Source organism: Neofelis nebulosa, chromosome 3, assembly GCF_028018385.1.
Source record: "Neofelis nebulosa isolate mNeoNeb1 chromosome 3, mNeoNeb1.pri, whole genome shotgun sequence".
NCBI classification, from domain to species: domain Eukaryota; kingdom Metazoa; phylum Chordata; class Mammalia; order Carnivora; family Felidae; genus Neofelis; species Neofelis nebulosa.
The window spans coordinates 72,111,675-72,400,032 of NC_080784.1; the positions used below are offsets into that span (position 1 = coordinate 72,111,675).

Here is a 288,358-nt window from a genome sequence, read left to right on the forward strand (position 1 = left end):
TTTGAATTGATGCCATGAACTTCCAAAAAAACATATTTTTAATCTTCTCCTATTTGTGTGAGTGAAACCCACCAATTGTTATTTGATCAGAAACCACTCTTAGCAATTTTTGCATTGGCTACATGGGGACTGAGGAGGTAATAAAACTCCAATTTGCATCCTCATTACATGTACTTTCAAGAAATGCTTTTCTAGTAGCTTCATGATATGGTAATAATTTATCTTTTGATTTATGCTTCTAATGCAACTATGTCCATAAATTAATATGACTAATTTAGGTTTGAACAATCATCTATCCAAAAGTTCTTTGTCATACTCAAAAGAGGTTTTGGGATATCAATCACCTATACCAATATGATTCAAAACATACTTTTTAGAGCATCATATTAGTAGAGGAGCATACATGTACAGTAATACCTTGGATTGCGAGTAACTTGTTCTCTGAGTATTCTGTAAGGTGAGCAAACATTTCTAATAAATTTTACCTTGATAAACGAGCGACGTCTTCCAATACGAGTAGTATGTGCCACTGAACATCACATGATCACAACTGAGCCAATGGTTCTTGAAATTTGCTTTGATATACGAGGACTTTGGATGACAAGCATATTTCTGGAACAAATTATGCTCGCGAACCTAGGTTTTACTGTATATGCCTTTATTTACTTTGCAAACATTTAATGTTCGTCTGCCACATGCCTGGTTTGCGACACAACCTCTGTCTCAAAATTTGGGGATCAGGGTGGGTGGTAAAGATATATAAACAGATAATTATAACACAGTGTGGTACATGAAGAGATGGAGATATTCAAAAACTCTTATGGGATCACAGAGGAGAGTCATCTTGCTCAACACAAGAGTTTGTGAAAGTTTCTTTTTTTTTTTTTAATGTTTATTATTGAGAGACAGAGAGTCACAGAGCGTGAGCAGGGGAGGGGCAGAAAGAGAGGGAGACACAATCCGAAGCAGGCTCCAGGCTCTGAGCTGTCCGCGCAGAGCCCGACGCGGGGCTCCAGCTCACAAACTGCGAGATCATGACCTGAGCCAAAGTCGGACGCTTACCCAACTGAGCCACCCAGGTGCCCCGATAGAGTTTGTGAAAGTTTCTAGAGTGAGATCATGTCTGAACTGTGACTTAATATATAAATGGACATGAGCCGGGGGGAGAAAGGGGAATGAAAACTTGTAAGTAAAAGTATGAAGGTGAGAAGGATCTGATGTGTGGGAGAAAATGTGCGCAGTTTGATATTGCTGGCAACTGAATCCAAAGCAGTGGTTCTGAAAGATGAAGGAAAACAAGTTGACAACCTGCTCTCTTGTGAAGATCATGCCACATTACTTCGTAGTGAAGAAGAACAGTTGAAGGATTTTGAGGGGGAACGATGTAGACAGATTTGGGAAGAAGTGTGAATCTGAGAAAGAAAAGGCAGGAAACACCAAGATCAATTAAGAAGCACCTGACATAGCTCAGGCAAAGATAATGAGGCCCTTAAATAGAGCAATAATAGGAGGACTAGACGGCAGAGGATGAATTGGAGAAATATTTAAAAGATCACATTGGAAGTATCTGAGCTATGAGGGAGATAGGAGGAATTGAGGATGACTTCTTAGACTCTAGCTAGGGTGATAAAGCAGCTACAATAATTTATTTCAGAGGTAATAGAAAACCCATTTCAAACTGGCTTTAGAAAAACCGAGACTAAAAATTTCAGAAGTCGTTCTTGCTTCAGGCACAAAGCTTGGGCTGATATGTCATTGAGGCTTAGACTCTTTGTCCTTCCTTTCAGCCCAGTTTGAGCCACACCTCTCAAGTGCACCGGCCAACAGATGGCTTCTCCAGGAGCCCCTGGGCTTCTCTGAGATCCAGTAATAAAGATTTGCCTCTGGCCCAGCATGGGACCTCCCTGAATCTGCTCCAGTACTTGGTCAATTTAGGTGCTGCATATGTTGTTAAATATTTTGAATAGCTCCTTTTGATATATGACTCATAGCACATATTAATTTTATATTAGACATATGTAATAAAGAGTGGTTTGTTATATGAGATGATACTGCAGATTAATCAGATTTGAACAGGAATTGGCAAGTACTCTGGATGCCCTAGTGAAAAACATGTGTGCTGGCCCATATAGCTTAAAGAGATTCAGGGGCCTGGCACGTTGGTGAAGTTTTAGGGGTCCAGTGATCTGAGTCAGGCCATGATGTTCTTTCCATGGCACTGGATATATTGTCATAGTTTACATTCCCCTAGAGGCAAGCTCTGAGACAAGGGTTAAAGTGTAACAAATTTATTTGGAAAGTGATCCTAAGAAACACCAATAAGGCAATAGAGATGTTAGACCTAATAAGGACATTGTACAAGCAAATTACCATTATGTCAGTGGCTTGGTTCCATGAAACTCTAGCAGGCAATAAGGCTTGAACTCAAGCCGCAGTGTTGGTCCACTTAAGAAGCATAGGAATTGGGATATTTATACGTCAGCTTCCACTAGACATTTGTTAAGAATTGCTTCTAAGGGGGTTAATTCCCCAGTACTTCTGGTTTTCAAGTAGTTCTGACCACCAAGAAAACACTCAGTTAAAAAGTTGCATATGCTGGTGGTTAGAAGTTTATCCTGGAAAGCCTGAGAGAAGGATGAGGCACCACTGAGATGTACTCATGCCCCTTGACAAGTTCACTCTGTCCTGTCACTGCTTCTTCAAGGTGATGCCTATCACATTTTCTGATAAAAAGGATTACAGCAGAAGGATTTGTAGAACCAGATATTGTCCCTGCTGCATCTGTTGAGGTCAATGATTCAACTGATATTTATCAACTCCATCCTTTACCTCCCATTCTAGATACTTCTCATCCATAGCCATTACCTCTTGTGGTCCAGTTTGCTTTCCCACTGGAAAGATCTATGCGTCAGATCTCATCCTTTAGGGTTGTAGCCTGTGGTTACTCTGCCCTTATCAAACAGTAGTTGCTGCAATTGCCCTGCCCAGGCCATTATGGGCCATGGAAGCAGCAAAAAGCACCAGAGTGAATCTTCTGAATTCCAGACATAACACTTCCTGCTCCATTACGGAGTAGCAATCCTATCTCTTTAAGATAACTAGTGTCAATTAGTCCAGTTAGTTTGGGAAACTTTTTCTTTACTCCTAATATGTGAGTATGATGAGCCCCACATGATCAGAAGATAGTTACACTTTTGTAGAATTCTTAATACTGTTTCTGGTAGACTATTTCCCCTAGCCAAGCACTCAGGAACCAATATCACTAATCCAGCAGAGCCCCTCTTATTCCACTCTTGATTCTAAAACCATATATTCTAGCTACTGGGGACAAAGCCCCATATAATGAACATGGATTTAAAATATACATGGCATCTTGAAGGTCAGAGCCTCAACCCTACAAGGTATCCACTTCCAGCTAGCACCTTAGCTACATCGTTATGAGGCTTTTTCAATATTTTATTGGTCCAAAAACTTCCAGATATGTCAAAATCAGTGTATTCCAATATCATATTTTCACCATATCATCTCATTTACCTTGAAAGGGATTCCTTGGGCGAAGGTGATGTTTTGTAGAATGTTAGTAAACCAGACATTATGACCCCTTACTAGAATTACACAAGAATCACCAAAGATCTGTAGAATACCTAAATTACACTGTCAATCACCTTCACAAATTAGTGCAAGACATGCATTTCTCAAGTTTGAACACTCACCTACATAGACCACTTTAGGAGGCCAGTGTTACATTAACACCAAAGCGAGAAAAGACTTCCCAAATAAAGAAAACTGCAGACCACAGACACAAAAATTTTAAACAAATTCTTTATAAATTCAGTATTATCCAATTGAATATGACAACAAATACATAGAATGATACATCCTGACAAAGTAGGATTTATTCTTGTAATGAAAAATTTGGTTTAACATTTGAAATTTATCACAATCTTAAAGAAACATAAGAGAAAAACTTTATGGTTATCTAAATAGATGCATTTGATAACATTCAATAGATTCTCAACAAACTAAGAATAGAAAAGAACTTTCTCAACCTGATAAAAACTCCTACATACTTTCTGAGATTAGGATCAAGGCAAGAATGTACCTTCTCCTCAGTTCTCTTCTACATTTTACTGGCTATCTCAGTCACTGTAATAAGACAAGAAAAATAAATGAAAGACCTAGAGATTGAAAAAAAATAAAGCTGTTTTAGAGATGAATATTATTTTCCTGGGGTTGCCACACCAAAGGACCACAAATTGGGTGGCTAAAAACAACAAAAAATATTCTGGAAGCTAGAAGTCCAAAATTAAGTGCATGGTCCCTCTGAAACAGCTAGTTGTTTTCTTTTTTATTTTTATTTTAGAGAGAGGGGGAGCACACGAGTGGGGATGGGGGCAGAGGGAGAGAGAGAAAGAAAGAGAATCTCAAGGAGGCTTCACTCTCAGCCCTACATGGGGCTCGATCTCATGACCCTAGGATCATGACCCGAGCTGAAATCAAAAGTTGGGCACTCAACTGAATGAGTCACTCAGGTGCCCCTGAAACTTCTAGAAAGAAGATCTTTTCTTGTTTGTTCTTAGCTTCTGGTGGTGTTGATCAGTCCTTGACATTCTTTTCCTTGTTCAACTCTAATACCTGCCTCCATCTTCACATGGTGTTCTCTTGTGTGTCTATGGCTTTACATGTCCATTTTCTTATAAAGAATAAATTATATTGGATTAAGGCTTACCCTAATGACCTCATTTTAACTTAATTGAATCTGCAAAGATCTATTTCCATATAAGGTCACATTCATAGGTACTAGAAGTTAGGACTTCAACATATCTTTTTGGGGGAAATGTTCAGCCCATAACAAGATGATATGATGTATACACAGAAAATCATAAGAAATTTACAAAAGAGGTGTTAGAATTAATAAGTGGTGGGCACCTGGGTGGCTCAGTTGGTTAAGTGTCCGACTTTGGCTCAGGGCATGCTCCCACAGCTTGTGGGTTCGATCCCCACATTGGGCTCTGTGCTGACAGCTCAGAGCCTGGAGCCTGCTTCAGATTCTGTGTCTTCATGTCTCTCTACCCCTTCCCCTTTTATGCTTTCTCTTTCTCTCAAAAATAAATAAACATTAAAAAAAAGAATTAAGTCAATTTACCTAGGTCAACAAGATCAGTAATCAAAGCTTAATATTATTTTTTTTTACTAGGAAATCAATTGGAAAAAGAAATAAAAAGATATAATTCCATTTATAATAGTATTCAAAAAAACCCTAGAAATATTTAGGGGAAAATTTCACCAAGTATGTACAAAATCTATAGGCTGAAAACTACAGAACATTGCTTAGAGTAGCTAAAGATGTGAATCAATAGGAAATAATGTGTTCATGGATTAAAAGATTTGATGCTATTAACATGTTGATTCTCCTCCAATTTATCTGTAGTTTTAAAGCAATTTTATTTCAAATTCTGGCAAGATTTTGCAAAGAATTTGACAAACTGATTCAGATTATGTAGAAGAGTCAAAACAATTTAAACCAGAAAAAGTCCAAACCTAGAGAGAGGACTTATACTACTAGAATTCCAGGTTTGCTACAAAGCTACAAGAGTTAAGACTGTGGTTTTAGCATAAGGATAAAAATATAAATTCAGGGAACTAAACAAAGAATTTAGAACTACACCAACACATTTAATTGTGTTTAATTGGTTGTCAAAAAAAAAAAAAGTGTCAGGACAATCCAATGGGGAAGATCAAATCTTTTCAACAGATGGTTTTGGAACAATTAGATATTCATACTGAGGAAAATGTTGATTTTTTTTCTTTTAGCCTTTCTCTGTGCCCAAATGTTAACTTGATATGGACCATAGACCTAAATATAAAAACTTAAACTGTAAAAGTTCTAGAAGACAAGCATAGGGGAAAATCTTCTAACCTTGAGAGATAAAGATTTCTCAGATACGACATAAAAAACTCGACAAACTTTGTAACAAAAACCCTAAAGTAAAAATGATTTATCAGACTCTATCCAAATTTAAAACATAGTCTTCTGCAAAGATATCATTACACAACAAAAAAGGCTAACCACAGAATGGGAGGAAATGTTCTCAATATTTCTTTTTTTTTTTTATTTTTTATTTAAAAAAATTTTTTTTTCAACATTTTTTATTTATTTTTGGGACAGAGAGAGACAGAGCATGAACGGGGGAGGGGCAGAGAGAGAGGGAGACACAGAATTGGAAACAGGCTCCAAGCTCTGAGCCATCAGCCCAGAGCCCGACGCGGGGCTCGAACTCACGGACCGCGAGATCGTGACCTGGCTGAAGTCGGACGCTTAACCGACTGCGCCACCCAGGCGCCCCAGAAATGTTCTCAATATTTCTGGTAAAAGATGTTTATCTAGAATAGATAGAGAACTCTTACTATTTAATAAATAGACAAATAGGAGATGGGGTTTCATATCCATAGCAATACCACAGACTGAGTAGTTTAGCAACAGAGATTTATTTTCTCAGGGTTCTGGAGATTAGAAGTCCAATATAAAGATATGGCCAGGTATGATTTCTTCTGAGGTCTCTCTCTTTGGTTTGTAAATGGCCACCTTCTCACTGCGTCTTCATATAATTGTCGCCCTGTGCATCTGTCTGGTGTCTCTCTGTATGTCCAAATTTCCTTTCCCTAAAAGAACAACAGTCAGGTTGGACTAAGGCCCACCCTAAAAACCTCATTTTTATCACTTCTGAAAGATCACATCTCCAAATAGAGGTACTATATTCTGAGGTACTAAAGGTTAGAACTTCAATTTATAAATGAGACACAATTTAGCCCATAACACTTGTGCAGACACTTCACAGAAAAAGAGTTCTAAATGGCCAATATCAATATGCAGCTGATCAACATCATCAATCATTAGAGAAATGCAAGTTAAGGCCACAGTAAACCATCACTACATGACCATTAAATTGCCTAAAATTAAAAATATTGACAATACCAATAGAGGAACAATTGGAACTTTCACACACTGATGGTGATGTTATGAAATGGTACAACCACTTTGAAAAACTGGCAATTTCCTAAACAAATATAGATTTACCATGCAGTCTAGCAATTCCACTCAAAGGTATTGATCCAATAGAAATGGATATATATGTCTTCATAGAGTTTTACATGAATGTTCCATAGTAGCTTTATTTATCATAGCAAGAAAAAGAAAACTAGCTAGACATTTTCAAAGTGTCCATCAATATGCAAACGAATAAATAAGCACTAACCAATAAGTAAATAAGTATAATGATACAATACAATAGCATCAGCAATAAAAAATAATAAACCACTACTTATAAAAACGTGGATGAATTTTTGAGTCATCATGCAAAGTTAATGAAGTCATAAACAAAAGAGTACATACTGTGTGATTCCATTTATATAAAATTTTAGAAAATGCGAACTAATTTTTAGTGACAAAAAGCAGGTCAGCAGTTGTCTGGGAACTGGGGTAAAAGGATATATGGACTACAAAATAGCACAAAGGAATTTTTTAAAGTAATGAAAATGTCTCATATCATCAATATATAGATCTGACAAAACTCACTAAATTGTCCACTTAAAATGCATTCACTAATTGTATCTAAATTATACGTCAATGAGTTCTTTTCAGTTAAAAAGTAATCTACAATTAACTCTTCAGCTCATTGTATTCTGTCATTACTTTATCAAGAAAAGTTTTGTCAAGGTCACTGAATTTCCATGTTTCCAAATCAATATATCCTTCTTCTTTTCTTTTTTTTAACGTTTATTTTTGAGCGACAGAGAGAGACAGCATGAGCAGGGAAGGGGCAGAGAGAGGAGGAGACGCAGAATCCGAAGCAGGCTCCAGGCTCTGAGCTGTCAGCACGGAGCCCGACGCGGGGCTCGAACTCACAAACGGCGAGATCATGACCTGAGCCGAAGTTGGACGCTTAACGGACTGAGCCAACCAGGCACCCCTCTGCTTTTCTGTTTTTGCTGTATTCTATCCATTAGCTGCCTTCCATACCTCCGGCCGGTGAATGAATTCCTTCTTCCGAGCTTTCATGACAGCATCTCTTGTTTTATTATACTCAAAGAATTGGCTCTTCTTAGTCTCTTTTTCTCAGTTGTACTTCTCTACCCAAAGTCTACATATTAGAGATTTTCAGGGCTTCATCTTGGGTCCTTTTTTTTTTTTTTTTCTCAATCCACTCTCAGTTGTCTTCCAGAACCTAGCATAGCACCTGATAGTCATCATTAATATTTATTGAAAAAAAAAAAGGGTAAATCAAATATGAAGTTACAAGCTCAGAGAGAGAGTGTCTGTATTAATACACTACTATAATTTACGATCTGGGCTGGAATATCTTTCTAAGATCTTAATAGTGACACTTCAATCAAGTAAATACTACAAGATAAATTTATCTCTGTCTCCTCATTCTTTAAACCTGATTTTGGGGGGCGCCTGGGTGGCTCAGTAGGTTAAGCGCCCGACTTCGGCTCAGGTCATGATCTCATAGTCCATGAGTTCAAGCCCCGCATCGGGCTCTGTGCTGACAGCTCAGAGCCTGGAGCCTGCTTCAGATTCTGTGTCTCCCTGTCTCTCTGACCCTCCCCCATTCATGCTCTGTCTCTCTCTGTCTCAAAAATAAATAAACATAAAAAAAATAAAGTTTATTAAACCTGATTTTGGTCAGTGTATTCAACTAAAATATATCCATCACATATTCCAATTTCTTTTTATGATTTCTTTCATGTTATAGGTTAGAATAAACAAATAAGTAGCAGAGCTGTGATTTGAGCCAGATCAAGCATCTCTAGAGCCTATGTACTTAATAATAATTTAAATATTTTTAGAGAAAAACAGAAGCTGTGGTTTACTGTCCTTAAAACTCAGCTATTTATATCATTGCAACAAATGATATGTTTCTTGAGAAGAAAAATAGGAAGCATATGACTTTAAAATTTGAGGTCTAATTCCCTACAACAATTATAAAATGGTGGACAGTAATATTTTAAATTTATGCATACATGATGGTTTCTCTCCTTTAAAATATGTCTAATAGTTACCATAGTAACAGAGGCAGAGTCTCCTCTATGTGCCTCCCGGTGTTACCAGTGTGAATAACAACACAATATTATATTCGTAGAAAGACGAAGAACAAATCCGTGGCAGAACATCATGAAATAAGTTTTAATTGTAGTGTTTTAAAGTTACCTTTAAATGTATAAAATATTCATATTCATATAATATTATTATATAATTATAAAGGAAATATTTCCCTTTGTATGTAGAATATATTCATATTAATGCAAATATAATTTGCATATGTATAGAAGAATATACAGAGCCATCAATCAATATCCTTTTACAGGACTCTGTGGTGTGCAAACAACATAGTCTTGCTACTGTGGAACCACCAGCACGGGCCAAACCAGAAATTGGCCGCTGTCATTTGACAACTTATATTTATATAAAAAGATGCTGACCAAAGGCAACATTAAAATCTTACATTGTTAAACATTTGAAGAACAATTTGAAAAATAGAGTTTTTTAAAAAAAATTAATGTTTTATTTATTTTTGAGAAAAAGAGAAAGGGAGAGAGAGAGAGAGAGAGAATGAACAGGGGAGGGGGAGAGAGAAAGAGAGGCACAGAATCTGAAGCAGGCTCCAGGCTCTGAGCTGTCAGCACAGAGCCCAACTTGGGGCTCGAACTCACAAATTGCGAGATCATGACCTGAGCCGAAGTCGGATGCTTAACCAACTGAGCCACCCAGGCACCCCTAAAATATATCTTTTTTTTTTTAAAAAAATTAACGTTTATTCTAGGGAGAGAGAGAGAGAGAGAGAGAAAGAGACAGGGTGCAAGCAGGGGAGGGGCAGAGAGAGGGAGACCCAGAATCTGAAGCAGGCTCTAGGCTCTGAGCTGTCATCACAGAGCCCAACTTGGGGCTCGAACTCATGAACTGTGACATTGTGACCTGAGCCAAAGTTGGACGCTTAACTGACTGAGCCACCCAGGCGCCCTGAAAAACAGATTTTTCTAAACAAATGGAAACGTTAATTATAAGAACTTTGTCTTCTTCCCTTGAGAGCTTCTTCTTTTCTTCTTTTCTTTCCTCCTAAGTGAGTTTTTGTTTTTTTAAAAATTTTATAATCATTTTACTCTCATCTATACTCTGTCTCTGGTCAGAAAAGTCTGCAAGGCCCAGATAGAAATGTCTTTAAGAAACAATAACTGCTTAATGGGATATCCTGCTACGTAGAAGAAGCTCTCTGGACTAACGTTGTTTTTCCTCCAAAGAAAAAAGAATCTTTGAGAAGTAAATATGAGAATACAAGAATGAGAATCTATATGTTTCCTAGTAGAAATAAAAGAATTGGATATGAATCAGAAAATGTTCAAAATGGAAAGAATCTTGATATCAGTCAGGTAAACGTACATTTTTTTCAGCGATGGAAGCTGAGGACTCAAAAAGTTAATTTAAAGTCACCTAATTGTGGTAGAACTTAGAATTTCTGATTGTGAGCTCTTATCATTTTACCAAGATGTCTAAATAAATTTACAGTGTGGACTAACAATTTGCTGTGTTTTGAAACATTTTTAAAACTTTCAAAATTAGATTACTAATGAAGACTCACTTTCTCCTATGAAACCTAGTTGTCTGATCCATTTCACCAGGGACCTTTAAATGGAGCAGTGGTTGAAAACTCTATACTATGTCAGCTGCAAATGCATTTAAGCATATGACATGTATCAGAGACATCTACCAAGGGATAAAGGAGATATATCATCAGAAACAGCATTTTTATATCACAGTAAATAGAAGCAATTTTTATGAGTTTGAAGAATCATTAAAGTAATTGTATCTTATCTGAGCTCATTAAGGAAGTTCATTATTACTGTACTATGAATTAATTAAGTTATTTCACAAAATAGAATCTCAGAATGTATACTGTTTTCATAGTAATACATTGGTGCCAGATAAGGGCAAGAAAACATAAAGTGCCATGTTTGATTCAGTCCATGACAGTTTCTTTATATTTTAAGATATTAACAGAGAGCCGAAGTCTCAGAGTTCATAGTAAAAGTAATTGTCCAAAATACATGAGATAACAAATGAATTGTCATTTCATTAATTTACTTTACATAGGAATATTCATGAAATAGCAATGTTTCATATCCTATTTTAGGTTAGTGGCTCTTAAAATTTCCTCTATCCGGGCAGCAGTAGTCAGTAATACTTATTTCAAAACCACATGCTTTCCTATATACATATTTTAAATTGTCACATACAGACTTTAAATCTAAAAAGAAAAAACAAGATTTTCATTTGATGTCATATTTTCAAATTATGAAGAAGATACTTCTATAGAAGTTATTTTCCAAAATGATGACATCTTGGATACAACAGATTGGCTATTAAATAGACACAGGTTTGTGAACCATCTGTTATGTAAAATTTCTCTATCAAAAAGAATTAACTCTATTTAAACCAGTCAGGCAATATGAGTATGGGCTCTTTGCCAGGCCTTAGAAATAACCTTGTCATATTGGCATGAATGTTACCACAGTATTTGTGAAAAGACAGATAAATACTCCATTTCTGCCATTTTGGAAAATGCCTACCTGGTCTTCTTTTCAGCTCATCAAACACAAAAAGTTATATGAATAACTTAGGTGTGAGCTTAAAGATTAGTATAGTTTGACTCCTGTTTTCCATAATTTAGGACTTCCTTTTATAAGATCCCCAACTTTGACCCACAACCAAACAAGTAAATGAACTCCACACAGTTCTAGTCACCTTGATTATGTCAGAAGTAGCTGTTTCCTGTATTATTCTTTTATGAAGATTTATCATAGTATTTGCATTTGGCTACTTCCCATTTTTATTAATTATACTCAATAAGTTTTCAAAGATGTGCTAAACATGGAAATCCACATTTATCTTGGAAAGTTTTTAGAAGGATGAGAGACATATTCCTATATTGTGGGTAGTGATGATGAAAAAGGGAGAGAAGATAGGGAGACAGGGAAAATCCTTTTTACTTAGTCAAAAAATTACTTAGTGTTATCTTCATTTTTAAGACACCATTTATTATAAAATTTCCCATTGAAATAATAACAACCTTTGGGAAAGAAAAAAAGGATAGTTGCCAAGTTTCTTTTGACATTGACTATAAGACATGTCAGAAATGTTAAATAGAAGAAAAGTTTATTTTATAATTCAGAAAATCGGTTACACAATTGACTACAGGAAAAGATACTCAAGGCATTGTACCAAAGGCTTTACGTACTTTGTCTTATTTATTTCCCACTGATTTCTGAGGTAGATTCTATTATTATCTGTTTATAGTAATAGTGATCTATTAGGTGATATGAGGTGATAACCAACAGTGAATATTAGGTCTGGCATATGTTTCCTTAAATGTAATGGCTAAGATGTTAGCTTATATCTCTGACTTCAGTGCTTAGGTAATGAGTGGGAGTCTATACTGTCTCCAAATATTGCTTGAACTCTATTAGAGGCAAAGTGATGGTCAAGTGTGGACTACTCACATTCAAAGCCCAGCTCTGTCACTTTTCCACATGTATGGTCTTAGGCAAATTGCTTAGCCTCCAAGCATTTTACTTTGTTCCCCTCCAAAATCTATTAAATATATCTGTCTCATATGTTTATCCTGAGGACAAAGGAATGAATGTATGTGAAATTCTTAAAATAGTGCCTAGCATATAGTAAAAGTTAGCTATTATTATTTAATAAGTGCAGTAGGTTAAGTGTTGTGCTAAAGGGGACAAAAAGTAGAGTAAAAAATAATAGAATAAATGTTATATTGGGTTATGTACCGTGGTGGAGGGAGAATAAGAAGCAAAGACAGTAGGTGCCAGTACATAAAGTATGTCGTCAGGAACTACAAGACACTCCGAGAGCATGGGACCTGGGCATGTAGGGAAGAAGGGATCCTGCCTATGGGAGTATAGATTTTACCTGCAGCCAAAAACCAGAAAGACTGGTATAAAACTTTCAGAGTAGAGCGTGGGATGGTGATCACATTTATGTGTTAAATAGATGAAGCTGGTCACAGAAGGATAGTTTGAAGGAAGGTAAGAGTTAACTAGGCAGAGAGCAGTGGGAAGGAAGGCTTTTGTGTAGGGGAGTGGACAATTCCATAAGACAAGGATTACATTTGAGGTGGACTCCAACGCGAATGAAGTTTGATAGGATACACAGAGTGAGGCGAACTCCTTGAGTGTAGCAATAATGTCTTTTCACTTACTTTGTAATTTGTAACTTCTTGGACCCAACAGCATGCATTGTTGTCCCGGACAGATTGCTGTTTTGTAAAGTCTGGGATCATCTCCAGGTTAGTGGTAACAGAAACTGTGTCTCTTATTTACAGTTTTCACCTTCACCAAGAAAATAGTAAGTCATCTCACTAACTTTGCTTTTTCCTACTATCGTCCTTCAGAAACTTATTTGAATACACATTATGCGCTTCCTTCATCATAGGTTGTCAGCACCAGCAACACGTTAATGGTGATTTTATGGCAAAGTTTTATTGCTAAGAATAAGGGCAACAGATCCTTTTTTCCTTCATATAGTTTCAGAAGATTCATTTCTCATTTCTATAGCCACTAAAAGGGGTATTCAGTCTAAAACACAGTGACATTTTCATTGACTAAGTGCTTAGTTCCTGTAGGCTTGGAGCACCGTCCTTTTGATGTCAGGCAAAATCAGAATGATTTACTATTTGTTGTTGGCAATAGAATTTTAAGTTACGTATTTATGACTGGGATTGTGCGGAGTTATAAAATAAACACTGAATGCTTAATATAAATGTACATTTAATAAGTTTGAAATGTATTTTTTGAGACAATACAAACCCAGCGTTGTGCTAGATGAGATGGGGAGCATGAGAACACAACAGTTAAAAGTTCCAGCTCTCTGGAGCGCCTGGGTGGTTCAGTCGGTTAAGCATCTGACTTCGGCTCAGGTCATGATCTCACAGTTTGTGGGTTTGAGTCCTGCGGCGGGCTCTGTACTGACAGCTCAGAGCCTGGAACCTGCTTCGGATTCTGTGTCACCCTCTCTTTCTGTACCTCCCCCCTCCACCCCCCTTGCACTGTGTTTCTTTCTGTCTCTCAAAAATAAATGCACCTTAAAAAATTTAAAAAAAAAAGTGCCAGTTCTGGACTGACTACCTGCATTCAAATTCTGGCTTCAATACTTGTAAATGGTATGACCTTGGGCAAGTTACCAAACCTTTCCGGGGCTCAGTTTCTCATCTTTATTTATTTATGTATTTATGTATTTATGTATGTATGTATGTATTTATTTATTTAAAAGTTTATTTATTTATTTTGAGAGAGAGAGAGAGAGAGAGAGCATGCAGGGGAGGGACAGAGAGAGAGAGGGAGAGAGAGAATCCCAAGCAGGGTCCACACTGTCAGCGCAGAGCCCAACACAGGGCTCCATCCCACCAACCCTGTGATCATGATCTGAGCTGAAATCAAGAATTGGCTGCTTTACCCAACTGGACCATCCACACACCCCATTTTGTCATCTTTAAAATGGGACTTGTATTAATATTTACTCATAGAGTTGTTATCAGTTGTTTAACAAGCAGAGGATCCCCTTGTGGAGTACTTCATTGTGAATACTAAAAAAAGAAAAGTTAATTGGGGCCTCTGGTTGGCTTAGTCGGTTAAGCCTCCAACTCTTGATTTCAGCTCCAGTCATGACCTCATCAGGCTCTGCCCTGACAGCATGGAGCTGGATTGGGGTTCGCTCTTCCTCTCTGCCCCTCCCCCACTCATGTTCTCTCCGTCCCTCTCTCTCTCTCTGTCTTGCTCAAAAATAAACACATCAACATTAAAAAAAAAAAAAAAAAGTTAATAATGTGACATCAGCAGCTCCATACAACGTAAAACGAAAGTATGTAGGCTGCTCTAGTTCACAGTCCTTCCTATACCAGACTAGATTCTCAGGAATGAGAATCTTTCTTCCCCTTGGCAGGGCTGAGAATTTTGAAAGTGGGGAGTAAACTGTGATAATAATCTTCAAACAGAAATCTAGATAGGCCGAAAGAAAAATATATTAGGGAGTGCTTTGAATTCTTAAAATACCATTTTTATGGATTCATCATATTATCATTCACCTCAATAAATATGAGTAATTGTAGTTATAATAATTAGCTAATTCTCACATTATTCCATTTTTATGTGTGTTTAAAAGCCATTTATAAAAGAAAGGAAACTAAAGAATGTTTTTCCACTTACTATCCAGTGGGATAAAAACTGGGGTCCTGCACAAGGTATAGCCTTTCAGATACAAATGGAATTTATCTAAGGAATTAGAATTTCAGTTGAAGCCTTTTGCTTGCCTGAGGGCTTAACAAGTCACTGGTTACTTCTTGGAGCAATCTTTCTACTCTGAATAACTCCAACTAATCTAAAAATACCTTTGTAAAATTATCAATGAAAATGCTAATTTGCCTCACCTTATGACTTAAAAAAACCCATAGAACCAGGAATTGTAAATTAGAAACACATGGGGGGATACATATAGGAATTTTGTAAATAAGAGAGGCCTAGTCTCTGACATCTCTAGTTAATCATAAATTGATTCTTCAAAGGGAGCCACTGGGAAAACAGTGTATTTCTTCTCAGCCCTGATGCTTTAATCCAGTAGCAATCATGAGTAGGAAAGGAAGAATGATAATTTATTCCCTTTGTCCTCAAAGACAAGGAGATGGATTCTCTGAAATAACTGCCCACAGATGGTCTAGGCTAAGGCATTAGCTGGATGACTAACTTTGGCCTGCCTGGATAAACAGGATACTCATGCTAGCCCACACTTTGGGTGGGCTTCCGCCCCAAGGCCAGCTATCAGATGCCTTAGTCACTACCACTGCTTAAGTAACCCGTATTCACTCTGGCTCAAATATTTTACTTAGGCTGTTCTAGAAAGATAGCTGTCTAGTGTTATATTAGTGTTCTCAAACACATGGGAAAATTCATCTACAGATCCCATAGTATACCTCAGGTTAAACATAGGCAAAGACCGCCATTGTGGAGGAAACCTAGAGAGGAAAGGTAAGACAGCTTCAATCAGAATGTTTTCGCCCCCAGTCCAGGGCCTAAGTGGGTGAAAAGCCCTGGAGTAGAAAGGGGAAGACCTGAATCAAATGGTGACTGTACCTGTCATTGATAGTGTCACCCTGGGAAAACTCATTATCCTCAGAGCTTGAGTTTCTTTACAGTAAAATGGCAAAGCTGTGATCATCCTGGAAGGATTGGTGGGCAGATTCAATGAGAAAATGTATCTGAAGGTGTCAAACAGTTCCTGGGACATGATAGGTGCTTCAAAAAGTAAATTTGAATCTGAAGAATTCTTTCCTCATTTTTATTTTCTTGGTTGGCTTTTTTGAACTATAAATCTTTTGAGCTGCCTGTGAGAGGGAAACCTGTTTTTGTTTTGTTTTGTTTTTTTTTTTTTTAATCCTCCATGGAGGACAGGTGAAAGAAGATTCAGATGAAGAGAAAGCAGACAAGGTGGTCCAGGAAGATGAGGAAAATGTCAAAGCAAAATGTGCTGATAAAACAAAATTTGGGAATATAAAATGATGCCTTAACATGTTGCAAAGTTTTAGGATATAAGAGGACAAGTATCTTTCTTACTGTAAAGATCGCAAAGAGCAAAACGAGTAAGAAACTCTTTTGAACCATCTTGAGCTTTAGAAGCAATGATATTTCTAAAATGTTCATTAAGTAGTGCACTGAGACTATCCACCTCTTCTGTCAAGGCTGTTAGCCAAGGAAAGGTCTCTATGTGAAACAATGATCACAAAGTGAAAGGGTTCTTCTCCCATGACCTTTGAAATAAGAGGGTCGCTATCTGAGAAAGGAGGATCTGTAACTGGGCCATGACCTCTTTCCTATGATTTGTCACAATGCGGACAGCAGCCTTCATATCCTATACATGATTCCAGGGAGAGAAGAATGACATCTTATTGAGTGGAGGATATGACCAAACACAGTGTTAAGTTTGCTGCCCACATGTTTAGGGGATGCCCCTTGCTCTCAGGATTGTTTCACATTCTCACTGACTCTACAGAACAGTAGGAGATCGGCCATCTGTTCTTGGCTAATACCAATATTATTTCCTTATTATTTACAACTCACTCATGTGCTATCACTATTCTTCTTTACTTTGAAACCACACTCTGCCTCTTTTCATATTGTTATCATCATACCAAGCAAATATTAAAAATTGAAACGCAGATACCTATACATAATTTATTTAGGTTTCTTGAAATCAATAAAATTCCTGATACTTGCATTAGTCATTGATTTCCAAACTCTTTTTTACTCCTTCTCTTTTTGTTTATCAGTAGAACCTGTCTTTCCAAACTCTATTCATAACAGATGAAAGAGGTCTACCTTGATTGGCCAAGTTTAGGGAGAAGAACCCCTTTCATCATCTCTTGCCAGCCACCAAGTCACCTTTGGAGTTGAGGCTAAGAAACCATTGTTTTAGCCATGTATTACCACAGAAGCACAATTAAGTTAAAAAAAAAAAAGTTTTGCTATCATTATCTCTAATAGCTCAGAGAATCAGAGAATTCTAGAACAGTAAGAGGATTGAGACAGAATCTGGTGTAAATTTCTTATGTAAAGAAAAGGGAAAGAGGATTTCTAGATCGAGGTTGTACCGTCTGGTAGTGGTAAAGCCAGACTAAGTGCCTGGTGTCCCATCTCTGGGTAAAATGATCTTCTGTTGTGGTGGTTCACAAGTCACCAGGCCTCTCCTTTCTTTGGGGCTGTTTCTGGCTATGTACTCCCTCTGAATTCTGTGTCAGACAAGCACTTCTGAGATTTTGAAAAATATCTTTGCATACTCAACCATGATTTCAAAAAGGAAACTGCAGCTTTACTTCAATGGGAAAAGCCACAGAGGGTCACCCAAAGGCCAGTTCTTGTCACCTGTTTCCTTGGCCACATACTTCTAACTTCCTACCTCCCAACTCCCTTCCCCAGAAAAGTAAAAATCAAAAAGTGCAGGGCCTTAGCTCAACCCTCTACTATTTGCCACAGTGAGCAGGTCTTTCTCAGATTAACAGTTGTTACACGGGCAGGTAAAGGGTGATTGATCTAAAAGTAAAATTTAATCAATAGTGTGTTTTACAATTTTTAGGTTAGAAAAACAGAGTATTAATATATCCTAGATATCTGGAGCGAAGTCATACATTCCTCAAGATGGGTATAGTTGGAGAAAATAGAGAAAAGGGTGACTCTGGGAGGGACTACTATATATTTTTTTCTAGAACACTCTTGGAGCACCTGGGTGGCTCAGGCAGTTGAGCGTCCAACTCTTGATTTTGGCTCAGATCATAATCCCAGGGTTATGGGATCAAGCCTTGCATCGGGCTTTGTGCTGAGCATAGAGCCTGCTTTTAAGATTTTCTCTCTCTCTCTCTCTCTCTCTGCCCCTTTCCCCTTGTGCTGCACTCTCTCTCTCTCTCTCTCTCAAAAAGGAAAAAAAAAAAACATCATATGACAATCTTTATTTCTGCTATGATCTATGGGCATTTACTTCCTTACTAATAATACCTCCAGCCCCAGGCCTCATTTAAATGCAGATGTAAGTGTTGCTTGTCATTCTGGAAACACAGTGGGCATTTAGGTAGATCAGAAATTTCCGAACTTCAGAAACTCACGCTCAATTATCTGCCACTAAAATGCTGAAAAGTTAGAGTTCTGGGAAAAATTGTAAAATAATTTTGTATATATACCTATGTGTGTGTGTGTGTGTGTGTGTGTGTGTGTGTGTGTGTTTGGATCAAATCAGAAGACAGAGCAAGAAAACCTGTAATATTTGATTTTCTGAGGCAAAAATATATCCTTATGGTTCTTGCCCTCCTGGGTGTCACATGACTAGCTACATGAGTAATTTGCTTTAGATCTTATTTCACTTAAAAAAAATTAATAGTGACACCCATTCTCCCTCCCCCAAATTATTATTGTTAATAACCAAGTACATTCTACCATGTTCTTCAATAGGAATTTGTAGGTAACAGTGTTCATGCATTCAGCCTGAATGGGCACTCCTTCCTAAGGTTTAAGAAAACATGAAAACCACAAAGAATGTTTGCAATTATTTTCTCTTGGTTGGCGGAACAGATGCCTTTCCTCAAGGAAAATGCCTTAGGCCAAAACAAAGCCATATTCATTCAAAATATATTGTTCAGTAATTGTGCAGACTCTGGATTACATAAAATTGACTTTCAATGCAAGGGCCCCACTTTTCTAGGAAAGGTTTATAAGCAAAATGGAGCAGGAAGACAGGCAGAGCATAAAGTGTTAAAAGAATCAACTATGCCAAGGGCAAGGGCAGTACAAGGAACAACAATGCAAGTACATTGAAAGGAAACCAGTTGATGTGAACGTGATTTTGTCTAGGGGTCATGCAGGAGCACCTGGCTGGCTTTATTTATAAGGTGATTGTCAAAGCAATCTGTAGAATATGGATGAGGTGAAACGCAGAGGTAGAGTATTATTCTAGATCATCTGTAACTTTTCAAATACAACCTTCATGCTGAAATTCCAGAGAGAATGTAAGTGACTCCAATAAAGAAAACTGTCAGTCAGTCAAGAGTGTTTATTTATTATCCCCCTGAGCCAGGCACTGTTCTAGCCAATATGAAATGATACAAAATAAAGAGTAGTCATCACCCTTATAATCTCATGAGAGCAAGTGGATTAAATCTGCAGACACACACACACACACACACACACACACACACACACTCTATGTGGGTGGTCAAGAAATGTCAACTATAGGGACATTTAACAGCCTCATTTAGAAAAATCCTGATTAGAAAATTAACTTACAAAGTTAGAAGGCTTAATTACAAATTAGTAATTAGTTTTATTACAAATAGATGAAAACACACTCATAAAGCATATCTTTTATATAACAAGTCTCATTATGTTATTAAAATTGGGAACACCCCTCCCCCCCAAATCTACAAAGTAGTTTTGGAACATATTTGTCATGCAAATATGGATTCACTGTCATGTTGGGGAGCTGCTGAAGTGCATAAAGTAACAAGCCTTGTGTCTGCTAACCTGTAAATTCTTTCAAGTCAGAGAATGGGCCTTGTATATTTGCCTTGATATCTTGTACTGTGAAGACAGAAGTGGTAAAGAAATAAGAATGAATGAATGAATGAATGAATGAATGAATGGGATAGGTGAGTAAAGAGGAATTGAGCTTATTTGAATTTTAAGAAGCAAAAAAAAAAAAAAGAGGACCAGGATATTGCAGAGAGGTCAAGTTGGTGGGTCTCAGTGGGTGTCCAAATACAGGGAGAGGGCTTGGCCTTTTCAGCATGACTGAGGAAGGTCAGCTCCTGGTTTGGTCCTATCAGTGAACGTGCCTTTCTCAAGCATCCCTGGATCCTTTTAAAGGGCAGCTCTCCTCCACCCTCAGTAGATGGCCTTGCAAGGCCAGAAAGGGTCTCCTGAAAAAGAGCCATTTGAGACTCCACGCATATTTCAGCATGTACCTTAAGGCTATATCCTTTCTTCCAGCCCCCCCGTGGAACACCATACCTGGCCAAATTGTTTGCATGGACTTAATTTAACAAGAGGCAGGGTGCCATTTGTGATGATTTGCTTGCCACGGGACTCTCTTGATATTAATTTAATGAAGTTCAACTAGTATGCAAGCTTCCGGAGAACAGAAACTTTCTTGTGTTTTCACTACCGCCGCCCAGCTCCTAGAACAGTGCCTGACACAGTAGGCGGTCAACAAATAACAGTGTTTGCGAAATGAATGAATGCTGCTGTTAATGTGCTGGCTGTTTGTCTTTACTTTTCTTCTCTCCATCTCGCTTCAGAGAGCTGGCAACTGAAGGGAAATCTTTGAAATCTAATTTCCCTTCTTCCTCCGGTCCAGAAACTCTGGCCAAGCCTTTGGTTACGGGGATCCCCTCGGAAATTAATGACGAGTCACGACCACGGGGGGTGGGGGACGAGGGAGAGTTGCAGGAAGTTCTTCTGCACTCAGTTTTGCGTCTGCAGTACCCTTCGCCACCCATCTTGCTCTTTATTTGGGGCTAGGGGTGTCCCGGGGGAAGGAAACCAGGGGCAGCTCCGGCTGCATTCCTCGCCTGGGCCGTTTAAGTCCTGTCTGCAGCGAGCCCCGCAGCACCCCCTGTCTGTGCCAGCACCTGTTGGACCGCCAGTTGGCGGCCCGAGTCGGCGCGAGCGGACGCGGCCCGGGGCTGCCCCTCCCGGAGGCGCCGACCCTCGCCCGCCCCTGCGGCCGCCCGCGGGAGAGCGCCTCAGCCTCCCCCGCTCGCCAGCCGCGCGCTCCGCCCGGGCTCTGCCCACGGCCCCCTCCTCCCGACTGCCGCCGGCTGGGGGAAGGTAGAGAAGGGGAGGGGACAAGCCGGAGCCTTGGGCCGCCGGCCTTCTCTCTCTACCCCGTGCCGAGACGCCGCGCGGAGCCCCGAGGTTTGCGCGGAGCCCGAGGCGTGGGGGGAGGGGACCGGGTACGACTGGAGCCCCGCGGTGACCCCGAGCTGCCGAATTTCCCTTGGCTTCGAGGAGCGGGGGACGCACCCAAACAAGGTGAACTTTGGTCGCGGAAAACTCCAGCCAGGTGCCGGGATCCGTGCTGCTGCGGCGGTCGGGACCGGGTGCAGGCTGCGCGCCGGGCTGGGGAGCGGGAGCTCAGCGGCCTCCCTCCGCCGGCGCCCGGGGCGGCCTCGGCCCGGAGCCCCCCGGCCTCGCTCCGGCTCCGCGGCCCCGGGGACCCGCCGCGGCGCCCTAGCCTTGTTTCTTCCCCCTCCCCCTTCGGGGGTGGGGGTGGGGCGGGGGAGAGGGGCGCCCGGAGAGCGCATCTATTGGCAGCTTTGTTATTGATCAGAAACTGCTCGCCGCCGACTTGGCTTCGGGCTGGCTTCGCTCGACCCTTGAGTTTTCGCCTCTGTCCTGTCCCCCGAACTGACAGGTGCTCCCAGCAACTTGCTGGTGACTTCTCGCCGCTCCCCCGGTTCCCCCGCGTCCCCACCCCCTCTTTCCTCCCTCGCCTTCACCCCCACCCCCACCACTTCGGCACAGCTCAGGATTTGTTTAAACCTTGGGAAACTGGTTCAGGTCCAGGTTTTGCTTTGATCCTTTTCAAAAACTGGAGACACAGAAGAGGACTCTAGGAAAAAGTTTTGGATGGGATTATGTGGAAACTACCCTGCGATTCCTTGCTGCCAGAGCAGGCTCGGCGCTTCCACCCCAGTGCAGCCTTCCCCTGGCGGTGGTGAAAGAGACTCAGGAGTAGCTGCTTCCAAAGTGCCCGCCGTGAGTGAGTTCTCGCCCCAGTCAGCCAAATGCTCCTCTTCGGGCTTCTCCTGCTGACATCTGCCCTGGCCGGCCAGAGACACGGGACTCAGGCTGAGTCCAACCTGAGTAGTAAATTCCAGTACTCCAGCAACAAGGAACAGAACGGTGAGTCTTTTCCCCCCTTCTCCCCCTTCTTGTTTCTCGCTGTATGTGTTACGTTGGCATTGTGCGTTAGTGTGTGATGTACACCAGCCTGCGAGGGTATTATCGTCTCTCCATGCAAACACGCGCTGCGTTCATTGGCATGGGCTTGAGGAGGTTACGTGCAGTTTGCAGCTTCGGGAGCTGCCACAAAGCTGTAACAGGGCAACGTGAGTGCCACTGCTGGCTCAGTTAGAGAGGACATTCTGGGAGCGATTGTGAACGTCAGTTCAAACGCACATTGCAGAACCTTTCATTGCCAGAGTTATAAGTTCAAGAACTGCCTCTAAAAATGAGTCCAAAATGAATGAGTCTTGGCATGTTTGACTTTACTCAGCTTTTCTTTTTCATGGGGAGGGGGATGTTTGAGGAAATCTATCAGCTGCATTAATTGAAACACTCAAAGTGGAAAGGCATCAGTTAATCAGTAAGTAGATAGGAAATACACAGGTCAAGAGGCTGTGTGGACGTTTTTGGGGAGAGTTAAAAATGTATTTCTCTTGCGCTCTGTTTTTTTTTTTTTTTTTTAAATGTGCCTTTGTACTCTGAAGTCCTTACCTTTCTGGTGTGTGTTTTTATATGTGTCGGTGAATGACTGCTATTTTGTGTGTGCTGGAAACGACTTAATCCTGCATAGGAAATGAGAATTACTTTCAGCTTTCAAGTGTACCTGAAATGTTTAGAAAACTCTCAGATGCAAGTTCCCTTGGGCTGGGATTGCACAGAGCTGGAGAAAGGCTCCTTTCATAAAGCCAGGGCAGCGTCAGGGTGTGTAATTTGCTTAGCCTCTGAACCCCATATGATTTACATCATTCAATTTCTAAACTCTTTTTCTCTTGATCTACCATTATGAAGTCATTTTTGAGAATACTTTGTAAATAGAAATTTTATACTGCCCATGAAACCACAATGTTAATGTAGGCTGTCTAAAATTAGAATATTAAATACCCTGTTTACAAGTGGTGGCTCTTAACTTTACTTGAAAAGAAATGTGCATGTTTTTACTGCTTTGGATGCCATCTATTCAGAATGCAAGGATGCTGTCACTTTATTAACCAGGCGAAAGGAACACAAGCAGCGTACCTAGAAAATCAGAATGGTGTGTGCTCTGTTTTTAAGTCACAGCAACTTTTTCTTTATGTATTGGGGTGTTTTAAAACTTCAACTTTGCATTTAAACTCTCTGAAAGTGTTCATCTTTAAGAAAGCACAGAAAGTTTTAGAGTACAGAGATAGATTAAATAAGGATTCCTGGGATTTTTGTAGACATTGTTTGGTATTTGCTGTATGTGCAGTAAATATACATTATCACATTTATCAGTCACTATTAATGTAGTTGCTTCTTACAACTTGCTAATGTGATGGCTCATGGCACCTGCAGGCTGCTTGAGCTGCTGATCAAAGGGCAGCCTAGGGATCTATCTCTAATCACAGGAGCTGCAGAGGACTGGGGGAAAGTGATCAAAGGAGCCCCAGCACCAGCTGTACCCTGGCAGGAAACAGATCAGACCAACCTTTGTTCTTTTTCATGTAAAATAAATGTCCAATTCAAAATATTGTTTCTTACTAGACAAGCTTCTCTAAAATGACAGTGCACAATATTCCTGGCTTCTGTCTTCTATTTTTTTATTGTTCCTGTGCCATTATCATTTCTCCTTCTGCTTCTGTTTTTATCAAGCCTGGCATCTGTCATCTTCCTGATTCCCTTTGCTACTTGTGCCTCTGATTGTCATTCTTTCTTGTGATCCGCCTACCATCACCTCTTTGTAATGGGCCCCAGACCTCTCCTGTGGTCGTTGGCCACTTTACTGAGTAGGTTCCCACTCTCAGGAGAGGTGAGTTCATTAAGCCAGGCAGGCCACACACATTCTGTTGCCATCAGAGGCTGGGCCATTTCCATTCCTAAGTTGCATGATGCTAAAAATAGCCTGGCAGTTTCCTAATCTGTGGGTACAGGATTGGGCTATGTTTAGCTCCTGGGAGGGTTGGCAGCAGGAAGTAACTAGAGGTAAGGGAACTACTCACCTTGTAGTTTTCAGCCTGAGAAGAAGTGGGACTATCCAGCACTAGGGGGCAATATAGAGCTATTTTCCTGCACATGCTCAGGTTGATTTTATGCTTCGAGGTTCCAAGATTTGAGGATAACAGGTAGGTGCCAAAGAAGCTCCACCTGGAATGTGAACACATTTGCTGGAACGTCTTCTTCTTTCTTCTTCTTCTTCTTCTTCTTCTTCTTCTTCTTCTTCTTCTTCTTCTTCTTCCTTTTTTTATGGGGGGGAGGGGTGTTCCAATTTTCAATTCCCTTATGTTGGTATTTTTTGCCCTAATAGTGATTTATGGTTGATTTTTGATTGCCCTCTTGCTATTCTCAATTTTGATGATTGCCCAGTTCTGGAAATACAGACCCTTCTGGAGATGCCACATAGAAATGTCATTGGTCCATTGTGTGCATTGCATCATTTTGTGAAAGGTCTTCTAAGTGCCCAGTGTCCAAATCGATCTATTTATTATGACTATAGTAACTCATTCTTGCTTTCAAAGACCTTTCCCCAATGAGACTATCTTTTCTTCAGTATTCTAAAGTCTCAAATGTTGACACAATCAGATCCCCAGGACTGCGTCATTTCAGTATTGACTTAGTGTCCCAAGAGGTGTTGTAAATAAATGGAAACTGATTGCTGTAGCCAATGCTAGATATTTGGATTTAGAGTGAATCATATGCAGGTGCTTCAAAATTAGTTTTGAGGGATCGGTGTCATTTACCCTGTTATTATGACTTACCTGGCTTTTGACTTAACGGTATTTGCAATTCTTGCCACTTTGCTGTCAGAATAGTTTTATCCTCCAATATTATGAGTTACCTTTGTGTCCTTCATCTTGAACCTGACTTCTAACTGTGAAGTCTCACATATAAACCAAGGGTCTCCAGATGTAACGTAAAGGACATAAAAGATAAGAACACTGACTTATATAGGGTTCCTGGCCTATACTTCTTGAATGACCACAGGAAAAATTACTAATATCTGTGTGCACTCACTTAGAAGAGAATACCTACTCTGAAATTGACAAGTTCTGGGCTGGTTCTCCTGAGTTGTAGCAGAAGGGATCATATACATCAAAAAACGAAAAGAACCAAAGCTTACTTTGTCTATAGCATGTAGCCCCAAATAGACACCAATCACAAAGTTGTTGATGGAGTAAGCCCTCACCCACTTTGTGTCATTGGTAAGTGATTTTAATTCATCCATAGATCTGAAATGTGCTTATTGTTCTCATTTCCTTTAACCATTTTGAGTATAGATTTGGAATATGCCTCTATTAGGGTTATCCCTGTGAAAATCATTTATTGTATGTGCTCTTTTCCACAAGAACTTTTGTGGCCTGTGGGGCCATTTACTCTGCAGACAGGTGGTTATCTAGTGATGCCTGTGTGAGTACATGTATCTTACGCTTGTGGCTTCTCTGTCTCTCTCTCTGTCTCTCTCTTTTTTTTAATGCCAACTTGCTCCTCCTCTTCCTGCCATGTGCCTGTGTCTAACAAAGTTGTGTCCATTCCCCCTACCCTTTTAAGGGTACCCTTCAAAGCTCAATTTTACTGAAAATAGATAATCACCATCCCTAGAATGGTGTCCAAGAGTAAATAGTCTCTGACTGAGTGCTAAAGGGACTTCCTGTGAGTTAGTCTATAAGTTGTAGTGCATGACCTTTGTGACATTTATTTTTGTTGTTTAGAGGCTTTTTTTTTTTAAAGAACTTCCTCCTTGTTCTCTGTTCTGTTTGAGATTGTTGAGGAAGTTGAAGAAGTAAAGTGTCATTATGTAATGATGAATATTGTTTTTCACAATAGATGACCAAAAAAGGCCCATTCTATTTTTTGGGTAACGTTTCCCTCCTACCAACTGTTATCTTTTACACTTAATGTGATATATTTTATATTTACCTCTAAAAGGTGACCAAGTCTGTAGTAGGCTTTACATAGTTGTGAATAGACACCAGTTTCTGACCCTAAATATTCCCCAGTGGTGGCGTTTTAGAGAGCTCCATCTTGGACACCAAAATCTTAGCTTTGTCCATTCTTATTTTGGCCTTCCTGACACTTATTTTTTTTACAGATCTTCTTTATATTCTTTTCCACTTCATGTTTTTTCAGCCTTTATAGTGCCAGAATTCTGCTGTATGTACAAACGTGCACATTTGTTGTAGAAATAGAATTCTAATCATAATGTGATAAGTGTTAAGTCAATAGTAATTTAATCAGTGCATTCATCATGTCCATACTCCCCCACCCCCATAAAAAAATGTTTCCAGAATTGCTAAAATTTTCCTCATGGGTTTCTATTGGTGTTAGCTCAAGTGGTAGAAGTCATAAAAGTCCCTTTATTTACTAGGTCTAGTTTTGATGTTTCTGGTTTTATTTGGAAGTACCACACGTAGCCAGAGTATCTCTATGCAATGCTGTATAATCTCTGTGTAACTCATATATGAAACAGTCTGTCTGTGATATTTTTCTCTACCACCTCTGCCAACTGTGGTGTGTGTGTGTGTGTGTGTGTGTGTGTGTGTGTGTGTGTGTGTGAATCTCTCTTATTTCATTTCCTAAGGACACCTCTAGTGGTTGATTTTTATTTGGGATGCACCAGCACCACCACACAGATTGTTAAAATCTTGAAATATTCCTAACGGGCTGGGAAGGAGCCAGTGCTCCTCTTTTAGGACAAACTGACCATCTGTGAATCAGAAACGACAAGGTTAGTGTTTGATAGTTCAGGAATTCTAGGGTACTATTTCCACCCCGCTGGCCTCCTTCCTGATTGGTCGATGTGCCTGCCCCGTTGATTATTATCCATTTTCACACTTTTAGCTACTCACAATTTCAGTCATATTGGAGTTCCAACACCTCTCTCTTCTGCTCTCTGCCTGGCAGCAGAGGCCAAGCTGAGGCGTGAAGGACCTTGAGTGAAGAAAGGAGATGGCCTTTTTAAAGCCTCTTTCTTGCAGCTTCTTTTGTTGTGCTGCCTCAAGGGTTGGGGGCTGGGAAGTGAGATGAGGCATAGGGATGTGGCCTACGATGGCACGGGATTGTAGTCCTCAGTTGGTTGTCCTTATTTCTGTGGGCAGCACTGGTCAGGTGCATGTGTGTGGGTAGCCCCTTACTGGCATCTGAATTAAATGGATCACTTTCTCAGTGAGGTCTTTTCCTGACCACTTAATCTGAATTAGCCAGCCCTCACAATCACATCAAGGCTAACTAACTGCATAGTGCTTATTGTCACGTTTGGATATTCTTCTTGTTATTGAGTTAAGTCGTCGTCAGCGACCACCACCCCCAGAGTACATGAGTTCCCTGAGGGTATGGACCTTGTCTGACTTGCTCTCTTCAGGAGCTTGGAGCTTTAGCATCTGGAACAGGGGGTTGTATACAGTATGTGCTCAATAAATATTTGTTGCATGGTTCTGGATGTAGTGCCTTATTAGAGTAAGACTGTGGTGTTGGCTATAATATTAGGCCATCTTTGAAGATGTCTGTTGGTCTTGGAACTTGTACTTTGTTTTAGATTTTTCGTAGGAAGGTAAACTTGTTTATTTATTGGTTGTGATTGGATATGCCAATCAGAGTACTACTTTATAATCTTGGTAAATATACCATGTTACCTGGTGAGCATGTACCAAGCAAGTGGGTAAGTTTCCTAGAACTGGTGCTAGTAACTTTCTTAAAAGTGCCATTGGTGTGCATACCTCTCTCTGTGTTTTCCAAAGATGGGGTGTTGTGTGATATGGACCAAGGATCTGAATAATGGTAAATTTTAGGTGGCTAGACGTGCCTCAAAAAAGCAGTGTGCTTTCCATCCTCTGCTTGTGGCTCACAGATAACTTGTGCGGGATGGACGTCAGCAATAAATATGGCGTGTGGAATGTTAGGACTAGAAGGATCCTGAGAGGCTATCCTCACCTATGTGTAAAGCGAGACTTGGAGAGCTGAAATGACGTCATCAAGGTCACTGTTGAGTGCAACAGTATTAAACTGCTAATGTGGTGATATATTTTTGCTTGTGTAAAGAACCAACTAGGCAAATGGGATTCTCATTTTAACCTTCTGATGCATTGTGGAAAAGCCATTCTTTATTACTTTAGGGGGTTGCATGCTTTGTGGGTTGTGAAGGAAGATGGGACGCCCGTGGTCCTGCAACACAGCTTATAAGAACACTACGGAAAACAATGTGAAAGTAATCACATTGATTACATGTGACAGATACTCTGGCTAATATCTATTACAGTATTTCTGTTGGGGTAGCAATCTGACAGTTTGGCAAATAACTTGAAATGCTATGTTTAGAATTGTTAATATTACATGTCGAGACTTTATTTTAAGCAGGTGTACCCGATCCATGGATGTTTATTTCAGTATTTTGGTTTATGAATTGATGATGAAGAGGATGGTTGACATTTGAATACTTGATTCCACAGGGAGGTTTTTTTTTTTAAACAATAATTTTGAACATTTCGTTTAGGAGGATGTCTCCCTGGTACAAGTTCCATGGGAATGACTAAATAAGCATGGCTTAGTGGGTTCTAGAAAGCACAACCTGTTATTCTTTCGAATGAATTTAATGAGTGGTCTTCATTTTTATTTACATTATAATATATAGGATATTCTATGCCAAGGTTCAAATTTCTCTTGAATGTCAGCAACATCAGGAAATAAATTCATAGGTGCGGACTTGAATGGCCTGCCAAAAACAGGATTAAATGACCAAAATTCTGTTTGTAAATTTTCCAAATCTGAGAACAAAAGGAGCTACAAATGATAAAGAGGCGTCATACTAACGACATTTATCGTTAAAGTCAAGTTACTCAGAGTGATTTTGGGAGTAGCATTAGCTCGTTTCATCTTTGACTTCACGAGAATGCATTTTTTTTTAATTTTTTTTTTTTAACGTTTATTTACTTTTGAGACAGAGAGAGACAGAGCATGAATGGGGGAGGGTCAGAGAGAGAGAGGGAGACACAGAATCTGAAACAGGCTCCAGGCTCTGAGCTGTCAGCACAGAGCCCGACGTGGGGCTCGAACTCACGGACCGTGATATCATGACCTGAGCCAAAGTCAGACGCTTAACCGACTGAGCCACCCAGGTGCCCCATGAGAATACATTTTAAATCGAGCTGAGCCGATCCTGTTATCTGACTTCACGTTAGGTTTCCTTTGCCATCTTCAAGCAGTTACTGCCCGTCCTCTGGTGACTGAACGGTTTCTTCCCTGGATATTTGGCTTTTGTCTAAGCCAAACCATCTTTGCCAGGCCGGCTTCGCTAATTTTGCTTTCTTGGTGTTAGGCTTTATTATTCTTTTACTTTCAAGCTATGATTTTTTTTGTACTGGGCTTTTACCCTATCGGATAGTAGTTGAGCCATTTTTCAATCAAATGAGGTGTGTATTAGGTTGTTGCAGGGAGTGGAGAATGGAGGGCCTGTTTTTCTGAGGGAAACCAACATCCCCAAACAGCATGAGGCACATTGATGGTAAAGGCAAGGATATAGATTTGTACTATTACTGGTCACTGCGTCCTGGCAAGACCGCGGTGAGAGCTCTCAGGAGAGACACAGGGAGCGCAGTATTTGGATGTGTTTTTTTGTGGGTCGGTAGATGGGTCTAAAGATCTCCCAGTGGGTCTCTGGTTTTGTAATGCTTAATAATGACACCCGAAGAGTGCCTGTTAGTTGCCACACTTGGGCTCAATGTCTGTAGACAGTAGACAGCTTATCTTTATAACCTCCCCGTGGGGTATGAATGGGAAAAACACCAAGGCTTCGCTAGCTAAGTAGCTTAGCCAAGGGCTCAGAGCTGGTAAATGTTTGGACCTAGGTCTGACTCCAAGCCAGGACGGAGTCACATGCTTCTTCCTTCCTGAGTTAAATGGTCTAACGTTTTATTAGAACATTGTTTTTATTCAGCATGTATTCATAAGCATCTGCTCTTGGCGAAGCTCTGCACTAGGTGCTGGACCCACAAAGAAGAAGATGCAGTTCTGCCCTTGAGGAGGTCTGTCCAAGAAGGATGACCGGTCCTTCCTTTGTCTCACGGTCTGTGGCGCTGTGCTCGACGTGCTATGGGAACACACGTGCTATGGGAACACAGAATGCTTTATTTCACTTCAAAAATCCTCCTTTGATGGATGAAGCGATTGATTGTGCCTGGAAGAGACGTGCAGGGAGAGAAGTTCCCACAGGGGACGTGACATATTTTGAAGTGGGTTTGAGAGAGGAAAAGAGGAAAACGTTCTAGGTGGAGGGAATAGCGTCCGTGAAAGAATACAGACCTGAGAAGGCATATCATGTGCGGGAGGCAGGTAGAATCTAGTGTTGTAAATATGAGTAGAGGCAAGAAAAAAGTGGAAAGGTGTCCTGGATGGCTGCATTCAAAGGCCCTGAGGCTGTTTGCAGTGTGCTTCCTGCAGAGTTTGCACTGAACAAACCACGTAAAAGAAAAAGTGGTCTTGCAGTTTCAGGGTTAGTGATTTTCTGTCACTTTCTGAGCAGACAGTGGAGTAGCAGCGTTCTACTTTGGCGTGGGTAGTTGACTGCTTCTTGGTGGAACTTTCTCCCAGTCATTAGACAACGTTCGGATGTTCGGACTTGGATAGAAGGGCAGCCTGTATAGCCTCCGTTACACTCAAATAAAGTAAGCCTGTGTCCACACTACTCTCTATTGCCTTCCTTCTGTAAACAAAGAGCTATTTTCATACTTCATTCACAAAATGGATGGCATGCGGAATGAGGCTGGGTGAGGGATCAGGAGATTGTGGTAAAAGGTAGACAGCTTCCAGCCCACCGAATTAGTGTAATGAAGCTATTACGTTGCAGGAAGCAAAGAAAACAGCCTTAACGCTTTTCAGGGAAAGGCTCTCAAGTTTTGTGGAAAATTAATTCCCGTGAGTGTCCTCTACCTTGAGAAGCTGCAACATTTCTCTAGTGAGGTTCCTTCTGGTCTCTTGTGTATGCATGGGTTCTAGAAATATTTTGTGGGACTTAAGGACTTGACGAGAATGAGTTTTCTTGGTGGATGTGCTTTCTAGATGCCATGCCATTTTTTTGAAGCTATGCTATTTGCATTCTAGGAAAGCCTCATTTGTGAGTGGATACTATTTTGGGCTTTCCAGTGTTTGCAAGATGGAGATAGGCTTCCGCGCTTAAATATGCCCAGCTGGCCATTGCACCTGCCTTTTGAGTCACTACAGAGATCAGGAACCATTAACAACAGAAGTTGGACTTTCGTGGTACTTATCTCATGTTGTTTCTGGCAGTTATTTTTGCTGGGTATTTATAAGGACATCTGTCTTTTAAGGAGTCGTATTACTTATCCTTTTTTTTCCACTAAGGAATAAATCACAGCTTGTTTCCCATACTGCCACTCTCATTCATAGTCTGAGGTGATTAGAAATGCAAATTGGGAGTCATTAAAACATTATAATTTCTTTTTCTGTGGCATCAGGCGATATTTAAAATCAGTGTGCTAAGAAGGAACATGTGCTTAAAATGTGATTAAGATGTGAACAAATGAGTAGAATGAAATATTCACTTCCTTCCTGGAAATCTCTTACTGGGTCTGGAAATAAGGGGGACCTGTAGTATTCATCATTTCTGATTTATCATACTTGAAGCCTGAGACGTAAGCCTGAGATGTGCACGTTGTTTAAGAACACGGGAAAACACAGTAGCTTCTAATGTTTTCAAATTGCTTTGTGGAAATATATACTAAAGACTCCTTCTTGCAAGAGTGTGATTTACAGTCGGATTACCCACTCAAAGGACAGATCAGATTCAGCTGTATTTCTCGTAGTGATTCTTGGATATGTAAACACTATAAAAACAAGAAGGAAAAATGGGATAGCTTAAGTATGAAAAGTATTGATCTGCACATTCAGAGCCAGAGATGGGATGTGGAGGCAGATTTCCTCCACTGGAAATATGTTTATGTTGTAGGTAATAAAAAGTACTGGGGGATGCTTCCTATTCAGTAAGTAGCAGTGTCTCTGTAAGTATGCATTTTGTTCCTGACTTTAATTTATAAACAGAAGTACATTGTCTTTCTGGAGGTCTACATGAAAATGAATTGCTTTTACAAAACAAGGGACCAGACCTCATAGTGTTTTTATAATTTCACATGCGGTTTTACGTATATTGGAGATACATATGATGGGCTCGGCTCTGTCTTTACTTTGTGTTAGTCACTGCAGTCAAAACATTTTACTATTTCTAGAAAAATCAACAGTCTAAAAATAGCAGGTGTTTCCCAGGTCAAAACCTGCCTCAGATATTGAGAGATGTTGACCGTCTAGATACCTAAATGATGAATGCTAAACCCTGAAAATATCATTTTAATCTGTTTTCTTGTGAATATTAGCAGGCTTGAGGTTTATAAGCAAGAATAAGAATGTAAAATTAGGAATCAAATGATCTCTGTGTTGAATTTTTTCAAAAAAGCTTTTCTTTCATGCTATAAAATTTATCTTTAATCTGTGCTGATAACTTTTAATAGGCATCAGTTGGGTACCCCATTAAACTAACTGCTTTAAAATGGTTTCCTTTTAGAACTCACATTTACATTCTAGGAAATCAATTAGAGTGTATGGATTTTACATTTCCCTTGCAATCTTCCTTTACAGTCATTTCTGAATGACCAGCCTACCAGAGCAAAACACTCAGAGGTGCAAATCTTCTGGAAGAAGTGCAAATGCCACACTTTTACTTGGAAAACTGGAAAAAAAAATTGGACTTATTTAATATATCTGCCGAACATTTAAAACTGCGGAAAGCACGGGAAATACTTTTGGTGTATGGGAATGTGTGGTGTTTCCAAATTACAAACATTGTTTTGAAAATTTCCCCGGTAGTGGTGAATTATATGAGACCACGTCCATCCAAGAAGAGCTTGTTTAACTGGCTTGTGGTTCTGGGGCTCATTCAAACACTCTTAAACAAAATAAAGGGAATGGATGTAATAACCTCTTTATGGAAAGGCCGTAAAAAGGTACAGGGCCATGTAAACAAATTGGATCATTTACTAGATGTTTTAAGTGATAGATTTGCAATCCAAATTCAGGGGTGTGTATTAGGTTTTATAGGATCGTGACCATGTTCTGTTCTGAAAATGAAGGTTCCAAGCTTATTTTTTGTTTGTTTGTTTGTTTTTCTTTAGTGCATGGAATCCTATTTTACATATCCTATAGTACATGCTGTTTTATACTGTAGTTTGAACTCACGCTCACGATTTTGAGCATTTTCACTTACAAGTTTGTTCAACTTTGGAAAATGGTTAGAAACCCACGTGTGAACAGTTGAATTGACCTGATTTTTGGTAGCACTGGGTTCTGTTCAAGGAAAATAAGATGATTGAAATTGAAATTTTCCTCCTGGGCTCAGACATGTCTAAACTAATTGTAAAATAATTGTTCTGGCTTACAAGAGCAGACTCATAACTACGACTATGTAAAGTAGAAATCCAACAACAGTTATGATTTACAATTACTGTAACTCTGCCAATCTTGTAATAAAACCGCTATTATAACCCACCTACCGTGACATTCATTTGCCTTCCTTGAGACATAGGTTAAAAAAAAAAAAGCCTCTCCCAAGTTGTCTGGCTTTAGAGAGCCATTCCATTACAGCAGGGTATTCATTTATCTTCTCTGAAATGGGTACGAGGGTTGTGCCAGAGCAGCCCGACACGGGGAGGAGGGTGGGCGGGCATACAAGAATGTGTGGTGCTGTGCTCCGGTGGTGATGCCTAGTGGCAGTGGAAGCCAGAAATAAATTTGGAAGGTGAAGTGAGGAAAGGAAACGAAGTCATTTCTCTGTTGATACCATAGCATTTATTCATTCCGCAGCTTCTCTCAATCAGGGTTGGCTCACTTGGCCTTAAAGGAAGTAGATTGTGTAAGAAACCTCAGTAAAAATCAATGAGCCTTTCTAAGTTTTAAACACTGATGGCATCATACCATACTGGCAACTTTTAAGTGTTGCTGCTGGAAGTTTGGCAGCGGAAATCACTGCTCCAGGTTCATAAGCCTTAAAAAACAAGGGACAATGGTGGATATTATAGTTTCTGTGTAATTTGTGACTTGCTATTTCCTTTCTTCTTTCTTTTCTTTCTTTCTTTCGTTCTTTCTTTTCTTTCTTTTGTTCTTTCATTCTTTCTTTTCTTTCTTTCTTTCTTTTGTTCTTTTGTTTTCTTTCTTTCTTTCTTTCTTTCTTTCTTTCTTTCTTTCTTTCTTAACTTAGAACTAGATGGCCTTAAGTCTATGGAAAACCTAAGCTCTGTCTTTAAATTGGGTTCTGGGTAACCTTAAAAACAACGATTCACATCTTTTTGCCTTAGTTGTGCACTCACCTCTTTTATGTAGCACGGAGTCGCGTGTGGTTGTGTACTACATAAATACGCATCAAACTGAGGTGAATACCACAAAGTGACACCACTACCTGCCTGGAACCGTGAGGCGTTGTGAGAGATGCGCTGCTGACTTCGACTTAATCACTGCCTTCAAGTAGTTTATAGTGCAATGGGGAGATAAGACATAGAGCCAGCTGTAATACAGAATAAAATGCAGCATTGGGGGTGGGGATTGAGGGAAAAGCAAACTTATTTACAGCAGAGCCATTAGAAACCACTTAGGAGAGTTGTCAGGGGAGACTTCTATTTTGAGCAAAGGTGCCTAGAAAGATGAGTGGCTGTGTGCATGCGGGGTTGGAGGTACAGTGGAGTGGATTTTAGGTGATGGGAGCCTGCTGGAAATATGAAAAGGAAGGGAGTCCGGGAAATCCATGCAGTCAGTCCAGTGGGGTTTGTTCTGACTGAGACCTCAGAAATGGATTCAGTAGCCAAGTGACTAGAAGAAGCACTAGGGTTGCCCACATGGCTCAGTCGCTTAAGCTCCCGACTTGGGCTCAGGTCAGGAAGGATCTCACGGTTCATGGGTTCAAGCCCTGCACTGGGCTCTGTGCTGACAGCTCAGAACCTGGACCTGCTTCGGATTCTGGAGAGAAAGAAAGAGGAAAGAAGCAGGTTGATTTAACTTGTTTGATGGGTTTGAGAGTCTCCGGAGGAGACCCAAAAGGTTGTATGTGTAACGAGAGATAAGACTTCTGGGCTGGAAATTGCCTGTGCAGTTGCTGAAGGAACATGGGAGAAATGACCGCAGAGCACTGGGCAGCGTGTCAAATTATCGCAGAAAGAACTGAGCATACCTGGCAGAGAAGAAGGAACTAAATTTTGGAGGAAATGAGCCTTGAGGCAAATTTTGACCAAGTGAGAAAGTGAGAGGAGATGCAGGAGAAATTGTAGTGAAGTTTCCCTGGAGGTGGTGTCAGAAAATTCCATCCCTATGGTGACGTTTTAGTCCTGCCTGGTGTGTAAAGTAGAAGCATCAATGATAGGAGGGACGAGATAACAAAAATAGATGTTTTGGCTTGGTCAGTCCACCTGGAGGATAACGGATTAGTTATCCGTAAGTCTGGGGATATGGGGATGGAGGAAGGAGGGGGGCTGGTAGGTAGAGATGTATGATTGCAGTGGCCGGAATCAGCATCACATGTAGTAGAAAACAATAGTTACGGGGAAGGGCGTGACATGTGGAACAACGTATGTTTAAAAGACCCATGCTAAACCAGGGTGAGTCAAGGCTTCTAACCAGTTACAGAGCTGCAGAGACGTGAAAAACAATCATGGACATTCAAATCAAAAAGCCACTTTAATGCCCCTTACTTTTTCTTTCTGGTGCTGATGCCCTTAAAAGTGTGCGGTCAAAAATCATAAAAGGATGGGGGTAGCCACTGCAGGCCTCTGGGATCTCTGCTGTGGAAACTCTAGCATCTGTTGCAAGCACCACACAGGTTTTTTGTTTTTGTTTTTGTTTTTTTTAACAGCTGTTAAGACTGCAGAAAATTGTTGGGGGGGGGTTCAAGGTACACCTATTGTTTGCTCAAGAGAAGAATATACCTCGGTGTGTGTATTCCGCACTCCCCAGAGAGGCTGTGTCCTGAGGATTGTGTGTGCTTCGATCCTGGGGAATCTTTTATGTTCCTATAACCATTGGCAACGTGTGCGTGGAACTGGTTTGTTGAATAACCATGACCATTGATTGAGTCTTGATCAAAAATGCAACTTTATTTTTGTTGTTCCTGAGTTTTATTGAACAGGGAAAATCTTCCCCTGTTCCAGTATGGATATTTCTATAAGACATGGTTTTTCATGGGCACCTGAGTGGCTCAGGAGGTTAGGCATCCGACTTCGGCTCAGGTCATGATCTCGAGGTTCGTGAGTTCGAGCCCCGTGTCAGGCTCTGTGCTGACAGCTTGGAGCCTGGAGCCTGCTTCAGATTCTGTGTCTCCCTCTCTCTCTCTCTCCGCTCCTCCTCTCCTTGCTCTCTTTCTCTCTCTCTCAAAAATAAATAAACATTAAACAAATTAAAAGAAAAAAAAAGACATGGTTTTTCAACTCACCCTTAAGAGATGCTGAGTTTGAGAGTAGTTTCAAATGTAAACACCCTATGACTTAGAAATAAGATTGCCCAGGCCTTTGGCAGTTAAAACTCCAAATGTCTTCACTACCTACCCAGGTCTGCTGCTGAGTGGATTCTGTCTGGGAAAACAGCTGGCGGGAGGAGGCAGGAGTTTTGATGTGTCTGAGGGATTCCATCTTCAGGGAGTAGCTCCTGGCCATTTCCCATGAACGTCTTACTATCGCTGTGGTGTAACTGTACCCATCCTGCTGGCCCCTCAGTGCCATCCATTCTAGAATTCAGGTACCCGTATGTTCCGAGGACTCCCTTTGTCTGGGGCTTGCTTTCAGGATTCCAAATCTGAGAACGCCACTTCAAACGAAGTCTCTGTTCTGCTTAAATAGGATTCCTTCACAAACATTTAAAATGTGGAATATGGTCCATTAAACACTCACAGACTTATCGTCAGGCTAATGAATGAAAACATTTCTATTTTTGAGTAAAGTAATTATGTTGATATTTGTAATTTCTGCATTCTCCCTGTCATCACCCCTGGTCGGGTGCTGGTCACCTCAACTGTTGCATAAAGGTCCTTATTCTTCCTTAAGAGGCTCTTTCCATCCCCCCTCCCCACGCCGATGGATCATATAAAAGAGGTTGATACAGGATAATCATCCTGTAGTAGAGTTCTGGTTGTGTTTACTCAGTGCTTCTCAATCTTTTTTTTTTTTTTTTTTTGGAAATTTTATTTTTTTTAAGTTTATTTATTTTGAGAGATAGAGGGAGAGACAGAATCCTAAGGAGGCTCTGTGCCATCAGCATAGAGCCTGATGTGGGATTCAAACTCATATACATACTGTGAGATCATGACCTGAGCTGGAATCAAGAGTCAGACACTTAACTGACTGGGCCACCCAGATACGCTTGTGCTTCTCAAACTTGAACGTGTGTACACATGAGCTGGGGACCTTATTAAAATGCACATTCTGATTTTGTAGGTGGTTGGTGGGGCCAGAGAATTTGCATTGTAGCAAGCTTCCAGATGCTGCTGTTGCTGGGCCGAGGACCAAACGTTGAGTAATGAGGGCCTGCTTGGGTGTTCTCAAGGTCTGCTGTGATCTCACCTCAATCTTTCCAGTGAAAAGATTGCACAGAGCTGATCTCTGCTCACCGCAGAGATGACTCCATGCCTCTAATCTTGGAACTCTTTTAACCCAGAAGTCAGTTCATTCCAATAAATATCACATGCCTTGTGTTCTAGTTACCATGGCACATCCTGAAAACAGAGAACAAAACGCAGGTTTTTGAGTCCTGATGGTGACAACCAAACGTGGCTTTTCCTACACTAGAGACAGGGGATAGGCTTAGTATGCTGAAGGAGCCCAGAGATATTCCGTATCCTGGTCGTGAACGGCTTCGGGTGAGGCCTTCTCTTAATTGGGTCTTGAAGGATGGTTCCCTAGAAAGTAAGAGGATTCGAAGCAAAAGTCATAGACTTGTAAGAAAGCATGAATGAAGTCTTTTGAAAAATCAGCTCTGTTTTTTGGAAAATAAGATTGAAAAAATTACTCATTGATTGTGAAGAACTCTGTGTGATATACTAAGGAGTGTGTTTAGACATCATGTTCGAGGTCCTAGGGAGAAGGCTGCATGCTTTCTGCACCAGCTTCTAGTGGTAGTGGCCTGACTTTCTCCCCATTTTCGTATTCTTATAGCTGTAACAGATCAGTAACTATTCATTGAATGATCTGATTTAGGTTTGGTTTTGGTTGTTTTTGTTTTTTGTTTTTTGTGTTTTTTTTGCTTCCAAAAAAAGAAAAAAAAGTATAGCAGGATGATTGTAAAATACAGAGAAGTGAGGGACAAGGATACCAGTTTAAAGGCATTGGCAATAGTCCAGATATCAAATAATGACTAATGGACCAGTTATTGCCTGTGGGGAGATGGGAAGGGTAACCATCAGGTAACTATCATCCCTCTTTCACTCTGTCTGTTCAAAGCCTACGTGTATTTAAGGTCCAGCCCGATTTCTGCTGCCTCTACAAAGTCTGTGTGTTTCACTAGTCTGACATGTGTGCCTGCCCTAAACTCCCAGGATATTGCAGAACTTGCCACTTTCTACCTTAAATTCTAGTTCTGTATGTGCCTTTTCTTCCATCATTTTCAAGTGTCAGAAAATAAAATGTTAAATAATCTTTAGCTTAGTGTCTCCTTAGATGGTAGATCTTTTTAAGTGAAGTGAAAACAGCCCACTTGGACCCAACACAGCCGGTTCTGTTGTAGCGTTGACATCTGGTCTCCCAGGTCATCACTGATAGGCTCTAAAGAGGTCATATGCTTTATTTCACAACTGAGGGATGTAACTGATGTCTGGCTTCATTTTGAGGAACTAAAAGGGGACACACTGGAAGGACTCCTAATCTTTCTGCTTAGACTGAGTAAAATGAATGTACAAAGAACATTATTAGCAAAATTATAATGATGACTGTTTAGAATGTTATTTCCTCAACAAGAAGAAGAAATGTATCATTTCCAGGAAACTTATTTTTAAACAGGGAACTTTATGATAGCGTTTATTGCAATCAGTTTAAGAAAAGCATGACTATCAAAAGTCTGTTTTCAGAACTTTAGCTTATTTTTATTTTGAAGTATTTCCTCCTTCTGTTCTTTCTAGTGAATGTGAGATTTATCCTCATGTGCTTGCTTATTTTCAGTTTGCTTTTCCTTTTTTTGTTTTCGGCTTTTGAGACTGACAACTGTGATTTATCCCCAGGAAAGCAAAAATCTTGGAAAAGTCATTATTTCAAAAAATCATTCAAAGGATGTATTTATTTTTTTCTTGGAAATAAAGTCGATTTTCTCAGCTCTGATCATATGAGATTATGGGCAAGTAGTCCTTAGTTCTGGCATGTGGACAAAACAGAAGCAGCCCCTGGAGAGAGAGAGTTCAAAATTCATGGCAGTAAGCACATGTTCAGTATGCCAATATTTATGGTGTCACAACCAAATTAAAACCATACCCTCTGTGATTTACATAAGTACGGTACCCAGACTACACAGGGTTATGCCCAAGTTTCTCAGTAGATTTAAGGCAACACGGTTGTTCAGGACTCTCGGAGACCAGTCTGTTTGTTTTTATATTCATTTTATTCATCTCTGTGAGGGAAAGTGAATTATCTTCACTTATATTCGTTTTGCAGTCATCCCGAATTAGCAGGGGTGGCAGATAGCAGGGCTGAAAACTGACTTTGTGCTTCCATATACAGTTTATTCAGGAAGTTGTATCCTAATATTCTCAGTTCCTGTGCTGGGGGAGTTAGATGTATTGGTTACTGAGAGTGAACACAGATAGATGGGTAATTCTCAATCTTTCATTTCTCGTGTCTTACTCATGCTATTAGAAAACCAAGGTTTCACCAATTTGGAAAAAAAAAAAAAACAGAATACATACTTTTGGCAGGAGGGCATACTTTATGTCTTTTTATGGCAACTTTTAAAGTAATACCATCTGGTAAGATTTTTAAGAACAATAAAGTTTCAGAAGCCCTGTTGAGAATGCATCGTATTTCTATACTTTGACCAAAGATATCTAGAAATGTATATTCTAACACATGATGCACTTGTACAGCAATGTAAGTGACAAAGATAATTCAAAAACTACAGTGGGGAGTAGGTTTGGTAGGAGCTAGTGAGTCACCTTTGCTGGTGGATATGACATTAGGGTGTTAATGCTTTCTTAATGACCCTTTTGAAAGTCCCAGATTTTTTCCAGATTCCTCCTGATTCCACTGTAGCAGGGACTCTAATCTAGAAAACAGTCTGGACAAGAACCCAGTTCCTGGATGTTTTTAATAGATTGGCTCTTTAGGGTTTTGAGAGACGGTCATATAACCATCATGCTATCAAGCAGAAATTTTTCACAACTGATGACTGCAAGTGGCAATCTTTTGTGAAGGCAGGGAGGTCTTCTCATTTATAGGATAAAATCATTTCTTAAGAGTAAGTCTCATGTGAACAAATGAAGCTTGACTATGTAAATCTTTCTTTTACTATGGGATAGTATCCAAGGTATGTAAGAAGTTACTTTATTTTTTGAGTTCAGTAATTTAAACATTGTGCTTCGGCTCTTTTTTGGTACTCCAAACATTTATTATTAAGGTTTCCTTTGGTGTTTCCTTAAAAAGACAAAATTCAGCATGTTTTCTTTGCAAACGATTGTCTTATACACAAAACAGAAAACAAACTTTCCTTTACTATTTTTTTCTCAGACCTAATTATTCAGTTGTTTTTATGCCTACAGATTTTTCAATGATCACAGATTTTTCACAGATCTTTTCATGTCTTATATTGGTGCTGGAAAAAAAAAAAACTGTTTGAATCCTGTGCAGATTAATAAAAAAATACCGAGGAAATTTCCTTGGTTTTGTACTAGAAATTTGAGGAAGATCACTGACTTTTGCAGTTTATTGGTGGATCAATTTATTGAATGTTTGGTGTTAGGTATCTCATGTATCAGACGGGTCTTAAGAGCTGGAGAAACCTGGCCTGTGCAGTTTCCGTTCTCGTCTAGCTGCCAAAATTGATTTTTCCGTTTTGTATATGACTTAGGTCTTTGTACTGTAATAGATGCCAAGTTGAAGAATTGTTTTTGTCTTAAAACATGATTAGATTGAGTCAATGCTGTCAATTTTAGTGAATAACAGAAAATACACTTTCACTTAAATGTTCTTGAAGATTTCTATTTGATTTTCTACATAGTAATGAATAATTACTATCTCCCTCAGTGATAACGGACAATAAATAAATATTACATTTCCTAAGAGACTTGGTAGTGTCATCCTAGGTCTGTGTGTACTAACTAACCTATAATTTAGGCTAACTCCACCATTATATTGTGACTTGAGATTCTTTGTTTCTGACTGCTTCATGATTCCTCTTATATTTTATGGAAAATACCTTGTTTATTTAAGTGCAAAGAGGATGTTGGTGAAATGAGATATTTAGTAAATGCTCTAGGAAAAAAAGAAGTTTTGATTATTTGAAAACCCCGCATTTTAAAAGCCAACAGATTCATGCTTTTGCCTAAATGTATAATGCCTCATGTTATAAACAGGACATTTTTTGTTTCGTTTCAATGGACGTATTAAAACAGGTTACACAGCAAGTCAGCCAATGTGACCAATCGTTGTCATTATACAATTTTTTGGGGAAGGAAGTCTGAAGCAGAAGAATATTCCTGGGGGAAGGATTTCTTTTTTTTCTACCAATTTAGGCCTTCACTGGCAGTCTCTTTCCCCTAAAATTTATGCTTGAAATGGCCCAGAGATTTTAAATGTGGGGCATGTTAGGGGCTTTAAGTACGTTGGTGGATTTAAGAATGATTTGCTTTGAACCTTCTTGCAGTGAATCTTCAGTAGAAAGCAAGGATTTTAATCTCTCCAACCAGATGGAGTGTGGATCTCCAGGCTCAGATTTTGGCTAAATTGAGAAAGACCTTTCTCTGGCTAGGTTAGTATTACGAAACTAAGGCTGGCTCTGGTACCGGGGCAGGGATTTCCTTCTTTTCATTATTATTTACCATTTGAATTGTATTTGACAGGTTAATATCAAGACCCGCAACAAGAAACCACTCAGGAGTCCTGGTTAACTTATGCCCACTTAATGACATATCAACTGACATTTTTATTCTGAAATCTTTGCCAGTTTTTATCATTGACGGAATTTTGCATTCCATGAATTTGTAAAGCCGTTTAGCAATTCAACAGTTCTAAATTTCAAAGATCTATATATCTGTGAAAGTAAGTAGAATGTTTCCAATTGCAGCACTGCTCTTCAAGTTTCCTAGTGAATTGTGGGGGCGGGGGAAAAAGGCAAAAAAAAATCCTTTTTTCTACCCTTTTAGGTTCTGTTGTATTTGAATTTAACTGACAGAAGTCAAATTATCAGGAAAAAAAGGCATATAGATTTTGTTAATATTTTTAGTTTTCTGTGGACAAGGGCTTTACAGAAAGGAATGAAGAGCTCAAAGTAGCAGTTAGACTCAGAGGCTTATATACCATTTTAGCAAAGGGCTATAAACTGTGGGAGAATTATTGGCTCTAAAACACATGGGGAAGGGGCACCTGGCCGCCTCAGTTGGTGGAGCATGTGACTCTTGATCTCCAGGTTGTAAATTCGAATCCCATGTTGAGCGTAGAGATTAGTTAAAAATAATTTATGCCACCTTCACAAAGGGAAATTTATGCTCTGCTTTTAGGCAGATAAGGGGAAGACAGAGAACTTTTCCTGCATTTGTTGATTCTCACTCACCATAGGCTCAAAATGATCCTTCTGCCAAAGCGGCATATTTTGGGGTGGCATCCCTTCATAACCATCAGATATAACAGTTGGCTTTTTCTAATAACCTGTATGTTCTAGAAAAGGGGCATGGGGGTGCTGGTGGTGTGTGGGGATGGATGCTGGTTGCTGGTGCTTTTGTACCTCTGAGCAAAGCTATTTTTATTTTCTGGTCCACTCCTTCTTCTCCTGTAGGTAAAGCTGACAGTTACAAATAATATGTCATCCGGTTTTTAATAGCTTCTGCCAGGACTGGATCTATACCATCTCAGATATTTCCTCAAACCGGGTAGGGAGGAGGGGCAGGGCGAAACAGTCTACATCCTCATTTGTGGCATTCTTGATTTCCGTAGAAAATCCGAGGTCATTCTAGTAATATCCAGTTAGGAAATGTGAAGTGTTATGACTCACTTTATTTTGGCTTTGCACAATATAGAAAATTTCTTGGCTAGGAAGGAATTCCTTTTCAAACTGCCAGTCCTCCCCAACAATTCTGAATAGGTAGTTCTCTCTCTGCACATTCTTTTGGGTTTAACTACTGTGTAACCTCCTAACCCCTCATTAATAATTTCCTGAGTCTGGTTTGTTATAAAGAAACATCGCAGCACAGACTGTGTGTGTGTGTGTGTGTGTGTGTGTGTGTGTGTGTGTAAGTATGTGAGTGTGTGTGTGTGTGTGTGTGTGTGTGTGTGTGTGTGTGTGATTACTCCTTAATGACCAACTCAAATGGTATTAATGCTCTGAAGGAAAAAACAAGTGAACATTAGCTTCTTTCCCATTAGTGCGCATGTTAATCAAGGAGATCACACCCTTAGGCAGAAAGTAATGAATGCTTTTTAACTTCTCTTCATTATTCAAATTAAATGGCCCATTTTCTATATTGTACACACATTTCAATGGCTTGAGCATTTAAAGGAATAATCATGGATCTTTCAAAGCCTTCTTAATATCAGGATTCCAGAGAATAAATTTGTCTCTTTTTGGTTCTTAACAAGAACAAGAAATCGCCAAGGAACTGAACGTGTTTTGAGATGGGCATTTGGGCTTCCATTCTTCTACCCTTGTAATCTCTTCTCACCTTTCTCATATTTCAGCTACACATGCCATAGGTGAATTTGACACTGGTCCCGTGTTGGTCAGTAGAGCAATAAACCTCCCACGAGAAATGCTGTGAATTATACACAGTTGTTGTTACTCATGGGATTTAGGGAGGTGATCAAAATGTGGTGTCCTCTTGGGAAAACGCTCACACTATGCTAAGTGAAAAAGCAGGGTGACAGTAGCATTGTAAATATTTTTATGCGTGCCCACATACATCTTTCCACATAAGTAGAAAGACTAAAATGAAGTATAGTCAAATGTTATTAGAATTTTGTCTAGAGGGGCTGTAGGGGAGCAGTGGGGGTGTTGATATTTTATTTCCTAAAATACATTTAGGATTTTGTAAATTTTCCATAATAATCTTATACCATTTCTGTCATAGAAACAAGGCTGTGCAGATTCTAAGCCTAATTTAAACAGTGAGGAAGGGGGGCAAATACAAACAATAGCCTTTTCTTCTATTCTAAAGGAAAGCACCTAAAATGCAAGACTTGTTTTTTAGAAGCTTAGGAGATGGCATTCTGAAAGGTGGCCCTTTGGGGTTAAGATTTAAAGTTGACTCTTAATTTTATCCCAGAGGCTAGATGTGGATAAGCAAAGCAGTAAGGCTGTTGCGGCAGCCGGTGAGGAGAGCCATCACAACAATTATCTGTGTTGTTTTTGGCACTTTGCAGGAAATGTTGTTTTCATAAGACCTAAGAGTTTTGTCTGGGAAGAAAGAAGATAGCTGCCAACATTTGGCACCATATGGGATTTTCTTCTTTTTTCTTTTGTTTCTTTCCTTTTTTTAAAAAAAAAAGCTTAGCGTGTAGTCTGTACATCCTGCTCTTAAGCCTGAAAGATCAAGAAAATATTATGGGGTGTTTTTTTCCCCCGTACACTTGCTGGAAACATCTGGAACATGCCATTTGTTTGCACACCACAGGCTTTAAGAGTGTGATATAAACCATGATAAAAACCCAAAATCAAACCCCTGCCTTCCTTTGCAGCTGCGTTCTATAGCGCAATGTGAGCCAGGGTCTGTATTGACCATACAGATGCTCGCCAATCACATTTATTGAGCCTGGTGGATTGAGAAACCGCACGTTACTTGCCTTTCTAAGTACGGTGTATCCTTCAGGCATACCAGCACCTGGTCCCTCATGGAAATCAGGCAGCTTCTGCCTGTACTGCATTAACCCTGAGGCTGCATGCTCACGCGCTTTGCAGTATGTAAGCTCATCTGTTCGGTGAGCCTTTTAGAAATTCAAGAGTAAAAATTATTTCAGACCCCAGGTGTAAAGCAGGTAGGAAATTCTCCTCTAAGGAATAATACTATTTCATTTTTGGAAGAAATACTATAGCTGCATTTATGACACTAAACTTTCAGTTAAGGGAAAGGAAAAAAAAAAGACGAGTGGTGAAGACTTTGTTTTTTTATACTTGTGATTGAAATTACACCTCAACCGAGGCTCACATTTTGGGATTTCACCCATGATAGGTTCATCTAACACATAAGAAATGAAATAAGTAACAAATAAAAAACCCAAATAAACAAAACCCACAAAGTAACAAAAAACTACATGTTTTGTTTCCTGCATCTCATTTTTCTCATATTGCTCGTATCCTTCGTCTTCATGCCTTCATTTTGGTGTTTAATTATTATGGTTTCATGTCTCAGGTGAAAACTTCTGTCTGCAGAGTCCAGAACCCCTCAAAGTGCATTGACCTCTGAGACTAGGATCGTCTCAAGGGAGAACTCTACATTAAAAGGGAGTTTTGAGGAGGGAAGTAAATTTGGAGCTTTGAGTAGGGAAGGGAGTGCCAGAGCAACCCTGTGTGTAAACTGTGGAGGGTAGGGAACATCCACGGCAGAGGCCTGGGGGGCCACCGCTGTGTGTATATATACAGATCCATAATAGGAGATCACTAGTCAGGGCCTTGTGTGTGTTCCTTCTTTATTTCCCCATTGGTCTTCTGCCCTGTTTACTTCCTGGTGTCAAGAATCCTAAGAGATCCAAGGGCGATTCCTTTTGTTTCATTCTGCTGCCCTCCTTTCCTTACGCAGTTTAAGATTCGTAATGGTGACTCATGACCACTGTGCTATGAGAGAGTTGGAGCCGGGTGACGCACACGCACGCTCCTGCGTCCAGCCCTTCTCAGCTTTGGAACAGACATTACTCTGGCCCTCTACCCTCTTCACCAAAGTAATTGTAAACATTACTTCAAGCATTCTGAAATGAACGTGAAGGTGTCTTTTTAATGCTTTTGTTCTGGAAAGTTTCAGGGCTCGCAGAGTCTTTAAAAAAATTGGGAACGTGCCCCTGGGAGCGACGTAGGTATGGTCTCGTGAAGTCCTCCTTGCCTTGTTTTCCCAGAGGTGAAGTCATTTTCTTAGTCATGTAGATCTTGGAAGCAGGAACAGAACACAAGTGTAGCTCTCTGTGCTGGGCTCTGTCGGCTCGGCCCAACATGCTCCGTTCAGGTTATCTTGTTGATAAATAGGTGAACTCTTGAGAGAAGGCAGGAGCTCTTCCCTCAGTGCTTTGGCAGTTTTGAGCTCACTTGTTGCTCAGAAAACAGATTCGTCCTTTAACAAATACCGTGCTCACTAAACGAAGAAATAGTATCAAGGCCTTTTGTCAAAACAGGTAAAAAAAACCCTTGCTCTGGCTTACTCAGTTTATAATTTTCATTGCGAAGCAAATGAAATCATCTTGGGTGAAATATTGTGTCGTATGCTTCCAAATGGGTTGGTCTCTTTTTCCGATTTATACATCTTGTATTTCCGGGTAGTTTGTTTACCATATGCTGTGAAACCAGAGCTATTATTTTTGCCTCAACCCGAGAACATGTTCAGTGTTCTAGGTGGCAGATAAGGAGAGACTTCAGCCTTTCACTTCAGATTTCTTGAGTTTTTTTTTTTTTTTTTTAAATTTTTTTTTTCAACGTTTTTTATTTATTTTTGGGACAGAGAGAGACAGAGCATGAACGGGGGAGGGTCAGAGAGAGAGGGAGACACAGAATCTGAAACAGGCTCCAGGCTCTGAGCTGTCAGCCCAGAGCCCGACGCGGGGCTCGAACTCACGGACAGCGAGATCGTGACCTGGCTGAAGTCGGACGCCCAACCGACTGCGCCACCCAGGCGCCCCAGATTTCTTGAGTTTTAAAAATTATTTTCTCCGTATCTTCTTTGTCAGAGGTGAATTGATATTAAGTAGTACTTTCTGCAGGACTCACCGTACTCCTATCTGCATATTCTGTAGGCTGTTTTTTTTTTTTAATTTTTTTAACGTTTATTTATTTTCTTGAGACAGAGAGAGAGAGACAGAGCATGAACAGGGGAGGGTCAGAAAGACGGGGAGACACAGAATCTAAAACAGGCTCCAGGCTCTGAGCTGTCAGCACAGAGCCCGACGCGGGGCTCGAACTCATGGACCGCGAGATCATGACCTCAGCTGAAGTCGGACGCTTAACCGCCTGAGCCACCCAGACGCCCCTCTGTAGGCTGTTTTAATAAGAGGGAGGACATAACCTACTTTGTCCAGTTTTTTTCATAAACAAAATGCATGCTCCACAGTTTACAGGAAGATTAAAGCATGATGTCGTTGGAATGATATTAGCAACCAAATATGAGAAGAAGACAGAATGTGAATTCTGATTTCTTAGTGTTCAGCAGTTGGTTTGGGTGAGACGTGGCTAGCTTGTGGCAGCAGAGGGCTGGAATCCTTCTGATAAGGGCCCAGGTGCTTCAAGAGTCATACTGAACTCATGAGCACCTCTGTTATGGTAACAGAGGACAGTACTGGATAGTTTTCAGGTTAGAAGTGAAACTAAACTGTTGAGTCTGTGTGGTCATTAAAATTCCCGAGGTGCTTTTTGCAAGATTATGAGTGTTAGCCATCCTCCTGGCCAAATGAGTAATTGCTCTGTCAGTCGGCCCCTGCAATTTCATTCGTACAAGGTCATCACATCCACTCCTTGAGCTGGACTGTCACAGTAAGGGAGAATGGCCTCTTAAGGGAGATGGGACAATCTCTTTAATTAACAAACTCATACATTTATGAAGGTTTTTTTTTTTTTTTTTTTTTTGCCCCTGCTTTGAGAAAAAGATAGCAATTGTTCAGCTTCTATAAATTGGAGTTTAGTTTTTTTTTTCTTTTAAATCTTTGTGTTTTGATTTAGTTTTTTTTTTTTTTTTTTTTTTAATAGGAGAAAGCATTTTGCTGTCTTAAGTTTTCCCTGTGGAAGCTATATATGTGTGTCTTGAAATACTGGAAATATCTAGACTATTTATTTGTCTAGGGGTGAATAGGATGCCCCCTGCTCGTTTGTTCTTTCAATGAGAACATTGAGCATTTATTACGTATGCAGCAGGATGCTAGACACGGGCGATACAGCTGTGGACAGAACGTACAAAACCTGTGACCTCATTGAGTTTACACTTGAGGGAGGAGAGGAAAATGACAAATAGCATACATATGTGAACTGTCAGTAGAAGAGAATATGATCAGTGTTGTGTATTGGGAGACTGGGAGTGTGTCTGGTTAGAGAACATTGTGAGGTAATACAAGCAAAGAATATTCAAGTAAGCCCTGGGGGGGGGGGCCCACTCAGGTGACTTGTTTGAGGTGGTTGACGTCTTCGTTGCTTTGGAGGTGAGGGGCAGGTGCTCAGGAGCTCTTGGTGGGCGGGCCTGCTTCCTCTTCACCATTCCAGGCTGTGGCTGCCAGGATGGCTCCGGCTCTGAGAATGGCAGCCAAGGGCAGACCTGGGCCCCACTGGTGCCTGATGCTGCTGGGGGTGGCCCATGGTGGTCTGCACGTAGGAGGTGGCGGGTTTTCGCTGGCCGGATCTCTGCTCCACGACCACCACGCCTTTGTCTTCAGCCGGCCGGCGGCTCCACCCTCACGGGCTCTAGGGGAATCAGCCTGTTGTAGCGGAAGTTGCAAGCTTTCAGGTTATGGGGCTCGGTGCCGCGTGCCCGCTTGATCCTCCTCATCGGGAAGCGGGAGCAGTTCCGCACCACCATCCGTTGCAGTGGGTGGACGTGGCGGCAGCTAGAATTCCTAGATATCTCCTAGTAGTCCTCTCACTACTGCGCCTGGAAATGGAAAAAGCCCACCGAGGTGCCTTTGACCTTGGAGCTGAGGAGATAGATGGGGGAGAAGGCCTTACTGGCAGGGCCCGTGGGGAGTGGCAAGACCCTAAGAGAAGAGTGTGGCTGGCAAGATGGGGCACAGCTGGGGAGCCGGAGTGAGCTGAGCAGACGAGTGATGCATTTTATAGGGATGATTATTTCTGCTGGCATGAGTGGGGGAAGGGAAGACACGCCATCCTGGTGTCTTAGACCAGCATGAAGTAGGTAAGTGGTCAGTGAGATTTTGGATATATTTTGCAGTTGGAGCTGTTAGAATTGCAGGCGGACTGGAAATCAGGAGATGTGAATGGATTGTAAGGAGCAAGGCCAAAACTCTCACCTGTAGGTCTGGACACGCATCTTGGTCTTTGGCCTGTTGTTTATGTGTTAAAAGTCTTCAGGCTACCGTTTGTTAACTGTTCTAACTAGGTACCAGTGGACACATGAATTGACTGTGGCAGGGAAAGGCTGTAAAAAATACAAGTTGGTGATGGATTTTATAGTTCACTTGTAATAATGATAAGCAATCAATGTATGTGAGGTTTAGATCAATGAAAGAGAAGGAAGCAAATGTCGTATTGATTTGGAACACTATTACCAACTGCTTAGCTAAGTGGAAGGATTTTTTTTTTAATAGAGGCAGGTTATACTACAAGCAGAAATTCCATTGAATAATAAATATAGTTAACACTTATTAAGTGCTTACAGCACACCACACGTGCATTAGTATATGCTTTACATACATTAATTCCTTTAAACCTCACAAAAAAGCCTGTGAGGGCACAATTACTAGTATTATTCCACATTTAAGAAGAATGTAAGCCATTTGGCCAAGGTCAAGTAGCTGAGCAAGGGTTCCAACGAAGACAGTCTGGTTCCAGGCTGTATGCCCTTAATCATGACATTATCAGCTTCCAATAGCTGCTTTAATTTGTTAGAACTACAGCTCTAATTTGGTTAGATGCTGAGCAGACTTGCTCAGCTTATGGTCACTTCTTAAATGTAGGGAAGTCAATGAAGGCTCTAAATACCCTGGAGTTTTTGTCTTGCGAATGCCACATATTTATTTTCAGTAGAGGAAGCCTGGATATTTGGGATAAAAAGAATCCATAGAGGAAGAAAAGGCAGAGTGTGAAAATATGACTTACTGAAGTCTGGAACTGAGTTTAAATCCTGGCTTACCCACCTGTTAGTTACATGATCTCAACTTAGTCACTCAACCTTTCTGATCACCTAAGACTCCCAATTTGTAGAATTTTGAAACAAAGAGTTACCTCACAGAGGTAGAGTTAATGAAACTCCCAGCAAAATGTCCGGTCTACTTAATGAATTTTACTTTCTTCGCCCATCTTTCCAGCCAGATAGGCTGAAAATGCACATAGGGGTTTCTAAAAATAAATTGGATAGGATGAACAAAAGAAAAAGCTTGATGTAGGGAGGCTAGCAAAATAATCCAATGTGGCTCCACAAGAGAACATTAAAGAAATAATGGGTGTGCATGTACTTAGATCAGTGCTTGTCAGACTCGAATGTTTATTTGAACCCTCTGGGATCTTGTTAAAATACAGATTCTGCTTCAGTAGGCTTGGGGTGGGGCCTGATAGTCTGCATTTCTAACATGCTCATGTGATGCTGATGTTGCTAGTCTGTGGATCACACCCCGACCAGCAAGATTTATCAAAATAGATTTATGAAGTACGATGGGAAGTTAAAGTGGCTAACATTGAGGTTGACATCAGTGAGACAGTTTGCCCGAGCTTCTCAGAGATGAAGTGAGCTGTGTCACAGGTATATTTCATTCACTGCTGACCTGTACTATTGATACGTCCAGTAATCCGGAGGCGGAGCTGGGCTTGCATTTTATCCTATCCACGGGGGCAAGTTAACCTTAAGTAGAAGGTGGTAGAACATTTAAGCATTATTGGTTAGATGGGTTCCTGGGGGAAGGGACTGAGTCTCTCTGGACTGCGAGACCACGAAGCACAGATGTTTTAGGTGGAATTCACTCACCGAAGAGATAATCAAATTAGACGATTGCTAATGTTCACTTTGGCCTTGTAATGAGTTTTTATGTCAGACTCTATCTCAGTGTGATAATCTGAGATCTATATGGCGTGTGTCTAACCCATGTTACCAAGCAGAAATATCAGAATTTCCCAAGAGTTTTAAGAGGAAACCATTCACTGTATTCATAGTCATGTTCACTTGTTTGCTCTGTAATCATAATATTGTAATTATTCATACACACACACACACACACACACCACCTGCCAGGTATTGTGTACCTGCATCATGCTGTTCCTTTAATGTATTGTTACCAGTATTTTTGGGGACCTGAAATGGTCATGATAATTTGTTCACTTACTATTTCTCAGAAGGTTTCAAACTCTTGCCTTCTAAGTTACTGAGAAATGTCAAGAGATAGGACATTGTTATTGACCACAAATACATTCTTCCTTATTCCTCAGCTTTCGCACAGCTGTAATGTTGCAAGAAAAAAGTGCCTATTTATGGAAATGTGTTTTCTGTCCTCCTGCTGAAACTTAAAGGCTTATTTTAAAGTATTTCTAGGGCTGCCACCTGTTAAATGATAGCAATCTTAGGCTTTGTAGATATTTTTATCATGAAAGAACATAAGCTAGAAAAATAAAGTACGTTCGATGTTGGAAAATGTCTTAGACTTTTTGAATCCTGTTTGCATCGAGCCTGTGGACCCTCCTCTTCTGGCCAGCCTTCAGGAGTGCCTGTGAGCACAAAGGAATGGCATGTATTTATACTTGTGTAAATAAGATCCTGTATACTTTCCACTGAGAACATGCAGGCAGCCCTTTTATGGTCAACAAGGGGTTTTCCCTCTGGCCTTTAGGCAGACCACAGGGCTAGGCACCCAGGAGTGTATTTTTGATATCATACAGAATAGTTTCACAGCTGGCTCCCTTTTATAAAATCTTAGAATGGTTTTGTTATGCTTGCCTTTACTCATTAATAAGTCATTCAGGAACTTATGAAGGGTTTTATATAAAAAGTCCAAGTTGTATTATTTATTTATTTATTTTTAAATTGATTGATTGATTGATTGATTGATTCAAGTTAGTTAATGTACAGAGTAGTATTGGTTTCAGGAGTGGAACCCAGTGAGTGATTCATCTCTTACTTATGACCCCCAGTGCTCATCCCAACAAGTGTCCTCCTCAATGCCCATCACCTGTTTAGCACATCCCTCAACCAGCCTCCCGTCTAGCAACCCCCAGTCTGTTCTCTGTGTTTAAGAGTCTCTTGTGGTTTGCCTCCCTCTGTGTTTTTATTTTATTTTTCCTTCCCTTCCCCTTTGTTCATCTGTTGTGTTTCTTAAATTCCACATGAGTGAAATCGTATGTTACTTGTTTTTCTCTGCCTGACTTATTCTGCTTAGCGTAGTACCCTCTAGCTCCATCCACGTAGTTGCAAATGGCAAGATTTCATTCTTTTTGATTGCCGAGTAATATTCCATTGTACATATATACCACATCTTTATCCCTTCATCAGTTGATGGACATTTGGGCCTTTTCCATAATTCGGCTATTGTTGATACCACTGCTATAAACATTGGGGTGCATGTACCTCTTCGAATCAGCATTTTTGTATCCTTTGGATAAATACCTAGTAGTGCAATTGCTTGTTGTAGGGTCGTCCTTTTTTTTTTTTTTTAAGTCACCTCTGTTTCTGTTCAATTTTTAGCTTTGTTACTAGGTTTTGCCTGCAAAATGGATAATACTTTATGTGTTTGATTATATCTTATGTTTAGAGTTGCTAGTGGCCCTTTAAGGGATATATAGCACCTTATTTTATCATTTAAGTAACTTCAAAATTTGTCTTTGATGAAGAGTCTTATGCATTCACATATCCAAAAAATGATTAACAATCTGAAAGTTGAAAGCAGGATAATGGGTGAGTAATTTTAGAAAACATAATTGAGCAAACATGTATTTCATATTTTGTTTTGATTTGACATTATTTTTAACAGCAGTTAGTATTAATGTTGATTTTTTAAATATTTATTTATTTTTGAGAGAGAGAGAAACAAAGTGCAAGTGGTGGGGGGGGAGAGAGAGAGGGAGACACAGAATCTGAAGGAGGATCCAGGCTCTGAGCTGTCAGCACAGAGCCTGATGTGGGACTTGAACTCAAAACTGCCAGATCATGACCTGAGCCGAAGTCAGATGCTTAACTGACTGAGCCACCCAGGTGCCCCTATTAATGTTGATCTTAATAACATTTTAAAACATATTAATTCTAGAAAATGACAGAGCTAATGATAAGCCAGTCTCTTTCCCTTGAAAGATGGTTGGATGTCCAGCTTTGAATCCAAGATTTTCTCTAGAACTACAGAATAGTTTGTGGAGAGGCATTCATTTTTATGACTGGTAGCCCCCATCTTGTCCATTTTCTCCTTTGTAAGAAAATAACTTCATTTTTAGTCATTTTCTATAAGTTATTCAACTACATGGAAAACGTTTTATCAAATTTTTTTTTTTCAACATTTTTAAATTTATTTTTGGGACAGAGAGAGACAGAGCATGAACGGGGGAGGGGCAGAGAGAGAGGGAGACACAGAATCGGAAACAGGCTCCAGGCTCCGAGCCATCAGCCCAGAGCCTGACGCGGGGCTCGAACTCACGGACCGCGAGATCGTGACCTGGCTGAAGTCGGACGCTTAACCGACTGCGCCACCCAGGCGCCCCGGAAAACGTTTTAAATAGCACTGTTTTTAAACTTAGCCTTTCACTCATCTCAAAGACCTCTGTCCATCCCTTCAGATCTTGGCTTAGTAATCACTACATTAGTATAACCCTCCCTGTTAATTCACTAATCAGTACTCATTGACAACCAACTATGTGCTCGGCCATTTGTCCTCAGTCTTCTTGGTCTCAAGATCTTGTTATACTTGTGAAAACTATTGAAGATGCCAAAGAGCTTTTGTTTGTGTGGATTATGTCTATTAATGATTATCATATTAGAAATTAAGATTGAAAAAGTATAAACATATTGATTTATTCATTTAGAAATAGCAAATTCACTTAAAAAGAGCAGTGATCAACATATTAACGTTAACGTAGCTTATGGCGACAATAATTATATTCTCCAGAATAAAAACACTTAGAAGAGTGGCATCGTTTCACATTTTTTGCAAATCTCTTTAGTGTGTGGCATGCTGGAAGACAGATAAATTCTCGTATCTGCCTCTGTGCTCACTCTACTGTGATATCACATATTAAGTGATCTCAGTAAAACTTGACTGCACACTTATGGGAAAATAGCTTTGATCTTATAGACCAACACAAGGGTCTTGTGGACAGACTCCCAGAGGTTCCTAGAACATACTTTGAGAACCTCTGGTCTAGGGTGTAGACCAGGGTACAAAGAGATGCCAATCCTGGCCCTTGTGAACCTGAGGCTTATTCTCATAATACTGAGCGATTTTCCTTCTTAATTTGTACTTCTAACTCTTTTACTAAAGTGAAGTTTCTAAAATGGCAGAGATTCTTTGTTTTCGATTCTTACTCATTGGTCTATTTTTCTGGTTTACATTATTAAACATTTATTGAGTGAATGGGTAAAATTAACTCTTCATAATGTTGAATATATGTTTTCTAATCCTATATTTAGGGTATTCACTTTATTAGCATAGACATGGTGTGATTCCAAAATCTTAAGGAAGACCGGCTTAAGTCTCCCCAGATTAAATGTGTACCTTTTACACTTTTTCAGGGTACCTGGGAATATATACTTAAGTACTTATTTAGGAAGGAATGGCTATCTTCAAACTAGAAAATAATTGATTTGATGTAATAATGGGATGGTTTCCGTTACAGTTTAGTGACTACAAATCAATGATTTGACTCTTTAAATGTGTATTTTTTATTTTTTAATTATTTTTTAAAAAGTTTATTTATTTATTTTGAGACAAAGAGAGAGGGAGGGAGGGAGAGAAAGAATCCCAAGCATACTCCATGCTGTCAGTGCAGAGCTGGACGCAAGGCTCCATCTCATGAACCGTGGTATCTTGACCTGAGCCGAAACCAGGAGTGGGACGCGTGACCTACTGAGCCACCCACGTGCCCCTAAATGTGTATTTTAAGTTATTTACATTGTTCGTCATTATAAAGGCCTTTCGTATATGAAGTAGCTATCTGAATTGTTGTTAATTATTTTAGACATAATGAGAAAATCCGATCTTTTTTTTTCCATGCATGTGATTGTAAGTAAGGAACAGTGCTTCTAGAAAGCAGTATTGCGGACTATCTACAGTTGCTCACAAGTTTCCAGTGAGCCACTTTCTTTCCACTAAGCCACTAACAGCTTTATATGTTGTAAACCCTAGTAGTGGTTCCATCTTTATTCTGTTTTCTGTCAACAGGAAACTGGTATCAGTGTTCACAGTGTTATATCATATGGGTTGTATCTAAGAAGTAATGTTTGTAGAGGAAGGATCAGAGTTAGGAATCAAAATTATTACACAGTCAGTGCTTAGAATTAATATTTGTTAGAAGGATGTGTTAATTCCATTTCTTCTTGAAGATATGTTGATTTTATAACCTACTTTTGAAAGGTATTTTATTTTAAAAAGCCACAATTTAAATATACAGTGATAAAACATTTTTTTTTCATATATTTCATATGGCTCGTAAGACAACTCTGAGGTGAATTTCTCATTGCCATTTAAATGAAAAATATCTTTTCTTATATATGAGATTTGTATAGACTCATCCTTTCAAGCCCTCTTTTATGAGCCTAATTTTATTTTTTAGGTTTATGAGAGAAGATCCAGTAAGTGAGAATAAGACCTTGCTGATTATAGGATTTTCTTTCATGTAGGGTTGAACTTGCTTGTTATTTCTTGTTTCTTTGTATGACTCATTGAGTTATTTTTCTAGTGAATTCACATTGTTCATGATGTCATGATATTACAAGTTTATACACATGTTGTTGTATAATATAATTTAAGACAATATCTGGAACCAGAAAACAAATGTAACTTTAAAGGGGTGATGTAGTAACTCCAGTAGAGGTTGGAGTAGTGTGTATGGCTTGGCATATCTTTGAGCCTAAATAACGATAGATGAATTAAATATCAAATGATCTTTAATTAATTACATAGGCCTGGATTTTATTCATCCGAAGGCTGAAACAGAAACCATTATATGGTTTGGATTAATTTGTGGGCAGTACTGAATCTCAAATCCCAGATCCTTAGGGGTTGTATCCTGTACTGGCTTTGACATTTATTTAATAGAAAATCTAATATTTGATAGTAATGCAATCATTACCTCAAATCAAATTTGATTACAAAAACTTCAAACTATTATACCTATTTTAGTATCTAGAATATTTCTCTAAGTAGCAACATGTATCATCAAATAAACTATAGTTATGTTAATAGTTTACTTATATGAGAAAGCATTAAATATACAGATGGTTTATAATTTCCAGATTTTTTCTTTTGATAAGAATGTCTAAAATCTACTTGCAGTAGCTATTCTTAATACTTTGTTACATGGCTTTTATAACTTTTTATATGTGTGAATATGTATGCATTTCGAATTATCGTTTACAAAAATGAGATCTCATAAAAATGTTATTTTTCTGATTGAAGTATAGCTGATACCCAATGTTACATTGCTTTCAGGTGTACAACATAGTGATTTGACAAGTTTATATGTCATGCTGTGCTCACTGCAAGTGTAGCCACCTTCTGTCACTATACAACATTATTGCAATATCATTGACTATATTCCCTGTGCTTTACCTTTTATCCCTGTAACTTATTCATTCCATAAGTGGGAGCCTGTATCTCCCATTCCCCTTCACCTGTATAGCCCATCCCCCCGCCACCTCCCTACCCTCTGGCCATCATCAGTTTGTTCTCTATGTTTATGGGTCTCTTACTGCTTTTTGTTTGTTCATTTTTTCTTTTCGATTACACATGTAAGTGAAATCATATGGTATCTGTCCTTCTCTGTCTGACTTATTTCACTTGCCCTCTAGGTCCATCTACGTTGTCATAAATAGCAAGACTTCATCCTGAGTAATACTCCATTGTGTGTGTATTATATATCTCCCACATCTTTATTCATCTATTGATGGACACTTATGAGAAGGGGTTAATATCCAAAGTATATAAAGAAGTTACATAACTTTACACACCAAAAATAAATATTCCAGTTAAAAAATGGGCAGAAGACCTGAATAGACACTTTTCCAAAGAAGACATCCAGATGGCAAACAGACACATGAAAAGATGCTCATTCTCACTAATCATCAGAGAAATGCAAATTAAAACCACAATGAAGTATCATCTTACACCTGTCAGAATGGCTGCAATCAAAAAGACAAGAAGTTGGCAAAGACGTGGAGAAAAAGGAACCCCTCTGCACTGTTGGTAGGAACGTGCAGCCACTGTGGAAAACAGTATGGGGATTTCTCAAAAAAATTAAAAATAGAAATACCATATGATCCAGTAAGAATGGATGTTTACCCAAAGAAATAAAAACACCAATTTAAAACTATAATATATTAATTTAAATTCTAACACCCTTATGTTTGTTTATTGCAGCATTATTTACAATAGGCAAGATATGGAAGCAACCCAAGTGTCCATCAATAGGTGAAAGGATATGTTATTTTTTAACCTGATTTTTTCACTTGACAAAATACTGTCAGTGTCTTTCTGTATAAATAGTTGCTTGTAATGTCAGTGATCCTCAAAATCCTTTGTGTTATAACTCATTTGATATTCTACATAAATCTGTGGAACATCTCTCTCCATCATAAGAATGTATATAGAAGAAAATATTATATAATGTTGTAAGGGTCTCAGGACCATGAATCTCTGAATGAGAAACATTGATCATATCATTCTTAATTGCCTCATAGGATTCCTACTAGTGGAATATAGTTTAAGTGGTAACACATGGTTGGGCTTTAAAATTATTTAATTTATTTTTTTTAAATGTTTGTTATTTATTTTGAGAGAGAGAGAGAGAGAGACAGAGAGACAGAGGGAGAGAGAGAATCCCAAGCAAGCTTCATGCTTAGTGCAGAGCTGGATGCAAGGCTAAAGCCCACTATGCTGAGGTCATGACCTGAGATGATATCAAGATTCCACTGCTTAACCCACTGAGCCACCCAGGCGTCCCCTAAGATTATTTTAAATTTGACTCATACCTACTCTACAGTGAACATTTTGGTTATAAACATAATATATATATATATATATATATATATATATATATATATATATATATATTCTATTTCATTATAATGACTTCCAGAAAGTTGAATTATTGGATCAAAATTTTGCTTTATTCAATATGTTTGATACATATTGCCCTATTGCTTTAAAAAAGTTATACTAATGTCTTTTCATAAGAACTATGTAAGAGTACCATTTTAGTTTATTTGGTATAATGCCTCTAATATTTGTCAACCTGATGTGCAAATGTATTATATTACTTTATAATTAGTAAATGTAACATATTAATATTAAGTGTGTTACTAAAATTTAGAAGAATTTTCAGGTCCTGGTTTTGTTAAATCAGGTAATGGATTGTAAATCCCCTGGTCGTTGTCTTCTTGAAGGAAAGAATTCAGTTCAGTCCATAGACAGTTAAAGCAGCAAAGGTTTTATTTCGTAAAGCAAAGGTACACTGCAGAGAAGTAAAAGAAGCAGGCTGGCTCGAAGTAGGTAACCGCCCTGCTGAGTTCCGCATTGTGTTTTCTATGGGGGTCTGTTTTGCCTCCTCCTGCCCATCTTGTCATTGTTATACCACCCTCTGGATCTGCCCTGGTTTCCTCCCCTCCAACTTTGCTTCATGTTAAGCGCCATCTTCCCAGGAGTGCCTACGGGATACCCAGGGTGCTGGAGGGAGAGAGCAAAACTGCAAAGCAAATGATACCATAACAGCCTTGGAGTTACTAGAGGACAAAGTTTTTTCCTTAAGTGTGCATGCTCCAATGTTGAGAACGTCTCTGTGGCTTGTGTCTTTTGCTTATTGGGCTGTGCTAAACTGCAAAAGGGATTGGTCTAAAGGAGTCGGGTGGTCTCTGGGCAGAGACTGGGTGGTCCCTGGCAGTTTCCCATCTACCGTCCTCTCCTCTCTCCTGCTCACGTGTACATAACTGCCTACTCCAGATAGATTACCCTGCTGGTGCCTTCATCCTGCACTTCACAGTCTCCAGAACAGTGAGAAATAAATGTTTGTGTAAGCCACCCAGTCTGTGGTACTTTTGTTATAGCAGCCCGAAGGGAGTAAGACATTATAAATTAAAGCCCATTATGGATTCTTGTTCTCTAAGAACTTTGTCTTAAGTGACTTTTTTCCCCACCAGGAAAAAAACCGCGACAGAAAGAAATTTTGCTTTCGATAAATGTTAGAGATGTGGGGGTCATAGAACATTCAGAAACTTATTTAGAGATTTTTAGAGACTTTAAGAAATATTTAGTCCACCATGTTCCAATAGATGATTATGTCTTTCTTATTTTAAGCTATCTAAGTGATTTTTTGGATTGTTCACTTTACGTTTTATTGTGGCGACATGCAGAAGAAATCACTCAGATTGGGTTCATGACGGAAAGGCTGTAGCACGTCATCCAGCTCCACGTAGAATCTTATGAACACTCATTCTTGAGAAACAAGACTCAAAAGCTTTAAATGATGACGTTTCCAAGAATCCCATCTTAGCCTTCTTACTATAGCCTTTTCTTGGGAGATTTCTTCCACGACTGTGGCTTCAATAACCATACATTTATTGATAATTTTCAGATCTGTATTTTCTGCCCACACCTTGCTTTTGTCATTCAGCCCCAACGTATCCAAATGCCTGCTGGTCATAACTACGTGGATGTTCCCTTAATATCCCAATTTCAATGTATTGAAAACTGCTGTTGACTCCCATGCTTAATTCTTCCCAAAGAATTCCATTGTAAAGGAATGTCTTAGCCCATTGGGCTGCTATCACAAAAGTAGTATGGACTGTGTGGCTTACACAAACATGTATTTCTCACAGTTCTGGGGGCTGTGAAATGCAAGATCAAAGCACCAGAGAGATTATGTATCTGCTGAGCGCCTGCTTCCTTGTTCTTGGACAGCAGTCTCTTCACTGTAACTTCACATGGTAGAAGGGGCAAGGGAACTCTCTTAAGGCACTGATACTATCCATAAGGGCTCCGCTCTCATGCCTTAGGTCCCACCTCCTGATAAAATCACACTGGAGTTTAGTTTGCAATATGTGAATTTCGAGGGAAACAAACGTTCAGTCTGTAACAAAGGGAATAGTAACACTTTTCACCAAATTGTTTCAGTCGGAAATCTGAATTCCTCATTCCCATCCCTATCCTTATATTTAAATGTTTTCCAGGATCTATTGTTTCTACTTCCTAGCTCTGTCTTAAATATTCCTTTCCATCACCTCTGTTGCAGCTTGAGTTTTAGGCAACATCACAGCCTCCTGGGTTATGCAGTGGCTTCCAATTTGCCATTCCTCTGCCATTCATGTAGCCCATTCCATATGTCTTCTACACTGCTGTCAGAAATAACGGTCTCTTAAAGTTCTTCTATGGATGGAAGCCCCTTCCGTGCCTCTGTGCCTTACCTCTGTGCCAACCTTAGCTCTTGGGTTTGACCAAGAAACTCTCAAGTAAGTAAGAGTTTAATGGCAGTTAAAGGGAAAGTACAGTTGTAAGATGGGAGAGCGCGCAGGCCCAGAGGTACCAAATGCCGTGGGGTTTAGGAGCGTCCTTTCTTCTTATGTTTGCAAAGGTTATGGGTCATAGCTAGGGCGGTCTCCTGCTGAGGTTGTCTCCACTCATTTAAGAGACTCCTCCAACCAGTGAGGAGGGGATGTTTTTGGCTGTGTATGGTGATTGCCAGAACTGTCCTGACAGTTATTGCTGTGTGTGTGTGTGTGTGTGTGTGTGTGTGTGATCAGCAATATAAACGTATTATGCTGTAGCTATAGGTTACTGTAGAGCAGCAGTTGTAGGGAAAGGTACGTGAATGCTCCCCGGGGCTTTTTCTAGCTGTTTGTCTTCCAGGGGTGGTTGGCGGTTTCTCGATTTCTGTCTTTTTAGTGGTCAGAAAGTACCATTCCCTGCTTACATCTAACTAACTGCCTATTCTGTCACTTCTGACAACTCTCCTTTCCTTTTCAGATAAAATCTGGGTTTCTCAGCGTGGCGTTCAATCTTTCAGTCTAGTTTTTCCTCTTCTACCCTCCACCCTTCATTAACCTCATGGTCGTACCGCATGAAACAGAACTGCAGAATTGGAACCTCATGCCTTCTCATAGCTCTGCATATACCCTGCCGTCTTCCTGGTACACCCTTCCTCACCATGAGGCTATAATTCTGGCGCTCAGTTCTGGGTTTCCTCGTCCACAAAGCCTTCCCTAAATCTTTTGTGCTGTGTTCTATGTTTCTCCTTCCTTTCATGGATCTTGGCCACATGTTTACTCAGGCTACATTTTGGTGTGTAACCTCCCATCTTTTTTATTGTGGGTGTATACATTTCTGTTTTCACAAACATGGAATCATGGTGCATCCCCTTTATAATATGATGTTTTCAACAAATAATAAAATACAATGGGTATTAAACAATTCGTCCAGAGCATTACTTTATTCACCGTATGCTGCTGTTCTTTTCAATTCATGTTCTGCAATTCCTTCAACCAGTTGTCTGTTGAACACTATGTAAATTTTGACTCAAATTTTTTTTGTGTCTCTTTAAGCGATGATATAACCATTATCCTTTTTGCCTAAAACTTAAAGCACTTAAAAGCCATTTCTCATTTTGGTTAGCATGTTTTTAGTGCTAGTAGAGGTACACATTTTTCTTTACCAAATTGTGGTCATTTGCTTCTCTCTTTTGGTGAGTACCTCTTCTCACCCTCGATCTATTTTTCTGTTGGTCAACATCCCTACTGTGCCTGAAAGGGTCCTGGCAAGAAACAGATGGAAACTTAATAATGAAGAAACTTTAATAATATACTCATTATATGTTAACATAACTTTATAAAAATAATCCAGTTTTTCAAAGAAGAGCTTTATTGATAATGATGGAATCGTTTTAAATTTTTGGAATTTTCTTGATGTCTGACATCATGGAAGATATGTAGATGTTCATTTCTGCTTCTGCATGCAGTCCGTCGTGATACCATGCCACGTTGGCATTGACAAACGTCACTGGACCCTCATGAGACAATGAGTATGCAAAAGGCAAAATGTATGTTAAGATTATCATGAAAATAATTTTGATATCGTGGACCTCTTGAAAGGGCCTTGGAAACACCGGGGGTCCCTGAATCATACTTTGAGAGTCATTAAGGACAGGGTTTTAGAGGAAGAGGTCACCTGACTAGAAAATAAATGCACTCCAGGACTTTAGTGAGACAGGATATAGAAGTAGATAGCCCAGACTTTCTTTCCTTTTGCCCTCTGTAGTTCTTCCAGTGCTTTGCTTTGGCCAAATCCAGTCAGATGCTGGAGGGCAAGGGAGCCTGGTCTGGGACCGTGTCAAGGTCAGCTCCCTGAAGGCACAAAAGGAGGCACAGAAGGAGGCAGAGCAGAGTGCAGAATGATGAAGGGATCAGCCAGCTCATTCTCTGCCTTTCTTTGTACCGGAGGATAAAATAAAGAACAAAAAGCTGAGTGCTGGCATGGGTAAGTCCAGGAGAAGGGGTAGAAGCTGTTGCTGTCGTTGTTGTTATTTCAGACACAGCAAGCACAGTAAGCCACTTGTTAGACCAGTTAGGAGTATGAGTTCCTAGGAGCATAGGGTGAATCAAGTAAAAGCTTGAAAAAGGAGAGAGTGGTAGTTCCTTCCCCCTCTCTTGAATAGGAGTGAGTTGGGGGTGCGTGAGGGAGGTTGTGGGGAAGAAGAGGACCTGAAGTTTGGTGGAAATTGCCTTCCAAAGTTTCTCACCCCGCCACCCCCAACTTCTCACTCATTCTTGAGATGCAGTCAAGGCTTGAAGTTCAAATACTCAAGGGAAACAATTCATATCCTGGACAAGCTAAAGACGATACTTTTGAAACTCAGCCTACAGAGATGATGGGCATGCATAGATTTAGCTAATAGATATATCAGACTGTGATAGGAAGTCATATAGCTAATAAATAAGCCAGGCATTTTTGGTATTTACTGCAGCCAAAAAACAAGGAGGTAATTTATATTTTAATATTAATCTCCAATGACGTGACGTTCATGTTTTTCACACAATAGGAAAAGGAAACGTTCTGATTTGTAAATTACACCTTGCCGATCATATTTCCATTCTAGCAGCTGTGAGTTTGTATTCTAAAGTTTACAAAGTGAGTGGCTGACATTTTAATTTCTTTGTGAGTAAAGACCTACATTTTTAAATTGTGTATTACTGTTGTTTAACGTAAAATCCAGCATACACAGTTGGTTCTTGTAACTCATTGTAGTTATGTTCTATAAAGTCATTAAAAACATGGAACTAGTGAATACTGAACCATTGCTCCTTAGGGACATATAGGAGGATCAAGTTTCTTTGAGCCCTTTGTCACATTGTCATCAACTGATAAATAGAAAAACTTGTGTTGTATGTACTTCTGTTTAAAGACACCTTATGTTATATATATTGTTGAATCATTGACACTGAATTCATAGCCAACAGCGCGATAACTCGTGCCTGAATAAAGCTTACCCTAGCACACCTGTTTTCTTCGTAAGGACTCAGTCTATCCTTCCTGTGCCTAGGAACATTAGATAGCACTTCAGAGGTGTGCTTGGGGCCTTTTTAAACAGTGAAATCACCAACAGAAAGCAGAAAAATACGAAAAACAGGGCACCACATGCACTGTGAAAGGGACACTTTGTTGTCAGTGAGAGAGCTGAAACCAGCTGGCAGAGGATTACCTTGGTCCACATAGGCTGAGAATGTGCACCTTGGATGATTCCAAGTTTTTACAACTGCACATGCACTTGTCCACGAATGACCACAAAAGTGCTGCATGTGGATTTTGGGGTTGCAAAAGACTTTTAGCCAGTAGGCAAATTAGCAAATATGGACTCCATGAAAAATGAGAATCTACTATGGTAAGTTTTAATATTTTATTAAATACATGAACAGCATTCCATTTTATAGAAGGATATGGAGCTAATATCTAGTGCTATCTACTGTGGGCCAACATTTTGTTAGCTTTCTTTCACTTAGGTCTGTAAGCGAACCCATGAATTAGCAAAGATGAGGCAGCTCGGACTCCAGAGAAGTTATGGAGCTTTCCCAGGGTCTTAACGGTGGGGTACAAAGTGGCAGGCCTGTCTGACTCCACCAGGTGATGATTATGAACAAATATTAACTCATTCCACACTTTTTTTTTCTTCACTCTTCGACTACAAATACAGTGTGCCGTTTCTGGGTTCACTTCCTTCAACCAGATAAAGTAAATATTATGCTTGCCCGGATATCTGAAAGCTAAACCTGAGTGCATTCATTTATATTTTTTTTCAGTGTTGCCCTTAGAAATGTAAATTGTATGAAATGTGAAGTTCAACTTAACACAGTCAGACTCATGCTCAGAGCAGACTCTTTGGCGTATTAAAAGCTCCTAATAATAGATTAAATTAGCATTACATTAGTAAGTAAATATACCCCTCTCACTTCTTTGACTTATACATTTTCTAAAACTTGGAGCTATTTTTAAACCAAATTATATACCTTAAGTGACATGACTAGGTATTGTAAGTGCTTTTTAAATGTTGCCGTGATATACTTTTTATGGAGAATGTATGTACTGATTTTCAAGGGAGAGAAGGTTCTTAAAAAAATAATGAAGCACATGGTACCACCTGAGGGTTTTCGGTTCAACAGATATAGTTAAAAAAAAAAACCTCCTATAAATGTAATGTTTAAAATACATATGAAGATCCGTTCCACTGTAAGTATAACCCCTCATTCTGAGTAAATATCTCCACTTTAGTTGAAGAGGATGGTTAGCAAAGTGAATGTCTGGGTGGTCCAAGATTTCATGGGAGCAGAGCAGTCCAGGGCATAAGGGCCAGGAACTTCATTTCTGATATTAACACCCTTACATCCGGCCACTGTCATGCCCTTAATTGTCCCAGCTCTAGTAAACAGTTAAGGTGTAATGTGCTTCAAGATTATCCTGGGACACTTTTCCTCAATAGCCGTGGAAGAGAATCACCACTGACCCTCCTCCCCCACTGCCAGCCAACCCTGTGATTGTCAGGCTTTCTAAAGCACATGCACTAACCAAAGAGGTTAATGTGAACCTGGGCAACTTAAGCCTTCGTGGATCTCTGCCTACAGAGAGTGTTCTTCTCACTAGAAATGCAATACTGTTTGTCCTGTAGCTTAGAGGCCCCCTTTAACAATCTTTTTATTGTCACTGTGCAGTTATCTTTTCAGAAGCTGTATGTTAACATCTTGGGAAGATAATCCCAAAATGTTTTAATAACAGGAAATATTTGCCATTGTACCCAGAATACAAAAGAGTTCATGTGTATTGGGGAGCTGAGTCATACATCTGGTTTCAAGTTCTAAAGGTCAAAATTCTGGGGCTGTCACATCCTTTGTTTTCACAATTCTTGTCAATTTTGTCTGTTCAGAACGACTTTGCTGCATTCCACACCTCGCCCCCGCCCCCTCCCTCCCACCCCCAATAGGTAGCAGGGAAAAAAAAGTTAAAATACAGTTATGGGATTACTGGGCAGGAAAATTAGAACCAATAATAAAGGTGATAAGTGAAAAGAAGTGAGTGTTATGTACAATAAAAATATAAACCCAGATTCTTAATTGTGGTCTTTATTACAAGGAGCCTGGGCTTTATAATGAGATTATGTTTTTGTTTACAATTACATGACTATTGTGGTCAGGTCTTATTTAAATGAAATTTCTTTTAAGGTAATGTAAACATTTTACTCTGTACGTTGTGTTCCTCCCACACCCCCCAAATCTAATAGTAGGATTTCCTATTCTACGAATCCTTCAGTGATCAAGCTCAAATGTCTTACGGCAACTTCATTCATCCTCTTTAGATACCTTGAGTTGAGCCCCTGAGAAGTCTTTTCAGTTTTCCAAATTTGATGATGATTCCACAATTTTGTATATGCTCTTTCTTCCTAATGCCTGAAATTCTTTTTCCACTTGTCTGCCTGAAAAAAAGTCAATAGACTTTTTTCAATAAGAGTAAACTATATATTTTTAGTTAAATCTGATGTTGAACAAGATTATTTTTTCGATGCTATTTTTTCTTAAAGTGCAATTTTGAGTAACATGTGCATCCAGTATATATAATAGATTACCCAGTATTCACACAAAGGCATATACTGGTGAGGTAAAAAGTAAACTGTGCTTTTGGGAGGTTGGAGATGTCAGTCTAATGACAGACAAATGAATTCAGTTAGCAAGCCAGTTCATTTAATTTAAATCCAAAATCAAATGACAACTTATTTGGTGTTCTAGCATCTGGTATATTACCATCTGTGAACCCAGATTTTTTTCAACATTTCTACTTGTGTGGGCCTTCTGAACACGGCTGTGCACTTCTCAGGACACTACAAGTTCTAGCCTGTCAACACAGACATCTTGAAAGGGCCATTTGAAAGTAGGTAACTTGTTGTGAAATCAAATATTTAAAAATATTATCAGCCATTCCTAATATCTAATAAGTCACTGAAGGATAAATATCAGGAGATATTTTCTGTTCTACTTTACATTAAGGTTGAGCACTAGCTCCCTTTTTCTTTTCTTTTCTTCTTCTTCTTCTTCTTTTTTTTTTTTTTAAGTTGACCTGAGTTAACCTTTATTGAATGGTAAATCATTCACTGAAGGAGGAGGAGGGGGAAGAGGAAAGACTGTGTCTCTTTGGATAATTCTTTTGTATTTTTATGCTTTCCAGAAGGCTGGAGGAATCAGAATTGTATGCGCGGGTGCCCTGGGGCAAAATCAGTTTTATTTTTTTAACTGGAAAGTAGTTTATATTTTATTGATTTTTTTTGCTATGAAAAATTGATTTTATGTACTGTAAAATTATTTTTATAAGATACTACTTACTTTTTCCCCTTTATTTCCTTTTTCTTCTCTTTCCTCCCTCGACTGATTATCAAGGTAGCTTAAGACATAGAATGTATATTTTCATAATTTCTAAGTTTTGAATAGACAATGATAAATTTTCTTTGGAAGTACATAGATATTTACATGTTGGATTGGGACATTATTTACATAGTATTTTTACCTTTATTCAGTCATTTTCCAAAGGGTTGATTGACATACATGTTTTATCTTCTTGCTGGTTGGCATTTTGCATATTTACTCATGTATTTATATATGTACGTATGTATGTATGTATGTATGTATTTAGAGTGAGCAGGGGAGGGTCTTGGAGAGAGAGAGAATCCCAAGCAGGCTCTGCACTGTCAGCACAGAGCCCGACGTGGAGTTTGAACTCACAAGACCTGAGCTGATGTCAAGAGCCAGACGCTTAATTGACTGAGCTGCCCAGGCGGCTTTTTTTTTAAACTAAGATTTTCCAAATTTTGAGGGTCTGTAATGTTGTAATGTTCAGTCTGTACAGCAGAGTCACTGCTTTCTTGTCTGTTGCTTCCATTTGACATCCGTGAGTGTCCCTCTCATGGGCTCATTTATTTGAATTGTTTCTATTCGTTCTCTATTTTTGAAAGAGTTCCTGCACATTTTTGTGTTTAATGTTTCGTTGCCTTGTTGCGTTTTCTTCTTCTTTTGTTTGGCTCTCTTGTGCATGTAATCATATTGTTAGCATGGCGGTCCTCTTGAGAACCTCCATGGAGATAAACACTTGGTCCTTCACTAATGATAAACTTTATTCTTATGACCAGCAATATGAGAGAAAAAAAAAAGGATTGTCTTGTAAGCAGTGTTTTTCAGAAAGCTCTTTATGGCTAAATTGTGTTTTTTAGGGGCTGTGTATGAAAAAGTCTTTAAATGCCACCATAAAAGGATGTTTCTCATAGTCTTTTAAAAAATGGCAAAAAGAAACTGAACTTAAGGGTTTAAAATGAAGTCTGTCTAATGTGACTTTTGATCACGGGGCCATGAATTTGAGCCCCACGTTGGGTGTAGATATTACTTAGAAAAATGAAAGCTATCTAAAGGAACGAGTTTAGAGCATGGAACTGGGTGAAATACCTCTTTACAGTCTGTGAATTTGCCCATCCCTTCTGTTGGCCACTTGTGCCTCCGTTGTTCTTCCCACCAGTGTGCCCCCTGGTGCTGTTTACTCCTCTGAGCCCGTATTTTATCTCCTTACCCAGCCTACGTCTTTTTCTTTTCCTTTATACTGACTAGCTTATAATGCATGAGTTTCCAGCGTTTAAAGATAAAGTTGGATAGATGGAAAAGGTGCTATGAAATGATTAAATGAAGAAAAATATAACCAAAATGGACAGTAGATGTGAGAAGTGAATTTCTAAGTGCAGAATGATTGCTCATGGTACATTAGTACAGTGAATTGAAATGAAATGAACTTATGGCTTAACATTTTTTCTTAAACCCAATCAAATTTGTGTTTGACACCATGGAAAGTGAATTATTTCTTTACATGGAAAACGTTAGAGATGTATTTAATAAATGTGGTATCCTAGCAATGTTCACCATCTATCCCATTCATGTATTTTATCATCTAGCAAATTGAGCTGTTTAATGAGCTCTAGAATTATCCTCCCTCCAAAGTCTTCCCTCTGTGGTTTTGTTCTTTAAGTCTCTCACTCTTGAAATGCATCCACTTCCTAAGTGTTTAGAGGGCAAGTTTTACAAATTTGAAAAGGCTTTAAGCCCCAGCTTAAATGCTGTTTTCCACTCAAAACCTTTTATGATTTTGCCAGGTGGAAATAATCTCTTTCTCCTAAGTTACCATGGTTCTTTCTCTGTATCTCTCTTAGAACAATTACCACAGTCAGTCTTTAATCTGTATGGGTCTAGACCCTGAGCCCTTAAAAATGAGGATTAATATATGATAGATTTTAAATTTCTTACAGTTCTCGGCATAATGCCCTGAGTCTATTTTAAACTCAATAAATACTGAATGAATGAATGACAGAATGGGTTGGCCGTGACTACTGAGGTGTATTTTACTGTGATACAATAAAATGTTATTGACAGATGTGTTCTTATTATTTGCAGTGTAAAAGTCGGTCTTTGGAGCCCGTTTCTTCTTTATGTATAATACTACCCCTGACCTAATTTCTTGCCTTCCAGTGCTATACACATGTAGATGCTTCCTTTGTATTGGTCTCTGGTCCTGATGTTTCTCTGGTTCCAAACTTGTGTATTTAACCTTAACTAAAAGAAACTTCACTGTTTTTCACAAATCTACTTCTCACCTCATCTTCTTCCTTCCTAGTAAAAGGGACCACTGCGCCTACCTTATATAGAGTTGCTAGTGAGGAATGTATGAGGGGTTCTTCACCCCGCCTGCCTCTCCCGTACCCTTTATTGCATATCCAGCTCCCTGGCAGGTCCGCTTTCTTCATATCTCCTGCCACCACTGTAACTTCACTGTGGCAGTGTCCCCAATTTCTTATTTTCACTCATGGTCCGACTATTCATTTGCACCAGAGCCCTCTTTTCAAAACGTAGGTAAGATCCTGCCAAGTCTGTACTTCCCACCTGTGTCTTCCCAGTTTGATTAGAATGAACTCCAGGCATTTTATTCTGGCTTCAGAGCCCTTTGTCATCTGGTCTGTATCTGCTTTTCCGACCTGATTTTCCCGGCCTCCCTCTTTGCTCCATGCATTCTGTCCAGCTGACCTTTCATAAGTATACCGAGCTTGATCTTGTTCTGGTAGTTTCTTGTGACCGGAAAGCTTGTATCCCAGATCCTCCTGTCCATTTAGATTCCAGCATATATGTATGTCGCCTTGCCATCAGGCTTCGTGCAGGCCCGCCCATACACTCTGCTTTGCCTCCTTCACAGCATGACGGTGGCACCTGCCTTTGATTGTCCGCATGCTGTCTTTCCCCATGTGGGCCTCCTGTTACTGACCAGAAGGACACAGGCACTGGGGAAGTGGTTCTGTCTCCCCCATCAGCTCTCAACCAGGAACCGTTAGGGTTTGGTATATAAATATCCCAGCCCCCCCACCCCTCAGATGGAAAACTCTGAAGCATGCATATGTTCACTGGGTCCCAGAGTTGACCCAGTGGGATTAAATAAAGTTGCTGGCAGTGTAGCTGTCCTGGTAAGGAACCCTGTAATGGCCACTTGGTCTCCTTGTCTTAGTTCCCGCCTTCCCACTGATGTTACCTCCACCCCCCAACCAGACTTTTTGTACCTAAATCCTTTCCCAAGGTCTACTTCTCCAGGAATCAAAACTCAGACACCTTCTGAGACCACCAGCAGACTCACCCCGTCATTTTAATTCTCTGCATAGCACATATCACTATTTGATAGTATTTTTCCTTTTACTTTAGGTAAAGTTTATTTAAAAATTGTTTTTCTTCCTGCTGGATTTTAAGAACTAGCAGCTTTTTTTTTTTTTTTTCCCCATTAGCAACTGTGTGTATGGTTGGGGCAGTGGTCCCTTTTATTAAGAAGGAAAACCAGGGGAGAAGTGTATTTGTGGGAAAAAAAAAACAATGAAGAGTTTGTTTCGTTGTGTTAAAATTGAGGTACCTATCAGATGTCTACAGATAGATTAAATATAAAAGTTTGGAATCAGAGAAACATCAGAACTAAGTATATATACCCACTTCATTATACCCAGCAACTAACGGGATGCCTTGTGTATCATAGGTCCTCAATAAATGATTGGTGAAGAAGTGGGTACCGCTCTTACACAGAAAGAAAGAAAGGGCTCGATTTCAGGAATGCACATTGTAAGTTCAAAACTGTTCAGCTGTTCATGAATAGACACTTGACTGCACGCAATGAAGTTTTGAACTTTTACATGGACCAGCTTTGCAGAGAGGGAAAAAAATGTCTATTCATTTGGCCAACATTTATTGAGTAGCTCTTCAGTGCATTTTAGGATAGGCTGCTCGGCTAGGGTAGAATATTAAGCAGATCCTCTTAAGAGTAATATTTCAACTGCTGCAGCCATGGGGATTGCAACTTTTCTTTTTAGGAATAGGCGTCAGCATTTCCCCACAGCACATCTTTCTTTCATTTTCCCTGCCCCACGACCCATCTGTCCGTGTTCCCCATTGGTCTCTCCGCCCCCTCTCCCAACACCCATGTTTGCTGCTTTTCTATCCTGACTCTTTCTCTAGACCTTGAGGGGCAGAATTGCAAGAACTGATTTTTTTCTCAGCTCTTTGTGCTCTGTTTCTTGCATGAGTTAGTAAATGATGAGTAAATATTTGCTGACTGATTAGATGTTATGTCTGTTGGAGTGTGGGTTTATGTCATGTTGTCCTTTTTCCAAGAATCATGTAGGTTACTTTAAAAGAATTAGTGGCAATTGTTTGTCGTTCTAATGACATTGAATGGAATTCAGAAAAAGAAGCTCTGCTTTTATATTTCATTTAAAAAGATGTCTTGGAGAAAATGACTTTTGAGTTTTCTTTAGAACTACTTCTTTGTTTACTTACAAATTAATGGCTTTTTGTAGCGTTTCCCTTTAGTGCTGGTAATTAAGAGTATTTAAAAATAATTGACAAGCACATCCAGTCCTGATTTTCAAAGTCTGTTCATTGGATAAAATTGAATAGTGTGGTTTTGTCTTTTTATTGTTTTTCAGCTAGTTTTCCTACCTGTTTATTTATTTATTTATTTTTGTTGTTATTTAAGGTTCACAGAGCATTGAGTTTGATTCATAGATTTAAAATAGTTCTTGGGGCGCCTGGGTGGCTCAGTCGGTTGGGTGTCCGACTTCAGCTCAGGTCATGATCTCACAGTCTGTGAGTTCGAGCCCCGCGTCGGGCTCTGTGCTGACAGCTCAGAGCCTGGAGCCTGCTGTGGATTCTGTGTCTCCCTCTCTCTGTGCCCCTTCCCTGCTCATGCTCTGTCTCTCTCTGTCTCAAAAATAAATAAAAAACATTAAAAAAAATAAAGTAGTTCTCATTGAATTCTAGCTATTAACTAGTTCGAGATATTTTTAATAGTGTACTATAATTGTGGGAGAACATGAGCTACAGATAGATATGATGAATTAATAATTATATGTTTTATGAATATATGTTAATTTCCCCCATACTTAACACTTTTTATAAGGAAGAAATTAATTACCCTTAACTCTTTTAGTCACATAACTTATTTCTAAAAAACAACAAAGTACACATATTTGAGGATATTTTATTTTTTAATTTTTTAACACTTTTGAGAGAGAGAGGGAGAGAGAGAGAGCAAGCGCGCACTTGCACAAGCAGGGGAGTGGGACAGAGAGAGAGGGAGACAGAACGCCAAGCAGTCTTCATGCTCAGCGCAGATCTTGACGCAAGGCTCAGTCTCACGACTGAAAGATCACGACCTGAGCTGAAATCAAGAGTTGGGACTTAACCCACTGAGCCACCCAGGCACCCCTGGGACATTTTAAACAAAGATTTTACAAAGCCAAAACGGATAGCAATGGTCTCTGGAATTTCATGTCTAATGTATAATATTACTACAATCTGTAAGCCACTCTTAGGGAGTTTTGTGTGTAAAAATGCAGGAAATTCAAAACTCTGTTTCACATTTATCATTAGCAAATGCTATTCTTTAGGACTGACTTTAACTTAAACCATTATTAAGAAAAAATAAAATGGGGGCCACTTGGGTGGCTCAGTCAGATGAGCATCCAACTCTTGATTTTGGCTCAGGCCATGATCTTACAGTTCATGAGTTTGAGTCCTGCATCAGGCTCTGTGCTGACAACACAGAGCCTCCTTGGGGTTCTCTCTCTCCTCTCTCTGCTCCTCCCCTGCTTACTCTCTCTTTTTCTCTCTCTCTCAAACTAAAAAACATTTAAAAAAAAATAAAATGGGTAGGCCTTGCTATTGGAGACATTTCCAGTTATACTTTTTATATATTTATTGTGCACATTATTTGTTATTTTGTCAAACAGTATTGGCACGGGTTAATATGATTTTTGTGTACTTTTTCATTACGCATACGATCTGATTATAACTTAATACATAGCAATAAATATAACAAACTGATTGATGGTGTTATAATCAGTTAGTATTCCTCTAGTGAACATTTGTATTTCTTTGATTCTAAGACTCTTGGCTTTTATAATTTTCCATTTGCTGAAGGAGTAATATGCCTTCTAGTTGGAATGCATACATAAATTAATTTTTAAGTTTGTATCTATTTATTTTGAGGGAGAGGGAGAGAAAGAGAGAATGAACAAAGGAGGGGCCAAGGGAGAGGGAGAGGGAGAGAAAGAGAAAGAATCCCAAGCAGGCTCCAAGCTCAGCATAGAGCCCAACACAGGGCTTGAGCCCATGAACCGTGAGATCATGACCTGAGCTGAAATCAAGATTTGGATGCTTAACTGACTGAGCCACCCAGGCGTCCCTGGAATACATTCAATGTCCTCTTGGTTTTTTCTTCAAAGCTGTGATGTGTCTTAAAGCAAGTGACATCTTAGGCATATTAATTATATATAAACAGTATAACCCTTTTAAAGTGTGACATATGATGATTTAAATCATATGTATCTGAGATAGAAAAGATCTTAAGGCATCAAATGGTTCACTAGAGCACATTTATTTTACTGCTAAGGTAACTGAGGTCCAGAAAAATTGAAAGAAGTATTGAAGGCCAGACAGCTAATACATTTATGAGTGGAGTAAGGGGACTTCAGTAATAATGTTTATTATCTGATCCTTTAGAAATTATATGTTATTTTAACTCTCCTTCTAGGTTAGTGAGAAAGAAGGAGATCATATTATTTCTTTTATACCAGCTTCCATTAATGAGTGCTAAGACTAGATCTATGGCCTAATTATGTTATTCAAGACAATGGCCACCATGTACATGTGGTTATGTAAATTTAAATGAATTAAAATTAAATAAAATTTAAATTAATTTAAAACATTAATTTCTTCCATTGCTGTACTTACAAGTCTATGATCACAAATGGCTAGTGCCTACAGATATTTCTATATTCGAGAAATTTCTTTTGGATGGTGCTGGCTAACTGATGAGAAATCTACATTGGGGTGGTATCTTTGAAACTTAAAAGCCATCTAGGAGAAGTGAATTTTTATTAAGACTTAATGTGACTGGGAGTGCATGGCTCAGTTGGCAGAGTATGTGACTCTTGATTCCAGAGTCACAAGTTCGAGCCCCAAGTTGGGGGTAGAGTTTACTTAAAAAAAAAAAAAATAAGGTGAATGAATCTCTATCTATATTCTGAGGCATTTGTCTTTGTTTATTAACTTTAACCTTGGTAGCAAAATCTTTTTAACACCTAGAAGAGGTCATTAGAAAGCGTTCTTCATTTATGGGAGATTGTTTCTCTTATAAGATATTTCCACTGTCTTATATACTTAACTTCAGAATGTTATATTTACCTAGATGCATGGTTGGGGAGGCCTGTAAGTCTCTACTTGTCCTGAATCTCTTTTCCATGGGCTTGCTCTGTAATGCTTTTCCCTCTGGGAAGGAGTGCGATTCCTAACATTAAGACCCATCACTACATTAGAAATCAAAGGACACTGTTTCCAGAAGGCTGCTTGTAACATTTGTTCTGAGACTGGAAAGAGGAAGTAGCCTCTGTAGCAATTTCCTAGGAGAGTAAAGTATTAATATAGTATTAACCGTGTCTTCAAAGTTGTGCTCATAGTAGGTGTCCAATAGATGTTTGAAAATGAAAGGGGATTGGAAGAAAGAATGATTAGATGGCTTAGGAAGAGTCCTTTAATGTTGATGTTGTAGGATTCGATAGTTGAGCCACAACTCTTATCATAATGACCTGTTGGTTTGTTAGCCCATTTAATAGGAATTCATTGAACTTTTGTCATGTACTGGGCACCCTTAGGCAGGAAGGATGTGTTCAGCTACTCAGTTGATGATTCATACATTGCTCAGGCTGATTTCACTGTCCTTGCTAGGACTAGAGTGCTAGACTAGAGCTATGGCCTAATTATGTTGTTTAGTACACCACCCTAGTCTCAGTCTCTTGGGATGACAGTCTCTTCCTCATTTCTAGAGAGTATCAGTACTGTCCTTGCTTCCTCATGGGCTTTAATTTCGATCTGGGGCTATTAATTTTTTTTCCTCTTGCATTCTAATACTCCACTTGCCCTTTGAGCTTTCACTCCTGTGTTACCTCATGTTTATCTCATATCTCCTGTCATCTCATTGAGTATGTCACTGTTTCAGCAAACCTTTCTACCAGCCTTCCCATTTAGTTGTCCTCTTCTGGGTTTATCCCTTTCTTAGGTCCTCTCGCTCATTCTTTAATATCTTTAATTCTTAAATATTATTTTGAGGGTCTACTATGTGCCAGGCATTGTTCTCAGCGCTGGGAATGGAAAGGTAAATGACAGAGGTCAAGTCCCTTCTAGAGTTTACATTGTAGTGCAGGAGAAACAATAAACAAGACACTTCACACCACACACACACACACACACACACACACACACACACACGAAAGAAAAAAATACGTCTTTAGATAGTAGTAGCTGCTTTGAGTAAAATGAAGCAAGACGAAGGGAACAGGGAGGATAAGAGTGCATGGGGGAAGGAGTGTGAGTGCGGGAGAATGGGGTTAGTCATGATGGACAGGAAAGGGCGTCACATCTGGCTGGAGACATGGATGATGAAAAGGAAGCAGCTATACCCAAACCAAAGGCAAGAGTTTCTAGGCAGAAAGAAGAGGAAGTATAGAGACCCTGAATAGGGACCAGCCTGGCCTGTTAAAGGAACAGCTTCCAGCTCTAATAGTTCCTGATCTTTGATCATAAAGATCAAGTTAGTTTACATTGTCATTTTAAGTTTCAAAAGTCAAGCATTGCACTGGAAACATCCTTCTGTCCCTTGACTTGATCACCAAGGGAGGAGGGAAACGCTTCTATTTCAGTGGTTGTCTCTTTTTTTTCTTTTCCTTTCTTCTTTCCTTCCTTCTTTCCTGCCTTCCTGCCTGCTTTCCTTTTTTCTTTTTCTCTTCCTTCTCCTCTTCCTTCTTTTTCCTCTCTCTGTCTCTGTCTCTCTCTCTCCTTCTTTCCTTCCCTCCCTTTTTCTTTTCTTGCTCTTTTTTCTTTCTTTTCTTTTCTTTTCTTTTTTCCTTCCTCCCCTTTTTCTTCCTTTATTTCCAGCTGCTTCTCCCTTTCCCCTCTTCTTTTTGAAAATTCATGCTTACCCACCAAATTCTCCGGACTTGTGTGATTATATTCCCTTAATACCCAAACACACCCCATCCCATTTATTAGGGGAAGTTTAGCGCTGTTCTTAGTGTTCTTGAGGCTGGGTTTGAGTACTTACTCTCTGAGTACCTGTTGTTCTGAATACATGGTTATAGCTTGATTGCATTCTTTTTAAGACTTTGTTATTTTCTATTTTAACTTTTTTTTAATTCATTTTTGAGAGACAGAGAGAGGCAGAGCATGAGCAGGAGAGGGGCAGAGAGAGAGGGAGACATAGAATCCGAAGCAGGCTCCAGGCTCCAAGCTGTCAGCACAGAGCCCAACACGGGGCTCGAACTCACAAACCGCGAGATCATAACCAGAGCCAAAGTCAGTCGTTTAACCGACTGAGCCACCCAGGCACCACAGCTTGATTGCATTCTTGATCACTACTCCTTCTGTCCTTGCCGTCATGCATTCTGTAGCTTTGCTGCACATATGGGACAGTTCCTCTCTTCTTTACTAGCACAAAGTTGTTATGTATTACAGACTTTAATTGAAGCCTTGGGGGTAAGCAAGGAAGGCAGACTCATCATGGTAAGAGAAGAAAACAGCCTGAAATTTCTTAGGAATTTTAAAATTTCTGTTCTTCACATGGCAATTATCTTATTGGCTGTCTTATTCGATAGGCCCAGCTATGTTCTTAGTGTTTGAGGGGCCCTTTCTCTATTTTAATCCATGTACCATCTCACTTCTGTCTCCCCAGGTTACACATTTTTGTTATTTTGCTATGGAGAGAGAAATTTAACTTTCAGTCTCTAACCACTAGACTCCAACATACCTTGGCATATACAAGTGTTCGTTACGTTTTCCGAAACAAAAGAACCATCTACCGGACCATACACTTTTAGAACCAGGAAAAAAAAGTAGGAAAAGGTTTGCAATTACAGTTTCATTTAAGTCGGGCCAGAGCAGATTCTTAGGCAGAACTGTTCCCTACTCACGGGACAAACTATAGTGGTTGTGTGTGTGTGTGTGTGTGTGTGTGTGTGTGTGTGTATGTGTGCACGTTGTGTGTCTGTGTTTCCTTTCCTTTTAATCTTTTCGAAAGCAGAATTTATATACACTCAAAATACAAATACTTTCTCAGATCACTTGATTGTTCCTTTAAATGGGGAAGTCTGCTGATTTAAGCTAATTTAAAAATTATCTTGAAACTAAAGACATTTTCCTTGAGCTAGTACAGAAGTTTGAAGAGAGTGTAGAATTTGGAGCCAGACTCTTCTGTATTCAAACTCCCAATTAGCTTTTTTAGTTATTTGATCTATAACCTCAATGTATCCGTCTGTAGAAACTGTGATAGTACTCTCCACTTCACAAAATTGTTATGGGGACTAAATGGGACTAATGGGACCCAGGCCTACTTTCCTATGTAAGGAACGTATTGCTTGGATACATTAAAATTTTAAAACAGAGAAGTGGATCGTAGGTTTATGTATGAATAAGAACCGTTATGCTTTTAAAGAGCTAAGATATTTTGAAATTCCAATGATGTTTCATGCAGGTAACCGTGTCCAAATTAATAACTGCTGTCTCACTCTTCAAGTGGCTACAGGAAGTCGCGGCTGGACTGTAAAGGGTTTTTGACTTCTGATAATGCTGATATTGCTGACTTCTCTGCATTATCCTTTAAGGGGCTAATGACACATCCTGGGGAGCCTTCTGTCTGGTCCCCAGCTTCTCTCCTCATTATCTGTGCTTCCTCCTAAGGACAGGGCCTAGGCAGACAGCTCCTTGGGGGTGATTTACAGTCTGATAAGCAGGATCCCAGGGAAGTAGGAAATACAAAGAGGAACAGAATAGAATGCATGTGAGGAAATGGAACCAGACTATCACTCGAGTTGTTTCCTTTTTTGGAATTAATCTTCCTCTTCAGTTGGGGGTTTCAGAAAACTTCTACATAAGCTCTTTGGATTGGTCCATTTTCCATACCAACAATTTCTCTACTCAGAGTAAAATTATGAAATTTGGGAATCGTTTAGGAAAGTTAGCAATCACCTCTGGGTAGAAAGAGGTATGTGTACTTTTCTCTATTGAATTGTTAGCTTTTCTTTTTTACTGTAAGGAGATAAGTGAGAAAATATGATTTGTAAAGCAGACCTGCTTTAAAAGATAATGCTTTGCTTTGCTTTTTTCAGATGTCCTGACATAAAAAATATACTGCATACTTCACTCTTTTAAAAAACTTATATTGTTGGGGCACCTGGGTGGCTCAGTCGGTTGAGCATCTGACTTCGGCTCAGGTCATGGTCTCACGGTTTGTGGGTTCAAGCCCGTGTTGGGCTCTGTGCTGACAGCTCAGAGCCTGGAGCCTGCTTCAGATTCTGTGTCTCCCTCTTTCTCTACCCCTCCCCCAGTCATGCTCTGTCTCTCTCTGTCAAAAATAAATATTAAAAAATTTTTAAAAACATATATTGTCTATATTGGATTGTATGTGTATTTGGAAACAAGTGAACATTTTTGTGGGTCTGAAAGAGGGCGCTTAATATCATTGGAAACATGTTCATACTTGTGAAGTCATTGAAAAATCACTTTACTTTTTGGCTGTACCTTTATTCCCATACAACTTAATTGGTACAGTACCAAAAAACATTTTATAATGTTCATTGAAAGAAAATTCTTTTAGGGAATTTGGTAATGTCTGTTTTGATAACTTTATGAATTTTACTTTTCAAGGATCTTCACGATAACAAATGACTTGGGACATAATAACCATCTAAGGGGACATGATCTACAGATATCACTTTTTCAATTCCTGTTTTCTCCTCTATTTTTCCTAAATGGAATTTATATCTCTTTAACTCCCTGTTGAGTGCAGATCTTTAGTGTTAAAACAATTAGACTCTCCTAGAGTAAATTCCTCAAGACCAGTTATTTCTGAGGAGAAGCATAACTTTAAGAGTAACCCAATTTTAAAATGCCCCTAGGACAAAAGATAATAAAATATATTAAAATATGACTTAAGGATGACGTAGCAGAAGTGTTTGATTTATTTAGCAATGTCAACTTTGTTAGGTATATCAGTATCAGAAAGTAAATGCCCTGAAGCAGACATCTAAAATTTGAGAAGTTTTTTCCCCTAATTAATGGACTTTAATTAGATTTGAAACAAATTAAAACTCTTCCAAATGTTGGAACAGACAAGTGTTTTGAAGTTCGGGTCTATTTGAGAACCCAATGAAACAAAAAAAAGTATTATTTATAGTTCATGCAGAATTCTTTTTTTTTTAAATGTTTTTTTTTTCAACGTTTTTTATTTATTTTGGGGACAGAGAGAGACAGAGCATGAACGGGGGAGGGGCAGAGAGAGAGAGGGAGACACAGAATCGGAAACAGGCTCCAGGCTCCGAGCCATCAGCCCAGAGCCTGATGCGGGGCTCGAACTCACGGACCGCGAGATCGTGACCTGGCTGAAGTCGGACGCTTAACCGACTGCGCCACCCAGGCGCCCCCAGAATTCTTTTAACATTCTGAAATTTTGAAAAACTAAAACCTCCATCTGCAAGCAAAATATTCCGTTGACTGTAACTCATGTCAATTAAGTGAGTTAAAGATGGATTAACTTAATTTGGTAAAGATTTCGCAAAATAAACATTTTGAAGTATCGTAAAACCCTAACTTAGGAGATTTTTTATATCTAGTGTTTATAATATGTAATTGAAAGATCAGACTCAAGGCTTAAAATAGAACCCTTTATGTTTAAGTTTTAGCATTGCTGTTATACAAGTGTGATAGCATTAAAATGATTCAAAGGTGCTTTTCAAATTGTATTTACTGGAACCTTTTCTGCAGTGCTTATGTTTTACCCTAGGTATGGATGGAGAATTTGACAACTCTCATTTGTGTCTCTAATTGTTTTATTGTGTAAGAAGCGGGCGGGGGGGGGGTGCTTTCTGAGTGCCTGGGTGTTACAGTAGCACGGGGTAGAGGCTTGAGCGCAACCCTCCTTGAACTTCTCCAGAATGTAGCCCACTGAGTCTCAACCTCCAGGAAGCTCAGAGGTTCAAATTAAATCTTGAAAAATTAGGAGAAGGTAGTTTTTGATATATATAGGCATTGGCTAACCTTTTTTGGAAAGAACAGTTGAAGATTATGAATATGATGATGTTCATATATCCAACAGTTTCTGAAATGATGATGAGAATAATTAGTAAATTAAAATGATGGCAACCCCATACTAATGCCGAGTTAATTAGTTAACGTTTATGAAGTTGTGAATATTTGAAAACCATTGAATTATACACTTAATGTGGGTGAATTATATGGTGGCAAATTATATCTTAATAAAACGTTTCCAAGAAAATAAATCATTGACTCACGAGCTCTAGATGGGCTGTGGCTTAGCTGAAGGATGGAAGTAGGAGCTGGAATTGGGAAATGTTTGCTATGTAAGTGCCAGTTGATGTCCAGGGTATCTGTGAAATTTTTCAGGATCTTGTTTACTCTTTGAACAAAAAAGGGTATGAAGGAGACTAGCTTTTAAGAGGCAGATTTTTATTTTTATTTTTTCAACGTTTTTTTATTTATTTTTGGGACAGAGAGAGACAGAGCATGAATGAGGGAGGGGCAGAGAGAGAGGGAGACACAGAATCGGAAACAGGCTCGAGGCTCCGAGCCATCAGCCCAGAGCCTGACGCGGGGCTCGAACTCACGGACCGCGAGATCGTGACCTGGCTGAAGTCAGATGCTTAACCGACTGCGCCACCCAGGCGCCCCAAGAGGCAGATTTTTAAAAACTCAGCATTATCTTTGTTGTTGTTGTTGTTGTTGTTGTTGTTAGTGTTTCATGGGAGGCAACTTCTCAGCTGTAAGCCTGCATCTAAAATGTAAGCATGTATGTGGGTTGTGTCTCAAAAGACTGTAATCATAAAAGTGAAGGGAAAATACCTCTTGGAGTTTTGTTTTTTTTTTGTTTTTCTGTTTTTCTTTTACTCCTCCAGCTCTTTCAGCAGCATTCTTCTTATTTTATTTTATTTTATTTATTTTATTTTTTTAAATTTTTTTTAAAAATTTTTTTAACGTTTTATTTATTTTTGAGACAGAGAGAGAGACAAAGCATGAACGGGGGAGGGACAGAGAGAGAGGGAGACACAGAATGGGAAGCAGGCTCCAGGCTCTGAGCCATCAGCCCAGAGCCCGACGTGGGGCTCGAACTCACGGACCGCGAGATCGTGACCTGAGCTGAAGTCGGACGCTTAACCGACTGAGCCACCCAGGCACCCCACATTCTTCTTATTTTAGTTCATAGTTAAAAAAAAAAAAGTGTAGGCTATGTGGCATCCTACTCTGAAGGACACCCAAAATCTGAATACCTCCCATGTAGACACACATTTAAATATTCATGTAATATTGACAGTTATATACCTCTTGAGTTTGCCTCTTAAGATTATTATTGACTTCTTTGATTAAAATTCCTTTTCCTGTGTAAGTAATCTCATTGGAGTAGACAAACGATACCAACTTAGGCCATGGTAGGTCGTTAGAGTGCTTGTGGTTCATTCTCAGAATTTAGGGATGCTTCTGTGGCTTTGCCCTAGACTTCTTAGGGTTCCATACAATTTCCTTACCTACCAGAAAGAAAGGAAGGAAGGAGGGAAGGAGGGAAGAAGAAGGAGGTAAGGGACATTAAGGAGAGGCAGAGGGTCATTTTTAAAGGACATGTGCCTCCACTGCAGTGACCACTCCAAACAGTAAAACGCAAATATTAACAAACATTTGAACATTTGAGTGTCTACTATATATAAGGGACTGAGCTCTCAGTTGTAGCAGATTTAATGTTGAAAAACATAGGATGCCTGGCCTTGAAGGAGTTTACCAGTTTATTTCTCAGATGGCAAATGCAGCCAAATGGAATATATGGGTCCAGCTATTTTCAATTTTGATGATATCCTTAGGATTTCCCTTGTTCCATTTGATTTTCATCTAGCTTGCAAAAATTGGAAGCCCGGTTCTTATACTAGAATCCCTTTTTCCTGACTGCCAGGAAAAAAGTCAATTTCCTAGTTCAATACTAAATTCACCCTGTCTCCTTATGTATTTTTCTTGTCTAAATTCTTACAAAACTCTTCTACTCTCTCAAGTCCAGACTCTAATCCAGTCTGCTTTTTTTATATTAAAAGTTTGATCCAAAATCATTTAATGTCTGCTAAAGAATACAGGTAATTGCTGCTTGACTGTAATTAGTTAATTCTCCCGTCATCATTCTATCATGTATAAATTATAAACATATCTCTGCATTGGAAATCTAACTTTTACCTACCAATCCATAGTCCATTAACTATGTAGCTATATTTTCAAATATCCCATGTCTTACACTTCACTATTTAGATGGCCATTTAGGATAATTACACCTGAATGATGCTCAAGGAACTAATTCTAGAGTCAGACAAAATTGGATTGATTTCTCATCTCTGTCACTCTGTAGCTGTTGTGGACCGAATGTTTGTGCCCCACCCCCCAATTCATATGTTGAGGTCCTAACTCCCAATGTGAGGTACTAGGAAGTGTGGTAGTATAGGAGGGAATGTCAAATGCTATAGCCACTCCGGGAAGTAGTTGGGCAGTTTCTTATAAAACTAAATATGTACTTACCATATGACTCAGAAGTTGCACTCTTGGGCATTGATTCCAGGTAAACGAAAGCTATGTTCTCACAAAAAAAATCTGTAGATGAATTTTCGTAGCAGCTTTATGGATAAGTTGGATGTCCTAAGGGCATATCATGCCTAATGAAAAAGCCAGTTTTAAAAGGGTACATGATGTGTAATTTCATTTATATACTCTCCTCTAAATGACCAAACTATAGAGATAGCATCTGATTTGTGGTTGCCAAAGGACAGGCTGGAGGTGCAGGATCTGAAATAACAGAGTTCCATGAGGGAATTCCTTTGTGGCTCTGGAAAACCAGACTGCAGTGGTGGTTAGCAGAATCAGTACATGGGGTCAAGTTAAACAGATTTAACACACACACACTGGTACACACTCGCACACACACATGCGTACATAGATGAGTGCATGTGGAGAACTGATTGAAGGTTGTAGTCCAGTTAACAGTGTTGTTCCCATGCAGTTACCTGGTTTTGGTATTTTGCTGTACTTGTAGGAGATGTCCCCATTAAGGGCAGGGCAGCGAGTGATAGGTTGAAAGGACAGTAGTTTTACAACTTGATGAGTCTGTGATTCTTTCAAACTCTTTAAAAGTCAAAAATTACAGGGGTGCCTGGGTGGCTCAGTTGGTTAAGCATCCGACTTCGGCTCAGGTTATGATCTCATCATTTGGGAGTTCGAGTCCCTTGTAGGGCTCTGTGCTGACAGCTTGAAGACTGGAGCCTGCTTCGGATCCTGTGTCTCCCTCTCTCTCTGTCCCTCTTCCACTTGTGCTGTGTCACTCTCTTCCTCAAAAATAAATAAACATTAAAAAAAATTTTTTTAAGTCAAAAATTATAAAATGTAGCTACTGTATCAGTTTACTAGGGCTGTGGTAGCAAATTACCACAAACTGAGCAGGTTAAAATAACAGCTTCTTCTCCCACAGCTCAGAAGGCCAGAAATATGAAATCAAGAGGTCAGTAGCATTGGTTCCTTCTTGGAGTCACTGATATACTTCTCTCCTAGCTTCTAATAGCTCTGGTGATTGTTTGGTGTTGTCTTGTAGTTTCCTCACTCCAGTCTACCTTTGTCTTCAAAGGACTTTCCCCGGTGTCTCTACTCTTTTCTCTTGTGAGGACACCGATCATTGGATTTAGGGACCACCTGCAGGATGGTCTTATTCTGAGATTCATCATCAAAGAATCCATACAGATGTTATTTCCACATGAGATCAAATCTCTCTCTTTTCTCTTGTGAAGACACCAATCATTGGGTTTAGGGACCATCTTAAATGCAGGATGGTCTTATCATGATATTCATCTTCAAAGAATCCATAAAGATGTTATTTCCATATAAGGTCACTTTCATAGGTACATGGATTTAGGACTTGGACTTCTCTTTTTGTGGGAACACTTTTTAATCCACCACAATGAAGAGCAAGGAAAAGAAAATAACCCATAATTTCATTAACCAAAGATAACCACTGTTTTAATATTGGAATATATTTATATATTGATAATGTCACCGCACTTGTCTGGTTGTTACCTAAGGCTATTGAAATTATAATTTCAAGCACAGATCCCTTTGAGGGATAACTGGCATGGATAGGGGACTTTAATATATGGTAGGTTCAGGTAGCCAGAAGTCCACACAAAGTTACTAGATGGGAAAGAGGTTGTTCAAAGGATTGGGGTTTGCCAAAACAGAAGTAGGATATCATCACAGTATTACTAAAATTTGTTATTTTGTTTAATGTTCTTGTGCTGACAGTTTCTCAGTGCCTGGGTTTTATGCTTTTTATGACTTTTAAAATGCGAAAGAATGCCATACTTTTGTGCTTCTAATTAAAAGTGTTTCTGTGGCACCTGGGTGGCTCAGTTGGTTAAGTGTCTGACTCTTGATTTTGGCTCAGGTCATGATCTCGTGGTTGGTGAGATCAAGCACGAATTGGGCTCTGCACTGACAGTACAGAGCCTGCTTGGGATTCTCTCTCTCCCTCTCTCTCTCACCCTTCCCCATTCGCACTCTCTCTCCCCCAAAAAATAAATAAACATTAAAAAAACCAGAGTATTTCTGTTGCATTGTTTAGCAGCTAGTATCATTCATATAAATATTTTAATTTGAAATTGGCATTTCTAGATTGAAATAAAATCATTATATTTACATGAATGAAGAGAATTACGAAAGTTAAATTGTTCAGTAAATTGCCATTAATGAGATATTATATGTTTCATCCACTTTCCAGGTAATTAGAATACTATCTTGATGAAAACAGTGTAAATGTGTTATAAATATCAGTATTTTATTATTAATCTGTTAATATTTTATTATTGCCTTAAAGCTAAGCTTTCTTTTTGTGAAATGAAATATAAGTGAATGAAGTGTTCAGACGTTGAGATGAAGCAAAGCAAGAAGAAAACAAAGTTTTCATTTCATCCATTTTGGAGTATAAGATCTCTAAACTTTTATGTTCCGTTTCTCTGGGTATAGATACCTAAAGTAAGCTTTAGACATCCTTGGGTTTTCTTTTGTTTGCAATTTTGACTTGCGTTTAATATTATATAATTTCACTCATAAATAAGTAAATGTGTAGTTTAGAATTAAGGTGTTAGTTTAAGACAATTTGGTGAAAAAATCAAAATGTGTAAAAAGGTATAATGGTTTTATTTTTCACGTATGAAAATAAAGACAAGAGCTATTTAAGAAATCATGCATCTTTTTAATCTCTTTAAAATCTCTTTAAAAACGTATTGTTAATGTCTTTTTGGTCCATGTGTATTTAAGTCTATTGCAGTAGTAAATACTCCTGGTGTAAGAGGGTGGGCTCCAAACGTGCACGTGCTCTGAGCAACATAAATACAGCTAATAAACAATGGGATTTGTTTGTTTGTTTGTTTGTTTATCAGACGAAAGTACATTTTTTTTCCCTTCAGTACAGACTTAAGTTCTATTGTGACACGTGTTTGACTATATGCACATCAGATTTTTGTTGCACGGTGTCGTGAATGGGACAGAAGCAGTATCCCATCTGTCTTCATCTTCATGCCATCACACAATCCCATCTTCCTGAGCTGCCATGATACAGTACCATAGACTGGGTGGCTTAAACTCCAGGAATTTATTTCCCCCAGGTCTGGAGGCTGGGAATTCCAAGATCAAGGTTCCAAATCAAGTAGATTTGGTTCTCTGGTGAGAACTCTCCGGGTTTGCAGGCAGCTGCCTTCTCACTGTGTCCTCACATGGCCGAGTAAGAAGGAACTCTGATCTCTCTACCTCTTGTTAAGGACTCCAATCCCCTCATTATAACACATGTAGCATAGGAAGGTTAAGATGGTAAACATAGGGAAATAAGGTTTAGGGTTTCTGGGTACTCTGTGCTATCTTCACAGTTTTTCTAGAAATCTAAAGGTTGTCTAAAATAAAAGTTTATTTAATTTTTTTTTAATGTTTATTTATTTTTGAGACAGAGAGAGACATTGCATGAATGGGGGAGGGTCAGAGAGAGGGAGACACAGAATCTGAAACAGGCTCCAGGCTCTGAGCTGTCAGCACAGAGCCTGACACGGGGCTCGAACTCACGGACCACGAGATCATGACCTGAGCCGAAGTCGGCCGCTTAACCGACTGAGCCACCCAGGCGCCCCTAAAAGTTTATTTAAAAATTACATATAATTAAGGACAAAAATCTCAGTTGCCAAATTGAATTGATATACAAGTACAGCTTACTATGTCTTCTCTTCCCTTAAGACTCCCTCAGAACAAGACTCCCTCAGAACAATGCAAAGTATCATCAGAAACCCATGTCTGCAAAGAGGAAATTATAACAGCATTATGAATCACAAGTCTATTTCCACTCTAATTATATCCCTAAACTTCAAAGATAAACTTTTGTCCATGCTCAGAATTTTTTTGAAGTACGTCATAAATCTGTTTTAAACTGTCCCCCTAAGCTACCTTCCAAGAATTCATAATTAACAACACAGTGCAAAACCAGGAAGTCAGCTCTCATTATTCATCTGTCTACTCTTAAGATTATAGTTTTACATTCCATTGTATCACATATTCTACAAGTGATTGTAAAAAAATACAGTAAATCAAAGGGAGAAAGTGATTATTCCAACTTTACATTACATAGGAGTAGGCCAAACCACACTTCACCAGGAACCATAATCATTGTAGAATTTTAAGCAAAGAAATAGAAATGGAATTTCAATTACCATCTTTAACAATAGATAATAATTTTGATGAAAAGAAAGAGCAGAAAAAGCTTACATTTACCATTTTCAAACTTAGGACACTAAGAAATCTAAGCAGGCGATACGTATGTATACATGTGTATATATATATATTTTTCAATGTTTATTTTTGAGAGACAGAGACAAGGCATGAGCAGGGGAGGGGCAGAAAGAGAGGGAGACACAGAATCTGAAGCAGGCTTCAGGCTCTGAGCTGTCAGCACAGAGCCTGATGTGGGGCTCGAGCTCACTAACTGCGAGATCATGACCTGAGCCAAAGTCGGACACTCAACCGACTGAGCCACCCAGACGCCCCAGCAAGTGATATTTTTAAGTGATTTCTATTATTTGTGTAAAATGACCATGTGAAATATTCTGTTTGTTTTTAAAATTTCTGATCTTATAACTGCAGAAGTGCCAGCATGAAAAGTGTATTTTGCGTATATATATATATATATATATATAAAATTATATTTTATATATTTAAATTATATTATTTATTTATATATCTATATATAAAATATATATATGAGAATGCATATATATGTGTATAGACATGAACATATGCATATTGACATGAACATAAATGCATATGTGTGGGTTATAAGTACATGTCTCTCTGTATACTTACACACACACACACACACACACACACACACACACACACACACAAGCAGATGAAGGAACAAGCATTTTTCTCCTCTTAATCCTGGCTTTCATGTGTTACCTTTGGTCCCTGACACACCTGTATAGTGGACATGTAAGCAGAGCTAAGGTGTATGTTTGAGGTGTTGTGTCTGCAGTATGTTAAATGTGAGACAGTATTTGACAACTGTGTCTTTATTCCATCTCAGAGATAGAATATATAACTTGAATGCCCCTTGGGTAATATAGAAGCCTTTTCTAATGTAATTAAAATAAAGCTTAGATCTTTAAACTCTAAACTGAGTTACTTTGGTATCTGAGCAAATAGTATTTCTCTGGGAATGAATCAGAGATTGGATGCGACTCTTTCTAAATGGTTGATGAAGAGGGGAGAGTTAGATATATTTTCTACTCTAAGTTGAACCACTTGATAGTTTAGAAGCTCTCCTTTATAAACATTTGAAGTGGAAGTTTAATATTTTAGATTAAGGAGCTTTGAAGATTAAGCTTGGGTATAAATCCTGGCTCTGGTACCTACGTGTCTGTGTTATTTGGGTAAAATTTACTAACCTCTTGAGTCACAGTCTCAGTTTACACATCTGTAAATTAGGGACAACTATCTTATCTTTGAGAAACAAACATGCGATTAAGCGAAATACCTTAGCAAGGTGTGTTTTCACAGGAGCAGAATTCAAAGATGATACTGAAGCCACTCAGGGTTTTAGTGAGGATTCAATGATATAATAAATATAAAACATCTGAAGCAATGCCTGGCATAGAGTAGACACACAGAATAACGTCGTCATTATTCAGCAGGTGCTCTCAAAATCATACTTTTATTCACTAAGAAATTATGATTAATTCATTCATTCAAATTTGAAGGTTACATTTGAAATTAGTGTTTATTTCTGGTTCTTAGCCTAGTCCAAGACTTTGCCTCTCCAGCACCTCTGTCCTGTCTATTTCACACATGTCCAAAAGAGGCACAGAATATCATTCTGACAGCCCCATGGTTCCAAGATACTGTTGTTGCTAAGATACGGGAATCTAAGCAAGGATGATTTTCCACTTCCAGTGTTCCATTTGCTCTAAAGATAATTTTCTTTTTAAGAGATGCCTCTAGATAATTTTCTTCTTAGGTGATGCTTTTATTCAGCAACTACTTATTGAGCACCTGTTATGGCAGCAGTTTTGCAGTAGCCAACCCAGATGAAGCCTCTGCTCTCATGGAGCTTACATTCCAGTGGGGATAGGCAACGGACAGACACATGATATATCAAGAGGTGAGGAGTGCTAGGAAGAAGAATAAAGCGAGAGCAACAGATTAGAGACACAAATATACTGGTTGGCAGGTCCCGTTTTATGAGCCAGGGAGGACCTCATGGAGGAGGTACATTTGAGCGTCAAGTTGGAGCAACTATAAAGCACATGAACACAGATGAAACTTTCTTAAAGCTTGTTCATATCCCCCAAACTTTATGCCACATAAAAATCTTAACAGATAATTAATTCTTTTTGGATCTTATAAATGGTGGGACTAGTGTTTTGAGAGATGTGTAAATAGTGGCCATTTTTACTAAGGAAAGGATAAGTGTTTAATATGCAAAGGAACTAATAAATACAGGACCCGTTCAATGGGTTCTTTTATTTACTGTTCACAATGGTTTAAGAAGGTATAATTAGACCTGTTGTAGAGGTGATAGAAGCACAGTGAAATTAAGTGATTTTCCTAAAGTCACTATTAATGACTGATGGAAGAAGGATTTCTGGCATGATCTCTTGCCTTTCCATGAACTTTTATCCATTATATCACGTGATCAATTAAGAGCACCTCAGGGATGAAAGTCTACGTCAGCTGATAAGGAACTCGGTTCTTTGTTCAAATGAAGAGGATTGACTCTCTCCTAGGTCTCCACCATTCCATTTTCATCCCGATTTAATCCCTTTTTACCTGTAAATCGTATATTGTCATTTCATTGCAACAGTATGACCAATAATGTTCACTTTCATTTACAAATTCAGTTATTACATTTTTTTGCAGCTATTTTAGTATTTAGGTTACCTGGTTTTGGATTACTAGCAAGGCATGATTGAGTCAGGGTTCTCAAAGGCTGGTATTTATCGCTTTGAACATTAGATCACCCTAGTGAGATTAAACTGGCTAAAAAAACTTGCATCATCTTGGCTTCTGGAGTCTTGCTTTCCTTCTTCTTCCTGCCAAACCTGTGTCATTACATATTTTCTCTACATGCACTTTGCTATAGTTTTAAATTAATTTTGAAATCCTGTCAAGAGACTATACTAAATTATTTGCACTACAAAGTGGATTGTCTAGTCTGTTTGCTGGTATTTGATGGAACACACTATTTGCACCCTTGGATTTATTTCTACTTCTATAATTTGAAGAGCATATTGCCTTGAATAACCATGTCTGTTGTTAGTTTCAGCAGCCAAAACCCATTCTTTTATTTTTGAGTCACTTTCATTCTTAATATCTGTTTCTGAACTTGCTATGTGTTATTTTTTATGATATACTTATGTGTTGTTCATAGGTGAGAACTGTCATGTTAACTTGCTGGTGTGTATCATTTGTAATAAGTATAGATGTGGAAGAAGTACTTAATTTTGCTATGTTGGAATATAAATTCTTGTGAGAAGTTCTTCTATCAACTTAGTTTGGTGTGGTCTTCTATTTGTTTTCATTGATAATGTATTCAACTATTAAGACTTAGATGTATACGTATACACATTTGATGTGGCTTATTGCATCATTTTATTATAGAAAGTTGATGTCTAATTGGTTCCATAAATTACTTTATTTCATAATGATGTACTATACAGCAATTAAATAAACTAGAGCCCTTTTTACATGGATAAACCTCAAAAACATAACATGGAATTGAGAAAAGTAAAGTGTAGGCGATCCTTATAGTTTGATAGAATTATGTGAAGTGTGGAAACATGCAAAGCTATACATATGTTTATGAATATACACATATTGGGGATAACATAAAGCATTCAAGAAGTAATTGAAACCAAATTTATGATAGGGGCGCCTGGATGGCTCAGTCAGTTAAGTATCCGACTTCAGCTCAGGTCACGATCTCACTGTTGTTGAGTTCGAGACCTCCGTTGGGCTCTGTGCTGACAGCTCAGAGCCTGGAGCCTGCTTCGGATTCTGTGTTTCCCTCTCTCTGCCCCTCCTCCCCCCCCCAAAATAAATAAACATTAAAAAATTAAAAGAAAAACAAATTTATGATGAAAGTTATCTCGAGGGGGGCAAGGGTCTTCAACTGTGTCTTCAAGAACTAATTTCTTTTAACAATTCTGAAGCAAATTTGGCAGAATATTAAGATTTGTTAAAAAGCTGGATAGAAGATACTAATTTTTCACTGTAGTAGTTTCTCAACTTTTCGTTTAGTTTGAGATATTTTAGGTCAAAAATGACATATATTTTATGATAAGATATGGTAGTAGTTAAAAAACAAGAAGCTGAAGAAATAGGAGTTAGATTCTGAAGTGTCTTGCGTGGCATGCTGAATGTGTGTTCTTCCTAGGCAAGCGTGTCTTTGTTACTCATCTTTTTGTTGATGACTCTGACGTCATTGAGCACAACCAAACCCAGCCTACTCCTGTGCAGATTTCTGTATCCTACCGCCCTTGGTCTGGTGTCATGGGCATGTTCTGGTATCATGAACAGAGCATGTTCAAAACTAGACGTCTTTTACTTTATGCTAGATACCTAGCTGTAATTCTTATCTCTCTCTCACCACCAATATATTATTGCTCACTTACTTCTACCTGTTTCTTCCTTCCATAGATGCAGAGTGTGTGATCTCTTTTCTCCTTTGCCGTCATTAACTCCGTCTGCGGTCCCTCAGTTCCTCTTTCCCTGCCTGCTGCAGTGTCTTTGTTGGCCTTTTCTGGGGCTTAGTCTCTTAATATAAGTCCTTTCCGTAGTTTCTAGAGAGAGCCACCAAAAGCAAGTCTGACCATTATGTGTCATTCTCTTGCTGAGAATACTTTTATGACTGCCTATTATCCTTAAGAACATTTTATATGATCCAAGCATCTCCCAATATCAAAGCCACGTGTGGTCCTTGTTAAAAATGCCATTTCCCTGGCATAGATTCTGAACTGATGAATCAGAATCTCTAAGGATGGGTCCAAGATATGTATTTATAAGAAACATCCTGGATGATTTATGTGCATAATACAATTTGAGAACATCAGTCTGTTAGATAAAATACAAGTTTTTTGGTTTTTTTTTTTAATAAAGCACTCTCTTTTTTTAAAGTTTACTTATTTATTTTGAGAGAGACAGAGACAGTGTAAGTGGGGAAGGGGCAGAGAGAGATGGGAGAGAGAGAATTACAAGCAGGCTCCGCACTGTCAGCACAGAGCCCAATGTGGTGCTCAAAGTTGTGAGATCATGACCTGAGCTGAAACAGAGTCGGACGCTTAACTGACTGAACCAACCAGGTGCACCCTGAAATACATGCTTTTTTACTAGATATAGAAAGCCTATTTTTCACTCTTCAGTCTCCTCTGTTTTCATTCTCTGCCTTCTATATTCCCTTCCCTGGTCTCTTCTTTAGTTAGTGCATTCTTGCTTATTTTTTTAGGAATAAATACAGTAGCCTGTCCTCTCAAAGTCTTAACCTGTTACTGTCCCCAACTCCTCATATTTATCTCTATCATTATACCCATCCTATTTTTTTCAATTCCTCCCTTTCTTTAAATAATCTTGGTTGTGAGGCTAGATTTTTTTTTTTTTACATGACCTATAACAAGGTCTTATCTTTGTTAAGATACCACTAGGCATACAGTGGGCTTTTTAAAAAGATTGTTAAATGAATGACATTGCTCTTTAGTTGACAGGGTGCCAACTACAAAATTTGAGCCCATATTTTAGGTAGGTCGCCGAGAGCTGTATGAAGAAGAGACCAAAACTGGAGACAGTGGATTCTAGTTAGAATTTATAAAAGCAGATGCTTAGAAGATCAAGGTGAAGAAGAACAGTAGATGAAAGTAGAGATGGGGCGCCTGGGTGGCGCAGTCGGTTAAGCGTCCGACTTCAGCCAGGTCACGATCTCGCGGTCCGTGAGTTCGAGCCCCGCGTCAGGCTCTGGGCTGACGGCTCGGAGCCTGGAGCCTGTTTCCGATTCTGTGTCTCCCTCTCTCTCTGCCCCTCCCCCGTTCATGCTCTGTCTCTCTCTGTCCCAAAAATAAATAAAAAACGTTGAAAAAAAAAATTAAAAAAAAAAAAAAAAAAAGAAAGTAGAGATGATTAAAGGCTGAGACCAGTAGCCAAGGGGGAGGCAGAGGATGAGGGTGTAGTTTTACACATATTTGGTTCAAATGTTCTGTTTATTTCTTTAATAAAGATGACCAGTATTTATTTAGAGATACAAGGTCGTGGTCTTAAGTGTAGAAATGAACTATTTGGCAGATGGCAGCCAAGTTGGGGGTAGGTGAGGTGATGTGATTAGATTATCATTTCGAGTAAGGAATACAAAGCGTGTAAATTGTAGAGAATACCAATATTTAAAGAGACATTGAGAATCAGGACTGCAGGGGAGTATCCAGATAGTAAGAGCAGAAGAGCAGAGGTGTTATGGCACAAGGGAGTTGTCATCTGTGTGAAATGCTGCACTAAGGTCAAGTGACCTTAGGATTGAAAATTATCTTTTGGATTTTGCACTTAGGATGTGAATAGACACCATAAGAAAAACAATTTGAATGGTGCTGTGGGAGTGGAAGCCATTGGGTTAGTAAGTGAATGGCTCATGAAGATACATCGACAATGAGAATCCACTACCTGTTCAAGAAACTTTGAACTAGAGCCATAGGGCAGTAAGGCAAATACGGTAAATAATACTGTATTTTGCTGGTTTGTTTTGTTGGTTTTTAATTACGATAGGTGTCACCGGAGCAGTGTGAATGCCGAAGAGAGGGAATTCCTAGAAAAAGAAAAAAATCCTTAAGAACTGGGAATTGATCTTACGATTGATACTAAGAGGAGTGGGGAGGTAGATTATCCCGAGCATAAGGAGCAGAACTTTAACTTGAGCAGGGGAGCAAATACCTCTTCCTCTGGAATGAAGAGGAAAGAGAAACAGAAACTGTAGTCGGGGTGAAGAACTAGAAAGGAGAGAGCAAGGAGTAGGATCTGGGGGGCTTGTCATACCAAACTCATTTATCTTATCCTCCTCGACTATAGGTTCTGATAACTTTCAGTGTGTATTTAACTTCTTTGTTAAGATACCACTAGGCTTCATCTCCTCCATCTCAGGCAGAGCAACAGCCTTATGGTATGAAGCTTATGATTTTGAGAGACTTATTCATGAAGTGAGACTCACTTTATTTTTGAGTCAAATGCCTTTCTGTTTACCTCTATAGAACCTAAAAAAATTAATCTCACTGCCTCTAAATCTCCAAATAAGTTTCTCTCCTACTTCCTGTTCTGCATAGAGGTCTGCACATTGGAAGATTTTGTATTATTGAAGAGGGGTATTGGCCAGCTTTCTTAATGTAGATATTAAATTATACTTCTCATAAAGTGAGTGAGATCATTTCGGCCAAAAATGATGCCATCATTTTAGCAGATGGTCGATAGGCACATTGTTAGTATCTTCTCGGCTCAATTTCAAATCTTAATAGAATATCTGTCTTCCAATAAAAATTATCTATTTCCAGATATGGTGCTTGGTGGTACTTAAAGCTTACACAGTTTTCTCATGAAGTGTCTTTCAGTGGCTGCTCTTGTTTTCCTGAGCTTCATGTACCTGAATGGTTGAATAACTTTCTACTTTCTACCTGCTTTCGTTGCTATAGTAACTTGCTGTTCAGAGAGCACAGTGAAATCTGCATAGTTTTCTCTTTATTTTCACCTCTCAATGCACATTTGATGTGCTGTATGTATGACTTTTCTAACTATATAACTGAAATTTTTGATTTGTTCATGTTCAGTGTTATATCAATCTGTTAATTAGGATTTACCAGTTTAAAGTTGTGATAATAGTTTGCCGGGCTTTGTTATAAATAGTAGCTATGACAGAGGGCTGGAGGGAACCAGCCTGTTCCCTGTAAGAGAACAGTCCAGCCTATGGACCGCTGTGACCAGGAGCACGTAAAACTCCTTGATCCTTGGGTTTCGCATCTGTAAAAGGAAGATATCACTTACCCCTCAGGGTTGTTTTGGGGCAATAGGGACCTAAGTACTCTTACGGTCATAGATTAGATACTCATAAATGTTGGTTGAAACTCGTTGACCCTTGGAGCGCCTGGGTGGCTCAGTCAGTTGGGCATCCGACTTTGGCTCAGGTCATGATCTCGTGGCTCCTGGGTTCGAGACCTGCATCTGGCTCTGTGCTGACAGCTCGGAGCCTGGAACCTTCTTCGGATTCTTGTCTCCCTCTCTCTCCTCTCCTCCCCTGCTCACACTCTGTGTGTGTGTGTGTGTGTGTGTGTGTGTGTGTGTGTGTTTCTCTCTCAAAAATAAACATTTAAAAAAAGAAAAAAGAAGTTGTTGACCCTCAAAAACTTAAGACAATTATAATTTTTATATCTAATCTGTAGACATTTATAGGGTTATTAAGTATTTTTTAATTATGCCAACAAAGATTAAAGTATGCCCTATATATTTGATTAGAAGGTACATTATGTTTGATAAATTAATTGCTTTGATTAATATTTAATTAACCAGAATTTTTAAATCCTGATATTGAATTTTCATCATTAGGCATTTTCTTTATAATCTGTAGTTGAAATGCCATAATCCTTTCTAATCATATTTAATTTTGGGGAAGATTTGGCTGAGTTATCTTCTTTTGACCCTCTCCATGAGCGTGAATTAATTATTATAGCAACATTAATGTTTACTATATTAGTCTTGTTTTTTTCCCTAGTAAATCAACATTTCCAGCTCTTCTGTTACTTTACTAACTTTTCTGTTTCAATATTTTATTCTTCCTTGTTTACTTATTCTCTTGCTTTTCTGTGTGACTTGTTTTAGTCTCACCGTTTTGTTTAAAACCACGTAGATGCTTTACATATACAGCGTATTGTACTATATATACAGAGGCATGTAGACCTATAGATTTTAGATCTTTGAGGAAGACTGGTAGAACTTGTATGATAGCCTTGCTTTTTCCTGTTGATTGTTGTCATAAATTAGATACAATAGCATTTAAATTCTTGTATATTTTATAGCACTTTTGTGTTAACATCTTTTTTAAGAAAAAGGTTTTGGGAACTAAGGGGTCCTTACAAGCTTGTCTGGTCTTCTGCCTAAAATGAGTGAAGAGTCTATCGCTTGGTTTTTGTTCATGTTCCTTGTAACTTTTCCGTTAACTTTCATGACCTCTGTCGTCTGGGTTATTAAGCAGAGGCCTTTTAATTTCCTATCTGGTGGCATCCCAGTTAGCCAGCAACCTTATGCTGTCCACTTTATCTTCTGTTTAACGTATTTCCTGCGTACTACCTGCCCCTGCACTAGAGAATTCGTCAGTGTTGACTACAAGCTCTTGGAGGTGGAATTATCGCTATACATTTGTCTTGATTAATTGATTAGTTGCTAATTTTCTTAAATGTGTGTTGAAGCACCCATTGTGTACATTGCAGTAGTGATGGGTCCAGCCTTGCTGGAGCACAGGGTTAGTGATGGGCAGAACGCTAAGATACTGTTGGAATGTGGTCCATGACACGGCTATGCAGAGACTTCACTCCTAGGCCTCCGTGTGAATTTGGGGGGAGAACTAGATACGTAAGGTGTCCATTTAGGAAGTAAGAGTGGCAGTCTCAGTTTTGAGATTTCATGTTGTATATTTAGACTCTAATTAGGCTACTTTTTCCCTAAAGATTTTAAAAACAGCCTCCAATTAAAAAGTCAGGATTATTCAAGTGAAATATAGTCAATCGAAATTGTACACTGAGGGAGTTAATACACTGAAATCGTTGCCAATATGTTTATAGTGATAAAGTAATAAATTTGGGCACGATGTCCTTTTAGGTGTGGAACAGTGGAATTGAATAAATGATTAGTTAGTTTACCAATTATTTTTTGAGCCCTTGCTATATATATCAGGCACCTTAGGGGATGTTAGGAATAAAAAATGAATGATACAAAGGTGTGAACTTCAGGGAATGCACAATTTAAGGGGGTTTTTCAAAGTCTAGTTTTATGAGAGAAAAAAATTACCAAAGAGAAAGAAGTCATGTAGCCGTTGGTATGCTTTATATGGATGACTTTAAAACATAGTATTTATATATATTTTTATTTTCTACCTAAGATGTCAAAACACTTTGAGTTTCTAAATTATATTTGTTTTGCTTGCACTTTGATTTTCTTAGTGTACCTCACTGCTGTTTAACCAAGTGTAGAAATCAACAGACCATTGAGAGCAGTAATTGTCGCACTATTGCTTCATCAAGAATATTTTTTTAAAAGTGATGAATGATTTCATAAATATATCCAGTAAAGCTCCTTGTATTCGTTGTATTCACAGGGGCCTTCTCACCATTAAATCACAGGACTAAAGTTTAAAACATTTACCGTTACTGCTATAGGTAATGAACAGAATAGCTCTGTTCACGTTGAAAGAACTAGACTCTCATCTTAACCTTTTTTGTTTTTACTGAAACTCTTTTGTAGACTTGCAAAATATTTTATTTTAATTTTTTCTAAATGTTTATTTATTCTTGACAGAGAGAGAGAGAAAGAGCATGAGTGGGGGAGGGGCAGAGAGAGAGAGGGAGACCCAGAATCTGAAGCAGGCTCCAGGCTCTGAGCTGTCAGCACAGAGCCCCACGCGGGGCTCGAACTCACAGATCGCAAGACCATGACCTGAGCCGAAGTCGGACGCTCAACTGACTGAGCCACCCAGGCGCCCCTGACTTGCAAAACTTGTTATTCTATTTTCAAATGGACAATATTGAAATGCGAACTACTGAGAAAGGATGTTCCAAGGCCCTTTTAAGAATTGTGTGTTAACCTAAGAACCTGTGTGGTCGAGAGGGTAGTGAGGACTTGATCAGGCATGTGCTAGGCATCTGTACAGTTTCACTCCAAGGCACTCAGTGGGAAGGGCAAGTCCTCTGAACACACCCGCAAGCACATAGCTGTGAGAGCCCCGAGCCCTGCACTGGAGGTCTGACACCATAAGATCATAGCTCGAGTGACAATACTGTGGTCTCCCATGCATGTGCAGTTCAATTTATGTCATCTCTGTCATCATCTGTCAAGAAGTGATAAATTCAGATGAAGTCCTTTGGCCGAAAAGTTCATTTATGGAATTCATTTATAGTTAGTTTTTGTCCAACTTTCCCCTCCCCCATAATAGTCCCCTGCGATTTTTATTTTTTTTTCTGGACTTCATGTTTACCATTCATCAAGGATTAGGACAGTATTCTGTTATGATTTATGTTTCATTTGAGAGTCGTGGTAAGAGAAATGATAGTGCCATCAAAGAAAATTTAAAAATAACTAAAAAAACCCCACAACAACAAAAATTAAAAATAAACACTGTCTAAGAACTGTTTGTGGGGAGACCATTAATTCTGCATTGCATGTGTTGTGTTTTGGTTTCGCAGGACTTCAGAGCTGAGTTGGGAAGCATGTCACTTTTGTGAATTGTGACTCAGCTAGAGTATAACCTACTTAAAGAGAGTGACTGTCATTTTTGTCATAATTTCTGCCACTGTTGATGTGTCAGTGGTCTTGACATTTACTGGTGCTTTATATATGTTTTTGCATTTGTCTTGTGACGCTGTATTATTTCCCCCCTTTTTTATAGATAAGGAACTCCAAGAGTAGGAAATTTAATTAATTGTTCTAGGCTATCTGGCTGGTAGAGCCAACCTTTGAGTCTAGCCTTGACTGTGTTGAGAGCTTGTGGAAGACTTACTTTCCAGTCCACACAATGAAGCTAAGTAAATGCCGGTTTAATAGACAACCAGCAAGTACTGCATGTCTAGGTAAAATAGAACATTCTATTCATCATGAGAGTGGCGTTTAGAGTAAGAGTACTAGTTTGTGTTCAAATTTTTCAATTATAAAAATCTTTAACATACATTGATGCTGATGAAACATTTATTTTTAATGGGAAATGATCACACTATTAATTAAAGTGTTCTTTTTTTGTATAAATGAATGGTGAATTATTCAGCCACAAAGCTAGCTACCTTTAGTCACCACTGAGTCTTAGGACACATGCTAAAGAGGGGCGAAAGGTTTATATTGTTAGCCTTTATCTGCACTTAACTTATTTAACTGAACACTATAAAAGTTTGCTAAAAGGTTAATCCGAGGTCATTTCAATTTGTCTTTGCTTACTGGCCTGGTGGAAATCACTGTTCCTAAAGGAATAGTGACTCTGAGGGTTAATGTCATAAGACTCTGAGGGTAACGTTTGCAGCTTTGCCAATCCTCAGTGAGAATGTAATGTAACATATATATATATATATATATATATATATATATATGTATGTATATATACACACGTATACAACGAAATAAATATGGGGATACAGAAAAATTTAAACATTGAAATGATGTATTTAGGTAATAGTAGGTTTATAAAAGGTATTTGTATTATATTTATATCTGCCATTGAGTTTACATTTATATTTGCTAATGGGTTGCTTTATCAATGTTTACATGCAGCCTTGTTTAATTTATTAAGTTTTTTTGTTTGTTTTTTGTTTTGTTGTTGTTTTTACATTAGCCTTTTGGTCAACACATGTATTGAGCATCTGTTGACTCCTGCGTCACATGGGCTGGGCGATCTCTCTCCTGTTTCAAAGAGATCTCAGTTTAGTGACAAAGACAGGGAAATAAACCAACAAAAGTGGATTCACGGGCTTTGGTAGGATGAGAAGGAACGAGCCTTAACCCTCAGTTGAGTTGAGAATATATGCAGTGGTGGGGGCAAGGGGACTGCTTGGGGAAGACTTTTCAGACAAGCTGAGACTTTCCCCAGCCCTCAAGGTCAAGAGGAATGAGGTAGGTGGCAGAGGGCATTCCAAACAGAGGCAGCAGCACGTGCCAAATGCTGAAGCAGTGCTGCCTGAGATTAGGACGTACACGATAATTTGGCTCAATTGGAATGATGGGTTCAGGGGGCGGGTCGTCACTTTCAGACCAGCAGAACCTCAGGCCTCCGGGAAGAACACACCGTTCTTTGCACCATTCAAACCCTCTGCCGTCCTGGCCTTTCCACTCTCTGGGTGAGCACACAGTCTCCTCCTCTTTCTTTGTAATTAGGTTCCCGGCAGCTTGTGTTTGTGCTACTCCATGGGTCACTACTTGTAACGGACACCCCCCCCCCCTTTCCTGTATGCTTCAGTCACCTCACGTGACACGTGTAGCTTTCAGACCAGTGCTCAGGGCCATCCTTGTAATCCCGGGAACTCACAAAACAGAGAGCACTCAGCATGTATTAACTCAGACATCCTGCTTGGGTAAAAATAAGTAAATAAATACAAATAATAGTCAGTGAATCCATCAAATAGCTAGAAAACCTACCTACCTACTCCCACGCACCATATACATTTTCACCTGATACACTAATACGTGGATAATTCGACATTTTAAAAATAGCTACACAGCTTTATTAGACCTTTATAATGAAGCTTGCAAGGGTACTGTTTAGATATACATATAAGCTAAATTATATGCAGAGAAAGCCAGTTGGCTGTTGTTGAAAGTTGGGCATACTCCAAGAGTAAAGAAAAACAATATCTCTGAGCTTCAGATCTCCTTTAAGTTATGAAGTTCACCATATTCAGCTGGTCCACTTATGTTCTGTGGAGTTGCGTGACCTGGATCTATGTTGGCCTCAGTTTATGCCGATGAACTAAAGGTTCAGGTTTTTACATGTGAACTCTAACATACAACATTGGCATACTAGTCTTCTGGACAGGTGATGATGAATGTTATGGGCAGGATGGCCACTAAGAAGAGCATTGACTTTGAAAGTTATACACGTTAGCCTCCCAGTTTTAACACCTTGAGTAGGTTACTTAACTCTTCTAAGCCTAAGTATTCTTGAATATTCAGTGGCGATAATACCTGTTCTTTCTCGATAACCCTGGGACACTATGAGCATGAGATGATATATACCTATGTGTGTCTTGGAAAGTATAAAATGCAGTATAAATTAGATTGGATGTGAAGGTCCGATGCTTAGGGAAACTACAGATCTGTATTTGATATTCTGTAGTCACGACTGGGTATTTGAGTAGATGAAAAGATGAGGACAAAATAATTAGCATGAACACAGCTAAGAAATCGTGGCTGATGGGAGGGGAGCCCTCTGTCTGGGCAAGCAAACTAGATTTTTGAAGATAATAGCTTTGAATGAAAAATGAGAGGTTTGCTATCATCCACAATAACAAGTGTCTGAATTGTTCATCACACAGTAGTAGACACACAATGTGTTTGTTCCAGAGTTCTGAGGGCAGCTCACAAATGAATCATTACACACCATGTAGTTCAACATTGGACAACCCCCAAAAGAGTGAATACCTCAAAGCATTTAACAGACTGACTTTGAAGAAACTTGTTTATTTTTCAAGCATGTAGTTCTTGGATGAACAGTTCTCCTCTCTAATTATCTGAGTTGTATGTACCCCCTTTCTCCCAACTTATTGTGAATACTTCATGTAGGTAGCCACTGAAGGCTTGCACATAAATTTGAAAAAAGATGCATAATTGTCCAGTAATAAATATATGGCGTTGTGGGGGGATGACATTGGAGGAAAATGAATGAAATACTAGGAAAGACTGATGTGGCATGCAAACAAAACAAAAGAAAAAAAGATGAAACAAGATTGAGGTTTTTAAGAGGAAACTGAAGGAACAGGTAAAGGAAATCAACAAGAAAGTTAGGTGGAATCAACAGGAAAGGGACTTCTGAGGAAAGATTTCTGGGTGTAGACCAAGAAGCAAAAGCATCATGTGATGGGGGGTACTCTTTAGGGAATATTTTTATTTCAAACCTAATTTTATATCCCAACTTATAAGGAGGAAAGATCTTCTTTCCTTAAGGGCTCTCTTGAACTAAATTAGAGTATAAATAGTTAGATGGTCTAAACATGTACACAAAGCTGAGTTCTGTTTGTTTGTTTATATATTTATTTAAGAAAAAAATTAAGTGGACTACATGCCCAGCGTGAGGCTTGAACTCATGACCCCAAAATCAAGAGTTGCATGCTCTATGAAATGAGCCGACCAGGTGTCCCTAAGAGTTGAATTCTGAAACGGTATTCGTGTAGCGGCCAATTGGCTAATCGCAAGCTTAAATGACCTACCACAGTATTGTTTTTTTGTGTTTGTTCGTTCGTTTGTTTGTTTTTATTCTCTAAACATCAGAATGAAGACTAAGTTTCTGTTAAAGTTGTAATGAAGGAGGTAATAAATATGCAAGTCGGGGCGGGGGTACAGCAGGGATGTATGTTCATTATACCTCTCCCGTGGTGAAAACAAGTAGTGCTTTTGGCCAAACTGGGGGCCTCTCTGTGGTCCCTCCATGGTTTGACATGCATTTAAACTATTGTAACCTCTTAAGGCTGATTAATCTGTAATACCCGTATACATTATAACCATGTTTGAATTTCCTGTTGATATTTACCAAAAAGAGATTTAAGAGGGAGTATTATTTAGAAGAGAGATTCCTGTTGGAAAGCTTATTGAGCTATTACAGGCGTGGGTTGTCAGGTTTCTGCTTTTCCTCTGCTAGTTTAATCTTGAACGCTCATTTGTCTTTTCTCCCGCTGTTATCACCATGGACTCTTAAAGTTTCTTTAACAATTGATTTATTCTTTTTTGTCTTTTGAAGAATGTCATTACTTCTGTGACATTGTCAGTTAACCCATTACTAAGAAAGAGTTAAAATAAAATATGTGACTTCAGACAGAGTATTAATGCTCACGTTTATGGATGACGTACATCGCCTGTTGGGAAAAAGAAATAAGAAGCTCACAAATGGAGAATGACCCAGTACTATTGAAATGAATAGCTCAGTATGTTCTCTGTGTTACTTGTTATTAAATAGCAGAGCTAGAGGAAGTCTTCCTGTCAAGGTAACAGACTTTTAAGTAAACAATTGGCACAGAGGCATGCCTAAATCAGATTTTCACACCTACACTAAACAATGATGCTGCTAAATGTTTATGGTGGTCCTCTTCTTCACATTTTATGAATATGTGATCTAATGGATGTTTGGATAGAGAAATAAGTTTTTTAAGAGTAGGTCATATGGCTTTGTATTAGGATGAATATTATGTGTATATACCTACAAAAATTCTTACGGAACATCATCACTTAGGATACTTCTAGCTGCCGATGCTAGAAGACTCAATTGATGGCTTAATTATTAAATTTATTGTCTCATGTAAAGAGCAGTCTAGAGTTAGGGTATCTTCAGGCTTCCTTGATTCAAGGGCTCAGTGACATCATCACCAGGGTTTTAAAATCTTTTTTGCCTATCATCCTTAGCCTGTAGACTTTAGTTAGACCTTAGGCTTGTCCCAGCATCACCTCCCCACATAGCCAGGTGCAGGACACAGAAAAGGGAAGCTTCTCCACGACTGTGTCTTATTGCAGTTTCCACTTCATTGGCCAGAATTGGGTCTCATTACTCTGCCTAGAAAAGTGGCTAGCCAACTAGCAATGGGACCACCGTTAATTGTATTAGTTCATTTGTGATTTCACCGCTGGGCTGGGGAAGTGTTCAGCCTCTGCTGAAGGACCTGGTCACTTTGGGGAGGAAGAATAAAACAAAGATTCTGTTAACAGAGTATAGTGAGTGTAGGATGGCAGTTGGGTTATTAACAGAGTTGTATCTGCCAAATATCAATTCATGAGATTTTATAACATTGCTAAATAAGAAAAACTACCTTATTTTTTAACACAGAATGTAAAAAAAAAAAAAAAAAAGGATCTGAGTAAAACCGGAAGTCTTGTAAGAACAGTCATTAAGGATGAATGAAATAGCAGTTAAGCTTTTGGTCTCCTAAGAACAGTCATTGCAAGATAGTTTGGCATTTTATGACAGACAAGTGAAGTGTCTAAAAAACCGTACCCTCCAAATATTCTTGCATCTATCGTTATGATGTAGATGTTTTATCTTATCGATAGTTTTGTCAATAGTTTTCTGTAGGAGATTTTGCTATAAGTTACTCTTGATTGATTGATCTTATGTAACCTCCTCCTGCTTCTTATCCCCATCGAAGTGTCTCTTTCCTCTCCACCCGCCACCTCCAAGTCTCATTTCCTGCCAAACCTGCCGTAGCTTGGCTTTTGCGGTACAAAATTTTAATAATTTAACAAGCATTCTAGGTGATAATTATCAACCCAGGAGCTGTGAACTGTAACGCAAGATTAAATCTGTTAGTTCAGTGTGCTAGGTTACCTAAGAGGAATTTCCAAAATTATTTTGTTATATGGGAAGTTGAACATAAGAAATATAGAGGTCTTAATCTTATTACACGAAATGAAGTGGCAGCAATTTGACACTAGAGGATGATGTTTGTATTTTTATATGCTATCCGTATTTCAATTGTTAGAGTTAAATTTTTTTTAATGTTTATATATTTGGAGGAGACAGAGAGACAGCATGTGTCGGGGAGGGGCAGAGAGAGAGAAAGACAGAATCTGAAACAGGCTCCAGGCTCCGAGCTGTCAGCACAGAGCCCAACACAGGGCTCGAACCCACAAAGCGCGGAATTGTGACCTGGGCCGAAGTTGCATGCTCAAACAACTGAGCCACCCAGGCGCCCCTGGAAAGCTTCTTTCCTGAGAAGTTTGCCTTCGCCAATCCTGAACTCCCAGCAAGTTGAGGCCTACAGATCCCATCATTCTTGTCTAAGAAATCATTGATAAGATTCTACATTTGTAGAATCCGTTAGGTGATTTAGTGTGTTTTATGACACCAAGGTAATAATTTTGTGCAAGTACATATGTAAAATCACTTTCACATAAAGTATTTGCTGCAGAGAATTTAGGTTCCCTCTTTGCTAAGCCTTGGCATGCCTGCATTTGAGGTTTGGATCAGATAAGCATCTCTTTAGCCTCTAACATGAAAGTGCTTGTCAAACTCCGCACAGGTTTTCAGAGTTAAATCTGTGGGTTCTTTTTCATCTTTTGAGAGCATTGGAACTTTTAAAGTAATCTAAAGCAGACATTATGTTGCTTAGACAGAAGAAAACCATCTGTCATAGTTGTTTTCTAAATACAAACACAAACTTACACTCCGTAGATGACAGACGTCTGGTATGAAAAATTATATCCATAAAAATATATGTATATATTTAAATCAGCTGCAGAAACAAATATTTAGACCCAATAAAAATAATAGCATAGTGCATTTATATATTCCTAACTATATATGAACTTCAAATAATTATTACGGTCTTTGATTTCATGACCTATTCTTATTACATGGAAAAGGGGAAAAAATAAGTATGAAATTTTCAAACTTCACAAATGTTAAAGACACATTATTTTAGCTGATTTTATCTAATTAATATGAAGTGAGTAAATGTGACATTGTCATGGAATCTATATTGGAATGTAAAAAAACCCAACATGAGAACTAGGGATTATTCACTAAACTCTGAGACTAATTCATTTGTGGTTGTTTATAGAGATAAAAGTTTTGATCTGTATTTCTTTATGGATGCCAAGACTGAATATTGACTAGAGCCAAGAACTTAAAACTTGCAAGAATGGGTGACTCAGTCGGTTGAGTGTCCGGCTTTCGGCTCGGGTCATGATCTCATGGTTCGTGGGTTCAAGCCCCACGTCGGGGTCTGTGCTGACAGCTCAGAGCCTGGAGCCTGCTTCAAATTCTGTGTCTCTCCCTCTCTCCACCCCTCCCCCACTCATGCTGTCTCTCTCTCTCTCTCTCTCTCTCTCTCTCAAATGTAACATTAAAAAAAATTTTAAGTTGAAAGAATGGGACTAAAAATGAAAAAAAAACCCACAAAAATTAAACAACTACCTATGCAAGTAATAACTCTAAGTTATTGTATAAAATAAAAATTAGAAAAAGAAATTAAAGGGCAAAAGTGAGGAATTTACCAGCATAATGATTGACTGTATCAGTTACTTTATCTTATGGAAATAAAAATTAAGTCTGAAATAGACTGGATGCCATGTTACAATATGTTTATCATTGTTGAAAAAGAGGATTGAAACTTGATCCATTGTGGAATAGACTCAAATATTCATTAATCTGTTTATTTCATAAAATGCTTTCCACCTAACTAGTTTCCTAATGTGTATGTGGTATGGGTGTACTTGGATATTAACAAATTGAATTTCATGTGTTTTTAATTAAATGTTAAAATTTCTTTTTTCATGGTTGTAAATAATTACCACGTCAGTGAACAGATATTTAAATGGAAACGTTGAGAAGGTATTTATGTGGACAAATAAAAAGAGAAGCCAATTGAAATTTCTGATTACTTTTATTTCTGTAATCTTTTATGTAGAAAGTATTGAAGAGGCAATATATCTGGTGGTTATTTTACTTTTTTTTTTTTTTTTTTTTTTTTCAACGTTTTTTATTTATTTTTGGGACAGAGAGAGACAGAGCATGAACGGGGGAGGGGCAGAGAGAGAGGGAGACGCAGAATCGGAAACAGGCTCCAGGCTCCGAGCCATCAGCCCAGAGCCTGACGCGGGGCTCGAACTCACGGACCGCGAGATTGTGACCTGGCTGAAGTCGGACGCTTAACCGACTGCGCCACCCAGGCGCCCCTATTTTACTTTTTTAAATACAGACCCTCCTTTCACTGGTTATAGTTAGTTTTGTTATTGACTATTTAAAGTATTACATGTTAGAAAGAGAAATGGCCGGAAACTCTTCTCTGTGTCAGATTTACCTCTAGTGTGGTGAAATCTAACTGCCTCCCAGGCTAGGTTCTGTGTGATCTGTTAGCAGCAGGATACTTCAGGAAAAAGGCACATTCTTCATTACCAGTCCACGGAGTTTCTGCATGAGGACTTAGAAACCAGAGAAGGTCTTTCCCACAAACCTAGACTAGTGCCTAGATATGGGGTCTGTTTCTTGTCTCTTTTACCTTGGGATCAGCCATGAACTCCGCCTTACGGATTATCATTATAGCTGAGCAAGAAGGAAGTCCGATGAGAAGATAGGAAGTGCCTTTCACAGATGAAAGCTACCCTTGCAGTGTTTGCCTTCCCACAGGTTTCCTCTTGATCTTGTTTAGTTTTCCTTCTCAGAAGCAATCTCCAGGTAGGATATGACCTTAAAGAAGGGAAGGGATCTTTAGGGACTCACAGAAGAATACATGCCTTTAATCTTCGGCTGAAAATCAGGGTGGATTAATTCTAAATGGCCTGTGGAGATGGAGATCCTTCACTTCCCCTCAGGATTAGAGTGGGTACTATTTGCCAAAGGTGACCCTTACCTTGTGAGTGTGCTAGGACTCAGGTCCAATGCTTATAGCAAGGGGTGAAGGCCAGTTAAGAAGTGGCACAGAATTTTTACTTTGCACATTACCGGAGGCTTTGAAGGAACTAAATTTATTTCAGGAAAGGAAAAATAATGTGTTATTATTGAAAATCAAAACAGTGAAAATCTGCATGTTCTATCTAGTAGCTAGAAAATGCTCATGAGTCATGTTTTAGAATATTGGAATTTCTGGTAAAATACCCCCATTGTTTGTATAAAGCTTAAACAGAGATCTGATAAGCAGCTGTGTTCTTTTTTTATTAATGTACTATATTTGCTAGTGACACCCTATTGTTTTATTTTTCATGCTTTTGAAGTATTCATTTTTGTTACCTTTGTCACTGTTAGGGAGATTCAAGAAAGTAAGCAACTTAACAGAGGCAACAAGGAATTGGAATCTAAAACACTTTGCTTTTCCCAACCTGGCTTTGCTAGAAAGGATTGGGGGACTGATTTCGTGTCTTGGTAGATCATTTGTTTATTTATAGATGTAAAAGTAAGTTTTTCAAAATGCCTTGTGGAGATAACAAAAATTATTAGTTACTCTTATCAACCAGCAAGGACAAACCTTTCCTTATTGTGATATCCAAAGAGAGAATGATTTAAGGGTTTAATTTTGTTGCGGTTTTCAAAGTAAAACTTTCAGGGCTCGTCAAGACTTTTCGGTGTAGAGCAGTAAGGAAGCCTCCAAAAGGAAGAAGAATGGGAAATTAGGGAACTAGTTTTTAAGCAGATACTGTACATAGGTCACCCTATAAGGAAGCTGATATTATCCACATTTACGGATGAATTATCTGGGGCACAGGAATGTAAATTAGTCATGGTCACATAACTAGCACACGGTTGGGAAGGTTCAAAATCAGACATATTTCAATCATTTAGGACCTATAAGGTTTGTCAAGTTCTTTGTTAATCTTTGGAAATGCAAAGATTAATTAGACATAGGAATGCTTGAATAGGAATCCCTTCGAGTGGTAAAGTGAAGTGTTCTCTAATTCTAAAGTTGTAGCTCTGTTTGTTTACTAGAGAATAGTGCTGCAGGTGGCAAGTGCAGACTGTATCAAGACTGTTTCAGCGGGAGTGGGAGCAAGAAAACCTTTGAATACTAGACCAGTGATTTTGTGTTCCTTCATTCTGCACTGGGAAGCCATAAATGTTTTTGAGCAAAGGAATTACATAATCTCAACCAATTTTGCCAATTACAATATTTAAAATCATTCTCGTGTTGAATTTTATTGGCAATAAAATTCAGTTTGCCATATTCCAGTTGTATCTTACTTTTCTCAATCATATCATGACCCCTAGGCACAAAATGATTGGATTAGGCTGGACTTGACAGCCCCTTGCTCATATCCCCCCTTCAGTGAATCTCGATTTTGCCTCCTCTCCTTTCACAGATAGCCATTTATCTATCCTACCCATCCATCCACTTACTAACTTCACAAATACTTATTAAGTGATTTCCACATGTAAGGTCCTGTGGTAAGCCCTGGAGTATGATGGTGAATAAGGTAAACTTAGTCCTGTACCTAGGGAATTTACCTTCTAATTGGGTAGGCAAAAGCAGACAATGAATTAGTTTAACTGCGTTTATTATATGTGCTATGGAAGACATGTATAGGATGTTGGGAGAGAATATTACAGGGCATCCTCTCCTAACATGGTAAGTGAGAGAAAGACATCATGAGCAAATGACAGCTGTACTGAGATATAAAGGGTGAACAGAATTAAGCCAAAAAAAAAAAAAGTATATAGATTATGATATTGGGATTGGTTGGAGATACCAAAAAGGATGATCTTAGAAGAGGAAGCCGCATATTCCATTTTATTCCACTTTTACCTCTTCTGAATTTTTTAGCACTTTAGTGTTTGTACCAGACATTTGGATTTTATTGAATAAAAATATAAAGTGGTGTATTGTGCTTTGCCTTATTATTTCATGAGTGTACATTCCTAGAATATTGGAATTTGTCTTTTAACAACCACAGTGCCTTGAATAGTGCTTTACATATATTATTTGTTCAATAGATAACCTGATATAAGAATAGTTTTTGCAAATTTGTGGGACAGAATTAAGAAGGAAGACAAATTTTTATAAAAATAACCTGTACAGGGGCGCCTGGGTGGCTCAGTCGGTTAAGCGTCTGACTTCAGCTCAGGTCACGATCTCGCGGTCCGTGAGTTCGAGCCCCACGCCGGGCTCTGGGCTGATGGCTCAGAGCCTGGAGCCTGCTTCCGATTCTGTGTCTCCCTCTCTCTCTGCCCCTCCCCAGTTCATGCTCTGTCTCTCTCTGTCCCAAAAATAAATAAACGTTAAAAAAAATAAAAATAACCTGTACATGCATCACTTATCTCATTATAATTTCAAAATCTACCCAGAATAATTTAGTTCCGGTCATTTGAAGGTGCCCCTTCAAATTGTCATCAGTAATTTTTAGATTAAAAGAGAACAGCGTTGAAAATGAAATTATGTCTTGCTTACCTAGAAAGCTATATCATTATTAGGTGATACTGAAGTTATTAATTTGAGATGTTTAGATAAATGGACTACGCTGTTTTAGATTACATATTGTTTTTGATTGTTGAAAAGCAGAGTATAGATATATTGATTTTTGTTAATTGAACATCTGTTTCTTAGCTTCTATCTTATGAGAGGGAAGTGTTGTGCTTAGGAACTATGCTGCCATTTTTTGTTTTGAGGGTATTTTAGTAAATGAAAAGAAAGTATTAACAATGAGAAAAACTCCAAAGTTTCACAGTTTTAGTAAAGATGCTTTTAGCATAATATGAAAAATAACCTATATTTTGAAGCATTCACTGCTATAAAATTCTTGCCAGAAATCCTATATTATGAAGAAGGGACTGATGTTATAATTTCATATTTAAAAAAGAATTAAGCAGAGGAATAAGAAACCCTGGTAACCAAGATTCTTTGCAATATGCACAGTGACTAAAGTTTTTATAGACCTCCTCAATCTTTTCCCTCTTACTATGGTATGTAAATCGTGCCTCCTCAGAGTCTTGTGTAATTTTCTGTGATTCAGTTTTCTCATCTATCAGGTGGGGGATTCAATGGTCCCAGTTCAAAGCTGTGTTGAGAAGTTGAGAAGAGTAGAAAGAATTAAGTTATCTGACATTTACTTTGGGATTTCCCCCCCCCCCATATTTTTATGATTTAAAGTCATTTGTGATTTTAAATGATTAGGAATAGAGTTTCTTTTATTAAGTGCAATGGACACAGGGAAACTTCATCTACTTATTCAGGTCATTGCTTTGTTTGTGTTTTTCTTCTAGCACAACAAAATATTTGTGTTTGATTCTGTTTCTGTTCCAACAGATGCTTCCTCTGGAGCATCTGTCATTCTTAGGTTGAATCTCCATTCTTTGTGTTCTCTGTTAACTTTTCCCACATCTCAGGGTTATTGGACCCTCGGCATTTCATTTGTAATATTAAACAGTTTTCAAATTCTTTCTTAAAGTTTTCTGTGCTAAGTCACTTTTGAGATACATTTTCTCTTGTGTGTGTATATATATATATATATATATATATATATATATATATATATTTTTTTTTTTTTTTTTTTTTTTAAAGTCTCCATTTACCTTGTTTGAATGAAGAGACATCTGGTGAGTCCTGGGGTCACTAACAGATACAATGTGTGGACTTCCTTTTAATGGCTCATCATCCACTCGAATGATGGTCATATTCTCTCATCGGTTCTCAAACGAGAGGGAAGGTTGATATGCTTAGACCCAGAACTTTCCAGTGAGGTGAGGGATCTTCATTGCTCACATTCTGTTTTTCTGATGAAAAGGAGGACATTATGAACGTCTATAAATCCCGCTATGTGCAGGTAACGGGGGTATTCTTGAAGGTACCCTGACCTTAACAGTCACCTCTACTGCATTTTGAATACCTGCCATCTCTACTTTCTACTCGCACTCATACATTGTTTTCGTTTTGCTTTCTAATCATTGCACTATCTGAACGGTCATACATATTAAAAGGCTATGTATACACATAAAATGTTTCTGGGCATTTCAAAAATAAGTTATAAAATAGAGGAATGTTTATTTAGTCTGGCATTAATTCATCGTTTTTGGCTAAGAGACAGGTGAAGGGGAAGAGGCAGGATCTTTCTTCCTCCCCTTTTTTTATTCCAGATGGATTGCCCTTTTTTGTTTCTTAAGCTAAATCATAGCTAAGCTGCTGATTTACTTTTCATTTCACCTGCTTTGACCATATCATTTTGTGGAAATTCTCCCCAGATTGTGTAAGATCTGTTTTGTTAGGCATAGTTTTCAGTTGTATTTCAGTTTTTTTCTTTTCCAGGATTAATCTCAGAAGCCACTTTAAGGTCATTCTTATGTTTGAGTTTTCAAAGCTGTATATTTAATACATATTTTAAATATTCAAATAAATATTGATACACAGCCTATGGTTCTATTTTACTTAAATTTTTTTAATGTTTATTTTTGAGGGAGGAAGGGAGAGAGAGAGAGAAAAGAGAGAGAGAGAGAGAACTTGCAGGGGAGGGGCAGAGAGAGAGGGAGATGCAGAATCTGAAGGAGGCTCCAGGCTCTGAGCTGTCAGCACAGAGCCCGACGCAGGACTTGAACTTGAACTCACGAACCACGAGATAATGACCTGAGCTGAAGTCGGATGCTTAACCAACTGAGCAACCCAAGCTCCCTTATAATATTTTACTTTTTAAATAATTTGAAGATGACAGTTTTTATGGCATATATTAATATTTCTTTACTTGTTAATTATAGTTAAGACAATGGTGTACTTTGTTGTCACATTTTGTGAACATCTTATAGTCTTTTTTGTTTTATTTATTTTTGAGAGGCAGAGAGAGAGTGTGCACATGCACACAGGGGAGGAGCAGAGAGAGAGGGAGAGAGAGAATCTCAAGTAGGCTTTGTACTGTCAGCACAGAGCCCAACGCAGGGCTCAAACTCATGAACTGTGAGATCATGACCTCAGCTGAAGTCAAGAGTCAGACGCTCAACTGACTGAGCCACCCAGGAGCTGCAACATCTCGTAATCCAATGCCCCATGTCAAAGCTAATGCCCAAAAGGCTGTTAGGCTAGATATTTTAACATGGAAGGTACTTTATGTCTGGTATTAGGCCATGCTATGTTCTGGTCAGTCCTATAAATCTCTTGAGAACCACTGCTGCAAATGATGATATATGCATATGTAACAATAAACACCAAATTTTTTTATAGTTGCTATTCGTGGGTGAGTCTGGGCCTCCAGTATGTTAATTAGGAATGAGCTGTTGCAGACAATTTAGTAAATAACAAAAAGTCTTTGGATCACAGGGACTTGAGAATCTTGTAATTGCTCCTTTACATAGAGGACTATCTTTTGCTCAAAGAAGATATGTTTCATTTTTTTTTAATGAGGTGAAAAGAGCTATCCATTTTATGCTTTCTGCAAATGTATATTAAGAGCATAGTAAGTCCAAAGAGTGTTTGAAGCCTTTGATATAAAATAATGAACAAATCAGCCACTGTTCCCTCTTCATGACCCTATAGCCTTTATCTCAAACTTGGCCACACTTTCACAATTTTTACAAAATCATATTTGCCTGTGGCACTATTCACTAAGTATTTTTTCTTACATTGAGAAAGTTTTTTTTTTCTTAAATAAAGTTTTAAGAGAAGTTGCAGGAAATGCCCATGGAAGCAAAATATAGTTTTTATATATGCAATATCTCTTGAAGTGAATTATCCACTATTAAGATCAAGAAAGACCATGCCCTTTTTATGTACTAGCCAAAATTATATTAAGGACCACTAGTTACCACACTTTTAGAAACAGTGACCAGAGTAAAGATTCTGAACTGAGCAGCCTGGAGGGGCTAGCTGTCCTCATCACTTTGGGGGTGGGAGGTCGGGAGATGAGTGCAATGGACAAACTGCTTGTCCTCAACCTGTTCCTAGGGAGTTACTAATATTGAAGAGTAAAAAGTCATTGGACAAAGCCAGCTTTGGAAAGGGAGCATTCATAATAAATAGTCAATGCTTTGTGTTTTTGTAAATCTTGTTGTGCATTTTGCATTGTATATGTGCTTTCAGTGTAAGAGTTTTTTAAAAAGACTAACAGTACAAATGACTTTTGTAATTCATAGCAATCCTGAAATGCTTGTGTACTTAAATGCTTATTGTGTGCAGAAGTATTTTCTTATCAAAGATCAAATCATTTGAAATTTTATATTCAGTGGCATTAATGTGGAATGTTGAAAGGAAAACATAGGAAGATATATTTTGTGGCTTTAACTGATTTTCAGTCTAGTTAAGAGATAAAACCTAAACATATCCTGAAAGCCTTTAAGCTTAAACTGCAAAATGTGTGAGTCTGACAGATGTGCCTCAGGAGTTCAGATGGGGTGAGATCATTGTGTGCTATATAGGTCCAGGGGCTTTGTGCAAGAAGTCAGACTCTGGCCAGCCCTTTGAAGCTTTGAGTCAACAGGGTATTCCAATTGGAGTGCATCAAAGCGATACCACCAATAATGTTTAGTAATGTATGTGCTAGAAAAAGCAAATCCTTCATCAGTTTTTTTTGGATTTGAAGATCTAGTCTTGTTTGAATTTCTTCTAAGCCATAGACGCATGCTCTGGTTACCCAGAAATTCACACCTGTGGCATATTGTTTTGCATATGGGTTTACTGGTGTGTGTGTGTGTGTGTGTGTGTGTGTGTGTGTGTGTATGTACAAATAAATTTCACTATATTATCATATATGATACAAGCACAGTAAATGCAACTCTTGCATTAAAGTGGTCCAGTTAGAACCAGAGTGGGCAAAACTATTACTTTTAATCAACAGTGGTAAATTAAAGAGTTTTAGTGATGGTATATGTGTTTTTTCTTAAGTGGTTTATTTTTGTAACCTTAGGTTAGATTTTTTTGTTATTTATGATTTAGTTTATTACATATTTTTAAAGTGCCATTGAATTACTCAGAACCGAAAGAGTGTAGACTTATTAGAAAAACTGAGAAATAGCCTTCAGACTTACATAATAGACGGTAGTACAAATTTTAGGTGTGAAATCAGTGTATCCTTGGATGTCACCTGTATCTTTCTGTATACAACACATGATCAGTATTTCAGTGTTTATTTAAAATAATACTTAAGTGTTACAGGCTAGTCTATAAGTTTCATAAATCATCCATAGAATTCACTTAATTTGAAATAATGTTTAAAATAGTTCTTATTTAAGCTTGGGTCTAAAGTACTTAAGCAGTATATTCTAAGCAGCATAATAAATGATTTTCCTGGATTCTGTCTTTAACTCATTTTCATTTGAATTTAGTATTGTAAACATAGTTTATATTAATCCATATGCAAAAACATTAGGATGTCCATACTGAGCAAAGACGATTGAAAGCTTTAAAATAGTTGAAGGTGGTTACAGGTGAGATCTCTTATCCATGGTCCATTAAAAACGTAAATATCTTCATTCATTTTTATTTTATTTTTTTTATTATACCTGCATCATCCCTTATCTTCAGTCAAATTTGTAAGTCAGAAACTTGGAATGACACATTAAAGTTTTGGTTACACTCACTGGATCCTTGTGATTGCTTGTTTTGCTGATTTCCAGTCTTTGCCTGAAAAATAGTTTTAAATCTAATCCTTTTTAGACATGTTCATCTATATATTGACTGGATTTTTTTCAGTTTCTTCCATTTGTCTCTTTTTTTTAGTGCTAATATTTGCAAGGCATTTCTTATACCACTTTCCATCATATGCTGATTAAAACCCCTACGTTGGTATCTGTGTAAGAGATGCCTACAAGGTAAGCAGTTAATAGTAAAGGATAGTGGCCTTTTTCTTCCCACTGTGGTGTTCTTTGCACCATACATTATACACAAAACAGCTCTTGCTTGCGAGCAGCCATTTTGTTTATCTATGGGATTTTCCCTCCACAAATTTACTTACGGTATTTTGAATCATTCAGCATTCAGTGTTTTCTATTATCTTTTCACCACTAGTTTTTCCTTTGTACAGTTTCTTTAATAAATTTTCCAACAGTTTTACAAAGCATAGTTTTTTTTGGTCATATAATGATAGCAAGGTATAACATACAAGTAAATGGCAATATAATTGGGTTAAACTTTGGAATACTGTGCGAACATGTGCTGGTGAGAAAACGTACTTAGTTAGCTTTAGGAAATGGCTCTGTATTAAAAGGATTTCTTAATCTGCGTGGTGTTTATGTATCAACTTCATAGGGATTGAGCATTCTTTTGAAGCATTCATTCTGTATCTTATTAAAAAACTAAATCTTGGATTAATAAGCCTCGTGGAAACAACTTTGCAATATCAATGTATTTATAGATGACGAGGATGAAAGCCATTTAAATGCAGCAAAGATAACACCTTCTTCAAGAAGATTATGGAGAAGAGTTAATTTCACAGGAACCACATACTCAAAAGGAAACTTTCTTAGAAGTAGAAGACAATAATATGTCATGTGCTCATCTTTTCATTCAAGATTTAAGACAGAAACTTTTTTTTTAAGTTCACTTCAGCCTTGCGGTATAACATATATACTATATATATGTTATATATAGTATATATGTTATATATAGTATAACACTATGACATACTGTCTGTCTTGAAACGCTTGAAACTTTAAAGTTCTAATGAGATTCCCTTGGGTAAGATAAATGTATAGGAGGGTGGAGAAGAAAAAGAAAATTCTATTATGGTAAAAGAAGAGGGAAAAAAAAGACTTGTTAATGTGTGATAAATGTGTAGAAAGAAGTGAAGAGAAGAATAGGTAGAGGCATGAAATGGGGAAGTAAGTCCATCAATTTTGTTTAGTAGACTCAATTTATTACTGGCTGCTGGCTATGATTTCAGCCCTTTTTGTGTCCTCATAATGTAAGACAGGATTACAGAATCAAAAAACAGTTAAGACAAACAGTCCATTATATAGTGACAGTTAAGGCATAGCATTAGATAGATAGGAATATATTAATTCAACAAATATACATTGTGTACCTCCTTTTGGCGATGTAGTGTTCTAGTTATTGGGAATGCAACAAAATACATGCGAGATCCGTGTTTTCAAGGAACTTATCTTCTGGAAGGGCGAGAAGGGCAATAAAGCAAACATATGTTAGGTAAGATGATTTCAGAGAGTTTTAAGTACTAAGGGAAAACAAAGTGGTGTGATGAAGAGTGGGTGATAAATATAATGAAAAAACTATCCTGTTCACAACAACTACAAAATCGCTACATTGTAATTCATCTTAAAAAAATAAAAGATTTGGAAGATGTTTGTGAGGTTAATTAAAACTCAGGGTGCCTGGGTAGCTCAGTGGTTTAGTGTCTGATTCTTGAATTTGGCTCAGTTCATAATCTCAGAGTTCCTAAGATGTGGCTCCACGCTGCTGAAGGCAGGGAGCCTGTTTGGGACTCCCTCTCTGTCTCTCTTTCTCTCTGTCTCTCTCTCTCTGCCCCTGCCATGTGGGTTGAGTGCGCATGGTCTGTCTCCCTCTCTCAAAATAAGTAAACATTTTTTTTTAAAGATAAAACTCTACTGAAATTGAAGCTGAAGAATTGCTTAAAGGCTGTGAATGTGACTTAAAGTAGGGTGGTGTCTCTTTTGGTGATAGGTAAGAGAACCACAATTTAGAACATTTTAACATCTGATGGTTTTGAGGAATATGGCATAGATTACTTTTTCCGCTGTGCATTTGTTACCTTTCGTTTTGGCTTTGGGATGTTGTCACAAAATAAATGGGCAGAGGAATACCATGCTTACTGGTGGGGAAGGTAAGATTATAGTTTTGTAAAATATCCCCCAAATAATTTCATAAATTAAACATAATTTCAATGAAATTCTGTAAGAATTTCATGGACTTTGATCTGCTCATCTGAAAACTGACGTAGAAAAGCAAAGGCCATAAGTAGTCAAGGCGTTAAAGCTTATTATAAAGATATAATAATTAAATGGTGTTTTTGTACAAGAATAGGTAAAGAATACAGTGAAAAAGAATAAAAAGATCAGAAATTGATTCACAGATGTATAGCATTTTAATATATTAGACAAAGAATGGGGAAAGTCCGAACTGTATAAAATGTGATGTTTAGATTGGCCCATCCAAATATGAAAATGTAAAAAATTAAATAGGACTCACATCATAAATATTTTTTTAAATATTCCAGGTGAAATATAAAAGAATAACTTTTTGACATTTTAAGTTATAGTTTCTTAAATAAGACACAAACGACTCACAATTTGGATATTAAAACTAAACTTTTACGTGTATGTGCATGACAAAAAACATACCACAGTTTAAAAAAAAAAAAAAAAAAAAGAACCAGCCTTCCTTTCGTTTTGTTCACTTGAAAATTTAGTCCAATAAAATCAGGCATGGATAAACATATTTAGTGATACATGTTTACTTCCTATGTTTATTCCTTAAGGAAGTATGAGATTTTCAGCATTCATTTTAATACAGAATATCTGTTTCACTTCAAGATCGGTCTGAGTAGTACACAGACACTGTTGCTTGAAGATGACAAAACTCAGAAGGCTAGAAAACTGAGTATTAAAGGGGAAGATTGCAATTTGAGCAGACTGAATAGTCTGTATGGAAGATGATTGCATTAAGTAATATGTACTGGGCACTGGCCATGTGCCAGACCATGTTTTATTTAAAATGCATCTCAGGGGTGCCTGGGTGGCTCAGTCGGTTGAGCGGCCAACTTCGGCTCAGGTCACGATCTCGCGGTCCGTGAGTTCGAGCCCCGCGTCGGGCTCTGGGCTGATGGCTCAGAGCCTGGAGCCTGTTTCGGATTCTGTGTCTCCCTCTCTCTGACCCTCCCCCGTTCATGCTCTGTCTCTCTCTGTCTCAAAAATAAATTAAAAAAAATAAATACAAAAAAAAATAAAATGCATCTCAGTCATATCAAGTTGACCACATAAAATGTCATAAACAAAAGTTCAAGTGAAAATGATGATAGTTTGAGGCTAACTGGCTAGTGAAATGATAATTCCATTAATAGAAATGCAAAAATAAAGCAGAAGAGAATGAGCCCTCATACATGATCCTGAGTTTGGAGTAGGATATATTGATTGATGTGAAGGGCCAGTGAGACATTTGGGAATGTGCTTTTGTGACTTAGGAGATAATTCTGATCTATTGCTACAGATTTAAAGGGCATAGGCTTATGAATGGTATATATTTAAATTCAGGAAGTATTTTAGGTCACCAAAAATTTGAGAGTATAGAAAGAAGACTGAGGATAAAATCTTGGATAAGACCCAACTCCAAGCATGAAAGGATCCAGTGCTGTAGAAGCTAAGATATGTAAGGTAGGAAAGGAACGAGGAAGTAGTGCCAGATAGTGTAATAAAAATGAGGCAGTCAAAAGATTAATCAGTAGCTGTCATGTCTTACCATTGGTAATTGGTGGCTCGCTGATAGAAAACAATTTTAAAATCAGCCTCGAAAACGTGTGTATTGATTATCTGTGTATTGAAAACATAGTTTGCTTCTAATTTTGTGAGAATTATTTTACATTTTTTATTTCCCCTTGGATGTTTTTGTTCATTGTAAAGCATTATTAGTTTGAGCCTCTATCAGATGCACTGACCTGCCCTTTGCATTTTCAATGCCGGTGACAGATAATTCTCAAATAGCAATGTTTGCACACAGGAATCATTTTCAGAACAATTTATTTTTGCAGGGCTGAAATTTTATTTGACTTTAATTTTTTTTTAACATTTATTTATTTTTGAGACAGAGAGAGAGCATGAACAGGGGAGGGTCAGAGAGAGAGGGAGACACAGAATCGGAAACAGGCTCCAGGCTCTGAGCCATCAGCACAGAGCCCGATGTGGGGCTCGAACCCACGGACAGTGAGATCGTGACCTGAGCCGAAGTCGGACGCTTAACCGACTGAGCCACCCAGGCGCCCCTTTATTTGACTTTAAAGTGATAACATGATGGATTAATTTCCAGCTGAACAATTAGTTTTACTTTAGATAAAAAAAAATACTTCATTTGAAGTTTCAAAATGCTTTCCTTTCTTTTTAGTGACAGCTATAAGTGTCACTAAAACTCGCAGATGTATGCCATTCATAATATTTAATATACTGCCTTTTTTGTCACAGAACATTTGATCTTCTCACATGACATTACCTTTATCAGTGAATCAGATGATGTGATCTTTTTTGCTTGAATTCCAACGTTCACATTTTTTTACACTTGCATAGATTCTTAGCACTTTCACTGATTCCTTTGGCTTTATGGTTTCAATTTTAGGAACTCTGTCTAATATAGGGAAAGCGTTAAAAGTAGCTATAATCACATGCTTATAAACAACAAGAGAGACAAATCACTTCAAATATGAACCTCATGAGGTTATGGTGAATGTTTTTCAGGTCTCTAAACCTCCTCTAGATTGACTTGCTGCTTGTGACAGCAGGGTGTGGGAGATTGGATAGATAACTTCACTTGAATGAAGTACACTTGACCTTGGCCATGATGTTAACATACTAGCTTTCTACCACCTGCATCATCACCAACCACCACCATCTCCTGAAGCAAAAAGAAATCTTAAAGACTGTGAATATGGAGACTTACCATATGCTTTTAAAAGTCACTTAGTTCAAGAAGTAGAAGGGCCACCTAGCAATATTGCTGAGAGCTTTGTAGTTCAAGTAAATAACACTTGAGTCTGTGACTTATGAACCAGGACTCCACTGCAGCAGGCTGGCTCCATGCCTTATGCCCTTAATCCAGTAGACAGTGAATACTTACTCACCTTGTTATTTAGGCATCGTTCTGAAATCTAATTCTACTTAGAATGTGTTCTGTACACAGGGTCCCTGGGTGGCTCAGTCGGTTGAGTGTCCGACTCTTGATTTCATCTCAGGGTATGATCCCATGTTCAAGCCCCACATTGGGCTCCATGCTGAATGTGCAGCCTGCTTGAGATTCTCTCTGCCCCTCTGCCCCTCCCCTGAATGTGTGCACATGCTTTCTTTCTCTAAAATAATAAAAAAAGAATGTGCCCTGCATGTGATTTACTAAATATTTCAGCTTAATACACATGCTAAAATATTTTGCTTTTCACTAAAAGATAAACTTTGTAAGTAATCAAATTTTTTAAATTAAAATTTCACCCCTCTTTAGGACTTTTTTTTTTTTTTAATATTGGACCTTTTATACTGTACTGTTATATTACACTTTTTTATGGGGAGAGGGTACATGAAAAAATAGGAAGGAGATCATAGTTAGTGAGTGTCTTTTTCATCCCTCTTACATTCTTCAATAACAGTAGAGAAGTAATGATGATCCCTACATTACATGATCCTGAACCCAATGATGATTTATAATGTTTCCACTGTATCCGTTTTACCATGAATTCCTTGTACTATACTCACTGAAGGACTGAAAGAGAGAACCTGCTTACTGCACAATTATCAAGAAAACACTGTTTCAGTTTATAGTGTTGAGTGTAAATGTTAATTACAAATGTGGAACTTAAATGTGTGTTCATGCACACACACACACACACACACACACACACACCAATTTTTTTTTAAACTTTCTTTCCTCTTCTTTATGAAATAGAAAATATGGTGAAAGATTTCAATTATATTGTTTTAACAGTTCTTTAAGATCCAAACATAACAACATACGCAATTCTTGTGTTACTGCTTTTCGACCTGACTGAACAGGCTTTTCTGCTGTTTAAAAAAAAAAATTGAGGGAAATTTCTAATATTGTCTTAAGTATCTTCTGAAAATGAATCACTATTAATTCAGTCACAAAAGAAGTAGGATCAACTGAGATAGGTGTTGTGCTGTCTGACCCACCTACGTGGATCAGGACAACCACCACCTTTTTTAAAGTCCATGAGCTCCTCCTACTACTCATCCTAGGGGTAGTATTGATGAGAGCATTGAAAGAAAACAGCTTTGTCATCAATCCATTCCAGCAGCTCAGAGCATCTCCCCTGGTGGGACCCACATTTGTTATTTTGTTGTTGTTTTTACTTGGTTCATGATGTCTTGGTCCAGTTAGAAGTTTTCTCCTTGGTAGAGTAGTGGTGATAAAGTCTGTCTCACAACATTGCTGTGAGATAGTTCATGTGAGTGCCTACCAGTTTCTAATCCACTCTTAGTGCTCCGACATTGGCACCTGCTCTTGTCCTTCGCACTTAAAAAGTATGATAGTAAATAAATTCTTGTAAATGTAAGAGTGTAATGAAATTATCTGCTATATTCTTTTATGTATACATTTCTTTTTTTTTAAAGTTTATTCATTTATTTTGAGAGAGAGAGAGAGAGAACTCACGTGTGTGCATGCAGGGAAAGGGCAGAGAGAAAGAGAGAAAAATAATCCTAAACAGGCTCTGTGATGACAGCATAGAGCCCTTAGGTGGGACTTGATCTTACAAACCAGTGAGATCATGACCTGAGCTGAAATTGAGAGTTGGACACTTAACCTACTGAGCCACCCAGATGCCCCTGTAAATTTCTTGATAACAAATGTTTAAAATTTCCTTAGATCAGATAATACATTTTTCAGTAAGTCAAGAATTCTGCTGTTGTTTTAAATTCCATATTTTAGGTACATTTTTTTCTAGAAAATATTTTAAATACTTTTATATAGTTGCATTGGAAGTTTGTGAAATATTGTCATTATTTTTATGTAAAAAAACACAATACCTACCAATATATACATGTATCTAAATTTTTTTCCAGCTCATTCCAAAACTCAAGTTAGTCCTTTAGAATGCATTTATTTTTTAATGCCTGATTACTAAATCTGTTACTGTTCTGCACTGATTTTACCGAAGTGGCACTGTTAGCCCACCTGATTCTGGAATAAGAACTCATTGTTTTGCTTTTATAATGGACAAGTTATTTTTGGAGACAGTGTTCTTAACCTTGATTTCATAGATAAAAGGGTTCCTACATAGTTTTTAGGGGCTGGATGAAATCTATGAAATTGTACGCCATCGTGTGAAAAGTACAATAGCTTGTCTTTAGATATATAATTTTCTGGTTTCAGCACCCATATCTTTCATCAGATGCTCAAAACTTTCTCAACCCATTGGTTTAAAAGGATAAAAACAAAACAAAACAAAAAAAACAACCTAGTTCTTGTTTTTAAATACTTGGTTCAGAAGTTTAACATACTGGAGGAATTCTGAAGCCTAGTTTTATAATTGGAGCAATTATAAAAGAACAGAGGATTATAGACATTATTTAGCAAATCACGTCAAGGTTTGTTTTTGTCTCGGAAACTTCCTACATTATTATATTCTTCTGTCGAGATCATCCTGCTGGCATGCCCTTTACCATAATGGTGCTACTGTATTACTCTACCATACCGTTACCCTTTATACCTGTCATCTGGCACAGAAAATTTAAAGCATAAGGCTAACTAAAATTTTGATCCTGGAATTGTGGTAAGAAAGGGAATTGTGAAGAGAAAAATCTCAGATTTTGTGTTGCCTAGTATATATGTGTGTTTCCAAAGTCTAGCCAAGAGACTGGGGATCTTATTTTTCAAAACAGATACTTAACTTTTGGTTTCAGAAAGGAATAACAATTTTTTTTCCTTGAATATTATGCTCTTTATGTGAAATCTTGCAGTTGCTGGAAGTTTCATTTTAGAAATCGTGGCAAAGCAATTCCAAATATGAATTTAACATAACTTTATTCCATAGAAACCTATCTGGTGGCATGCAATGGGCTGCTGGTTTCTCTCCATATAATGTGAGGGATTTTAGTCAATTCTTCCCAAACCAGCGATTTTTGGAAAATAATGACAGGCCAGTAATAAAGCCATATTTCATCCTTTTCATGTACAAAATTTTGTTCTAAATAGACTTGCAGGTGCAACATGGGCTTTATTCCTAGGCAGTTCAGCCAGTCAACAAACATTTATTATTTATTATGTGTGAGTCACTGTGTTGTACTTTCAGGGATTCAATACCAGTAAAAACAAACAAAAATGAAAACCAAACAAACCAAAATATAGGCAAAAATCCACAATCTTTTAGAGTTTAATTGAATGACATACAGTTACTTAAAAACTAAATAATCAAGTAAGTAAATGAATAGACAGGCGAGACTTGCATTCATTGTGAAGGATAAGCAGTTTTTATGTTTTAGTAAAGTTTCATTTTAATAATTTATTTTAATTTTTTTGATGTTTATTATTTATTTTGAGAGAAAGAGTGCGTGCACAAATGGGGGAGGGGGAGAGAGAATCCCAAGCCAACTCCTTGCTGTCTTTGCAATGCCAAAGGTGGGGCTCTAACCCAGGAAACCATGAGATCATGATCTGAGCCAGGATCAAGAGTCAGATGCTTAACTGACTGAGCCACTCAGGTGTCCCCATTTTCCATAATTTTTAATCCTAATCCTTAAACATGTTTTAAATGATCTCTAAGTTAATGTAGAATTAAAGGAGTACCAAATTCTGGAAGAATGTTTACAGTTAGGAATAGAATTAATGCCAAACCTATTGTTCTGAACAGTGGAATGGAGCCAGAATCCAGCAAATCAGTAATAATTGGTCAGAACGTCTCCTGCTTCATTGGTTATAGTAGAAACACCTCACAACCCATTAAACAGCAGTTAAACGGAAAAGGTTTCAGAATCTCTGTTTTTTGTTTTAGCTTACCTTAAATAAAGTACTATAAATGTAATAATATTACCAAGTTTATGAAAAGAAAGCAAAAGCTCTCAGTGGGCTATGTTGAAAAAGGATACTAATAGGCAAACATATGCTTAAAAATTAATCACATAGATGTTGAAAGATTTCCTGGAAGAGTGAAAAGAATATAGGATTTAGACTCAAAAGCTCTGGATTGAAGCTTAATGTTGTCATTTTTCATTAGGGTAGTCATATGTCCGTATTTTCTAGGGACCATTAATTGGGGACACAATTAAGAATACCATCCTCCTTTATTCCTAAAAATGTATTAGTGTGGACAAGAAATTATATGATCAACTTACTGTGCCAACCAACACTATTCTCACAATAATAAAGCTTGCATAGTGCATTTGGTTTTTAAGGTTGTGGGATAGAAAAAATAGTGTAAGAAAGTGTTCTATAATCTGAAAATTATTGTAAGAACTATACAGAGATATATCATTGCCTTATTCATTTGGGCAGAGTGATTAAGGCAACTGTGTAAAAAGTGAGTGGTTTTATTTTAATCAGCCATTCTTGATCAAACTTGGTATTTCTGTTCGAGTGGCTGTGTACTACCTGATCTGCCCAAGGTGTATTATGTTGGAATCACCTTGCAGACCACGACTACCAGGAATAGTGAAACCCAGGCTTTATTTGTGATAAGGATAAGGGACATATTCTATTTAATTAACAAATAGAATTGCTTCTGAAACTGAGTAAGAAAAATAGAACCACTTATTTTGTGATGTCATCAGTATTCAAATCAGTTTTGAATATTCTTCTAGACTGCTCCTTTATTGTCCTCAGGAGGTACCAGTACCCTCTACTAGCTTTGGAAAATGTTACTAATTTTATTATTCTTATAAGTGATTATTGGTAATCACAAACTTTAATGTTTATCCCAATGAATTTGATCTTAAATGCACAATTTCTCGAAGAAAAACTATTTCATTCAGCGCTATTCCCGTGAACCCCATTACGTTTCAGATGATCAGTTTAACCTCTGTAAAATGGCTATAACTTATCCTTTGAATTTCTTCCTGGAAGCTTTTAGAGGACATGTATTAATTTGAAACAAAATAAATCATAAACAGTTTTTATCAATGGCAAGTGAGTTTTCAACAACTTCAAGGTCTCCTTTATCAGTAGGAGGAAGAAACTCATTCTCCCTGAATCTGTGAAGCCGTTAACTGAACATCAGGAAGACTGCAGAAACTTGGCAAGCAAGAGTCAGCTCACCATGTGGAACTAAAAAAGATACAGTTTCTGGGACAAGATTGTTGGGGATGATAATTACTTCACAGGGTTGTTAAAAACATTAAATAAATAATGTATGTGAAAGCATCTGGCTAGTAACTTGCAGCCTACTAATGAGTGATATTCAGTAGATATTTGTTAAGTAAATGAGCAAACTCTGGGAAGAATGAAGAGTCAAGGGAATATATCCTACAAAATAATGCTCTTTCTTTTATTTTTTTCTATGCCAGCCAAGACCCTCTCCCTTAAAGATTGGTACGAATGACCATGAATAAAAGTTCATTTAACTGACTCACATAATAATTTTTACAAGCTTTATGTGTCTTTTCAATCATTCAAATTTTACTTCCAAAATCTGAAACTGAAGATTCTGAACCACCTAGATTAGGATGCGAGGTCACCAAAAGACTCAATTTTACTATCTCCGTCTACTGGCAGGGAGGAACTATACCCAAGCATCTGGACTGGCATAGAAAAGAGGAGAAAGAACATTTAAAAGGTAAGCAAAACATATATTTTTATTTACTCTGAATTTTGAAACTTTTCTTATCATGCGCTCTAACGTATTCTCACATAATTAAGGTTGATATGCTGAACCATACATATTAAAGAAGAGGATTTGTTTAGGTGGTATACTGCTCTTACCTGCTTTTTTCAACACAGATTGTATAGATTTGAATGTCTTTCTTTCATAATGGGAGTCTTTTCTACCCCTGTATTTGTAAATTTTTTATCCGGTCATTCCAGTGCCCGAGTGTTGTTTTCATATTCCTAATGATCTTCAAACTGTAGTGGGCTCACTGAAATGTCTCTATTCTCATTTCTCTGTTCCCTGATATGTTAAAGGATAGTTTCCCCTGGCATTTTAGTCTGACTCTTGTGGTGTAGAGAGAGTAGAATTGTGTTTCTCCACGTGTAAGGGATGATTCTGGTGTTTCTTAGACTTTTTTTGTATGTTGTTTTTCATCCTTCATTTATAAGTATTTTCTTTTGGCAGAAAGTACTGAATGAAAAGTTTCTTGTTAATGACTACAAGTTTCAATACACACTTATATCAGGTTTTGTTTTTGTTTTATTGGTATATTGCCTCATCAGAATTTTTTTGCTTGCTTCGGTTGACTTGTGTTGTTTTATTCTGGTTGACTTAATGAGAATACAATATTGTAGTCAAATTGTGAAGTATGAGAACTGCTATAAAATGGTTGATAGTTTGTGGAGATGTACAGAAATAGATCTGTGTAAATTTACATCATGCAGTTTAGTTTTTCTTAAGGCTTATGTAGTGCATATCTTTCTTAAAGAGCCCTATCTCAACATGAGAATAAAAGTAATAGCCATTTGTCAAGATAATTAATACTGTTAAACTTGCTGCAGTTAATTTAAGTATAAGTTTTCTTTTTTCCTCTTAGTTTTCTCCTGCTCTCCTTGACCTCCCAGGCATTTGTTTCTGTATCTTTTTTTTTTTCCATTTGGGGGGACAGTGTTCCATTTCTCTTGGAAGAGGAATGGTTGGACTTAGAGGAAACATAGGTAGAGAATTTTCAACATCAAAACTGGGTTTCACGGACAAGAATTTTCAAGGAAATGCCATGTTCAAACAGGTCTGTTTACTGGCTGGGAGGTCATGAATGCAGCTGGTCCATTTGCTGGCTGGGGGATTACACTCTTATAAACAGTGCAAATACCATAAAGAAGGACTCTCAAATCTTCTTGTGGCCTCTGACAATGTCCAACCTGACAGTTATATCCTCAAAGTCTTCTCTGAGATCAGATGGTAGGGAAGTAGGTATTTTTCAATACGGTTGAAAAAACGAATGATAACGAGGTGTTGAAGAAGAGTCTCTCCTCACAAATGAAACTTCTGCTAGAGCCCTTAGAGTCCAGTTCAGTCCCTGTTTTGAATAAAAGTGTGTCTCTCGAATCTGTTCTAACGTAGGTTCAGCTTCTCTTTTTAGACATTTTGCCTCAGGATCTTCGGTTTAATTTTGACACTGTTGCTAGAAAGCTAGCTATTGCTAAAGAATGCTGTTAATGGATATATTCAAGCCAATTAAAAATATCATTGCTTTGGGGCGCCTGGGTGGCTCAGTCAGTTAAGCGTCCGACTGCAGCTCAGGTCACGATCTCACGGTCCGTGAGTTCGAGCCCCGCGTCGGCTCTGGGCTGATGGCTCAGAGCCTGAAGCCTGCTTCCGATTCTGTGTCTCCCTCTCTCTCTGCCCCTCCCCCATTCATGCTCTGTCCCTCTCTGTCTCAAAAATAAATAAACGTTAAAAAAAATTAAAAAAAATATCATTGCTTTGAGAAGTAATTCAGGCAACCTATTTTCCTACCGTTAACTTAAGACTTTCATTTCTTTAAAGAGCCTTAACGTTTATATTTTATTTCTATCTTAACATTACTTGAAGATTGACAAGACTTGTTGAGGGTGGTGTGGGATGGGGAAATGATGTTTTCCAGCAGGGCAGAAAGATTAGAACATTTATGATCATAGTTTGTTTAAACTTATTAGCTAGCCTTTGAGGGGCAATCATGTCCCAGTATAATTGCTCTCCATTTATTCTTGATGCCGCTGTGTGGAATTAACTGCTGAAACCCAAGATCTTGCTCCCCATATGATGTGTAAATCTCAGATGTTGTATATGGAAATGCAAACGCTTTATCACTTATCAACAACATTTAGTAGCATTTAAAACATAAGGGAGGAGGACATGTTTTGTAAAGAAGTGATTGGATTTATTATTTTTACTGCCTCTCATATTATGCATAAGAGAATTGTAGGCTTATTACTTACACGTTATATGCATTCACCTGTGAACAGGAAAGACTAAACATAAGTGGGAAGCAGTAAAGTCTTATTTTTCAGCAATTGTAAAGACTGAAATAAATATAGTCCAATTTTGTTGTTTCTTAGGAATCATTTATGTGCCTAATTGAAAACTTAGCCTAAAAAAGAATTAAAAAAAATTTTTTTTTTTTTTAATTTTTTTTTTTTCAACGTTTTTTATTTATTTTTGGGACAGAGAGAGACAGAGCATGAACGGGGGAGGGGCAGAGAGAGAGGGAGACACAGAATCGGAAACAGGCTCCAGGCTCCGAGCCATCAGCCCAGAGCCTGACGCGGGGCTCCAACTCACGGACCGCGAGATCGTGACCTGGCTGAAGTCGGACGCTTAACCGACTGCGCCACCCAGGCGCCCCTAAAAAATTTTTTTTAATGTTTATTTATTCTTGACAAAGAGAGAGAGAGAGAACGAATGAGTGGGGGAGGGGCAGAGAGAGAGGGAGACCCAGAATTCGAAGCAGGCCCCAGGCTGTGAGCTGTCAGCACAGAGCCCCACACGGGGCCGAACCCACGGACTGCGACATCATGACCTGAGCTGAAGTCGGACGCTCAACCGACTGAGCCACTCAGGCACCCCTAAAAAAGAATTTTAAAAATATTTTAAACAGTCACTAAAGGCATAAACTAAGGGCCTTACTTGCATTTTTTTTCTGTGAGAGAGTTAAGTTTGTAAAGATTACCTTTTCATTAGTATTTTCATGGATGAATTTTAAACATCTTCCCATCAGAATGTCTGTACTGTATATAACCATTGTATGTTCACAAAGAAATAGGTAGCTACTTCCATATTTGTAATTGCTTGTAAACTCCAATCCAAATGTCGTAAATTATATGTCCAGCGTAGATAGAAAATGGACAGATGTTGAGTCTTCAAAACAGATGAGGTTCTTTAGTGATCATATTTTCTCTTAAGTTAGCTTGTTTGTCTATGTATTATGAATTTGTGCTTAGTGACATCGGCCAGTTTTTGTCATAATTATATTATTTCACATAAATGTATCCTGCTTAAAATATTTCAGAGCTTCTGATATTTTGTGTAAACTGTCTACATTGAATAATAGTTTTAATTCAATAGGAGAGTTGATTAACTATTGAAAAATGAAATCAATAGTGAATCTTTAAAGGGAATGTTTCTTTTGTAATGTGAATTACTCCTAATTTAGTTCTATTCTACTTTGGCCTCTTTGGGGTGGCTAAAATAATGCACAGCTTAACACAGGATAGAAAATAATACTATTGCCTAAACATGGTTCACTATAATGGTATGGGTATACAATTGTATTCATTATTAATTGGTGTGTAAAAGGCTTCACAGGGATTCTGTGCTTATATACTTGGCTATTTATCCTGTGGCATAATAGCTAATGTCATTGCCCATTTATCTTTCATAATTGAGCCTTCATTTGAAAATGTATTCCCTTGTATAAAATCAAATTAGATTATTTTTACCATTACCTTAAGGCTAAAATACCATACTGTCAAATCTTTACCATTCAGTATCTCATGCCTCAGTAACAGAAAAATTTTATAGATCTTACTTGCTGTTATTTATGATGTTAATTCAGATATTTTAGAATGTGAAAAGGGAACACTAATAATAATCACACCAGGACAAGAGGCCTAAAGGAAGGCCACCCCAGACAAACCCAAACATGTTCGCTATATGATGATTTTGGTTGCAAGTGTAAAAAATTCTAATTCTAACTGGCTTAAGTAATAAAAGTGATTTATTTAGACATGTGCTTGAGAAGCCAAGAGATGGCATGAACTCACTGTGTGGTTTGAGCTGGGGCTAGCACCATCTTTCTTTCTTTTTTATTTATTTATTTATTTATTTATTTATTTATTTATTTATTTATTTTTGGGACAGAGAGAGACAGAGCATGAACAGGGGAGGGGCAGAGAGAGAGGGAGACACAGACTCGGAAACAGGCTCCAGGCTCCGAGCCGTCAGCCCAGAGCCTGACGCGGGGCTCGAACTCACGGACCGCGAGATCGTGACCTGGCTGAAGTCGGACGCTTAACCGACTGCGCCACCCAGGCGCCCTAGCACCATCTTTCTGTGCTGCCATTTATCTGCCTAATTCTCTGCATTAACTTTTTGTTCAGATTGGATTCTGTTACAAGCTTAATGGCTACACAAGTCTGGATCTCACTTCTTCTGCCCCAAATGATCTCAACCCCAACTGTTGAAAAAAAGCCATTGGATTCACTCTGATTGACCCATCAAAATGATCCATGCAGTGAGGGAAATGGGCTTATGTTGGTTTTCCAGGCACAATTCTGGGGAGGGTCAATCCCAGCCTTTCTTTTCTAGTAGCTGCTTCACAGTACTGATGGGATGTTGAGGATATGTTCACCATATTAACTTTTTTCTTATTGCATATGGAGGATTTGCTGTGAACTTCCTGAACAAAGACCCCCCCCCCCCCACTTCTTGTCATTGATTCTAGTTAGATAGGCAGCTAATGGGTGAATTCTTGTATGTCTCTAAATGCAAAATAATTTAAATGTTTTATTGAAGATAGTTTCAGGTCAAGGAAATGGCAAAATTTCTATAAACCTTTTTTCCCCCTCCTAATCAACCTGTAGAAGGAAATCAGAAATTTGAAATCACTGCCTAAACATCACCGATTCTTGCTTAATTAACTTGATCTTTGCAAAATTAGAATCCTTGTACATATGACCAATGTTGCATTATCTTACATAGCAATCTATTCACTGGCATCACAAACCTTTGATACCTGATAGTGAATTTTCTCTCATTGTATTTTAATTAGACAGAATACGATAGACAAGGTTTCTCCTTTACATCCATACTGATTTACAATTATCAAGGTGATGAATTTATAGTTACCATTTCATTTAAACTTTAAAACAGTTTATGATTATCTTTAGTTTAAAAAAGGAAATTCTGATATTAAGTGTCTTGCCTAAAATAACATTTTATCATCAGTTTATTCATATTTCAGAGTTAAGTTAATGATTATAATTATGGAAATCTCGGAGTGTGGTAAAATTATAGAACATGTTCTATTTTCTTAAAATAAGCATGTTAAGAAAATGGCAAATCTCTGTGACCTATCACCTTCAGCTGAAATACGTATGTAGCTATAATAGATGAACTTTGAGTAAGATATCAAATATGAAAGGACCTTAATTAGAGGGAGTGTCAATTTTAAAATTTTCTTATCCTTATCATGTGCAGTCACTGTGATCTTAAGAATGAAGAATGGAATGTTGAAATAATAGGGAAATTTGTTTTCTGCTGTGTTCTGGGATATCATTTTTTTATACGATCAATATGTGTTAGGTAGTGCCATGGGCAAGGCACAGAGGTAGACAGTGTTTAGCTTTTGGATTCAGTAACATGCTTGTTTGTCTTTTAGGAATGAATAGTGTGGTGGGAGGTACAAAAGGTAAACCCATACATTATGATTAAAATAGGCAGTCCTAAAGGAATGTATAGTGGAAGTCAAAGATGGAATCCTGAAAGAGGTAACATCTGAATGTTCTGGTAGCTGAATGTTAGTTCACTACTATACCTAGCTTAGGAATAACATTAATGTATAGTCCTGAAAGTTGTCACATTAAGAGGACAAGGCTTTGTTTCGTTTGTGATATCCCAGTCACCTGGAACAGAGCATGAAACATAAGAGGTTTCTAATATGTAAGTTTTTTGACTATTCATTCCCTTGGGGAATAAAATGATAATCTTCTGGGATAAATTCAAGAATCTCAATGGAGCATATCTTAAATAATTATATTTGTTTTATGGTTTACTTAAAACCATTATTTTCTTTTTCCTTAGTGAAAATGTATTATAATCTGTAAACAGTCGAGGGAGGCAGTGCTGTTGATTGCCTTTGTTTTATTTTGCTGTTGTTTTTAAGGTATGGGAAACAGTAGATTGAGCCTATGTAGTATATCATTGAACTTTTGTATGAATAGTCAGAATTTTAAATATTAAACGTAAAAATAGGGTACTTCTATGTACATTGGAACTTATGGAAAGAGATTTGTTTGCATTATGGTGCTCAAGCTTGTCTTTTCTATACAGAATCAGGTAAGATTAGGACGGGATTATTCTGGGTTTTCTAGGCAAAAAGGCACCAGCTAAAGGAGTCAGTAAAACTGTGCACATGTGTATGTGTATCATATGAGTTTGACTATTATTAAAATTGAAGTTTGTTAATTGAGAGTTAATGAGAGCAAAAGCAGAGATATCTATATAAACAAATTAACAAGAATAGGATAAAGAAGGATTATTATAGACAAAAAAAAAAGAAAAAAGAAAGAAAAGAAACTGAACAGAGCAAAGCACAAATAAGACCAATAAATACGTGTATTTATCAAGTAAGGATTTGGAAAGAGACGCAACTATTAGAGAAACATTTTTGTAAAAAAAAAACGTAATTTCAGAATAATGTACATTTGGAAGTAAACACATCAGAAATTTCACAGGATGTCTGGGAAGTCTACCAGTTTACAGGTGACCTGTCTCTACAGTTGCCTATATGGAACAGGAACAGATTTCTTCAGAACTCCAAAACTAACCAAGATTAGAGACATTTGTTGTTTACATTAGGTAAAATGTTACCCATTATGAGTTTCACATTATTTAGATATTATCTAGAAACCTCTTTTCTTCAGTTCTTTTTAAAACATTTTTACGTATTATAATTTTTATTGCTTGTTACGTTTTTCTTATTCTTACCCTCTTTCCGTCATTGTAAACATGTCTTTAAGGGGACTAATACTATGAAATGCATGGCAAATATTATGAAATTGCTTTGACTTAATGCTAAAATAATTGAATAATATAGATATATGATTATATATCATTGAAATATATGCACATATGTAGTCAACAATTTTACAGTATTTACATTATTATTTTTATTGAGGTATAATTGATATATAACATTATATTAGTTCCAGGTGCACAGTATAATGATATGATACCTGTATACATTGCAAAATGATAGCCACAATAAGTCTAGGTAACATCCATTATCATACATAGTTAAAATTTGTGTGTGCGCGCGCGTGTGTGTGTGTGTGTGTGATAAGAACTTACTAGATTTACACTCTTAGCAAATTATAAATATACAGCATAGTATTATTACCTGTAGTCACCATGTTGTATATTACATTACATCCCATGATTTATTTTGTAACTGGACGTTTGTGCCTTTTGACCCCACCCCCCTTCACCCATTTCACCCACCCTCCACTCTACCTCTGGTGATCACCAATCTGTTCTCTGTATCTATGAGATCCTTTTTTGTTTTGTTTTTTTTTCTAACATTCCACATGTGAGATCATAAAGCATCTTTCTATGTCTGACTTATTTTATTATAATGCCCTCAAGGTCCATCCATGTTGTTGCAAATTGCAGTTTCTTTTCCTTTTTATGGCTAATATTCTATTGTGTATATAAAGCACATTTCCTTTGTCCATTCACCCATCAGGGGACTCTTAAGTTGTTTCGATGTCTTAGCTATTGTAAACGATGCTGCAGTGAACATGAGGAGAAGCAGGTATCTTTTCCAATTAGTGTTTTATTAGTATTTACACTATTATCTCCTTCTTCCTTTTTTTTTTCTATTTTTGATTCGCTTTAGTTTTCAATAATTTTTCCTTAAGAGGGGCTGGGCAAGATAATGTGAAAGGATATATAATTATAAATTTTTAAATTTAGTGTTCATATATATTTTCATTTTTCATGCTAAATTCACTATCTAAGATGAACCAAGATTGATTCCTCTTTAGAATATATTGCCAGGAGTGTGTTGTAAATACTTTAGTGATTTGACTAAAAACATTGGTTTTATTTCTTTGCTACTTTTCTTTGAGTGTACTGTCCAGTGGATCGTACATGTTCAATAAAATAGTCATAGAATATATACTTGTCTTTTCCTTAAAATACTAGTAAAGTTATATGTTTAGAAAGATTATTTTTTAAACAATGAAACTACAGATGTAGACTCCTAATTTAGTAGAACTTAATGTGTGTGTGTGTGGTTTTTTTTTGTTGTTTGTTTTGTTTTGTTTTTTCTGATTATAGCCCTGGTTGTTTGAGATTCACATGAAAGTTTGACAATCTGGTGTAAATCCTATGTGTTTGGTGGCAAACCTCACTGCATTTAGAGATGAGTTTTCGGGAGCAGTAACTTACAAGGAAGTTTACTATTCTTTGACCACAGAGGAGACCTAGATGTTTGGTCTTTAAATTATGTTTAATTAGAGTGTCGTGGAAATGTGAATTATAAAGAAAAAAAAAAGATGTAAACACCATTTAAGTGTATACATTTTGGCAATGATCTTTTGTGACTGAGGTTATCAAAATAGAATTCAGATCTTTTCGTAGCTATTCGTTTTTCTAGATTGTATATGAAAAACATACACTGCTATATTTGTAATGAGTGCCTCGGTTTATATCAGACATTTTTTTAGACAAAATGGAGCAAATAATAAATTGTAGCCAATCTAAGTGAAGCCATTCACTTCTTGAGAGACAGAGACAGAGCATGAGCAGGGGTGGGGCAGAGAGAGAGGGAGACACAGAATCCGAAGCAGGCTCCAGGCTCTGAGCTGTCAGCACAGAGCCCGATGCAGGGCTTGAACTCATGAACCATGAGATCATGACCTGAGCCAAAGTCGGACGCTCAACCTACTGAGCCACCCAGGCGCCCCTAAATTTTCATGATTTTTATTTATTTTTTATATTTTTAAGAAAAATTTTTTTAATATTTATTCATTTTTGATGAGAGAGAGAGACACAGAGCATGAGTGGGGGAGGGGCACAGAGAGAGGGAGAGAGAATCTGAAACAAGCTCTGGGCTCTGAGCCGTCAGCACAGAGCCCGATGCGGGGTTTGAACTCACAGACCGCGAGATCATGACCTGAGCTGAAGTCGGATGCTCAACCGACTGAGCCTCCCAGTCACCCCTGTTTTCATCATTTTTAAAAGAAAATTTGTCAGAATAGAAAAGAATTCATCTAACTTGATAGATCCATCTACGTCTCAGGAGATAGATTGGTGCTAAATTATGTGCATAAAAGAAGTATTGATTATTTCATACAAGTTAATATAGCCAATAGCAGTATTAAATATTAGCATCCAATAAGAGAGAGCATGTTTCTGAATAGGTTACTTATTACTGAGGAGAATGGCGACATTAAATGATTTAATTTAAAAATTCTGTGGCAACTAACACATATTTACTAATATGATGATTTTTCTTCATAATACACACTGGTATATATTCAAAGAACTTACATTGGTCTTAACCCTGTCTTCCAACCCTGACCATATAAAATAATACTTACCAGACTGATTGTTGAAATAGCCAAGTTTAAGAGAATGATGTTGAAATAGCCAAGTTTAAGAGAATGAAAAAGCTGCTTGAAGAATCATAACTTCAACTTACTAAAGTTATTATTTTTTTTAGCAATAAGACAGGTTATTCTTTAACCTCAAAATCTAACAGCTAATACATGACCCTTGATATTCAGTCTTTTAAATTCAAGAAATTTCTTTTTTTTTTTTAATTTTTTTTTAACGTTTATTTATTTTTGAGACAGAGAGAGACAGAGCATGAACGGGGGAGGGGCAGAGAGAGGGAGACACAGAATCGGAAACAGGCTCCAGGCTCTGAGCTGTCAGCACAGAGCCCGACGCGGGGCTCGAACTCACGGACCGCGAGATCGTGACCTGAGCCGAAGTCGGCCCCTTAACCGACTGAGCCACCCAGGCGCCCCAAATTCAAGAAATTTCTAAGAAAAGTAGTCTTAAATTGCATTTTATCAATGTGAAATAATGTAATTTGAGTAACATAAATACTCAATGAACAGTTGCTACAATCACTGCTGAAGAATGGGGGCAAATTCACTATTTGTATTTAAGAACATTTTTTTTTTATTTTATTTTTGAGACAGAGACAGAGCATGAGTGGGGGATGGGCAGAGAGAGAGGGAGACACAGAATCCAAAGCAGGATCCAGGTTCTGAGCTGTCAGCACAGAGTCCGAAGCGGGGCTCGAATCCACGAGCCGTGAGATCATGACCCGAGCCGAAGTCGGACACTCAACCCACTGAGCCACCCACGTGCCCCTCTGTTTGTGTTTTTAAAAATAGAATTAAATGCAAGTTTCTTTTTAATATGACTCATATTTGATAAGTTCTTAGAGGATGAGGGCCTTAAGTCGGCTTTGTTATGATTTCAGCAATCCATGAGTTGGTAGTTTGACATTTCAATAATTAAGACTAATGTGTTATGTTCTTTCAAGTATAAAAGTACTGAGGTTTTTATTCAATATTGTTAAAATAGTTCCTTTTTGGGGTGCCTGGGCAGCTCAGTCAGTTAAGTGTCCAATCTTGGCTCAGGTCATGATCTCGCAGTTCGTGAGTTTGAGCCCCACGTCAGGCTCCATGCTGATAGCTCAGTCCCTGGAGCCTGCTTCGGATTTTGTGTCCCCCTCTCTCTCCACTCCAGCCCTCCTTGCACTCTGTCTCTCTCTGTCTCAAAAATGAAGATTAGAAAAATAAAAAATAATAATAATTCTTTTTTTTTTTCTGGGTGAGTTCTGAAAAGAGTGATACTTGGTTTCTGTTGTGTGAGATATACCCAGCACATGTTTGGGTTAAAATATGGATGATAGAGCAAACATTTATTTTGAAACCTGCAGTTTTCGAGATGTCTGTTCTAAATGTGTGTCTATGCCTCTATTTTTGCTTTAGGAGTACAAGATCCCCAGCATGAGAGAATTATTACTGTGTCTACTAATGGAAGTATTCACAGCCCGAGGTTTCCTCATACTTATCCAAGAAATATGGTCTTGGTATGGAGATTAGTAGCAGTAGAAGAAAATGTTTGGATACAGCTTACATTTGATGAGAGATTTGGGCTTGAAGACCCAGAAGATGACATATGCAAGTAAGTTACCATATTCTTGAAATTCAAACAGAGTGTAACGACTGTTATAGTTTTTCAAGTTGCTTCATTTTAATGATGTGATTTTATTTTATTTTTTTCAATATATGAAATTTACTGTCAAATTGGTTTCCATACAACACCCAGTGCTCATCCCAAAAGGTGCCCTCCTCAATACCCATCACCCACCCTCCCCTCCCTCCCACCCCCCATCAACCCTCAGTTTGTTCTCAGTTTTTAACAGTCTCTTATGCTTTGGCTCTCTCCCACTCTAACCTCTTTTTTTTTTTTTTTCCTTCCCCTCCCCCATGAGTTTCTGTTAAGTTTCTCAGGATCCACATAAGAGTGAAAACATATGGTATCTGTCTTTCTCTGTATGACTTATTTCACTTAGCATAATACTATCCAGTTCCATCCACGTTGCTACAAAGGGCCATATTTTGTTCCTTCTCATTGCCATGTAGTACTCCATTGTGTATATAAACCACAATGTCTTTATCCATTCATCAGTTGATGGACATTTAGGCTTTTTCCACAAAATGGCTATTGTTGAAAGTGCTATTATAAATATTGGGGTAAAAGTGTCCCTATGCATCAGCACTCCTGTATCCCTTGGGCAAATTCCTAGCAGTGCTATTGCTGGGTCATAGGGTAGGTCTATTTTTAATTTTTTGAGGAACCTCCACGCTGTTTTCCAGAGCGGCTGCACCAGTTTGCATTCCCACCAACAGTGTAAGAGGGTTCCCGTTTCTCCACATCCTCTCCAGCGTAATGATGTGATTTCAAATGGCATCTTTTGTTCTGTTTTTCTCATGTTTTTCTGATGATCCAAGAAATTTACCTTATTTAAGCTATGTTTCATTTAAAATCAGGAGACACATACTGTACATATGCATTCATTGGTTCATCTACTGAAAATGGTTTGAAGTAACTTATGGCACAAAGTACATATAGAATAAAACAATTTGACATGACGCATAGAGAAAGAAAAGCCAAATAAAGAAATGTAGTTGTGCCAGAAAACCTAAGTTATGATTAGTGCTGAAAATTTTACATTTTCTCTTCCCAATAGCCAAGTCAATAAAATAAACAATAAGTATTTAAAAGAAAAAGCAGTGCCCATGGGTGCATACTACCTAAATACACATACGGATGCTTACACGCACACATAGGATTAAAGAAATTTGGATATTTCGTCACAAAGAAGAAATGCAATTCTGAAAGCAGAATTAGAAGTTTAGACTAACATTATGGTCTGCCAGGTAGAAATTCATCATAATTCTGCTAGAGGCATTCATGAACCAAAGTCAGCTGGAGTCTTTCACCCACGCAAAAGACCACCTACTGTATGTCATACAAATATTACTCTTTAAATCCTATGTGAATACACTTGTCAAGGTTGGGTGGTCTTATGAAGACTTTTCACTTCAATGGCATTTGTATATGATGAAAATATTTTACTTGAGCTTCTTTGTGGGGTTGTTTTCTCTTTGATATACAAGTTAAAAGAGAATTTTCACTTTATGGTATATTACAGATAAATATTTCAATGCAGATGAAATAAACTTTGTACTTGCTGTCATCACAGTTTGTATCTTTAACATTTGTGTAATGACTTTTTTTCACATTTCTTCTGTGACTATGCATTTCATGTTATTTTTTTTTTTTTTTCTCTTACATCTGTAATCTTTGACTTTGAGAACTGGAAGCTATTCTAGCTGCCTTTAGAGACTGTTATTCAACCCTTCATTTTATGGATAAGGAAACAGACCAGAGAAGGAAAGTAGCAGCCCTAGATACCATTCATATTTTATGCCTAAACAAATGCTAAGATCCATTTTTCCTAACACACATGTAGATAGTTTTTCACCATGCTAGACTGCGCCTCCTGGCTTCTTTTCGTATGCTGGATTCCATAGCCTTGTTAAAAATTATGATGGCTTTAAGATTTTGCTCTTCTTGAAAAATCTTAGCACGTTAATCTACAACAGTTTTGTGCATGCTGACCAAAGACCGGAGTCTTCTGGGTCAGAGACATCAACAGCAGTAGCCAGAATGTTAGCCCTTCTTGTGCCATGTTCCCTAGTTCCTGTTCCTACAGGTCAACGCCAAACGGGCCACTTAACACCTGCACGTCTGGGAGGTTGTGTTACAGGAGAGGCATTATATGCATGTGTGTGTGATGTATATTAGTAGTTAAGTAACAAAAATTAAACCATCATCCAGCATGCCTCGCCTAACTTGTGACTGAGCTTTACTCATTATTAGGCTCAACTTAAGAAAAGTGACACTTTCAATAATTCTGAACCTCCTTTCCCTTGTTCCTCCCTAATTACACCTTCTTCTTGTCCCTGCAAATATAATCATTGTTCTAAGCGTTTTTTTCCCTGTCTACTGATTTTCTCTATAATTTTACGATTGTCCATTTCTCTATGTACTTTCCTATAAAGAGTAAGTTGGTTATTTTTTTTTGCCAGTGTTTGAAATATAGATCAATGGGATAATACTGTATTTAAACTGAAAAATGTGATATTTTAACGTCAGTTCATGTTGACGCAGATAGCTTAGATCATTTGTTTTCCTTGATGAATAGTATTGTGGTGTATGGTGAACGTTTTTGGTCTTTTCTACTTGATGAATGTTTGGCTTGTTCTCCTTGTCTGAAAGTGCAAGAAAAAAAAAATTCTGAGTCTATATCTAAGAACCACATTGCTGTCTTAATGCATTTACATTTTCAATGTTAGTAGGTAGAGTTAAGTTGATTTTTAAAATGACCAATTTATATTTCTACCAACAATATGCAAATATTTCTGTTACACCACATTCTCAACAACCTTTTGGTTGTCATTCTTTTCATTTTTGGTAGTATGGAAAGTATAAAATTGTACCTCAATATTAATTTTTATTTTTGTTTTCTGATTACTAATGAGGTTGATAAATTTTTATATTATTATTGCCCACTCATATTTACTTTTCTGTGAAATGTCTGTTCATATCTTTTATACGGTTCTTAGTAGACTGCTTGGCTATTTAAATTTTGCTTTTCTTTTTTAAAAAAATTATGATTATTTTATTTTTGAGAGAGAGAGAGAGAGAGAGAGAGAGAGAGAGAGAGAGAGGGGGAGGGAAAGAGAGAGAGGGAGACACAGAATCCGAAGCAGGCTCCAGGCTCTGAGCTGTCAGCACAGAGCCTGACATGGGGCTCGAACCCATGAACTGTGAGATCGTGACCTGAGCCAAAGTCAGATGCTCAACCGACTGAGGCACCCAGGCACCCCTAAATTTTGCTTTTGTTATTTAAGTCTTTGATTCATCTGTAATTATTTTTGTCTCTGGTGTGAGGTTTTTCATTAGGGTATCCAGTAGTGTCCCCGAATCATGTACTAAATAATCACTCTTTCTCCCAGGGATACGCAGAGCCAGTAGATTTGTAATCAGATTTCTGCATATGATTTGTTCTGGTACCTGGGGCTCTGTTCCTTTGCTCAGTTGTGTCTTAATGATGCTGTCTTAATCATGTAGCATGTAGAAGCTCTGTGATAGGGAAGTCTCACCTCTTGTTTCTTCTCTTTTGGAACATCCGTGCTATTTTTCATTAATATATTTTTAGAAATAGGTGGCCAAGTTCCTTGAAAACTCCTGTTGTGATTTTTATTGTGATAGCATTGGATATATAAATCATTTTGATGAGAGTTGACATCTTTATAGAAATAACTTTCTATCTTGGAGAACTTTTGTTTCTCCACTTATTGGAATCTTCTTTATCATCTATACATTTTTCAAATGTTCCTTTTAGAGATGTTATGCATAATTATTTAGATTTATTTCTATATTATTTATAGACTTGCTAAAATCCCCTTCCTGAAAAATATATTCTATTTGTATATTGCTGGTAGTTAGAAATGCAGTTGATTTTTTTTTTTTTTTTTGTATTGATCTTATATCCTGCACACTTGCTATAAGCTCTTTTATTTATTTCGTAATTATTCTGGGAACTGTTTTGGATTTAAGCAAAAAAAAAAAAATCACATGATTTGTGAAAAAAAGATTCCTTTCTCCCTTTCAGTTTCTCTACTCTTTCTTTTCCATCTCTTATTAAGCTGTAGATTGTCTTAGTAGGTATCCTTGTCATCTTTCTGATTTTAGAGTTTCTTTAAAAAAAAAAAACTTTAAAATTTGGAATAACTTTAGATTTATGGAATGCTGCAAATATAGTGCAGAGAATTTCTATACATTCTTAACCTGGGTTCCTCCAATGTTAATATCTTACGTAACCATGTTATATTTGCATCTTTGAAAACCTGACATTTTTGCAATACTCTTAACTACAGACTTTATTCAGATGTGAGTGGTTTTCTCTCTTTATGTCCTTTTCCTGTTTTAGGATTCTTTCTAGGATAAGCATATTGCATTTGGTCCTCATTCTTATCCAATCTGTGACAGTCCGTCTCTTTCATTTTATTCCTCGACCTTGACAGTTTTGAAGAGTATTGATCAGGTACTTTGTAGAATGTCCCTCAGTTTAGGTTTTTCAGATCTTTTCTCATGATTGCACTGAGGTTATGGATTTGGGGGAAGAATTCCAAATAGATGATATTCCCTTCTCCTCATATCATATCAGAAGGTACATACTGTCTCCCTTACTTATCACTGATGATGTTAATCTTGATCACTGAGGGTGGGTTGCTCCTCTGGTAAGGAAGTATGTTTCCCTTTCATTAGCTGTTAACTGGAGGCATGTAACTAAGTCCAGTACATATTCAAGGAGGAGTGATTAAGTTCTGTCTCCTGGAAGGGGGTTATTTGGAATTTTTCAGAACAGAAAATTTGTGTTTTTTCCTTCTTCCCTCCTTCCTAACTCCCTCCCTCCCTCCCTCCCTTCCTTCCTCCCTCCCTCCCTCCCTTCCGTCCTTCCTTCCTTCCTTCCTTCCTTCCTTCCTTCCTTCCTTCTTTCCTTCCTTCCTTCCTCCATCATTTATATCAGTATAGACTCATGGATATTTATTTTATTACTTGTGTTATAATCCAGTGGTATCATTATTTACTTTACAAGTGAAATTGTTCCATCTTTGGCCAGCGGGAATAAAAATTGTGCTGTTAATATACCAATATTGATTATGAAGATTTTTTAAAATTTTATTTAAACCCAAGTCAGTTAACATATCAGGTAATAATGGTTTCAGGAGTAGAATTTAGTGATTCATCACTTCTGTAGGGTATGATGATTAATGGAGATTCTTTTTTTTTCTTTATTATGTCAAGTACGTCCTTAGTTTGTTAAGAGACACTTTTCCCATTTGGGAAATTTTTTTTTTATTTTTTTAATTTCTGCATTTAAAAAGAAGTTATAGACATAATGACACTTTATACTTCACCATAAATCGCCTAAAACCAAGGATATTTCCTATGTCATTTCAATACCGTTTTCACATGCAAGAAATTTAATATTAATATGAAATTATTACCTAATACATAGTTGATTTTCCAACCTCCTGAACCCAAAATGTTAACACTTTTTTATTTTCCTTTTTGTTATTATGTTTTGATTTTGAACAAATCATTGACTATATATTGCATTCGGTTATTATAACCCTTTCCTTGCCTTTTCTTGGCTGTTATGACATTGTTTTTTTTTTTTTTTTAAACAGTCCAGGACATTTATTCTGCAGAATCTCTTAGTGTCAATTTCTTTGAATATGTCTTCATAGTTAGGTCCTGCTTAAATATTTTGGCCAGAATGTTCTCTAGGTGATGGGCACTTCTGATTGCTCTTAATTCCAGTTTATTGTGTTATCAGTGATGTGAGTTTGATTTCTCAATCCTGTTTTAGTTGTATCCTACCAATTTTGATAATGTGGCATTTTTATTTTTGTCCATTTGAAGATATTTAAAATGTCCATTGTTTGCTTCTTTTAAGCCATTATCATATAGAAGCATATTGTTCACATTTTATATAAAACTATGAGGGTTTTAAGTGCAGATTTGAGGCTTTTAAATGAGAGATTTCTAAATTCACTTAATTTGGAGTAAAAAAATATGGCTTGTTTGTCTATGCCTGTTTAAAATGTAAGACTTGGCTTTATTTGCTTCAGATTTTTAAGTTTTCCAAATGTACTTAAAAAGAGAGTATATTCTTCAGTTGTGTGGTGCAACTCTGTATATGTCCATTATATTAATTTGTGCAGTTGATCTGATCACAGCATCAGTATCTTTCCTGAATTTTTTTTGATGTATCAATTACTAAGAGAGGTATTAAATTCTCCTAATAGAGGATAAATACACTTGTTAGTTTCACCATGTAGGCCTACCTTTTTGCTTTATGTGCTTTTTGCTTTATATTTTTTTTTTTTGCTTTGTATGTTTTTATCATATTATTATATATTATTAATATTATATTATTTTTTGCTTTATAGATTTTTAAATTATGTTAGTTGGTGCACAGAAGTTCAGAGCTCTGACCTTGTTTAGTCTTCATTGATGTTTTGGTTTGGCTTTAAAGTATATTATGCCTATCATATTAACAAACTACCTCAGGTAACTGCAATCATTATTTGCCTGACATTCTTTCCATTCGTTTACTTTCACCTTTCCTGTGTCTTTCTTTGTGCATGTGTGTGTGCATGTTAGTATGTACATCTGTGTGTGTTTTTGTTTTCTCTTATGAAAGGAATGTGAGTAGCAATAAAATAAAATTCAGTTAAAAAAAATCTTTATATTTAACTTAGGAATTTCATATAGTGCATTGTTTCTTATTATGTATATAACTTTGGGTTTGTACTTCATTTTTCTGTTTCTTCAGTTTCCTTCCTTGCATTTATTAATCTTCTTGTTCCATTTTTCTTTTCTGTGAATTTAGAAAGTATACATCCATTGTCGCTTTTAAGTGGCTACCTTAGAAATGCCTATTTAACGTAATATCTAAAGCTAATCCATGTTTAGATCCCCATCCTCAAAATATAAAATTACCTGAGAACATGTTAACTGCTGTGGAATGCTCACTCCCCAAATACCACCACACCTGGTTGATAAGACAGAGCTGTGTTTATGGCTTCCCATGATGACAGAGAACACCGCCTCCACGGTTTTAGTCGTGTCTGGGGCGGGGGGGGGGGGGGGAAGAAAACCAGATCTTGTTGAGAATTTGAAGTTTGGTTTAAAATGGATCCTTCAGTGTGGAAATTTGATTAGAATTGGGAAAGGCTCATGATATAATACATGATATAATAGCTTGGAATCTATTGAAACAAGGCAAGGACTTTCGGGGTGAGGGGTTCAGCAGTGCTGGATTGTGAACTGTTGCTGCTTTTAGTTGAAGGACTTAACGGCACTTCAGGGAAGTTCCATATAGCCTGGGCAATAATGAAGACACTAAAATAGTAATGTCTTGTTACTGTAAACTGTTAACGGGGGGCGGTAGGTGATCTCATTCTTATTGTCCATGCTGGTTTGGTTCTCATTGCATTTGACCCCACTCCTGATGGTATGTGTCATAGAGACTGAGGATTTCAGTTTTGTATTTTTTAACTTTGTATGTAAGACATTTTATTATTTTCTTTTTTTTTAAGTTTATTTACTTATTTTGAGAGAAAGAGAGCACATGTGTGCGCAAGTGGGGACAGGGCAGAGAGAGAGGGAGAGAGAATCTCATAAGCTGTTAGATCACGACCTGAGCCGAAATTAAGTCAGATGCTTAACCAGCTGAGCCACCCAGGTGCCCCATATTTTCTGTGAACAATATTTCTTTAGCTATACCCATGTGTCTGCTTTTTGTGCCCCGAATATGTCTTCATAGTTAGATCCTGCTTGCATTTCAGAATTTTTCTGCGTTTTTCTTGCATTTCACAGTTTGTTTTGTAGAATTATTTTACTTCCTCCTTAAGTAGAGTGTTTAAAAGTCTCTTAAGTGAAAGCCTGTTGGCAATAAGTGCTCAGCTCTTTGGTATTTAAAAATATCTTTATTTTACTTTCATTCTCAGAAGTTAGTCAGAATGGATATAGGATTTGAAGTTGTGTGTTTATTATGTTCTCAGTAGCTTGAAGATACCATTCAACTGTCTTACGGCTGCTGAGAAGGCAGTCATCAGATTGTGGACATAGCCTTATAGTCTGCCACTGAGTGGTCCATTTTACAGAGACATGTGCATAGCAGGGGTGTGAGGGAAGGGATGGGGTTAGGGTCCGGCTCGGGGCTTCTTCTCTTGTACCACTTGTGGCTCATTACACCCTCAACTCCTGCTTTTGTGCCCCAGGACCCAGCAGATACTGACAGGATTACAGGGCATATTTTACCTCACTGAAACCTTCACTTCTTATGCTTATTTGTCTTCCAAAGAATTCTCTTATTTTCCTGATGTCTCACTATTACCTTAAAACCACTTCTTTTCTTTCAGTCATTTATTCAGCAATTTTGTTTTTAATGTGCCCAGAGGAGTTTCTCTGCCTAATTTTGTCGACCATGTGGCTGGAATGTAGACTGTCGTCGAGCAGAATAAAGTTTTTCCTTAACACGGCTTGGTACTCTCAAGCTCAAGTTTAAAGTTGTTTTTTTGTTTATTATTATTATTTTTTTTTTAGAGAGAGAGAGCACGAGTCAGCGAGCGTGGCAGAAGGAGAGAGAGAGAGAAAGAATCTTAAGTGGGCTCCATGCTGAAGCAGGGCTAGATCCCAGGACCGTGACCCTGTGTTTTAATGGCAACATTAACTTCTCTCCATTATAATGCCGTAGAACAAAAATACATATGTTGGCCCCATCCAAGTGCATTTTAAGAATTTAAACTGCCCCGTTTTAAATATTTTCTCAAGTCTGAAACATAGAAGAGTCTAGAAAACCTGAATCACTATGTTAACTGTATCTTTAGAAGAGGACAGACTCAGGTGAAATGTTTGACTCTTTCCCCATAGCCCTACCGGCTGCTCACATCTTCTGTTATAAAGAGAAACACAGAGTGAGCTGTGTCTTTACGCTCTTTAAGACTGGTACTATTACAAGGAGCAAAACAAGTCAGGCAAATTAGACTTTATTGCTTTAACAAGCGGACAGGATATCCAGACGGTATGGTGGAGGGACTGGCTGGAATATGGAAGGGGCAGATGAAGAGAGAGAGAGAGTGGGTGTAGTTTGCTGTAAAAGATGCTTGAATATGTCAGTGTTGTGTGTATGTGGCTATTATGTTAATGACATATGGCGTACCTAGGAGGACTCATTTCTACTGGAAAACATCTTTCTTTTAATTCTTTCTGCTTGCTTTTCTAAGGCAAATAATCTGCTTATTACATATAATATTTTACAGAGAGACGGACCATAATGGATAGCATTTGAAAAAAGATAGTCAGTCTGCCCAATTTAAAATATTACCTCGTTTTCACCAAAATGACGGAGTTTCTTTTGGAGGAAATATTATGTCCCGTCACATTAGAAATATTTCAACAATAGAAATGCTAAATATGCTAAATGAAACAGGTTCTTTTGTTAATATTTCAAATTTCAGATGAACAAAACTTTTTTTGTGGTTTCATTTTGAGAGAGAGAGAGAGGGAGGGAGGGAAGGAGGGAGGGAGAGCATGCACTGGGGAGGGGCAGAGGGAGGGAGAAAGAGAATCCCAGTCAGGCTCCATGTGCAACGTGGAGCCCGATGCAGGGCTGACCTGAGCCGAAATCGAGAGTCGGACACTTAACCAACTGAGCTCCCTAGGCGCCCCTAGTTTTTTGTTTTTTTTTTTTAATTAAAAAATAATCTTTTGGATATTTTCCTCTCTTCCCGGCATTTATAGTAGGACTACTGTGGCATCATTATTTGCTCATTTATATACTCTCACGTTCAACAAGCACTTCTTGAGCACTGTGGGAGGAGATGGCCCGTGCCCCTAAGGAGCTCACAGTCCGGGGAAAGAGGCAGACAAGTAAATAGGCAATTGTAATAAAATGCCACCAGTTCCAGAATGGTAAACAGAGAGTCTAGTCATGACTGTAACTGGTTATGTTTAGATCACTGTGTTGACCACTTTCTAGCGCATACCCCTACTGTGTATTTTACTAGCAACAGTCTATAAATAAATATTATTAATTTATCACAGAGAAATCGGGATGCAGGAGTTAACCCTGCCATGCAGCCCTCGAAAACTCGGATACTCATTTTTTTTGTGTTCCACTCTAGTAGATAGAACTTTCAAGGACAGTATGGATTCCTAATACCAATTTTGCAATAACAGTGCAAGCTGTGAGTGATAAAATTTTCAGGCAACAACTGTTTTATGGAAAGTATGTAAAAATATTCCTTAGTTTCATGACCATATAGATGAGATGAAAAGAAGGCAGTATTATTTATTTAGCTAAGAATGACTTTAGAGACCCATAAGTGTGCCATAAGAATCTTTTGGCCAAGCCAAATGTTTTCATGAATTCCTTAAGAGGATCGAGAAAAGAAAAAGTCACCACTTTTACTATTTTACTAACCACCACTAGCTACTACTGCCATAAGCAACCTTAGGTTTTAGCACCGGATTCCAACGGTGTCACATGAAGCTCCGGACCTACATAATCCCCAGCCTGAGCCTGCAGAACTGGGACCGATGACGAGTAGCTGGGTGTTGAACTATAACTCAGAGCTTCGGTGCTGTTCATGATGGCAAGAAAAAGAGCCAAAAATCACAGAGGAAGTGAGGTACATCTTGGGAACCTTTCTGTAAGAGCAGATAAGGTTTGCCTGGTCAGATGATGGTTTGACCACTTTCTGTGACATGCCTGCTTCACCCATTGGCCAAGGGGAAGGGGAACCAGATTGGCTTAGAGCATCCATTGTTCATCCCCACGACTTACTTTAGGGGCCCATCTATGCTGAAGCATATGCAGGTTGGTTAGGTAAGTAAATCACTTACCTTTTTTTTTTTCTAAATTTTTTTTTAAACGTTTATTTTTGAGACCGAGAGAGACAGAGCATGAACGGGGGAGGGGCAGAGAGAGAGAGGGAGACACAGAATCTGAAACAGGCTCCAGGCTCTGAGCTGTCAGCACAGAGCCCGACGCGGGGCTTGAACTCACGAACCGCGAGATCATGACCTGAGCCGAAGTCAGATGCTTAACTGACTGAGCCCCCCAGGTGCCCCAATCACTTACCTTTTAAGGAGCAAGGGGAGGGTGCACGGAAGTGAGCTGGTAGGCAGACAGTAGTGTCCTGCTATTGTCCTAACTAAAAAGTGATGTAAACATGAAAGCATAGCAAGGTTACTTATCATCCAGAGAGGTATGGAAATACAGGGTGAATTAGAGCCTGGGAGCATAGATACGACCTCAGTGGGCTGACAAACACTGGAAAGTACTCAGTAAAAGTCAGTTCCAATGAAATAATAGGCGGATTAAAGAGGAATGAGCACTCCATGTAAAGGAAGCCTGCAGGTGGCAAATGCCTGGAATAATTGGCAGGCGGTGAGTTTCTCTGGAGCTTGAGAGATGGTGGAGGTGTGACAAAAGGGAGGCTGTACTGTGGGTAGGGTCGAACTGGGAGGGATGTTTGGTAGGAAGCTGATAGATTTGGACTTCCTTTCTTCCTTCCTTATGCTATCAGAAGCCAAGGGTTTTGTTGCAGAACCAGGTAGTGTATTGGTCTGTATTTTCGAAAGAGAGCACTAGCAGAAGCATGCAAAACAGATTGGAGAATTTGAAGGAAGTTCTACCTAACACCTGGAGTCGTTAGAAGGAATGTTGTTATTGCTCAAACAACAACACGTTACAGGTACACATTCTCTCGGACCTCCATTTTGCCTGATTATTTTCTCATTGATCCAGTCACAGAAAGCATATATATTCCTCTCTTACCATTCCTCTTCCTGCCTTCACCGTTAAAGCTCTGTGTGGGTGGGTGGATGCCCACGCACGTATGTGCAAAGAAAAGCTACAGAGATAGCCCAATGCCTTTTATTTCAAAGATACATTCTTTTCTGCTCCAGGGCACAAGTTTTTGGAAGAACAAAACGACCAATGTCAACATTGCTGACATTGGAAATACTCGTATAAAATGACTTAGAATGTTAAATGATCATTTTATTATGGAGAAGAGATAAATGTCTTTCCTCTTTTCTCCAAGGGTCAGGCCAACTTTACCTGGGCTCTGAGAAGAACAGATGATACAGGCCAATATCGCATAGTGTCTAAGAATAATAACACTAGTTCAGCGACAGATGCACCATAAAAAAATTTAAGTTTCCCTAGTAGGTAGTAGTATAAGTCAACTATATACATGGGAGTCATACATGGAAATATAACTTGAAGACTCTTTTAGTTTCAAGCAACCACAAATAAGTAACCAGCTTAGAAAGGAAATGTTTGGATCACGTTTCTGAACATTTCAGGGATAGGCCTTATCCAGGTTCCGAATGATGCCATCAACTTTCTGTCTCTTTTTCTCTGCCTCTAAAGACTTGCTCCCTGTGGTTGACTTCTTTGTCAATCTGTCTGTCTTCATAAAATGCAGAGAAGTGCCAAGATTTTAGCACTTGCAGTCTCTAAAGGCTGCAAGAACTTTTCCTGTACAAGCTCTCAGAAGAGTTTTGATTGGCCTGGTTTAAACCAAGTATCTATCCCTGGACCAGTTAATATAGAGGGATCTAGGTGCATGTGTTACTGTTCTTGGCAAGACTTGGATTACATGCCCATCCCAGGGCCAAGTGATGGACTGTGACTGGTGGAGAAATGGTCCCTGAAAACAAAATGGTTTATTTTTTTCCACCGGAAAGAGGAAGAGGAGCTGGTGGTACAAAAATAACAATCTCCATTATCAGTGTGAAAAGCCATAAAGAGTTGAAGTGCAGCTTTCAATCTTTCACTTAACTGTTTTTCCTACCTGCATCTCTGGCCCCAGAGTAAAATTGTCTTTAGAGTGAAGATTTGCCAGTGCCCTTTCCAGCAACTCTTTTGAGTGTAGTTAGTTCGATGCCATAATTTATAGTTTGGTTATCCTTTGACCTCTGTAGCAATTACTTTTGTAACTTAAAAAAAAAAATCATTCCCAAGAGGGCTTAAAATGAAGGGTGGGGATGTGACCAAGTCTGAGATCAAGGGACTCTGCCCTTGGCTAATGAGATGTTTTGGTTTTATGTTTTGAAATGTTCAAAATCAACATTTCAAGTAGAGAAAGAATGTATCCTGCAACTCCCAAACTCGTGTCTGGCTCACCCAGGGTCTGTCTCTCACTGGCCCTTTACCTTTTTCCCCTCGGCATCTTACCCTCTCCTCTTCCGCTCCCCAAAACCTCCCTCTGTTCTTTGCCCTCCTTTTCCACCTTCTCTGCTGGATCATTGCCCAGATACTGCTTTCTTGCATTGACTTAGAATGAGTCTTACAGTTTCACACTCTGAAGATTTGGGAAGATTGAAATGCCATTCTTTGTGCCATGTCTTTGCTTTCAGTTGCAATCTTGCTGCCACTGGGATAACGATGAGACCTCTTGTTGGAGTTATCCATCTGGTACAGGGACGTCCATATGGACAACTTCTGGGACCAATGGAATACCCATACTCCTAGCCAGCTAGCCAGTCACCTATGTATGCAATTTTACCCAGGAGAAAAACTAAGCAAGAACCATAGAGCACCAGTCATGAATAAAGGACCTCTATATGTGCAGATCTTCAATATACTGTTGTAATTCTGCACTGGCCTTTCTTTTCTCAGCCCTTCCATGTTTTATGCAGTTGTTTCTCTAGTATTAAGTTATTAACATTATTTTGCTGTATGAACTTTCAAGTCACACACTTTCTCCTATTCATCTGGCCCTGACTCTTAGAGAACTAGAATGTGTTCAGATCTCAGCTTTCTTTGTGGAACAGCCTACCTTCTGAAGAAGCCAATCTTTAAATAGGCTGTCTCCTCTGGATTTTATAATACAGGCAGGTACTGATTTGAGATTTATTTTTAATTATTTGATGAAATTGTTTGTAATTATTATTTGATTTCCCTCTGAAGTTTTTTTTTTTTTCCCAGAGTGACTCCAAAACATCTAAATTTTACAAAAAGATTATTGTTTTGCTATGGAATTAACAAAAGTGAGATTAACATAGTTAACAAAACTTGTCCAAGTTAAGCTTAAAAGATTTTGTTGTATCTGATTCACACGTGAAGGTACAGAGTAAAAGTTAAAGAACACCTCCCCAGCTTCCTTGGCAATGTTGGTCATACTTGTATCTCTGTTTTCAGTAGAAGGAATGATACAAATATAATATCCTATTCTGTGTTTGCTGCAGATGAGGTAGCATAATCATGAGTCTTAGTAGAATGATGCAGTATTGGTCATAACAGATGCTTGGCTCCCGGCTTAAGAACAAATGGCAAGACCTCTGTGTAGTCACAGACATTCACTCAAAGGTGAGAAAGGAGGAAGGAGGAGACCAAGGTTCCTGCCCCTGTGGAGTTAACTTTGCCTTTGTGACCACCCATTCAGAGGACTAGGATAGCAGGTGGTCTGGTGAGATGTAGGTACACAAATATGCTCTTGCCCAGAGTAAGGTATACCTTCTTTAATTTCTGTCAATAGATATGTTCAGGTTACTGGTACATGTAGAGGTGTATGTTTCTATTCCATTATTAATATCCTAGAGGAGACCACAGGAAAGGAAATTTGTCTTCATTCCATCAAAGTGATATCTTGAATGCATTTTTCAGTACATACAGTGGTAGGACTACCAGTTTGGGAAATGAGGAATTCCAATTGTGCTTTGCTCCATGTAGTATACTGATCACTTACTTCTATCTGTAGGATGAATTGGCAACTTATTCATGTGAGAGATTTTAATCTACTAGGAACAGCACTAGCTTGGAATGCCTACATGTTTCAGATTCAGCTCTGACATTGGCCACTGGCTATTAGCTTTGGTTAACTTATGTATTAGCCTGCTTAATAATTATATTATTAAATTATAACCAAAATGAGAGATTGGGTTCCAGATGAAGGTTGAAGTCACTTACAACACCGAAAGATTTGTCTCCCTAGAATATTCACAAATATACAGGGCACTAACATTTATTTTGCCTTGATCCCAACAAGAATAGTTCTAAAAAAGTTCTTTTGAAAATATTCACTTAGGATAATATTATAACTTTTCTGTTTTTGAATGGAAAAGAATCACTTCAGAGTTTTCAGACTGTTCATTTATACATGATCCTTTGAATTAAAATTCATTTTTTAATTTGACATTGGTTTTATGGTAAATTCTTAAAGTTCTGATAAAGTCCATATTGTAATCACTTCACAAAAAACAATTTTCAGGGTGCCTGGGTGGCTCAGTTGGTTGAGTGTCCAACTCTTGATTTTGGCCCAAGTCATGTTCCCAGGGTCATGGGAATGAGGCCCACATCGGGCTCCGCACTAATTGTGGATCCTGCTTGAGATTCTCTCCCTTTCCCCCTCCCCGACTTTACAAAAAGAAAGAAAAAGAAGAAAAAACAATCTTCTGGAAATGCCACTGTTTCACATTAGTCCCCTCCATTCTCTTGTCATCCCACCCTCTTCTGAGTAATGTCAACAGATTACCTGTGTGTTACCCGGCTCCATTCCTTCCCATTTTTGAGCTTTAAGAATCTTCTTCCTCTAGGGGCGCCTGGGTGGCTCAGTAGGTTGGGTTTCCGACTTGAGCTCAGGTCATGATCTCGCTGTCCCTGAGTTTGAGCCCCGCACCGGGCCCTATGCTGACGGCTCAGAGCCTGGAGCCTGCTTCAGATTCTGTGTCTCCCTCTCTCTCTGCCTCTCCCCCACGCATGCTGTGTCTCTCTCTCTCTCTCTCTCTCAAAAATAAATAAACATTAAAAGAAAAAATATTTTTTCCTCTAAATTAAACTTAATATGAAAAAAAGAAAAAAAAAAGTTCACTGCTTCGAAGTCTATTAAGTGCTCGGTTGTTTCTTTTATCATTTTAAACTTTTAGCTGGATAACTCAAGATCGCAAAGAATTCCTAAATAAAAGGGAACCAAGAAATTTTTGATTCACTATGCTCCTAATAGTTATATAGTAAAGGACTTACCCATTATACACAATACTTTTAAAACTTCATTGCCCAAAGATTTTTCTTCCCCCAAAAAATTATTCCCCACAGCTGTTTGAAGCACTTGAAAAATGTTTGAATAAATTGTCAAATCCCAAGTACACTTTGCTCCCTGTCTACTGAGACACACAGATGGTTTCCCCATATGGCAGCTGATTTAACCCCCCTACCCCTTTCTCACCAGAAACCCCACACACTAACTTCAAAAACATCATCTACTTCTTGACCTTTCTATCTGTAGCTCTCCATCTCAGTCTGTCAGTTTGAATAAGCAAGCTAGTTCATGATATCAAAATATTTGTGTAAATGGAACCAGTCATAATTTATTGCTTCTAAAATTATTTCATGGGATTGTGGTAGGCACTGTTTTTGCTGAGGCATTGAGGTTAATCTCCGTGGAAATGAGGCCTGCACTGTATGTTATCCTAGGGTATTTTGAGGGGGAAAAAAATCTCTCTAATCACAGTTTACTTACTATTTGTCTAGATTAGGAACTTCCAAATAAGTGGTTATAATAGTTGGACATCATTCTGCAAATGATGACACTCCTCTACTGAGCTTCCCAAAATTCAGATACTTGTTTATACGTCTGAAGAACTTTAATATGAGGGATTTCTGAGAAGAGAAAAGGGAAGGTTCAAAGATCTATTCAAGGTTTTCCGTGTAGTGAGCAAAGAAAGGCAAGAAAACAATGAGGGAAGAAAGAAAGAAGAGAGGAAGGGAGGAAGGAAGGAAGAGAGAAAAGAAGGGAAGGAAGATGACCAGAAGGTTGTCTGCAGACCGCGGTCCTTTCCTTATGCGTTCATTTACTGAGCCAGCTAGAGAAGCCAAGCAGATAGGTGCCATGGAAAAAAACGCTACTGTTTATTGAGCACCTACTGTTTGCCAAGCCCTGAACTAAATTAGTTGTCCACGTGACCTCTAATCTTTCTTCACTCCTGTTTACGGTACGTGCAATCCCTGTTTTGCGAAGGAGGGTGTGGGCTGAGAGAAGATATAAAAATTGTCTAAATACGCAGAGCTAGCAAATAGTAGAGATAGTAGTCATACCTTTGATCCAAGGTACACTGTTATATGAGAAGAGAATTATCACTGTCTCTGTTAGCTGTTATATTATTTACTAGACAAGAAAAACATCGTTATCTGCCTTACCTGTTCATCAAAAAACTAAATAAAAATCACACCTTGTAGAAGAATGCAAACTGGTAAGTAATGCAGTCATGATCACACGAACAGTTTATTTCCTATTCGATGATTTGGATAATAAAGTAGTTACTGGTTTACAACACATAATTCCACCCCAGAACTGTTTGCTAATAACAGGAATTTATGGTCATCAGTCTTTTACAATTGGTGCAAAGTTCAAGTTTAATTATGCTCTGGTTTACTGTGCTGCGGTGAGGTGATGTGAGTTTACTGTCCTGTAGCCAGAGATTTAAGACATGCTTATTGAATTCCCAAGAATAAGGAGGCCTGAGTGACAGAGCGGGAGCGATAACATAATCCTTGCCTTCAGGGAACATCTAAACTAGCCAGAGACACCTATGCTTGAAAGAAACAAGGTAACGTGAGATTAAATGTTAAATTGCGAAGAATAGAATGTATGTGCTAAGTGTAGAAGCCTGAACAGAAATGAACAGCCTGGTAGAGGTCAGCAGGGTAACTGACAAGAGCCACCAAAAGTTGCTCTTTACCTTCCTGAACTCACCACTAGAAAGTAGCCTGTTGCTGAAACGACAAAATCTGATCTGAACATTGATCACATTGAACAAAGATCCGTTTCTCAATGACAGTCTCAAAGGAGCCACACTCTCAAAATGCCAGCCTATAATCCAGGATTAAATGTGTTGCTTTTAAATGAAAAATATAATGTTCAGGATTCTAGTTTGACAGAGAAGAAAACAGATAGCCATTGGTGGTGGTTTATGTGGTTTATGCAGCTTGTGTGCCAGTGTATGTTTTATGAAAGTGAACTGACAAAATAAGGCCTGCTTTTAAGGTAGATAAGCCTCACCCTGGGTGGGTAAATGGTATGGGGAAGGAGGAGGAAGAGTATGGGTCAGAGAGGCTTTAGGGAAGGCTATTGGAATAATCAGGATTTGCTAATGGGGGTCTGAAATAATGAGATTTCAGTGGGAAGAGAGGAAATCGACAAAAATATTTTGAAATAGACAAAAATATTCCAGCCGACAATTTACGGGATGGGCTGTGTGTGAGAAAGGAGATGGGTTATAGACCCCTTCATAATTTCATTCATCTCCTCTTCAAGAAAGCAGGTGGGGAGTTAGAGGGAAAAACTCCTCTTCGGTCATGCTTGTTACTTCCTTGAAAATGGTATACTGTTAAGTCAAAGATACTACTTGATGATAAAAATAAGGTTTGAGTTGACTTGAGAATGTGTAATTAATACTACTTTCCCAGTCCTGTATTTAGTACAGTAACGACTAGTGAGGATGAGGTGTATGTATCCTCAATTAGCTGACCTCCCTGTGAGCTCTGAAAATGACCCTTGTTGGAGACGTATTTGAAAAAGGAACAGTAAGATACTTAAACCATAGAGTTAAAACACAGCAAGTTGCATAACCATTATCATGCTAGTGTGCCAGGGGTATACAGCAGATCAAAATGTTCCCCATGTAATGGCTAGCATGTGAGATAATGAAGGATGATTAACAGTGTAATGAATTTCATAAACATAGTGTCTAATTTCTGCCCTGAATAAACTCTAGTATCCTGGTTTTTTAAAAGCCACTTAAAATTATTTTTGAGAAAACTAGTCATTCTTATTTGTGAATAGCCAGAATTAGAGAAATAAGGAAAAAAAAATATTCAAGAGTGTCAGTATGAGTTGTATAGGAATATTTCAGCATCACATGTGTAATTGTGACTATTTGGTAGCCTAGTGTGTCTGAATATATTTGTATATAAATATGTATGTTAGTATATTATGTATCTGCAAACTGCATCATCCATCCATCCATCCATCCATCCCTCACTAGTCATTTAGTCTCTTCTATGTATGGACCAAATACTGTGCTAAATATTTGGAATAGAGAGATTATTAGATGGGCCCTGGCTTTCAGAAAGCATTGACAAGGGGGCAAGCACGCAAGAAATATAATTCAAAGTGGTAATGGGTGTGGTGGTATGGACCATGCTGTGAAAATATTGTAGGCTTCCCAGAAAGCTTCTCTGAAGAGGTCATTCTTAACTGAGCTCTGAAGGATTAGTGAAAATGTGCCAGCGACGTGATGGAGGCAATACTGTTGGTAGTAAGAGATGTAATCAATCAGCTTTTGAAATACTGAGCCTTTTTCAAGCAAAGGGATCCCATGCTCAATATTTTAAAAGTTGCCATTAGGCAATTTCTAAGTATATCCAATGAAATGTCCCGCCGTATGTGCTTGGAACCCATTAGTCATAACTTGGTGATATAAAGTACGTTCTTGACCTATGACAGGAATATTATTGCTGGAGTTGCTGTACTGAAAACTGTGATCACATTTGCCATCTGGTGAAATAGCTGTCTCGCCCAGGTTGAGGTTCACAAATGACTAAAGCCCTAAGTAGCCCACAATTACTCAGTTGCCCAAAGGTCTACAAGTCAAATGGAAAGTTGTCTGTGTTTCCCTGGAGTGTGGTGTGGGGGCAGGGAGAAGAGGCACATTGCTTTCTCTTTTATTTTCTCTTATAGTTTGAGGTACTTGCGTTCTCATATCAACTACATGGAAAGGGACAGTGTCCATTCATGGTGTCATGGAGTAGAGTCTGGGGACACAATGACTTAAAAAAAAATACGCACTGCCTTCAAAGTGCTTATATTCTAAGTTTATTTTTAGAATTTCCCTACGTTGTACAATATTTTAAAGACACGTAAATGTGTATTTTCACTTTTTAAACTCGTTTAAATGAAAATACAAGCACTTTGTAATGTGAAGCCAGAGTACATGCATTGCTATAAGTACACAAATCGGGACCTCAAATTTGCCCATATGTGTGATCATGAACACAGCTTCTCTGAGAAATTTCTGAATTAATAAGGTTTAATTTTGATCTGAGTCTATTAAAGTACTGAAATGATATTAAATGGGAGATTTCTCACTCTGCCAAATGATTTGACACTTGTACTTTGTTTTTACTATTTTTTGTTTGTCCATAAAATTAATAAAATTAAGAATTGAAATGTATGATTGATTCCTGGCATTTTCAGGGAGGGAAATTTAAGCTCAGTGAAACAAATAGGTAGATAAAAATATCTGAATATATGGCTAGAAGTGATGAGCTAATTCTAAAGAGAGAGAGAGAGAGAGAGAGAGAGAGAGAGAGAGAGAGAGAGAGGCTGCCCTACCTCTTCTGTCAACGAATGAGAACTCTAAGAGAAAACATCTGGAGCAAAAGAGGAAATGAAGTGAGTGATACATTTGAAACTGTTAAAAACTGCTGAATTTTCTGGTAGCACAGGAACCTATTAAAAGCTATGGTAGGAATCCTGGATATTAAAGCACCTTGAAGGAGTAATTTTAACAGGATAAGGGTAGAAATAAATACAGAGCACAAGGAAAAATGTTAAAAGTGAGAAGAGGAAAATAAAACAAACCTAAGTCCAAAAAAACCCTGCCTTAGGGATATTGCCCAGGAAGGTGGATTTAGCCAAGTGGGCACTAAGCCTAGTATTTCTTATTTCCCTTTTCATGCCGCAAAATATGAAGTAATCGCCTTAGCAGGACTTATTACAGTGATCAAATCACCTAACAATCTGAAATGTTTCCTTTCATATGAAGATCTTGTTTTGTTTTGTTTCTGGAGAAAGGACTGTCTTTTTCTCTTCTTCTTTTGAGGTTTTTTTTTTTTTTTTTTTTTTTTTTTCTTTTTTTACCTCAGTCTATAGTCAGGTTCTGTGGAAAACAGAATTCTATATATCACATAAATCCTTCATCACTGCAAGTGAAAGTGATGATCCTAGAAAAACACAAAAGTCAAACGTTTTCATATTTTTAATGTGTAGCATGAACAGAATGACTTGTTTCTCTGATTTCTGAAATCCTAAATTTCCCATAAAAGAGGTTAAATTATTTTTCTTTTGTCAAGATTTGAAATCTCAGAAAATGTAATTAATGTCTATCTGTCACTAATTTTTTATTAAATAGTTTATTTTAGTCTCCACAGAATCTTGTTTCTCTAGTGAAGATTGATTGCTTCAAAATTGCTAAGTGAATTTTCTACAAAACATGTTTATTCCAGCTTTACCTAATCCTGTCTCTGGAGTCTACATATATTTTTATGTTTTTAAAGTATTCTAAGAGATGAATTGCAGGTATTGATAATGAACATCCTTAAAGTAAATACATACTTGCTTGGGGATAATATAAAAATGAAAGTGATATAAATAGAATTTTACCTTTTCTAACTTTACTGTAAATATCTATACCCTAGACACATACACATGTACGTGTGTGTATATGTGTGTGTGTGTGTGTGTGTGTGTACATAACCCCATATATATAAATATATATATATATATATATATATATATATATATATATATATATATACACACACACACACACACACACACACACACACACATACATATAGTGTATATAGTGATCACTGAAGAACAGGTTAAAAAAAGCAAACAAAACAGCAGTAAACTTTCTGTTAGTTGTTTGGAACATTGTCACTTAGCACAGGTGAATGGAAAAACTAGAAAGTCTAGAAATCTAATAGAAATTACATTAGATAATAAAAATATATTCCATTTATTAAGCATCCTCTTTATGCCAGGTTCCATTCTATTATTACTTCTTGGCACCACTCTGCTATTATAGCTGATAAGGGATAGGGATATATTTTTTTATCAGAAGAGTCAGATGGAGCCTGTGTCCAATGAATTCTGAAATGTGCTTTCATGTTCTAAAGGCTGACCTTTTAAGGTGTGATTTGTGGTGCACAGTAAACAAACAAACAAAAAAAGGATTCGCCCTGTGGGGCAGCAATTCTAGTCTATGATAACTGTAGGCCCCCTCGTTTGCCAGTTGGCACTTTGAAAGAGTTTTGTAAAAGTGACATATTAGGAAAAGGTATTATAACATTTCTATTGGAAGCAGTCACTTTCCTTGATGGGATTAAAGCTTCCCATGGTCAGAGGGTAGACCTTTCACAATACAGGACTCGGTGCATTTGTTGGCCTTTCAACACTCCTATTAGTAAGTGGTTTTTTTGGGTTTTTTTTTTTTCCCCTCATTTCATAATACACTGGTATTTAGAAGCTGGTTTCCATGGATATTGCCTGTAGACAGTTACGATATTTGGTGATAACAGTTCTGTATAGACTTTAGAAAAAATAAAATTTTCTGGAAAATGTTGTAGTGGATAATGTTCTTCTAATATGTTCTATGTATTAATTGCATATTTTTTGACATACTACACATACAAAAGGAAATGTGATTGGTTTCTTAAGCGGTGGGGGGGGGGGGGGAGCTCTAAGTTTTTTGAAATGACCTTTTTTACTAACTGGTTCATTCCTTTACTTTGCCAGAGAGGAACCTGAAGGCTAGAACCATTTTATTTGAACACCTATTTCCTAAAATAATCAGTCCATCAATCAGGATTGAAATGTTCTGCTCTTCTGTTTGTGTTTATTAAAGTACAAGTCTATGGATCTGTTCTTAGATGTCAAATGTTGAATAATGAATTTTGCTGGAATGCCTAAAATTTCTTTTAAACTCTGAGGATATTTTTTTCAGATGCATTGACTATAAATCATCTCATCATAAATATTCAAATATATATTCAAGTATAAATGTTCAAAGTAAATATTTAGAAGTTTTTTTAACACTGCTATTCAAGAACTGTACCTGAAATTCTCTAGTACCCTAAAAGGACAGATATTTTCATTTCCCTTTAGTATATTCTAAAACAAACTCATTTTATCATTTTCAGAGGCATCATCACCAAAAAGTAATTTTATATATCTAAATATATGAGCCTAAATGCCTTATGCTGCTGATCAGCCATTTAAGTATTTTCTTTTAAAACCAGGCCTGAAGTCATGATAATGCTTTGACAAGCATTACATGAATCCTGTCCAAATTTTATTATCATACTCCTTAAATATTTCTCTTAGGCTTAGATCAATCCATATCTAGAGTACCTTGGTATTTGCAAGCGTAGCAATGATACGGCACAGATAAAAACTGAAAGAACCAATCCTATAGCAAAATCCTTTAAAGATGTCTTGATTAATGGTGAAATGGCCTTTTATAAATATGTTGAAGCAATGAAATTGTAAAAGGAGCCACCTGTAGGGTGCCTTTTGGTGGTGGTTCCTTGTGGAAATGATGCTTGAAAGTGTCTAGGTGTTAGGTAGATGAGAGAGTATATTCTTAGCCCTTCCTTCTTATCTTAAAGTTTGATACCCCTTAAGTAACTCTTTATATGTGCGTTCCCATTTCTTTCTTTTTTTTTTTTAATTTTTTTTTAACGTTTTATTTTTGAGACAGAGCATGAACGGGGGAGGGGCAGAGAGAGAGGGAGACACAGAATCGGAAGCAGGCTCCAGGCTCTGAGCCATCAGCCCAGAGCCCGACGCGGGGCTCGAACTCACGGAGCGTGAGATTGTGACCTGAGCTGAAGTCGGACGCTTAACCGACTGAGCCACCCAGGTGCCCCTGTGCATTCCCATTTCAATATTCCAAGATATACTAAGCTCAGTAGTTGGGATGTTTGCAAGAAGTCCTCCTTTTTTTTTTTTTTTTCCTATTCCTACCTACCTCTACTGGCAGTCTCTCCCTTTACTCTTACCCTATTCATTGAAAGTAGAAGGGGAAATGACAAGATGATAATCCATCAGAGAAAATGTTTGCTTTAGCCTAAATAGAATGAATATTAACTCCATTTCGTAATTTAGTTTCTCTAAAATCTTTCAATACTACAGTGGTTCAGTTGTTGACACATAATAAAGGTAAATTGTTGATCATTCATAAGAACTGTTATTGAATTATTAATAATTTAATAGTGAATCACTCAGTATGTGTGTAATAAACAGCCACACACCACAGAGCATCACAGTAGGCAGGCCTAAATGTTAATGAGATCTTTTTTGGTAAAATTCATCACAAGATAGTAATAAAGAGTATGAGAAGTGTTCTTTAGAGACGAACATGAATCTTACTTGGGCAGCAGCCTCTGAATTGACATCGATTTAGCCACCTAAATCTCTGCATTATTTCAGTAATAGTACTATGATATGAGGTGATGTTTCTGTAAAATATGCATACATACATACAGGTAATAATTGAGAATAAGTAACCACATATTTCAATGGCTAATCAGTCGTCAAAAAAAAAAAAATTCTGAGCAAACAGGTGAGTGCTTGCAACATATTAAGTCATTTAATGCCCACCACAGTTGTAACATTGATACACTATTGCTATTGTACTCATTTTATAAGAGTAGAGAATATTGGCACAGAAATTAAGTGTTTGATATCTTCACAATCTATTGATGAATCTGTCTTCTACTACAATGTAAAGAGCAACTGTTAATAATAATAGCAACCATATGTGCTTATATTGTTTTGTCAGGTTAGAGTCTGGACAGTTACTTCCACACGGAAGAGTGGCCAAGGGAGCTGGTTCTGGGGACTGGCATGAGCCAAAGTAGGGATCCATGCCACTTAGCAGTGTATCAGGAGCTCTGGGGTCCGTTCTTCCACGGGGTAGAATCTTCCATGATTTGCATATATATGGCTGCAGTGATAGCAGTTATTTAACACACAACACACACACACACACACACACACACACACACACTGACCACTTTTTGAGCATCTTATTTGTTAGGCACTATCGTAAAGGCTTTATATGCATTCCCTCATTTGATCCTCACGACAATCTTGAGAGGTAATGAATAGTTTCCACATTTTTAAGGAAGAGGATCTGGAGAGTTTAAGTCAGAGTTCTTAATAGTGGATTATGAATACTGACATTTAGCTGGATGGTAAGTCTCTGTTGTGTTGTTTAACTAGGGGCACTATGGTCTAATGGTTAAGAATACAGACTCTGAAGTCTGGAGCAAGATTCCTCTTGCAATTCCATTACTCTTAGCTGTAATGACTTTGCCTTGTTGCATGACTTCTTTGTACCTCAGTTTCCCCATTTATAATACGGTTATAATAATTGTAGCTATGGATAGGGCTATGTTGGAAGATTGAATGAGTTGATAAAGTGCCTGGTACAGAGCATGTACGACAAAATGTTTGCTTTATTGTGGTGATTTTGTTTTATACAAATAATACTGAAGTCTTGTTTCTTAAAAATAATAGTGAAGTCATGGGGTTTTTTTTGTCATTTAGTAATATTATGTGAATTTATTCATGCAGTGTTTATAATTTATTATTAAACTGATTATTATGCACTTTTATAGTTCTACCGTGAAAGACATTTCCCCTATGCAGTTTCTGGCATTTGTTGTTAAAAAAAAAAAAGGTTACTGATATTTGCATATTGATCCTATATTTAGTCACTTTACTAAATTCTCCTCTAGTCCTGAATGGTTTTTAAAAGCCAAAAGCTTTGGAATGATCTGGGACACCTGTTTTTCTCATATCCTACACCAACTAATATGAGATGTACCTTAAATACAGCATTGGGGCATTGGGTGGCTCAGTCAGTTGGGCTGCTGACTTTGGCTCAGGTCATGACTTCGTGGTTCATGGGTCCAAGCTCCGAGTCGGCCTCTGTGCTGACAGCTCAGACCCTGGAACCTGCGATTCTGTGTCTCCCTTTCTCTCTGCCCCTCCCCCACTTGCGTTCTGTCTCTGTCTCTGTCTCTGTCTCTCTCTCTCAAAAATAAACATTAAAAAAAAGTTTAAATATATACAACATGTAACCATTCTTAACCTCTACCTCCCTTACCATGCTCTAAGCCACCCTATCCCATACCTACTTATTTCCAACTTCTTCCAATATCAGTGCCGACCCTGTTGTAGTCTATTCTCAAGGGAATCTATTATCAATTAAGGATCGTTTTTCTCTTCTCTTTGTATTACAACATATATTTTATTTTCTCTAAAATAGCTAGAGCTCCCCGTCCTCCCCCCAAAAACTTGTAGTGGTAAGAACGGCTAACCCTGTCGTGATTGTAACTTTAATGAGAACAATTTTAATTTTACTTGGTGTAAAACTTGCAGTTAGTTTCCATTAAATAACTTTTTACCGTGATTTGAAAGTGTAGTTCTAGTCACATTTTACTCATTTTTTATCTGTAGTTGATTTTATCATGTTGTTTCAGCATTTACTAATACGATCCTATAGTTTTTCTCCTGTTAATAATACTAAAACTTCATTTTTACCTTTGCCTTTATGTTCATAAACTACACCCATATTCTCTCATGAATTACTTTATCTTTTAATCCACTGGTGGGTGATATTTGATGAAATTTTATTTGGTATTTTTGCATTTCCCTCTTTATAAGTAAAATTGATCCTGATTTTAACTGTTTGATTTGCCATTTATAAGAACTTTGATATAAGGGTTTTTTTTTTCCATTTATTGGAGATTTTAATTTTTATTTACTTTTTCCAACCTTATTGAGATATAATTGGCATATAACACTGTGTAAGTTTAAGGTGTGCAGTGGGTTGATTTGATACACTTCTATATCTCAGTGTGCTTACCACCAGAGAGTTAGCTAACATCTTCATCAAAACACATAATTCCATTTCTTTTGTGCGATAAGAACATTTAAGATCTAATCTCAGAGCACCTGCGTGGCTCAGTTAAGCATCTGACTCTTGATTTCATCTCAGATCATGATTGCAGGGTCGTGAGATCAAGCCCCTCATCAGGCTCTGCACTGAGCATGGGGCCTGCTTGAGATTCCCACGTGCTCTCACTTTCTATGCCTCTCTCTCAAAAAAAAACCTAATCTCTTAGCAACTGTAATATATATAATATTATAAACTATATCCACGAAATTTAGGCTAGTTTATTTTATTATTAATGTAGGTAGATATTGTCAAATATTTGATATGAATTTTCAGTTTCTTCTAGAGTTATTAGTTTACTTCTGCTTTTTCAGTCAACTTTGATAATTTACGTTTTCCTGGGAAGTCATCAATTTCATTTAGCTTTTCAGATTTCATTGGCATAAAGTTATACAAAACATACTTACAAACTTTAAATACTTTTTTTTAAGTTTATTTATTTTGAGAGAGAGAGAAAGAGAGAGAGAGAGCATGTGAGTGTAAGAGGGGCAGAGAGAGGGGGGGCAGAAACAGAACCCCAAGCAGGCTCAGTGCTATCAGTATGGAGCTTGATGTAGGGCTCGAACTCACGAACTGTGAGATCATGACCTGAGCTGAAATCAAGAGTCGGACACTCAACTGACTGAGCCACCCAGTCCCCTTAAATACATTTTTCTCTGTGATTGTTACTATCTTCCTCACTCCTAAATATGTAAATTCTTGGTCATACTCTCTATCTCCTTCTCTCCCCCCTTGTCCTCTCCCCCTTTCCCTCCCTAATTCCCTGTATCTGCCTATCTCTCCTTTCTGAGAACCAGTTTTTGGTTTTAACTATAAATTCTAATTTTGGTTTCAAATACATCTCTTATAATTTCCATTTCCATTAGTTTTCACCTTATACTTTGATTTGCTTAATTTTTCTACCTTTGTAAGTTGAATTCATGGGTTCTAGCTTTGCAGTGTTTTTATTTAGTAAGAAGATAAATTGAATCTATTAATTGTCTTCCATAAACTACCCCACCATGTACAACATAACCATTTCTCACAGGTAGAACTATCATATTTTCCTGAAAATTACTTCATTATGTGTTCTCAGCCCTCTGAAGCATGCTTGGCAGTTTGACTTACACATTTTCTAGGTAGGTTTAAAACTATCCATACAGAGGGGCGCCTGGGTGGCTCCGTCGGTTAAGCGTCCGACTTCAGCTCGGGTCACGATCTCGAGCCCCGCGTCAGGCCCCGCGTCGAGCCCTGCGTCGGGCTCTGTGCTGACGGCTCAGAGCCTGGAGCCTACTTCTGATTCTGTGTCTCCCTCTCTCTCTGCCCCTCCCCCGTTCATGCTCTGTCTCTCTCTGTCTCAAAAATAAATAAAACGTTAAAAAATTAAAAAAAAAAACTATCCATAGAGAATTTAGAGTAGCTAAAAATAAATATGCTTGTACCTTCCTCATCCACTGTTTCAGTTACTTGTGGTCATTTGAGGTCTGGTCGCAGATGATCCTCTTTGTGCTATATCGTCAGAAGGTCAATAGTACTTAACACTGCTTCATAGTGTCTATATCATTTACCTGACTTCGGCTCGTCACGTAGGCATTTTATCATCTCACATCATCACGAGAGGAAAGCAGGTGAGTACCGTGCAATAAGTTATTTTGAGAGAGAGAGAGAGAGAGAGAGAGAGACCACATTCACGTAACTTTTATTATGATAATTCATATAATTATTCTATTTTACTATTAGCTGTGGTTTTAAATCTCTTACCATGCCTAAGTTATAAATTAAGCTTTGTCATTGGTGGTATGTATGTGTAGGAATAAACAGTAAATATGGAGTTTGATACCGTTTGAGGTTTCAGGCACCCACTGATGATCTTGGAACATATCCCCTGCAGATGAGGGGGACTGTTGTATTACCAAATTGATTCAAACAAATACTTGGAAAATGTATGTGCCCACATGACCAAGTTAACTCATCAGTTTTATTTGAATGGCCCTGAATGTTTCTCTAGCCATTGAATAAAACCATTTAGCCAATTTGAACAAAGACACAAATTCTCTTCGGTGAGGCCTCAAAATAAAGCAAATATAATTATGGATGCATATTTCAAATACAGTTCATAGAGTGGCTTAGAACTTAAGGGTTCTGGAGTTAGCCGTGGGTTCTAGAGTTCTACTGCCGAAGTGGAAGGAAGCCTTGCCTCTGCATTTAGTCTATGTGACCTTGACTAGGAGCTTAGGTGTCCTGTATTTTATAATCTAGGAAATGGACACAGTAGCAGTATCAACTTTTTGTGATTTTTTTTTTTTTTTTTGTGAGGCTCAAATGAGTTTGTGAATAAAAAGCAATTGATAAAATTTAATTATTATTTTAAAATTCTTTTCAGTAGGTTAAAGTGTATATAGACATTTTGGTGTCTGAGTAGGGATCTGAAACTTGTGTGAATGAGTAGTATTCTGCTAAGCTGAAGTATAATCCAGTAAGCACTGTGGAATAATTGGCATCTTACTGATTTTATTACCTTTGCCAACAAACTTGGGCTCCAGGTGACAGTTGCAGAGCTGGGTCTTTTAAGATCCGCATGTATTTGTTGGCAGGGTCTCATACTACCGTCGGATTCGGTAATTCATGAGGTAGGTTTAATTGATGGGGTTTTAGTGAGTTTGAATGAGAAGCAGCCTATTTTGCAGGGTTGGTTTATTTTTGTTGAAGGAAGCAGGGTGTCTGACAATTCTGTTTACCAGGGAATTTATTTCTTCGGTTTACTCCTTACAATTCTTGCGAGTTGGAAAGCAGTCCTCATGCCCTCACAGTTTTTGAATTCCCACATGAGAACGAAAATTTTGTCTACAATACCAGACTTGTTTGTTAAACATAAAAGGACATAAATCCTCCATGGGTCCCCAGGGGTATGTTAGAGAAAGGGAGTGATCATTATAAACCACTTAGCGCTGTGTGCTCTGTATCATGTTGCCGTGAGAAAGTGATGTTTGATTGGCTCATAAAATAGGTTTAGTAAATCCTTTAAATACTGATGTGAGCAGTTGTGCATGTTGGAAATTAATACCTGAGAGTGTATTATAAGGATTACCGTGTCTCCAGAACAGTCACCTGGGCATGTGTAGATTTCGGCGTTTAAGGAAGATTACGTTTTGTAATTTCACTTTCATGTGTCAAATGTTGCTTGGTTTTTTCATTCCCCTTTCATTTGGCTACGGCCTAGAAACATCTTTTGTCATTGTTTTCTAACTTGATGTTTTGAGCGATGCTATAGTATATAAACCAATGGACTTCCGCAATTAACTCCATCTGCAAATATCGTTTTATCAGAAAAAAGAAAAACTTCAACTTATTAGGGAAGACAACTGGATTTAATGCATTAGTCTTTTTCCAATCGTGCTCCATATTCTCAAACATTTATAGGAAATGTAGAATCAAGTGGCAGTGATTTTTACTTTCATTTTTTTCTGTTTTGAAGATTACACACAGTAATGAGGCATGGGAATACTTTACAGGTGGATCTTCACTTGGTCTATTTTACCTGATCTTGAATATGACTTAAGTTTTGAAAAAATGCTATTTTTGTAACCATATCCTTTAGCAAGGGGATTTACGGTTTCAAGAGAGAAAACTAAGCCTTGGTAAATAATGATGGTATTGGTATTTTTCAGCTCCATACACAGCTAAACAGCTGTCGAGTATGACCATAAAAATTGATGGTGGAATAATTGGGTGGAATATTGGGTGAACAATAGAATTATATTGTCATAGGACACCACTTGGGAAGAAAATCTTAAAAGTTTACTGTGAAACAATTAGTGGCATATGTTCGATTCTGCTGTTTTATACACACACGCACACAAAACAGTACTTTTTTAGATGTCCATTTCATTTAACCTCCATGGAATGCAAAACTATGTAGATTTTTAAAGCACTGTGGTAAATGTGTGCACCACATTTACGTGGTGAGCATGTATGAGCATGTAAGAATTAATTGCCAGCTGTCTAACTGCAAATCCAGAAATTGTTATAAAGATTATAAAGATTGATTTTTTTTTTTTTTTAATGGCATCAAATTCAGTAGAAAATCTTCATGAAGAAAGTCATGATGTACTTCTCTTATTTCCAGGACAGGGATTTTTGTTTCAGGATCTAAGATAAAGCCAAGTTTAATTTTAATCGTTCCTTAATAAGTTCTTAACATGTAGAATCCAGATATTTCTGTGTGGTTAAAAACCCCTTTTAAATACTTCTACAGAACTTACAAATCACATCAATACGTACTAGTGTTTATTTTCGAACAATAGGAAGAAAAGTGTGTAATAGTAAAATAGTTAACGTGAATTGTTTCAGTTTTCTTGCGTATGATCTTTTCTCATACAATGCTTCTATTAGATAATTGTGAAAATGGACTGAAGTACATTTTTGACAGTTTACGTTCTGCCCAACCAGTTTATTGAAATGACTTCGTAATTGCCAAACCCAAGGGATACTTTTTGGTTTCTAGCGTCTTTGACCTTTCTTTGGCATTGGTACCGTCAGCACTGTGGATCTCTTCTGTTTCTGGTGGATATTTCTCTTCCCGCTTTGCTCAGTTCTGTGGCATCCCTCATAGTGGCTTTCCCCAAGTTCCCCTGACTGTTCCTTTTCAGGATGTGTTTGTTACAGGATCTCTTCTTTCTACCCACACTTGTAATGTTATCATTTCCTGGCATTCCTCAGAGAAGTGGTGAGTCTATTCCCTGCCAGTGTTACTCCCTCACTGAAATCTTCATGGCTGTGCCTCTTAGGCCCACATGGGCAAATAATGTGAACGAATGACGATCTGGGCATTTAAACAACAACAACAACAACAACAACAACAACAACAACAACAACAAAGAAAGTAGATGGGGATCTTTTTTTTTTTTTAATGTTTATTTAATTTTGAGAGAGACAGAGACAGAATGTGAGTGGGTTAGGGGCAGAGAGAGAGGGAGACACAGAATCCGAAGCAGGCTCCAGGCTCTGAGCTGTCAGCACAGAGCCCGATGCAGGGCTTGAACTCACGAACCATGAGATCATGACCTGAGCCGAAGTCAGACGCTCAACCCACTGAGCCATCCAGGCGCCCCTGAAAGTAGATGGGGATCTTTAAAGACAGAAAGAACATGTCTTTCCACTTGGTCCCAGTCTCAGTTGCAGTGAACGCATGAAGGCCTGGTGTTCATTCCTTCATCCGCCAAATACTGATACAGTATGTGCTATGTTCCTGACACACAGGCGTTAGGGATAAGGCAGGAAATTTAAAGACACCTCCTCTTCTGGAGCCAACACCAATTCCAGAGATCTGAACTTCATGGACTCATCCTAGGGCTAATGATACTTAGTATTACCAGATCTTCAAATTTAATATGTAAAAAAGCCAGAAATCCAGATATTCTGTGCCATTCCACTCTTTAGAATCTTGACTTAAATTTGTAAAAGAAACAGAGCCTACTAAAACCGCACTTCCCTGTTTCTACATTATGCCTACAAAATATTCTACCCAAAGGCCTTCCCACCTATGTCTGTTCTTCCAGCTTGATCTTCATCTGCTTCTTTGTTCCCCACCTTCTATCCCCAGCCCACCGTGCTGGGCCCCTTCTTTCTTCTGTTGCATCTTACACATTGTCCTTCTCGCTACAATGCATTTCCATTTCCCCTCCGTTCACCCCCGCTCAGTCAGTACTCATCGACAGCCCAAATGTTCCTTTGCAAACTAACCCTAATCTCACTGGATAGAGTTACTCCTACTCTGCCAGTCTTCCACAGTATTTCCTACGTACTCTCAGTAGAGCACTTACCAAAGTGTTTTATGGGCCCTGAGCCCAAGGAAGCTATAGTTTCATCTTTGAATCCTAAGAATCTAGCAGAACACTTTGCACCAAGTGAGCACTTCATAAATGCTTACAGAATGATCGACCAGGTCTCAAATCTGGCTCTCTTCAAACTAGCAACGGTGGTAACCTACATTAGATAGGTTTAGGGGAAAACCTCCCAAGCAGAGAACAAACAGATACAAAAAAAGCTTTGTTTCACATGTAAACTATCTTGATGTAAAAATGATCCTTTCATATAAAATGGTAGTTATCAACTTTTATACCAAGGAGATCTGAAATGACTACTTAGGTCTGTTCTTTTCTAATTTTTTTTTTAATGTTTATTTATTTTTGAGAGAGAGAGAGAGAGAGAGAGAGAGCATGTGAGAGAGCAGGGGAAGTTCAGAGAGAGGGAGACACAGAATCCAAAGCAGGTTCCAGGCTCTGAGCTGTCAGCACAATGCCCCCGACGTGGTCCTTGAGCTCCAACGGCGAGATCATGACCTGAGCTGAAGTCGGACATTTAACCAACTGAGCCACCCAGGCGCCCCTACTTAGGTCTGTTTTGTCCAAGTCCTCTAACCCCTAACCCCACCACTTTTCAGTCCCACCACACGCATATATACCAAACTCCTAGAACAGTTCTACCGGTCGGTTCACACGTTTGTCATTGATGACCGAGACCTGTCGTGTGATGTAGCAGGTGTTCTCCCCTTTGTATTTGAGTTTTCTTATTTATTGCTTTCAGACTCCCACAGTTACATTAAAAGTTCATGTGGAGGAGGGGGTACGGGATGCAGGATGGAGATGAAGGACAGCTTTATTGAATGGCAGCTGTGAGCCAACGGTGTTTTAGGTACACACACGTCTCCTGTCCCAAAGTATCCCTGAGAGCTAAGTAGCATCATCCTTAATTTAAGACCAAGCAAAATGAGGCTGAAACAAGTCAAGTTACATGTCATAAGCGAGTTCTGGATACTTCTTCAGGATGAAGATTTATAAATAGAATTGGCCCATTACATACTCTGTATATAATTTTCAATAATTTTTTCTTCTGTAAATTCAGTACTGCACAAAACATACTATTTTTGTTGTCTAGTGTCTACTGAATTTATATTTTTGAAAACGACTACCCGTGATTTTCAACCATGTCAGACCTACATTTTAAGAAATTTTTTGCAGTGTCCTCTTTAGTATCCTCGAAGGAAGTTCATAGAAGTGATCATCTATTTATATACACAATTGTTTGAAATATAAATATAATGGCATGTGTGCTATATAAAGCTAAAATAACAAAGTAAGTTTTATGAAAATAATGGATTTAAAATCATAAATACATATGCACAAGTATGCGAGGAAAATGCAAGGAAGTAGATATTTGCATCTTTTAAGTAGATTCATTGTGAATATGACAGTTCTAGATATAGACGAATATGTATATGTTTAATTGGTTTAATTGCAATACAGATTGTATAAGCAGTGTTTCTGTTCATGATATGTTTTTTCCAAAATAGTAATTCTTGCTACATTCCAAAACATAGAAACTTTCTTCAACTTATTTGATGGTTAAATTTCTGGAAAATTTGGTTTTACCTAAAACTGCAGAACATATTTGTGCTTACATGTGAGACAGCATTAGTTTCCAGACTCAGAGGAACTACATCAAAAATTTCACCTACATAAACGTCCGGTGAACTGTTTGAAAGGCATGGAGGACATGGGGCCAATACTTCTGGGACTTTCCATTATTGAACATTGTTGGACTGTGCCTGCCACGTGTCACAGTGCCATCCCCACCCCTGGTCTCAGTATAAGCCAAAATGCCTCTAAAGATTTCTGGAATGTTTCTTAAGAGGCAACCCTGCTCTGGATGAGTACCACTGATCTAAACCTTTCAAAGCAAAATTAACATTTGTTGGAAAAATATTACGTATTCCTTAGTTTAGGATACTGTGTGCATTGCAGTGCAAAGTATATAAAAACTGATTCCTTTCTTCAGGGATTTAACAGACTATGAAACTGGATCACTTGCATACATATAATGAATATTGAACATATGTGTTTATCAAAAAGAGAAAGATGACGGTGAACTGAGAACACCCAGAAAGGTCTCACAGAGGCAGACTGGTACAAAGTGAGATTTCAAGGGTGTGTATATAATGATGCGGCTGTAGAGAAGCTTGCCTCAGAGATGAGGAAAGGGAGCCAAGGAGTCTGACTAGGGTGAAAGCGTTACTGTCGGAAAGTAATGGGCGATGAGAATAGCACTTAAAATTGGAGTAAAACCATCATGTCCAAATGGAAATTACATTGAATAATTCATAAGTTGAATGTCAGATACGGTTGCTCCCTACAAAATATTTAAGCCTTGAGATGGCTATTTTTAGTGAATTTGGAGTTCATCACCAGCAGCACTAGAGGGCTTAGAATAGAAGAGTCATTTTGACCACATTGAGAAAGCATTTTTGATTGTGACTCTTCTTTGGAGTATTTGATTATATTGACCCAGTTAAATTTGGAATGGACTCCTGGCTCTGGTCCATAGATAGCTGCCTTGTATCCATGAACATGGAATTTGAATTGCTAAAATAACAAATCATGCTATGATCACGTTATGTTATGTCTCTTTTGCCTTTGTCTCTTGCAGGTATGATTTTGTAGAGGTTGAAGAACCTAGTGATGGAACTATATTAGGACGCTGGTGTGGTTCTGGTACAGTGCCAGGAAAACAGATTTCTAAAGGAAATCAAATCAGGATAAGATTTGTATCTGATGAATATTTTCCTTCTGAACCGGGGTTCTGCATCCACTACAACATTGTCATGCCAGTAAGTACCACTTACAGATCCCCTGATTTAATTGGGTCAGTTATTTGCTTACCTTAAAAGAAGAAAAAAAAAAAAAAAGGTGGGCGGGGGGGGGGGTGGAGAATCAGGAAAAACAAAAAACAAAACCTTTTCCCTACCTTGATTTTTGTATCCATAAATGTCACTGTAGTTATCACAAATAACTTAAATTCCATCACTACAGATCATTAATCATTGGCCATGTTAAATACCTTTTCAGAGTAATGAAATAAAACATGTTTTTTTACAACTTTGAGGAGAAACCCCCTACCCAACTCCCCTGCAACTCACTATTCATTGTTTGTGGGAAGTTGCATAAGTACATAGCATTTTCTCTTGGGAAAAAAAAAATAGGAAAATCTGTGTATTTATTACTCTTCCCATTTAGATAATCATCAAAATTTGGACCATATAAAGTCTTCCTGAATTTCAAGTTTGAGTCATATTAAGTAATAAAATACAATTTTATTTTCTAGCATTTTTGTAGAACTTTCTTATGTGATACTCTTTTGCATTTTGCTAAATGTTACTCTTACTTTAAAGACATAAATGTTGAAGCTTACACGGGATTCTAACAGTTCTAATTTTCAAATTCATTTATATATTTGTTATGAATACATTGCAGACCTAGAAAGCCAGCACTGTTTGATATTAATACCATTTTAGCTAAATTCATGTCTGTAACTGCCCTAAAATTCCAATTTCTTCAGTGATGTTTTACTTTTTCTCCCCCATTAAGGTGGCATCTTTCCTTTTCTGGACCTGCCAAAAATTTATTTTTTATGTGTGTGGTTTATGAACATGTACACAACATTCTGTACATCATATTTTTCTTTTTATCGAGAGAAGTAAACTTACTAGCTCTTTCTAAAATCAGTGTTTTAGTAAAATATAATTTAAAAAGTAGTCATCTCTATTATCCTACTTATGCTAATATTTATCCTGCTTAAATAATACTTGTGGCTGTTCATGTTTCAAAAAAGAAGTTCTGAACTTTTCACTGGAACTTAAGACACCTATTTGGTCTTTGTTACTATAGTTTTAGTTATTGTAATTGTTACTGTAGTTTTAGTTATATCCTGGCGATTTGTATCCTTTACATATTATTTCAAACATTCATATCTATTTGTTGCACAACAGAAATATTAAACACCCTTTTACTATTTTTATCACATTAGTTACAGTAATTCTGGAGTACTCTTACAAATATGATGATGTCACCTAGTATATGTTTTAAATATAATCAATAATATCACCACTTAAAATAACATAAAAATTGATATCTTCAATACTTTTGACAGGAGATTTAACAAATCAGCAGTCACTCTGGGAACATAACATAATGTGGGTTACATGCATTAACATCTGTGGATATAAGAACAATGCTCATGGCAGGCTAACAGTTCATGAAGCCAATTAGAAAATATGGAATCAATATTAAACTTTATATGTTATATTCTTATTGTGATGTTAAGTAGAACTTTCTTTTTTCGGTTGCCCAAATTCAAGTCTGTGGAACATTAAGGATTTGATTAAATTAATAAATTTAAATATTATTGTAGATATAACTAAAAGAAACCATGAATTCAAACTGAAGTTTGAAAAGGATCTTTTATTCATTTAGTAACAGTAGAATAATTTATTGTGTAAAATCAACATTAAGGGAGATAGCTCTAAACTATATGTCATAAATAAATTGTGAATCTTGATCAGTTACCTTATATAGATTGTTTAAGATATCCACACCTCTGTTCCACGATGAAATACTTTTTGCCAGTAGAGGGTCTCTACCATTTTTAGTTAATTTCCAAAACGTCTCTTACTTTAATAATTTAGTGTTTTTCTTTAAATTTATTAAAATTGAAGACTTTTATCTAGAAATGAGGAATGTTAATAGTAGACAAGAATGAGCATTTTCAAAAACCACTATTGATATTGTGATGATTTGTTTGAATAAAGCCGCTAAGAATCTGTTTAACACACTTTCACAGCATCTTACTTTAGAGAATTTATGAAGTTAAAATTTTTTAAGTCTGCGATGGCAGAGGGAGATAGGACTATACTTCCACAAAGTTGTACAGTCCACATCTTCAGTGTGTGTAGCATATGTAGTGTTCTTAAATATATAAAGAGGAAACAATTAAGTTTCACTCAAAAACGTAATGATGGGTGTGATAACACAGCAAAGGTTTTATTTATTCCTAATCTGTGACAAAATAAAACTTGAAACTGTGGTGCACCTGGGTGGCTCAGTCGGTTAAGCGTCTGACTTCGGCCCAGGTCATGATCTTGCAGCCTGTGAGTTCGAGCCCCGCGTCAGGCTGTGTGCTGACAGCTCAGAGCCTGGAGCCTGCTTCGGATTCTGTGTCTCCCTCTCTTGCTCTCCGCCTCTCCCCAGCTCATGTTCACACTCTGTCTCTGTCAAAAATAAATAAACTTTAAAAAAATTTTAAAAAAACTTGAAACTGAGAAGATACTTATATTTTAAATAAACTCTCTTCTTCCCATTATATTACTTTGAATATGTATAACTAACAATCATCCTGCTACAGAATAAGACATGAAAGCTAAAATATATATATGCCAACATCAAGGGTTGTATTTTTCTAATTTTATGACTGCATGGGTTAGCTAGTTGTATAACTCACAGAGTTGTGTGGATTAAATAAAATACGTAAAGATTAAAACACAGGAAATTTATAGTGTTGTGCTCAGTTCTGGGGCACATTAGAGGTTCTTAATAAATACTTGAATGCTGAGTTGATGATACCATTCACTCACTCCAGCTTAACTAACAGAAGATTCACTGACAGCTGTATTTTTATCTGTGAGAGTATATCCTGTTCATGAGCCTTGAAATGAGATAAAGCCTCATAGGGTCTGTAGTAATTACCATCCATCCTCTTGACTCAGAAGGGCCCCGCCACCTGAATTTGACCTACTATTGGAGATTTACTGTGATTAAGATCAGAAACTGCATCTGAGAGACTTTAGATGAAAGATGTATCACCGGGTGCATCATTGAAATTAAATTCAGTGCATTTTTAAATAGTTATTGAAGTTGTTTGATAAGCTGTAAATATGGGAATTGACATTCTCCTGACATCCTTTGAGCCATGTTTTGCATGGCACCGAAGTTGACCTGTGCTGGGCTGCAGAACATGGAAATATGTAGAAACATACATAGGACATCTTCTATTAATTTGTCTTATGCTCAGGAAACCAGCAGCCATTGGATTGCAAGAAACAAGAGAATTTGATGTCATGGTCCTTGTTGCCTAATAAATATGACTTGGTGATTTTGATTTTGCCAGATTGTTCAGTTCTGTTGAGTTTAAATCTATTTTGGCTATTTATCTACCATTTCGTAGAAGCCTTTCTCTTGGTTCCTTGTATGCCTCTTCCCCAACACAGCCACACTCCTGTTCTCAATAACTGCCTGCAGAAGGGTGAGATTTGGTTAGTGAAAAGTTGACAAGTGATTTTGCTGTTAAGCCTTCCAGAATGTTTTGAATTATCATTGTGTGTTGCTAAATGACATCCTTCCTTCCATGCCCCTCCTCCCCACAATATTATTACTAGCCTGGAAAGATCCATCAATCTTATCTGTGTATCAATGAATGAAAGCCTAAGGGAAGAAAGTTTACCTGTTTAAGAACAGACTTAAAAGTTCTTGTGGCATTTGCTCAAGGGCACATGCCCCTCCAACCCCTGGATCATCTCTAATACTTTTTTTATTTCTTTTTTGTCAAGGATGTACTTCATAATTAGCACACTCAGCTCCTCAAAGGCATTGGTCTCATTGACTGCAAACCCACCCTTGCAAAATAGGACCTTGGGGACCACTGGCCACAATGGTCTCCTTTAATTTTCTAATGATAAAAATGATAGGAACCATAGGTCCTTAGTGGACTGTTAGGTTCCCGAACTGAGGTTTGCTACCGAGTGCCTAGCACACCCTGAAGCACCTGCTCACTAGTATCTCATGGTAGTTCAGCCAGTTCCCCTGGGAGTTGTCTAAACCCCCCTGGAGCTGTACTGACTTCTCATTTAGTATGTGTTACCTCTGTTAATGTTGTATAATAGTGCTGTTTTGTCAGCTAGAGCACTGAAGAATCACACTAATGACACCAGGTATTCTCCTGGTCCTGATATATTAGAACTAGTTTCTCTCTCTCTCTCTCTCTCTCTCTCTCTCTCCCTCCCTCCCTCCCTCCCTCCCTCTCTCTTTCTCTGTCTCTCTCTCTCTTTCTGGTGGGAGTGGAATATCCCAAGTAGTTCAAGAAATTGGTGCCTACTTATGACATTATAACCATTAATGTGTATAATCATACTCATCAGCTTTTTTATAATTAGCCTAACATTTTGCATCTGTTCACACACGAACAAAAACTTCGAGTTTAATCAGTTCTTTTTTTTTTCTGGGACAATTATGGAGAAAGTTTATTTTAATATTCTTTATAGTCTACAAGTAAGGGAGACCATTCTGCAGCCTTCTTTTGGAGCATGAATGGATATGTTTGATTCTAACTGACCTTTAAGTCTGGTTGATTCTATACCAACTTTAGATAGTATGTAGCTCAGCAGTAGAATTCTAATACATTAGTTAAAATTTTCAGAAACAGTGTTGCCGTACATGTTGCCATTAAAAACTATGTTCATAAACACATAAATTTACTACATAAATTTAAAATGTTAGCATTTCAGTGTTATTTTCGAGAATTATTTATGGAAATATATACCCCCTTATGCCCCATTAATAAGTAATGAAAAATAAATTCATGCATATTGATGCCAAACAATATACATTCAGCTTTTATGATTGTGCATAAGGAGTTAATAATGTCTTTGATTTTTTTTTCCCCCTTCATGCTAAAAAAAAAAAAAGGCCTGGTAGATTAGCAGTGAGAGATTGTTTGGGAAGAAATGAAGCAAAACTGAAATAAAACAGTGCAAGCTTGTTTCTGTTTGGAGGCCACACACATTGAGAGCCCAGCACACATTTCGGATCTCTTACAAAGAAAAGAAAATTTCTTGTTTAATTTTGGAGTAATTTATAATAGATTATGTATGTTTTACTCTGTGTACTGTAGCATAAGCACCATTATTTAAAACTGTTAGCAAACCTACAAAGGCTGAAAAATAGCATCTTTTCTTCTAGCATCAAAAGATCTTATTAAAAGTTTATTTGTAAGAAAATAAGCCTTAATATAAAAATATTGCATATTTTTATCAGTTACTTCAAAAACCCATACCTATTTTGAAATAAAATATACAAATCCAAATATGAATATTTTTAGTGGTTTTATTCTTTACATATAAAACTATTTCTTTTGAGTATAATGTTGTTTGTTATATTTATATATCTGTTTTAAAACACTTATGAGATTTGAGGATTTTTTTTCTCTCTTTCCAAACCTGGTTAACATTTTGAAGGACGATTAAAATACTATTTATTGATTTCTTTTAAAACAGTGTTTTTGAATATTGTATTTTCCAGAATTTTTTAATTTAAGCTTCCTGATCAGAAGTAATAACATAATATTTTCAACAATTCATCTGCTCTCATTTTTTAATGTAATAAATGGATCAGTTTAGATTAAGAGAAATAGATGTTATAGCTACCGGGCTAATTGACTCCATGTATTTTTATCTTCTTTCCTTTATTGCCTGAAAAGAGGAGTGTGGGGTGATGAATGAAGTGAAGACTCCTTTAACTCACAACAGGCTGTGAAACTCATCTTTTAAGTTGCTTCTAAAGTTTTTCTATTATTTATTTTCTGTTTTCTTTTTCCACTGATAAGTGACAGTTGTTTGGATATCACGTAGTTTTTATTCTTTTTAGTAAAGTTATACCCAGAGATGAAATAATACTAAAGAGTGGCACGCAAGTAATGTAGCTACTTTATAACCCCAACTATGGGTTTTCCTTAACAGTGATTTTTTAAATGACTTGTCCAGAGTTAAGTCAGTGCCTGGCCAGTGTGCACTATAGAAGGGTGTATGGTTTCTGTGGGGAAGGCTTAGAAGGACACTTGATGCCTGAGGTGCCATTAAGGAATGCATGACTGATTGCCAAAGTAGTTATTAATTATGCGGGATACGGAGAACAAAGCCGCTCAGTGAATATTGAAGTTGGAGGGAGAAAGGAGGAGGGGGATATTTTTTCCATCCTTTCTGGCATGTGCCAGTAGGTTATTTCACTCTTAATATCATGTAAAGGAAAGTCTTAACTGAAGGCCAAATTTGCTTTTATGTTCAGGTTAAGAAAAATTCCAAGTAATTCTCAAATAAGGTATCAAGTTCATTTTCTTAGGTGGGGGTTGGGGGGTGGGAGGTGGGGTAGGGGGGTGGGGGAACAGCATACCTGGAATAAAAATACATACAGCAATATCGTAACCCTTATCCCATAGGAAACAAATTCAGTATTAAAATGTCAAGATTTAAAAAAATCGTGAATTTTCATAGCAAGTTGCACTGCACGCCTATATTACTGTATTAAACTTATTTTAATGAGTGAAAAATTCAGGTTTTAAACCTTTAAAATAAATTTTTATTAACCTTAAGAGAGAATTAAGAGAAAATAATTGTTAGATTTTTTGTAGTATTTACAGAATAAAAGAAGTTATTTCAAATACTGTATCTCTATAGTATATAGTCTGAAACACTTTTTGAATGATTAGGTTTTTATTAATATATACAGTGTAATTGTATATTTATGGAGGGAATCTAGAGATGACAGTATTTTATTACATCAAAGAAATTATACAATTGCCACAAAGACTAAGCTTTTACTTGGCTAAGAGCTGTTTAATGTATTTTTCTACCAACTCCTACCCCATGGGCACAGTGCTCTCTTTCATGTGAAGATATGGTCTCTTCCATTTCTACTGATTTTTTTTTGTTCCAGTTAATTCCTAGCTATCTAAAAAAGAACTTCACAGATGGTATGATTTGTAGTTAGAAAGGAAAAGTCAGTTGGTGCCACTGCAGGGATGGTAAGAGGCAGAAAAACCACTTTAAGTTGATGTACAAGGGGTTATAAATATGAATTTAGGAAAGCTTGAAGTTTGATTGATTCATATTTTATATCTCAAGCCACAAATATTTAAAAGCTTAGACTTAATATGACCCTAAACCTGATGGAATGATTCTCTAGAAGTTGGTTGCAATTTAAAATGATAACATAAATACTTTTGTCTTCAATACCCCATCCATTCTCCTGTTACGTCTTCTGGCATGTATTGAAGAATATTTGACGAAATATTTCATTGTGAGAAATTTTAAAAAATTTATGGCATTGCCCTGGGTCTCTGAGAACTCACCTTGCTTTGAGGGAAAAGAAATGTATACACACAACACACATGCATACACACACACACACCTATATATATAAATATACTACATGAATAAGTATAATAGAAATGGTTTGGAAAGATTTGGAGAAGAGAGGCAATTGTTCAGAACAGACAGATATTATGACTCTTAAAGGAAAAAACAAACAAGCAATCAAACAAACAGAAACCCTGGAAATTACTTAGTATAGACTTGATGTCAAATATATTATTAAAAATTTCTAAGGGCGCCTGGGTGGCTCAGTCGGTTGAGCGTCCGACTTCAGCTCAGGTCATGATCTCACAGTTCGTGAGTTCGAGCCCCACGTTGGTCTCTGTGCTGACAGCTCAGAGCCTGGAGCCTGCTTCTGATTCTGTGTCTCCCTCTCTCTACCCCTCCCCTGCTCATGCTGCCTCTATCTCTCTCTGTCTCTCTCTCTCTCTCAAAAATAAACATTAAAAAATTAAAATGTCTAAAGAATTTATTAAAAATCATATTACCAAATTTCAAAGATGATGATTCTCTTTATCTGGAGTGGTGCTCAGTTATCTGCATCTTCAAACATGCTTGGGGACTCTGATACAAGATGTTCTCACATTGAGCTTGTGGGTGAGAAACCTCTCTCCACTATAACTGAGCAGATGCAGAGAGTTTTGCTACAAGATGTTGGGGAAATACTTTTCATATTCAAGCAAACATGAATATTTTTTGGACAGCTGAGAAATTCTGCATGAATATTTTATTGCTAACATACTCCTGTGTTCTCTATATTTCAAGATTACAAAAAAAGTGGAACTTTCTCATAGAATTAGAAATGGATAGATTTTGGGGCGCCTGGGTGGCGCAGTCGGTTAAGCGTCCGACTTCAGCCAGGTCACGATCTCGCGGTCCGTGAGTTCGAGCCCCGCGTCAGGCTCTGGGCTGATGGCTCGGTGGCTCGGAGCCTGGAGCCTGTTTCCGATTCTGTGTCTCCCTCTCTCTCTGCCCCTCCCCCGTTCATGCTCTGTCTCTCTCTGTCCCAAAAATAAATAAAAAACGTTGAAAAAATAAATAAATAAATAAATAAATAAAGAAATGGATAGATTTCAATTTAAATTTTTTTTATGTTTATTTATTTTTGAGATCGAGAGAAACTGAGCACAAGTGGAGGAGGGGCAGAGAGAGAGAGTGAGGGAGACACAGAATCCAAGGTAGGCTCCAGGGTCTGAGCTGTCAGCACAGAGTCCTGTGTGGGGCTCAAAGTCACAGACCGTGAGATCATGACCTGAGCCGAAGTTGGACGCTTAACTGACTGGGTCACCCAGGCGCCCCAGGTTTCAATTTTTAATGCTTGCATTTGTTGTACTAACTTTTCTAAGCTATGTAGTGAGGCTTATCAGCTTTGTCAACTGTCAGTATCTCTTACCCATGTAACAAGAATCAATGACAATCTGCCTTCTTCTCTAGTTCAGCACTGAGCTTGGCTGATAATTCACATATGGCGTAGATCCAGCACTGAGGCGTGGTTCTAGACTAGATATTCATTTATCCTGTGGTATAAAGCACTATTAGTAAAATAAGGCAGTCCCAACCATGAAGAAATATTCTTTCAATCTCCTCAGACATGTTTTCACATGTAATTCCAATTTTTGTCCGAGTTACACTTGCAAATTTTTAAAAGGCAAATATTTCTCTTAGACTTGTTACAAAAAAGCAGTTGTCCCCACTTTCCTCTGTCCATACTACTTTCCTGTACTTTGAAGGCAAGTACTTCCACTTCGTTTAACTGATTTTTTTACGATTCACCTCTATACCTTCATGAAACATGCTTCTGTTGCTACTTCTTGCTTCTTTTCTATGATCTTCACTGACTTCCTTCTCTGGAATACGAGGCTTTCTTTCTTTCACCCTCCTGCATTTACCACACATGCAGAAGCATCCCGTCATTGGCTTCTCTAGTATATCCTGATTATATCAAGATCCAAAGCCATAAAGTATACTGTGACTGCATTTCCTTTCCTGCCTTGTTTTATTTTGTTTTCCTTAGAGTTGTGTTAGTTTTTGGTTTGCTGCTTAGCTTTCTACGTATGTATCAGCTATTCATCCCCAAACTGTTCCTCAAATTGTGTGAATCTCCTCTCAAATTCATGTTTTCTAATAATGTCACTGACCAGAAGAAATCTCTGCTGAAACAATCCAGTCTACTTCAATTTAGATTGATTTCCCTCTAGACCTGCCACACAGCTGTCATCCTTGGGGTGCCACCCACCTCCACTCCCCCCATCATTATCTTGAGTATTTCCTTTGTCATTTTCTTGCTTTAGATCTCTTGTTTGCAGGATCTTTTGTCTTCTTCTCTCCTTTGCTTCCTGTTTGGGAAGAGAGTAAATGAATTTACTGTGAAAAAGGAGCATCAGAGATACAATTTTGTGGGCTTGAATAACTGAAAATTCCTCCACTTAACCATCAACCCTAAATGAATACTTGGCTAAGTCTAGAATTTGAGTTGGCCACTTAAAAACTGACTGGACATTCTCTGCGTGTGTGGATAGGCTTGCTGACTGCAGTCTTCACTGTATTGTGAGTTGGCCAGGTCAATTTCTTGAAAGCCCCCTGATTCCCCTAATCTCTTTTCTAAGGGTTATAATCCTGGCTGCCAGTTCTCTGAAATGAGAGCAGAGTGGATTAAGACTGAGAGCCTCGGCATTAAGTATAAACACATTTACTCAACCACCGCCATAACCCTATATTCAGAATATCACAGCTCCCACTCTGCTTGGGTTCCCCAGTCCATCAATCCTCAGTGTTATTCTGTTCAGGGAAAAAAATTTGAACGAGTCAGTCTTCGGCCACAGTGGGAAGATAGATTTGGAGTGCCTGACAGCTTCATGAGTTTCAACCAGTCTTCCTGTTTTTAGCTCCTCTGTCCTTCCCACTTCTATCAGTACTGATGTCAGTACATCCCAGAGCTTTTTGGTTGCTCTTTCATGTAAGCCAGGTTGCTTCTTGATTGTCCCCTGCGGAATTTTGGTCCACCAATTGAATGATTGCACACCTACCTACTTTTCAGTTTCCAAAATTTTACCACCGTTGACTCCTTTCTTTGGCCTTGAAGAATTATGCATTTAAAAAATATCTTCAGAATCAATCATTTTAGGAGAGAACAGAGTTCAAGTCATCATATTTGTCTTTATTCATATAGTGATGTCCTTATCAAACACTAAGTTTGCATTTGATCAACAAGATACTCAAATTCTGTTCAGTATTTTGAGGGCATGGTATGTGCCAGGTGCCACGCTCTGTAATTGACCTTGAGGGACAACTCCATTATTTTTCCATGCCAGATGAAACATCCCTTATAGCAGTTGCTTTGCATCATGGTGCTAATATTACATTTCCTTTTTTAATGCTGGGGAGTCATAGGTAGGACTTGACGTTGATTAGCCACTTACCATATCCTGAACTGTGTTGTAATATTAGTATTATGTCCAGTAGTATCCAATAGCATAACAATCATGGTTCATTAATTTTATGGGTTACTTGTTACCAATTCACCATATGATCCATACCTTTTAGAAAATGCTATCCTCATAGTTTTCAAATATTTCTCCATTTGAGTAATGCTGTTGATGTATTTGAATGCCTTGAATGTTACAACTAGAGCTTTAAAAATTTTACTTCTCTCTTTAAGATGACATAATGGCTATTTATTTAATGTTATTTTGAAATCACATGAATCTTATTTTATATACAATATAAGCATCAATTCTTACTTCCTCTTAGAACAAAAGTAAAAGTTAAGTGCAATTAACGTTATAACTTCTGAAGAGGTTAATTTTTGAAAGTCAAGTATATTGTAAACATATATCTTTTTTAACGTTTATTTATATTTGAGACAGACAGAGACAGAGCATGAACGGGGGGAGGGGCAGAGAGAGAGGGAGACACAGAATCGGAAGCAGTCTCCAGGCTCTGAGCCATCAGCCCAGAGCCCGACGCGGGGCTCAAACTCACGGACTGCGAGATCGTGACCTGAGCTGAAGTTGGATGCTTAACTGACTGAGCCACCCAGGCGCCCCTATTGTAGACATATTTTGGAAAGGAAGTGCTTAATGATATCAACTTGGAAATAGTTTAATTAGGCAGAAGAGAATGATGAATATATATTGAAAGAAGTACTGGGCGGGGCGCCTGGGTGGCTCAGTCAGTTGAGCATCTGACTTCGGCTCAGGTCATGATCTCACGGTTCATGGGTTCAAGCCCCGGATGGGGCTCTGGGATGCTGACAGCTTAGAGCCTGGAGCCTACTTTGGATCCTGTGTCTCCCTCTCTCTCTGCCCCTAACACACTTGCATTCTGTTTCTGTCTCTCTCAAAAAAAAAAAAAAAAAAAAAAAAACATTAAAAAAAATGAGATAGAAAGAAGTACTGGGCTTGATGGGTGCTTTTATATCATCTGACGCCCATAATGCAGTATTATCACCATTTGATAGATTAAAACTCAGAGAAGGTCACATACTTAGAAGTGAGGATATTAAATAGGGCTTGCCTAATTCTGGGTAAAGCCAGGCTGCATCTGGACTACTTTGGGAAGATCACTAATGAAGGGAAAACAAATGTAAGATTTTCTCTCACCACCTTTGCTTTCTTATCTACTTCTTATTCTTCTATCCCATTTCTATTTTCATCTTTCCTTATTAAAACACTTAAGTATTAAGAAATAATACAATAGAGGGGCGCCTGGGTGGCTCAGTCAGTTAAGCGTCCGACTTCAGCTCAGGTCACGATCTCGCGGTCCGCGAGTTCGAGCCCCGCATCGGGCTCTGGGCTGATGGCTCAGAGCCTGGAGCCTGCTTCCGATTCTGTGTCTCCCTCTCTCTCTGCCCCTCCCCCGTTCATGCTGTGTCTCTCTCTGTCTCAAAAATAAATAAACATTAAAAAAATTAAAAAAAAAAGAAATAATACAATAGAAAATTGATTATGATGTCATGGATACTTTAGAAACTTTGAGAAGTTGGTGAACTGAGTGAGAATTTACCTGTTTTTTTTTAATATATATAAATGATAGTCGCGATGAATATTGAGGATTCAATTTTGCTTTCTCCACACAGTTACCTTTAAAATGCAAACAAGACTTAGGTCCTTTAAAAGTTACTTTTGAAGTAGGAGCACCTGGGTGACTCCGTTGGGTAAACCTCCTACTCAGGGCAAGATCTCACAGCTCATGAATTCGAGCCCCAGGTCGGGCTCTGTGCTGACAGCTCAGAACCTGGAGCCTGCTTCCGATTCTGTGTCTCCCTCTCTCTCTGCCCCTCCCCTGCTCGTGCCCTGTTTCTCTCTCTCAAAAATAAATAAACGTTAAAAAAATTTTAAGTTATTTCTGAAGTAAAGACAGTTTCTTTTAAAGAAGGTAAAAATGCACATGGAGTCAATATTTCACTGATTATATTTCACTTATCAGTCAAATTTCATCACTATTGAAAATTAACATAGTTACTTGCGAGTGCATTAGCAGTCTTTTCAGCTCCAAAGAATTTTTCAGAATTGTGTCATTAAGGAGACTTTCAAGGCTAAAATGTATACAAAAAAAATAAGCTAAAACTGAGAAGCATAACAAGGAAAAGGAGATTTAACTGGAAGACTTCTATCAAGCACATCCTAAATGTAGCACTGTGGAGTACAAAAGACCCCTGGCATTTTTAGTCTTAAATGAGGCAGTCTGTGCACAGAGTCTGAAATATAATAGGCTTTTGATAATCTTTAAAATGAATGGAAAAGGAAACACAAATCTTAAGGACTGATATACAAGGGAATGACCTGTCACAGCTATTTTCAGGGCGACGCCTCTAGGCGAAGGCCCCACTGAACTAAGGGAGGAAATTCCGGAACCAGGATGTCTCTGTGTCAGTGCCCCCGGGCAAAGGTCTTGTATCTGCCTAGGTGTTTCCACTCTAGTTACGTCAAGTCCTCTTTTGTTTAAGTGTGAATAAAAGCTGGTATGAAAATACCTGCCTGGTACCTTTCCTGTGTTTCTCCACTGCAAGTAGTTATTCAGAAGAGGGATTAAGGCTGTCATCTGTTGCCTTAAAGGACTATATGAATTATCTTAAGTACTTCCAAAGTAGGTTTGCCAAAGAAAGCCAAGGTTTATGTTAGAAACTACCCCCCACCCCGCACCACCATTGCATGGATAATAGGAAAGGCATTGAAGTGGCAATTATCTAAGACTCTAAAATAAAATCTGAAGATAGGAGTTGGAAGTAGGTGTGGAGAGCTCCCGGTCAGCTCAGGTCGTGTCCACTCTGTCCTCTGAGATTGTGCCCTTAAATTTTATAGCACTGCTATAAAAAGGAAATGCCTTTTTCCAGTGGAATAACATTCTGATAGGGTGAAAAAAGAGAAAGAAAAAAAAAAAAAAAGCAAAACACTTTCCTGCCGGGTGTAAGTTAATGAAATAGCATTAAGTGTAATTAGTTGTTTTAGGAAAAGACATGTGAAAGACAGTGAATTGTTAGAGAGACAGAGAAACACTGCATGCCAAAACTTGACTCCCAATACCTGAGAGAGGCGGTATTAAAATACATGACACATCCTTTGGATCAGATTCTTTAGAAGTCATCTCAAACATTCTGACACAAATATTCCCCCCCTTTTTTTTTTTTTTTTGGAATATAATGAATGATGCTTTGTGGCACTCTAGTCCCATTACTGATAAAAACGATAAAAAGAACTGCCAGATCTACCCAGGCATACAGAATTTTGTTTTAAAGACGGGGATCCCTTTCAGACTGGGTCTTCTGCACGATCCTGCATTCTCTCTGAATTCATTGCTTACTGCTATTTAGTCATCTTTTGGAACTCAGAAAAGGCTTAATATTTGATGCCTAAATGTCAGGAGGGGTACGTTTGACTACATTTGTAAATGTAACAATACCGAATGGGAAGGTGTTCGTTGCTACTGCATATTTCAGGGGCTTTCCCAAATGCTGGGATCCTGCTTTTCATTTATCTGCAGTTTATGTTTTCTCTTCCAGTAGGATTTCTAATTACATAAAAGGGCTTCACTGTTTCCTGTGGCTTGCCACAGTCTTTATTTGGCATAAACGGCAGGGGATAATTCCATGTCACTGAGCAATTTTAGGATCTTAACTCTTTAAAAGGACGTATAGGCTTTCAGCAAGATGCTGGACTTTCCGCTGTGGTGCCTTTGCATTTGGTTTTTACTCCTTTATGTTGCAAGGCTGTGGCAGGATGCAATTTAGCGTAAGTAAGGATTCAGTCATTTGACTTGGTGATACAGGTCATTTTGTATTTTAACTGTAAGTTTGTATTAAGCCGGGGGAAAAAAAACTACCTAAATAAGTAATAGTACACATCATTTCTTGAACATCTGCTACTGTATCGAGTTCCTGATGTATATCATTTCATTTATTCAGTATAATAACTCTGAGAAATGATTCCTCTTACCAAGAGGTATGTTCAGAGAAAGAATGCAATTTGCTTAAGGTCCAGAACAAATCAATAGGAAAAATTGTAGTCTAATCACGAATTTCAACTACAGCGTATAATATCTCTTAATCAACTTTTGTTCAATAAGAACTTTTTTAGCCTTTTACTTTGAGATAATTATAAGTTGGTATTTATTTGTAAGAAAGATCATGTATATACCCTGCACCTCATTTTCCTCAATGGTAATAACAACTTGCATAACAAGGTATAGTACAATATCACTACCTAGAAAATGACCTACAATCCACAAACTTCAAAATTAAATTTTTGAATAAATAAAAATATGTAACACCATAGGAGGTGTTTCATGAAAGTCTTTATGAAAAGACTTTTCATAAATAAAAATTAGAAGAATATTTGGTGAGTACATATTTTTTTTTAATGGCTTAATCAAAAATAATGAGAGAGAACACATTTTTGCATCACAAAATGGCTTCAGCGTGCCAATGTAGGTCAGGAGAGAAAGTTCTATTTTAAACTAGGTAATCTCATAATCTTCATCTAAAATTCTGTGTGGTGCAGAACCATTTTCGCATCTTAGAATAGAACATCTATCATAGATTAAAGATTACAAAATCAAAAATAATACCACAAATCACTCTTCTTGATGTGGGATTCAAAGTAAATGTGTGAAACATAAATAGTCACTATAAATAAATCCATGAATAAGGCTTTGCTGCCTCTGAGACAGAGATTAATGAAGTTTTAGGATGCTAAGAGCTCAAGATATAATCTATAGCTTTAAACTGATGTCAAGATTGAGAATTGATTGCTTAAAAAGCCCTTCATTTCTCCAGGTTAGATTGATGATTTTAGTGCTACTAAATCTCTCTCATGCAAAATTTATATAATTTGGCTTCAACAGGTATGGTATGTGTGCGTGTTGGGGGAGGATTTACATAATTGCATAATATGTAAAAGTTAAGCTAGTTCAAAAGCGAAAGATAGTGATGTGTGTGATATTCTCAAGATATTTTTAAATTTTGGAATTCAATAAAAGCCAGCTCATGTACCCATGGAGGCTGATAACTGGCATATTGGCTGACTGGAATAGTTCAGATGGAGAATCATAAAAATGATACATATATTTTGTGAGCATTTAATTTTAATTTCCTTACTCTTCATTTAGGGCCAAGCCCTTTGTTTTAAGTAGGAATGTGCTGATTGGAGTTCTGTTGTATTTCTTCCACAAAGCTTAGCCATAATGTATTAATCATGACTTTCAGTTTGGGTTTCTTTAAGTGAAAACCAGAACTTGAAGATAACCATTCAAAGCAATCTAAGTGCAGAATTCCTTTAGGATTTTATGAGGTTCCGCCTCCTACATTTTACATTGGTCTCTCTCATACCTACTTGAACAGCAGTTGTTTTCATAGTAACTCATTTTTGTCCTTCCAAAGCATTCATTCATCATGAAGCAGCAACTCATATTTGATTGGGTTACATAGTATTTAAATAGGGATATTTACAAAACAGGTACTACTGATATAAAGGGCTTGGAGAACAAATACAACTGTCTCCTTGTAAGTGTAAAATTCAACTGGGGGAAGCAGAAAGGATGCTGGTGGTAATCAGTGAGCTATGGGCATCACCTATCAGCATGCTTGCCTGCATGGGAACCTTAGGGAAACCGGGGCAGTTAAGTAGCACTTGGTTAAAGTAACGACCATTCTCCTTTGTTCAGTTTCAGTATTGATACAGCCTGATAGTGTATCATTGTAATATTGTAAATAAACAAATATTGCATAAATATACAAATAATAAATATATATAAATATGTAATAAATTTTAAAATATGTGTGGCCATATTTGGTGATGGGTCATCGTGCCTTGTTATGTATATCAGAATGCCTGATAACATGCCATGGTGCGGTGTAGACATTGAATGCATTTTTATCCACTTCTGTAATTCTTCCTGAGGAGATTTAGCTTCATTATTTTTCAAGCTGTAGGGAATAGCATGGCTACCTGGAAGTCACTTAAAGTTCGAAGGAGTGTTTTCAAGTAGTGAGATATTCTTTATACAGAACTTCAGATGAAGATGTATGGAGAAACATTTTTATCTTATTGAAAAAAATACTTTCTGCAACATGGCTTGCAGAAAGTATTAACCAAAGTAATGGAGGAGGAGGGTTCTCTTTTCTTCTTTCTCTTCCTCCTTCTTTCCTCCCTTCCTTCCTCCCTGCCTTCTTTCCTCCCTTCCTTCCTCCCTGCCTTCTTTCCTCCCTTCTTCCTTCCTTCCTTCCTTCCTTCCTTCCCTCTCTCTCCTCTTTCTGACTCCCTCTTTTCTTCTTTCCCAAAGACTCCCCTATCCTCAACTACTTCGTGACTTATGTTGTTTTCAAAGTTAATGTTGCAGAGTTTTGTCCATACTTAACCACCCTGTGCTTACATAGCAAAATACCATGCTTCTTTGTTTTTTGTTTTTTGTTTTTTTTTTTTAATTTTTAAGTTGAATTGACTTCTCAGTTCAGATCAGGTATTCTACTTTCTAATCTATGGCATGTGCCTCTAATGTAGGGTATGCTCTGATTTGACCATCCCCTTACAGGAAGGACAAGGGGTGGTTGAATCCGAGCTATTCGGCTATGCTGCTTGTTTCCACAGCGTATGAGCCTCCCCGTGACTGTCAACAGATCAAGCTGAATGAATACGGTTTAAAGTGAGCGCTGGTTTATTTTCCTTACAAGCTACCATGGTCCACATAAACACATAGTTAGGAATGCTTGGATACACAGTACTTTGCGATACGAATGATATCATCTATGCTAGCAATAGTGTTTACTCCTCTAAGTTCTTGGGCATTACTGAAGCATCCTTAGCGCCTTGGACTGACCTTGACCAAGATTCTTAACGGAGGCCTCACTGCAAAGGAGTTGTGTTATTGGGACCTTGAGTGCCACAGATCTGGCTTGAACTCTTACTCCTCCACTAATCTACCTTTATAACGTTGGGAAAGTTTTCCTACCCACAGAATGTGAGTGACGAAAGTTTCTGCCTTATAGCATTGCTGTGAGGATTATTAGCTCAGTGTTTGGCATGCCATCAACAAGTATGTGTTACCTTTATTTGAAAGGTCAGATTTTCTGATTGCAAGCCACTGTCACCCTAAGCGGGTATTCTTTAAACTTTTAGGCCAAGACTCCACCATAAGAAAACATTTTAAAGTGTAATCATGCATGCATATGTGCAGACACACACACATTTTAAAACAGGATATGCATGGATACGTATGTATTGTGAAATAATTGTTAACCTTAATATATGAAATCAGTGTGATGTTTTCTGTTTCTTTTTTTTTTTTTTAACAATCCTTGTTACGATGTACTCAATTGATTTCACAACCCACTAAATGTGTTACAGCTTGAATTTGAAAAATCCGATCTAGATTGTAAAAGATGTATCATTTATAAATGAAAGAATATACCTGGTCTTCCATTAATGTCGACCTATTCAAAACTTACTGCTTTTTAGTAACTTGTCCCAGATGATCGCTTCTCAGAATGTTCCTCCTACTTTAGTGATGCTAAGAACTATTTATTGAATGCCTACTTAACACTCTGTGAAACCAAATGGATAACGTGATTGCAGTCACACCCTGTTGGTTTAATTTGCTCTCACACTTACTTTTGAAAAACTCATGGGTCGGGGCGCCTGGGTGGCGCAGTCGGTTAAGCGTCCGACTTCAGCCAGGTCACGATCTCGCGGTCCATGAGTTCGAGCCCCGTGTCAGGCTCTGGGCTGATGGCTCGGAGCCTGGAGCCTGTTTCCGATTCTGTGTCTCCCTCTCTCTCTGCCCCTCCCCCGTTTATGCTCGGTCTCTCTCTGTCCCAAAAATAAATAAAAAACGTTGAAAAAAAATTAAAAAAAAAAAAGAAAAACTCATGGGTCTTTTAGTGGGGGGATCCACTAATGGTTTTTGAACCAACAGTCCACCCGGCCCAGTAACTGTTTGCCAGTGGCCATGAGCACAGGTGAAAGAGATTGCTTGCTTCCTGCCCTCTGGCTATCTTTATGTTTGCGGTGAAACCATGAAAGAAGCTAGAGCTACTTATAACTGTCCCGTGGTAGTACTTATAAAATGTGGGAGTGTGAACTTTGTTCTCTGTGCCCTCCATGGTATAATTGGAAACACAGATTAAAGGTTTTGGAAAGCCCATTTTTTAATGTTTAGACAGGTCTCTAGGCTTCCTGAACTAGGCATACTACATGCAATGAGGCCTTTAGTGGTATTTACTCTTTGTGTATTAATGGCATTTCTGCCTGAAGATAGAACATTTTTGGTAAAAATAACTTGTCACTCAATTGAGACGTTTTGCTTGGGAGATACTGTAGTTTCAAAACCTTTCTCTGCTCATGCATGCTCCCTTGTTTCCCCGCTCTTCTTAAACTTTCTGAGCTTGACATGTTTGCTTTTGTTTTTCAAAATCGGCTCTGTGATTTTTACCTGTGCATTGCATCTGTGTAAAGTTATCACTACTAACATGTTTTCATTACTTTAAGAACAATCTTAAGGATATTTGTGATGCTTAATGATTGATGCAAAGTGTTTTTCATGGAGTGTGACTTTGAGGTTTAAATTCAGTTCCTAATTGGTTCAAGCATTCCACAAATACACTGTCACTTGATTCGTATGAAGAAGCGTTATTAATACAATTGTATTTTCCTTCATATATTCGGATTGTGGCTCCAATGAAATCTGTACTTTTAAAACTTCTTACCCATTTGTGAATCATACAGATATTAGTACTTAATTAACCATTTTCCTACTCACCCCCACCCATGTCCCCAGTGCTGTACTTTTGAGGACATAAAGAATTTCGGTCTGTTGTTACATTTGTTTTAAGCATAGACAAAGACGCTAGACTTTTTTCTTGACCCTTGGGATTGAGAGAAAATATTTACAGATGTTAACCATGGTGAAACTACTTTTCATATATCCCTTTTGATCTCTATGAATAATAAACGGGAGGGTTTCATTAAGCATATCAAAGTTTCCAGGCCTTCCTAGAATAGATTTGAAAGTTGATGGCCAAATGGAGATTAGGTTTTTAAGCCATTTTAGACAGGGTGTTACATTGTTGCCACCATACCTATACATATTAGGCAGTGAGTACATGTTTTTAATTTATTTTGAGACTTGCCTTTGTATTGCATCTTTGGAAGGTTACTGCTACTAACATATTTTATTGCTTTTAGAACAATTTTGTTGGGGTATGCATAATGGGAAGTAAAGCTAAGTAATTAATATGTAACACTTTATATTTTAAAACTTATTTAACTGTTGTAAAATCTTCACACGACTTCACGTTTAACAGATTTTTCTTCGGTTGACGTGTGGATCAATTCTTTAGAATTCAAGCCTTATTTTAAATAACTCCTTTTTATTAGTTCATTTTGGTACACTTTTCACGTTTTCTGTCTTTTGCTTTTTGATTTCATAAAGCTGTTTTTAATATATTCTTGATAAAAAAAAGAAAATCCTCGTTAATCTCAGCACCTGGCTGGCTCAGTCAGCAAAATGTGCGACTCTTGATATTGGGGTCTTGAGTTCGAGCCCCATGTTGGGGGTAGAGATTACTTGAAAAAGAAAATTCATGTTTGAGTCCTCTTAGCTCGGATGTATTAAAGACAGATCTTTTTTTAAAATTTTAAGTTCCCAATAAATGTATCATAAATTGAATATCATAAACATTAATAAATATACTTTTTGCATTTGCTCTAAATGCCTTGCCATGCAAAACTGTTTTATTGACTATCGTATTCTCACTTCTTAGCAGAGGACCTGGCACATAGTAAGCACTCCAGAATTCTAATGAGCTTGAAGTGAATGAATGAATGAATGAATGATAAATAGTATCTTTCATGGGTGCCGTGGTGGCAGATGTCTCTGTGATAGCCAATAGCACAGTTATAAATAGCACTGTCTGGAAAACTGCCTGCCTCTGGACTCTTTTGTGGTAAACCAAAGTCCTAGAGCCCAAAGCTGGGGAGCAGCAGTCCTGTGCTTAATATGGATGTTCATCCTGGGAAAACCCTTAGTGGTTTGCCTGAGAAATCACTGCCACCATCCAGATGTGAAACTGATGCTTACGTAGGAACTAAAATTTAAAAGTGAGACGGGGGGTGCTGGGGACACCGGGCTGGCTCAGTTGGAAGAGCATAAGACTCTTTTCCCTCGGGGTCCTGAGTGTGAGCCCCATGTTGGGTGTAGAGATTACTTAAATGAGTGAAACTTAAAAAAAAAAAAAAAAAAAAAAAAAAAAAAAAACCTAAATAAAAAGGAGACAGGAAAAGAGATTCAGCTCATATAAAGTAATAAAAAATGTCCAAGTTCCCACCCTTAACCTTGTTAATTGAATTACCCATTTCTCAGTGTAGCATCATAGTATCTATACATAAGCTTCTGTTTTGCCTTTCAAATTACACAATACTTTCACATACATTAACATGTTCACTTTATTAGGTAATATTGATTTTTTAAAAAATCTGAATAAACAATTGATGCAAACTCCTGTGTTTACTTCTTGAAGTTCATATTTTTATTTAGAAAATTTGGGGTGGGGAGGATTTGCAAAAGACAAAGCAGTGGATCCTGGTGGCCAATTTAGGCTGCAGGTTTTTTTCATCTTATTTTGACTCTATCCAAACAAGTTCATAGAGTTTCAAGACTGGAAGAAACCTTTAAATTAGTTTTGCATATCTTCCATCTGATTCACAATCCTTTTGCTCCCCAAACAAAAATAACTTTGGCATAAAACTCATGAATTCATTATCTCTTAGTTGTTAAGGCCACTCCATTTTTAACCAATACTGTTTTTAGAAATTTCTTTCTTGTATTTAGCAAAACCTTTCTTCTCTTAACTCCTCTTACGGGTCCTAATCTTCCCTTTGAAACTGCATGCAGTGATTTTAATGACTTTTTCCATTACTGGTAATGCATAACCACTTGGTACCTTGTAAAATATATTTATGCACACCATCTTATTAGAGCTTCAAAACAACCCAGTAAATTAGGTAGCTTATTTATTATTATTATGTCTTACAAATACTCTAAAACATAGAGAAAATAAGTGATCTTCCGTGATCATGCCCACAAATAATAAATGGTGGATCTGGGTCCGTGCCCAGATTTTTCTCATTCAAAATTCCATGTTTTTTTTTTTTTCCATGGTACAGCATTGTCTCAAAATATCCCTTCCAGTTTGAAGCGATGCCCCATCACTTTTTACTACCTCAGACTATACTCCTCAGTTTCTTCAGTTTTTCAGTTTTGTCAGCCATGCCTCAAGTGGCCTAATTTTCAGTAAGAACATCTTTAGCGGTTCTGGGTGGGGCGTGTGCATGTATGCTTGTACATATATGCCCATGCAGAGCTTGGATGACATTCATAGCCTCCTGCTGATGACATACATAAAGTATTTTGCAACGATAGCCAGTCATTGTACCCCATTCCACATAGATGCTTTTGGCTTATCTGAGTCCCTTGCCTTAGGTTAAATTTTATACACATATTTTCGAAAACAAATGCGTACGTTATTTAGCATTTCAGAGTGCATAGTTTTCAAGTGAAGAATTAGGGGCCTCACCCTCATTTTGTGCATTACTGTTTAGTGAAATCAGAACAATAATTTTCTGGGCAGCTGCTGAAGATTCATAAGTTTTTCTGTCTGCCCTCCGTGTTTGGTTCAAGGGAAAACCTCACATCTTACCAGCTTCGGTCACTTGGGCTAGCACAGGAAATAAATGCTTTCAGGCTGGAGCAGTGGAGTCAGTAAAACACGAGAATTTCCAAAGTTCACGAAGAAGCTGCTTTACACAGTTGATACAGGATTACACCATGCTCCGAATATCAGAAAGAGGTTAGCTCAGTGTCAACAATTATATAACGCCATGCTTTAAACCCCAGAACAAAACTAACCACTTCCTAGATTGTGAGCAACAGTAGCAGAAGCCGAAACCGCAGTTGATCAGTACATCAAAAAACCACAGTCTCGCTGGTACTCGGCTGTAATTATTTCCATATATTCTGCATAAAATCATCAGAAGCCAGAAACTATTTCCACATCAGTAAAATAGGAAAGACATTTAGAGAGATACATTATTTTAAAGTAACCATTTGTGAAAAACAGGAAAGAGAAGTGGCATCACATCCATTGCATGAATATTCATATTATCAGACCTAAAACAGTGTCTTTAAAGCTGATTTGTCTGCAGCTACACTGCTTATGCAGCAAGTTGCAAGTTCCTCATGAAGTTAATACTTTTCACCAAATACTCTTCTTTTGGTCTAATCAGTTAGGAAAAAATGATTAACATTAGATTTTTAACTTGACCATTTTTTTCCACATTGAACAAGAAGTAACATTGAATTCATTGTGATGACAGAATTAGCCAAATGCTTGATTCAAATAGGGAGTTGGGGCCTGGCTGCATTTCTGATATCTAACTTTAACCCTTCTTAGAACAACCTTTTTGTACCGGTTTGTCTTTAAAAGTGTCTAAAAATAGATTGGTATAGACTCTTGTTGAGTCTCTCATAGCTTCTTACAGGGCCTCAGCAACAACATTCTGGAAGTCCTCGTTAATCTCAGAACACACTGGAGGTTCTAGTGATGCTCTGTGACATTCTGCCCCGAGCTCGCCGTTTCTTTGTCTTCCTTCGTGCTCAGTGTTTGCCCTAGGCTTTTCTGTGCCCCCATCACCGCAGCATTTGCCTGTGTGACCCCTTGTCCGTGGGTCTCCTCGCCTGAGATTTTTGGCAAGTGCACCCGATTTAAGAAGCTTCTGGAAATACCCAGCCACAAAGTTACATCCCAACACCATGGATGGCGTCCACAAATGAACTCCTGTTGTCATTCTAACTGAAACTACTTCTGTTTTAGATTCAAATGTTCTGAGGTGATGCTGGACAATCATCCTACCGTTTCTCTGCCCATCCTCTCTCCCAGAGTCCACAACTGCCATTTTACCTTTATTCTCTCTTCAAACCTCCAGCATCATCTCTCCCATCCTCGCTCTCAGAGAATTTTGCTTCCTGTTTCATAAGAATACGGGCACTCAGAAGAGGACGTCCACAAGCTCTCCCCATCCCCTTTCCCCATCTCTCATCTGTATCGCAACACCCGGCGCCCCTAAGACCTTGGGTCAACCTTGGAGAACTGGGGTGTCTGCCTAATTCCATCTCATCCATATCTTCTTGTCAAATCTTCAAGGATGCGCCTGCATGCCTCTCTCCCCCACCACACACACGTGCACACACACGCACCAGCCATCTTATTTTTTTACTCTACTGGTTCATTCCTTTCAGCATACAAACATGCTACTCTTTCCCTCATCTTGTAAAAAAAATATGTCATTCTCTTGATCCCGTATCCCCATCCAGCTACTAGAGCTGTTGTTTGCTCCCCTCGTCAGCAACTCCTCAGAATAGTTCTTTACGTTTGCTGTCTCTGATTGTTCTCCTTTTATTCTCTCCTAATTTCTACTCAGCAAGTTTCCACCCCTACCGTTCTACCAGAGTTGCACCTGGTAAGGTCTCCTATGAATGTATAGTGCCAAATCCAGTGGGAAGTTCTCCGTCTCCCTCGTCTTAGACCTGTCATCGGTGTTTGACACAGCTGATCCTCGTTACCTTCCGCTGAATGCTTTTTCACCTTGGTCTTAGATCATCACACTCTCCATTTTCCTCCTGCCTCACTGACTACTCCTTTTCAGTTCCCTTTACTGATTCCAACTCCTCTCTCTGACCTGACTTTATGAGAATATCCCTAGGGTCATTCCCTTTTGAATCAAGACCACTTCATCCAGACTGGGAGACCATGGTACTCACCTCTTCCTCATCAACACCCACTCGTTTGGCAGTCTCATCCCATCTCGTGGCTTGGGTGCTATCCTTAAGCCATTGGCTTCCAAGTTTACATAGCCAGCCCCTACATCTAACCTGAAATCTTCTCTTGGATGTCCAGCTACCTCCTCAGCCCTCCCATTTGGATTATTGGAACTACCTAGTAAGTGCCTTCCTATTTCCATCTTTGCCTTCCTACAATATCTTTTCAGCACAGCAGTATGATCCTCTGTAAACATTAGTCACGTAATGTCATTCCTTTGCTTGAAACTCTCCAAAGACGCCTTTCTAGGGTTACCAGAATTAGCGAATTAAAACGTAGGATGCCCAGTTCGTTTTAATTTCAGCTAAACAATGAATGACTACATAACTTTTGGGTCATACTTATGTTAAAAAGTTATTTGTTGGTTATCTGAAATTTAAATGTAACTGGGCATCCTGTGTTTTATCTGGCAACTCTACTTCCGGATCACCCAGAGAAAACTCTTAATCCTTACAGAGACCTACAATATCCCATATTATCTGGCCCTCCACTATCTCTGATCTAGTTACAGGGCCCCTTCGTTGCTATTCCTCAAATAAACCAGACGCACTTCCTACCTCGGATTATTTGCCCTCCCACTCTGTATACCTAGAATTATCTTCCTTCAGGGAGCCACATGACTTACACTCTCTCCTCCTTTAACTTTTGCTTGAATGTTACCTTCGCACGGAGACCATCTCTGCCTGTCTTATCCCCTCCCCACTTTACTTTTCTCCTATAGTACATCTCACCATCCAATGATCCCTTTGTTTCATTTATTGTATTTATGGTCTGTTTCTCTCCAGTAGGATATATACTTCGTTTAATTTGTTCATTGATATATCCTCGACATCTAGCATAGTGTCTAACCCATATTAGGTGCTCAGTATATTGAACCATTGAATGAATTTATATATCATGTGAATGACCTTTGGATAATTAAGAGCCTATTAGTTATGGATGTACCTATTTGTCTATCGAGTAGCAGTTACTCGTTCCACGCGTTTAACCCCCTTAGTGTCTTATCTAAATCAGCTGAAGCAATGAGGATTTTTATAAAGCAAGATGGTGTGAGGAGAGTAAAGATGGCTCCAGAGCATCAGACATTTGGGGCAAAGGTGACAGAGTAGAGAAGCCAGGTAAAAAAACAAGACAAAGAAAAATAATATGGGAAGACAGCTATAAATTGACCTTGAACTTTATTAAACTTCGCCATGACTTTGCACCTCCCACGTATTGCAGCTCTCCCCAATCCATGCATTAGATTCTACATACAGAAATTGGTTGTTATTTTAATAATCCATTTAGTTGATTCTGACTGATAGAATTTTACTTTCTTTAAACATGTGAATGTTACACTTTTTAGAATCACAGCCCAGTCTCAGTTGTCCTGACAAATGCTGGCTGCTCCGTTTCAAGACTTCGGTAGCCAGTAGGAGCCCTGCATATGAGAGTGACATCTGAGGAGTCTATTTTTAGATGTTTATTAACCTTAAACTAGGGAACAATGAATGAGATGTTAAGCTGGTTCTTCTTCAGTCTCTTTGCACAATGCAAATGCAAGAACGTAAATCCTCTTGTTTGCTTTATAGTTTAGCTTGGACGTAGTTATATTACTGAGCTGTCAGGGCTCATTTCTCCGTTGTTCCAACGTACACTAAAATCATTGGCAACATAATGGCCATGCTCTATACATGCGTATGTTATAATCGCTTTTACTTAACAATCTTCCTTTTATGAACACTTAGGTTTTTATTTAATTTTACTCTTCATGCTACAATGAATATCCTTAGATGCTAGCTCTGATTATTTTCTTAGGGTAAAATTCTAAATAAGAAATTGTAAGATCTTAAAAAATGAGCATTTTTAAGGCTTGTGGAAAATATTGTCCCTCAGAAACACTGTGACCTCTTAATCTTCCACACAGTTTATGAGGCAAGTGTTCTTGCCCTGTCCTTACCTGCAGTGGACCTAACTCTCCCGACTTCAAACTCCTTTTGTTTTCTTCATTAGGCCTCTTCTTTACTGATTGCAAATATACAGAGATACCTCCCCCTATTATGTATAGTAAGCCTTTTTGTAATCATCCTTCCCATAAACCCATTAACCTGTCTCCTTTTTTTCTCACTGTCAAGCTTAATGAAGTAACTTCTACTCACTGTCTCCATTTATCCTCCTTTTTCTTTAAAAAAATTTGATGTTTATTTATTTTTGAGAAAGAGCCAGAGACAGAGAGACAGAGAGGCAGAGTGTGAGTAGGCAAGCGGTAGAGAGAGAGGGAGATGCAGAGTCTGAAGCCATCAGCTCTGAGCTGAAGCCCAGGCTCTGAGCCATCAGCACAGAGCCAGACGTGGGGCTCAAACTCAGGAACCGTGAGATCATGACCTGAGCCGAAGTTGTCCGCTCAACTGACAGAGCCACCCAGGTGCCCCTGCTCCTTTTTCTTAATGGCTCTTTTTCTTTTCTACCCACTTTGCTGAAACTTCTAAGGGTATAGACCACCTGTTTAAGAACTACAGTGGCTTATTTGTATCCCTCTTCCTTCTTGATCTTTCCATCACTCTGATGTTGCCGTCCATCTCCACCTGTCAGAATTCTCCTCTCCTTTGGCTACAGAATTGCTAATGCATCCAGGGCACCCCAGCTCTCTTCTAGCCCTTTTGGCTGATCTATTTCAGGCACCTGTGCTGGCTCCTGTGCCTTAGCCTAGCATCTGAATATTGGAAATCCCAATTTCCTCTCTTTGATTATTATCTTCTCGACTCATTACATTTGTTCTGGTTTTCTGTGGCTCGAACTAACCTTATATGTGTTAATGATTGTTACTCTCTATCCCTATCCAATCCTCAGTCTTTAATGCCATGGAAATGTCTGCAGTTGTCCATGCCAATACTCCGTAACTCCTCTGCTTAAAATGACCCAACCTGAGCCCTTTCCTTCTTTCATCCTTACCTATTTTGTCACTTAGCTCATTGTCTCTAGAAATATTTAATATCTTGATGGGCTCTTCTTTTCTTTATTCCCTGTTCCATCAGCTGCCAATTCCTGTTGATTCTACCATGGTGACAGACTTTGACACCCTTCCCTTCATTTCTTTTCCTCAACGGTGGTCATCAGATTATAAAGCATACTTTAAAAAAAAAAAAATACTTCATTCCTATTTTGTCTCTCAGATTTTAAAAGCTCCTAGGGATCAAAGTTATCCGAGGGACATAAGACTTCACCTCTGCTCTGAAATACTTTATGGGCAAGTGGGGGAGAGAGGTACAATAATTTCATTTCGGTGTACTGGTAGAGATGTTGCAGAGGATAAGTAAAGGGCAACCAGCATGGCGGTAGTGATCTGGAGATGGAAAAGCATGGTTAGTGAAACTCTCCTGGAGGAGTTGACTCTTTACTGATCAGTCACCTTTAGCCAAACGAAGAAGGGAGAAAGGTAATTCTTGACAAAGGGAAACAGCACATGCAAAGGTTCAAAGCCTTCTTTTTTTTTTTTTTTTTTTTTTTTTTAATTTTTTTTTCAACATTTTTTATTTATTTTTGGGACAGAGAGAGACAGAGCATGAACGGGGGAGGGGCAGAGAGAGAGGGAGACACAGAATCGGAAACAGGCTCCAGGCTCCGAGCCATCGGCCCAGAGCCTGACGCGGGGCTCGAACTCACGGACCGCGAGATCGTGACCTGGCTGAAGTCGGACGCTTAACCGACTGCGCCACCCAGGCGCCCCCAAAGCCTTCTTTATGACTGCTACCAGAGTCCTCCCACCTCTTTCCTCAGCTCCTCACACAGAAGACAAGTAGAACTTGATGATATCCCACCTCTCTCAGTCTCTTTGGATTCTCCTGCCCCTTGCGGATTAGATGCAAATTCCATAGCTTGGCGCACACACAGGCTTCCTAATCAGTCAAACCCTGCTCTCCACCGCCGGCATCCTCCCCTACCCCCACCTGCCCTCCTGCTCCCCTGCCCCCTGCCCACCCCACTGTGGCCGTGCTTCAGCCACACTCTTTCTCTGCCTTTGACCCCAGCGCTGTCCTTTCTCCCAGCTCTGGTTCTTTGTAAATATCAGAAGTGCTGCCTTCTAATCTGTGTGAGTGCTTTCTTCTTCTCTGATCCCAACATGAATTTTAACCTCTTCTTGTAGCCTCCCCTTAATTCTTCCGGGTGGAATGAAGTGCTCTCACAGCACTTAGTTTTTAACCCCTGTTGTAGTCCTTACCCAGGGGATACCTGTGTACCCACCTGAAGATGAGAACAGCACAATGGCGATTTATCTTCATCATCTCAGTACCAGCACATAATAGTCATATCACACTTTGTGAGATGACTTCACTTTCATCTGCCCCCAATTTCAAAATCATACCTTGCTTCTAGCAACAGGAGGAAAAGACTTCTCAGGTGTGTTTGGGGCTAAAGGCGGCAGCAACTTTTCACAAGAATATTCTACGCTGTCCTTGGCCATGGGTGATTTCCCTTGACCTGCCCAGAATTCTGACCATGTGACACAGCTTCATTTTAGTGTAGTGACCAGTGTGAAAGGACATAAGGAAAGAACATAAAATAAGCGTATACTTTTCTTTTTCGGAAGTGTTCGGATTTGGAGATGAGCATTGAAGACTTTATGGCAAAATAGGAACATCACAGAGTGATTTAAAATGTAGAAGGAAGTGACCTAGCACTTGATAACATAGTTGTCATCCATATTTTCCTCCATCATTGAAATGAAATTCACTTTTTGCTGAATAGTTACTTTAAAGGAGTTTGTTTCAGTACAATCCCACACACTGTAGTTAAGATAACAGTTACACAGGGGGTCTGACTAGTGAAATCCTACATTTTTGGTGGGGTTTTATTTGTTTAATTTCATAGAAAGACTTTATAGACTAGAAATAAAGATTCCAGAAACTGAAATTAGAGATGTGAGCTAAGGACATTATTATATATATTTTTAAAGTTCCTCAGCATAGAGTTGTTCACGGCCATAAACATACCTAGACATGCATTCACTTACCTTGCTGTTGTGAAATTCCTGTTTGTCCCCTGAGAAGAACTACTGAATATAAATCTGCTTTAACAGAGAAAGGAGTTTGAACAAAGATTTCCCCTCTGGGGCAGAACAAGTTCTGATTTGCCATGTCTGTGTTATAAGAATGTTGGGTGGGGATATCAGTGAACATTGACTAAATAGGTAATGTCATTCCATACGGCACAAACCAACATAAATCATGAACTAAATTTCTTAAAATATTTTTTTATCTTGACTAAAGTTGATATAATATGATTAATGCAATGCACGATAAAAACTGCATGATAATGCCTAATATATATAAGGCTCCATTTTTATTAAAATTTTAAATTATGGGGCGCCTGGGTGGCGCAGTCGGTTAAGCGTCCGACTTCAGCCAGGTCACGATCTTGCGGTCTGTGAGTTCGAGCCCCGCGTCGGGCTCTGGGCTGATGGCTCGGAGCCTGTTTCTGATTCTGTGTCTCCCTCTCTCTCTGACCCTCCCCCGCTCATGCTCTGTCTCTCTCTGTCCCAAAAATAAATAAAAAACGTTGAAAAAAAAAAAATTAAAAAAAAAAAAAAAATTTTAAATTATACTATTTTACTTAATCTTTAAAACAGTTTTCTAAGGGAAGTGATACTTTTCTGTGCTTTGAACAGTTATCGCTACAGACACACACATAACTAAGATGTTCACCATGTAATTTACAGAAACACCCAGTTTTCTTGGCTGGTGGGCATGGCTGTCCTACTCTGAAGAGGACATAATTTATATCATCTGCAGGCTGTGGAACAATTACTGAGTGCCTTCTGAGCAGATAGAATGTATCCCAGGGCAGGATGAACAGCCACTTTCAGAAGGCATAATGGGTGAAAAGACGTGTGTAAAATCTGTACCAACTTCTTCCATCAGGTTTTACTGTGAGTAATCAATAGAATGTTTAAAATAAAAGCCATGATTTTTAAAATATGATGTTTAAAAACAGTTACATATTTCTAGAAAAATTAAAACAATAAAAATATGTCTTACCATTTGTGGTTGAAAGTGTAAAGCTCTGTTATTTCATTCATTCGACAAAGGCAAAAACAGGGAGGCCAGTCAGATTATTGCAGATGGTAGCCTGGATTATAAAATGGTAGCCGTGGAGGTGATGAAAAGTGGTCAGATTCTACACATAATCTGAAGATAGAAGCAAGATAATTTGATGTGGGATGTGGAACGTAAGCAAAGGAGAGGTGCAGAGGATGAGTCCAGATGATGGAGTTGCCATTGCTGTGATAGCAAAAAGGTGCAGGTTAGACATAGGGATTTGATGCTGGTCAGCATGTAAATCACATGCAATGCTTTGAAACTGTGTGAGACCACCAGAGGAAAGAATGTAGACAGAAAATAGAAGAGGTCCAAGCAATAAACCTTGGAACACTCCAGCACACAAAGGCAAAGTGATCAAGAGGAACCAGTAGACAGAGCTAAGGAGAAGATCTCTTGGGATAGGAAGAAGACTTAGAAAGCTGCTTGTAAGTTAGGACAAAGACTGAGAAAATGGACCATTGGATTCAAGCCGGTGTGGGGGCAGGAGGAAGTCATTGGTGGTGACCTTTCTACTTTATATACATGTGAACTACTTCCATTAGATAGTCTCATTTTACTCCTCAAAACCATGTCCTGAGGGTTTTTTTTTTTTGTCACCGTCTCCAGTTTCAGCTACATGCTCCCACTCTTACACTGTCAAGCAATTTAAAAATACATAACTGTACCATTGTTTCTTACCCAAGGAAGGTCTTCCTCCCATACAAAACTCAAATGAGGTTGAGGGTCTTATCTGACTATTAAATTTATTGAACATATAGTCGAAAATATCTACCAATATAAGGCATCATTTCTCAGCTAGATCTTTACAAAGCATTCCAAAAATTTCCCTTATTGGCTGTTGAATTGAATAGATTGAATTAGGATAGATGTTGAACTAGAAGAGACATTTCTATAAGAGAGTCTTAGGGATTTTGGTTCAAGGTGAACAGTATCGCACGTGTTTCAGTGAGGATGTGTTTTTCTTCTACCAGTTCTTAGTTTACATTCTCTTTCAGTTGAAGTTTCTTACTATCGATCATTTCTCGAGTACGGTAACAAAGCAAATTTACAAACACTCAGTATAATAAGATTAGGAAAGAAAGTCCTGTGACGTTTTGTTGTTAAACACTTGCAGCTGCTACATGTTGTTTCAGCTTTTTATGGCCTGTCACATTTTTCGATTCAGGGGAATAATTTTTAAACTCTTAGTAGAAAAAAAAAAAAACACCCTTAATTTTGGCTTCCCACAGATGCCATTGTGGAAAATGTGCTTGGGCGTATGTTATTTAGTTGTCTCATGGGATTCTAGTTTTCAGTATAGATTATTACTTCTAATCCACAGTTTTACCTAGGAAGTGAAAAACTGTGTGTTAATGCTGATTCCCCAGCCCGCAGTCAGCCTGCTCCCTGGCAGAGGGTTGGCTTCTGTGAGACCTTCCAACCTAAGGCATTAGCATCAGGGTGAAATTATTTAATTGAGGTGCCTGCAGACCGCAAACACTTTAGGTGAGGAGGATTTGAGGATAACCATGCCGGAATTTGTCAATGTAGTCAGATTGTGGTCATTCTCCAGTTTCATGCTGATAGGAAAACGGAGCTGGTAGCAATTATTTCATCCACTGATTGAGTAAGAAGCTGTGCTTATGAACATCAACATTACTTTTTTAAAGACAACATTTTCAGCACCGCTAGTCATCTCTTTTTCCATATTTGGGCCCAGGCAGAGTCCTGCTGCTGCTCAGGGTTTGCCCGAAACCACAAAGCTCTCAGCGTTTAAAGGTCAGGGTCAGGTCTGAGCCTTGAAATCACTGCTTTTAAAAAAGTTCTGGGTGATAAACATTTCTCGCTTTTCATACTGGCCTGTCACTACGATTGGTTGCATAGATATGTCAAATTTTTCTCACTTACCATGCTCTTTCAGTCAGAACTTCTCATATTAAGACTTGATGTGAATACAACCGGCCACCTTCCCTAGGATTTCTCACTTAAATCTATAATCTGCATTACCCACACAGTATTAAAACATCTGTTCTTGGGGCGCCTGGGTGGCTCAGTTGGTTGAGCGGCCGACTTCGGCTCAGGTCATGATCTCGCGGTCCGTGAGTTCGAGCCCCGCATCGGGCTCTGTGCTGACAGCTCGGAGCCTGGAGCCTGTTTCAGATTCTGTGTCTCCCTCTCTCTGACCCTCCCGTGTTCATGCTCTGTCTCTCCCTGTCTCAAAAATAAATAAAATGTTAAAAAAAACAAAAAAATCTGTTCTTGAGTAGGAATGCAAGCATTTGCTTTTCTGTGCTGGCTTAAGAATAACTTAAAAACACAACCAAGATAACTTTTTGGATGAATTCAGATAAGAACAAGGGCAGGACAAAGAAGCGTGTTTAAATGAATTGTTCCAGGGCATTCTTGTGTCTTTACAGAACCTCCCGTCAGTTGTTCCTGGCAGGCATTTTTGTCTGTGTGCCTTGTCTGCTTCCTAAACTCTCAAAAAGTCAGACCTATATACATTATACCAGCTTGACATTCTGTAAATGATATTGAAGTCACCTTTACGAAGGGATGTAACAAGACTGAACTTTTTTTTTCCTTCTTTTAGAACACCTGGATTTTTATTTTGTTATTCGTATTTAATGTCTGCAACAAGAATAAAACCTAACCGGCTTTCCTAACCCTTCTGTTAGGTATGAATGAAGTGAAAGGCTCCTTATCAGTTTGAAAGGTACTGAATGCAGAGGGCTAAGAAAGCTGCAACGTAAATCTTGGTAGGCACCAAAAGTTTTGTGGTAGTTGCTATGCTACTCGGAGTAAACATTTGTATGTGTGTATTTGTCCAGGGAAGATTCGTTGTAAATGTTATATTTTTAAAATTGCACTCGCCACAAAAATCCTAATAAAAAGACAAGCTATGGGTTTTTTTAGAGATACGTAACTATTGTGAAATTATAAGCAATTCAGATAGTACTGTTCCAAACAGGAAGTCAGCTTTTCTTTTTCTAAAAAAGGAAAAGATGATAATAAATGCATAAAATATTTAAAGTAGCTGTAGTAAAATACAAAAACACTAAAAATGTTGATTTCTCCAAAGTTAACAATGGAGAAGTCCATCAGAGGACTCATTCTTGTAGCCAAACTTTCTGTGTTGAGCTCGTAACACTGATTCTCAGATGGCCATAACTGGATGTGAACCCAGGGCTGCCTGTTATTTTTCAATAATAAAAGTAGAAATATATCCATTTTTCAGTTATTTTTTTCATGTTAAGTTCACTTTAAACATTTTTTTTAATGTTTATTTATTTTTGAGAGACAGAGACAGAATATGAGTGGGGGAGGGGCAGAGAGAGAGGGACACAGAATCCAAAGCAGGCTCCAGGCTCTGAGCTGTCAGCACAGAGCCCGACGTGTGGCTCAAACTCACGAACCGTGAGATCATGACCTGAGCCGAAGTCATGACGCTTAACCAGCTAGCTGAACCACCCAGGCGCCCCATTAGTTCACTTTTTATGTTCCACGCCCACCAGGATTTGTTTGATGTGAGTTGGGTTATTTATGTGATTCACAATAGCAGATTCTCAGTTTGGCTTTGTTTTGGCAAGAAAAAATTACACTTATAATAGGAAAGGGAAAATCTTTCCTATAATAGGGAATACTCAGTTTATAAAAGTTAAACTTCACCAGGGCAAGTATTTTGGTTTGTTTTGTTTACAGCGCCCACCTCATGAGCTTTTGAATAAATGTTAAGTGATTTAATGGGTATAGTATAAAATGAACCTTTGTTTGCTGCTGTGATGGATACTAAGAAGTCGATGACACCATGCTTTAGCTCGCGAGGACTGCTCTTACAAAGTACCACAGATTGGGTGGTTCAAACAACAGAAGTTTATATTCTCACCGTTCTGGAGGCTAGAAGTTCCAGATCAGGGTGTCAACAGGATTGGTTTATTCTGAGGCCTTTCTCTTTGACTTGTAGATGGCCATGTTCTCCCTGTGTCTTTTGTGCATGTCTATAAGCACATTTCCTCTTCTTAGAAGGACCAGTCATATTGGATTAGGGCCCTCCCAGATGACCTCATTTTAACCGGATTACCTCTTTAGAGGCCATGTCTCTGAATACAGTCTCATTCTGAGGTACTGAAGAGGACAACTTTAACATAGGTATTTTGGGGGGACACAATTCATCTCATAACCCAACATGTACCTATATGTATTTGAAAACATACTGATATCAATTCTCTGAACATGAATCTGTTTCCTTCTGATTCTTAGAGCTAGATATGTTTACCTTTCCATTCATAAGCTAGATATGTTTGCCTTTCGAGGGACATTTCCCTTAAAAGGCAAGGTAAACTTGTGTGCACTCTCAGGATAGTAAAAACAAACAAACAAACAAAAAACAATGTAAAATTATGTTAGTTGTAGCAGTGATAGGTCAGTGTCTCCCAGAATTCACTGATAATCTAAAGCAACATTAAGAATTTAAAGGAAAAAAAAAATAGAGTTCCACCCCATCACAGACTTACTAAGGAATATGTTTTGTTCTGAAGCTTTCCAAAATTTTCCTGAAGCTTTATTGAACTCTTTTTTTTTCTTTTTTCCTCTTCCGTTTTTAAAGTGAGATGTAATTGACATGTTACATAGTGTAAATTTAAGTTGCACAGTATGTAACTTTGATACATTTCTATACTGCAGTAAGATTACTGCCATAGTCACATCACATAATGACTTCTTTTTTGTGGTGAGAATATTTAAGATTTCTTACCATATATTACAATACTGTTAACTATCATCATAATGCTGTGTATTAGATCTCTAGTATTTATTAATTTTTAACTGCTAGTTTGTATCAACATCTCCCTACCTCACCCACCCCCAAGCTCCTGGTAACCACCATTATATTCTCTGTTTCTACAAGTTCAGCTTTTTTAGATTCTACGTATAAGTGGAATCATACAGTATTTGTCTCTCTCTGTCTGACTTATGTCACATAGTATAATGCCCTCAGGCTCCATCCATGTTGTCACAAATGTCACGATTTTCTTCTTTCTCGTGGCTGAATAATATTCCATTGTCGATATACATCATACTTTCTTTATCCGTTCATCCCTTGATGGATACTTAGGTTGTTTCCATATGTTGGCTATTGTGAATAATGCTACAGTAAACATAGGGTAAACATCTTTTCAATATCCTGTTTTCCTGTCTTTGGATATATATCCACAAATGGGATTGCTACATGGTATGGTAGTTCTCTTTTTAGTTTTGTACAGAACCACCATATTGTTTTTCATAGGGTCTGAACAAATTTACATCCCCACCAACACTGCCCAAGAATTTTTTGGTAATAATACCAAAAGCACAAGTAACAAGAGCAAAAATCAATAAGTAGGACTATGTCAAACTGGAAGCTCCTGCACATCAAAGAAACAGTCAACCAAATAAAAAGGCAACCTGTGGAATGGGACAGAAAATTTGCAAACCATATATCAGATATCCAAAATATATCAGCAACTCATACAACTCAATAGCCAAAACAAAACCTGATTTAAAAAGTGGGCAGAGAATCTGAATAGACATGTTTTGTTATGTTTTGTTTTGTTTTGTTTTGTTTTGTTTTGATTTGTTTTCCAAAGCAGACATCCAAATGGCTAACAGTACATGAAAAGATGCTTACACTAACATCAGAGAAATGCAAATCAAAGCCACAGTGAAATGCCACCTCACACTGTCAGAACGGCTATCATCAGGGACACAAGAGATCAGGGGATTAGCGAGGATGTGAAGAGAATGAGCCCTCTTGTACCTGATAATTACATAAAATTCTTAAATTTAAAACCCGGAAAGAAACTTAGAGGTGACTGAGTTTAGTAGCTAGCACTTCACAGAGGAAGAAACTGAGGCTCAGAGGGGTTATAGTATTTGCCCAAACTCTCTTCCCTAAATGGGAGTAGCTTCAGGATTAGAGCCTAGACTCACTGACTCTTGATCAGGGCTCTTCTCTTATATCATGCTGTCATTCAGAGTAACTTTCACCAAGAAATCTAAAAGACCTCATTTTGTTTAGGATCCTTCTTACTTCTTAGTACATGGCACTGACATTTTAGAAACGCACTGTTCGACAGGACCCTTCACTGCATAGAGATTTCAGATCTCTTTCTGCTCTTTCACCATCTACCCCTCCAAGTAATTTACCTGAACATCCTGGCTGGGACTAGAGAGTCACCTGGTTGTCACTGCTACCTTGCACGGAGTGGCAGAAACTACCCCCCCACACACACACACCTTTTTTTTCTGGCTTACTAAAGGAAGGGTATGGATTTAGCTAACGTTATAGCACACCAAGAAACTGTGCTTTCCATTACTGACCATTATCATCCACTAAATATTCTTAGGATGACCCATAACTTAGTAGTAAGTATCTATTTTCATGGTGAACAGAAGAGAGTGAATGAAGGATGTGCAAATCCAATTCAATCTAAGGCACGTAGCCCAACATTAGTATTTTTAAATAGAAGATATTGTTAGAATTCTTTAGACACTAAATGTTGGAGGAAAGGCTATGGCTTAGACTGAAAAGAATAGTTTTTAATTAGAGGAAAAATTAAAATGTAAAGGATCAGGGGGCATTTTTTTCCCCTCTAACTTCTGTTTTCCATTGCTCTCCCTTTTCTCTGAGAATCCCTTTAGACCACTGAGAAAAGCAGAACTACAGAAGTGAACGACTGGGTTGTTCTGGAATCAGCGGGTGTGGTTAAGAGTCATGAGAAAGCCCTTAAATAAAAGCAGTGCTTCCTCTGTTCTGTCCAAAGACTGATTCTTTGAACCCAGGGGAAGCAAGGTGATTATTCCCTCCTGTGTTGGGGTGGAAACTGCTCTGTGTGTATCCTTATCTTTTTTAAAAATTTATCTTAGGGGCACCTAGGTGGCTCAGTCGGATGAGCATCCGACTTCAGCTCAGGTCATGATATCATGGCTCGTGGGTTTGAGCCCCGCGTCGGGCTCTGTGCTGACAGCTCAGAGCCTGGAGCCTGCTTCAGATTCTTTGTCTCCCTCTCTCTCTGCCCCTTCCCCACTCACTCCATCTCTCTCTCAAAAAATAAATTAAATAAATAAATAAATAAATAAATAAATAAATAAACATTTCTCTTATTTTAATTTAAATATTTAGAAACTTGGAGGTTTATAACACCATCCGATATATGGATGCAGTAATGTATGCCAACTTGTTTTCTTCCAGCTTTTGTCATTTCAGGAGATTTGATATGCTGATATTTCATGGAACCCAAGGTGTGCATATTTTGTTTGTCCAATAGTACAGGTTTCTTTTGTTTTGCTTTTTTTATATAAATACTTTGCGCTTATTTCAGCAGTATTGATTTCAGTTGGAACTTTTCGTTGCTTCAAAAGGAATGTTCTATGCAGAGATCCTCAAACACAGAAGCAAAATAAGCCATTCTTGGATTATGATCTAATTGAAAATGGCTTAAATAACAATTTTATATCATACCTAAAATGTACATCTGCACTCTGACATCTTATTGAATAATATATTTTTGTATTAGCTTTCTACATTTACTCTCTGTGTGCAGATCATGACATATTTTATTTGTTTCATATCGTCATAATCATGAGTAATAACTCAGTTATTCTTTGAGTATTACTGGCCCTTAATTTCACTTTATATAAACATACATTTGGCTTATATTTTAAAAATTTGCAAAACATTTGCATTAACCTTTTCACATTACAAACGTAATCAATATTAACCAAATTGGTTATATCAACAATGAAAGCTTTTATCATACAATTGTTTATTTATATCCATAATATAGTTATCAATTATAATATTCTCTATCAGAGCAGTTTTGCACTTCTTGGACAACTAAAAAATACTAGAGGTAAACAAAAATGTATTACATTTGGTTTCTACTCTCAAAAGTTGGATCGAATAATTGAAAACATCTTCGTGCTAATACTTTAACCAGACTCTTGGCATTATTGAAATTAGATCTTTAAAATAAGAATGAAATCAGTGTTGACCCAAGACTGCCACATTCATTTCTGATGATTATGCTCTATAAAAATGCCTCTCTTCCTGTGGGCAGAGAAGGATCTACACCCATGAAGCTTATGAGCCTCATCTGGGGATATGCCTGCCGCAGAGAACAGTGGTCCTTTTCTCTTTTCTTTTCTTTTCTTTTCTTTTCTTTTCTTTTCTTTTCTTTTCTTTTCTTTTCTTTTCTTTTCTCCCCTCCCCTCCCCTTCCTCTTTCTTTTTCTTTCTTTCTTAATTTCTTTCTTTCTTTCTTTCTTTCTTTCTTTCTTTCTTTCTCTCTCTTCTTTTCTCTTCTTTTGTCCTTTTTCTAATTTATAAAACAGCTTCTGCTTTTCAAGCCGTGTGCCCACAGAATAGCACAGAGAGAGGATCTTTTTCAAATTGACACAATTGAGATATATGGCCAACAATGGCCCTGTTATTAAGGAAGTTTTCATGGGTGAATCATGTTTCAAGAAAGGCCATTATAAATGGTAAAGATTTATTATGCGGATCACAGGAGAGAGCTTTGCATATGGGGGACGGAGAGCAGTATTTAGCATGGGTGGAGGTACAAGGTCTGCGATGAATATGACATGTGCAGTAGTTAGTGAAGAGACTGGATTGATTGGAACAAAATGTGCATGTCTTTGATGAGTAGAGGATTAAATGGGAAAGGTGAGCCAAGGTCAGATTGTGAGGATCCTGAATGCAGGGTGAGGAATTTGGATTTTATCCTCCAGATGAGAAATCACTCTAGGCATTTGTCCAGATTCATCACATGATCAGTGATAACTTATTTTAGGTAGATTAACCCGAGGTTATGCAGCACAGAATAAAGGGAATAAAGAAAGACTGAAGGCAAGGAGACAACATTAGAGTCTGCTGAATAGAATAGATTGTTTCCAGTATCTAGCCCAGGATCCAAGTAATAAAGATGAAAAGGAAGAACTTACATGATAGTTTTTTTTTAATTATTACAACAAATGTTATTTTTACTGGATCTCTAAAAGGAATCCATATTTATTATAAAAATGTTAAAAATATAGACATGTATATTATATACAGTAATGTATATTAAATCAAGGTATATTTATATAGGCTGGGGTTTTTTTTTTTTTGTCATTTACTACATAGTAGGCATTTCTTTTGTTAGTAAAAATGCTTAGAGGACTTAGTGTTTAATGAAGGTACACTATTTCAGTTTGAGTGCAGTGCAATTAACATTTCCAATACTATAAATTTAGATTTATTATCAATTTTCTGTTATTGTAAATACTACTGTAATGAACAGCAACCAACACAAATGTTTTATTCCATACTCTTCATCCCTCCTCCTCTGAAAAAAAAAAATAATAATAAATAAAAACAAGGGTGCCTGGCTGGACCAGTTGGAAGAACATGCAACTCTTGATCTTGGGATTGTGAGTTCGAGTCCTATGTTGGGTTTAGAGATTACTTAAATAAATAAAACTTTAAAAAATTATAATAAATAAATAAGTAAATAAGTAAGTAAAAATAATTGGGGCTCCTGGGCGGCTCAGTTGGTTAGACGTCCAACTCTTGGTTTCGGCTCCAGTCATGATCTCGCGATTGATGAGTTCGAGCACCCCACGTCGAGCTCTGTGCTGACAGTGCAGAGCCTACCTGGGATTCTCTCTCTGTCTCTCTCTCTCTGCCCTTCACCCCACTCTCTCTTTCTGTCTCTCTCGAAATAAACTTAAAAATAAGAATAATAATTAAGCATTTGTTCACGTATTTATTTTGCCTGGTTCGATTTCACTTCTGATCGACCACTGCCTAACTTTAGTCCACTCTAAAAATTTGTGGTTGGAGGGGCAAGTTTGTTATTGAACTTTCATTGAGATCGTGGCCTCATTTTTGTTTACCGTTAAAAATGATGTATTTTAATCCATTGCTCTATCCATGGCCATTCAGATTACTTTGAAGTTTTCTCTATTTCAAACAGCACTGTGATGGATTTTTTTTGCATATATTTCCATGTGTACAAATAAGAGGACATAAACCCTTTTTTTTATACAAAAGTGAATTACAGGGACATACATCATATAAATCTTTAATATCCTGTGTACATCCATTAAATCAGCAGCAGTGGATGTCCTAATTTACATTCACTTCTGCAAGCGGAACAGAGAAATTCCAATTTACCCACATCCTTGGCCATCCTTTCCTTTCAATGCCTGCAGTATCTCCTTTTTTTTGTATGTGAAATAATACCTCGTGTTGTTTTGCACTTCTCTGATAACTAATGAATTTTAGCATGTTTTTATATGTCTATTGGCCATTCAGACTTCTTGTTTGGAATTTACCCATTCTCTATCAAGTTGTTGGAGTTTTTTTATATATTCTGGACACTAATCCTTTGACAGTTATGTCATTTATCAGGGTGTTCTCCCAGTGTCTGTCTTTTAATCCTGTTTATTAAAAAAAAAAAAAAAAAAAGTATGGGCAAATTTATCAGTTTTTTTTTTTTTTTTTTTTTTTTTTTTTATGGCTTGTTTGTGGGCTGCTTTGGCTAACAAGTCCTTCTCCAGTGTGAAAGGCTTTTCGCCTGTGTTTGTTCTAATTCTTAATTCTTCATGGCTTAATTATTTTATATTATGTTTGTAATTGATCTGACACTCATTTGCATAACTTCCTGGTGATTTTTCCAGTTTGAAGAAAATGAAAAGTGAAAAGCAAAAGACAAATCTGGTAAACTGTATTATAGTTTCCATTTTAAGCCCCTAATTGAGCCATAAAGACATTTTCTTCATATTTAAGCAACAGATATCCACATCCGCCATGGTTTGTGATGATGAAAGTTAATGTCCTTCTCATTGACTGCACAGGAAATTTATTGGAATTCATCTACATGAAGTCTTTGCAAAGCAGTTCTCGTCCATGTTGAATATAGTTTCCTCTCCCTTGCATTTTCAGCCTTAGTTTGCCTAACCTCGTGCATGAGTCCAGAAGAAATACATTGTCATTTTTAAAACAGTTAACGTAAGATTCATTTTGCTTTCAGCAATTCACAGAGGCCGTGAGCCCTTCAGTGTTACCCCCTTCAGCTTTGCCTCTGGATCTGCTTAATAACGCAGTCACCGCCTTTAGTACCTTGGAAGATCTTATTCGGTATCTTGAACCAGATAGATGGCAATTGGACTTGGAAGATCTATACAGGCCAACTTGGCAACTTCTTGGCAAAGCTTTTGTTTTTGGAAGAAAATCCAGAGGTAAGTTCTGTCTTCAGATTCGAACCTCATTTGATTTTCTCAACAGCTAATGTTTCAGATTCTTCTACCATAGCTTCTAATGAGTAGAGTTTAAAATTCTTCAGTGATATATTTAACCCATTTTTGTAACATCTGAGCATATTTACATAGTAAATGAGAGTGCATACAAAGAGAAGTCATTGTAATTCAGTGGGTATGGAAAATTAAAAAGGACCGTTTTGCTGAATAATTGTGTCATTTCTTTAATTCAAAAATATCATTTTGATGAAGTCCTCTTTTATATCTCATGAGAATTTTTGCTTATTCAAATCTAATTTGGAGGGTATATTGATTTAGAGACTCAAGAAGGACTACCTTCGCTGCTAAACCAGGTTTGGGCCTAGAAAAGGGAGAAAAACCAAAATCGTTATCTACCTTCTCCTCATGGGTCAGGATTATATTAATTTCCATCTCCTAAGCCTGCAAACTTCTATAAATAATACCGAAAATAACAGCGGCTCACCATAAAATGGGACTAGTAGTTTCCAAGATAGAATTCAGAGCAAGAAAAGAATGACCTAAAGAAATTCCCACCATGGTAATTTTTCTCTCTGAAAGTCTGCCTCTGAAATGATCACTTGACCGTATGAGCCTATCTCCCTTCAAGAGTGAAAGTGTTGATGATTAAACTTAATTCCACATGGTCAAGAAATTGGGAATAATGTTAATTGAGTCTTCTCTAAGGTTAGTTCATTTTCCTAGTGACGTCGGGATTGGAAAGTATCCATATCAGACACAAATGAACACACAACAGAAATAACTGGCGAATTATTATGCACTCAAAAAAAAAAAAATGTCTTTCAGGTTCTCAGAAAGAAACATTGAAATCTATCCAGGATCACTCTAGAGAATGGAATGACAGTTTGGAGAATTTATATAGAAGGAACAAGGTTTAGTTGGTTTGAGCAATTCACAAGGGCAGATTGCACCAGACTTGTTCTTCTAAATCTTGTCAGAAAGAAACCCGATTCCTGCCCTTTCCTGCTAAGAGTTGCAGCCCTTCTGGATCAAGAGCTTTAATCTCAGCAGGTCATGTTCAGACTTGCCCAACCATGATATTTTGCTATGCCAACAGACGTGGTTTCCTTTCAGCAATATTTGAAATTGGTGTTAAAGTACATGGGCAGCGGAATCCTGTCCAGATGCTGAAAGCTGTTACATATTTATAAGATTGGATCTTGATGAATAACTTGATGAATAACTTACGAACACTTCCCTTCCCTCCCACTTAGGAACAGGAAAATGAAGATCTGCAAGGCTGGCTGAAACACTTGTGAATAGAGCCTTTGTTAAATTTGAAGTAGATTATCATGTTGATCTGGAAGAAGGCAAAGGGAGTAAACCAGGTTCTAAGCTCAGATCTTGTTTTTGACAGCTGATCTCAGGATTCCAGCCTAAAAATCTCCCCTCTAGCCATGCCTTTAAGCCTGCACCTCTCCACCTGGTGCTTCAGTGAAGATTTGGCCAGAGGCTAGCATGTGTTTAAAAGCATCCAGCACTGAACCAGCTCTTTCAAATATTCATTTAGCACTTTCCAAATTGATGTCCTTTGCAGTTTGCCAAAACTATTAACTTTTTAAGCATACAGTAAGTGTGAGAAAAGCAGTGTATATTTTTGGAACTCTACGTAAACTAAAATGCAGGTGTGGGATAACATCTATATAGACAAAACCAACTCCCCTCCCAAGGGTCTTTCTACAAAGGAACAAGGAGTAAAATGTTTAAAAGCTTCTAATTAGACATCAAAATTGATTTTCCACAGAATAAACATATCACAGTATTACCACATTCAACTTAGAAAGACCACCCTCAGATTGCATTACAGTAATAGAATATCCTTGGGCTGAATATCTTAAAAGAATGAACAAGGGACAAAGTGAAGTGTAACCATGATTTGTTTTCAGTGGGTATTACCTTTTTAGTAAAACTTGCAGTATGGGTGAATCTGAACAAGAAAATTTGCGCTAGGAAAAACAACTTTAATTGGCACTATGCTCAAAATCTTCATTCTTTAGAAAGACAAACTAATGCGTGTATTGTCTTAAGGAGTAGTTATGAAAAGGATATAAAGAACCCGAACACCGATTTTGATTTTTCAAATATTCTGCAGAGGGAAACTTCCATAATACTATAGCTAAGTTATTAAAAAAAAAAAAAAAAAAAAAAAAAAAAAAAAAAAAGGTATGTGTTGGACATGATCTTTCTCTTTTTTGTTCTTTTTTTTTTTTTTTTTGGCATAGAAGCTCTTCACAATGTTTGGAGAATTTATGGAGAATTCATGACATTAAATTATAGTCACATGACTTATTTTAATGAAGCTTAGATGAGCTTGAAGCCTTACAAGTGGGAAGCTTAAATTTCAAATAAGATATGCCACATTGAAAATCCTTAATTGTATTTTTTAGCCCGGTGTGGACTGCGTTAATGTTTTTCATTTTTTTCCCCTTTTCTTCCTCTGGCTTAAAGTTTTCATTCATACATTGCTACTGCGGAAAAAGAAAATACCTTATTTTCTAAGTCAGGCTTACTTAAAAAGGGCTTTGACTTTTGTGTCAAACATGATAAATGAGTGGAAGCCAAGTTGCAAGGGTGTTTAAATTTTCACATTGCAGCAGGTATCATAACTCAGTTCACTTGGGAAATCTATCTAACCTTTTATTGTGGTTAAGTAAACATTTTAAAGTGAACATATACAGTCTCATTTTCTAGTTGCATGAAATAGTGTGTTTAACACTGAGGTAGATGAATAGCCTTTGAAGGCTAAGAGCTTCATTCACATTCTAAAGAGGTATAAATCTTAAATCAGCGTGCAAAGTGTTGGCAACCGGCTTTTGTATGTTTGTGCATGTTTTAGACTTTCTAAACCCTTCTTGCCCAGATACTAACTTCTAGAGAAAAGATTCAGATAAACTCATATACAGCTTTCACAATGAAAGAGCAGTATGTACAAATACTGTTAGTTCAGTGAAATGAAATCGGGTGAAATGTGTGACATGATTTAACTCGATTATCTCATTACTTTTATTAGAGATAAGTTGGTCTTTTATGATACTCAAAAGAATGAACTCATTTCCTCTTAAATATTTAAAAGCTTTCCTTCACATGATCAATTTTCAGTTGAAAGGGAAATCTTTAAATACTCAAAACAACGGTTTTCTATTGAGTTGGAAAAAATAATTGTTTAGCTAAATAGGATGTTGAAATGAACCTTTTGAATTGGTATTTCCTTGACTTTTCCTTATACTTGACCAAGGTTTTAATCAACCGTATAGTTTACATGTGCTTATAATTTACAATTGCATATGCATGATTTACAACATGTTTATTGAAAATACTTCCATTGGCTTCCTTTGACATTTTAGGAAAATTTTATCATGTGTACAAGTCAATATAGAATTGTAAAGCGGGCAACAAGAAAACAAGCACTTGATTCTTAATCACCTTGTCATTTGAAAATTATTTTAAAATACTGGCACTTAATTTTTTTTTTTTTTTTTTTTTTTTACATTTATTCGTTTTTGAAAGACAGAGTGAGACAGAGTGCAAGCAGGGGAGGGGCAGAGAGCAAAGGAGACAGAATCTGAAGCAGGCTCTTGGCTCTGAGCAAGCGTTTAGCACAGAGCCTGATGCAGGGCTTGAACCCATGAACCATGAGATCATGGCCTGAGCTGAAGTCGGACACTTAACCAACTGAGCCACCCAGGCACCCCCAATATTTTTTTTCAATTTTTTTTGGCACTTAATTCTTTAAAACTGGAGTACATAGTGATTATTATTACTTGAAGTCATCTTTAACCAGAAAATGTATTTCTTTTTTTTTCAATTCTTCTTTATAATGTTTCCCTTATTAGTAAAAGATATTTAACTAGATTTATTGTATTTAGGTAATATTCCAAATTTTAATAAAATCTTTATTTTTGAAGAAAAATTTCTGATGAATTGTGTGTTATCCAAAACTCTTCAATTTTACTGAAACTGCTATTATTTGACTGTTTCTAGGGAGGGGAAAAAGGCAAAGTCATAAGGCAGACATTAAAATTATAAAGTTGCTTATGCTAACGGTTAAGTACTATTCATGTTATATATAAATTCATATTAAGTATGACATGCTATTTTGATATCATTTAACTGAGGCGAGTATCATTTTCTAGTTAAAAACAATGATGCTTTCAGAATTTACTCCAACAATCTGATGAAAGAATATTTTGTTTGGTCTTCACAAGTAGGTATTCTTTTGAAGGATAAAACACTGTATAGTTAACCAACTTACCAAAAGAATAGAGACAATTGTTACAAATTAGACACTTCTTCCCTCCTTTAGAAGGAGAAGAATAGAATTCTGAAGGAGTCTCCTTAAACTGAATTTCAGACTTTGTGAATTACTCCATGCATCGGAAGCAGAGGTTTTCAGCAACCTCAGCCCTTTTAAAATGTATCTTTTTTTTTTTTTTTTTTTTCACTCATGGCCTACTCCGTTGTCCTCAAAACTTCATTCTCTTCATGCCTTTTTTACATTTTCTGGGTCTTATTGCCAAAAAAAGTTATGTAAAGTTCTATCTGCAAGTTTCTGTAAGTTGTTCTTCATTAATTGCATGAGCTTCTAATCCTTTTAAAAATTCCATTTGTTTTTTAATCAAAGCATTCATCATTTTACATTCTATTATTTCCTCCAGTGCTCTCCTTGTTTACTGTTTTACGAGGGTTAAAAGGTGTAGCCCTCTTTTTCTCCATAAAGTTTCCTATTTATAGCTCTCCACTGTTTTGTTGGCTCCGGTCTTAATACTGCACAATGGTATCTCTTTATTGGTCAGTCAGTCATAATGAAGCTTTGTTTACTATAAAATGAAAGTCCCACTGGCGAGCTGCAATAGCCCTAAAACCTAGTTAAAATAAGAAGGGATATTGTTGGCCGTATTGTTTGTGAAACAAGATCGGTTTCTCTGTGAAAAGAGTCTGATGAGATGAATTCAGGCTCAAGGCATGAACATGTATTTTTCTTTGCTTCCTTTTATGCCATGTAGTGGTGGATCTGAACCTTCTAAAAGAGGAGGTAAGACTATACAGCTGCACACCTCGTAACTTCTCGGTGTCCATAAGGGAAGAACTAAAGAGAACCGATACCATTTTCTGGCCAGGTTGTCTCCTGGTTAAACGCTGTGGTGGAAACTGTGCCTGCTGTCTCCACAACTGCAATGAGTGTCAGTGCGTCCCGAGTAAAGTCACTAAAAAATACCATGAGGTAGGTGTGTCATTTTCTTTTCGGGTTCCTCCACATCTCAGAAGATAACAAAACTGTGTATCTGCAATGGATTGTTATTCGGAAAGGAGACACAGCATCCGTGGGGGGGGGGGGGGGGGGTGGCGGGGAAGAAATAAGGTTCACAAAGTAGTTCATGTTTTCATTTTTTAAAATTAGGACCTTTAACTCAAACGTCCAGGCGTTAAAGCTGTAGAAAGCTTGTCCTCTGATAATACAACATGGGCGGTCAGTGAGGGTTTCATCTGTCCTACAAAAACGAAAATATGTTCTGCAGCGGAGAAAATGGGTGAAACTTTTCAACTTTAAACTTTTCCAAATACAAAGGGAAAATATTTTAATATTTTTTTTTTTGTTTTTTAATGTTCATTTGTTTTTGAGAGACAGTGGGAGCCAGGGAGTGGCAGAGAGAGGGAGACATAGAATCTGAAACAGGCTCCAGGCTCTGAGCTGTCAGCACAGAGCCCGACGTGGGGCTCGAACTCACGAACCACGAGATCATGACCTGAGCTGAAGTCGGACCCTTAACTGACTGAGCCCCCAGGCGCCCCTAAGGGAAAATATTTTAAAGACAGACTTAAATAAATTATTGTCTATGTTGGAGAAAGGAGATCTTTGATATTTCTTTTTCCATTTGAGGCAACGTGGGCACATAAATCCCAAGTAGATATATTCGTAATTTTACCAGTCTTCCTATTATTCATGTTGCCCCGAAAAGCATGTTAAACCCTTTATGGATTCCTTTCATCTTTTTATTCTGTGGAATTAAGGAAAATATAAATATTAAATGTTAGTAATGATTGTTTTTCAGACCTTTGGGAACCTTAGAACTTACACACTCCAAATTGTTGTTATTGCTAGAATATCCCCAGTTATACCCAGCCTTTCTCCAGGAGCGTTGTGTAGCATTCCTATATCAAGAAGCAAAACACTCTTGATGAGTCAGCTTTAATCTTATAAAACATTTAAATTATATCAAGTCAAAATCTGCCCTTCTGACTTCATTTCTGTATCATTGCATCTCATTACTTTTCATTTTTTACACTAAATAAAAGAACAATACAAAATAAATACCTACTAACTAAATGAAATAATTTTTCATGTGCATAAGGACATTAATAAAATTATTTATCTGTTAGTCATCTAAATATACCCAGTGTCATAAACTGCACTTTATATGACATGGCTGTCCTACCCTTCACCAGTATTGTGTTGGCAGCTGATAAAGGGGGACAAAAGCATTGGATTCCAATAGACAAGGAACACTGTTTTCATCCTAGACCTACCGTTAACTTGTGACCATCAGCAGGGCGCTTACCCCTGTAAAATAAATGTAAAATAGAATAACCTGTCAGGTTTTTTCCCAGCTGTGTTATTCCATGACAATTACTGGATTGCAGTCTGTGGAAAGTAATGTCCCAAACTGGCAGTCTGTGATAAAAATGGACTCTTTACCACCATTAGTCAAGTGCTACTTTCGTTTCTACATCCCATGCTTCTCAAGATTCTTGGGCTGGGAATCGTCTCCACTCCAGTTTCAGAAGGAGCTAATCATGAGTTTGGTGGCGCAGAGAGCTCCAGCCAGGCTGTGCCCAGAGGTCAGCCTTATTGCTCCTCTGTGAACTGGGAATCTGGGAGTCCAGGAAAAAACACTAAATACAGTCATTCTAAACAGATTAAATAAACCGCCTTACAAGCAAGGCAGGCATCAGAATTGATCGGTGACCATGAAAGGATGTGATGAGAATAGGAATTAAGCCAGAGTGATCTTTTCTCACCTAAAATCATTCAGTTTGGGGCTTTCTAAAGCCAGTCCTTATTAAATATGGCATATTTGCAGACCTGATTTAGCCAACAACTTTTGGGTTTATAGCCACCATTCTAAGAGCTATACAACCCTGACCAGTCGTATTAACCTTTTTTAAACAAGTTTATCAGATGCTGGGTCCACATCATGCTTTCTTTCGTTAAATCAGTCCTTGGGTCAAGCATATCCTCCTCCATCCTATACTTAATAAATTTCTTTTCAAATCACATCGGTTTTAGGGTTATTACGATAAGTTGCCCCAGGAGTCACCTGGGTGGCTCAGTTGGTTAAGCTTCTGACTTCAGCTCAGGTCTTGATCTCAAGTTTGTGAGTTCAGTCCCCACACCGGGCTCTCCGCTTACAGCGCAGAGCCCGCTTCAGATCCCCTGCCCACCTCTCTCTTTGCCCCTCCCCCACCCGCGCTCTCTTTCTCTCAAAAATAAATAAACATTAAAAAAATTTTTTTGCCACAGAGTATGAGGTATCTATTTTATAATCTCAGATCAAACTCTTGTGTGAGAAGGGACTATGGGAAATACTTGTAAACTTACTGGCCTTCCAGAATGACATCACTCCATTATTCTTTAGTCTTTGGGTGGGGTGGTTATATGTGCATTATCTGTGTGTACACATATACAGCTATGGATGTTTATCTAATTCCATGACCACCTCTTACAAGCTTCCCACAAAGCATCTCCAATGCACATGTGGACATATATAACTGTATGGTTGCCTACTTCACATGTCTCACAAGTATCTCCAGTAACCATCATGTCTTAATTTTTTATATTGCTTTGTGGGAATCGTTGATTTTTTTCTGTGATAGTGTTTTTGTTAACAAAACACCTTATTAAAAAAAAGGGGGGGGGGGTTATTTGTTTGGTGTAATTCATCATTTCTGAGACCTAAATTTTTCTCAGTCATATATTCTGGAAGTAAGTTCTGAGCTTAGTACTACTCCTAGAGAAGTGAAATTATTTTTAAACAGAATTTCAAATAGTGCTAAAAATCATTAAATCATTGAATACCATTAATCTGGATCCAAAGACTTAATTCATTTGCAGTGAAGCCCATCTTGGGCCTTAATTCCTTTTGATGATTCCTTTCTTATTCCTATTGTTCCAGTTTTCAGTTTGAAGACTATTCCACCTCATGGAGAAGACAGAAGCAAAGACAGAGCTTAGATACCCTAATTCTTCTCTCTTTCACCTCTGTTATACTAGTTTCCTTAACTAATAAGCTGAATTATGTTCCTTGTGTTACTACAAATATAACAATTATTCCCCATTTGGGTTCCTTTACCACTTTCGGTGGTTTTTTTTTCAACCATTGTTTCAAAAATAAGTTTAGAAAATTAAAAGGCTTGTAATACATAAGATGATAGTATTGTTACATAGCGTAATTTTTAATTGTTTTAATGTTTATTTATTTTTGAGAGAGAGAGAGAGAGAGAGGCAGAGTGCAAGCAGGGGAGAGGCAGAGAGAGGGATACACAGAATCTGAAGCAGGCTCCAGGCTCCGAGCTGTCAGCACAGAGCCCAATGCGGGGCTCGAACTCGTGAACCATGAGATGGTGACCTGAGCCAAAGTCTGACACCCAATGGACTGAGCCACCCAGACGCCCCAATATTACAGCATAATCCTCTTATTAAAAAGATTCTTACTACTTTTTCCATCAAGTACCAGATACTATTTATTGGAAGCCAGTTTTGCCCCCCTCAAAATTCCCTTAAATATCTTTCTATCTCACAAAAGGATTTTTCAGAAAGCAAGACAGGAACTTTACATATATATGAGCTCAGATGTTACGTCCTCCTCAAAATACATCCGAGTTTCCTGCCGGTCCTAGCGTAACTAGCCCATCTTCTGTGCATGTGTAGAACTTTAAAGACATGTTTATTAGAGATTTTTTTGCTATGTCATTCAGAATTATTGTTTATTTTTATTTGTTTTTACCGAATTGAGAACCAAAAAGAACAAAGATAACATTACATTGCAGTACTGAAGAAAACCATCTGTGAGGCCGAGGCTTGAAGCTGACATTTGTTAGCTGTGTGACTTGGGGCAAATTGCTTCTACTCTCTTGCACCTCAGGTTCCTCATGTGTGAAGTGAATATCGAACGCTCATACCTTACTGTGAGGATTAAGGGAGCTGACACAACACTTAGAACCGGGTCTGGCATATTTCAAGCCCTGAATATATGTTAGCTATTCTCCCACTCATCTTTATTCCCCACCCTCTCTGCTTCACCTTATTCTTTGCTTATGGCAAACGATCAATAAAAATTTAATGAATTTTGCCCCAAGATAGGTAGAGTATTCTTTTCCAGGCAAAAAGATCTATGGGATATTTTATTTATTTATTTATTTATTTATTTATTTATTTATTTGGTATGGTCTTGCTTTTCTTGCATAGATCTGTTCTGGATAAAAAGTATATAATTCAACTGCCTTTTTTTTTTTTTTTTTGTAGTGAATACCACCCCCCATTGTTCCATGGCAGCCAAAATTTGACGGCACTTTGTTTGCACAGTGTGGGCAGTGGTACATGATCATCTATTTCCTGATGGTTCTTTTTGTACCTGATCTAATCTCTTCCATATTCTCGGATTGTAGTTTTTCCCTGGATTTTTTTTTCCGTTGGTTTGTAATTTTAGTTTGGACCTCTCTCTGAAAATTGTTTGAGACATGCCTCTGTCTTGCTGTCTTCTTTAATATTATCTGGGACCTGTTGGTCATTTTCCAACCTATCGTTCTCCTCCAAAGTCAAAACTTCATAAAGAAATGAAGGAGAGCACTAATTAAGTCCCCTCCCATGTATTTTTAATTTCTTATCTAAGACTTTGCATCACTACAACATTATAAGATTCTTCTGCTATTTGTAAATCTCCACAAATATCAGTAGATGAAGACGGGGGTGGGGAGGTGCTATTATTCGGTTACTGCACCTCGACATAAGCACTCCTGGAGGAAAGAACGATTGTAAGATTGTAGCCTGGCATGGCTGCCTGTTACGGCTATATATGTTAGCTTCTCTAACTCTTACCTTTTATAGTAATTTTTTCCCCTGCTAACTGGGAAAATGTATACAAGTGGAGTTAGGAATTAAAGACATTGGCTATGCCAATATTGCAGTTTATCTACCCACTCAACCTCATTCCAGAAGGAATTTTTAACAAAAGTTGGGTAAGTTACAGCACCAGTATCTTAACAGTTTTGATGCCACTTTAAGTTCAAAAATAGTAACTCAGTATTGACACATATAATATTTGACAGTCATTGGGTTAAGCTTCATGTTAAAATCATATATCCTTAGTAATTTTTATCTTGGAATTGTGAATTTAATAGAAAAATCTGCTTTAAAAGTTCCCTATTTCTCATAGTTATTACAAGACTTTGCTGTTTAGCTCTCTAGGAAGAACGTTATTAAATCAGCAGAATGTATGACTAACAATATATTCTAAGTCTTTATAAAATTATTATCTATCAGTCTGACTTTAATAATTCATCTTTGGCCAAAGTACAAATACTGGTTATGTCCCTGTTCTCTCTAACGCTTCTGGTCACTCATGTGTAAAATAAGGGTAGCAATTGTAAATTACTTCATAGAATTCTTGTGAGTTAAAGTATGTAAAAACATTATTACAGTGCCTGGCACCCAGTAAGCATTCAAAAAATGTTAGCTGATTAACCTTTGATATGACCACATACTCCAAATGAGGTATACATTCTCTACTTTTCTCTTTTAAATCTTCAAATAAAACGGTCATAAGACTCGACTTGTGCCTCTTTGGATTAACGTGCATTTCCCGGAAGAGTATCTTTTAGAAGTTGCTCTATGAAGTTATCACTGTCCTACCCAGAGAACAGAGAAACTAGACAACTTCGTATTATTATGTCCTCTGGTCTTTGTTCATAATCCAAACAAACACAATTCCTTGAAACTTTATTGTTTCTATTATAAGAAATGAAAATACACACCGAGTAGGTAGTTCTTATCAAATACTTCAGATAATCTTTTACAGAATACATAGCTGTGCCTTCATGTCGCAGTGTTAAAAGGAAATATCTTGAGTATCAGTGTCTGTTTTGCCATATTTTTATTAAAAGGCCAAACTGCACATTAAGTTCATTTAATAGAGGCATCATTGTTATCATCGCCAAGCCTCCGTTTACTGCACAGTGGGTCCAGCTGCGGAAAGTTAGCTGTGACGGAGGCTGATGTCTATGAAGTACATCTAATCCATCTCATCAAGTTTATAGAGGACTTGAAGCGTAGCCAAGAAAATTAATGAGTGGCATAATTGAGCAGACTCAGCTGTAGAGTGATCGTGTTTCCTTTCACAGGATCGCAGTACTTGTATTGCTTCAAGTATCAATTTTTGTTAAATGTGTGAAAAAAATGAATGAGTGAAAGAAACCAACAAACAGAAAGACGGCTGGGCAGTAGTGGTTTCAAACTACTTAATCAAGGTGAAATTCTCTGTAATATTGTCCGAGGAGTGAAACGGAGTGCACAGTAGGTCTTTCAATGTCAGGACCGTTCCGTATTCGGAGGCGGCATCCTTCCAAGTGGCTGCTATTAAAACCTCCTTTCTTTCACGAAAAGATGATGATCGTTTGTGATTTCTTTGAAGGGTGGGGGTAGGTGTTCACGATGCCTTCATCAGAAAAAAAAATAAAAATTTGTAAGTCTTTGTTGGGCCCCGAGATTCTTTTCTGAAATTTTACTTGTCCATGAAATCAAACGTTGCAGACATTGGTTGATTTTAAAGATGGCTTACATTGTTCCCTTTCAGGTCCTTCAGTTGAGACCAAAGAGTGGTGTCAGGGGATTGCATAAATCTCTCACGGATGTGGCCCTGGAGCACCACGAGGAGTGTGACTGTGTGTGCAGAGGGCACACAGGAGGATAACCGCATCAGCACGCACAGCCTCTCCCAGAGCAGTACAGCTCAGTGGCTGATCTGTTAGACAACTTGCGCATTATCTCCATCCGTAATCTCGGTTGTTTGCTTCAGGGACCTTTCATCTTCAGGATTTACAGTGTATTCTAAAAGAGGAGACACCACACGGAATTAGAAGTTGTGCAACGGCTCTTTTGAGAGGAGAGGCCCGAATAACAGGAGAAAAGGTCTTTGGTCCTGGAAAAAAAATGAATGTTGTGCACCACTAGCTAGTGACAGAGTTGCCTTGTGCTTACTCAGCTAGCTGTGTTCCGTATTTCAGCTGTCTCCATGTGGCTTAGGCTAATGTCAGTACGGGGAAAAAACTGTGCGATGAGCACCTGATTCTGTTGCCTTGCTTAACTCTAAAGCTCCATGTTCTGGGCCTAAAATCACAGAAATCTGGAATTGTTTCCTTAACATTCACATATATAAACCAGAGTGTTCTATGTCCTACAACCTTGGTTTTTAAAAAGGAAGGGTGTTACGATGAATCAAACTTGTGTCATGCTGACAGGAAAGACTGGATTTTCCATATTTCTTACTAAAATTTCCACCATTTAGAAGAAGAGAACTCTGGAAGAGACAAACCTGAAGAGTGGCCTTATCTTCACTTTATCTACAAGTTGGTTTATTTGTTTTATCGTGTACATTTTTATATTCTCCTTTTGACACTATAACTGTTTGCTTTTCTAATCTTGTTAAATATATCTATTTTTACCAAAGGTATTTAATATTCTTTTTTATGACAACCTAGATCAACTATTTTTTAGCTTGGTAAATTTTTCTAAACAGAATTGTTATAGCCAGAGGAACAAAGATGATATAAAATATTGTTGCTCTGACAGAAATACATGTATCTCATGGTCAAACGGTGCTAGAGCTTAGATTGATCTGCATTTTAAAATATTGAAGTGGGAAATCAATAGAATTTGATAAGTTGCAAAGACTTTTGGAAAATAAATTATCATATCTTCTACCCCTATTATTGGAAATGCAAATAAAAAGCAACCTATGAAAGTTAGGCATTCAGATTCAGAATCAACTACTAACCCCTAACCCTTCTTTTGGTTAATGTGAGCCTAGCTCAGAAGAATATAAAGCACCTTGAAGAAAGACTGGACAGCTTACTGACAAAGCGCACTCTGCTGTCCTATAGGAACACATCCTATTTATTGTGATGTTCTGGTTTTATTATCTTTAAACTCTGTTCCATACCCTTGTATAAATACATGGATATTTTTATGTACAGAAGTATATCCCGTAACCAATTCACTTATTGTACTCTTTGGCAATTGAAATGAAAATCAGTAAATTACTTTGCTTGTACAATGCTTAATATTGTGCCTAGGTTATGTGGTGACTATTTGAATTAAAAACGTATTGGATCACCAAATAAAAAAAAAAAATGTGGCTATTTTGGAGATAAACGGTGTGTGTGTGTGTGTGTGTGTGCACGCAAGATTTGTCTTGGCGCCAGGACAGTGAAGATCAAGTTTTGTGTTACTGTGGCTTCCGTTATGCAAAAGCCTGTGTCAATTCAAAAAAGGTAGAAAAATGTTAAGGATTCCCTGTCTCTTGTCGCCAATATTTTGGAGCTCATTTCTTTTTCTCCCTGGTCTTGATACTGATTTCTGGTATATTAAATTGCACCTGACTTGAAAGTTGTATGTGATTTGTGAAATGGTTAGTGATCGATCATATGGCAGTGTAAAACTGAAAAAGAAAAAAATCTTGTAACTTTCCACTGTCTTCATTTTCAATGGCAGCTATTAAGTTGGCCGGCAGGGTGTTGGGGGGGGGGGGGAGGAGCATAAATTGATTTGGCATACAGACTAAACATACCTTGTATAGCACACTTCCAGGTGTGGGTCCTCACCTTCAGGTGCAGATTTCTATTCAGGGCTTGTGTCTTATCTCTGCCTTTCCACCCACCCCAGAAGGCTAGATAGGGCCCAGGGCCATGCTGTCTTCAGACTGCTCCTGTAGGCCTGGGCAGTACCCTTTCTTGGTACTTTTCCATCCAGCGGTTCTACCCTGCGCCCGACCACTTGGAGAACAAATACAGGACCATACAAATGCTGCCTTATTGACTTACCTCCTCGTGGTTTGGTCCCAGCCCTGCGGAGGCCTGCTAGACGTAGTTCACTGTGCTTCACGGAAAATGCAGTGCCCCGTGTCTCCCTCTTGGCAATTTGCAAACCGGCATTAGCATAGCAGAGACTCAACTAAATCTGACAGTAAATGACCTGTGTAACTGTGTGTGATCCAGCGCTTCCCACCATTGAATGGAGCGCCTTCTTTCCCTCTTATTTTTGAATGTTTCTTTTTTGTTTACTTACAAAATGGTGAAAGCCAGAAGAAATTACTCTATGAAGGTAGTCCCACATGCTGTCGCCAGTGAGTGGGAAAAGCCAACTGCTTTATGCTTACTCACTCATAGACCTTTTTGTGCATTGGACCAAAAACAAACAAACAAACAAAAAATAACCCACCAATGGCACCTGTGACCATAATTTTTCGGATTTCCAGAAAAATCTTGTCTGTATTGACCACAAGTGTTTTACATGTGATATATTGGATTAGTGCTTTGCCCCTTGAGAGGAACTGTTTTGCTACCTTGTGATTTTATTAAAATAAAAGAGCAATCCCTAATTGGCACAAGGCGGGCTTTCATGTCTATATTTTTCATTTCTGTATTTCATTCCCTTTCTTATCTAGCAATAAGTGTACGCACTGTGGGAAGGAACAAATGAGAAAGTAATGAGAATTTACACTGTGAAAACACCCTGGCTTCATTTCGCTATTCTCAGCGCATCCCTCTCTCAAGGTGCATTTACTTAAGCTTGTGACTGGACTCAAGGAAAGGCAGAAGATACAAGTCTCCCTCAACATCATATATTTAATATAATGCAAAGCGCTTACCTCCAAAAAAAGATGCTGAGTTTTTAATGTATTTTAACTATATATTATAAATACATTTAAAAGTTATAAATAATCACAATCCTTTACATCCATAAGAAGGAGTAGAAAGTTGAAAATATAATCGACCACTTGCCTGGCATCCTGTTTTTCCTTCATGCTTCATATGTAGTCAGTCAACAAGTCCCGTTGGCTTTTTACCTTTTCAAAAGTCTCTCTTGTGTCGGTGTCTACCTCTCCATGTCTGCAGCTGCAGCTTTGACTTAGAGCCACATGGCTCGCCCTCATTATGCTGCCCACTCTCCTTTCCCCACTTTTCTGGTCCCTGGTCTCACTGCCCTCTGATCCACCCTTCGCACAACTAACAGGGGGAGTCCTTCCAACAAATCTGATTATGTCCCTGGGGTGGAAAATTTACAATTGAACTCCGAAGGATTAAATTTTAATTCTTTGCATGACACTCAGAATTTATTATTGTCTCATTGTTCATTTTTCACCATCAAGTCTAACGTACAGCTCTCGTCAACGAATACCTAACAGTTTCGTGAGAATAGCGATACTTGTGCACATCCCTGTGCTGGCACACGCTGTTCTTGGAAGCATTGTTTCTTTGCTTACTTACCTCAGTGGCTTCCTCTCAAGTCTCAGCTCAAATGCCACTCTTCAGCAAAACTCTTCTTCCTTAACTCCCACTTGAATTAAGCCATTTCTCCCATGCTCCCAGGAATATTGCAATTACAGATATTGTCAATTTATAATTACTCGCCCTCGTTTTGATGTCTCAGACTCCTAGTCTAACAAACAAATGAATAAGTGATTTTTTTAATGTAGCAATGACTGACATCAGGCCCCCTGGAGACCCTAAATATCTCTGAACGTCAGCACCTTAATCTGTAAAGTGAAAGAGTTAATAGATGGGTGCTGGGTATTTTTTATTTGTAAGCAATCCAGTCTACTGGTTATATTGGGGCACCTGCCACCACGATTACAGCTTGCAGATGAAAATGTTCCTTGTTAGTTTAAGTGATATAATGATTTTCTTCTTTAGCAGTGCTTTGAAACTACATGTTTGGTTTTCCAGTTAATGGTTTTTCTACTAACCGTATTTCAGATATCACTTCTATTCAACTTAGGGGCATTTAATAATTCATTTATGTATTCATGTTTTGGAGACATTCTATAGTATGATTAACTTTTGTGAGTCAGAGTTTAAAAGTCTTTAGATGTGAAACATGGACATCAGCAATTGATGATTCATAATCTCTACATCATTTACCTCTTTTGACTCATTTTGCATCATCAATCCCGATGTACAATTGTAGTGAATACTCAGTTCCCGTAAGCACCAATATTCCTACATATGCTCGCACATGCTGGGTTCTCTTTGTAAAGCACTGTTCCTACATTAACCTATTTTAATAACTTCCTCTTTTGTCTGTCAAAATGTTAATTACATACTTTAGTACTCTACCTCAGAAAGCATTTGCCCAGCCACCTACACCAAATCCAATTTCATAACTGCCAGGCCATTCTTATTCAGTATAAATCTATGTAAAGTTTAAGGAAGAGATTTAGTATTCTGGTGGAAGTTTATTTTAAGATTAATAACTATCACTTTTTAATTACATATGGGATCCCAACCAGGTGTTTTTTTTTTTTTTTTACAGAAATTGGAAATCTGATCCTAAAATGCATTTAGAAATGCAAGGCACCCAAAATAGTGAAAAAATCTTGAAAAATAGCCACATAGTTGGAGGACCCATACTTCCTGATTTCAAAATTTACTGCAAAGCTATCACAATACTGTGGTAAATTTAATAAGTTTAGACCTACAGAACAACGGAATGGAATTGAGAGTCCAGAAATAGACCTTCATATTTATGGCCAATTGATTTTGACAAGGATGTCAAGATAATTCGATGGTGAGTGAGTATCCTTTTCAACATATGTGCTAGGACAACTGGATATCCACATGCAAAATAATGAATTTGGACCTTTACCTCACACCGTATACAAAAAGTTAACTCAAACTGAATCAAAGGTCTAAATGTAAGAGACATAACTATGGAACTTAGATTCTGCAGGAAAAAACTTTGAGGACCTTCGATTAAGCAGTCGTTTCTCAGAGATGACACCAAAAGCACAAGCAACAAAAGAAAAAGTGAGCATCATCAAAATTAAAACTTTTGCACCTCAAAAGACACAATAAAAATAAAAGATAACTTACATAATGAAAGAATATTTGCAATTCATATATCTGCCTGATTAGGGTCTTATATCTAGAATGTGTAAAGAAATCTTAAAGCTCAACAATAAAAAGATACCTAACTCTATTGAAAAATGAGCAAAGGATAGGGGCGCCTGGGTGACTCAGTCAGTTAAGCATCTGACTTTGGCTGAGGTCATGATCTCATGGTTTGTGAGTTCGAGTCCTGTGTCGGGCTCTGGGCTGACAGCTCTGAGCCTGGAGTCTGCTTCAGATTCTGTCTCCCTCTGCCCCTCCCCTGCTCTCTCTCTCTCTCTCTCTCTCTCAACAATAAATAAACATTAAAAAAAATTAAAAAAAAAAAGAGAAATGACCAAAGGACTTGACTACACATTTCTAAAAAAAAAAAAAACAAAAAAAAACCAACCATACAAACGGCCAATAAGGACACAAAAACATGACCAACATCATTAGTCATTAGAGAAATGCAAATCAAAACCACAATGAGAAACCACTTTACAGCTACCAGGATGGTTTAGAATCAAAAAGATGGACAATAATTAGTGTTGATGAGGATGTGCAGAAATGGACACCTTTATAAATTCTTGCGGTTAGGGCGGAGGCGGGGGGGGGGGTGCCTGGGTGGCTCAGTCGGTTAAGCATCGGACTCTGGCTCCGGTCATGATCTCATGGTTTGTGGGTTCGAGGCCCCTGTTGAGCTCTGTGCTCACAGCTCAGAGCCTGGACCCTGCTTCAGATTCTGTATCTCTTCTCTCTCTGCCCCTCCCCCACCTGCACTCTGTCTCTCTCTCAAAAATAAATAAACATTAAAAAAATTAAAAATAAAATAAAATAAAATATTGCTGGCGGGGGTGGGGGGAGACAGCAAAATGTGGCCATGCAAGAAAACACTTATGCAGTTCTTTAAAGGGTTAAACATAGGATTAACGTATGAATCGGTAATTCTACCCGTAGGCATATACTCAAAAGAATTGAAAATCCTACACACAAAAATACATAACAATATTTTTCATAATGGTCAAAACATAGAAACCACCAACAAATAAATGGACAAACGTGGTATATGCATACAATTGAATATTATTATTAGGCAATAGAAGGGAATGAAGTGTTGATAACGTTGGAACATGGATGAACCCTGATAACATTATGCCAAGTAAAAGAAGCCATTCACAAAAGGCCACATTTTTACAATTCCATTTACATGAAATGTTCAGGATAGACAGTTCTTAGAGAAGGATAGTATATGCATATTTGTCAGGGGCTGGAGGAAAAGGAAAAATGGGCAGTGACTGCAAATGAGCACAGGATTGCTATCTGTAGTGATAAAAATATTCTGAAATTAGATAGTGGTGATAGTTGTGTGAATGTCTGAAAACCATTGAATTACACGCTTCAAACGGTGGACATTTTGGCATTGGAATTACATATAATAAAGCTGTTTTTTAAAAATCATGGATATATGTATGCACTGCAATACTTAAGACATACCCACCCCCAGGAAAAAGAACGAACAAGGAATAAGTAAAAAAGCAAAGCAAAACAAAACAAAACAAAAAACAGGTCATCTACACTTCGATCACCCTTCTGCAAATCATTTCTATCTGCTCTCTGTATGCATATAGGTATGTAGATAAATGAATAGGTGGTGTAGTACATGGAATTATTGGTCTCAATTCCATCTCTTATAGTATTCAACATTTATGCCTTTGCCTTGGGTTAACAGTGGTTGCAGTATCCTTTCCCATTTGAATTTAGTCTTCACCATATGTCTTGCTCTAAGTCATAGAATAAAAGTGACTGTGACACAAGCTGAGGCTTCATACGTGCTTGCACGTCTGGATTTGCTCTCTTTGACTCCTGCCATCCTCAAGAAGAATATGCTCCAGAGAGCTCACTAGTCCAAAAAGACACCTGGTGCAGACTTAAACCCAATCAGTGCCATGGAGTCAAGTCCTGCTGAGTCCAGGCACAAGTGCCTGGGGGACTCACAAATGATTCTTGTTGTAAGCCAGTGATTTTGTGGGTGTTTGGCATGCAACATTATGTGACAACGGTTGACTAATAGATACATATTATTTCATTTAAATGAGGTCGTATAGTACAACCTATGTTTTAGTAAAACGATCATGTATACCTTCATTTGAAACTATGGACCAAAGACCTTGAAATGGAACAACAACAACAAAAATACACTTTGGAAAATGTGCCATCGACACACAAAATGTTTCCATACAGTCCCACTAAAGTTGTGAAAAAAAAAATGTTACCGAAAACACTAAAAGCACGGGAATACTTGCTAAGCACCTGCTTTTATTTCAATCATTACCTGCTAATATACTGTTAAGAAACAAGGAGAAATAAATTGACAATTTATCCCACCTCTTCATGCTCATTTTTTAAATTATATTATTTACTTTATGTTTTTAATAAATATTTACTTAATATAGAAGCATTAAAAGCATTTCATAATAATGTTTTATATTTATATTTTAAATTTTTTTTTTTTTTTAATGTTTTTTATTTATTTTTGGGACAGAGAGAGACAGAGCATGAACGGGGGAGGGGCAGAGACAGAGGGAGACACAGAATCGGAAACAGGCTCCAGGCTCCGAGCCGTTGGCCCAGAGCCTGACGCGGGGCTCGAACTCACGGACCGCGAGATCGTGACCTGGCTGAAGTCGGACGCGTAACCGACTGCGCCACCCAGGCGCCCCTATATTTATATTTTAATAAACTCCTTTATGTCATGAAGAACTTTGGGGAATTTTCATCTGTTTTTTTAGTTTATTGCTCTTTCCAAACTTTGCTCTCTCTCTCTCCTCTCTCTCCTCTTTTTCCCCTCTTTCCCTCCCTCCCTCTTTCGTCTCCTTCCTCCCTCATCTTCTCTCCTCCTCTCTTTCCTTCCCTCTATTTTTTAAACATAAGAATATTTGCATCATTTCTGTGTCTTTACGCTGTTTTCTGATCATTTACACAAGGCATAGTTTGTGTCCAGACTACTGTTTACCCTGATGTGGGAAGAGTGATTTCTTGATTCCATTTTTACTTTTCTAACCCTTGTTTGCCAGTGGGATGACAGTTTGCAGATGAACTATTATATTCTATTTAGTTTTGTTTCTTTTGGAGGAAGGAGGTTGAGAGCACTTGGAATGTGCAACCTTTGATGAAAGAATTCTGCTCAGTTCGCTCTCAAAGTGTCATTTGCCGAGATGCACTGTGGCAGAGGCATGCATCCATTCTTCTTGGAGTGAGAAAAGGGGCCAGATCAAATAGGTTTCAGATCTTACTCATAACTCAGTGTGAAGACCTTCAGGCTATCCTTTCATCTGAGGGCATCAGTCTCTACTTTTCAATTTCCATGTTTCGTCCGAAGCTCCTCAGAAACGACTTTCCCTTGCCCTTCTACTCACAGCGGAGAAAAGATAACACTACCTCCTCTGACTGCTTCTCTTCAAAGTTAGCTGGATTCCTGAGGATGCTTGGATCCGTAGTTCAGAAAGAGATGTTGGAATGGAAATTAGCCTAAGCCTCATCATAAAGCTACCCTTTTGTTCTTAAACTATCCTCCTCTGAAGTTTATAGCAGGAAGCATGTCTCTCGCTGGATGCTGTTAGCAAATGAATTCTTTGTTGGACTTGTGTTTCCGCAATCCAACTCTCCTTCACTGGTACTGTCCCGATATTACGTAATATTTCTATGTGGAAAATTGTTACGATTTTAGCAATAATTTAATTTTTGCTTAAACTTTTTTTCTTTGCTACTGAAATAGGCTATTTCCAGTTTTTTGACTTGTAAACTTAAAATTATATGGCCCATAAAAGCTTTTGTATTTGTATTTATATCTTGTTACAGATTTCATTTAACAGGTTATTAACACTGCTCAGTACTAGGTGGGCTGCTGATACTCTCCCCGTTTGTAGAGAAAACAGAGATTTCACCGTATTCTCTTTGGCTGTGAGATAAGGTCCTCCACAAAATTCAAGGGGGGAAGTAAAATAATTCTCTAAGCTGACTTTAAAACAATTTGTACAAGTACTTTTTAACCTCCTGTTTAGAAAAAAAAAATCAAGTTTTTATAAATTTTACAATGTTCTTAACTCCATCTAGTAAGCAAATATTTTACTAAGAAGTACAGAATTCAAGTTCTTTTCAAAGAGTTTAGGATTAAGCCCTTAATTGACACCTCTGATGTAAGTCAAATACGTGACAGCTCACTAAACACTATTTGAGGTTTCTGTTTAATCAAAGGAGAGCTTACAAAAAAAAAAAACATTTTATCATTTTTAATACAGCTCTTTGAGTAACTTTCCGCTGGACTTACTGATAGACAACCAAAAATATATATAAAATATCTTTTGTACAAAATAACTTAGCTTCTGACAGAGCTAAAATGTCTATATATTTAGTAATAATAAGCAATAGACAAATGTTGAGAAGCAATCCTTTCAAATCTGGAAAATAAGATGCATTCCTATTGTTCCATATTTAACGTGTACAGGGAATAAAATTAATATCTCTTAATCCATTGACGCTAATTTTTTAAAGATAGTACCTACGGTAGCGATTGTCTTCCAAATTTCCAGACATTTTAATTTCAAATAAGTATTCATAGACCAGCAGCTACGGGTCATATCTATCAGGAAAGAAATCTGTGACAAGAAGAGTAGGGATTACATGAATAATTCATTGGCTAGAGGTTGATTTGCTTTGTTTTCAGTCTAAAAGCTGTGATCCGAAAACTGGATTTGCCAGCATTTGGACAGAAGTATCAGGAAGGAAACTGAGTGTGCTCCCTCCAGCTTAGTTTATCAATGTGCTAGTGTCTGAGGGGCTGCTGTGCTTTTCCAACGTGAGAAGAACCTGACCTTAAACAAACAAACAAAAAAAAAGTATAAAATGAAAAGGCTTCAAATGACCAATTCTATGTGTAATATCTTTAGAGGTTTTCTGGAAAACATAATAATTTAATAAAGGAATTTTGATCACCGTCATACATTTTAGTAGCATAGTGTGAATGATTTGTTCAAAATCTTACTGTATTTCATAGGGCTTATCTGTTTTGACAATACATCGTATCTTTGTTGTTGAAATAAAGGCATACAAAGTGTTAACAAGACCTAAGTCTTATTGCAGTCTTCACTGGCATGGTAATAAATCATAGTGATTTGTTTTTAAACTTTTTTAAAAAAATTTTTAATCTTTATTCATTTTTGAGAGAGAGAGAGAGAGAGAGAGAGAGAGCAAGTGGGGGAGAAACAGAGAGAGGGAGACACAGAATCTGAAGCAAGCCCCAGGCTTTGAGCTGTCAACACAAAGCTTGATGCGGGGCTTGAACTCATGAACTGTGAGATCATGACCTGAGCCGAAGTCAGATGCTTAACCAACCGAGCCATCCAGGTGCCCCTGTTTTTAAACTATTTTTTATCCAAAGATACTTACATAGTTTGCAATGATTATTTTTGTGGAAAGTGTGTGTGTGTGTGTGTGTGTGTGTGTGTGTGTTTACAGTTTTTCATCTTAATTTTTGCAGCTGGAGATGGAGTCAGGAAGTGAGAATGTGACAAGACTGAATAATCTACATCACACACAGGCATGTAAAAACATTTGAAGAAAATCATGAGGTTCGTGTTTGGTTTCCATTCATGGAAAAGGCAAACTATTTGGCATGCATACGAATCTGCTTTTAAAATTAACCTATGAACAAATAAAGCCTATGTTCTTTCTTAAAAGCAAACTTCATTTCGACTATATCAAAGGTGTTTCCCAATATCTATTCAAAAAACCTAAACCATAAGTTCCCAGCAAAATCCTGGAAGCAAAGCAGGTCATGAAACCCTCTACCTTCCACCCCCAGATTATTGCTGCTTCCAACAAGTATGATAACGGATGCATAAAGTCGCTAATATGCCAACTCATCACCCCTGCAGTTATAGCTTATCAACTTCTGGTCCAGAGATACTTAAATACTTTAACAAGGAATGGCTTGAAACTTTCAGCCCAGACCATCTCCCCCTCAAGCTTCATAGGCAACCATCAGTCCCATACTCATCCCATGGAAATAAATTCATCAATGGCCCCAATAACCAGCCTACCACCTCATATCTAATAATTTGTCAGTGAAGTTTAAATAAGGAAATGCAGAAGTCCATATCCAAATTACTCTTCTAAGATCTCTCAAGTTTCCGTTTGGCCAATGAGATGATTTGTGGCATTTTAACCTCATGTAACCCATGGTTAGGTACCTGGATACTGTCCTGATGTTATAGATGCAAATTCCTGGTATGTCTCAGAACCGCCCACCAAAAAGAATAAAAATCCACTAAATTTCCTTTTCGGTTGCTTAACCAACTGACTATAAAATTGGCTTCTAGAATTAACATTTGTATGTAATTGATCCAGTTTATGAGTGTAAAAGATAATTAGAATAAAAAAAAATGGACTTTGAGGCTGTCAAGTCTTCAAGGCAATAACTGGCTTTACAGCCTAACCTGTGTGTTAATAGAAACCTCAACCTCTTTTCTTCATCCGTTAAATCAGTGAGTAGTTTAAACTAGATGATCTTTGAGATTTTTCCCAGCATGTCCATTTAAAACTTTGCATGAACACATTCACAGAGAGGGAAGACACTATCCATTGGGTGAGGATTCTGATGACCAGTTCAAACAAAAAATCTGCCTTCCTATAACTTCCATTCATCAGTCCAGGTTCTGATCTGTGAAACGATTAAAATGATCTCCTTCAAATATTGGAAAACAACCCACAGATTTCCCCTACGTGTTACCTTCTGCAGGTAAAACTTACCAGCCCGTTGACTAAACTTTGTATGTCATGGTGTGATCATTGTGTTCAACTGCTTGTCCTGAAACTGCATCACATATTGCAGACTGATCTGGATGTGGTGCTCTTGTCAAAGCAGCCAGTGTTTGCATTAGCTGGTCTAGTACCTTGTAAGAAAAGTGCAGTTCCTGTACTTCTAGGATCAGCATCGCCTGGAACTTGTTAGGTATGCAGAAATCAGAGCCCTACGACAGACCTACTGACTTAGAATTTGTATGCTAACAAGCCTCATAATGATATATGTCCACATTAAATTTTGGGAAGCACTGACATGGTAGAATCATCTAAGTACTGGTGTACATTGAGCTCATTGTCAACTGCAAACCACAAGCAAGTCAGAACTCTGAAACCCCGAGCTGATGCAACTGACTTCTGAAAAAGGAATGTATGTTATACTGATGGTTGCCAGTAAATATAGGCGATGCCCCTAGCCACCCTCTCTCTTAAAACTCTTCCTTTTCTTGTTTCCCAGGACACCTGCATGCTGATCCATGATCTGAGCATTGTGTTTCAGTATCTTTTGTGCTGATTTCTGTCTACTCACTCTTGATTCTATATATGCTTTTTCCAGACTCACCCCCTGCCCTTTCATGATTTCAACTGCCATCCATCGGCTGCTTATTTTACATTCCATGCCTCTGGCCTTGTTCTTCTGAAGTCCAGTTCAGTTCAACTGAACCATCCTCCTGAATGTTCTACAGGTACCACTTAAATGGAATCCACCTTAACTGTCTCTTCTCCCAATTTCTTCTTTTCTTTTGTTTCTGTTAGTTAACAGTATCTACCAAGTTATTAACTTGTGAAGCATTCTAAACCTTTCCCTCTCCAACCACACTGTTACATCTATCAACCACCCAGCACCATCACTTTGTTGATGAATCAATCTTTCTGTACCCACTCTCACTGCTTCAGCTTAGGCCACCATTGTCTATCAAGCTTTATCATCAATTTCCTAACAAAATGTTTTTCCTCTTACCCATTACTCTCTCTGCACTACCTTTGCCCCTTTTCCAGCTCCCCCCTCCAGACAAACACACAAATCTCTTTTTATTTTATTAATTTTAATGTGTATTTATTTTGAGAAAGAGTACGCACATGCATGCTTTTGGGAGAGACAGAAAGAGAGGGAAATAGAGAATCTTAAGCAGATTCCACCCTCAGCACAGAGCCCAATACGGGGGCTCGAACTCACGATGGGAAGATCATGACTGAGCTGAAATCAAGAGTCAGACACTTAACCGACTCAGCCACCCACCCAGGCGCCCCTAATTTTTCTGTAACAATGCATCTAAAACAGATTCCTTCTCCCTCAAAAATCTCCTATGTCGCATTAATATGACAATAAAGTTAATACAACTTTACAATGATTCCAGTCCTGACCTCTACTAAAAGTATTCTATCAGCTGTTTCTTCCACTATGCATTGCCTCAGCTTAGTACCTTCATAAAGGTCATTTATTCTGACTTAAATGCCTTTCTCATTTTCTTTTATTGCAAAAACCTATTCGTCCTTCTAGACCTTGTTCAAATGTCACTTCCCCTGAAATGCCTTCACAGATTCGTGATGTTCCTATTAAGTGTTTGCTTTGTAGATTATACAAACGGAACACAACAGTTCCCTTGTGTTGTTCTGCAAGGGCTTTAAAGTCAAGTCGGTTCTGGTACTAACTACATGATCTTTGGCCATTTATTAATCATCTTGATTTCCCACTTTGCTCAAATGTAATTCAGAGATCAGAGTACCACTACTAAAACTTAGATTATGTCAGTAAAGTATTAAGGTGGCTGGTACACTGTAGGTGTTAAGTAATCACTTGTGCCTTATAAACACAATCATTTAGATTTGACTTAGTCTCCCCTTAGCAGATCGTGGACAACTGTCAGGAGGCCCTGGTCTAACCTGATGTCTAACGTTTGCAGCTAGTTCTGAGCCTACCATAGAATAGACGGTATGTTTGTTAAATTGAGATCCTCCTGAAATATTACATTTCACCTCAGTACTGATTTCATAATCCACATAAGGAAAAAAAAATTCCCAAACCCCTTGGATGACACAGCCATCTATATGCATCATCCATCAACATTTTAAAATCTTCCTTTGTTTACCCAAATATTCCCTCCCCCTCCTTTTTTTTTCTTCTTTAAATGGAATATATCCTGCAATCTCTGTGATCACCTTATCCGTGTCATTGTACTCATATTTGGCATAGTCATAAAATTGTGTTTCTCAACCTATTACTGTTTCAATCTTCATTTTGTTTATTGACGATACTCTATTTATGTGCAGATATTTCAGTCAGAAAGATTACTCTTACCTATGTCCTCGGGCATTTGCTCCTCTGAGGTTCTTCCTAAAGAATACTTACACTTTTCAAAGTAGTCTGTTAATTTTCTGTTGTTTCAAGTTGCAAGCTATTCAACAGTGTGGCCAAATCACCTACCAGAAACCCCTTCCTGTACCTGTAAAAGGTAAATATCTACGAGTATTTTGAGATAGATTTCCTTGGAACTATCATAATGAAGATAAACAAACTCAATTTTGGTTAAACTTATGGAGAGAGGTTCCTGTGTGGCTCAGTCAGTTGGGCATCCAACCCTTTCTTGGTTTTGGCTCATGTCATGATCCCAAGGTTGTGGGGTCAAGCCCTATGGCAGGCTCTATGTTGAGCGTGCAGCCTGCTTAAGATTCTCTCTCTCTCTCTCTCTCTCTCTTTCTCTTAAAAATAAACTAAAATCCATGGGGAATTTTCCCATTAAGATAAATTTCCCCATCTTATATCTCAGCAAGCTTTTAAAGTTCAGAATTTATTGTGTATTGATAATGTGGAATCAAAAAGTAACTGTCAGGGATCCTTGTGCATAGGGATCACTCTGTTGTATCTTTCCATAAAAATAAATGACTTAGATATGCAACTCTGCAATTGCTATGTAAATTAATGGGAAACAGGATTCAGTTATGGAATTTTCTCAGAAAATCAGCATAGCTCTCAATGTAAATGTGACCCTCCTCTAAAATTCTACCACTGAAATCTGCTTTCATATTTTAGCACTTAGAGCAAGAGCTCTTACACTGAGGTCCGTGGACACACTTGGAATTACCTATGAACTTCATGATTTGTAGGTAGACATTTTGTAAACACATGTATTGTCATTTTTCTAACTCTGTCGAAGGACTTGATGCAAAAAGTTTATGAGCCATCACAGACAGAGCTAGAAGGCAAACAAGGTAGTAATGATTCTCTACTCTCTACATTTCTGGAGAGTAGAGATAGGAATAAGCCTGAATCTGGTGCTTAAGTATGTAGAGACTTATCTGTGACAAAAGTCCACAGAGTGGGATGGGATGATTTACTTAGAGATCATCTCTTTTACCAGCACTGTAGTTGTTAACTTGTATTTTAGTTCCAATGAAAACAGTCCCTACAAATCAAAGCCCTTGGGAATCAGGGTAGTAGCCTCACCATAGGTAAAATGTAAAGTTCAAGGGATGCTTCAGTGCAAGGTGAATTTGACTTACAGAACCACAGGAAGAGTCTCCTGGATTAAGTTGCCAGATATATGTCAGTGATAATTACTAAGAAAGGAAACAGAACCCTCTTTGGTGATATTATGGGAGAGAGGACAGACAGTGCAACAAAAGCTTAAGCACATTAACCTCTGGTCAATTTTGAACTCACCTCCAACATTGCAAACTCCTAATTTTCATGTATTCAGAGGCAGAGGCTCTCTCCTCCCTATGAAAGTAAATCTCACCATGCGCTTCACAAAAAAACCATGTGGCTCCAACAACGTAGTCCAGATTTAGAATAGAATCAGATAGGAAAAGCATAATTGGTTGGAACATGACCTAATAGGTTTCTAACATGTTAATAAACCATGTCCCTGATGTGATGTCTTCCAGTTGGAATTTGGTTTCATATTTGTTTCAAAAAGTGCACACACATTCTTCAGGCCATTCAAACACAAAATGTACGTGCGATATATTCAGTTTTTAACATATGAAGCATATGTGACAGCAGCAAGAATAAGCTTTTAATAACGCCTACTACTGAAGTTTCGGAAGAGTGTTGACTAGATTTCTATTAATAAAATATTTTCCCTAATGTTAACTTTGGGCTTAATTGTTTGCCATTATCTCTTATAAATTTGGTTTCATAATGTCAATCCTTTCCCCCAGCCTTTTGCTATTAATATTGTATAATGAACGCTTACCCCATGGCATAAAGTTTTATAATTTAATTGAATGATTTTGTAATATTATGGTGTGTGGATATACCATTATTTATTTGTATCTTCTCCTTCTATAAAAAATGTGTTTCTTTTTGTTATTAAGCACACATCTTGGATATCCAGATAAATCAATCTCTATGATAAATATGATGGTGGTTGGCTATTGTTCTAAATCCATTATGAATAAATTACAATGAAACATATGTGTGTTATTTATTAGTAATAATGATACAAATAATGCATGTTGTTTTTGTAGCAGAAGGGGTCTTTTGTTTTACGGAGTCATTCCATAGCCCCTGATATATTCCTAGCGGGCAGAAACCTCTGTCTACAGCTTGAATCATGCATAGTATCAGGACAGTATCAGGAGGTAATAAAATACTTTGATCTCTTTTGAGAATCTTTATTGTTCAAATAGTCCATTAACATTGGAACTTAATTTTTTAAATATATTTTTAATTAAGCGGAAAATCCACATGTTTCTTGTATGCAGATTGCTACTTCAGTTAAATGATTTTCTCTTTTTCGTCTCTTAGAAATTACTTCAGTTTAAATATAGAGACCATTAAACTACAGGGCTTTTGTTTTGGTTTTGTTTTTGTTTTTTTTTTTTGTCTGTTTAGCTTGATAATTTCCATTATAATTTTAATAATTAAGTTAATTAAAGTATCTGACAATATGGATCATCTTTGTTGTGTAGTTTTAGTTACATGCTTGTCATTAATACAGGAGCAAAACTACGTGAATTTTCCCTAAAGCTTATTGCAGATTTTTTCTCCTTATATGTCAAGTAGGGAATTGATTGTGTATTTGCAGCGTTTGTAGCAATGGGTAGACCTAATCTAGGCAGTAATACTAAAAACCCACAATGTAAACTTAAAAGGGCTATCACAGCTTAACAGAGAACTGTAAAACCTCAAAGGGAATGAGAAAAATGATTGCTTAAACCACAATGAGAAACAGGTGCCGGCTGTGAAAACTTCCTTTAAAAAATCTTGGCGATTTTGCATTCAGGTATTTGTTTCTTTAATGCCGAGATAATCTCAGCATTTTGTACAAGCAGCAGTGAGGAATAAAATCTGCTTTATGACCTTGTGGATTTGCTAACATTCCATTCATAGAATCTGAGCCCGTGTGCCTGCACACACACATACACACACACACACAAGTGCACACAGGTCCATATACACACACGATGTCACGCATACACACAGCATGCACATGCACCATATCAAAATGAGCATAATGTGAAGTTTAGAAAAAAGGGATTCATATAGATTATTATTTTCTGAAAGTGCTGAATAAATTTTGGAGCTATGTCTGACACTTAATGGGTACTCGGTATTTGTTGTCGACTCGTTGAGTAAATAATTGAGTTAATAAATGAAAATACTAACATAAAACAAGAATATTATGAGAGTTTAGGGGTGCCTGGGTGGCTCAGTGGTTTGGGCGTCCGACTTTGGCTCAGGTCATGATCTCACGGTTCGTGGGTTTGAGCCCCGCGTCAGGCTCTGTGCTGACAGCTTGGAGCCTGGAGCCTGCTTCGAATTCTGTGTCTCCCTCTCTCTCTGCCCCTCCCCTGCTCATGCTGTCTCTCTCTGTCTCTCAAAAATAAATAAATGTGAAAACAATTCTTTTAATTGTATATGCCAAAGTAAATAAATTCAATGCTCTAAAATACTCACTTTTTTTTTTTAAAGGAGATAGGCAGGAGGAAACTTCTGGAGATGATGGATATGTTTATTTAATTGTGGTGATTATTTCACAGGGTGTATGCATATAGTCAAACCCATCAAATTACTGTATACATTAAATATGTGCAGTTTTTGGTGTATCAACTATATTTCAAAAATGCTGTTAACAGGATAAAATTTTAGATACTCAAAGTAAGTAAATTTATGCTCTAAAACATTCATGTTTAATGTTTCCTTGACCAACCCTGTAGAATCTGTGTTTTATTTCAAGTAACTCAATGTTGCCTTGTATCAAACATACGGATTAAATTCAGTGTTTAAGATATGCTTTGCATACTGGCACCTGGGTGGCTCAGTGAGTTAAGCCACCGACTTCAGCTCAGGTCATGATCTCACGGTTCACGAGTTCGAGCCCCACGTCAGGCTCTGTGCTGACAGCTCAGAGCCTGGAGCCTGCTTAGGATTCTGTGTCTCCCTCTCTCTCTCTGCCCCTCCCTAACTCGCACTCTGTCTCTCTGTCTCTCTCTCTCTCAAAACAATGAATTAACATTAAAAAAAAAAAACAAGAACAGTTTGGGGTACCTGGGTGGCTCAGTCAGTTAAGTGTCCGACTTCGGCTCAGGTCATGATCTCATGGTTCATGAGTTCGAGCCCCACGTCAGGCTCTGTGCTGACAGCTCAGAGCCTGGAACCTGCTTCGGATTCTGTGTTTCCCTGTGTCTCTGCCCCTCCTCCACTCATGCTCTGTCTCTCTCTGTCAAGAATAAATAAACATTAAAAAAATTTTAAAGAAATATATGCTTTGCATATAAGATTTACCTATCTGCCATTTTTTCATGTTGTGTCCCCACTTTAATAACTTTCTTTCTGTAATATATCTACATCCTGGCTTAAATAAAACCTGCAAGCACATTGTGATTCTTAAACCTAAAAAAGTGATTTTTAAAAGTTTTGGGCCCATTAACTTCTTTTATTACTGTTTCTCAGTGCTATAGTATAAGGAAGGACACTTTCTAATTAGGAAAAAATTGATGCTTCTTTTTTTTTTTTCCATTTTAGTAGTTCAATATTGTACATTACCATAGGGAGTTAAATTAGTAATATTGTATTTCTAAGAGAATTTCCTTTACTCCTTTGTACTTAAATGAGAAGTAGGATTGCTTCATTTCCCTTGACAAAAGTTTGGAAGCCAGAAAGAGCCTCTGTTAAATAGTTTTCAACTCTGAAATCTGCATTTCATATATTAAGCTACCTCCTTAATGCACTTTTATGAATGAATTGAGTTCCCTACCTCACTTCTTTCTGATGGCTAATGATTTCCATAAAACTGATTTCTAGCATCTGCCTATATTTTACTACTATTTCATTGCTGTATTTCGGAGAATATGTTTCTTTTGGTAATTTCTGCACCCCTAGAAGATATTTCTGGTAACAGTAGTTAGAGCCATTGTGAAAGGCAATAAAGTATGTGGTGGTTTAGAAGTAGGGCTCTAAGGTCAAAGAGAACACGGTTCAAATCCCAACCATACCAGTTATGAGTCATGTCACCTTGGAGAAGGCAATTAACCTCTGGAAGTCTGGGAGTCCTCAACTCATAAAAGGAAAGGGATAGAAACAATACTACCTTTTCAATGATTAAAAAAAAACATTTTTAATGTTTATTTATTTTTGAGAGAGACAGAGACACAGAGCATTAGCTGAGGAGGGGCAGAGAGAAGAAGGGAGACACGAAATCTGAAGCAGGCTCCAGGCTCTGAGCTGTCAGCACAGAGCCCCATATGGGGCTCGAACTCACAAAAACCATGAGATCATGACCTTGGCCAAAGTTATATGCCCAACCTATTGAGCCGCCCCCCTTTTCAAGTATTTTAAGAGTTAAATGAGGGGTGCCTGGGCGGCTCAGTCGGTTGAGCATCCGACTTTTCATTTTGGCTCAGGTCATGATCCCAGGGTCACGGGATCAAGTCCCATGTCAGGCTCTTCACTAAGTGTGGGGTCTGCTTGAGATTCTCTCTCTCCTCCTCCTCCTCCTCCTCCTCCTCCTCCTCCTCCTCCTCCTCTTCCTCCTCCTCCTCCTCCTCCTCCTCCTCCTCCTCCTCCTCTTCCTCCTCTCCCTCTCTAAAAAACAATAAAAAAAAAAAACGAATTAAATGAGAAAGTCCACAGAAGCTACTTGGTCTAGTGCCTAGAATAATGTATGCACACAGTAAACATGAGCTATTTGTATTTTTATTATTAGTTGCATTCAAATTTCTATATTTGTTTTGCTACCTGACTTTGTAATTATCCTTAAAATTGTAGTTTCTCGTGGCTGTTCACTTGACCACTTGCTCTCCTCACTGTGAAGTGCAAGCTTCATGGAGCTCTTGGTTCCTGATATAAATAATGCTGACGCCTCTTCTCTTCACATTCTTGGAAGCGATTTCTTCTGATCACAAGTGATGAGCTATCTGCCTCTCTCTGCAGCTCTCCGTGGTTGATAGGGTGGTGGGAGCTTGACATAACTGAGCCATCGCTTCAGGATTTTTTTAGAGGATTGTATCCAATCTTGGGGTACCATCATGTTCCAAGTGGCCATGGAGCCCTGTGGTCATATCAGAGAGAAAGCCAAGGGGATGCTTTGAAGGGAGAAATGAGGCCCGATGGCTTATGAGATATAGGTGTGAGCGTATTTGTTGAGAGAGAAGACTGTACAGGGAGGTGAGCCTTCTAGAGATGTGGAGAATAGTTTTAAGACTACTGAATGAGTAGAGGAGGTCTGCCTGTGGGCTCACAGAGGGCAAGAGAGAAATGTGAGGGGCTACAAAACACAGAGATTAGTAACATTACTAGGTACACAATGCTTGGCTTCCTGTGAGACTCCTTATATTCTCAGAACCCATGTGAAAAATCACTGCTTTTAACATTATATGTTACTACTTTTCTGATACTGAAATATAGATGTCTCCCGGAACAGAGAATTTCTTTAACTAGCATACATAAAATAGAATGTCACAAAGGCTTATTTCCAAAAATAAGAAGGATTCAAACAGAAAAAAAAGCAGTTGAAATATTTCTAGATGAAATTATGTGTTTTAACTTACCTGACCTTTCACTCTTCTATGATGCAACAGTACATGATTTAAATGACCCCATTTTCCCTTTAGCACATTTCATGGCAATCAGTTGTTTTCATGATGTGTCCCCTATTAAATGAAAAGTTTCTTAAAAAGAATTACTAGGTCTTATTCCCCTAGTGTGATCCCCAGGGCCTGAAACAACAGTTGGTGAATATTGAAACAAAACAAAAAACCCTGAAATCGTACTTGGAGGTTTAAGTGTTTTGTTTTGTTTTGTTTTTGTTTTTTTTTCTTTCCCCCCTCAACAATTCTGTACATTTCTCAGTGCTTGTCAGCATAAGTCTACTCTTAATCCCTTCTATCTATTTCACTCATCCCCCCCACCCACCTATCCTCTGGCAACCAGTTTGTTCTCTGTATTCAAGAGTCTGGGTTTTTTGGTTGTTTGTTTGTCTCTTTTTTCCTTTTTTTCCCCCTCTTTGTTTTATTTATTAAATTCCACAAATGAGTGGAATCATTTGGTATTTGTCTGTCTGTGAGTGATTCATTTCACTTAGCATTATACCCTCAAGATTCATCCATGTTGTTGCAAATGGCAAGATTTCATTCTTTTTTTGGATGAGTAATACACACACACACACACACACACACACACACACACCACATCTTCTTTATCCATTCATCTGTCAATAGACATATGTTGGCTACTGTAAATAACATTTCAATAAACATAGGGGTACGTATATCTTTTCAAATTAGTGTTTTCATTTTCTTTGAGTAAATACCCAGTAGTAGAATTACTGGATTACACGGTATTTCTATTTTTAATTTTTTTAAGGAATCTCCATACTGTTTTTTTTTACAATGTTTGCAGGGTTTTTTTTTGTTTTTTTGTTTTTTTGTTTTTTTTTTTACCAATTTGCTTTCCTTCCAACAGTGTACAAGATTTCCTTTGTCTCCACATCCTTGCCAACACTTATTGTGTTTTTTTTTCTTTTAGCCATTTGAAGGTATCAGGTGACATCTCATTGTGGTTTTGATTTGCATTTCCCCAATGACAGGTGATGTTGGGCATCTTTTCATGTGTCTGTGGGGCCTTGAATATCTTCCTTGGAAAAATGTCATCTGCCAATTTTTAATTGCGTTTGGGGTTTTTGGTGTTGAGTTGAGTAAGTTCTTTATATATTTTGGATACTAACCCTTTATTGGATATGCCATTTGCAAATATTGTTTCCCATTCAGTAGGTTACCTTTTTGATTTATTGATAGTTTATTTTGCTGTGCAAAATGTTTTTATTTTGATGTATTCTCAAAAGTTTAATTTTGCTTTTCTTTACCTTGCTAAAGAAGACATATCTAGAAAAATGTTTCTATGGCTGATGTCAGAGAAATTACTACTTAAGGTTTCATCTAGGAATTTTATGGAGTTAGGTCTTACATTTAGGACTTTAATCAACTTTGAGTTAATTTTTGTGTATGGTATAAGAAAGTGGCCCAGTTTTATTTTTTTACATTTAGCTGTCCAGTTTTCCCAACACTGTTTATTGAAGAGACTGTCCTTTCCTCATTGTATATTCTTGCCTCCTTTACCCATTTGCAACTACGTGGATGGAACTGGGGGGTACTATGCTAAGTGAAATTAGTCAGTCAGAGAAAGACAAAAATCATATGGCTTCACTCATATGAGGACTTTAAGAGACAAAACAGATGAACATAAGGGAAGGGAAACAAAAATAATATAAAAACCGGGAGGGGGACAAAACAGAAGAGACTTATAAATATGGAGAACAAACTGAGGGTTGCTGGAGGGGTTGTGGGAGGGGGGATGGACTAAACGGGTAAAGGGGCATTAAGGAATCTACTGCAATCATTTCTTCACTATATACTAACTAATTTGGATGTAAATTTTAAAAAATAAAAAATAAAGTTAAATCAGAAAAAAAGTGGCCCAGTTTTATTTTTTTACATGTAGCTGTCCAGTTTTCCCAACACTATTTACTGAAGAGACTGTTCTTTCCTCATTGTATATTCTTGTCTCCTTTGCCAAAGATTAATTGACCATAAATCACATGGGTTTATTTCTGGACTGTATTCTGTTCTGTTGATCTATGTGTCTGTTTTTGTGCTGGCACCATACTGTTTTGATTACTACAGCTTTGTAATATAACCTGAAATCTGGGATTGTGATGTCTCCAGTTTTGTTCTTCTCTCTCAAGTCTAGGGCTCCACTGGCAGAAGCTTAGCAGCCCATAGTAGTGCAAGTCTGCAATCTCTTTTTGGAAATACTATGAGCCAAGTATGTTTTGAATTCAGAATATTTTAGATTTTAGGAAGGCAAAATGGTGGGACATATTCTGGATATTGCATACTAACCCCATTAGCATCTCGGGAAGCCCCCCAGAAAAAAAGCACGTTAAGAGCTCAGTAGCAAAAGGTATAAGTAAATAAATGAATACATAAATAAATACGATAAATGATATGTGAGTTCAGGTTATGTGTTTCTACCCGTTAAGCTAAGTTCAAGTCAGGTTTTACAGTCAAATGAATTTAAAAATTCTTCTGGGTTTCAGATATTTTTGGATTTAGGAGCTGAAGATAAGGGTTTATAGACCTAGAATAGCTTCTTTGCATAGCTCTTTCTTGTTTTTCAAATCCTTTTGCCACAATTAGTGTGTCTCAATTAGAGTAGATCCAGTGTTTCTCTTTGAATATAAATAACTTATAACATTCTCTTTACACTCCTGAAATAAAGCACAGAGATAATACAATGTGTCTAAAAGAATAGGTTTTAGAAAAATTGTTATAAAGTCCTAATATGCAAAATAGAAATAAGAGAAATGGATAATAAAAAAATACAATGTAACAACATGTAAGTGTTTAGAATCTGAACCACTAAAAAATATAACAAAGCAGTCCAGTATCTGTACCTGTGGTTAGAATCATTATGATTGTGCCAGCTGCAAATGTAGAGAAGGTAGTTTATCGGCCACATCTGGAGCAGTGTTCCCAAGGGAACGACTTGCCAAATACTAAACAACCCTTGGAAGATTATAGTATAGATGTATACCACACACACATACACACACACACATACATACTACGTATCATTAGATGTATAACCTACAGAATTTTGTTGACAGCTATTTTCCTACAAAAATTGCTGTTTCTCAAATCACCTAAAAAGAACTTTACAATTGTACATAAAATGCTCAAGGCCAGATAATTCCAAGCTGGCTTTCCCTCTAAGACGAGTGGCAGGGTATTGGAAATGTTGTGGAATTTGAGCAGTTTGGCACGCCCCGGGACTGCACTGTCCTTCACACCACAAGACAACTCTCACCTTCGGCTCTTCCCACTAAATGTCAGCAGCGCTCTACTCATCATGTTGACAACAAAAGCTGCCCCCACACATTTGCCAAATGCCCTCTGCCTCCCATGAGAACCAGTGGCCCGTCTCATCCTGACGACCACCCAGTCAATGTATCTTTTCTCACGTGGTACATGAGGCCACCGAGGAACAGAGAAACTTATCAGGCTGTTATTCCTGACTTTCAAAGCAGGACTCTACTTGACAGACATTCTCACTTCTTGTTCAGCTGTCTCCTCCCTGTACAGGCCAATACTTCGGAGTCTTTAATCTGACTTGCTCCTTCTCATTTTCACATGCTTGTGAGATAAATCTGTTGCCTTGTGCTTTTTCATTTTGTTATTATTTTCTTTGAGACAGAGAGAGAGAGAGAGAGAACACAAGCAGAGCGAGGGCAGAGAGAGAGGAAGACACAGAATCTGAAGCAGGCTCCAGGCTCTGAGCTGTCAGCACAGAGTCTGACACGGGGCTCGAACCCACGAACAGTGAGATCGTGACCTGAGCCGAAGTCAGATGCTTAACTGACATAGCCACCCAGGTGTTCCTGCCTTGTGCTTTTTCTATCCTCTTCCAGAAAGTATTTAAGTTGTAATGTTACCTGTTCTAGGTTTTTTAGGCAGAGGAAGAGTTATTTCCTGACTGTTAGTTACAAGGAAAATGAGAATTATTTGCATTTTTGAGGTGACATCCTATTCTTGAAGTTCTGCTGTGTTCTGTTTGAAAATAAATGACCTAGCAATTGCCTTGCCACCAAAACAAACAAAACCCCAAAAAACAAAAACAAAAACAAACAAAAACAAACAAAAAACAGGTCTACCAACAGGAGACTGAGTGGTTCTATTCATTATTTATTCCGGAATGGCAAATTATCTCTAACACTTGGCATCTTAAAACAATGGATATTTGTTATTTCAATAAGTTTCTGGGGTCAGGAATCCAGGAGGAGCTCAGCTGGGTAGTCTGGCTTAGGCTCTCCTCACAAGATTTCAGTCAGGATATAGGCTAGGACCGCATCATCTGAAGTAAGTGGGTCTGGAGGATTCATTTCCAAGCTCATTCCCATGGTTGCTGGCAGAAGCCCTCAATTCCTCACCACGTGGGCCTCTCTTGATCATGACATGACAGCTGCCTTCCTCAGCAGAACAAATAATCTGAGAGAGAGAGAGAGAGAGAGAGAGAGAGAGAGAGAGAATATGCAGGAAGTCATTCTTGCCTTTTATGACCTAGTCTCCCAGTCACAAACCATCACTTCTGCCTTACTGTGCTTGTCAGAACAGAGTCACCAATTCTAGCGCATACTCAGTTGAGAGGAATTAAGCTTTGTTTCTTGAAAGAAGGAATATCAAGAATTGTAGACATATTTTTTTTTAAACCAACAGTGGTTATTCCAGTTTTGAGAATCTTATATGGTATTTTGTTTCAATAGGGAAATAATTCCACTCTTGATGTCCCACCCAGAATGCCTCAAGTCCCTTCTCCCAGTTTTGTGCACCCATTCTCCAGTCTCCATTTCACTGCTGAAGGCTAGCACTTGCCATATTTAGAGGTTTGCTCTTGGCCACTGAAATGCCTCACACATATGGAAAACCAGAAACCACATGAAGTCTTTCCATACCTGAGCTGACTGGGATAAAGGTCACAAAGCCCAGCCACTCTACTCTGAGGCAGAATAGCCTCTATGGTGTCATTCCATTTCCACCACTCCCTCTGAGATCAGGCTAAATCTGGGACTTCATCTAAATTGCACTTGGCTTGGCTTTTCCCTCTTCCCCATTCTGCTTCCCTTTACCCTAGACTGCTTTCTCCTGAGAGATTGTCCTTCATAAATTACTTGCAAGGATTCGGGGTTTACTTCTGATTCACGAAGAACATGTAATATTTTCTTCGCCTAGAGCTTTATAAAAATTTTAAACTCTATATATTTATGTTATGGAAGGCATTTTATTCAGAGCTATATTGTTTGCAAAGAAAAGAAAAACAGATTCAAGCTAGCTCAAGTGAAAAGTTGTCTAGTTATATAATTTCATGAATATTTGTTGGAAAGATATTTAATATCAGCCTGGAATCACAAGGACGTAATGTGGAAAAGAGACTTTCCATCTCCCAGGGGATATATGACCTCTCCCATCAGTGCCTTTCTTGGTGGATCTACTCCATTATTCGATTTTCTCAAATGACTTCCTCAGATTATTTTTCTCAAACACAGTTCAACGCAGCTGTTACCATGCCTCTCTCTATTTCATGAACTCTGTTCCATCACCCATCATCAGTTCCTATTTCTTGCTTTGTTTCATGTTTCGAACTAAGCAAAATTCAAAAAATTCAAACAAAAATCCTGATTGAGGTTAGACTCTATGTAAAAGCCAGTCCCATCTAAGGATTCATTAGATGCTGCAGATCAGATTCCCAGGAAGCAAACTCTGAGACAGAGATTTACACAAACATGGCCTATTGACATGTATTCTCAGGATCAACGCTCTGAGGGACAGATAGAAGCAGAACAGGACAGAGGGACAAGCAAGGCTGTGGTGCAGTCACAATAAAAGCCTCAGCCATGCCCTCCAGGAGCTCTGAAGTTGGGATGCCCTTCCCTGCTGACCTGAGCTGGAACCAGGGTCCTGAGCCTTTACTGCCCCATATTACACAGTCAGTGCATACGGAGAGGGGCTGTACTCTTGGAAAGAGTCTCTCCCTTCAGGTAATGACAATTGCCGGGAGACACTGTGCAAACAGCCAGTCAGCCATAACCCCAGCATCCTCAGTCCTCGGGGGGTGCATCTGGGTGCTACACTAAAGCGTCCACCAACACAGATTCAGATCAGGTACCCCTTCCGTAGCCCAACCTGAGCGTACTGGAGCCATGGCCCGCTACACACTCAGCACTCAATTGCTTGTGTGTTGCAAGGTCTGCGGACGAGATGTGAACAGGACTGATCTCTTAGAAGGTCAGTTTAAGTGAGATCTCTTGGAGCGGGGAAAGAACGAAACTGTGGACAATAATGTTAGTGATAGGTCTGATGGAAACTGAGAAAATCGTTTATGAATTACAAGTTATTTGTATATGCTATTTTAGAAGTCGTTACATGTATACAACAGTGAGCCTTAAAGCGGAGATCCGTAAATTTAGGGGATGGAAGTAAGAGTCATGCAAGATGTGCAAAGTCAGCTTATACCCTCATCATACTATACGAACACACTTGAGTTAAACCCGTGTAAGTCAAAGTATACTGTACTGACCCAAAAAGAAAAGGATCTCTAATGTAAAATAGTGTCTTTGGTGCTTGTTCCTTCAAAACATACTAACGCATATATTTACCTCTGTGAAAATGTAAAGCAAAGTGTTTGTGGAAACTATTTTATAATTCCCTTTACCACCATTTTAAGGTGGCACTTAAAGAAGTGAGGGCAGCATTCCTCCCGGCACAAAAAGCCATGAACGAGACTCACTGTATAAATATTTTGTTCTATGGCACCAGCGTTAACATATCACGGCTACAAAAACAATACTCAGTCATAGTGCCTGAGTTTGGGTGCTGTCTCAAATGTGGTAGCTGAGGTTTAAATGATTATAAACACAGGGATTCCCTTACATGATGTCTGGAAAGTAGTTTCAATGCGCTTGCCTTCTTGATTCACCTTCCTGGGGAGAAGGAAAAAAAGAGAGAAGCAAATATATGAAACACTTCCATGTGCATGGCCAACGTTCTCCACATCCACTTGGCCGGGCCTCCCTGTATTCTGAGAGCTCAACAGAGCCTGCGTGTCAGTTGAGGTTCTTACTTGCAAACCACAGAATCCTTTCTGACTAGTGTTAAAAAAAAAAAAAAGAAAAGAAAAGAAAAAGAAAGAATGGAAGGAGAGGGTATCAGGTTGGTCACTAATGCCCTGCAAGGGCCAGAGATTCATGTTCTATGATCTCTTTGTTCTCCTTGACACCTTTTCTCTCTGCAGCTAGTCTGTAGTAGGTGTTACCAATGAACAACAGCAGCAACAACAAAACTATATTTGAGTTATTACCTATGACACTTATTTTAATTTAATTGAATTTGTGATATTAGAGAAAGTGTTGTATGCAAAATCCAAGGGCAAGCTATTTGAAGGATCCCCTCTGTCAGCATGATGCTTTAGTTTACTTATTTATTTTTGCCACATGTTTTTCAGATGAATAGTATCCAGATAAACAGCTGTCTTAAATATATTGTGTAACTTCCAAATTGTTAGATGTCTTACTGGATTAATTTTAAATGAATATTTTCAACAGAATGTATTTCTTGTTACATTTTCTGTTTTCTATGCATATTTTAATGTTTCTTTTGTCTTATAAAATGAAACAGAAAAATGAAAAAGATGGAAAAGTAAAAATAAAATGTTATGTATTTCAAACATGAATCACTGTTATTTTCTCCCTTTCTTTAATCCTTCTTTTTCCCCTTCCTTCCTTCCTTCCTTCCTTCCTTCCTTCCTTCCCTCTCTCCTTCCTTCTTTCCTTCCTTCCTTCCTTCCTTCCTTCCTTCCTTCCTTCCTTCCTTCCTTTCTTCCCTTCTTCCTTCCTTAAGTCAGTCAGCCCTTCAATAAAGACTTATTGGTCACCTACTATATACCAGACTGCATGGTCTGTGCCAGGAATCACATAAACAAATAACTTATTGCCCAGGATATAAAAGGCCTCATAGTCTACTGAAAGAAATGTATATATAATGTGGTATTTCACCATAGATTTTGTTGTAGAGGAAATCTGTTATTTACTCTCCAGAACCAATCCTCCCTTCTTTATGGTAAGAGTAACTTGAACTTATTTTCAGGAACATTCCTTTTCCTGCCTAAGTTTTCAGGTTTGGTTGGAAGTGATATCAATCACAGATCCAAAAACGGACCCTGCTGATTCTATTTCTCTGGCAACAGTAACTGGCATACAGCCAAATGGAGGATGAGGGCAACACAGGGAGGAAATGAAGCTTAGTGATGGACGTTCGCGGTATTGCTTACAAACTGAATTAAGACAAAGCTGTGCCTGGAGCCAGAACTATCTTGAGACTTTTTTCCTGTCTTTCCATCGGTCACAATGACAGGTATCAGTAAAGATTATTGCTTCTCCATCAGCATATTTCATCAGCAAGATGCATCAGAAGGTGATGTAAAAGAGTTCCTGGCCAACCCATGGTATACTGCAACACAAATGAAAAAGAAGTATTTGGGGGTGCCTGGGTGTCTCTGTCGGTTGAGCCCCGACTTCGGCTCAGGTCATGAGCTCGCGGTCCGTGAGTTCGAGCCCCGCGTCAGGCTCTGTGCTGACCGCTCAGAGCCTGGAACCTGTTTCAGATTCTGTGTCTCCCTCTCTCTGACCCTCCCCCGTTCATGCTCTGTCTCTCTCTGTCTCAAAAATAAATAAACATAAAAAAATAAAATTAAAAAAAAAAAAGAAGTATTTGTCCCTTTGAGCCAGTGAGATTTTGGAATTGCTTATTAAAGCCACATAACCCGGCCAATCTTGACCAATACAAGGTACACAGAGATTGATGATATTACTGAGGAACAGGGATGAAAAAGCTATTTGCAAGGGGCACCTGGGTGGCTCAGTCGGTTAAGTGTCTGACTCTTGATTTCGGCTCAGGTCAGCATCTCACTGTTCAAGAGTTCAGGCCGAGTGTCGGGCTCCACGCTGACAGGGCGGGGCCTGCTTGGGATTCTCTCTCTCCCTCTCTCTGTCCTTCCCTGGCGCTCTCGTTCTCTCACTCTTTCAAAAATAAATAAATAAATAAATAAATAAACATTCAAAAAAGCTTTTAACCCGGGAAGAGTCTAATTAATGAAGTTCTTATAGAATGCAAAATTACTGCTTTGTAGTACATTTGCCAGTGTTATTAACATGCAAACTGTGTTTATGAAATTTGACATGTATATGTTGCTTTGAGGCCTAGACATTTGCCACAAATTTTTGTTCCTTTGTTTCTTTGGCCTTGACAGCTTGCTGTATTTATTTATTTATTTATTTATTTATTTATTTATTTCCATGACCATGACCTCAAGATCATCTTTGTGCTACCCGTTTATGGTAATGCTAGCATCCCCTCTCCATCATCTCTCTAACTGTTGGCAACAGCATTCTGTTCTCCATCTCTATAATTTTGACATTTGGAGATTTATAGTGATGTTTTCAACATTTATTTATGTCTATTTCTTTTTGAGAAAGAGAGAGACAGAGTGCGAGGAGGGGAAGGGCCGAGAGAGGGGGAGACACAGAATCGGAAGCAGGCTCCAGGCTCTGAGCTGTCAGCCCAGAGCCCGACACGGGGCTTGAACTCACAGACTGCGACATCATGACTGGAGCAGAAGTTGGACGCTTAAACAACTGAGCCACCCAGGCAGCCTGGAGGTTCATAGTGTGTTGGAGTACATTTCTTTGTATAGCTTTTTCAGTGGTTGCTGTAGAGTTTTTTTCTTCAACTTATCAGTGTCAATTCGTATCAAGATTTTACCAGTGCAGGTGAAGTGTAGAAACTTACCTGTCTTTATATCCCTTTACTACTCCCTCTTATAATAAATTGTCTTAAGTATTCTTTCTATGTGCATTGAGAACCACTTTAGTGTTATAATTTTTCTTTCAGCCATCAAATATAACTTAGAAAACTCAAAAGAAGGACAACTTATGTTACTCATATTTTCACTTTTTCTATTGTTCTTTCTTCCCTGCTCTTCCCAGAATCCTTCTTTTTTAAACATTTTTGTTTTCAGGTTATTTATTTGTTCTGAGAGAGAGAACGAAAGGGGGGGGGGCAGAGAGAGAGAGAGAGGGAAAGAAAGAATCCCAAGCAGGCTCTATGCTGTCAGCAGGGAGCCTGACACAGGGCCTCATCTCCCAAACATGCAATCGTGACCTGAGCCAAAATCAGGAGTCAGACCTTAACCTAACCGACCAAGACACTCAGGTGCCCCCAAGGTTCCTTCTATCATTTTATTTCTGGTTAAAGAATGTTCCCTAGGCATTATTTTTGGGTAGGTGTGATAGGAATGGTTTTAGTCTTCAGTTTTCCTTAATCTGAGGAAGGAGACTTCCTTCATTTCTGAAGGATATTTTTGCTGAATATAGAATTATGCATGAAGCTCTTTTCTTTCAACTCTTGAAAAATACTGGGCCACTTTTTTTCTGGTTTCCATGCACTCACATTAGAAATCTGCTATCACTCAGTTGTTTTTGCCTTGTATATAACGGATCATTTCTGACTACCTTTAAGACCTCTGTCTTTGTTCTTAACTTTTCAGAAGCTTGACTATGATGTGTCTTGGTATGGATTTCTTTGAATTTATTTGTTTAGCGTTTGCTCAGTTTCTTGAATCTATGGGCTTATGTCTTTTGCCAAATTGGAAATTTTTCAGCCATTTTGTATTCGAGTAACATTTAGCTCCACACTCTTTCTCCTCTGCTTCTGGGACTCAGATGATATAAAAGTTAGACTCTTGTTTGTTTGATTGTTTGCTTGTTTTGGGGGAGGGGGGAGAGAGAGAGAGAGAGAGAAAGGCAGAGGAAGAGGGAGAGAGTCCTCAGCAGGTTCCATGCTGTCAGCGCAGAACTTGAATGAAGGGTTCCATCTCATCAATCATGAGATCATGACCTGAGTTGAAATCAAGAGTTGGACGCTTAACTGACTGAGCCACCCAGGAGCCCCTAAAAATTAAACTTTTTATTATATAATCCTATGTCCCTGTTTGTTTGTTTGTTTGTTTTCAATTGACTTGATCTCTTGCTCAGATTGGGTAATTTCTAATCTTCTAGCGAGGGTTTTATTTCAGGTTTTGCATTTTTAATTCTAAAATTTCAATTTGGTTCTTCCTTATGCCTTCTATTTCTTTGTTCAAATACACTATTTTTACAATTCATTTTAAGCATGTTCATAATTGCTTGCGGAAGTGTTTTTTTATGATGGCTCCTAGAAATCCTTGTCTGATAACTCCAACATCTGTTCTGTCTGGGTGTTAGTGTCTGCTGATCGTCTTTTCTCATTCAGTTGAGATCTTCCTTGGTATGAGGAGTTTTTTTGTGGTTTTTGTTTTTGTTTTTGTTTTTTTTTTAATATGGACAGTTTTGGTATAATGGTATGAAACTCTGGATCTTATCGAAATCATGTATTTTGGCAGAGCTCTCTTGTTACCTCTTCGTCAAAGGAAGTCGAGCACTGCTTCATTACTGTCAGATGAGAGTGGGAGTCTAACTTCTCCACCTGGCCTCCATTGACAAAGGAAGCAAGGGCTTCTTCCTACTGCCTGGTGGAGGTGGAGTTCAGGCTTCCTAGTAGGCCTCCATTTATAACACTCTGGCTAGGAGGGAGAGAGTGCTTCAATATTGCTCTTTACATGGTCTCTCCTAACAATGTGGGGGGTGGTTCTGTTACTGCTGAGTTGTGCTGTAAGGCCTGACTTTCCACTAGGCCTCCTGTATACTACCCTAGCGAGGATGAAGAAGTATGTGCTTTATTACTACTGGGTGGGGTGGAAATCCAGGCTTCCTACTAACCTTCTCTTACATCACGCAAGGGGAAGGTTGTCTTGTTATAGCGTGGTGAGGTGGAAATCTAAGACTTCACTTGGGCTTTGTTGAGAGGAGTGGGGGACCACAATTTCTTCTGTGGTGTTTGGTTGGAGTGGAGTGGCTATGTTCTGAAAGTTCTCTGTCTTTCTAGGATGCCCCGTTCCTATTCCTTTGGTGGGAGAGCAGGCTTTTCGTGGACCTTCTCCGGGCTTTCTTTGTCTGACCCTATTGGCATTTCCATGTTGTCTGTTTCTCCAGTATCTCATCTACCCAGTGGTATACTAGGCACAAAGAAAACCCAGGGCATGCACCACTGTGTCATTTTTCAGATCCTGAGGTCTCTATCTATTCTGCCTTCTTCTTTCCACCTTTCAGAGCATTCTTATGCTTGTTTTATAAACAATACCAAGTGTTATTACCTGTACTTACTGAGAAGAACAGATAAATACCTGTACTCCATCTTTCCAGAAGCAGAAGGCCAGAAAAAAATTTTAATAACACTGGTAACATCTTAATTTAATTACGATTACTATTTCTTCTTTAAAATTCTTTTAATGTTTATTTATTTTTGAAGGAACGAGATACAGAGTGTGAGCAGAGGAGAAACAGAGAGAGAAGGAGACACAGAATCTGAAACAGGCTCCAGTCTCTGAGGTGTCAGCACGGAGACCCACACTGGGCTCAAACCCACAAACCGTGAGATCATGACCTGAGCCAAAGTTGGACGCTTAACTGACTGAGCCACCCAGATGGCCCATGATTAATATTTCTTCTTATTTTATGCCAATTACTATTTGAGTTTGAATAATTATCTAATATATTTCTTATAATTTGGAGAATCAACTTAGATCATTCAGTCAAAGAACCAAGGGTCTTACTGCCCTGTGATACTTAATTTTAATGCATTTCACTGAAAAAGAAAATTGTGATCTCACTCAATGCATTTTATTTGAGGCAGTGTTTGACTATTTTAAGTTCTCTAACACTCTCCTAAGAGTGATTTACAAGGAGTCTAGCTTCATTTCAGCTAACCATGAGATGATGATCTAGAAAATAATTCCTAATTTTTGATATGGGGCTACTTTCAGAATTCTACCCGTTGGTCAGTTTAATTCAATTTGAGAATAAATCCAGCTCACAGGTCTATTGCAAGTCTTTGAGCGCATAGACTTCTTCTTAATTTTCTTTGGTTATAATCGGTTGTGCTTACTACCCTAATTCCATCTAAATTAGCCTTACAAATGGGGAGTGCAAGATGTAGTTTTACAAAAATTAAGCCAAAAGTAAGTTGGCGCAGATATAATGAGCGTGATGTTAGCACTTGGACAACGAGGGTCATGAGAATTCTAGAAGAAACAAATGGAACGACTTGTAATAGTATTAACTTGTCTTGGGAGAAACTGACTTCATGATTCATTTTCAGAACCTTGTTTCTAACATTCATGTAAGCTTTTATGAAATAAACTTATACATTTGCACTTTATTTTTGCTACCAGAGTAGAGTCATCTTCGAGGTAAGTTAGATTTTTAATTTTCTAGCAAACTGAATCTGTTTCCTTTTATTAATGTTACAGTAAACTGTTTACCAGACACTAAGCTCCCAGAAGATCTCCTGATAAAATGCACATGGAAAAAGAAAGAAATACACCATATTTGGTTGGGGTAATAAAAGTGGGAGAAAATCCAATGACTTGTTTTCAAAAAGCATTTTAATAAGAAATGTATTTTACTTGTTACAGGATTCCATTAAAATATGGTTGCCGATTCTTTAGTGAATTAGTATTAAGTCCTAACTACATATTACCTACCGCTTATTCAACAAATGCACAACAATGTCCTATAACAGGCAAAGCATTGTGTTATTATGTACAATGTGGGGTAAGGACAGAGACATACAGAAAATGACCCACACTTCCTACACTGCCTTGAAAGAAAATGCTGAGTCTGGTTCAAGAGGCAAAATATACACTCTTGAAAATGATGATAAATGAAAAAAATTGTAATGTCAAATGAATTGTAATAGTCAAATGCTGGAACACCTGCTGGATGAAATAGAAAATTCAGAGGAAACTGAATTGATTGGGAGGTTAGAGTGGCAGCATAAATGGAAAGCAACACAAGCAGTGCAAGCAACGCTGAAGAAGTGATAAAGCATAAAGCACTATAGGTCCCAACACTGGGCCATGAAGAGTGAAAGGTACTATGGAATGGATAATGGAAAACCAGAAGGAATGAACACTGTAAGAGGAGATGTTCTATAGAGGGGTGGAAGGAAGGGAAAAGTGGCTTGGAGTCAGATTTCATACTTTGAAAGCTTTGGAAATTTGGTGGAGGAGTTTCTACATTATTTTTGAGATCAGAAGAAAGCTTAACAAACTCTGATGAAAAGCATATATGTGATCCAAGTGTTATTTTAGGAGGTTACATTCTGCAAAAGTTATTCTATGTATGGGGAAAGTGGAAGATGCACCATTCAAAGATTAAGATGGCAAAATAAGTTTTGAACTCATCAAGCCTATTTATCACATTAGAAATAAAATGGAATTGTAATTATGAAAGGAAGCAAAGATCTGGGTTCTCAATTGTATGCAGGCAGGAAAGATGGAAGGAATAGAGGGATGGATGGGCCAGGGATCAGGAAGAGTCAACAAGTACTCTAAGCATCATTTGTTGTTATGGTTGGAAACCAACTTATACGTTGTTTAAAATGTTTGATGAAAAAAAATGGAGGTTGCCTTTGTATAATACTTATTCAAGATATTGTCAAAGGAAAGACTTAGAGAAAGAAGATGATTGTAAGAGACAGTGAAGGTCAGTAAATGTGTTGGTCAAGTGAAGTGGGGGGGGGGGCAGATAAGCAGAGAAAAGGGAGTTGTTTAATGGGAATAATTGAACGAAGGGATAGACGCTAATGAGAGAGGAGAAAACCGAGAGATGTAGGATCAACATCCTGGGGTAGGTAAATGGATAGGATTGGGAGCAGAGACGGCCATTGGAAAAGACACATATAAACTTGTCCTCCGACATAGGAGAGAATGAAGAGAAGATGGGTGTGAAGACATCTTGAGAAGCAGTTTGTGTAATGGTCAACTGTCACAGATTTGGGACTTGAGTTCACTTTCTTTCCAGTTCTGCAACTTTAGGAAAAGACCTCTCTTTCTAAATTTCAGAGCTTCCCAAAGCTGGAGATACCTAGTAATACCTATCTGGTTGGGTTCTGTAAGGAATAAGTAAGATAAGTTATATAAAACATTAGCATAGGGGCATCTGGGTGGCTCAGTCGGTTGAGCATATGACTTTGGCTCAGGTCATGATCTCACAGTCTGTGAGTTTGAGCCCCGTGTTGTGCTCTGTGCTGACAGCTCCGAGCCTGGAGCCTGCTTCAGATTCTGTGTCTCCCTCTCTCTCTGCCCCTCTCCCGCTCTTGCTCTGTCTCTCTTTCTCTGTCAAAAATAAATAAACATTAAAAATTTTTTTTTCATAAAAAAATAAAATAATTAGCATAATATCTGGCACATTGCAACCTACTAAATGATAATATTGTTATTTCAGATGTTCATTTTGAGGTGGAGATGGGCTCATGAAACTTTTTGCTTGAAATAGTATACAGATAATTTAGCTATTTCAGCCAACTTGTTTTCTTTTGCCCTCAGGGCTCTACTCAGAAAGTTAATCCACCCAGAGAACATTTGCATTCTAATAAAGGCCTTCAAGCCTTGGAGGAGAAGATGGAAGAGAAAAGGAGCTTTTCTGCTCCTCAAGTAACATCCTATAAATGAACATTTTTATGCCTGTGTTTGTATAAATGGTCCTGCTCTGTACCACATTTGTAATAGGATTTTTGAAAAATATTCCAGTTAGTTTCACCTAAAGACATATTTAATAATATGTTTAGCTTTAAATCATTTATAAATTCCCTTAAAGTCACAGAGCACTTGTCGGGTCGGATTTCATTACAACATAGGATTAAACTCCCGGAATACTGGGCCACTGAACAGAGCACCGGTCACTTCTTTTCTCAGTTTGCGTTTCCGGATGAGCGTGTTCTCAAACCCTGCCTTGTGAATGCACCTATGTTGTGGTGATAGAATTCTCCAGAAGATTATATTTTGTAAAAAAGTAAGATAAATCAGAGAATGATTTATACATTTGATTGATGCTCTTATGGTTTTGAATTAGTAAAAATCAACACCAAAGATTATTTGTGAGAAAGAAATATTGGCCAAATTGGTATATATGTTGGGAGCTTAAGCTCTTTTCATTTTAAATATTTTTATTTATTGGGGCACCTGGGTGGCTCAGTCAGTTAAGTGTCCGACTTTGGCTCAGGTACTGATCTCACCGTTCTTGACTTGGAGCCCTGCGTCAGGCTCTGTGCTGACAGCTCAGACCCTGGAGCCCGCTTTGGATTCTGTGTCTTCCTCTCTCTCTGCCCCTCCATCACTCATGCTCTGTCTCTCTCTGTCTCTGTTTCTCTCTCTCAAAAATAAATAAACATAAAAAAATTATAAATATCTTATTTGTTTGTTTGTTTATTTATTTATTAAAGCACGAGAACTGGGGAACAGCAGAGAGAGATAATCCCAAGCGGGTTTTGTGCTGTGCGCACAGAGACTGATGAGGGGCTCAATCTCGATCCCGTGAACCATGAGATCATGACCTGAGTCAAAATTAAGAGTTGGACACTTAACCAAATGAGTCACCCAGGTGCTCCTAAGCTCTTTTTATAGTATTCATTCATTAGTATACTCATATATATTATTTTATAACCATGTACCTATTTGTGGTAAGATGGTAAATACTGGAGAACATTCATGTTATACTTTGTGAGTTCAAAAAGTTTTTTTGATATGTAAAATAAAGGTTTTGGATTGGGTTTGGAACTTAAGTGCAAATTGTGCTCTCCTTGGACCCAAATAACTGAAAGTTTATTTTTGGCCTTACTTACAGCATGGGAATTGAAGCCTAGTATACAGAAATCTCAATGAAAACAATAAATATTTGGCAGAATATTCAATCAGAAGTTAAAAACTAAATTGCATATATATGCATTCTTCCATGGGAGTTCAATTTAGAAAGTGGAAAATTATGTGAATTATTATATCGTATAAAAACAAATTCATTTACTTCTCTGCATCTTAGGGCAGAGTTTTGCAATTAAGACAAGTGAAAACACAGAGAATTTGGCACAGTCACTACCAAGAACCAGGTAATGATGGTGTACTTGATGAATGAGCTCACACCTGGTTCATATCATAGCTAGACTCACCAGTCATGACTGCTTCTGTGATCCTGCAAATGCGACAGGTTTAAACTGAAACATGGAACACATCTTATTCCTCAGTGATAACAGATCAATTACCATCAAAGGCAAGACTGGCATTTTGATGGCAATATTTCATATGCTGCTTCTCCCTGAAGCACAGAAATCCAAGTGTAGATTAAAAAAAAAAAAAAAAAAAACCCACCTCATTTGGCATCTTCCTCTTTCTTTTGCAATCTGGTTTTTAATTTTTTTTTCAACGTTTTTTATTTATTTTTGGGACAGAGGGAGACATAGCATGAACGGGGGAGGGGCAGAGAGAGAGGGAGACACAGAATCGGAAACAGGCTCCAGGCTCCGAGCCGTCAGCCCAGAGCCTGACGCGGGGCTCGAACTCACGGACTGCGAGATCGTGACCTGGCTGAAGTCGGATGCTTAACCGACTGCGCCACCCAGGCGCCCCGCAATCTGGTTTTTAAAGAATTTGTTAATATGAAGATTTTGTTTCCAAAAATAAAAAAAAAATCAACCTAGTTTATTCTTTTCTGAAAGAAATGTTAGCTATAATAATTAAGATACTTCTGTGTTCATTTTTCATTTTGGCTCTTATAAACTAAATTATCTCTCTGATCAGCAGTTTCTTAAGCTTGCCAAATATATGGCTCTCTATTGATTACATAATTTAAAATAAATAAGCCTGATTTTCTCATTAAACTACTTCCTTTTTTTTGTGTGTGTGTGAATGTTTTTGAAAATGACACTAAATTTTCCAGCCAGGAAAATATTATTCACAAATTTCTCCATTTACTAGATATTCTGGGACTGGAAGAATATTGCAGGTCTGGTTCCCTGAAGTGCAAATTAGGAGATGGAGATTAGTGGGCAGTTTATTAGGGAGTGTTTTCAGGTTCAAACCTATGTGGGAAGGAAAGGAAGCATGGCCTGCCCAAGGGAGAAGATGGGCTGTAAGACAGTATTAAGGAATGGGTAGTCCTACTCTGTGAGAAGCTCTGCAGCTGGGATGGCCCCTCAGAGTGATAGACTAGGCAGTTAGCTAGATGTAAGATAGAACAAGTGCTTTCCAATTGGTAAAAGGGCAGAGGCCAGGTTCTCAACAGCTGGGACAGACTCCAGGGGATACACAGGTCTTCTTCCCTGTAGACCATTGCCCTACAGTAACCTATAGCTTCATTATAATACATTTACCCTGTGGTTCCCCCCCCCCCCAACAGAGAAAGGCTGCCATGACAGTTCTGACCATATAGACCATATAGAACCAACCATCCTGTAGAAGGACTCTTCAGATGATTGGCTGCAACCTTGGTCAGAAACTGCCCTAACCAAGACCCATAACCTATTCAAACATAAAAAGAAAAGACAACCTTGACCTCTGGTGCAGCTGCCACCACTGGACCTGCTTGCTCTTCCATCTGGAGGGTGTATTTTGCTTAAACTTCTATTAAACCCTTGCTTGCTTAACAGGTTGTCTTTGAATTCTTTCCTGGCCAACTCAAGAACTGCGGCCAGGGAACAGGACATGACGTTGACAAGAGTAGTCCTACATTGGGACACTGTAGGTGCCAGGCTGATATTATCCTGCACTGAACAGTCATTGGATGTAGGCTGCCCCCAGAAAGTAGGCATAGCCTCCCTCATCATGAGGCAATTTCTGGAGACAGCTGATAGCTATAGACCGGAAACTGGCTTTACTACCAGAAGTGGAGGAAGGGTCCTTCACACTTGGGGTAGAGGGGCTGCCTGGAGCGTCCTGGTATCCACAATAAAGAATTAGTGCCATTAAAAAATGTGTACCCTCAAGGATTCCAAGCACTGTCATCATCTTAGAAAAATGAATGTAGTAAAGTTTGTGTTAAAAAAGTATCAATGGTTAAAAAAGTGAAAATTGCTTAAATTATAATAATTATTGAGATTATCATAAATTCTCCCTCTCAGACAGATTTATTGTATTAGTGGTATTCTCAACCCACCTTCCTCTAGCCTTCTTTTTTCAAAACAGTTTCTGGAAGCAAAGTTATATAGAAAAGCAACATGGACTTTAGAGTTAGATTTGACAGTGTCCACACTTAGGTTTCACCACTCACTTGGTGTTCAGTCTTGGACAATAACATCCTGGAACCTCTGTTTCCTTATTTTTACAAATGAGTCCAATCGTGGGAGGAAAATTAAGTGAGATGGCATTTTTATTGGAGTCCACCTTAATGCTTTTGATTTAGATGCAGCTAAGAGTTTGTTTGTTTATTTTTCCTGACTATTACAAAAGTAAACCTACCGCATTAACAATTAATATAAATATTAGGAATTTTGTATTCTGTTGTTAACTTAGAGATTATTCTTCTGTTTCTGGTAATAGCATTCTTCTCCTTCGGTGAAGTTAGCGTATCCAAAAAGAAATTGTAGTCCACAGGTAGAGAGTTTAATTAATGGTGCCAAATGTACTGGTGACTTTCACCACACTGAAAAATTAACTTTCAAAATAGTTGGTTAGAAAACAACATTTGCAGAAAAATATATATACATATATAATATATAAAAATGTGTATATATATACATACATATATATATACACATATATACATATATACATATATACACATACATATATACACACATACATATACATATATACATATATATACATATACAGTCATATATATACATACATATATATGTATATATATATACATTCATATATATGTATATATATATACTGTATATATATATATATACACACACACATATATATATATATATATATATATATACAGCTGACTATTTTATCAATCTTTTTTATGGTCACTAACTTTTTTACCTCTCCCAATTAATATGTAAATTCTCAAAAACTTCACAAAAATAAAATGAATTTATTTCAAAATTATTTACCAAACTAAAAGTATTCTCTCAGAAGAAGAACTGTTAACGTTCTATTTTTAAATACTCACACTGTCCACAAGAAGGGGTGAGATAGCTAGAAATAATGTCACCTCAAGGGAGAATGACAGCAGTGGTGGCTTGTCTTTAGCTGTTAGAACTCCATATTTTCTTTTCCCTTTTTAAGTTCTGATACTTAATTCCCTCTTGCTGTTTTATGGCTTGGCAATATGATCTGTCTTTCTTTTCCTCATTTACTAAGATGCATCTTTCTTCTCTCCCTCAGTCTCTCAATTTCTTTTTCACCCAATATGTCCTATATCTGAATCTAACAAAACCATTCAGTTGGACAGTGAGGAACCTATACCCGACTTAATGGGCTAATCCTGTGTGGAGAAGATGTGTACATGTTAACTCGGCATCCCTTAATGGGAATTTGTGGGAAAAGAAATCAGGTGGGTGATGGAAGCTGGATTGTGAAAGGTCTTGTATCAAGTGCTGAAGAGTTTTAGACTTTTTTTCTATGTGTGATGGAGCCAGTTAAAATTTTTTGAGCCAGGAAATAGAATGATTAAATTAAGAATAATTAAAGATATAATCATAGTAGGCTAGTTTTGTTCAAGGTTCTGATACCTAAAAATTAATGACATCCAAAAAAGTCTGATCCTAAATATTGTTAGTAGACTCCCTATTCTATAAATGGCCCTGATATGATCAGATTAATTTCTTCTCAATATTAGATTACACCTTTGGAAACTAAAAGTGTTTCACTTAGTTCACTACATATTTTATTTTAGGTTTACTGATATATTTATTTTTTAATTTATATCCAAGTTAGTTAGCATCTAGTGCAACAATGATTTCAGGAGTAGATTCCTTAACACCCCTTACCCATTTGGCCCATCACCCTCATACAACCCCTCCAGCAACCCTCTGTTTGTTCTCTATATCCCATAGTCTCTTATGTTTTGTCCCCCTCCTTGTTTTTATATTATTTTTGCTTCCCTTCCCTTATGTTCATCTGTACAATATATATTGAAGATGGACTAGTCTTATGTAAACACCAACAATTTACTCTCAACTGAAGAAGACTATGCTATTTCGCTGAAAAAAAAATTCAATTTCTTCCCATGCATTTCAATTTCTCTCTGTTTTTAACTAGACCCACATTTTCAATATATTGCTAACCATTTCTGTATACATGTACCGCTCACCCTCCTCTCTCAATATGATGCATGCCAGCTTATTTCCCTGACCCTCCCTTCCCCACTCACGAACTTCTGCTCTGCATTTCACTTCCAATCAATCACAGAGCCCTTGATTGTCTACTTCAAAATGAACCTGAAATATTTGCTTATTCCTACCTCCCCCATATTCATTGTTATTCTATTTGTTCAGACCCTTATCATTTTAATTCTGAACTGTTGAAATAGCCCCCTGACCCTGCCTCTGTCTCTAATTTCTTATCTTTCCGACGCCCTCAGAATGCTGCTATCATAATTATCTCTCTAAAATACAGCTTTGGTAATGTCACTTCCCTGGAGGGACTTCCGTGATCTCACTGGATCAAGTCTAAACTCTTTAGTGTTCCAAGTCAGTCACAGTCTACCCACATTCTTTCTTCAGCCAGGTCTGCAAAAAGGAACTCTGATTCATTTAAGAATAAATTTGCTGATGAAAGTTAAAATTAAAAAAAAAAAAAAAAATCTGAATGAAGGATGAAAGGTTAAAACTGCTCTGTGGTAACATGTTTTTTGACCCTTGGGTAGAAAGAAGGGATTGGTCATCTGAGTATTGCACAAACTAGTGCTGGACAAAGGGATCCGTTAAGATACACCACGTTTAAGGTTTAGGGAGCAGTCCCTCTGACATCTAAAAAATTCAGTGGGACAGACAGAAAAGCAGCTGCTTGAAATGGTTGATGGCAGAGCTCTGACAGGGACATCCTTTGGGAAGTAACTGTGACAGTCAAGTGAATTAGAAAAGAAAGACTAGGGTAAGCTTCCAGTGGCCAGAATCCGAGGAAAAAATAATTCTTTTGGAGACGTACCTATGAATTCCCCGTCCACCAAAAAAGGGAGTGAATACTTTTTTTTACAAACTGAAAATAAATGAATTAACTGCAAGTCAGGATTTCCAGTTGGCATGGCCTGAGAGGAATAGCCTTGAACATTTTGCTGGTCTCATCTCTCATCACCTGCTCTTCTCTCCCGTTGACTGTATAGCCTCTCCTGAGTCATGCCAGCTTGTTCATTGCTCACTTCACGTACCTCTGGACTCTTGCATGATTGACTTCCTCACTGAGAAATTTCCATTCTTTCCCTGCTGATCAAAATTCCAAAGATCTGTGTTGAGAACCAGTTTAAATCACTTCCTGTGTCTTTTTGCTAGACGCAGTAGCCTGGGGAAACTTTGCAGCGAGAGAGGGTCTAATACTCCCCCTACCTCCCACGTCCAGACTTCAACGAATGCAAATCTCAGACCACGTGCTGTCACCCACACCCACCAGCCCCTCCACATACACACGGTCAACAAACACTTATAAAACAGTATGCATATCCTTTTTTTTCTCCCCCAGTTCAGTGCTCCATGAATCCCTAGACCTCAGAAATCCTTGGAAATTATATTGCTCTGGGTTAAACCTTAGCTCCACCACGTAGTTCTTGAGTGACCTCAGACAAGTTACTTAACTTTTCTGATCTTCCCTTTCCTCATCTATAAATTAGGGTAATGATCCAGGCATGTAGATATGTTATAAGCAAAATATCCACGAGGGAGCTGGAGTTGTCATGGAGTTGGAGGGGTGTGGTGAATCGAGTGATACATTTTCAGGAGTTTTATGAGACAGCTGCTACCACGGCTATCTAAAAAAAAATCAAATTGTGTAAACTTGCAAGGAAAGAACTTGTATAAGAAACAAAGGCAAGCAACCCTAAAAATGTTTAAGTTCCTATTTATGCTACTACATTTTCCTATTTTTCTATGTACATATGCTACTCGTGTATACAGGATAATGTTGTGCCACTGCGAATTTCTTCCCAAATTTGTTTTCACACACATGGTGTAGCTCGGGAGCTGAAATTCAGACATGGTGAGAGTGTTCTACCATGGAAATCAGCAGGCACTAAAAATCAGGGTTCGATTTATCGTTTTGTTGATTGTCTTTAAAGTTAAAAAATCATGAGGAAAGTGCCAATCATGTGATTAAACTCGAAGGTGTACGGTTTTTACATAATGGATAGCACAAAAATTGAAGAAATATATTTTTGGTATTCAAAAACTATTATCAATTCTGCCAAGTTGTCCACATCATTGACAAACTATTGAAGTTCTAGCATAGGACATTTGAAATTATATTCATTTATTAATTGCAAACGTAAGTTACTTATAGACTTAAGAATTTAGAAAAAAATCAATGAATGAATTCTGTGAGGCTCTACCCACATGGAAATTACAATAAAGGGTATAGTATATTTTATTATTTGTCAATTGTGTACTATATATGTTTATATCATTAATTTTTATAATAAAATTATTCATATGTATCTATATATACATATATATTTTTTCAGATAGCTAGTTGTTAAAAAAAATTACCAGCATTCTTTTGCATATATCCTTCTCTTGACTTTCTGCTCAAATGTCACATTCTCCATGAGGTTTTTTTTTTTTTTTTTTTGAGGGGGGTGGATTTTGCCCATATCAATATTAAATGCACCTTCTGCCCTCCATAACAACTTGGGACCTAATTAAAATGCTTTTTATCCTAAAGAATAATTAATATGCATATCTATCCACCTCACTATGTTGTTACCTCTTAGAAAACAAGAGAAAAAGTGTTCTATATCTTAATCTCGGTATGCAGCATAGCATCTCTCTATGTAGTAAGACTCTCAGGAAATATTTGTCAAAAGATTAAATATTTTACCAGGTTTAATTTAGATAGCATTACAAAATATAGGTTCTGTTTTCCCATGGATTCTAAAATATCTTCTCATAGCCAGGTAGGAGATTAGCTGACAATAGAATGGTTTTAAGATGAAAGAAATTGAATTAGTATTTCTCTTTCACCAAATTAGTGACATACATCACATCAGTAAATCTCGTAAAATTAATTAATTAATTATTTTTAAGAAAAACCAAACTTTCTTCTTCACAAAATATTCTTACTAAACAAACAAACAACAACAACAAAAAATGGGCCAGGATGAAACTACTAGGTACTGAGCCAGCTTTTACTTTCCTACAATTTTCTCAGTCTAATAATATTTAACCAACTTTTGCCTAATAATAACATTGATAATTATAATAGCTAATACTTTTATGTACCTACTGTGCTCCAAGTGTTTTACTTTATCTAATCCTCATCACATTTCTATAAATTAAGTGGTATATATATTACTCGATATACGTATATATTATATACTACATATGTGTATGTATATTACATACACACACACACACACACACACACACACACACCTACACATATGAAGAAACTGAGTACCAGAGTATTTAAATAACTGCAAACTAGTGAGTAACAGAGCTGGAATTTGATGTCTGGCAGTCTAGCCTCAGAATTAAATTTACCAAAGCAGTTTTTGATATCCTAGAAAGAGAATGTTTTTTGAGAAAATAACATTTTTGTGTGTGTGTTCTAAAAAACTAAAAGCCTGAAAGAATCAGAGCATATAGTTTACCAATAAGCCACAATTTGGGGAAGAATTCATGATTCTATAAAATGTAGATTTCCTCCCAAAAGGAGATAGCATTTCACCATCTGAGAGAGGAAGGGAAAAAAGAGGAAACCAATCACTGCAGGGTTAGATATTGGTGTGGTCTCAGAAAAAATGAAGCTATACTGGTCAGCTCTGCCAGGTTGGTAGGGGAAAGGAGCAATATCCTCCAGATAGATTTTGGGGGATCCAAGAACAGAGAGGATCCAGGTCTCAGTCCTAGCCTACAGCCTGGGGATTCACAAGCCTCCCAAGGAAGCCCCTACCAGAGCTGTTCCCAGCTGGCAGGAGAAATGGCAGCCGGGATGGTCTAAGGCAGAGGAGACCCAGGAGAGCTCTGTGAGACTCTGGGGTCCTTGGGATGACGGAAGAGTAATTCAGCAGTTTTTCCCGTAACTAGATGGGCATGAGAGGATCGGGAGGGTTCTACAAGTTATGAGAAAGCCATGCCATAGGCAGACCTCCCTCAGGGAAGGTACAGGAACTGATGTTCAAAGACCAGACAGAAGGAATGATAGTCCACAGATGCAGTTTGATATGGAGCACTCTCCAGATTTAAAATCAGAGTTAACTGACTTTTAACCTGGAGTTAGGGGGCAATTTCTAGTTTCACTGAGTTCACCTGAAGGATGATTAAATGAGGTTTTGTGCATTAGAGAGAATAGGGATTTAGACAGGTATTAAATTGAATTACAGAAATTAAATTTAGAATTCTTGTAAACTAGAGTTACAAACAATGAAATTCAAACTGGTTGTATACTTTCCTCAAAAAGCGTATATGTCCATTTAGGAGATAATAACTGAAATATAATAGAGAATTCATGTCTTAGTGGACATGTGTTCATTTAATATACATATGTGTATATATGTGTGTGTGTAAAACAAACATATACACACATACGCCCTTTCATTGACTGTGATTGATTTATAGATTACTTATGTAGGTGTTTATTTATAGAACAACACAGTAGTTTTATTTCTCATCCTTAGATTCTGTAGTTACTGAGTTCTCAAAATAATACTGATCAAAATTTGAATCTAAATTGAGGTCAAACTATGTAATAAAAAAATCAATATGATTTAAGACCCTTGGAGATGATAAATGGAGGTTTAGTTTCTGTTCTTTCATTTGATAGAGGTTCAGAATAGTTTTGAAAGTATTTTTGTGAATTTTTGTCATGTAAGTTACAGAATGATTCCAAATCTAAAGCGAAGAGTGCATGAAATTAGTTTAGCAGTTTTTTATACTCTTGAGAAACTTTAAAAGCCAAATCGAGGATTATACATTCAGAAATAATCCAGAGAAGTAAATTTTGAGGTAAATTGACATGCAGTATTGTTTTAAAAGAAAATTTTGGAACATAGACTAATATTACACATTACTTTTTCTAAAACCAAAATAATTGTTTTGCTTTTTTTTCTTTGCAAGTTTAAAGTTATTCACAGTTATTAGGAAATAGAAGACTTAAATGTAATTGAAGTTGTATATTTAGTGGCATAGACTGTAATATTTTATCCTTTAACATTTGATTTTATGTTTTTGTCAGTGAACTATTAGGTAAAAAATAATAATGATAATAATATCCAGGAAATAAGGCACCATTTCCTAACTCTGTACTTAAGAGTAAGTCCTCCTTAAGCTGAAATTGAATGAAATTCTGAAAATTTAAGATAATGTGACATAGTTCCTTGGCAAGTCTGACAAATTGAAAACATGATATAGTATAATCAAGTCATTTGCTTTCTTACTAGTCAAAATGTCAATTCTACATCTTTTCAAGAAAGAAAACTTGAATTATGAAACGTTTGCAGGAGACTCAATATGATTTAAGACAGACCTTGGGGCCACAGTTTTTTCATGTGTAAGTTGAAGTTTATTAGATTATCCACCTAGTCTAATATTTTTAATATTCTTAAAACCCTGAGTGAAAAATAAGCAAACATGATTCTAAAAGAAAATATCAAAGATGCTTCTAATGACTTTTCTACCTGTACTTCTACCCGAGTAATTGTAGAATTAACATCAAGAAAATCTGTAATGGCAGCTATGTAGCTTGTTGCTACTGATTAATTTCAGGCCACTGCATTCCATGATGAAACTTCAGCGTTCTGTGGCCTTTATCATACAATCCACTAAAGTGCTGATGGTGTGTACTTGAAATTTGGGAAAACACTAGGGATTAAAGCCCACCTGGAATAATCTGGTAGTTTCCATGGTAAAACAAAACAAAACAAAACAAAACTAAACTAAATGACCTCATCAGTTTCTAATTTCCATGATGTCCTAATTGCCGTGCCCAAGAAAAATGCCACATTTTATTTCACCCACAATCTATGGTACTTGATATAATTTTTGTTCTTTGCATATGTGTATTCATTTCAGGAATACCTCAGCTCTGGACATAAAATCTCATTTCTTTCTTAATGAAGATTCTGTCAGATTTTACTAACTCTCCAGTGCATCTGCAAACTTAAAAAAAAGTTCAGTGGAAGGAAATCATTCTCCATAAAATTCGATACTGTTGCAGCAATGAAAAACATTGAATTTCAAATAATTAAAGTTGGAAGACAATGTGGTTGTGTATTCTCAATTGCTCAGCCTCTTAGTTCCCACAATTATATATATATATATATATATATATATATATATATATATGTATGTATACACACACAAATCTTCCACAGAATGACATCAGCATCATTGAGAAGTTCAGTAATGTCTGTCCTTATCTAGACCCAGGCTGATAGTATGATGTGCTGTCACAGAGCTGGGCTTCTTTCCAGCAGTGCTGATAATAGGATTCCAAACTAATAAAGTCCAGGTGGTAGTGCAAGGTGTGCACAATTATCACAATCAGTGGCAAGTTTAGAGTGGTGGCCAAGAAAGCTCAGCTTTCAGAGAGGTATAGAGAAGGTATTCCTAGAGGCAAGAGTTGAAGAGCAGTCGATAAGGGTACTATTTAATTTATACAACCAGGAAAATTAAAGATGGATAAGCAGGAGACTGAAGGTGGCTACTCTAATAAAAAATCATGATTCCTTACTCCAATTCTGTACCTAAGCCAGTTTTCAGAGTTGGAACCCATTAACTGAAGGAGGAGCCACCTTCCTATGAGGAAGGACGCTGCAACAGTGCAACAAGTGTATTCAGTGGCAATTCCCCAGTTTTTTTTTTTTTTTCCTAAAGTGAATTATAAACATTAACTCTTGTAAGTGTGCATGAGGGAGAGGAAATTATCCAGATTTTTAGAAGATTATTGGACAGAGTCTAAATTAATGTTATTGTCCAGGAACCCAAAGTGCCCTGTTAGCATGGGGAGATGTGATGGCCAGGGAAGAAGTGGAATCCTGCTCCGGGTCCTGCTTATAGTGGGACCCTGGTGCCCACAAACCTACCCTGTAGGCATTTCTCTAGTGTGTGATTGGAATGCACATACTTGATAGATGACAGAACCCTCAAATGGTTCTTGATCTTTGGGGTATCAGCTATTGTACTGGGGAAGGCTAACTAGAAGTCTGTGAAACTGTCTCTTTCTTTTCAAGAGAGTAAATCAATACTGCCTCTTGGGAATGAATGGCAGAGATTAGTGCCACACTCACGGAACACAGGGTGGTCTCTATTATATTCCCATTAAATGAACCAACTTGGTCTTTACAGAAATATGATGGATCATGATGGATGACAGTGAAATGCCATAAAGTTAATCATTTAGTAGCCTTAATTGCAGCTGTTATGCTGGATGTGGTATTTTTGCTAGTACAGATTAACAAAAATTCTGATAATACGATATGTTGTCATTGAGCTGACGAATACCTTCCTTCGAATCCATATCAGAAGAGAGGATCAGAAGTTGTTTTCATTTACTTGGAACAGATAATATTATACATTTACTGTGTTGCACCAGGTCCACATTAAAATCTTCTACTGTGTGCCATAATATAGTCGAAAAGAGCCTGAACATCACGTTAAAAGGACCAGATGAGCACAAAGGATGTGTGTTGTGTTAAGGCACACATATTCCTAGGGAAGGAGACAAACTCTGTGAAGATTCAGGGACCTACCAGGTCAATGAAGTGTTTAGGGGGCTAATGGCCTAGAGAATTCTAAAGTAAAGGGCAAATCCTAGCATATCTCACCTCCCACGCTAAGAAAGAAATGCAATTCTTGGTCGAATGTTTTTCCCAAGATCTGGAGACAGCATATTGTACATTGGAAATATTCTTCTAACTCATATACTGGTTCTGTAAAAGGCTGCCAGCTTTGAGTGGGGCCCTAAGCAGGAAAGAGGTCTGCAGCATATCCAGGCAGCGGCAGCAAACTACATAACATTCAGAAAGTAGCAACTGGAATGTCAGAGACCTGACCATGGAACATCAAGTGACTGGTATAATGCGGTCAGAGATGTCCTTCTTGGGTAAGATTCTGCTGACCCACCAAGTCATATGACCAGGCAAGCAGAGCAGTAATCCTGTATAATGGAAGTGATTCCACAAGTTCCAGGCACAAATAGGACCGGATGGCACAAGTAAGCTATACAAGCAAGTGGTGCAAGCCTTCTTACCTTTTAGGGTCTACCACTTACCCCTGGCTTCATGTGGGTGTTGAGGTCCCTTATGACCATCTGATAGAGAAGGAAAAGGCTAGCTTGGTTCATTAATGAGTTTGCCTAGTATATTAGTGAACAGCTGAAGATGAACTGCTGCTCTTTTCAGGACAGTCCTGAAAAAAAGTGGTGAAGGGAAATCCCACAGAGCAGAGTTCTGGGTGGTGCACTCACTCATCTAGTTTGTGTGAATAGAAAAATGAAATAAAGTAAGAATATACAGGGGCTCCTGGGTATTGGTGCTGATTGAGCAGGCACCCAAAAAGAGAAAGATTGGAAGTTCTGGCTGAAGGGATCTTGGGAAAAGGCATGGGAAAGGATCTATAGACATTGCTGTGCAGTAAGATGTTCTTGTCCTGGTGCTTGTGCTGGTATCAGATGTAAACACCCACTGGAAAACATCCATCACTGAAAAGACATTAAACAAACAAGGAGACAGAATGACTTGGCCAGTAGATCTCAGTTAGGCTGTGTCACGAAGTACCCAAGGGCTGGCATAATGATTGACTGTATGGAGAGCAGTCATGGAGGTGCAAGATGGTGCCTGTAAATGGGCCTGATAGCATGGACTCCAACTCACCAAGTCTGATCTAACTATTGCCACTGCTGAGTGTTTAACTTGCCACCAACAGAGACTGATACTGAGTCCCTATATACCGTCAAAGACCAACCAACCACTTGGAGAAAACCGACTGTATTGGATGCTTTCACCTTGAGAGGACAATAATTCCAATCTTGATTGGAACTGGCACTGGTTCTGGGTATAAGTTTGCCTCTTTTGCACACAGAGCCAAGGCCATTATTAGAGAGCTTGTGAATTCTTTTATCCATAAATACAAGATCCCAAACAGCACTGTGTTATACTAAGGAACCTATTTTGGAGCAAGAGAAGCACAGCAGTGGGCATATGAACTTATCACATACTCCACCACCTATAAACTACTGGCCTGAAAGAGAAATAGAATGGTCTGTTAAAAATGCACTTGTTCACCAGGTCTGAGATAACACCTTGAGAGGATGGACATTTATATGATGCTGAGCCCCCAGAACTAGAACATATGGACCCAGGAAACAAAAGTGGAAACATGCATGATAGCGTTACTTTAGTGACCCATTTTGTACTTCCCATATTCCTGAGACCCTGTGGGTCTAGGGGTCCTAGTTCTCAAAAGGAGAACACTTTTACCAGGGGACACAGTAAGATTCTCATTGACCTTTAAGCAAAATATGTCGCCTGATCAATTCAGGCTTTTCATACTAAGAGACCAGCAGGCAAAGAAATGGATTATTTTATTGGCATTGGTAATTGAACTTGATTATCAGGAGAAAATAGGGCCACTGTAATACAATGGGGCACAGGAGATTGTTTGGCATCAGGCAATCCATTGGGGCATCTTTTGTTGTTTCGTGTTCACTTTGATGGTAAATGGGTGATAGAATAACCATGGCCTAAGTAGGGGCTAAGATTCACTGGGAATGAGGATCTGAGTCACCCCTCCAGGCAAAACAACCTGAAATGTCAGCCCAGCAATGTGGGAAATTCAGAATGTGTGCTGGAATAGAGGGCTGATGAGTAACAGTCATGACCTTGAAATCAACTGCAGCATCAGGGCTATACTTTGTTTTACTGACCTTTTCTTCTACGGGGCTCAGGAAGCTCTTCCCTAGTGGAACAAACATACTCTAAGAAACAATTAGGTTTGAGTAGTACAAGATTGATTGTAGGGAATACAGTAGTGCTCTACTCAGACCCATTATTATTATTATGACTAATTATTATTATTTTCAGCTTTATTGAAGTATAACATATTCAGACTCATTTTTAGGGCTAATGTACTTACGGGTATCAGAAGCTGGTTTCTCACAACTGAGTCTCTCCCTATGAACTTCCCTAGCTCCAAAGAACTGCCTCATTTCTGGTCACATTTCCTTCAGGGGAAGGAGGGGGGCACACTACCAATGACTTGCTGACTGGCTGATGTGGACCTACAAAGCCTGACCCTCTTTCTTATATTTGGGACAATTCAGAAAGACCATTACAGCTCCACAGCTCCTAGTAGAATTGTCAGAGGTCTCATTTAAAACTGCTGTGTACTCAGCTTTCCCCTCTCTTAATTCTGCCTTCCTCACTTTTTTTTGAGAGGTAGGTCTCAGAGCTTTCTCTAGTAAAATTTCTGCATGCCACCCGCCATCTCACAGTCTGTTTCCACGGCACCCAATCTAAGACAGATGGAGAGAACATTCAGGTCATTTATAAACCCAAGTAACTTCAGGAATGTGTTCAGCATTAAATTAAGAGCCACATATTTTGAATAGTGGAAAGACAATACTCCCCGATCTATTCTTTAACAAGTTTCTGGATAATTTGAATAAGGTATATCTGTGTACCATGCTAACGTGAATTATTGTGACTTAAAAAAAATTGATGCTGTATTGGCAATTTCAAAGATTATTTTCTCTACTTTCTAAATTTTTTCTGCTCTTAGAGGTTGGCATATACATTATTTAGCATTAAAATCATGTTCTATTATCAGCTTACTTTATATAAAACTAAATCTTGAATTTTCTGGTTTTTAGATATATTTCCTCTTATTTCACCCAAATATTCAAAATTTTTCACACACATTCATGTAAATTCAACTTCTCTAAAATGCATGGCATAACCCATATATTCTTTTAACAGCCCCCCACACAAAAAGAAAATATTATTATCAAGTGTCTATCCATGATTTAATTTCTGATGCAGAATTTTAGTAAATTCTTTCTGGTAATATCATATATGTCACAAAGTAATACCGTGCTGCAATGATAATTATGTGCTATAAACGTGCTTTTGCATGGGGATCTTGAACGAGTGTGTGAGGCCATATCCTCTGTGCTACTCACATAACATCGACAGTTCCTGTTTTGTCTGACTAAATCGACTTAATGTCTTACTGTTCTTTTTTTTTTTTAATTTAACGGTGAAAAGGAAGTCTTAAATTCTGAGTATGCCTGACTCAAATTGAAATAAAAGGTATTCTTTTACATTGACCAACATTTTCTATGTCCTAAAACACCAAGATGTTTGACATTCAATTTTCAAGATACTATATATCAGTGTTACTAAACAAATTGAAGAGAAACTTTGTTTATTTTCTAAAAAAAAAACCACAATTAAATCTAAAACAAATTAAAATTAAAACATACATCTGTTGCCCATATCTTCTACACACACACACACACACACACACACACACCTCTAACATGGTACAACATCTTAGTCAACAGTTAGCACAATTACTGTGGTTCCCAAACATTAGATAGTTTCAGAATATCTTAGAGAGCTTGGAGAATTACTTATATTCTGGAGATTCTGATTCAGTAGGGTGACGTAAGTTTTCGGCATATGAATTTTCCTCCAAAACTCTGGGTGATCCTAAGTTACACCAAGTTTGGACCCAACTGAAATAAAAAGAAAGGTAAATGACACAAATTAGCTGTTAATAGTTTATACACAAATTGTATATGGAGGAATCTAATGTCCATTTTTGGTAATGCCAATACTGTAATCTATTATCTATCTATTATCTATCTATTTATCTACTTGTTTAAAAACATTTATTTTGGTGATGAAGCTAAGGTTCTGAGATTACCTATATGATAATATTGTTCACTTTGGTCAGAATGAAATGTCCTTATGAATAATTTAGTATAATATTTGGGTTTTCCCAAATATGTCTGTGTAAGAGATTTTTGCAATAGCAAAAATTCCAGTAACAGCTAATTTTGTGACTCAGCACATTCATAGATGGTTGTCTCTTATTATGTAGGTCAACTTTGAATCAGGTAATCAAGAAATACATCCTGCTATTCATACTGGCATTCTGACTTCAAGAATTTCTTCCTTCCGGGGAATTTTTAGAATAAATTTAAACATTTAGTTCCCATTCTTTACTGTTGAGGTGAGTAATCTAAACAAAATCACTCCACATCCTTATTTCAAAATTTCCTCATTTGAAGAATAAAGGGTGATCCTGAGGAAGTCTTACTAAACTTCATATCTAAGTTATATAGTTTTGAAAAGACAAAGGACATACCTTTCCCAGCAGCAACAAAAAGAAAAATCAAGAGCTGGGTTTGCCGGGGGAAAGGGGGTTGAGGAGGTGGAAATCAATTATGGTTTACTTCTGGAGGCTTAACTTTTCAGGTAATTTATTTCTGTATTTCTCATATCTGAAACTCATCACCTTCCCGGAACAGAGAAAATTGAGATATATTTTGCTTCCTGTTCTTTAAATTTTATATAATGGATTGTTTGGAAAAAAAGTGAAAGACCGAGGTTTATACAAAAATGAACATTTAAATTTGTCATTTTTTTCTTCATTTGTCGCAGGAGTGGAGGCCACTCTTTGAGCCAAAAGTTTATTTCTACCTTTGCCTGTTCTTCTCTTAGTATGCAGGAATGGAGCATCTTACCTAAGAAGAGTATGACCTGAAAATAAAAGTTTAGCTTCAGTTTTACTCCCACAAAACTCTGACATCTATAATGAAATCCTATTCAGAATGTCTCTAATTTTATAATAGATGAGAATACCTTGTATATTCCACTTTGGTTTTCAGGACAGGATTTAAGCACTACTTGTAGGATATTTTCTGTAGGTTGTCTATAATGGGATTCCCATTTTTCCTTGGAAGATGAGCAGTCATTTTTACTAGCCTGGTGGCAAGTTAAAAATTGATAATTTGGAGAAGTTAATAAGGACAACATTTCCTTTCTCGATGTAGTATCATTCAGAAAATTTAGTAGGTAAAAATTTTTGAAATATAAAAAATCAATTTAATATTGTTAAATACATAGTCACATCAGTGGAAGTGTAAACATTAAACAGATTTAGGTTTGAGTGAGAGAATAGAAGACAGTCATTTTCCCTTTCTTTGTGATTCAACATTAATTATCTATAGCCAGAGAAATGAAGGAATATAATTGTCTTACAATTCATTTTGCATTTTCTACTCTATATAAGTCTTCTAATGAGTGTATATCTATCTTGATTTTATTTGCTTTCTCTCATAATAGGACCTGAGGTCTTTCTTTTTTTTTTAATTTTTTAAAAAATGTTTATTTATTTTTGAGACAGAGAGAGACAGAGCATGAGCAGGGGAGGGGCAGAGAGAGAGGGAGACACAGAATCTGAAACAGCCTGAGGTCTTTCTATATGCCTTGACATATATGGTTTTTAAATACGTGTGCATAATTTTCGTGGCACTTGTAGAAACAATACACTGAATGCCCCTTTTAGAGATTTTATTGATGTGGTTGATTTCTGCTTTTTTTTTTTGAAAGATCTTTTTTAACAGGAAACTTAAGAAAAGTCTATAAAGACTATTAATATAATTCGTACCACAAAGGACACCTGACAAATTACAATGTCTAAAACTGTCTGAAAATCAGCTCTGGAACCACAATGAGATACCACCTCACACCAGTCAGAATGACTAAAATTAACAACTCAGCCAATGCCAGATATTGGCAAGGATGTGGAGAAAGAGGATCTCTTTTGCACTGCTGGTGGGAATGCAAACTGGTGCAGCTACTCTGGAAAACAGTGTGGAGGTTCCTCAAAAAATTAAAAATAGAACTACCCTATGACCCAGCAATTGCTCTCCTAGGTATTTATCCAAAAGATACAAGTGTGCTGTTTTGAAGGGGCACATGCACCCCAATGTTTACAGCAGCACTATCGACAATAGCCAAAGTATGGAAAGAGCCCAATGTCCATCAACAGATGAATGGATAAAGAAGATGTGGTATTTAGGTATAATGGACTATCACTTGGCAATCAACAATAATGAAATCTTGCCATTTGCAACAACGTGGATGGAACTAGAGTGTATTATAAGCTAAGTGAAATTAGTCAGAGACAGACAAATATCATATGATTTTACTCATATGTGGGATTTAATATACAAAACAGTTGAACGTAAGGGAAGGGAAGCAAAAATAATATAAAAAGAGGGAGGGGAACAAAACATAGGAGATTCTTTTTTTAACATTTATTTATTTTTGAGAGACAGAGAGAGACAGAGCATGAGTGGGGAAGGGGCAGAGAGAGAGAGGGAGACAGGCTCCAGGCTCTGAGCTGTCAGCACAATGCCTGATGCAGGGCGTGAACTCATAAACTGCGACATCATGACCTGAGCTGAAGTTGGACACTTAACTGACTGAGCCACCCGGGTGCCCAACAATGGGAAGGATTTAAATTAAAATTCAGAAAGGGAATTTCAGTCAGAACGGGAGGGATGTGGGATTGGAAAACTGATGGTGTTTGTGTCAGGGAATAGAGGGTATGGGGTGTGATGTTAGTTTCATTGCTATTCACAAGCAGGTTGACCTATATCAATTCTAGGAAATATGGGATGCTCTGTATTGGCTTGTCACTTTAGGAAAGCCTCAGAACACGGATAAAGAAAATATGAAATAAGCCCCTTCCTCAAGGCACTTTTGTCAAGGAAAAAAGGTAAAAGCTGAAATAATGGTAATAGAGTCACATGGAAGACAGGGCAAAAGGTTGCCTTGGAAGATTAATAATACTAGTTGACAATGACCCACTTGACCTTTTCTCTGTTGCAGTGAGGACCATTTGTTTGCTCAAACACTATTTATTCACAGTAGTCTTCTCACATTTTCTCTCTGTCTAAAATAGGTTTCATTTACTTTTGTTGAAAAAACCCTAATATTCTCATGAAGTGCCTCATATATATACTTTTCACCCTTACCTATTGCATGCAAGATGTCAAATTGGTAGTTTCTGGCCAGGAATACAGACGAAAACTGAATTTGGTGAGACTCACTCTGTGGATAATCAGTCCTTCAATGAAGAGGACTGACTTACGGAGTGCAGACATTGAGGCCAAGTGCCTACAAAGTGGTCAAGAAGCCAGCAGAGCCATGGTCCAATATTAGTGAGAGAATTAGAGATCTTTTTCCTAATACAATCTTTCCCCTAAAGTTTGTTTCTCAAGCTGTCCGGTGCATAGATGGATCTTGTTAAAAATGGAGGCCCTGATTCAGCTGTCTAGGGCAGGGCCCAAGATTCTTCTTGTCTAAGAAGCTCTTAGGTGATGCCGTTGCTACTGGTTCATGAGCCACACTTTGCGGAACAAGACAAGATGGAAGAGGGAAAGAGGTATAGTCTCCTTAAGGGATTATTGGGCATAAATCAAATCAGGGCTTCAAAAAATATTTCCTTGCTTTCCCACAGGACGGTCATGAACTCAGTTTAAAGATGTTTGATCTGTGGTTGAGGGCAATGGTACCATTAAATGAAAATATTTGAACAGTGGAATGGCACAAGAATCCTTCTTTAGAACATGGCATGTGGACTGGAGGAAGGAAAGAATGAAGGCAAGCTGTCTGGTTAGATGCCACTCTAGTTTTGAGGCCCTGAGAGTCTGAACAGAAGGGGTAGCAGCAGAAAGGTAAAAGATAAAATTGATCTAGTTTGACTTTGAAGATGGAAGACCATGAAGGAGGGATAGCATGCAGAGTGCAAAAAGGAATTGACTAGAAAGTATACTACCAAACCAGAAGACACGAGTCTCACGGAGTATCTCCTTACTCTAGTCCGTGGATACATTCATTCACTCTGTCTTTTATTGTCCTGTCTTTTTATCTCTGTTTTGTCAAGTGGGGATGGACATAGAGTGCTTGGGGCAGAGTTCACCTTTTCTTCCACTTCATGCATCATTAATTGTGAACAGTAAACAACTATGAACTACAGCTACTGGGGCAAAGACAAAAAGTCCAAAAATATGAAGGGTGAGACTTACTAGCAACAGTCAATTCTCTCTACCAGGGAGAAACAAGGAAACTGTTTTTATTGTTGTTCTACTGGAGCCTGATGCTCACATTTGTTTTCAGCAACTACCTTTGGTAGATTACCTTGAAACTTAAGAAATTTAGAAGTATGATAGATGGGAAATGTAGCACAGATAAACCCTGATTTCAGCTGCAAAATAAAGGGAAATTCAATACCCTGATAGTATTAGCATTGTATTTACAGCTGTCGCTGCTGCCCACATGAATAAATGCTCCCCACGGACCCAGATCAAAGGTAGTCACGGTGTGACAGAGCATGAGACCATACTATAATAATTTTACAGATTTAGCAGAATGTTTCAAATGAAAGTGCATATGATATAAGTTGCAGGTGTTCATAAACATGATGCAGGGTTCAAGCTGCTGTTGGCTTGGAGCTGTGCTGTTCTACTTACCACTTTCTCCTGAAATTATGCCTGAGTAGATCAATCACAACCGTGGTGACTCCCTTTTGGGAGAGATACTTCATCTCTGTGTATGTGCATGTGTATGTGTATATGTGTCTGTATGTGTATGTGTATGTTTGGCGCACTTAATCTACTGTATCCATTCTTGTATTAATGCTCCATATCTAATGGAAATCTTATCTATATAGACTTTCAAACCTCAAATTGTATATTTTCTTGTCTTTGCATTTACATTTGATTTACTTGTATAATGAGCATGTAATGAATATGTGCATGTGTGTGTGTGCGTGTGTGTGTGTGTGTGCATGTGTGTATATATCTCAAAAACTGCTGTCTGAAAAGCTAGAGGGGCACATTTCTGAAGTTTTTCATGCTCCCAGGCCTTTTAGGCTGAAATTTTGATGGGAGTTAAGACATCAGTGCTCCCCATACCAGGATAAACCCATTTATATTGTACTTTCCTACTTTACAAACACTTAGCCACTCTATTAATTCTTAGTCTCCTTTAATATTGGACAGCTCTGTTATTTTCAATGAGATAAATAATAATTAAACTCTAACAAATAACTCTGGCCACTTAACTTCTGGCTCCATCTCAATTTTAAAACTGTGAACCCAGAAAATAATCAGCAGCCTATAAAACAATTTGCTTCCTATTGCCTGGTTCCAAGACAGTCCCGTTAGGGCAGCTGTACAGCATTTATACTGCAACGGAGTTTAGAAGTTTCTCTGAAAAACAATGGGCAAATTTGACCATGACTGATTTAAAGTTTGACAGTGTAGGTTAATTTCAGTTTTTAACAATGTTATAAACATCTTTAAATAATATACAGAAGTTTGAAGTGGCATATAGATATAACAATGTGGCTATTATAATTAGTATTTGAAGAACTGCCATAGTCAAATGTCATTGAATTTGAATGTATATGCCTATTTTAGAACAACTGTGTACTACAGTCATGTTTGATATGTTTCTTTGACTATACATTTTTTCTGAAGTTAGAAACAACTAGCAGTGGGCATTTTTATTCCTATGGGTATTACTAATACAATTCTTATCATTCTTATTTTAAAAAAAAGATTTAGAAGGAGATTACTTTTTTTGAAATTTATTTAGAAAGAGAGAGAGGGTGTTTTCATGAGCAGGGGAGGGGCAGAGAGAGAGGGAGAGAGAGAATCCCAAGAAGGATCCTCGTGGACAGGGTGGAACGTGTCATGGGGCTCAGCCCCACGAACCCTGAGATCATGACCTGAGCCTCAATCCAGAGTCCGCTGACTCGCTGACTGAGCCAGTAAAATGAATGTGTTATGTGCTTTACTGGGAAATTTATCTCTGACAGACTCAGCAGAGATTTTTTTTTTTTTTTTTTTTAATAAAATAATGAAAGGACATGCTAACTGGGGCATTTCCTCAGCTCCAGCTAGCGATGTGCACCCACGGGATTATGTGTGATCCTACCCAGGGAAGTGATGTTTGTCTCGTTTTAGCTGTTCCACTTTTGTCTGGGTCTTGAACCATGCAGTGCTCTCGGGTGTGAGATTGTCCCTGGACTATTATGTGATGCTTTTTACCTTGGATGATGTCCAGTTTTAAATATTGTAAATCTGTAGACCTTTTTTGCTTATTTTTTCCCAGGTGATGAATTCTTTTTGGTTCCAAAAGTCCTCTTTCTTTTGGTGTGAATTGTCCCAAAGTCATCTCAAGAGGATGTTTTTCTGTTAGTGTTTTGAAAATCTCTATGAAACAGCAGTAGTTTCTTTTAAGCAAAATTCACTTTTTTTTTTAATAACTTGATGAAGGGCTTCAAGTATATGCTTCCTGAGAGAAGCTAAAAAGATTTCAAATTGTATAAATTAGTTAAATATAATAAAATCTGACATGTTATCTTGTGATTGAAGAATTCTGATATACTTAAATGGCAAAAAAAGCAATAATTATATTTACCTGCTTCTACAACAAATCATTGCACAGGTGACTGCATTTATCTAATGTGATAAAGTCAAAACCATTCTCTAATTCCAGAGCTACAGAGTATATGTTTTCTTTTTTTTTTAATCTGGCCCAGCAAATCATTACTATCCTGTATTTTCCACTGCATTATTAAGTTAGCTTCAAAAGACCTAATATGTGGGGTTTTCTTTTTTTTTAATTTTTTAAAGTTTATTTATTTATTTATTTATTTATTTATTTAGAGGGAGAGAGAGAGAGAACACAAGTGGGGAAGGGGCAGAAAGAGAAGGAGAGAGAGAGAGAATCGTCAGCAGGCTCCACACTGTCAGCATGGAGCCCCGAGTGGGGCTGGAACTCACAAACCATGAGATCATGACCTGAGCTGAAACCAAGAGTCAGATACTTAGCCGACTGAGACACCCCGGTGCCCCAAATACGGGGTTTTCGTTGATTCTTGGAGCAAACATTTCAAAACCTCTGAGAATTAAGAGGATGGTATGTTTATTTTTCCCTAATTATATCTTTTTTTGAGAAAAATACCTACTTAATATAAATTTAAAAGTAATTTGCCTCTGTGAACTATCATTATTGTTTGTAGCCTTTTTTAAGTTGAAAATATGGTAAACAT

At 38.0% G+C, this 288,358-nt stretch overlaps 1 protein-coding gene and 1 long non-coding RNA gene across 2 annotated transcripts; one reads left to right on the top strand and one right to left on the bottom strand.

Moving 5' to 3' along the window:
* The first annotated feature begins 22,236 nt into the window (after positions 1 to 22,236).
* On the top strand, positions 22,237 to 228,818 carry PDGFC (platelet derived growth factor C). The gene is made up of 6 exons (XM_058721066.1): positions 22,237 to 22,509; positions 137,425 to 137,620; positions 172,877 to 173,057; positions 214,897 to 215,104; positions 220,165 to 220,382; positions 227,008 to 228,818. Exons 1-6 carry the CDS (start codon positions 22,392 to 22,394, stop codon positions 227,122 to 227,124), a joined length of 1,038 nt encoding a protein of 345 aa, XP_058577049.1. The 5' UTR covers positions 22,237 to 22,391; the 3' UTR covers positions 227,125 to 228,818.
* On the bottom strand, positions 36,672 to 37,312 carry LOC131506941 (uncharacterized). The gene is made up of 2 exons (XR_009259234.1): positions 37,149 to 37,312; positions 36,672 to 36,973 (listed from the first exon to the last, which is right to left on the bottom strand). It is a non-coding gene; the product is annotated as an uncharacterized LOC131506941 (long non-coding RNA).
* Positions 228,819 to 288,358: the final 59,540 nt, after the last annotated feature.

What these genes read in the sequence shown, in the direction of transcription:
- PDGFC (XM_058721066.1), top strand. Translation starts at nt 22,392, where the DNA reads ATGCTCCTCTTCGGGCTTCTCCTGCTGACATCTGCCCTGGCCGGCCAG. An exon ending in CAGCAACAAGGAACAGAACG is followed by an intron (nt 22,510 to 137,424) that starts GTGAGTCTTTTC and finishes TTTTTGCTTTAG; the next exon opens with GAGTACAAGATCCCCAGCAT. An exon ending in CCAGAAGATGACATATGCAA is followed by an intron (nt 137,621 to 172,876) that starts GTAAGTTACCAT and finishes TGTCTCTTGCAG; the next exon opens with GTATGATTTTGTAGAGGTTG.